General features: G+C 41.6%; 1 protein-coding gene across 2 annotated transcripts; it reads right to left on the reverse strand.

The window, feature by feature from the left end:
- Window positions 1-25,627: 25,627 nt before the first annotated feature.
- KSR1 (kinase suppressor of ras 1) lies at window positions 25,628-232,035 on the reverse strand. 2 transcript variants are annotated; one of them, XM_063457443.1, is made up of 20 exons: window positions 231,068-232,035; window positions 151,818-151,958; window positions 102,173-102,320; window positions 95,128-95,590; window positions 94,077-94,081; window positions 68,521-68,587; window positions 66,879-66,962; window positions 66,026-66,087; window positions 65,799-65,908; window positions 64,869-65,040; window positions 56,409-56,450; window positions 54,391-54,445; window positions 53,140-53,188; window positions 40,632-41,020; window positions 38,505-38,601; window positions 37,537-37,670; window positions 34,842-34,973; window positions 33,923-34,058; window positions 32,018-32,151; window positions 25,628-26,316 (listed from the first exon to the last, which is right to left on the reverse strand). In XM_063457443.1, the coding sequence occupies exons 1-20, from the start codon at window positions 231,266-231,268 to the stop codon at window positions 26,238-26,240; spliced, it is 2,700 nt and encodes an 899-aa protein (XP_063313513.1). In that variant the 5' UTR covers window positions 231,269-232,035; the 3' UTR covers window positions 25,628-26,237. The 2 variants fall into 2 exon arrangements, with proteins under 2 accessions (XP_063313513.1, XP_063313512.1); XM_063457442.1 differs by lacking the exon at window positions 56,409-56,450.
- Window positions 232,036-288,358: the final 56,323 nt, after the last annotated feature.

Consider the following 288,358-nt stretch of genomic DNA (forward strand, 5'->3'; position numbering starts at 1 on the left):
ATAGCACCGAACACATTTATTATTTATTTTATACTAGTCATGCTTGAGATGTTAAAAAGGATCCATATTCTTGACCATAAACTTAGATTGTATCAATCTATATTGTATATTATATATATTGTATCAATGTTATAATTAGCCAATCCTAGCAATATAAATATTAAATACATAGTTGGAACAGATCACACAGAAATGGTGTCATCTGCGTTCTTCTGGATTCTTAGACATTCAACACTTTTTTAAACTAGTGCCATTTTATAACGTATGGCAAACTTTTTTTTGTTGACCGGTCAGGATGAATGTCCAGGGGCCATACAAAGGGCAGATTTGACTGCTGTCCATGATTTTCTGATACAAACTATAGGCCCGAGACCAAAACCTCAGACCCAATGCACATTGAGTCGAGTTGTGGTCACAAAGAATAAAAATCTTAGAAACTTGGAGTGAGGATATTATGGCTCCAGTATCGTATAAGAATTCAAAAACTTTGTCCCTGTATTTTAAGGGAGAGCATGGGTAGCTGCGACCAATTAACAGTAGCCAGTAACAATGCCAGGCCTCCTCATGATATCTGGTATTTCCAAAGTACAGAGACCCTGTTAAAGCCAGTATCACGTGGGGTAGGCATAGGCTGTTTGGGGCCGAGCACTTGTGGATTACATGACCAGCCTTGCCACAGTTGTAGCAAATTGATGATTCTCTACTGTGTCCAGTAAGGAGGTGGATTTGTCCCCTTAATTGTGGACACTATTGTTTCCAATGCCCTATCTTATTACAGTTCCAACAAATACTAAGGGCTGCACTATTAGGCACAGTATGATTGAGCACTGAGGCAGCCTTAAATACCTCAGTGGAGGGATGGGGGTGGAGGAGGCAAAACATTCTTCTTTTTCTTAAATTCAATGATGCTGTCAACCAGCTCCTTAATAGTGAGTCCGTACGATTTGGGATGGGCCCGCTTAAAGTTCTGTGAGGCATCTGGGGTAAGATTATGAAAGTAGCAAATTGATGAACATTCCTCTCATGTCGTCAGACTGGGTGGCAACATTCCTCTTTAAAAAACACTTCCGAAACCTTCTGGAAAAAGTGCTGGGAGCCTCACCTGGCTTTTGTTTGCAAGTCAGAGCTGATGCCATGCTTTGCTTATCACACTTTTCTCCACTAAAAAGAAGAAAAATCTTGCAAATCCTTCCACATATTCTTAAGGTCCATACTACCTGATATACTTGTGTGAGACTTCCTGACTGGGATCTAATGTATTCTTGGTTACTGTCTTCCAATCTGTATCATCAGTATCCATCCTTTCCTAATGTGTTTTACACCCCACCTCCTATAGAATGTAAGCTCGATCAGGCAGGAGGCAGGAGTGATCCAGCCTCGCGCGGCTAAAGCTTAGGAGCCAGGTCGGTCCCAAGATAAGGTAAATACAGCCACAACCACTTATCCCAATCACACACCTTTCCTAACGTCCTATCCCATTAAAAGCATATTACCGCGTATTTAATAAAACAGACCCCCTACTTCATCCAGGTTACCGATCGATGGTTCGATATTCTGAGACCTCTCTGATTTACTGTACTATGGGGGATAATGTATAATAAACACAGGTTACTGGCTATGGGGGGGATAATGTATAATAAACACATGTTACTGGCTAAGGGAGGGATGATGTATACTAAACACAGGTTACTGGCTATGGGAGGATAATGTATAATAAACACAGGTTACTGGCTATGGGGGGATAATGTATAATAAACACAGGTTACTGGCTATGGGAGGATAATGTATAATAAACACAGGTTACTGGCTATGGGGGGGATAATGTATAATAAACACAGGTTACTGGCTATGGGGGGGATAATGTATAATAAACACATGTTACTGGCTAAGGGAGGGATGATGTATACTAAACACAGGTTACTGGCTATGGGAGGATAATGTATAATAAGCACAGGTTACTGGCTATGGGGGGATAATGTATAATAAACACAGGTTACTGGCTATGGGAGGATAATGTATAATAAACACAGGTTACTGGCTATGGGGAGGATAATGTATAATAAACACAGGTTACTGGCTATGGGGAGGATAATGTATAATAAACACAAACACAAAAATAAAATGCAGCTTCAGAATTAATCTAAATTGTATGCTGTCTAGGAGGTGGGAGGGTCTGGGAGGGAGGGTCTGCTGCTGATTGGCTGGAATGTGTCTGCTGACTGAGGTACAGGGTCAAAGTTTACTCAATGATGACGAATAGGGGGCGGACTGAACATCGCATATGTTCGCCATCCGTGGTGAACGTGAACAAGCTATGTTCGCCAGGAACTATTCGCCAGCGAAGTGTGTAATGCATTGTGTGTTTTTCTGTGTGTAAGGGGTACATTGTGTGTGTGTGTGTGTGATGGGTGTCAATCTCTCCCTCCTCCCTTGTCACTCTCTTCTCCCCCTCTCCCTCCCTTGTCACTCTCTTCTCCCCCCTCCTTTGTCACTCTCTTCTCCCCCCCTCCCTTGTCCCTCTCTTCTCCCCCTCCCTTGTCACTCTCTTCTCCCCCGTTGTCACTCTCTTCTCCCCTCCCCACTCTTATTCTCCCTTCCTCCCCATCAATTCCCCTCCCTGTCAGTTTCTTCCCCCCCTTTTAATTTCATCCCCCCTCCCTTTCAATTTACCCCCCCATCCCTTTCAATTGATCCCCCCACCCTCCCTGTCAATTTATTCCCCCTCCCTTTCAATTTATCCCCCCTTCCTTTCAATTTATCCCCCCACCATCCCTGTCAATTTATTCCCCCCTCCCTTTCAATTCCCCCCTCCCTTTCAATGTATCCCCCTCCCTTTCAATTTATCCCCCCCACCCTCCCTTTCAATTTATCCCCTCACTGTCAATTTATCCCCCCCTTTCAATGTATCCCCCCACCCTCCCTGTCACTTTATTTCCCCCCCTTTCAATTCCCCCTCCCTGTCAATTAAACCCCCCTCCTTCACAATTAATCCCCCCCTCCCTTACAATTTATCCCCCCACCCTCCCTGTCAATTTATTCCCCCCTCCCTTTCAATTCCTCCCTCCCTTTCAATTTATCCCCCTTCCTTTCAATTTATCCCCCACCATCCCTGTCAATTTATTCCCCCCTCCCTTTCAATTCCCCCCTCCCTTTCAATGTATCCCCCTCCCTTTCAATTTATCCCCCCACCCTCCCTTTCAATTTATCCCCTCACTGTCAATTTATCCCCCCTCCCTTTCAATTTATCCCCCCTCCCTTTCAATTTATCCCCCCCACCCTCCCTGTCACTTTATTTCCCCCCCTTTCAATTCCCCCTCCCTGTCAATTAAACCCCCCTCCTTCGCAATTAATCCCCCCTCCCTTACAATTTATCCCCCCCTCCTCCCTGTCACTTTATTCCCACCCCCTTTCAATCCCCCCTCCCTGTCAATTAAAGGACCACTCTAGGTACCCAGAGCACTTCAGCTTAATGAAGTGGTCTGGGTGCCAGGTCCAGCTAGGGTTAACTAATTGTTTTATAAACATAGCAGTTTCAGAGAAACTGCTATGTTTATCAATTAGTTAAGCCTTCCCCCTAATTCTCTAGTGGCTGTCTCACTGACAGCCGCTAGAGGCGCTTGCGTGATTCTCACTGTGAAAATCACAGTGAGAGCACGCAAGCGTCCATAGGAAAGCATTATAAATGCTTTCCTATGTGACTGGCTGAATGCGCGCGCAGCTCTTGCCGCGCGTGCGCATTCAGCCGACGGGGAGGAACGGAGGCGGAGAGGAGGAGGAGAGCTCCCCGCCCAGCGCTGGAAAAAGGTAAGTTTTTACCCCTTTCCCCTTTCCAGAGCCGGGCGGGAGTGGGTCCCTGAGGGTGGGGGCACCCTCAGGGCACTCTAGTGCCAGGAAAACGAGTATGCTTTCCTGGCACTAGAGTGGTCCTTTAATCCCCCCTCCTCCCTGTCACTTTATTTCCCCCCCTTTCAATTCCCCCCTCCCTGTCAATTAATCCCCCCTCCTCCCTGTCACTTTATTCCCCCCTTTCAATTCCCCCCTCCCTGTCAATTAATTCCCCCCTTACAATTTATCCCCCCCTCCTCCCTGTCACTTTATTCCCCCCCCTTTCAATACCCCCTCCCTGTCAATTAACCCCCCCCTTACAATTTATCCCCCTACCCTACCTCTATTGTAGCGTGGCCGAGCCCTGTATGGTCCGTGGGTACAGGGAGCTCAGTGTTCACTTCCTTTTAGTCCGGCCAGGTACAGGAGACAGATGCTCCCTGTACCCGCGGACCATACAGGGCTCGGCCACGCTACAGTGAGGGAGTGACAGGAGGAAGCGCTGAGCGCTTCCCTCCTGTCAGCCCCTCTCCTCATGCTGCGCCCGGGCGGTGCGCCCTCATGGACGCACCAGCCCGGGCAAGGCTGCACCCGCCTGAGGCTCTCATGTAAATGAAAATGCTATGATGCCAGGAAGCCCCTGAAGACCCCGCTCTCAAATGGTTTAACCCCAAAGGCTTCCTCCAGCTCCAGATTTCCAGGTCACTCAGTGGTATTCGGCTTCTAAAACAGAGTGTCAGGAAGTGCAGATTGAGGTCAGGCATGGGTGCTACAGATTGGCTAGAGTGGTCAGTTGATGCTCTAAGCCAATCGCTAGATCCCGGTTCATAAAAATGTTTTACTTTTTTATGAATGGGGAGCTACTGATTGGCTTAGAGTGCCAGCTGACCGCTCTAGCCAATCAGCGACACCCCTCCCCAGCGGCCCTCTGTGCTTCCTGACACTCAGTAAATAAAAGTGAACACATTAACACTGATATTTTTTTACCTTGGGAGATGAGAAGATCCAAAGTTTCCCTGCCAGGCCCAGGTACCAAAGCCTTATGATGTGGTGTCCAGAATAAAGTGGAGGGTTCACTTCACTTGTCCTTCCTGCTCCAATCTCCTTTTCTTCTCCTTCATTTGACAAAGTCTTCTTTTTCTTCTGACACTGTCTTCTCTCCTCCTTTGCTCCTTCTGCTCCTTTACCTTTCTGCTACTTTCTGCTTATTGTGCTCCCCCTTCTGCTCCTGTCTCTCTCTGATCTTTCTGCTCCTTGCAGACCCTTTCTGATCCTTCTCCTACTTTACCTTTGTGCTCCTTGCTGTCCCTTTCTGCTCCTTGCTACCCTTTTGTGCTCCTTCTCCTACTTTACCTTTGTGCTCCTTCTGATTCTTTCTGCTCCTTTACCTTTGTGCTCCTTCTGTCCCTTTCTGCTCTTTGCAGACCCTTCCTTTTCCTTGCAGACCCTTCCTACTCCTTGCTGCCCATTGCAGACCTTTCCTTCTCCTTGCAGAACCTTCCTGCTCATTTCTGTTCCTTCGCCTACTTCACCTTTGTGCTCCTTCTGTCCCTTCCTGCTCCTTGCTGCTATTTTCAGCTCCTTGCTGACCCTTCCTGCTCCTTGATGACCCTTCCTGCTCCTTGCAGACCCTTCCTTCTCCTTGCAGACCCTTCCTTCTCCTTGCTGCCCCTTCGTGCTCCTTGCAGACCCTTCGTGCTCCTCGCTGCCTCTTCCTACTCATTTGTGTACCTTTGTGCTCCTTCTCCTCCTTTACCTGCTGTGGTCCTTGCTGTCCCTTCCAGATGCTTGCTGCCCCTTTCTCCTCATTTCTATTCCTTCTCTTTTCTGCTCCTTCTCTAACTTTAACTCCCCCATCCCTTACTTACCTGTCCTATAGTCAGTCTCCCCCCCCATATGCCTCACTTCACTGATCTCTAGGCTATCTCTGCCCCCCCCCTATGCCTTACTTCACTGATCTCTAGGCTATCTCTGCCCCCCCCCATATGCCTCACTTCACTGATCTCTAGGCTATCTCTGCCCCTCCCCCATATGCCTCACTTCACTGATCTCTAGGCTATCTCTGCCCCCCCATATGCCTCACTTCACTGATCTCTAGGCTATCTCTGCCCCCCCCCATATGCCTCACTTCACTGATCTCTAGGCTATCTCTGCCCCCCCCCCCCCCCATATGCCTCACTTCACTGATCTCTAGGCTATCTCTGCCCCCCCCCCATATGCCTCACTTCACTGATCTCTAGGCTATCTCTGCCCCCCCATAAGCCTCACTTCACTGATCTCTAGGCTATCTCTGCCCCCCCATATGCCTCACTTCACTGATCTCTAGGCTATCTCTGCCCCCCCATATGCCTCACTTCACTGATCTCTAGGCTATCTCTGCCCCCCCCATATGCCTTACTTCACTGATCTCTAGGCTATCTCTGCCCCCACCCCCCATATGCCTTACTTCACTGATCTCTAGGCTATCTCTGCCCGCCCATATGCCTTACTTCACTGATCTCTAGGCTATCTCTGCCCCCCCATATGCCTCACTTCACTGATCTCTAGGCTATCTCTGCCCCCCCCCCATATGCCTCACTTCACTGATCTCTAGGCTATCTCTGCCCCCCCATATGCCTCACTTCACTGATCTCTAGGCTATCTCTGCCCCCCCCCCATATGCCTCACTTCACTGATCTCTAGGATATCTCTGCCCCCGCATATGCCTTACTTCACTGATCTCTAGGCTATCTCTGCCCCCCCCCCCCCCATATGCCTTACTTCACTGATCTCTAGGCTATCTCTGCCCCCCCCCCCCATATGCAGGGCCGTCATCAGGGGGTGACAACCATGATGGTTGTCACGGGCCCGGGCCCCACGTGGAGCGGCAAAACTGCCGCAGGTGCATCTGCACCAGGGTCCATCAGGTGACCCAAGCATTTAGGGCCACCCGATGGGCCCTATATCTTCAGGGGCCCGGTCAGCGCTGCGACTGGGTAATTGCGAGACCGGACCCTTTAAAAAAAAAAATTTTTTAAAAATTGCGGCAGCACCGCAAGGGCTGCTGGGAGGAAGTGATGTCCGGTCACTTCCTCCCAGCTTACTGCGCGCGGGAGGAGAGCGGAGGAGAGGAAAAAGGAGAGGAGTGAGGAGAGGCATCCGCTCACTCCCATCACCCCCAGCCATCCTCCTGCAACTTAAAGGTAAGAGGAGGGTGGCTGACAAATGAGGTGTGTGTATGTCAGTGTGTATGTCAGTGTGTATGTCTGTGTGTGTGTATGTCAGTGTGTATGTCAGTGTGTATGTCTGTATGTATGTCTGTGTGTGTGTATGTCTGTATGTATGTCTGTGTGTGTGTATGTCTGTATGTCAGTGTGTCTGTCAGTGTGTATGTCTGTCAGTGTGTATGTCAGTGTGTATGCCAGTGTGTATGTCAGTGTGTATGCCTGTGTGTATGCCTGTGTGTCTGTCTGTGTGTGTGTGTATGTATGTATGTATCTGTGTATGTATATATCTATATATGTGTATGTATGCCATTATGTATTTATGTGTATGTCTGTATGTCAGTTTGTATGTATGTCTGTTTGTCAGTATGTGAGTATGTATGTATGTCTGTTTGTCAGTATGTATGTATGTGTGTGTCAGTATGTGAGTATGTATGTATGTCTGTTTGTCAGTATGTATGTATGTGTGTGTGTCAGTATGGGAGTATGTATGTACGTCAGTGTGTGTCTGTATATCAGTGTGTGTGTGTGTATCTGTGTATGTGTCTATATGTGTGTGTGTCTGTTAGTATGTGTGTATCTTTCTGTGTCTGTGTCATTTTGTGTCTGTGTGTGTGTATTCCTGTGGGCGGGATTTGGAGGCGGGGCTTGGAGGCGGGCACACGGGGGCCCAGACCTTGAGCTGTGTTAGGGGCCCCACAATTTCTGATGGCAGCCCTGCCCATATGCCTTACTTCACTGATCTCTAGGCTATCTCTGCCCCCCCCATATGCCTTACTTCACTGATCTCTAGGCTATCTCTGCCCCCCCCGTATGCCTTACTTCACTGATCTGTAGGCTATCTCTGCCCCCCCCCCCCATATGCCTCACTTCACTGATCTCTAGGCTATCTCTGCCCCCCCACATATGCCTCACTTCACTGATCTCTAGGCTATCTCTGCCCCCCCCCATATGCCTCACTTCACTGATCTCTAGGCTATCTCTGCCCCCCCCATATGCCTTACTTCACTGATCTCTAGGCTATCTCTGCCCCCCCCATATGCCTTACTTCAATGATCTCTAGGCTATCTCTGCCCCCCCCCATATGCCTCACTTCACTGATCTCTAGGCTATCTCTGCCCCCCCATATGCCTCACTTCACTGATCTCTAGGCTATCTCTGCCCCCCCCCATATGCCTCACTTCACTGATCTCTAGGCTATCTCTGCGCCCCCCCCCCATATGCCTCACTTCACTGATCTCTAGGCTATCTCTGCCCCGCCCCCCATATGCCTCACTTCACTGATCTCTAGGCTATCTCTGCCCCCCCATATGCTTCACTCCCCTAATCTATAGGCTATCTCTGCCCCCCCCCCCCCCATATTCCTCACTTCACTGATCTCTAGGCTATCTCTGCCTCCCCCCATATCCCTCACTCCCCTAATCTGTAGGCTGTCTCTGCTGGCTGTATGTGTTGCTCCCCTGCGGATTCAGTCAGAGAGAAGCAGGGATAAGATGCAGCTTCCTGTCCCTGTCTCTCTCCATACACAGCGCCACCTACTGGCCGGCGCTGGTATTGCACTGTATTTTCAATTTCACACGAAAATCAGCAGAACAAGCTGAAAAATGCAGGGGGGGGACGCCCATGCGCTGATCCATTGGACTGAAAAGTTCCAGTTTTGTTTCATCGTACCACAGAATAGAATACCAAAACATCAGTTATTTTGGTTATGATTGAGCATAGTTGAACTGACTTTTCTTTGTGCTTTTGGGTTAGGAGTGGTGTATGTTTTGAAGTTCTGGCATGGAAACCTTCTTCATTTAGTACACACCTTACTGTTTTCACTGAAACCTCACTGTTGCCACCAAGTCCTACTAAAAGTCTTTTGCAGTCACTTGAGGGTTTTACACAACATGCCTTCTCAGAAATCTGATTGCAGCCATTGATAGCTTTCTTTTTCTGCTTCATCCAGGTAGTGCAAGCACTGCTCCTTCAACTTTAAACTTGCAAACGTTGCTTCCAACGGTGTGTGTAAGAACAGTCAGTGCCTTTTTGTATCCTGTTCCTTGGTTTTGTTTCCTCTCCCTCACATTCCATCTCTTGTCCCTCGATATTATTCCAAACCACGCCTTGTTTCCCGAATCAGGTTCTTCGATCTCTTCATCACCTATCAGTCTGCTGATCTTGGCAGGGAGAGTCACATTAGACTATATTGCAAATTTAGGTGAACAAATGCCAAAAGCTATTCTTATCGAATTGGGCTGCTTTAGTTTTGTTTCTTTCTAGTACCACAAATGATCACTCAACTCACTTGCAGAGAATTATGTTTCAGTCATAGTGCTAGTTAGAAGGCATACACATGTAAAAAATGTAATTTCATATTGCCATGTTCCTGTCAATATTTCTTCTCCTCCAACACAATGTGTGCCCTGGCTCTGTCAGGCCTTAAATGGTCTGTGCTGTCGACTGTGAAATCTTTAAAATACAATTAAGGGGGAAGTGTAACTTGTCTGGAATTTACACTATTGTGTAAAGTATTAAAAACCATCTGCAAGTTGTGTTGACTTTTTTTCATGATATGCCTCATTTTCTTTCAAAATAATATTAAAGCTTCAGCTTAATGAAGTGGTCTGGGTGCCTGGTCCATCTAGGATTAACCCTTTTTTCTATAAACATAGCAGTTTCAGAGAAACTGCTTTGTTTTTATTAGGGTTAATCCAGCCTCTAGTGGCTGTCTCATTGACAGCCGCTAGAGGCGCTTGTGTGCTTCTCACTGTGAAAATGCTTTCCTATGAGACTGGCTGAATGCAGCCGAAGGGGCGGAGAGGAGGCGGAGAGAAGGAGGTAAGTTTAACCCCTTCCTTCCCCCAGAGCCTGGCGGGAGGGGGACCCTGAGGGTGGGGGTACCCTCAGGGCACTATAGTGCCAGGAAAACGAGTATGTTTTCCTGGCACTATAGTGGTCCTTTAAACATTTGTCTGACAAGTGAAAGACAGGTACAAACATTGCAAATTTGGAGGAGAAATAGAAACATTGTTTTAGTCTCCACTTCTCTGTGTGCTTTCTCTATTCTGACTGCCAGGTGCAAATGACTTGGTTATAACAATGACTGGCAGGGATCTAAGATGGTGGCACCCATAAAAACATATTGTAAAATATAAACATAAGTAAACATTCTATTAAAAATCTTGTGCAGTGTCAGTCCCCCTTTAAAACAAAACTAAGTATCACATCTCAAGAGGTTAACTAAGGTTATAGGTGATTTTCAATGCATTTTCATGGTTAAATTAAAAGGGAAGTAATGGTTCCCCTTTTAACTATCTATCTGAACCCAGTATTACTTCTGCCTTGCATAGTGACTAAAATACTGTATTTTGTAAGCACTATCTCACATTCGCAACCTGCACAGTTCCCGAATTTATAATTCTGTTTTTGTTTGTGCTTCCTGCTGTATTCAGATTACAATAACATTTAAAAAGGGCTTTCCATTGTGCAGTGCTATAAAATATAGTTATACCTGAGGATGAAATGTCATCTTTCCTTTTAACAAAGCAGAGGTTCAGAAACCCTTTAAAAATATGAGACTATGACCTAGAAGAGTCTTATACAAAAAAAGATGGCAAGGACAGGCATAGCACCCTCAGATTCAGAGATTTGGGAATTAAGGGTCTATCTGATAGTTGCAGCAATACCTAGAATTCCACAACAATAGGGATCCTCCATGTACTATAACCTTACAATGGTCCATGCACTGTGACAAATATTGTATGCTACAGAGGTGTATATCTTCTAGGTATGTGATATTTGAGATGTTTTATACTAGACTTAAACTCAGCAAACAATATGAGGTTTGTTCCCAAAAAATATTATTAGTTTGGATTAACTGAATTTTATCCATGTGGCGTTTCCGTTTGGACTGATTTCATCTGTGCAGTTGTTGGTGGAGATCTGTCACTAGTCCCTGTATCCACAGCCATGGGCACAAGGCCAGATAGAAAACCATAATAACTGGACGCTTCTGTTACGGTTGCCTCCAGGCGGGCTGGAAGTTGGACCGTAGAAAAGGATGCTCCTAGGGCTCACCAAAGGACCATCAGCACCGTAGACACCATAACTACTGCGTAGCCACCATAAGTAGTGCAGACTCCACGAACCACCGCTGCTGGGCTGGTATCTTGCCGTCTGCTCTGCGCCCTGGACCTACGACCAGGCTCCAGGTTCCAGTAGGTGAACCTCTTCCTTCTGTAGAGCGAAGCAGGATAAGGAACAAGAGCTCTTACAAGAGCTCAATAGCTAAGGGAGTATGAAGAGCATAGCAATCCCTGTAGTGATTATAGCTGTCCCCTACAAACATGAGTCAAGGCTTCAAGTTAGAGGGTCAAGTCATTCTGTTTATTGGCACCAAAAGAACCTTCTTTTATGCAGGTTTCCCTTAGATAGGACCACCCACAGGGCGTTACAAAACAACCAATCACACACGTACATTACAGAAAAGACTCCCAGCAATTACACACAAAATACTCCCCTCTGCCTGTGATATAATTATGTTACACAAGGGATTAACATAATTATCACAGACAGTAAAAATACAGTTTTTACACATACACTGTAACTTTAAAACCATACATCAAATCTTCATTATCAGCACACTTTAAACATAAACACTCTCAAAAATCAGCCAAATCCATCCAGTAGATCAAAAGTTAGACGGAAGTCCTTTATGACCAATTTCATGCAGAAAAACGACTAAGTCCCATTCGAAACGGGCGTTCGAATCTGCAGCTGAAAGTTTAGTGTAGGAGAAGGTAAGGGTGTTCGCGGAAATGTGTAGCCGATTTTAGTTCCATGAATTTGGCTACACATACCACTGACCTCGTTCTCATGAGCAAAGATGGCCGCCGCCACGTGTTCGTTTGCACGAACTGCGTCCACCCAGCGGTCGGCAATTAACCTGCAGTAACCTCACAGCCTGGGAGGTAAATTGCCTGCACACTTCCACTTCTGGGTGGTCCGCCTGTGTGGTACTTGGTTCAGTAAGCCCCACTTACTGAACCAAGTGGGAGAAAGCCAGGAACACAGTGTATTAAAGGTTTGGGGACACCGTCTTAAAGGGGCATTGTTCACCAAAGTCACAATATGTCCCCAGACGGTTCTTAAAGGACCATACACACCCAATAAAAGTCCATAAGTTTTCAGGGGCACAATCTCCCAGGGGCCATAGTCATGAGGAAGGAGGCTGGCAAATAGGTTTCTCCACAATCCAGGGAAGCAGGGCAATTTATCATTTAAAGGGCCAGTTACAAATAGCAGTTTGTAACAGCTTCCAAAGCCAGGTCCCTAGGCTGGCGCTGTCTCTTTGGCCCTGGGTTCTGGTTTTGTGAGAGTTGTGTATGCGGTGGCTAAGTATTGTATGTGTGTGGGGGAGACTGAGTGCTGTATTTGTGAGAGTGTGGGTAGTGTGTAGAGTGATATGTGTGTGGAGGAAGGTGAGAGCTGTATGTAGGGAGGGAGATAAATGTTGTGCGTGGTGGTTGAATTTTCAGTGCGGAAGGTAGTATGAATGTGGCTGGGTTTTGTGTTTGTAGTGTCTGAGTGTGTTAGGGAAGTGTTTTTTCAAATGACCTCCCCTCCTCCTCTGATCCTGCTTTGCTTTTGGCACAATAAAGTTGTGTTTTTTGGGGAATCCACCCAAGGTGTTGTAGAGCTTTTAAAATTGTTTTAACAAACCATATACTGCACATTCTATTTGTCTTTACTATATTAGGAAATGTTAAATATGTCCTTCCTTGAAAATAGGGAGTACACAGTAAATTATATAGAACAGATGTTCTCTACTGAGGTGATAGAACACCACACACCGAACCGCAAATAAAAGAAAGACAAATTACTGAGAGACTAGACACCGACTGAGGAAGCCCTGTGAAGAGAGCGAAACGTGTTTCATGATTATTTGGCAATAGCCAGAACTTTTAGCATTGACTTTTTAACATTTCTTTGCAAGTATACTTTTGTTTTATTTTGTTCTTAATAAATGCATTTTGTGGATATCACATAATGCTACCGACCATTATTGGCACTATAAGGCACCAGGACCGAAGGATCTCTGGAAAAGTACTCTGAATATTCCCTACTCAAAAGTGTACTAAAGAGGAAGAAGGATGGGGACATCCTGGTAATGGTCCCGCTGCACTACACATGCGAGCCACATGACTTTGGCTCTACTTTTGTGACACCATATATATTTTTACTATGACTTGTACAGGCAATATTTCACTATTTCTATTTATCTTTATGATTTTTCTTATAGATGTAATATTTATCAATCTTACCAGCTCCACCTTATGTATGTATAAATAATATAATAAATGAAACAATAAACTAAAACAAACAAAATTCTACGAAACATGCTTTCCTCCAAACGATCTGAGTTAGTGCAGCACCGGGGATAACTAGCTTGAGGTGACTTATTTTTGGAAGTTGACATTATGGAGGGCTGGCCAGTCACAACCTTGGTTGTGAAGTACCAGTCTGCAAATTCAAAAGTGGATTTAATTTTTAATTGGATTTTGTTTTCATTTTTGATTGGATTTTGGATTTAATTTTTTTTCATTTGATTTTGACTTTTAATGTGTTGATATAAGAATGGCAGGTAAGAATGAATCTCCTTAAGGTACTTTTATTTAACAAGGTTTCTACCCAGTTCATATGGACTAGGGAAGACATTTTCGTGTGAAGTAGTGATAGTTAGGAGGGGAGGGATCTATCCAAAAATGCAGTATACTTTGGCATTTTGCTGATAAGATCATATGGGTTCATTTTGTAACCTGGTTTGATTGTTCTGTCTTTACCCCCCAATACTGTCAATAATGAGGACATATGACAGGCTTTTATTATTTTTTTAAGGGATTATAATTTGTATTTGCATAGTAAAGCCAGAGAGAGGTTGCTGTCTTTACTCCAGGCACCACAACTACTACAGCACGTTCTTTCTGTGCCGCACCCTGCCTCAATGATAGCTGGAAGCGCTCAGCCTTAATTAAGCCTGGAGGTAAAGGGTTTAGTTCATTGGCTGAAAGTGATCAGTTGACTCTCTCAGCCAATTAACTGACCCTTTACTGCAGGGCTTACCTAATGAGAGCTAATGGAAACTCCTAGCAGACACTTCCAGCTCTCACAACTGGATGGGAAGGGACAGGAAGCAGGGCCTGGTCAAACTGCTAGCAAACGGATTGACTATTTACATGGTTGTGCCAGGACTGATAGGATTCTGGTGTCAATTGTATTTTTTAAAAATATACATATACAAGAGAAAACAGACTAACAGAGCATCTCATGAAAAAAAGAATAAAACATGAGTTATAGATGGTTTTCAATGTTTTATTCAATGGTATAATTCCATAAAAGTGATAGTTCCTCTTTAAGGAGCAATAACCATGTATATACTGCAACCGAAATTCAGTATTTGACATTTAGTTGGTGAAATAGTTTACTTCATATAGTTGCAATTCTGTTTCTAGTATTTTGCATTATTTGCTTGTGCTTATTTCTTTTAATAGACATGGAGATCTTTAGACAGACATAAAATACATCTCAGATTTGTGAGTCATCGTAGAACATTTTTATTCTAAACAATTAAAGGCAAGAGTAATAGGAGACATAAGATGCTCACACTTGTTTGCCCAATGCCACATAGTCATCCCATATTCTTGCAATATGTTTCCAAACAAAATGAATAGAAAGGTCTGCTTTAGGTCCCCCTCCAATGTAAACTATTGTATTAATTCATAGTAAAGTCTGATTGGGAGATCATACAACTTTAAACTTGGCCTGGACTTAACATTCTGGAATGACGCGATTGGGTCTTTTTCGCGCATGCGCACAGGCTTTGAAATACCCAGTGCGCCCACCGTAGTTGAGATGTATTATGTGACGTGATCACGTACATTTACGTGGAATAGGCGGCCCGCGGTTTTCGATACCCTTAAAGATCTGATTGTTATTCCAGGTATTTTATATATTACTAATTGTATAATTTTGAGCTAAATGGTTCATTTATTTAAAAGACCTGTGCATGTATAATGGTTATTGTGTTTTTTTTTTTTACAAAACCTGGACTTCTTATATTTCTTTTGACTATGTTCTTCAGCCATCTACTTATTCATTCCCTACCATGTTTTTAATAAGGGTTTGGTATAACAATTTACTATATTGATTACATTACTTTTAACATATGTTTTGATGAATTGTTTAATTGTTACATTGATTTGATTTGATGGTTTGTAATTTGTGTGTATATAAATGCAATACATTTTCCACTGTGGTGCATGCTTGATAAAGACTTTCACAGGTCGAAACGTTGCAAATAAATCTGCATGGATACAATCACAGTGAGTGCCTGAGATTTTTTCGTAACATTCTGGAATGTCACATTGATACCAATCAAATGCCAGAACTACTGACCTAGGACGGTTATTCTTAAACACAAAAAAATTGGTTGAAGAGAAAGAAACAAGGCGTGCTATTTAGGTTTTTCTTCCTGGTGTCCACATTCCTATGCACAATTAGACTGCTCTAATTTATGTGCAGTACAGTAAGTAGCTTTCATTCAAAGAAAACGTATTTTTTTTAAGGAGGAGTTTTACTGTATAAAAGAAAGAAAGTAACACTCCTCAACAATCAATAGCAACAAATTACACCAGTCAACAATCCATAGCTACTCAATTCCATAGCTTACAATATAGATAATGAATGTATGTTTAGTGAACTGTTGCAAACAGAAAAAAAAGGACATTAAAAAAAAAAAAAATTTTATCTTCAAATTGTTGCACTGTTCATTGATAAATAGAAATCTCAATAAATATCTAAATGTGGAAGCAATGCTTATTGTGCACTGAATGGACTGAAATACTTAACAAAAAGAAAAGTAAAAACCCAATATAACAGGGAACCACCATTCTAATGTTAAATACTAATAGAGAACGTACCGTTCATTTCAATGATACAAAATAATAACTTACTTCTTTGGCACGTTCTTCCCTCCTAGAGGATTCAAAGCATTGCATTAGCAGAAGATAGATTTACATTGTGTCTCACTGACTCTGACCGGCCTATATACTTATTTCATACACTGTTTTTAGTTAGTCTATATTTACATAGCTATTGCCTAGGTGAATGGATATTAAGGTGCCATGTTAATGAGTAATTGGGTTGAGATGGCTTATATAAACTTAGATTTACAAGCCTCAAAAAGAATTATATTGAAAATGCCTGCTGTTTGCACCTACATCACCACTGTTTTTATTAAAATATTAAATGCTTAGAAACAAACGTATTTGACTACTGCTTACCCTGTTCAATTCGATAAGTTTTATTAATCCAGATTATTGTAAGCATAAAATTATTTAGCCGGAACATGCCTGCATGCGCTCGAAAAGAAGATGGCCTTAAAAGCCTGCTTTCAGATTAGACACGTATGGGCCAGTAATGTGAAAATCTTACTTTGTGTTTCCAGCTTCCCCATTGCAGTCTAGTTACAGTTAGATTCCTGCCCAACATGGCATTGAAACTTTAAAAACCTAGCTAAGGAAACTTTACTTTCTGGGAAATTTAAACATTTAGAAACTAGTTCAAAACCAGTAAACAAACAGACACTCAAAGAGTCAGAAGGTGTATAGGCGCTTCAAATAGTATATAGGGTGTATGTATATATAGGTGTTCCCAATCACCTTAACAATCCAAATAACAAATAAACGTGATAATACAATTACCACATTAATACTACACCCAATGTGACACTTATATGGGTATACTTCCCACTAGAAACGTCTAAATGACAATAGCGGAATTTCTTTCCTTAGAGATCTATAAAAAACAAATGTTGCCACACTTAGTGAAGTCGGTATATAACAATATTAAAGAAAGGAAATATGAGGTATAGTGATGTCCCGAACGGTTCGCTGGCGAATAGCGAATAGTTCCTGGCGAACATCGCATGTTTGCGTTCGCCGTGTTTATTATACATTATCCCCCCATAGCCAGTAACCTGTGTTTATTATACATTATCCTCCCCATAGCCAGTAACCTGTGTTTATTATACATTATCCTTTCATAGCCAGTAACCTGTGTTTATTATACATTATCCTCCCCATAGCCAATAACCTGTGTTTATTATACATTATCCTCCCATAGCCAGTAACCTGTGTTTATTATACATTATCCCTCCATAGCCAGTAACCTGTGTTTATTATACATTATCCCCCCATAGCCAGTAACCTGTGCTTATTATACATTATCCTCCCATAGCCAGTAACCTGTGCTTATTATACATTATCCTCCCATAGCCAGTAACCTGTGTTTATTATACATTATCCTCCCATAGCCAGTAACCTGTGTTTATTATACATTATCCCCCCATAGCCAGTAACCTGTGTTTATTATACATTATCCCCCCACAACCAGTAACCTTTGTTTATTATACATTATCCCCCCATAGCCAGTAACCTGTGTTTATTATACATTATCCTCCCATAGCCAGTAACCTGTGTTTATTATACATTATCCCTCCCATAGCCAGTAACCTGTGTTTATTATACATTATCCCCCCCATAGCCAGTAACCTGTGTTTATTATACATTATCCCCCATAGTCATTTATTGTTGGACCTAGGCAGCATGATGTCTTAGGCCGGCCCAGAGAGTGAGTGAGTGAGTGAATAATATAATATATATGTTCAGAAACATATTAGTAATATATGTAAATCGGGTTCATGCAAAGAGGGTGAAAAGGTATTAAAGAAAAACACACTTATTGCATCAAATTTACAAAGCCAAACTTTTAAAAGCTTTCCTCATTTCTTTCTCGGGATGAGGAATATATCGGTTGTAGACTGAGGATATCCATCTGCCCAATCTTTTAATAATATGCACTGAAGTGTCAGTGTTGAAGGAGACCGAAGCTGCCCCTATTCTAAATGAAAGACCCGAGACATGGATACAACCCAATCTTAGTAGTAGTGTTCTGATGTAGAAGATGAATTTAGCCGTAGTCAGAGGGATTCAGTGAGAGTAGTGGTGAAATGTGTGTGGCATGACTGAGTGTGGGTAAGTAAGAGTCAAGTATTTTAACTGGGCACTAGTTCTAGGTGGGATAAAGTGGTATAGCGGATGGATGAGTAGTTTGGTTCGTTTCAGAGGTTTGTAGAGAAAGTATATAGTGATCATGATTTTTAGCGATATCCAATATTTTTAAGGTGGTCTCAAACAAACATAAAATGCTATATAAAATTTGTGGGAATATCGAGTAGTCGTGTACAGTAAATCAGAGAGGGTTCAGAATATCGAACCATCGATCGGTATCCAACCTTGTGCAAATGGGGAGTTTGCGGTTGTGCAAGTGGACTGTTTGCGGTTGTTTGCGGTGCATTAAACGGGGAGTTTGGTCTGTCACTGTGAAGCGGGCGTAACCCTTACACTACCTGATCGATACAACATCATACCTGATGTTTTAAAGCACATTATTGCAAACAATTTAGGAATGTTAGGTGATTTATGCCCTTTATGGATTAAAACCAGACTCTGCATCAACTATGTAATTTTCCATAGGAGTTTTGCCATGGATCCCTCTCCGGCATGCCACAGTCCAGGTGTTAGTCCCCTTGAAACAACTTTTCCATCACTATTGTGTCCAGAAAGAGTCCCTGTGGGTTTTAAAATTCGCCTGCCTTTTGAAGTCTATGGCGGTTCGCCGGGTTCGCGAACATTTGCGGAAGTTCGCGTTCGCTGTTCGCGAACGGAATATTTTATGTTCGCGACATCACTAATGAGGTATCAACTCACAAACGTAGAGCCGTGTCAGGCTCTATATGATGAGCATCAGGGTGCCAATAACTGGCTTCGAAGGTACTCCAGAAGCAGGATCAATAGTAAAAACTTTTATTAAAACATCAATAAAAAGCAAAGTAAAAAAGGACATACATAAGCAGTGTGCAAATATAATACACTACCGCAGATAGTATAGTAAGTCCTTACAAATCCAAATAGCAAAGACATAAATTAAAATTGGATAAAACATCCTAATAAGGCATATATTACCCACATTATTACATATGTATTTACAAATATATGGAAAATTACATTACAAATAAATATAACTTCCTATGGAATAATGAGCAAATCTAACATTGATCTGATCTGTTTTGTGGTTCATTGATTTGCTCACTATGATTATATTATCCCCAAAATAGATTTGCTCATTTCTAATGAAGGTATTCCATAGGGAGTTATATTTATTTGTAATGTAATTTTCCATATATTTTTAAATACATATGTAATAATGTGGGTAATATATGCCTTATTAGGATGTTTTATCCAATTTTAATTTATGTCTTTCTGCTTAAGATAGAAATGCCGATATGTTTCCAATAAGAAGGGCAGTACTGCCTATACTTTAGATGGACGTTATTACACTTCCTGTACTAATAGGAGACGAACGCAACACGTGCGCAGTGACCCGGAAACGGACGGAATGATGCCGAAAACCCAGAAGTGAAAGAGGTTTAACCGCAAAAATTCAACTACAGAAGGGTATAAAAAGAAAATAAGATGACAGTTTGGACTTATCCTGCACTGAGGAAGACTAACTTTTAGTCGAAACGCGTTTGCTATTTGGATTTGTAAGGACTTACTATACTATCTGCAGTAGTGTATTATATTTGCACACTGCTTATGTATGTCCTTTTTTACTTTGCTTTTTATTGATGTTTTAACACAAATTTTTACTATTGATCCTGCTTCTGGAGTACCTTCGAAGCCAGTTATTGGCACCCTGATGCTCATCATATAGAGCCTGACACGGCTCTACGTTTGTGAGTTAATACCTCATATTTCCTTTCTTTAATATTATTATATACAGACTTCACTAAGTGTGGCAACATTAGTTTTTTTATAGATCTCCCAGGAAAGAAATTCCGCTATTGTCATTTAGACGTTTCTAGTGGGAAGTATACCCAAAACCAGTAAACGTCTTGCATCAAAGATGTCACTTTGAAAATCTCTTCAATAGTCACCAAGAAGTGAATGTTCAAATCCCTCAATAAGCAGCTGATTAATTCTGCATTATACTCTTTTATTTCCCTTGTAAAAACACCTGTGTTTTTTTCCCTTCTAACGTCAATGAATCCTGCCGCAAAGATTCAGAAATCAAAAACAATTAGGCATAGTGTATCTATCTAGGAAGCTATTTACAGAGTTATAACTCCAGCCAGCAAGCAGTCCTGATGATAGTCTTAAATTAGAGGGGCAAAGGTTTAAAAATAATATCAGGAAGTATTACTTTACTGAGAGGGTAGTGGATGCATGGAACAGCCTTCCAGCTGAAGTGGTAGAGGTTAACACAGTAAAGGAGTTTAAGCATGCGTGGGATAGGCATAAGGCTATCCTAACTATAAGATAAGGCCCGGGACTAATGAAAGTATTTTGAAAATTGGGCAGACTAGATGGGCCGAATGGTTCTTATCTGCCGTCACATTCTATGTTTCTATGATCAATAAAGATTAGGCAAAGTGCTGTGTGACTTCCTACATCATGACAAGATGACAAACACACACGTCTTGGTGAACCCTAATTTACAGTGACATCATTTTACTGTATGAAACACAAGACACATAGTACAATTGCTATTACTGAACCAAAGCCATGTTAGATCAAAAGGTTTATTGAAAAAAAAAAATCAAAAGACCCAAACATTTTTACTTTGGGAAGGAGTCTTCTTCCATATAAAGTTTAAAGGGACACTATAGTCACCAAAACAACTTTAGCTTAATGAAGTTGCTAATGAAAACTGTTTTTGAAAAAAAGTTGTTTTGGTGACTATAGTGTCCCTTTAAACTAACCTCCATCTGTTTAATTCAGCACAATTCTCTGGTTAGTCAATATATTTTAGTTTTACAAATTTTTAGAAATTACTCTTACAATGAATTCCTGAAGTTTTTATTCCCTAAACGAAACTAAACATGCATTGCATGCCATATTATCAGAGTTGTAAATGTCATATTTGTAATAAAGCAGTATAATATTCTGGAGTGCAATAATGAGTTAGATAATTCCAATAACCGAAAGACCCTGAATTATACAGCTGAGATATTAATTATTTCCAAAGCTTGCAAGACATTGGGTTCTCAAGGGTATGTATTAAAATGTTCTGCTTGCAGCCAATGCTTTGTACCAAAGATTGCCCACTATGTGTGTATTTTATAAGTGTGTGAATATATACAGTTGTGCTCAAAAGTTTACATACCCTTGGAGAATTGGTAATGTGTGTACCATTTTTAAAGAAAACATGAGTGAGCAGACAAAACACATTTATTTTATTTCTTATGGGATTCATATCCAACTGTAGGTTATAACAGAATGGCACAATCATAAAACCAAATATGGCAACAAAGAAAAAAAAAAGAAATGACCCCTGTTCAAAAGTATGCATACCCTTAGTTCTTCATACTGTGTATCGCCCACTTTAGCATTAATGACAGCGTGCAGTCTTTTGTAATAGTTGTCTATGAGGCCATAATTCTTGCATGTGGTATAGCTGCCCATTCGTCTTGGCAAAATGCCTCCAGGTCATGCAAAGTCTTTGGTCGTCTTGCATAAACTGCATGTTTGAGATCTCCCCAGTGTGACTCGATGATATTAAGATCCGGAGACGATGATGGCCACTCCAGAACCTTCACCTTTTTCTGCTGTAATCAATAGAGGGGCAGTTAACTTAAATGGGTACACATTATTTAGGAGGGATAGGAAAAACAAGAAGGGTGGTGGGGTATGTTTGTATGTCAGCCATGAGTTCAAGTCAAATCTTAGGCATGTGGAGTGTGACGAGGAAAATGTGGAAGCTTTATGGGTAGATATCTGCTTGAGGCAAACAAAGGGAAATACGTTATTGGTTGGGATATGTTATAAACCACCTAATGTAAATATTAATGAGGAAGAACTGCTGTTAGAGCAAATTGGTAAAGCTGCAAATCGGGGTAACACGTTAATTATTGGAGATTTTAATTACCCGGACATAAATTGGGATAGAGGGACTAGTACTTCAGCAAGGGAATCCGGTTTTTGAATGTGTTAAATGACACCTTTATGTCACAACTGGTGCAAGCACCAACTAGAAAGGATGCTTGTCTGCCAGTATTTTCTGATAACATGCTGCATTCATCTTGCCATCAATTCTATCAAGATTCCCCATACCTTTAGACTTTACACCCATACTTTAAAGTGGGGATGGTATTTTATTCACTATAGGCCTTACTGACCCCTCTCCAATCATAGCATTTCTGGTTGTAACCATAAAGCTGTATTTTGGTGTTGTCACTCCAAAGTACAGTGTGCCAGAAGCTGTGCAGCGTGTCAAGGTGTTGTTGGGCATTTTGTAAATGTTTTTTTTTTTTGTGGCATTGGAGCAGTAAAGGCTCTTTCTGGCAACGTGACCATGCAGTTCATTTTTGTTCAAGTATTGTCATATTGTGCTCCTTGAAACAACCACACCGTCGTTTTCCAGAGCAGCCCGTATTTCTCCCGAGGTTACCCGCTGGTTTTTCTTTGTATCTCGAACAATTCTTCTGGCAGTTGTGGCTGAAATCTTTCTTGGTCTACCTGACCTTGGCTTGGTGTCAAGAGATCCCCAAGTTTTTCACTTCTTAATAAGTCATTGAACAGTACTGATTGGTATTTTCAAGGCTTTGGATACCTTTTTATATCCTTTTCCATCATTATAAAGTACCATTACCTTGTTACGCAGGTTTTTTGACAGTTCTTTTCTGCTCCCCATGGCTCAGTATCTAGCCTGCTCAGTGCATTCACGTGAGAGCTAACAAACTCATTTTATGACTATTTATTTATACACAGACACTAACTGCAATTTAAAAAGCCACCACAGGTGTGGGAAAATAACCTTTTTTTTTTTTTTTAATTCTTTATTTTGTTCGTGCATGGATACGACATACAATTTGCACTGCCACAATAGCTGGTGCAGATCGATTGGCATTCACATTTGTTTACATGGCATCAGAAACATTGCACTTTTTTTTTTTTTTCAACGAAAAAACAAACGTGTTTACATTGTATTCTTCCTAACCACCTAGCAGGGACCGTCGCTTTGCCCACCGATTGGTAACGTGGTTTAGGGAAAGGTAGGATTAGAAGTCATGCTAAGACATCGCTTTATAGAATTGGGTCGAGGGGAAAATAACCTTTAATTGCCATGTTAACCTGTGTGTGTGTGTCACCTTGTGTGTCTGTAACAAGGCCAAACATTCAAGGGTATGTAAACTTTTTCTCAGGGCCATTTGGGTGATTTGTGTTATCATTATGATTTAAAAAGGAGCCAAACAACTATGTGATAATAAATGGCTTCATATGATCACTATCCTTCAATAAAATAACTTTTTTGCATGATCAGTCATTATTTCAAAATCAAGGGCAAAATGTCACAATTTCTGTCAAGGTATGCAAACATATCTCTCTCTCTCTCTCTCTCTCTCTCTATATATATATATATATACACACACAGACAGTTGAAATTGCTGTTTAGTCTATGAGTGAGTGCGCTGGATCTTGTGTAATATCTTGATCCTGAGGAAAGTCCACAAGCTGGACTGAAACGTCAATCTATTTTTTAATGAAAGAAATAAAGCATTGAAGATTTTAATCTCCAACAGTGAGTGCAGCTACATGTATTGTTTTTTCATATATATATGTACACACACACACACGCAGTTGAAATTGCTGTTTAGTCTATGAGTGAGTGCGCTGGATCTTGTGTAATTAATATATATATATATATATATATAGTGATCAGCACTCTCGGACTTTGAAGATTAAAACATAAAGTTTATTAATAATCAATTAAAAATAAGATCTTATGTTTTAATCTTCAAAGTCCCAAAGTGCTGATCACTATCTACATATATTTACATTTTCCTGGATTTCAAGCACCCAGCAAAGTCTACCAAGCGTGAGTGCAAGGACTTTCTACATTTTGCTATATATATATATATATATGTGACAGCGCACTCACTCATCGACTAAACAGCAACTTAAAAGCTCACAGATTTTATTAGTTTTTTTAAAAAACACATAAAAAACATAATCTAGGCAAAAATAATGGGGCTTTATTTGTTTGTATGTATAAATGTATTTATTTTAATGGTAATTAATTAAAATTGTTTAAATATTATCTCTTATTTGTGAACACCATTGGTTAAAGACTATTTCCTTCATATGAGATACAATCTCTAGTGTCCTGAGCTTGTGACTGTGACGACAAAGGTTTGTTTTACTAGCAACAGAGCAGACATAATTTAAATCCCATGATTCGTTGCAGCAAACGCTGGACAAGAAACAAGAAAGAATTTCCACCAGCATATAAAGACAGAATGCCTATCTGGGGAAAAATAACTAGTTCTATTCCAGACATGGCAAATCTTAGGAAAGACAATCAAATCTACATTAATGACGGCTAACCTAGAGCCTGCATAAAGTATCATGGGAATATGTTCCCAGACATTTAGGGTGCCAAGTGTTGTCATCACTATTCCATATACTGTCTACAGCTCAAAATAAATAAGTGTGTTATAGATGTGTTTTTAGTAAATAGGATCATGATTTAGCTAATGGATGAATCTCACAGCAGTAAATATTCTTCTTATAGATAGACTTTTGAGATTAATCACTTGCTATCACTCAGCAACTATTTAAAGGAACCCAAGACATGTTTTTGAACTCAGCATGAACATAAGTAAACAGTGCTCGCTTGGCAATAATGCTTTATTCTCATGATGGGACCTTGTAATGGAGCTGCTATGTCCTTCTTTCAGGATAATCTCGATAGTCCTGTTGTTGAAGAGTGTAAAGATCTCTCATGACAAGATATAGCAACCATTACCGTATTTATTCGAGTATAACGCGCACACGTGTATAACGCGCACCCCTAATTTTCGATTCAAAATCGGTATAACATTTTGTACCGATTTTTAATCTAAAATTAGGGTTGCTCGTTATACTAGAATAAATATTAGCCCAGCAGAAGAGGGAGGGGGTGCTCCGATAATACCTCCCAGGACCGCCGGGCAGCAAGCGTTTACTCACCTCCCTGCAGCTCCTCCTGCTCCCCAGTGTAAATCTCGCGAGACCCGCGGCCGTCAGAGCTGGCCGCGGGTCTCGCGAGATTTACACTGGGGAGCTGGAGGAGCTGCAGGGAGGTGAGTAAACGCTGCCCGCCACCCTAGGACCGCCGGGCTTGTAATGAGCCCGGCGGTCCTGGGAGGTATTATCGGAGCACCCACTCCCTCCCTCTTCTGCTGGGCTAATATTTATTCGAGTATAACGCGCACCCCTAATTTTAGATTAAAAAATCGGTACAAAATTTTGCGCATTATACTCAAATAAATACGGTAGTTCTTTCCGTAGCAACCATTAGTTATTTCCTTTGTGTTGACATAGCAACCATTAGTGTTTTCCTTTGTGTTGACATCAATATATGTACCTGAGTACAAGCAATAGATACAATTTTCCACAATAAGGCATTTTGCTCTACTGCATAAGAATGACTGGAATGAAAACCACTACAGATGAATGAAACTTGTTTATTTATATATACATTTCACCAAGAGGATTATTTCAGAGGTGTAGTTTTTAGAAACTCTAATACAATTATGTGGCTAAGAACTGTCCATCTTATGGCTTAGGGATGGAAGAAATGAATGTAGTTATACCATAAAATCAATAATTGCAAACCCCCAAAGACCATTCATGGTATAGCTTATACAAAAAGTATATAAGTACATTACAATATATATATATATATATATTTATATATATATATATATATATTTATTTATACACACTCGCACGCACACACACATACTTTTTTTTTTTTTTAAACAAAATAAAATTAAAAAAGTCAGTCACATTTATTATTTTCCATTGTCAAAATACAGCTCACATGCCTAAAATCATATGTAAACAACATAAACAGTAGGTAGAGTTAAGGCTTAAGCCATTCAGCGGTGGGAGGGATAGGCAAGGCACTGCATTGCTCCTGTTCAGTGCAGAATGGGTTGAAGTAAATTCAGTAACACAGATAAAGTAAATCAATTACAGGGAGTCATCAGTGTATCTGCAATTGGAACTTGGTGGTTTCTGGAGTGTTAGGAGAGACAATTAGACATTCCTCAGCAGACTAGATCTTTTGGTTACCCTGCTCCAAGATTCCCAGGCCAAGCCTTTCAAAACGGGGGACAATTTTGCTACTGTTAATGCTAGAAAAAGGGGGACAAAACAAACATATCTAAATTAGAATGGTTAAAATAGTTTAACTTACACTTCATCCTCTTTACAAAAAATGGTACTAATAATCACTCAAGCGTGCAGTAAAATTGTCCAACAAAACAAAAGGCTGCCTTGTTGATAACAAACTGTTTAGGTTACGTTAGACATTTTCAAAGGCAGAATAATGACTCTTAACCAATAAATGGATAACCGCAAAATCAAATTTTCGAGAAAAATAAAAAAACAAACACACCGCAACTTTGACCATTGTTCCAGGATTGATACCTGGTATCCCCAGATGTGGGAGAAATGTCACCAATCAGCACTGCACAAGGACATCACTAGACTCGCTTGCACTGTGCAGGTTAGTGTCAAGTCATTCAGCCCATGGGCAAAGTGCTTCAATGGTGCTCTGAGCAGATTGCAAGACTGAGTGAGGCCAGCGAGGCTGTCAGTCAGGTTGGTGTGCATAGGAGACCCTTCTCTTTTCTGGATGGGCCTGTCCCTTTACCCCACCCACAATCATTCCAGTCCCACACCTCCAACATTAGGAGGTACACACACACAAATATATAAATATGTATACAATTATAAAAAAATTCACTGTTTGTTAACTACTAGATAAACAAAATTCAACCAACAAAACATATGCAAGTGATAAAAAAACTTGGCTAGTAAATTACTAAAACTACTAAAATATTCTGCTTGATAAAACAAACAGAAAAGCTCAGAAAGTGCAACTATTTCTTCCCAATCTATGGGCCACACTGTATATCATAGATATGAAATAGGTTATTGTAACTCCACCGATATTACAATATTTCCTTCATAACAAATGAGCAATGAATGGCTGTTTATGTTACAAAACAAAACAGTGCCAAATTACTAAAAGAAAAAAAGCTGTTGTAGATAAGGCATGGAGATTTAGCTTTTGTTTGTGAACCTCCAATGCAAGCATTCTCAGCCCTGAAAGTTGCCTATGTATGCCTTTGAGTAATCCCAAACATTTAGAGATACAATAACAGTCTCACAAGGCAACATTCAAATACAAGTTCAAATTTTAGGCCAAAATAGTTGACCACAAATATTTCCAGTTCAGGTAGGCTGGCCTATATAAAAATGTACACTTTAGTGCTGGTCTCTGTCAGAACTGCTTGTTGGAGTGCTAATTCATAGAGTGGAAAAACATCTCTCAGACAAATAAAAGAATTAAAAAACAAAAACCCAAGTAAGAACACTGGGGAAGGAGGTATGAAATAAAGCAGTTTCCGTTAAAATATAATAGAACCTATATGGCAAAGCAAACTCAAATAGGGACATGTAAATGAAAATTGTAAGGAGCTGTTTTTTGATGGACAATCTTAAAGACACACACACGCAAATTAATGCTATAAAATAGCTTATTAGCAGGGTACATACAAAAAAAGCACTCAGTGCAATTTATTTCACTATAATGCTGGTAAACTCAATTTCGTAAAGAGTTACTGCTGCCCGAAAAGTGCTTGCAGAAGCAAATATTGCAGCTGGTCCTATTGTTAGTGCCAAGTCGACTTCTTGCAGTCAGAATTTGTTATTCAAGCAAACAGCCCACACCAAGAGAATAGCAGGCGGGAGGAGATCAAAGCAGAAGATACATATCCAAGGGTTAAAAAGATTTCCTAATATTGGTGAATATTTGTTTTGTGGATGGAAGGCAACTGTCCACGAAGCTGAAGATTAGCAGAAAACACATGGAAGCATGCAAGGCAGGTGCCGGTTAGTTTGTCATCAGCTATAACCTACAGGAGGAAGAGAGAAAGTGTTAATCAAAGATAATCATTAGTGGAAGAAAAAATAAAGGGCAAAGGAAAAGCTTGCGCCATTAGTAAAAAGACAAACCAGTTATTAAAATTAATTTTAAAATCATGAAACTAAATGGTCAGGGTGTTCTTCAGAGGTTCACAAGATTAATCGGTGTGTAATGTACTTGGAGAAAGAGCAATCATGGTCTATTATGAGTCCATCATGTCTCTATACAGTTCATATGATGAATTTATTTGTATTTCTTCAACTTACAAAGCCAAAGTTTTGCGTGGATGAAGGCCATTGTTCTCTATTGTGTCCAGACTTCCATGATTGTCTCCTGTTCATCTAAGCCTTTCAATTTTTTTTTAACATTGTCTCAGTGAGGTGAATACTATAATGTGTCCATCATATCAGTGAAAATGTACTCAAGTGCCATTTCCAATGAGAGAGAGTCCTGACCAGAATTACAAGACTGGTAGACTTGCAGTGTTATGTATTGCTATGCATTTGATATTTTTTATTTTTGCCAAAAAATCTACATCTCAAAAAAAGCTTGCATTTATTTAGCAGCATGGGATAACTTGTAATACGATGCGCTAAATTGGCATATCCCTTGAATGAAGGCTGCCAAGGCAGAAACCTTATTGGGTGCATGTAACATACTACACTCATAAACGTGACTTGCAAACTCAAACTTGCAACATGTTCAGAGCATGTTACTTAAGATGTAATGCTACCAGGGACTTTGAAAAGGTATCTAGTTAAAAAGTGCATGGAATAGTATGCTGGTGAGGAATGAAACCAAACAGTCTATTTGTTAGTGACTGGGCAATGAATATGAATGCCACGCTGGTAGTACTGGCCCTTTATGTAAAAGTTGTGCCAATGCCTTCAGAAACACACATGCATATTTGAAATAATCACATTTCAATATTCAGATGAAACAGCAAAAGGTACATTAGAGCCGAGAGAGAAACAGCAACGTAAAACAGTGCAGGCATATCCATGAAGATGTGCAAGGTCCCACAGTAGGATGATGGAGAGTGGAAAAAGGAATGGCAACGATGAGGGAACCAGAATACACCAAGGAGAAAGGAAAGTAAAAACAACCTTTTAGTCACAATAGCAAATAGCGAGTCACACATTAAGTTTTGATTGATTGTATTTTTGATTAAACACCCTCCACCTCATAACTTTTATTATAAGTTTGTCTGAGCAGAGTATATATCACTTATTGTACATTTACTGTTTCTGCTCCTAAATGTTTGCTTCAGTCATCCAAATGAATATAGTACATTGCATAAAGACATTATACAGTGAGCCAAATAATAAGTCAAAAATAAACCAGCAGCCATCCAAATTACTATATTAGATATAGGATGCTTAAAGGGACATGCTTTGTGTCAGCTAAAGCTTTTGAAAGAGACAGTTGCCTCACTCTGCAGGTTAAAAAAAGCAGGTAAGATGTCTTCTATTCATATTTACCTGCTTCTTCTTTTTATGCTTTCCACACCTACTCGAGGAGGACACTGATCTATCCAATCAGTGTCCTATCCCTAGGAATGCAGTGCACTGGGAATGTCTGAAAGATCCTGACAGAGGGAGAAGATAGGGAGTCTGAGCAGCGTGATTTATGCAGATCAGGCCATCTACCTGCTGTGTTAGTCAGTGCAGGTAGAATGAGGAATTTATTGCTGCTACACAATGATGTGCTGTTTGTCATTCATGAACTGGTCTGGATTAGTGGTTGAGTAAGAGGGGGGGAGGCATAAGAAATTCATCTAGCGAGTTTGTAGTTTGTTTATAAACATATGCTAATACCCTTCTCAGTGGTCTTACATGTTCCCAGATTGCACCGCTGCAATCTATAATGAATGCGGCGGCGTAGCTCATTTTCCTGTCCGCTCACATCTCCCATGCCTCCCCGCTCTGTCAGTCCCTGCATTGGCTTCCAGTTAGATTTAGGGCTCAATTTAAAATTCTGGTGCTTGCTTACAAGTCCCGACATAATGCTGCTCCAACCTACCTATCCTCCTTAATACACAAGTATGTCCCATCGCGGTCATACGCTCTGCCGAAGATCTACGTATATCCTCTGTCCATACGCCCACCTCTAATGCTCGCCTACAAGATTTCTCCAGGGCTGCACCTCTTCTGTGGAACTCCCTTCCCTTCTCCTTAAGACTTTCGCCCAGTCTCCACTCATTCAAAAAAATCATTGAAAACTCACTTCTTCAAGTAAGCATATTAATTAAACTGTTAGCAGTTTTTTATCCCCCATCCCCCAGAACTCCTCTCCTGCAACTGTCAAAAATTACCTGCAGTGTTTTCCAAAACAGTCCTCAAGACATGCCTACCAGTCCAGGGTTTAGGGAAAGAAAAAAAGGAAAGAAAGAAAGAAAGAAGGAAAGAAGAAAAGACCTTGACACAACTAGGTCATCCCTAAATCCTGGACCGGTAGGCGTGCCTTGAGGACTGCACCAATCAGCATCTCCTCAGAGATGCATTGAATCAGGCACCTCTTGTTCCCATCTGAGTCACTGCTACTAGAGATGTTCCTAGGCTGTAATGTAAACACTGCCTTTTCTCTGAAAAGACAGTGTTTTCATTAAAAAGCCTACAGGGACAGGCTATGGACATCATTACAACTAGATTAAGCTGTCGTTGTTCTGGTGACTATAGTGACCCTTTAACTCTGCAGCTGAAAACACTGTCATTCTTCAGAATAATTGCTGAATAATGGCCTCTAATGGCTTTCACATAGCCACTAGAGGTGATTCTGCCAAATAGTAGAGTAAAATTGTGCTGTTCCGGTCAGATGGTCTCAGAGAGATCATCTGACAGGCGTAGTGTGGCGTTTTGCTGCGCATGCGCAGCAGCCTCCCAAGGCTTTCATATGGGAAAACATTAGATTGGTCGAGATCATCAACCATCTATCTTGATGATCACAGCCAAGAAAGCAGAGACCGGTGCTGCGAGGGAGAAAAAGTAAGTATGGAGATGGAGCCAGTAACCAAAGTGGCCACCAGTGCACTATATTGTTTGGAATATTCATTTGCACTCCCAACAGGAGGTTATATACTGAAGTGAGAATTCAAAGTCAATTTTGAATTGAAAGCAAAAATAGTTAAACTGTCAGCTATCCTCCCAGTTCTATTTTAGCCTTAAAGGGACATGCATAACTTATAAACAAATGTCTCATTCAAATACTTTAGCATTGTCTCATTTTGTAGGCAGAAAAAAAGCGGGCAAATGTGGTTGCTTGTGCTTTCCATGCCCACACTAAGGAGTAACACTGATCTAACTAGTCAGTGTCCTATCCAAAGGAATCATGGAAACATTGAATTGCGTATGTGCGACTCAGTTACAACTGAAGTATTACTGATGCTGTGCACCACTGTGAATGCACATTTGCAGATAGGCCACCTTGCTGCAGCACTTCATGTAAAGGTGACACTCCCCATGCTACCCTGAGCAGACAAAGCAAGAACTTTCTAAAATAATTATATTAAAAAGGCAAAAAAACAAAAAAACAGTTATCCCCCCATATGTTTTAAGTGCTGACCACACCTGATATTAGGATAATGGAGATGAACGCACAGTTTTTCCTTTTACCAATAAACAGTGATAACAAATCAAGGGTTGTGTGAGTAATTCAACAAATAAATCACATGACTAGCATTTCTGGAAACATTTCAAGGGTAAGTGTATACTGCCATGGCTTAACCAAAGAGCATCAATGGTCAAAATTAAGGAAGGGAACCAGACCCACGAAGGTTGGTATTAGACTAAAATGTCCATGCTCCACAGAAAGACTGTTTGGTGATGGCAATCCACCAACAGCCGAAAGACAAAAAGCAGCTAATCTTTGTACTACGGGTAGTAATACTACTAAATCATACTCACTCGGCGGATTTCCAAAAGTGCCCTGGATGTGACAACCTCCGGTTCAGTTTTGGCAGCTTCTCCAGCATGTCCATGAGGAGTGTAAAGCTTGGTCGTTCATTGACATCGAAAGCCCAACAAGCAGCTAGAATTTCCTGTAAGAAGTTCTGGAGTATTATCTTCAAAATGTTTGATAAAACTATCAGTTTATTGTATGTGATTTGTATGTCTTTAACAATGCAGCTGTTCAAAATATACCAACCATATGAGTTAATTGCTTCTTCCTATTCTCATTTACTACACTTTTGCTTGTCCTGTTTATTTCAGAAATTCCTCATCTCTTTTGTTTGACTGTCGTAAAAGTCCTTTAAAATCTCCTACACAGACCTTTACTAGTAACCTCTATGAACCATCATCAACACTGATTCACAATTGCCTGTGTTCCACAGCCTCTGACAATTTTGGCTTGACTAAACAGGGTGATATTATCCTTTCCTTTATGTAATGTTAACTATGTTAATATGTTTACAACCAATCTGCATTGTATAGGTAGTGTTTTTGATAGTCAAGATTTTGAGGGGTACACATTATGAACAGCTTTGCTAAATACATTAAGATCTTATAAATCATAAATAACTTCCTACATGTTTGTAAGATCTCTCTCTCTCTAAAAAAGTTCAAAAGGTATATGTAAAATACCGATATTTAGATTGTCATTTTCATTGTTCCTAACACATACTTTTTCTGGATGAAACTTCTAGATGTAGAACGTTCTTAGATAAACAATAAGTGATTGCAATAATCTTGTATTCTTTGCATTAATTAGTCATCTATTGTAAAAAACAAATTTAAAACAAAATCTTTGTAACTGACAGTTCCTAGCGGAATTGCAAAGATCGTGATCAGTTGATCGTCCACCGATACCGCTGTTAGATCCTCTCCCCTGAACGCCAGGAATGTCAGCACCACGTGAATCATGATCAGTTGATCGTCCTACGATACCGCTGTTTGATCCGCTCCCCTGAACGCCAGGAATGTCAGCACCACGTGCATGTCACATGGTGCTGATATTCCTGGCGTTTAGGGGAGAGGATCGAACAGCGGTATCGGTGGACGATCAACTGATCATAATCTTTGCAATTCCCCTACGAACTTTAAGCCAGCTACAAAGATTTTGTTTTAAATTTGTTTTATGCAGACCAATAAAGTGTGGAAATCCTTTTTACCACTGAAGGCTCATTACTTGTATATATTGTGAGTACACTGTGGCACCAGTTAAAGTCCCTGGAGCAGGTGAGCACAACAAATAGGGGGAGTCGTGTTAACCCCATGTATATAAAGTGCTAGACCATTGGAAGTTCTGTATGTTTTATCCCTTAGATGTGGACCATAAAGATATCCACCAGGATTGAATATATTGGATATCTAACTAGGTGAGAGCTCCACTTAGGGTGTGTCATGTGGAGGTGTCTCACCTGACGTTATTATACCATTCCAGTTTCTATTTGTTCTAGGTTATCCCTACAGGGTGTAACCCTTTGGGTGTTGGAGTATCAAGAAGAAGCTTATTCCAATGCCATTTGCAAGAACTTTGAAAATATAAGAAAGTATATTTATACTGGGACATTGTTTTGATTTAATAAGTTCCAAATATATAGTTTTTATTTTATTTTATTTTTATTTCTATTTTCTACATCTGTGTTCTCTCTAATTGGAGAGCTATTACTATTATGTGTGCTAACTCATTGTTGTAAGATTTGACTTGGAGCTTTGTGTACTTTGGGAGGAAGTGGAGGATAGCAGCACAAGGTATATATTAATTAAAGAGATAGAATCTACCATATTTATTTCTTAAAGGGAAAGCGCCTCAGATGAATACTTTATATATTTAGGTCTATGTAAAGGTCAAGCAGGTCACACACTTACAGTGACTTCTTTCCCCACACTTATGGTAGACAAGACTTGCTTCACACCTTCACCACTTCCAATTTGCCAGATAAGAGCCTCAGCTGCCTGGATTCTGAAAGGCCAGTCTCTAGCCTGTAGTTCATACCACACAGTCCTAAGATAGAATATGTATTCAAAGTGAAAGAGTTTTAAACGCAAATATAGTATTCAAATATATTGACATTGCAAACCTGTAGATTTTTGTGATTTAAAAATAAATAGATACATTTCTAACAATAACGATTGGAACAGTGTGATGGATGGGATAATGAAAGAGCCTGAAGACCATATGACTTATAATCTATTTATGTTCATTCACATGAAGATAATACAAAATAAAAAGGTGAATACAGCTGTTGATCTAGAAAGAAAATGAGTATAGCGCATAATAACATTAAAATAAGGACATTTTGTTTTACTTGTATTAGCCGTACGTATGTACTAATTTTCTTTGTACATCAACATGTGTACTCTCTTTATATTTTGTATTGTGGATATTGTGCAAGGGGGTTATTGCTGGGATATCCCCCCGGGGAAGGCGGTCACATTACAAGATAAGTGTTTTCTGTCCACACCTAACACTGAGGGTGAGGTAGTGGGTTACTTGTATATATACATGAAGATAATAGTCACACTCAAACAACTTGCTAAAGATAATAAAGAAAACAATATTTAATTAAAAATAACTATTTAATTAATTAATTAAACAAATTTCAATGTGTCTGTCCCCACTGGTTCAACTGTGCCATAAAGTATTTTAAAAGTTAAGACGAGGTTTAGCATAGCTAACATGCCACCAAATATCTGATGATTAGGCTTCAAATCTCAAATGAATGTGAATGATCAGGTGCTACGCAACAAATTAGCGTGAAATGTGAACTGTCAGTTTTTCCCTCACCCAAAAGCATATATGTCTGCAGCTTTAGAGAAAGGTAACTTGTCCTCATTTTTGCCAGGAGCCATCTCACGTACAATTTCTGGTGCCAAATAACACAACCAATCATGATTCAACTTTAGTTCATTTTCACGTCTATAGTGGAAAAAAAAAAAAGAGAATGTGAATCGAACAAAAATGTGCTGTTCCACAGGTACTACCAGATATCTGTCAACCAACAGAGGAACAAACACTACCATCCATGTACCAGTAGCTTGGCACACATATCAATCTGACATCCACTGTTCGTATATCTACATTCATGTACAATGCCTAAACCCGGTTTCTGTTCAGTAGGCAATTAGCGTTCTCTCTTCGTATGGCACAAATCAACCATTCTGTTTGATGGGCAATGAAACAACCGTTAAAAGAACACTTTAATGAACATAACCATAATGTTCATTGCATAGTTTACAGAGCAAGGAGGTACCAACCATATGGAACACATTTTCAATATATCTTTTTTATATTCCATTGTTTTATCCCCACCCCCACAATGTGTTAAAAAGAGGAATCAAATTTACCATAGAGAGTCCCCATTTATGAGAAAAGGCAGGGTTTACATTGGCGCCTAGTAACACCTCTAGTGGCAGTCACTTAGACAGCCAATGTACCTAGGTCCAGCATCTCCACGCTCTACATGATTCAATGCATCTCTATGCAGATAGGCAAATTATTTTTTTTGGGGGGGGGGGGGGGGAGGAGGGAGGGGGTCTGAAGAACGAGGTTTTAAGAAGAAAAGTAAAAAATTTAGTTTAAAAGGCCCCCCCTAATATTATTTGGGTGAAGGGTGTAAGCAGATATTTTTTTTATTGGGGGTCTAATATGTCCACCCTCCTATTGTATATTATATTGTTAGCCCCCCGCATTCATTATTTATTTAAAGGGATACTATACTGTCAACTTCAGCTTAATGTAGTGATTCTGGTGTCTATAGCCGGTCCCTGCAGGCTTTTTCAATGTAAACACAGATTTTTCAGAGAAACAGTGGCAGTCCCTCAGATGACCACTAGAGGTGCTTCTTGTGTGCACAGTGTGCAGCACAAAGGTTCAGCATCTCCACATTGCTACAATGCATCTCTATGAGGTGATGTTGATTGGTGAAGGATGGTGTTTTGCTGCGCATGCCCAACAGCCTCTCAATGCTTTCCTACGGGAAAGCATTGGATTGGCTGAGATCATTAAGAGTGATAATCTCTGCCATGAGGGTGGGGCCAGCCATGCTGAGGAAAAAAAAAAGGGTAACTGCACATTTTCAGGGCGATCGGAGCAAGTCCACCACTTACACAGCCACACCAGCACTATAGTATCAGGCAAACAAGTTTGTATTCTTGACACTATAGTGTTCCTTTAAGGATAAGTCACCAAAGGCTAGTCCTTCTTCAAAATAAAACATTGTGTGCCACTGAAAACTGTGGGTCCTGCCTTGTTTGTTAGGGGATTCCATTGGCAGAGTTTTCAGACCTGCTTGCTAGCTGCCATGCTCTCTGGTCCTGGAGATGTGCTAAGAAAGAGTTAGGCCTGAGAGCTGCAAGTGCATTTGTAAAGTCAGCATTTAGAAACACTGCAGGCAGAGGGGTTCATACCTGCCCTAGAGAAGAGGACAGGCAGAGGGGTCGATATCTGCCTGTAAGAAGAAGACAGGCCAATACTTGCCTGGGGGAATAGAACAGGAGATGGTTCAATACCTGCCAGAGGGATCAATACCTGCCTGGGAGAAGAGTACAGGGAGAGGGATCGATACCTGCCTGGGAGAAGAGGATAGGCAGAGGGATCGATACCTGCCTGGGAGAAGAGGACAGGCAGAGGGATTGATTTGTGCCTGGGAGAAGAGGATAGGCAGAGGGATTGATTTCTGCCTGGGAGAAGAGGACATGCAGAGGGATCGATTTCTGCCTGGGAGAAGCTGGCAGAGTGGTTGCTATCGGCCTGGAAGATGGAGGCGTTGGCAGATGAGCTACACTCTCTCTGAGGTGGCAGATCCACATCTACGTTGTCATTTCATCACATGAAACTTTTATAAAATAGGCTTGCAAGAACAGGCAATTTAACCATGAAGCACAATTTAAACAGGCAATTTAGGTGATTTGAGTGTTCCTTTAAAGTGCTGTATGTGTGAAAAGTGTGTTTTCCTATTTTTTTTTTCCATTTTACAAGAAGCGTAGATTTCAATAGAAATTGACACGTTTATAAACTAACCTAGTTACACTCTGCAGGCTGTCACACAACCAGTCCTGTTACTTTCTGGTGGAGCTAAACTCAAGCTAAACTCAAAAAGCAGCAATTGCTCAGAGCACCTGCCTTGCAAAGACTTCTAACTGAACTACATTGGGAAGTCTGTGACTGGACAGCCACAGAAAGTTTGGGTTGGGGAAGAAGGAGAGGGCTTGCAAAGGCAGCAGACAAGACATCTGTAGCTTTTGCAAGCTGTTTTTTTTAGATATAAAAGAAAAAGGCTTCATTAAATGCATGGATGTTTTTATTTGGAATATATCTACTGAACAGTAATTTTTTTTTTTTTAGAATTTAAGAAGTGGAGTCTTCCTTTAACAACCATGGCTTATATTAACTGACCCACACTTGCTAACATCAGTTTAACTTAAGACAGACAAGGAAAAATAAATACTTACTAGCCCACCCAACAAGATTATATTCTTACCTTCCTTCTTGCACCACTCCTGAAATTCCAAACAGACCGAAGTCTGTGATGATGACTTTTCCATTTTCATAGAAAACATTCTTGGATTTTAGATCTTTATGTACAATACCTTTGGCATGCAAATACCCCATGCCCTGCAAAACAGACCGCAACAGCAGTTAGATTTTGCATTTGTGGGAAGACTACTAACTTGTTTTTATAAAATTGGACTTGTAAAATAGTAAATGTACTAAGGTACTAGGTACCAAGGTCTCAAGTGGGTCAGTAGAACACATATCAAAGGCTGCTTGAACTATGGGTTAGTGGATAGCAATAAAAATAAGTACAATAAAGTATAAAAAAAAAATTCGAATACATTTTAGTTGCTATGAAAAAACAGAAATAGCATTTAAATATTCACACCTATTTGCCTTTGTGTTCAACCCACTACAAAACTGCAATAAAAAGGGTTGAATCTGCTTTTTTTTGTCACGGATTTCAATCTAAATTAAACAGGCAAGGTTTATGGTACCATACGTTTATGTACTTCCACGCATTATGCAGGTGAGAGGTGCAAACTTGTATAGGAGTTATGGAAGTATCCGGCAACACAATCCTATTTACATAGCAACAGAAGAAGGGCAAGCAAAGTGATAAAGTGCTCCAATACAGCTAGTAATAAACATTTGACTATATAACACTTCAAATGAGAGACTTTAAAAGAGGATGCACTAGAAAGGGAAGATTTATAAAGAACTGCAAAAAAAAAACTAACGGGGCAGAGTTCTAAAAGTGGCACAATTGCTATGAAAACATACCGTACTTATTTTATATTATTAGGTATTGCTATATTGTCGTTGCTCAGTTTGGAAGAATCCACAACATGTTTTTGTGTAAAACCAACTCCTGCCATTAATAGGCATTCATTAATTTAATAATACATTATAATTCATTATATTTATTCATTACAAAACAAAAAGGATCTTTACCTTAATAATTTCTTGGGCAATCTGCCTTGTTTTGTTGATATCCAGGGATGTCTTGGGATCTCTTACAAAAGAGTGAAGTGTTCTCCCTTTGCAGAAACTAAGATAAAAAAAGGGGAGGATTATAAATTTGTAAGCAACAATAGTTGGGAATAATCATACTGTATTTTTGAAGTTTAGTAATTTCTTGCTGATGTTATTTTATCTTTTTTTCTTCTTCTATTTGGTGCAGCCCCTTGTGTAACCATTACTAGAGAATGAATGTCCACACCCACATGAGTTCTTACACGCATGCTAGTTTATCGTTCAAAGAATGCGCAAAGCTTGTTGCCCAAGCAATAATGTCATGAAGGGTGTTTAATGACATCATCTATGGCTTCCTGGAAGGGGTAGGAACAAACAAAGCTTGAAAAACAGATGTGCCAGCCTGCTATGGATGCATGGCTGGCTGACTGAAGGCCGCTGCAAAGCTGTATGTAGAGTAATACCATTTTCCAAAGAACAGAAAGAGATACCCTGAGTAGATCATATCTTACTGGAGGGAGGGGGTCTGACGGCCGCTCCAACCACCCAACCAGTGAGGTGCTCTCCTAACCTATCTTCTAAAAGGTCAACAAATTCATCCCAGATAGCCCATGGCTTCTAATAAGTTGTCAGAGTGCCAATTCACAAGTTTATTGTATTCTATCACGAGCCTGAGCTTTTCAATCAAGGGCATTTCCTGCTTAAGCCAGATGGTCGTCAGCAGCCACCTGGCTGCCAGTTAGTTAATCGAACAGTTTTTGTTCTTGTCTTGATAGTCCCTCTACTGGTCTAGACAGGAGTAAGAAACACCTTGTATGTTATTTCTTTGATTGGGTGCCATTAACTGTGAACTACTGAGCATTGCCACCACATATGAAAATAGGACCCTTTTTGTCCGCTTTGCCTACAGCAAATATTGCAAGAGGTTTTGCCCATTCAGAATATTTTGAGGTTGTATACCATCTGTGGAGGATATTTTGCATAGGTTCCTGCAAGGATATGGAAACAGATATAAAGGCTGCGATCTCCCACACCTTTCACTACAATACCTCCCCCAAGTCTACCTCCCACTGTCTGATGTATGTTAAGTCCCCCCACATTCGAAAGTTTGAGCATACGTGGATATATATGGAAGATATCAACCCTTTTTGGCTTGACCTCTTTTTCACATACGTTTTCAAACATAGCAAGATCTTGTTTAGCTGCTGTCTTAACCTCTTCTGTAGCTGCAAAGTCTCAGACTTACATAAATCGAAAATAATCTTTTGGGATCATATGGACCAGCTCAGAAAGTTCTGTGATGTCTAATGTCCTGCCCACAATTGATTATCTTTGAATCCCTGCGGACTCTAATTCCCTAGCACACATTCCGGTGGGCGGGTTAGGAGGGGGGATATTGGAAAGATATATATCGGAGATATGGATCCATAGGGGAGGGGATATCAGAAAGGGCGAATTTGATGCAAGTCCTGTCCTGTATATTAATCGATTTCAATATGGCCGGTCATTGCATCCTCGATATTGCTCTTTGAGACCTCCCCAACCATATACAGAACTGTTGAAGGTCAGACCGCATCAAAGAGGATTTGAGGTCCACACATCTCTGCAATCCTCCCTCCCCCTCCCCCCTTTACTGGCTATCCAATGTCTTCTATATTTCCAAACAAATTGATCTATATCCGTTTGCAGACTGTATAGGTCTCATTTAGAAAAAAGACTGGGAGGGCTTGAAATAAAAATAGACTGAGTGTATTCTACACATCAATGAAATATGTTTCTTTCCCCAAGTATCCATATTGTCTCTCAATGCACGGAGTAAGGGGACATAACTGGTCCGAACTATTAAAGAGGTATTTAAGCTCGCTCTTTGAATGGAAAGGCCATAGATTGTCTACAACATGTTTAATTTAAACTAGTTTATGGACATGTCATACTTTCCATCTCCATATAGTTTGTGTAGTTGGAACAAAATTCCATATACTAGAAAAATTCAGCTGGGATAGCTGGAATAATCATTTTAAATGCTCTGAACCTCGTGGGTACATTTTGGTAAGAGAAAAGTGAAAATAAAGTGATAACTCTAACCTACTTTTCAATAACACTGACCTGGTGATGATGGCCAAATGTGGAGGATGCATACAGGCCCCCATGAAGAGCACCACATTTTCATGCCTTGTCTGTCTGTAGTTCATGACTTCCTTTTTGAACAACTTCAGGTGGTCTTCATTATTTCCATCAATCTCCAATAATCTGATAGCTACCTCCCCATGCCACTTGCCTCTAAAAACTTTTCCCCACCTCCCCTGGCCAATAAGTTCTCCAAGTTCAATTTGTTCAAAGGGTATATCCCATTCCTGTAGATATACGCTGGTCTGGCTGGCCTTGCGAAAAATCATCCCTCTGAAGGTTCCACTTGTAGACCTTGTGGGTGGGAGCTCATCCAACTCATCATCATCATACTCTGGTTCAGACTTGTTGGCCTCTTGCTCCTCTGCCTGGTGTGAATAAAAAGATGATAATTACTTTATTTACTTGGACACATGGACATATTAAGAACTATTTTGAAGGATTTCTGGTTTTCCTTTAAGTAGTAAATACAAATCACTGGCTACTTTTCTGTACTGGTTATTCCTCAAAGTAATCAACCAATATAGTATATGCATAGAGCTAAATAAAATTGTGTACCTTTATTATTATTTTTTTCTTACTATTTTAAAGGGACCTCTTTAGACAATTTTGTGTTTATATGCATAGAGTATAACCTAGTTATAAAAGAGTAATTCCCATAGTAAAATATAGCAGCTTATGACAAGCAATATCTGATTTCATAAAGGGATGCTTGTGATGTGGAATTATTAAAAATCTTTATTGTACTTGTATTGAATTATTGTACTAACTCCATTTTAACTTTATACTGTGACTTCGTCCTCCATTTTGTCCTCCTAACCTGACTTCTTCAATCCTCCATTTTGTCCTCATGACTTAACTTGTTCATTTTAAAACTACATTACGTGACTGAACTTCTCAACCCAATTAATACAGTAGACAAAGACCGTGTTTCCTTCAAGGACAAGTACCAGGAGGTGCTGGCTACTCCTTAAGACTTGCTGGCTACTCCTTACAGCTTGTAAGATAGTACAGTTTGAAGGCCACAGAACACAGTAGTAATGAAATGTTCTATTCATAAGAGACCTTGCACCTGGACATAAAGCCTGATATCATTGACCGTGTAAAATGACGCTTAGGACCCCCTTGTCCCCCACCCGTGTCCAGAATAATCCCACCTCTGATGGGTGGGCACGGGACTAACCTCTTAATTTTACGAACCAATAGGTAAGACACTAACCCCGTCACTTAACAATTAATCCAATTGATGATGTTTATTTGCTGATATTCTAATAATCAATGATGACGCAAAATGCCTCTTAAAAGGGCCTGCGCGCCCGCTTTTTCTTCACTTGCCAATAAACTTTCTCGAAGTTATTTTAACCTGAACCTCGTGTGTCAGACTTAATTACTTCAGCGTATATACGCAATTTAATTTTATTGATTTGGACAGGAACAGATAGACATTTGAACATTTTGGTTTACTTTCAAAAAGTACCATAACAACTTGGCGCCCAACGTGGGGCATCGGGCTATGTCCGGCCGGTGAGCCGTCCTAAGGAAGACAAGGGTGGACGGAGGAATCCAGGGGGAAGGAAGGGAGATTGATCACCTCCAGATACACGGTAGAGACTTCTGCAGAGCCACCGGTACGTTCCGGCCCCTTTGATTGACCCGTCCACGTGTCTGTGACTGCTTCCCGGGAGGACATCAAAGACAGGTAATATCTTGCCCGGTGTCTCGTTACTCACTTGTTTACCTGCATTTTAGTCTATCTGTTGCCTGGGTGTGTTTGAATTGTGTTTGAATTGTTTGCCTGTTTCCCCATTTTGAGATAAAGGGGGGGTGGACCTGCAGGGGATTTGCCTGGGGTTCTGTCTTGCCTGTTTTCCCCTTTTTGGGATAAAGGGGGGTGGACCTGAGGGGACTTGCCTGGGTCTTCAGTGTGTCTGTCTATCTGTTTATATTTTACCCCTTTTGGGATAAAGGGGGGTTGACCCGTGGATGTGTTCCTGGGGGGTCTTCTGTTGCCTGTTTTACCTCTTTTAGGAACCACGGTGCTGTGGTTGTAAGGAAAAAGAGGGGTTGACCCGTGGATGTGTTCCTGGGGGGTCTTCTTTGCCTGTTTACTTCTTTTAGGAGCCTCGTGGCTATGGCTGTAAGGAAAAAGAAGTTTGTGGAACTGTGGGATCTGTGTAGAATCATAGTTTCCTGTGATCCAAGTTTGTGTCACTTTGATAGCCTAGCTAGCTTCACTGTGCGCGTTCGGACTATCCAGCTCTAGTTGAGTTGGGGACGTCCTGACCCGGACCATCCAGCTCTGGTTGAGTTGGGGACGTCCTGACCCGGACCCTTCGGCTCTAGTTGAGCTGAAGGTCCACTGATTATTTAATCGTGGTAGGAGACTTAGCCTTGTGGCAGGGGACTTTGTTTCCTGGGGGAATTCAGGCAGGTATTGCTTGTTTTTCGCATCACGTGGTAGTGAGACTTATAAGTGGGTTTTATAGGGGCACTACGGGAGTGAGGATAGACGTGGCCACATTCTTGTGGACTGCAGAGTAGAGGGAGGCTGGAAAGGATTTCGGACCGGTGTTAGCTGTTATCCTTGGCCGCTGGTAGTGAGACTTATGAAAGTCGTTCTCCGAGCGGGGACACTACGGGGTTGAGAAAGGTGACTTTGGAGTAAGCACATGTAGAAGGAAAGGGATTATTGTTGATTTTATTTGAACTGTAATGCATGCACTGTATTTCAATTGTATTGTTGTCTTGTCTGTTTTATTAGGAGTCTCATGAACTCCTGTGTCTGTCTCTAAGGATTTTTTTCCTTGCCTTTCACCTTTTTTAAACTTCCTATATTATTATACTATCCACTCCCATTTCTCTTGAAAGAGAAGTGATTGGTCACACACTTCTCACCTCGCTCCAATCCGTGTCTACCACCCCGGGTAGGCGGATTCAGTGACTAGTCTACGTTTTGGGAAGACGCACCTGAGAAAATCCCACGATTCTCGGGTGGCAGTCGAGCATTGTAGACGTTCTTGTTCAGTTTTCCTCCTCTCTCCCTATATCTAGGACGCTGGTATAGGGGTAAAGGGATTATGGGACAGGATTTAAACAAGCCCAGTAAGGGCTGGTTAGCATGTGATTTAGTCGAAGACAGAGAGGGTGAGGAAATGGTTAAAGGTGTTGAAAGGATTGCAAAAGTATGTAAAATTGCTGTACCGACATGTGGAAGATTGCAACCAGAAAGTTGGCGTAGGTTACTGACAGAAAAGAAAGGCAAGCTTACAGATAATGGTTTATTAAAGACTGCTGAAGCATGGTATAGAGTAGCGAAGGCTATTCAGCTAGAAGGTTGGGTTGAGGAAGAGATAAATCACAAAGGTGTGAAATTGTTTGTGTATCATAATAATTGTGTTGCTGGGGTCTACCCTCAGCCAGCGCCCAAAACCGGCGCCCAGGGAATGTCTATCCCCAAGGTTCAGTCAGCCATCAGTGATAGCCAGCCGACTATGTTCCCCACTCCCAATCCTCCTAACACCCATCCCATTACCTCCCCTGTCTGCCCGGTCCTGAATTCTGATGGATCTTTCTTTTCCCCTTCCCCATCTTTGACCTTCCCATCATCCTCATCCATCCCTACGCTACCTGCAATACCTTCCCCTACCATTTCATCTGCCATCCCTTCCCTACAATCCCTCTCCATTAATGATCCCCTCCCCTCTGCATCCGCCCAGCCAACCACCTCTTCCACACTCACCCCGGCTCCTCCCTCTACACCCACCCCTACCAATCCCTCTCCGTCCCCTTCCATCTCCGCCCCGGTCCAATACCCCACCTCCTTTCCCTCCCCAGCCTGGCCCTACCCCTTCCCATATCCCATGGCCCTGCCCTATCCCGGATATCCACTACCCCTTCCCCAAGCCACTCCCCAGGTTCCGGTTATGCCCAGTCCGGCACAGGTTGCTCCGGGTGTGCCCACATCTAACATGGCCGCCACTCCTTCCCTTAACCCTAATGTAACACCTTTTCCGGCCACCAATATGGCGGCCCCCAGTTCGGCCCTGATGCCGGTAATTCCCGGTGACTACCTATCCCCAGGTTATGACTCGCTAGCCACCCCTGCATCCGGGGCTCGTTCCCAACCACCGATCCTTTCACCTCATGCGGGCCCTGCACCGCGCAAAAGAGCCAATATCATAGAATTCGATGATGACGAGATGGACAGGGTGTCCCATGTCTCATCGGAACTTGCCGCGGGAGCCCCAACTCATCGTTCTATCGATGACCCCTTTGGCCACAAGGGTCGGGGAGAACAGGCCCCTCCTAAATATGTTGCTTTCAATCCCACTCAAGCTAGTGCTCTAATGAAATCACTCCCTGACCCAGAAAAACAGCCTATGCCCTTCTACCGAGGGATAGTTCAAATTCAAAAGACTTATTCCGCCGCATGGCGTGATTTACTGAGCATTTGTGCTATCAAAGCAGGGGATGCATATTGGCCAAGTATGGCCCGACACCTCAGTACAGATCTGCTCAGCAGTGATGTTGATTACCCCTCTGGAGTAACTTTTTGCACCCAATTAAGAGAATGGGCTAAGGACAAACTTGCGGATCAGGCTGCTGGCCTTACTGATGTTATTCAAGATAAAGGAGAATCAGTGGAAAGGTTTCATGCAAGACTGTATCAAATGTTCACAGATTTGGGGTTTGATCTTACAGATAAAATTCATTCACAAATGCTGTCAGGTGCGTTTGTCCAAGGTGTTAAAGACTCTATACGCAAGGGAATCATTGCTGCACGTCCTGAATACAAGGTTGTTCCCTTGGATACCCTGCTTTTAGTTGCTAGAGGTCTGGAATCTGTTCAGACCCCAAGAAGACCCAATCCAGCTCCACTCATGGTGGCCCGCGCTACCCCCATCACCTCTGGCACCAAGGGTGTCAAGTTAGAGGATGTAACTTGTTTTAATTGTGGGGCTCAGGGACACTACAGAAGTGATTGTCCGGAACCTAAAAAGGAACCTGGGGCACCCAGAAAGTTTTCTAAACCTGCCCCAGGCCCCAAGACCGAGAAAAAGATTCCAATTATTGAAGAACCAGATGATTAGGAAACTGGCAAGCCTGTGTCTGTAACCCCTGTAATGGCAGCGTCTACAGGGGATAAGGGAGGGCCACTTGCCACAGTGACTTTGCCCATTGAAGACCATCCTACTACATTTCTAGTTGACACAGGTGCAGCCCGTAGTGTTCTGCGAGAACAAGACCTGCCAGACCCATCTTTTCTGTCAAATATCGATGTCTCTTGTGTTGGAGTGGATGGCCAGCCAAGACGTAGCCCCTTAACAACTCCACTACGAGTTGGCTCTAGCTTGCTTGCTCGCTTTGTAGTATCCTCCACATGCCCCATTAACCTGTTAGGTGCTGATGTTCTCTCACGCCTGCAAGCATCCATCACCTTTACCCCGGATGGGCAGGTAGAAATGTTTACACCTCTGTCTGTATCAGACACTTCAGCCCTATGCTCTTTGCCTCTGATGCTGCATTTAGAAAAGCCCCGTGAGGAGGCAGCAGAATTAAGGTCCAATTTCCCAGAGGAATTAAAAACACAGGTGCCCGCTAAGTTATGGTCCTCAGGCCCAGAGTACATAGGTCACCTAAATGTTCCCCCTGTGGTGGTAAAGCTTATTTCAGGAGCTAAGTTACCAAGAAAACCACAATATCCATTAAAACCAGCACAGTCTGCTGCAATTTCTGTCCACATCAAGGCACTCTTGGAGAAGGGTGCCCTTGTCAAATGTAAATCTGAATGCAACACCCCGTTATTTCCTGTGAAAAAGAAAACTCCAAAGGGTGAGCCGGAAAAGTACAGGATGGTCCAGGATCTCCGTGCTGTTAATGAAGCTACCGTCCTGGACACCCCTCTTGTACCAAATCCTCACACTCTGCTCTCTGGAGTCCCACCATCTGCAAAATTCTTCACAGTTATTGACCTGGCCAATGCCTTTTTCAGTGTCCCACTGGACCCATCCTGTCAATACCTGTTTGCTTTCACTCATGAGATGCAGCAGTATACCTGGACTGTCATGCCCCAAGGGGCACAAAATTCTCCAAGTCAATTTGCAAAGGCCATGGGCACCATCCTTGACCCATGGCAAGCTGAGCACCCAGAAGTTGTCCTGCTTCAGTATGTGGATGATTTACTGCTGTGTGGAGATGATATTCCCACTACTGAAAGGTGTTCAATCAGTCTTCTTTCCTATTTGGCAGAACAGGGATGCAAAGCTTCACTCATCAAGCTACAATTCTGTCAATCTTCAGTGATCTTCCTTGGACATTGCCTATCTCAAGGTACCAGACATCTTACTCGGGACCGGGTAAGAGCTGTTCTGGACATTCCACCTCCAAGGACTTCAAAGTCTCTTCATGCCTTCCTAGGCCTCATTTCCTACTGCAGAGCATGGATCCCAGAAGCCTCTCTGCTTATGCAACCTCTCTATGACGCTCTTAAGTCTGACCCGTTTTGTCTGACCAATGACGCCCTGGACAATTTCGATGCTTTAAAACGTGCCATTGCTTCAGCTCCTGCCTTGGGCCTACCTGACTACTCCAAACCTTTCAAATTATTCGTCTCTGAAAGACAAGGCCATGCAACAGGAGTCCTCACCCAAACTAATGACCCAAGAGGCCGCCAGAGGCCTATTGGATATTTCTCATGTCAACTGGATATTGTGGCCAGAGGGACTCCTTCCTGCCTCAGGGCTGTTTTTGCTGCGAGAGAACTTATAGAAAGAACCTCAGACCTGGTCCTTGGCCACCCTCTGGTTGTTTTGGCCCCTCATGACATTTCTGCCATCATCAACCAAGTCCAGCTCAAGCACGTGTCTCCAGCCAGACATCTGCGCTTACAGTGTCATCTTCTTTTGCCTGACAACATTTCCATCCAAAGATGTCAAGTGCTTAATCCGTCCACTCTTCTTCCACTCCCTGAGGGGGGTATCTATTATGGATTTATCACGGATGAAACCTACATTCACCTGCTCTGTGGATGTATCAAGAAAGTCATGCATCCACATCTGACATTTTATGAAGGCGAAAACCCTCTCTGTGAAGGCCCAGATCACGCCTTCTGCACCATGTGGTACAAACCGAACATTACTCCTGAACCTTGCTATGAAGATGAGCTTTACCACCGGACCGATGTAAAGCTCACTGCACAAGACTTCTATTGTGACTCTGAAGGCAATAGCATGGTCTTGATCCAGCTACCTCAACAACTTAACTACCTTTACCGTCATTGGGATACTGCTATCCCACATATTCCTGTTACCAAGTTGAAGACAAGGTCATGGAATGATCTTGGGCCCATGGCAAAACTATGGGCCACCATGAATGAAGAACGGCTACAGGAAAATGGTATTGTCAAATACCCAACAACTGACCTTCTGGAAGCATGGCCACGCCACTTCCTAGAAAAGGAATTCCAAGATCTGGTCATAGTGAATGATTATGACCCAGAAACACCTCATGACTGTTTTGAACAGATGAAAATGGAAACAGTGCACTTACCAACTGTGCATGAGAACCCATTACCAGATCCGGATTTTACCCTGTTTGTGGACGGATCGAGATATGCCGATGAAGGAGGAACATATCACACAGGATATGCCGTAACCACAACAGATGAAGTTATTAAATCATCATCCTTACCGTCAGCAATGTCTGCACAAGAAGCTGAATTACAGGCTCTGACTTCAGCATGCAAAATTTCCGAAGGAAAACGTGCCAACATCTATACAGATTCAAGATATGCTCTGGGTGTGGCACATGACTTCGGCCTAATTTGGAAGACTAGAGGATTTCTTACCACCGCCGGTACACCAGTCAAACACAGCACTGCAATTAAGGAGCTGATGGATGCCCTCCTACTCCCCAAAGAAGTGGCCGTTTTGAAAATTAAGGCCCACGGGAAATTGGATACAGATGAAGCAAGGGGCAACCATTTGGCTGATCAAGCTGCTAAGTTAGCGGCCAGGGATCTGCAGGAAGTGGATGAAGAAGTGTCCGGACAAGAAGAAGAAGAAGAAGAAGTCCCTATTTTTGCTTTGCAAACTCTTCCTACTGATTTGCGAATTTTACAAGAACAGCAAGCTGCAGTCACTCCTGAGGAAATCCAGAAATGGAAAAAGAAAGGAGCTGTCCAAAAGGACGGAATATATTACAACAACTTCAAATTTTGTCTTCCCAGAAATTTATACCCAGCAGTGGTCCAATGGGCACATGGGCCTGCACACCTGTCAAAAGAACTGATGGCCGCCCTCATACAGAAGTATTATGAAGCACCCGGAATCACAACATTGATAAGCAACTTCTGCAAAGCCTGTGTCATTTGTGCAAAATGCAATCCAGGAAGGCCAATTAAGGTGCCTGCGAAACACCTGGCAAAGCCCATGTACCCCTTCCAACGAATTCAAATTGACCACATCCAAATGCCCAAGAGTGGGCCCCATGAATATGCACTAGTCATAGTGGACATGTTCTCAGGATGGCCAGAGGCATACCCAGTGGCCAACATCACTGCAAAAACAACCGCAAAGCGCCTACTTACAGATATTGTATGTAGATTCGGACTCCCAGAAGTTATTGAGAGTGATCAAGGCCCAGCCTTTACAGCAACTGTAACTAAAGAAATTTGGACTGCTCTAGGGGTGACTCTAGCCTTCCATACCCCTTACCACCCACAAAGTAGTGGTAAAGTGGAGCGCATGAATGGCACTCTAAAAACCAGAATGTTAAAAATGTCACAAGAAACAAAGATGCCCTGGCCAGAAAGCCTACCAATAGCTCTATTTAGTGTTAGACACACACCTAGAGGGAAGCATTCACTGTCCCCATATGAGGTTCTATTTGGGACAGCACCCAGACTAGGTTGTTATTATCCGCAGCAGTTGCAACTCCAATCAGATGTTTTAGTAGACTATGTAACCGAACTTGCAAATGTCCTAAACAAAATACATGCCCAAGTTTTCTCTTCAATTCCAGATCCCGAATTGGATACAGGTTCCCATAACCTACTCCCCGGAGATTGGGTCCTGGTTAAGAAGTTTGTGCGGAAAAATACCCTAGAACCGAGATTTGACGGTCCATTCCAAGTTCTCCTGATTACCGCAACCTCCGTCAAATTGGCCGGTAGGCCAAATTGGATCCACGCTTCCCACTGCAAGAAATCTCCTGCCCCAGAGGAAGCGAATATCGCACAAACATGTATCTCTGGTACATCTTCTCCTTAATTAGCCTTATGAAGGCCCAGCAAGTAGCCATTACCAAAGACATTAGTGGGTACACCTTCTGGTATAATTCATCATGCACCCAGGTGGCTACTTATACCTTTGACTACTGTGATATTGTAGAATGCCCATTTCCCACACCACAAATCCAGAGCATCTATAGAGATATCCCTCATTCGAAAGACCCATATGTTTGTGTAGTTGACAAGCAATGGGGACACAATTGTGACCATTGGGGGGCGGCGGGGTGGAACGCCGGGCCTGCCTGGGGTTACAAACCAAAAAGTGCCGTAGCTAAAGTAGATGATCATGGTAGATCGCTTCTCCAGAGAATGACTTTAAGAAAGCCTGGAGGGAGTACACCAATGAAATTAATTCTTAATATTGAGCATCCAAGCCCAACAGATGCAGACCAGTATGTGATGGGAATGTATTGGAAAAAGGGTTCCTATAAAAAGTTAGGGCATTTCTACCTAAAAGATATGTGCAACTCTTCTGAGTGGCAAGGGGCCACCCATATGGTCCCTAACCCATTAAAACCTCATATCCAGACCTTTCAGGACATGATGGCCATTGCTAACCCCACCTTTGAAGATACCATGGCCGCTGAAACAGGTTTTAATGATGTAAATTTATGGTTAGAATGGATGAAATATAATGCTAATAAGCATAATAGAACCGCATGTTATGTGTGTGGCGGTGCCCGGCCTCACCTGGGTACCGTACCTTTAATCCTACCCGTAGATATAGAAGAATGTGTTTTAAGCCTTTTTGCCTATCACTATAATTTTAACAGGTCCATATGTATTGCATGGACAAAGGAGTATCCTCTTCTAGCCAAAGATGTCAAACCCCCTGATGGTATTACCGTATATAAAGGTAATTACACTTGCTATGCCATGTACGATGGTATTGGTAAATTTGTAGGTAACTTTTCCAAAGGCTATTGTGCTACATACAGAACTGTCCCTGTACGCTTGCTGCAACATCACACTAGGTCACTAGGAGACATTTATTGGTTGTGTGGGGATTTACAACTAAGATCCAGAATGGACACAGAATGGTGGGGAGAGTGTACTTTGACTAAGGCCATTATGCCTATACATATTATTTCTGACACACACCTCAACACCCATGAGTTCAGCCACACTAAGGTTAAACGTGACGTCCCAGTGAAAGGAAGTTTTGATCCTCATGTATATATTGATGCCATTGGAGTGCCCAGGGGGGTGCCCAATGAGTTTAAAGCTAGGGATGAAGTTGCTGCAGGATTTGAATCAATTTTTACCATAGTTACCGCAAACAAGAATCTAAATTGGATAAATTACATTTATTATAATCAACAGCGTTTTGTCAATTACACCAGAGACGCCCTCCAGGGGTTGGCCGAACAGTTACAGGCCACATCCCAAATGACTTTTCAGAATAGAATGGCCCTAGATATGATCTTAGCCGAAAAAGGAGGGGTTTGTAAGATTTTGCCCGACACTATGACATGTTGTACCTACATCCCAGAAAACACAGGCCCTAATGGTAAAGTCACACTAGCTATAGAAAAATTAAATGACCTGTCCGAAGAGTTAAAAAGGAATTCTGGGATAAAAGATCCCTGGGAAAGATGGTTTGGTTGGATGACAGGATGGCAAAAGGCTTTAATGCAGATTGGTATGGCTATACTAATTTTTCTTTTTATCTTTGCTCTTCTCTTTTGTTGTGTCCTCCCATGTCTGAGAAAATCCCTCATGAAGACTGTTGACCAAGCAACACCCACTTTGACCCACCTCGAAGTTGATGACCAAGAATTCCAAGACATCAACTCACCCTGTCTGCCGCTGCAAATTATCCCCTTTGTTGATAAAGTGCAGGAATTCTAGGTAGGGACTAGATTAGGGACAGCATCTGTCAGTGAATGGTAAAGGCCCCATGTGGAGAAGTGGTGGGTTAGCTGCCATGGGATACCCTTGGGTGTGAAGCGTTCGAGAGCCATACTGACGGATGGTTAGCCTATTAGGGTCAGATCTAGGGACAGCCTTGCACCTTGCATTAACACCTAGCTAGCGGCCACGGGGTTTCTGTGCCTTTGGGTTAACACGTCTTCTGATACTAATATAATAAAGTTTTATCTCTTAGAATCTAACATTTCATAGGGGGGACTGATGTGGAATTATTAAAAATCTTTATTGTACTTGTATTGAATTATTGTACTAACTCCATTTTAACTTTATACTGTGACTTCGTCCTCCATTTTGTCCTCCTAACCTGACTTCTTCAATCCTCCATTTTGTCCTCATGACTTAACTTGTTCAATTTAAAACTACATTACGTGACTGAACTTCTCAACCCAATTAATACAGTAGACAAAGACCGTGTTTCCTTCAAGGACAAGTACCAGGAGGTGCTGGCTACTCCTTAAGACTTGCTGGCTACTCCTTAGAGCTTGTAAGATAGTACAGTTTGAAGGCCACAGAACACAGTAGTAATGAAATGTTCTATTCATAAGAGACCTTGCACCTGGACATAAAGCCTGATATCATTGACCGTGTAAAATGACGCTTAGGACCCCCTTGTCCCCCACCCGTGTCCAGAATAATCCCACCTCTGATGGGTGGGCACGGGACTAACCTCTTAATTTTACGAACCAATAGGTAAGACACTAACCCCGTCACTTAACAATTAATCCAATTGATGATGTTTATTTGCTGATATTCTAATAATCAATGATGACGCAAAATGCCTCTTAAAAGGGCCTGCGCGCCCGCTTTTTCTTCACTTGCCAATAAACTTTCTCGAAGTTATTTTAACCTGAACCTCGTGTGTCAGACTTAATTACTTCAGCGTATATACGCAATTTAATTTTATTGATTTGGACAGGAACAGATAGACATTTGAACATTTTGGTTTACTTTCAAAAAGTACCATAACACTTGTAAATACTGGTAAAACACCAAAAATAATTTAAAAAAAGGATAAAAATTCAAACTAAATAAAAATTTTTTTTAAACTTAAAATATTTTACAGAACAGTTTGATTGCTATTGTTTATTAATACTATGCTCTTCAATATTGCAAAAATGGTAATCATGACGTTTTGAAAAGGAAATGTGTTTCTAATTTACACATTTTAAATCAGAGGTTATGGGTATACCATTAGATATTTTTCAGAACAATATCTCCATCTAGTGGCGATACAATAAACAGCTCTTAATATTGTCTATTTATTACCTCTGCTTCCTGTTCTTCAGCCGCCTCATTTTCCATTTCAGCTTCAACGCTAGTAATAAGAAAATATGTAAATGAAATTAAAGGTTATTAAAGCCAGAAGATCTATACTTACAAGGGTTATGCTTCTGGGTTTAACCTTGGAAAAACTTAATGGCATCTAAAACTATAACTGCATGTTGATTGAAACAACTGGAAAATACCAAGTACACAAATCTCAAAACAAAAAAGTGACAATGTTTTCAGTTGATTATGTGGACCTAGGAAATCTAAATAATATTCAGCACTCTGCAACCTATGTGTGGTGATATTTATACAGCGATCCAACAAATAAAAAAACATTGACATCTACTGGTGTCTCCAATTAAACCAATTTGTGTCAAAGAAACATTCAAAGGAGCACGGCAAACATTGACATTACACAAAAGCAGTTACAGTTGTGGTAATCAATATCATACAAGCATATTAACCCATTTTACCTCCATTATGATAACTTTGCATATATATCTGATAAAACATTAGTAGTGGGTGCCTGCCACATATTGTTTTGAATTAATGTAGATAGGTTATTTTTAAAGTCTAGTGCATTCATGCAATTAAACATTTTTTTTTCAGATAAATTTATAGGCATTTTAACAGTAAAGCAGAAAATTTATAAATAAGACATCTAGTACATCAGAAAACATAAATCACTAAGAATGCTGCTATTTTTTTAGGAATGTAAGTTTCAGAAGTGACAGCGCAATAAAGAACAAACTCAATATGCATAGAGGCATCTCTGGGTAATCTCTTCAATGAAAACAATCGCTCATTTTAAATCCACCAAACTATGACCAGGCAAAATTTAAACTCCTTAATAAGCCTGAGGCTTGTAAAAGATGTTTTAGAAGTCAAAGCTTGGCCAGGCCACCTCTTGGTGGTCATAATGAAGGAGGATTTATAAGGAACAAGACTTTAAGAGTTATCCTGAGCAGATGCATAAAAGTCTTAAGATTTAAGGTCAGAGCTTGTATGGTCATTTGGGGTGGTGCTTAATTGACTAGACAATCAAATCCTTCTTCCACCAGAGAAACATAACAAATTAGTTTCCATGCAGAGCATGGAGATGCTGAACGGAGGCAACTGTCCAACATCTGAACCCACTATACAATGTTGTGGAAATTGCAGGTGATTTATACATAATAGCAATAACAACACAGAATATGTGTAAACAAGAGCTGCTAGCATTAGCACAGACAATAGTTGTGCACTTACCTTAAATTTTCAGAGGGTTCAGGTGGGTGCATTATTTGTGGTGGGATAGAAACTTCTAAAAAAAAAAAAAAATATAGAAGTTGCAACATTTGCATTTTCTTTTTTACTCAGCTGAGACAAATCACAAAAAAAAGTTTCTCAATGCAGACACTAACCACGATTTGAAATGTAAATATGCATATAATTTTGTCACATAATCTGTGAGATGCCAACACTCTGTAATCACAGCAAATTAAACATATATATTCATAATAAAATAAATTACATGTATTTTTTATCAAATGAGACAGCTGACAGGCTATCATTTAAGAGAAAGCCATTTGGCTAGATGAGCAATAAAGGAAGACAGTCCACAACGGCTACAGTACCAAAACTAAGCCATCACATAAATAAGCTATAAGAATAGTACAATGTTTGAAGACTTTAAAATAATAATGTAAGCATTTGATTGGAATTAGGTCTAATTTATTTGCCAAAAGTAGGAATGAACTGATGTTCTTAATGGAACCAAAAAAACTTTGCAAGTTTAACAGAACACTCCTATAAAATAAAATGCACATTTTGTTTGGAGGTATATGAAAGGAACAATCTCGAGACCCCTACAGCACAATGACACAATGTCGAAACATATGCTGCTAATAATTTCTTAACTGGCAGCCTTAGTAACTTAAGTCTTAATATTTCCTCCATTTTACAGAATTATTGCACTGCACACAACACATTATGCTAAGAATCCATTATAGACACTGTGCTGGACCCTGTAAATGCACAGTTGTTTACATTAACATTAGATTGTATAACTGTTGCACATTACTGATCTAGCTGGCAGGTTAGAAAAGCTACCCCGAAGAAAAGCTGTTCTTTGGGCTAGATCTAGCCAAATCATCATAGGAAAACATGGCATCAGAAGAACACGCTGCATGAGTTATATGTGATAGTGGTTATTAAATACTGCATCATTGCTGCTACCTGCAACTATTACTACAAAACAGCTGGTGTGCAAGGACTCCCTGCTCGCTCATCACATAGGATCGTCAGGGATAGAACCGCAGACAGGGCCGGATTAACATAGGGGCTGATGGAGCATAAGTATGGAAACTTAAGAGGGATAACAAAACTTGGCGATTCTACCTGCTGGTAAGAAGGTAAGGAGAGGAGTGTATAAGTGAGTGCTAGGGGCAGTCCTTAGAAAGCGTGGATCGAGTGCATCCTTAGACACATTTATGCCAAGCACAGGGTGCTGTCCGCATAGTATGCCCTTAGTAGGCCAGCCTGCGTGATTGGGCGGTTCTGGTTATGTGATTTGCATCAGTGGCAATGGCCTTTTGCCATGGCCACCGACATACTTCTTAACCGGACACTGCTGTTAGAGGGCATGGCTTTGCTTGAAAGATCAAAGCGAGAGATTAGCATCACCAGATATATGCCGCTTGGGAGGTATGACTTTTTTTAGTGTTTTCTGTCAATAAGATTCTGTAATTAGGCCCATCATAATTGTCAGCACCATAATCTGGGCTCTTAATCTGGCCCTGACCGCAGATCCCTAAGGCGTACTGTGGTTTGTCGTAGCCCTAATCTCTGTGAATTAATTATGATAAAAATGTGCAAATAATATTCTTTCTCTCCTGTTTTCTAAAAAAGTGTTAATCATATGTACATATCAAATCATATTGAAAGGGAATGTCTTTGTAGAAGACTAAGACGTCTGATGAGAGCATCATTACAAGTATAGAAAATAATAGGGAGTTCTGTTCCACTTAAGGATTACTTTGGAATGAAACTATTTGCCTACTTGCTGATTTAAAACAATTTTTATGCATTCCCTGTGAGCATGCATTACTTAATCCCTCAAATAGATCACGGACACCTTTGTTAAATAACAACACACATAGGAAAGCCATTCACAGCAGAATTGTTCCGGCCCAATTCATAGCAAGTTTCTAGTTAAACAATGTAACTGAACGAGCAAGAGGTTTAGCAGGGTAAAAAAAGACGGTTAGTAGGATTAAAGCACTCACCTGGGAAGATAAACTGTTGTCTATGCTGAATGTAGTAGGCAGCTTTTAATAAAAGATGACAGCAACCAGCCAGGCAGAATGAGAAAAACAACCAGTTAGACAGCATCAGGAGACTCACTAGAGACTGCCCCAAATGCATTCAGTAAGTATACGGGCCACATGCTGTTTGAATGAACACAGCTCATGTCAATAAAAGGTGTTCTCCCATTAAGCCTGTAGGGAATGACTCCCACGTGAGTTTTAATAGGATTAGTATCAGCAAGTGTGTATTTGTAATACAACCAACATGGGAACAGCACGCTTGCTATTTTTATTGGCAACTATATGGACTTCAGATGGCAAATAAGAATGCTTGTAAGAATGAGCAAAAGGGAGGTATTACTTCTTTCCGAAACACAACATATTCTTGTACACCTCGAGTATCCTTACATGTCTTCCTCTAAACGGACTGACATTTTAGTTCATCTGAATAGTTTCGTCAGAAGATAGGAACATATTTGAAAGAACCAAATTATGTTTGTAGGTTTAGTCAGTTCATCTGAATTTTGTTTGAAATAGCTTATTGTTTGCATATTTATCATAGCTGATAAGTGAGAGGTTAAAAAAAATAGGTTAATAGTCCCTGCCACTTCCTTCCCCCAATCCTGTGAAGGGGTTAAATTAATTCTGCAAGCTTAGGGACAGATAAAAACCTACAGGTGTTTAAAACATCCCTCATGCTGCCACCCACTATATGGCAGTTAGGGTCATGTGCATTAAGCAACCAGTGGTTGCTCGCTGTCATAAAACACTATGCCCAGGCGCTAGTACAATAAAGGGAGAACGGACACAATTCATTTTTATACAAATAAATACTAATGCAGGGAAGGCATTATGTACCCCCATCTGTGGCCAGCAGGTGGAAACTATTAAATAAAATGGGTGTGGGAGAGACTTAAGTGTTAACCTAGCCCCCACCAACGGGCGGCAAGTAGGGGCTATTAATTTATTAACAAATAAAAAGGGGGACCAAACATCCTCCCATTGGTGGCAGCAGGGGACTATTAAATGGGCAAGACAATGCAGAGTCTAGCTTCTGAAGTGGATAGCCAATTCTATCAACATTATACCTCTTTTAACTCAAATCTAGGGGAGTTAGTTGACCTCCCAAGGTCAGCTAATACAACATGGGTCGTAAAACTAAAAATACAAAAACCCAAGAAACCGAGAGTGGGTAGGAATATTGGCAATCTCCTGCGACAGGCACATAGTGCTCCTGATGGCCTCCTACTTAGAATATTGCTCTGACCTGTCTGACGATTTGTCCTTAGAAATGGAGGACAAACAAATACATGCTCTGCATATGCCAAAGCCAGCACCATGTAAGCAAAACTCTTCTCTGGTGAAGACGGCGAACTTTTGGTGGACCTCAAGCAAATTATTTAAGCCAACGTGGCCACAATCCACAAAAATCAGCAAGGTCTGGCGGGCATATCGGGTGCTGTGGGATATGACTGAAGCAATAACGAACAAATCACTTTGCTATAGCAAGCACTACAAGAGATTCAGCAACAGCACCCTACATTTGAGCAAAGATTTGATACACTTGAAGATATGCAACAAAGCAATAAGCTAAAGCTAAGAGACACCTCAAAAGATATTCCAGAAGTAGAGTTGCCGCAATTCCTGAGGCACCACATGGTTGGCTTTGCTGTCTCCTAGACAAGCTAAGGCCGTAGGATTTAAGTTTCTTTTGTCTAACCAGATTGGTTAAAGCTCCAACTACAGCAAGAGACTTGGTGGTTGGCTTGCAGAGCAGCAGAGATAAAGCTGCAGTCTTGGCTGGTATTAGTGTCACTCTCCCTATGACTTTGAGACTATGTCTCTCACCTTCTATGCGGATCTATCTCGTGGTACACTGGCATGGCAGAGGCCACTTCCATCTTTCACATCTCTCCTTCATATCGCTCGCAAATATCATGTATGCTACTTGTTCTCCATGGTGAATCTTTATACCCTGCATAAGCAGGGCCATGTACGTCCAACAAGTCACCTCACCGCTGGGACCCGGCAAATATAGACCCATTTTCTCCTGAAAGGTCCACATCGAACACTTATGCAACAATAACTACTCAAACCCCTCACTAGTGGCCTACTGATATAGAGTCCATTTTAACACCACAAGTTGTTTAATTTTCTTTTCGATTACCTTTTATTTTACTTTATTTTTATATAGTGATTACAATCATCATGCTCTCAGATCGATACATAATTTCTTTCCCCCTGTTTGGGGGTATTAAACATGAATATCTAATTTTTGCTTACTGTTGAAACGTATTATACTTTGTTGTACCCTAACATTAGTTATCCTTTTTTCTGTAAAACGTTACTCCGTTACCTTAGGGTTAAGGCTGATGACATTACAGTCAGCTAATAATTATTAGAAGTATATTAGAACACTATTTACTATCTCTTAGAATATAAAAATTCAGTCCATAGCCTGTCAAACATCATTCGATATTTATAAAGCTATGAGCTTACATATTATTTGCTGTCTTGTGTCCTGTCTGTGGATTAAACAAAAATAAAAAAAATTAGCAAGCACAGAAGTAATAAATTAATTACCTGTTGAAAAAAACAACGTTACTTGCTATACAGCTTTTTTATATAGTACAGGACATTTTAGATTTTATTATTTGAGACAGCGATGTTTTTAATTTAGTTTTTTGGGGGGCTGAAGAAAGAACCCTTAAGAAGAAAAGTAAAAAAATAACAACAGGAATTTAGATTATAGGGTCTCCCCTTAATATTATTTGGGTGAAGGATGTATGCAGGTATTTTTTTTATTGGGGTCTAATATGTCCACTCTCCTACTGTATATTATATTATTAGCCTTTTATTGTAATCCTTTTTAAGTCTTGTACTTTTTTTCTTATTTGCACAACACCTAACTATGTAACTTATAGACAAAAATTATCTCTTTTTTTTTTTTTTTTTTTAAATCCTCTCTGAATCCTGATCAACAAGATGTGTATGTTTTGGGGAATATCTTTTCCAGCCAAGCTGGTTATATAAGTATATAGTAGTATGGTAGACCTGGACATTTTCATCATCTTTGATAAAATAATTTTCCATCTTCTGTAATGAGACTGCAGTTTGCAATCATAAATACATAGCTTTCTGTAAAGAATTGTGTCTGGGACTTTGATATAAAGTAAAGCAGAATATCTGTAAGGAAATTACAGGTGAAAATAGATGGTGATTACACAAAACAAAGCAGGCTTTTACATGGAATACACCACCATTACGCCCCAACTAAAAGCATCTGTCAAGTCTAGGTACAGTATTATCTTTCATCTGATGTCATAATATTGCTTTGATTTTTTTCAGTATAATTTCAGCTTGGAGAAACACTGACAGTGGGTAGAATAAAAAATCCAGCAGAAAAAATAGCTTACTAAAAGAGAATGTGGAAAATAATACTTGAAATAGGTTAGCATCCTGTTACTTAAAGAAATAGACCAAGCACCATAACACCGTAATCGGAATGAAGGTGTTATGGTGCCAAGAGGTCCTTGGTGCTTGCTTACATTTAGGTGTTTAACCTCAAAGTCTTGAATCCAGTGCTAATTAGTTCTGCTTCTGCCCTTCTACTTCTTGAAACAAGAAGCCTCGGGACAGGGGCGCGGCTGATTGGCTGACATTTTAAGCCAATCAGTAGCTCCCCATTCATTAAAAACGGATTGAGCAATGAACTTAGTTTTTCAAGTTGTCTTGACACGCTCAGCCAATGAATGAGCGACAGGATTGGCATCCGGATTCTGCAGCTTTGCAGTAGCCAGATTTTGTAAATCCTGCTTCAGTGGAGACCCAGCACCTAGCTGGACATGGAAACAGGGCAACCCAATGTAAAATGGTTTGCTCAATTACTGGGGAATAGCGCCAATGTACACCTGACATCATAATAACTAAGATAGACTGTATTGGGTATGATGGTTGGAGTAACACTTTAATACAGATGTACAATTACTGGTGTACAAAGAGGATTATTAATTGCAATTGTAGGAAATGTAAATAGGACCCCTTTGAGCTCTATGTGAGTAACATGGTTTACTATCCATGTTATCTCCAGCTTAAATAATACATTTACAATTTATTACACTGTGGTACTTTATTGAAGTGTTAAGACTCAGCATACAAATATGATTAAATCTCACTTTTTCAGTCATGGCAGGTACTTTAAGATTTTTAATAAATCTATATAGCTTATGTTTATATTATGTTCATGTTCCACCCATTGTACAGTGCTACAGAATTTGCAGCGTTATATAAATAATAAAACAATAATAATAAGTTCTGAAACTTCCCTCTATGGTCTAGGGACAAAGCTTATTTACTACAACTTAAAGGACCACTATAGGCACCCAGACCACTTCAGCTTAATTAAGTGGTCTGGGTGCCTGGTCCATCTAGGATTAACCCTTTCTGCTGTAAAGAGAAACTGGTATGTTTACCTATGGGTTAATCCAGCCTCTAGTGGCTGTCTCATTGACTTTCACAGTTAGAAGACATCAGCGTCCATAGGAAAGCATTGAAAATGCTTTCCTATGGACTGGCTTAATGCACCCATGGCTCTTGCCGCGCGTGCGCATTCAGCCGATGACAGGGAAAGGAGGCGGAGAGTCCCCACCGCCGAGTGAGCCCGGCGGTGGAGAAAGGCAAGTGATTTAACCCCTTCCTACCCCTAGAGCCCGGCAGGAGGGGGACTCTAAGGGTGGGGGGGCGGGGGGGGCCTAGAGACCCTATAGTGCCAGGAAGACGATTATGTTTTCCTGGCACTATAGTGGTCCTTTAAACATTCTAATGCACACAATATTAAATGACAGAATATTATTTTACAGGCTGCAATTCAAAAGTAATTTTAGGGATTTACCCCAAGTTTAATTATGAAGAGGTAGATACAGTTTATTCAGTGGGAACAGTGGCTACATTGCTCCAGCACAGAAAGTCATAAGTAATTGGCCATAGATATTTCGCTGCGCATTACAGTCCACTACGTGGACTGAAAGAGTATAGGAGTAAACACCACATCTGAATAAAGCTGTGTTCAGTGGTTTCATATGTAAGTGATGCATGACAAATAAATAGCATGCAGCATGCATAGGATGAAGTGCATTACATAAAAAAATAGAAATGCAAGTTTTCTATCTGTAATTAAATGGATTCTTAGTTTGTTCATTGAATTTATCACAATTTGAATTCTCTTAGTACTATAAGTTTCATTTATGCAAACTCCATATTTTGTTCGATACATACAGTGATTCCACGAGTCTTGTTTAAAAGTGCAATCAGACACTTTTTATTGGTTAAATACAGGGTTATTCACTATTGCGAGAATCATTCTCTAAGTCAGACCAGTGGCGTCTCCAGGATTCATATTTAGGTGGGACACATAAGGGGCCAGGGACAAAAGTAGGGGGGCAGTTATAAAATGTGTATATATGTGTGTGTGTATATACATATACACACACACATACATATACAGGACTCAACAAAACTCAGACGCCAGGTCGCCATGGTGACTAGACATTTCAACCTGGCGCCTGGCATTTGTCAGCCCTTTGCTAAGCGGCGTATGAAACATTAAAGCCGGCCACCGCAGAGAGCATGGAGGGGGCGTGCGAGGGAGCAGTAACCTTGATGCAGTTCCTCTGTTTCTTTGCGTGCTGTTTAGTGACATGATGTCACTCCTGCATCACTAAAGAGAGCAAGCAGGGAAGCAGAGAGAAACTGCAGGAAGATTAGATAGTTGACACACTGGACGCCAGGCAAAGATCCACTCAGCTCTCCCAAAGGTAGGGAGGCTGGGTGGATTTAACTTAAAATAGCAATTTGTGAGTGTGTGAGAAAATGTCTGTCAATGTGTGTGTGAGTGTGTGTCTCAGAGTGTGTTTGTGTCTCAGTCAGTGTGTCTCAGTAAGAGAGTGTGTGCCTGTCACTGTATGTCTGTCAGAATATGTGTGTGTCTCAGTCAGAGATTGGGGGCGGAGTTTGCATATGGGGAGGCGATCTTCCATGCAGGAGCAGAGCTTGTGTGCCGGGGAAGCTGCTGCACAGTGGCAGAACTAACGTAGAGTGAGCCCTGGTGCAAAAATGTTTTTGAGCCCAAGAAGACACATGCCTATCAGGTGGCCCTAATCGCACGGGCCACTAGATGGGCTCCGGTGTAACTGCAACACCAGCACTGCCTATAGTTTCACCGCAGTGCCTTCTTTATTACAGGGCAAGACACCAACAGGCTAGACAACTTTTCACAGAAACTGGAAAACTTTTTCAGGAGATGCAAGATAATTTTCCATGGTGTTTAGAAGGGAATGTGGTGAAGTGTCTGTATATAGGAGTCTGTTTATGGTGTACTGTGTGTAATTAGGGGCTGTAGTGTTAGCATGTGCTCATGTATAGGAGCTTTTGAGATTGCATGTGTGCTGAAAGGGCCTGTAAAGTGTGTGCGTGTGCATCTAGGGTGCACACAGTGTGAGTGTATGTGTATTGGGGATGCATTGTGTGCTTATCAAGGAGCTCTAGAGTGTATGTATGCATTTGTGTAATGTGGTGAAGTATGCGGTATGTAATGGGGTGAAGCAGTATGTATTTACGTGTGGGGGGGGGTAAAGTTGTGTGGGGAAGAAGTGTGTATGTGGGTGAAGAGGTGATGTGTGGGATGAAGTGTGTGAGGGCGAGAGTGTGATAGGGAAGGGCTTTACAATTTTTTACTTTAATAATTGTTAAAAAAAAAATATATATATATATATATATATATTCCCCTTTACTGATCTTACCTTGCAGGGAGGGGGTGGCACAATCACATCCGTGATTGTTGAGAAGGTTGCGTATCCATCAGGTACAGGGGAGGTCATGAGATGAGAGGTATCTCTCTTTGAGCTCAGGCGATTACACAGACTGACCCATACAAACCCACAGACTGACACCCCCTCCCCCCTCCACACACAGACTGCCCCCCCACACACACAGAATGACCCATACACACACACAGTCCCCTCTCCCCCCACAAGCTGACCCATAAACACACACACAGACTGCCCCGCACACACAGACCGACCCATACACTCACAGACTGACCCATACACACACAGACTGACCCATACACACACATAGACTGCCCCCACTACACACAGTCTGCCCCATACACACACACATACTGCCCCCCATACACACAGGCTGAGATCCCCACACACACATAAACAGACTGAATCACACACAGTGACTCACACTTACCAGCAGTTGCATTTCCCCCACAATCTGTGCAGAGCTGTCTCTTCTCTGCACTGCTCTCTGTGACCCAGGAGGAAGTTCCTCCCAGTACAGCGCCACCTCTGGCCGAACACAGTCTGACAGCTGCTGCAGCTTGTGAAGGGAGACTTGTGCTCCTGGCTTCGATTTCAATAGGGAGGGAACAAGGGGGGGGGGCACTGCATGATGTAAGTGGGCCATGGTCCCCTCTGCCCCCCCCCCATTCAGTGACACCCTGAGTCAGATATGCTTTTAGTTCACCTACTCTGGCCTTAGTTCACTTAGAATTCTCACTTTAGTAAATAACCCATACAGTATTTAAAAAAATGGCAATAATTTCTGTTCTGCATTAATTATATCTGTTCAGCTGCTTATTTTTTCAAACAAAATTTTAATGAAAGAGAGGATTGTCTGTCAGCAGCAGCAGCAGTTATTCAAATTCTCGCCCATCTGGAAATGCTCGGAACCTATTCATCACAGATGGTGATTGGCTGGTGACATCAAAGGCTCTCTGCCCTCTCTCTGGTTTTATCAGTAAATTTCAGTACGATCTTTGAAACTAATTTACAATGCCAACAAGGCTATCTGCACAATGAGAATCTGTTGATTGTTCAAGTGGCAATTCTAGCTAAATACACTATAGTTTTGTGAGATGAAAATACTATCATAATATCTACTGGGAATATCTATTTAAAATATGTAAATAGTATATTAGGGACAGTTGCACTTTAAGTAAAAAGAAAGATCCATATTTGATTACAATGGCCAAATCATGACATCTATTTTGATAAAAGCAAAGGCAAAAATAGGTTGTGCCCAATTATTTTCAGTTAACAATTATCTACAATATTGTTTACACAGTTACAAAAACAATTGCCCAAACATATACATAATCATTCAATCTAAAATTTGTCCATACCTGTCAATATCATTTTGTATTTTATGTAAGGGACAAAATTTAGTACAAAACAGCACACAATACAAAATAAAGCTTAAAATGTGTTCTTGATAAAAAAATATATATCAGGTTTAGGTATTCTCTAGCTCAACTATATCAGTGTTGAAAATGAATGTTATTGCTAAACCTCCTTACCAGCCATGACAGTGTATATTTGTAAGCAGCAGAGATGGCTTATAGCATGCCTCATTCACCTACTGCTAGCTTGTTACCTGGGAAACTAAAACGACTGTCTCTCTGGCCCATTGGAGAAGGGTTTGGTGGAGTTGTCGCACTAGAAGGGTTTGAGGACGGAAAAGGAGCTGGGGAAGAAGGTGTGGAAGATGTGGTTGAAGATGGATTGCTGCTTGAGTCAAGGTGGTTTATTGCTGGAGCGTGTTCCTGCTAAAATATAGAGAAATTTAAAATAAATGTAAAATAAATGCAGAAATATTTAATAAGCTCGTATATACACATTCCTTGTTCGAATCGATATCAGTGGTAAACACATCACCAATCTGTAGAATGTTTTCAAGCGATATGTTCTAGTAAAATACAAAGTCCCATGTTAACTTGGAAGTAATTGGTGTTAGCACAGCTTTTGGGGTTTTCAGCTAGACATTTTTCCTGGTTTCCTTCAGACACTGTTCACAAGGACACAGTGATATATAAGGGACTTTTTAAGACTTTGCAAAGGAAACACTGTGAATGTGAAAAACAGCAACTCACTGACTTTTGGCAAGTGGCTTTGAGTGTCTCAATGTAAACAATGTTAAGCAAGTTCTGTTTTGTTCAAGTGCTAAGCATCCCAAATCCCACATGAGATGGTGTGTCTACTGAATTACCCATTTGTTGGGTATGTGAGTACTTCCTTGAGCTATTTTCAATGAAATGGCTATTAAAATGTTGATTGAAACAAGTAAGGTTCAAAATAAATACATAATTATAAATAATTGTAGCTTGCACACACGTTTCTTTCATCAATTCATTCAAATGATGTTTGGATTTAAGAGATATACTATACTCAACACTGAAACCAAGAAGAGAATAGGATTGACAGAGTGTAGTCGACACTTCCAAGTCCAGGCACACATTATATTTACGATCATAACATACATTTGTGCAAACAAAAAAAGATGTACATATTGCTGCCTATGTTATACCTTCTTGGTGAGTGCTTTGGGGAGGGTTCCAAAGTGAGGTTCTGCTGGTCTGTCCACCTGGTTGTTAATGTCAGAAGGAACAGATTCCGTTCTTCTTATTTTTGGTTGTACTGAAATTTAAATGGAGATTGATTTAATTTTTTTTCTTTTGCTCAAGCTAGACTTATGGTGTGGTGTCTTTTCTAAATGATATAACGTAAAACATAAAAATTGAAAATTGAACTTACTGGGGAGGAATGATATTCTACATGGAGGGGCCTCTTTTGTACATTTATTGTGACATTTTAACCTGAAATAAAAACAATGGCTTAATAAAAAATTATATGGACTTATACAAATATGCATTCCAGACCCTAGATCACTTCTTTTAATACTTGATATGTTATGCCTTAATACTTACAATGTCTGTTTGCTGTTATAACATTGTTACTAGTCAAATATTAGTCATAACATAGCTTAAAGTGTAATAATCGTTTAAGGCCTAGGAGGCCATCAAAAACGATGCAACTCAGAACTAAGACATAAAAAACTAAAACTATACTTAGAAAGTTTTCAATCTAATCAATTATGCTTGTACATCACCAGCTGGCCCTCATGTTTAACTCAAGGTTTTTCTTGGAGAATTGTGTTTACAATTCTCAGATGTTAATCAATAACAACATTCAGAGATTCTTACATCTAGGCCTGGATTTCTGAATGCTCCTGCTTCAACACAGGTGAGTCAATTTCAGTTGTTTAAACTGATCCAGCTGTGTTTAAACTGGAGCATCTAGAAAAACATGCCCATGTGTTGAGCATAAGTGTCCCATTCACACCAATACTAATTTTGTAGTGATAAACATTAAAAAAAACAAAAACTAACTAACAAAGCATACAATTTGATGCAGTGCTGACTGTCCTTTCCATATTCTGTAACACAGAATAAACTGTTCTGTAGTGCACTGATCAAGGTGGTGCCATGTTACACAATGTTGTTCAGATACTTTTGTGCTAGACATTAATATAGACCATACCATATCCCTTTAGAGTACACTGCCTATGATGCTGGCAAGATCAATGTAGTGAATTGTGAGCACTCACCTGCAATGTTTGCACTTAACTCCAAACATCATACTTTTCTGACAAACATGGCACACTTGAGAAAGCCAGGATTTTGTAGAAAACCTGCAAAGAATAAAAATACATTATTACCTTAAAGGAACACTATAGTCACCTTAACAACTTTAGCTTAATGAAGCAGTTTTGGTGTATAGAACATGCCCCTGCAGCCTCACTGCTCAATCCTCTGCCATTTAGGAGTTAAATCCCTTTGTTTATGAACCCTAGTCACACCTCCCTGCATGTGACTTGCACAGCCTTCCATAAACACTTCCTGTAAAGAGAGCCCAATTTAGGCCCAATCAGGAAAAAGGGTGCGAAACCCCGTTGGAACGGGTGCTCTTACTCTGATTGGGTGCTGGCTCCTTGCAGCGACCCATCTGCGCTCCCTTGTGCCGATCAACCAGGCGAATGGCGCAAACCCAGTTTGAATGGGCACTCCTTCTTCTATTGGTCGGCACAGACTTCCACACGGCCATGTGGCCGTGAGACCGTCTCACAGCCCCAGGGATTCCCTGTTGGCGCGCGTTCCTCTCCCCGGTGGATATCCCCATGCTTGTATCCACCTGAGAATGCACTTTCCTGGGCGGCCTGAGCCTATCCTTGTAGCTCCCAGGTTGGGGTATAAAGAGTGATTATAGCTCCGTTGGGAGTGGGTAGGACGATCCCAACACAGGGATCGAAAACAGTGCGCACAGGTCGGTTCAGGATGAGAATGCTCCCCCTGGTGGGCCTTCGTGGAAACGAACCGGCAGCCAACAATGCCGCTTGTTTCCCTTGCGGTCTGCTGTTTTCACACCTCGTTAGCGAGGTGTGAACGTTGTAACCACACGTTCTAAATGAATTATCGGGGTGGTCTGGCGCACAGGGCTTCGTGCACCGGAGTGCCTTGCGTGGTTGAAGCTTGCGGTCTGTGGTTTTCACACCTCGTTAGCGAGGTGTGAAAATTCCAACTAAACATTCTAAATTGGGTATCGGGTGGTCAATTAACCAGCATGCACATTAGTTCTAGGCTGGCTACTGACATACAAATGCAGATGCAGGAGGTAGAGATAAACCTCTGACAGAAATGTAAAATATCTTGGTATGTGCAGAGTTTCATATTGAAAAACTGCACATACAGACTGCAAGCATCATGACCACTTCAAATCCCCTAAGTGGTCAAAGGGCCTGGAGTAACACTTTAAGGTAAGCTATTGGTTGTGTATACATAGATTTGCAAAATAACAATGAGGTTGAGGTCTTTCTCTGAATTTTGTACATTTATTTTATAAAAAATTTCTTGTAAAAATGTGCATGTTGTCTCTCTACACACAAATTCAATTTACTTGGACTCATGTAATTAATTTACCAAAAAACTAAATTTTGCATGGTTATACTGCCTCATGCCGCATAACTAATCCCTGTTTCATGTTGAATAACCTTTGGGCTACAATGTATCTTTAGATTTTTCAACCAAAAAAATTATATTAAAAAAAATCTGTTTTACATAAAAATAATTCTGATAAAAAAACACATTTATTTATTTGATTGAATTCCTCAATTTTTATCCATCCTGTAATCAATCCTTACAGGGCTGTAAAGTTCCAGTCCATAACAAGACTATACTTGTATTGTATCTTACCTATGTGTTACCGAAATTCCTATGTCTCTCCGTAGTATCTGTGGAGAACCTTGTTTATGAGGAAGATCTAAAAGAAAAAAATAGTGAAGTAACAAATTTGATAACTAAGTGTTCCCACCCAAATGTCTGAAAGTGGAGTTTTTAGACATGAAATCACTGTCCTAAGCAGCATAAACAATGTTTTATATTTTTTTACTAATTGATCTGCCAAATGGCATTAAAACAATTAAAATAATTCACACCCACTTAGAAAGATATACAGAGTAAAAAGGATATACCACCTATTGCAGATATAGATATGGTGGTTACATCTGTAAAACAAATGAGACATACATAGTGTTTTCCATATAGGTAAAAACAAACAATTGTATCATATGAGGATTGAACTCACAAGGATGGAGCCTCTTAGGCTCTATGTACTTCGCTCTCGGGTGCCTATTCAGGCTTTCGATAATTTTCAGTTGAAGACCCAGACTCCACAAATTCAAGAGTAAATAAGGGTTTATTAATTGATGAAATATTATATAAAATATTAATAATATAGGACAAAAATAGGCAGATATATGTATAAAATACAGCGTGGTATGGTACTGCAATAATGGCCAAAATTAAAAGCAGCAAAGCACCACAGCATATACACAAAATAACAATACCGCCAAATGAAAGTCCCAGTAAAAAGTCCAGTTTACTGGACTTTTTACTGGGACTTTCATTTGGCGGTATTGTTATTTTGTGTATATGCTGTGGTGCTTTGCTGCTTTTAATTTTGGCCATTATTGCAGTTTACTGGACTTTTTACTGGGACTTTCATTTGGCGGTATTGTTATTTTGTGTATATGCTGTGGTGCTTTGCTGCTTTTAATTTTGGCCATTATTGCAGTTTACTGGACTTTTTATTGGGACTTTCATTTGGCGGTATTGTTATTTTGTGTATATGCTGTGGTGCTTTGCTGCTTTTAATTTTGGCCATTATTGCAGTACCATACCACGCTGTATTTTATACATATATCTGCCTATTTTTGTCCTATATTATTAATATTTTATATAATATTTCATCAATTAAAAAACCCTTATTTACTCTTGAATTTGTGGAGTCTGGGTCTTCAACTGAAAATTATCGAAAGCCTGAATAGGCACCCGAGAGCGAAGTACATAGAGCCTAAGAGGCTCCATCCTTGTGAGTTCAATCCTCATATGATACAATTGTTTGTTTTTACCTATATGGAAAACACTATGTATGTCTCATTTGTTTTACAGATGTAACCACCATATCTATATCTGCAATAGGTGGTATATCCTTTTTACTCTGTATATTTTTCTAAGTGGGTGTGAATTATTTTAATTGTTTCACTTTACCTTTAGGTGTTAAGGGATTACACCTTTCTGTCACACTTACTTTTATTGTCTATTTTAAGTTGGAAGCGCCTACACAACTATACACCTTGTATATTTTTTGTTTGAAATGGCATTAAAAGTTAATTTCTATTTGGTAATGTTCTCTTTAGGAACTTCATTATGTGACAATGAGATAAATTGGCATTAGTAAGTGAGGAGTTCTTTAAAATCAATGTGTAGGTGATTATTCCCCTTTTTTTGCTGGCATAATAATAATAATATGGTTATTAAATATAAAAAAAAATTATAATTTTTTTTTTTTTTAACAGTTTCGTTAGTTGTACTTATACTAACTGTAATTATACTAACAGTTGCAGCAATATAATGTTGCTGTAACTTAAAAGAAGGTCTCCTTGCTAGACGAAACGTGAGAACATAAGCGGAAAAGGAGTCGAATTAAGCAATGCTGAATATCGAATTGCTACAGACCGCTCATGCAGCATTTTGCTATATAGCAAATTTTAGGAGTATGCATAATGTTTAATGTTGGTAAAAGTTTAATTCTATGCCCACTGTCCGCCATCTTTAAAATGCAAGGCAAGTTTCAGATATTGGTCAATTTCCTGAATCACATTCTCAGTGCCTGTTTGGGAATTAACAATTTTGACTATATTTTATACTTTTAGGAATAAAGGTTTGGATTCCTAAAGCAATACTGTTCCTTTAACTAAAAGTTAGCTAGAAGTTGTGCTATTTATTTAAAAAAACAAAAAAACATTTCACCAGATTTGTATTTTACAACATCTAATTTAATTAAAGGAACACTATCACAATTGAAATACAAATGTGTACTCCTAATGCTAGAGTATTCGGTAGCCATTTAGCTACTGCCCCCACCGCAAGTACAGAAACAGGTTAGTTAACTTACCTTTTCCCCCACGTCTTTCTCCACAACAGCTCCTTGAAATGAAGAGTTCTGGATGTGCATGCACACTTCCAGCACTACTGAATGGCACTATGTCTGCATATTTCTAAAGATGCCTGAGCATGCGTGAGGCATCATGTGGTAGTGAAGTCTCCATGAACATGGAGGTTTAGCAAAGGTAAGTGTGTGTTTTGTTTTGACTTACCTCTACTACATGTTTCTGCAGTATTCACTGCAGAAAATACTTAAAATGTGTTAACCGTGGTGAAGGAACGAGGAGTAACGTGTTTGTGGAACTATGGCAACTACAAGGAATTTTGACAATCGCTATCTACCTACCCGAGCTTAGTGAAAGCATGCTTGATCCTACCTAGGTATTCAGTTCACCTAAACCAACCACAAGTTACACTTGGAATGTGTATCACAAAGAAATTTAAATATATCTTGATTTCCAAGGCATCCATACAAGAACAGTCAATCTGCTTACCAAACCTGAAAGACACAAAAAAAAAGCATAGAGCAATTAAATATTTTAATAAAGTAAGCATCAATGAAGAAATCATTTCAACCGAATGAAGAATTAGTTAGGAGATAAAAGCTGGAATGCTTGTGAACCCTGCAATTTTAAAGGAACACTATAGGGTCAGTAAAATGGACATGTAGACATGTATTCCTGACATTATAGTGTTAAAACCACCATCTACCCCCCTGACCCTTCCCCCCCTCCCCCTTGCTGTCTTTCCCACTTTAATACAAGTCTGCAGCTGCTGGCTCTGCCCCTGATCTGCCTGCCTGCTTGCCTGACATCATCAGAAGTGTTGTTCTGAGCCAATTACAATGCGTTCCCATAGGATTGGCTGAGACTGTTAAGGAGGAAGAGCTAAACACAGCCTTGGCCAGTCAGCATCTCCTCATAGTGATGTATTGAATCAATGAATCTATATCAGTAAAGTTCAGTGTCTGCATGCAGAGGTTAGAGACACTGAATGGCAGTGCTGCACACTGTGTAGTACTGCCTCAGGAAGCACCTCTAGTAACCAATAGTGGAGTTATCACTATGCTGTAATGTAAATACTGCATTTTCTCTGACAAGACAATCTTTACATCAAAAAGCCTGAAGGTAATGATTCTACTCAGCAGAACAAATTCAATAAGCTGTAGTTGTTCTGGTGACTATAGTGTCCCTTTAATGTATTTCTTTAAGGCAAATGACAATTTATTTATTGTTTATTTAACCTTCACGTTGCATCATGTTCTCCTGTAATAAGTAAGTAACATTTTAGCGGAACTGACATTTAGATATCCTCTTGCATATGAATGCATCACATATGAACTTTTGAGGTGATAGACTAAAGTCGTATTCCCAAGCACAGGTCCTTACAAGAAATCTGCAGACAAAGTTACCACTACAGTTTAAACTAGTAGTGTGTCACATACTAATAATAGTTATATTCATACCCCAAAAGTTATTAAGCTTAAAGAAACACTCTTATCACCAAAACAACGTTAGTTTGATAAAGTGTACAGATCATGATACTGCATTCTCACAGCGGAATCCTCTGCCATTAAAGGACCACTATAGTGCCAGGAAAACCTACTCGTTTTCCTGGCACTATAGTGCCCTGAGGGTACCCCCACCCTCAGGGTCCCCCTCCCGCCGGGCTGAATGGAGAGGAAGGGGGTTAAACACTTACCTTTCTCCAGCGCCGGGCTCTCTCGGTGCTGGAGAATCTCCTCCCTCTTCTTCTGTTATCGGATGAATGCGCATGCGCGGCAAGAGCCACGCGCGCATTCAGCCAGTCTCATAGGAAAGCATTCAGAATGCTTTCCTATGGACGCTGGCGTCTTCTCACTGTGAAAATCACAGTGAAAAGCACGGAAGCGCCTCTAGCGGCTGTCAGTGAGACAGCCACTAGAGGCTGGATTAACCCTAAAGTAAACATAGCAGTTTCTCTGAAACTGCTATGTTTACAGCAGAAAGGGTTAACCCTAGATGGACCTGGCTCCCAGACCACTTCATTAAGCTGAAGTGGTCTGGGTGCCTATAGTGGCCCTTTAAGGAGTTAAATAACTTTGAAATGTTGTGAGATATCAGCAGGTTAAGAAACAAAAACTAATATACATGGTGCAGTTACGAGCACTCGAAAGAGTGAAGGTTTTCAGGCAATAATCTACACCAAGCATGTCAAACTCGCGTCCCACAATGAACATCTTTGTGGCTCAGTGAGCCGCGAATGCTTGGTGTTAATGCAGAGTAGGCACCTGCTTTCTCCACATTGCAGGTGCCTAAAATTTACCCGGTCGGGGAGGAAGCAGGACGCTGGCGGCAGCGAGGGAGCTCAGTCTTCCTGCTCCCTCACCGCGCCATCTGTAGTGATGCTGGATGCCGGAGTAGGACTTCATATTCCGGCACCCAACATAACTAAACTGCGCGCGAGGGAGCAGAAAGGAGCTCTCCAGATAGAAGATCCCCACTGGACCCCAGGCAATGATGTGAGTGTGTGCAAGAATGTGTAAATGCGTGTCAGTGTGTGTGTCTGTCAGTGAGTGTGTGTGTGTGTGTCTGTGTGTGTTTTTTGTTTTTTAACCTTGTTTATTTGGCTCTTGCTAGACTTTGAGTTTGACATGCTTGCTCTACACTGTAAACCAGACATAAATGAAAGACAAATTTACATGGGGAACTTGTAGCTTGAATTAATTCCCATACTTAATGCAAATTCAGCAAGGATTAATGGGATATGTAGTTCAGTCATCAAAGTTCACTCATCAGAGCTGAAAAAGTGGATGGCAGCTGTAATGAAGCAAATGGTGCTGTGAGTAACCAATGCATCCATGGCTCCCTAAAATTGTCTCCCTGTTTTATATATTTTTTGCCAATCCCTGTTATCTTAAGCCACTATGAACAGCAAAATAGCGATTGTGGACCACCCTGTACAGTAACCTTAAAATGACACTACTGCACTATGTGACATCCTATTAATCCAAAAGATATTGTTAAATTCATTATAAAACAACCTTACTTTATAGAACTTTAAACATGGAATAACTTTGCAATGCGTTTTTTTAAGTTTAGAAATTACATTATGGGGATGGGGGTGCTAAAGTTTGGCCCTAAAGAATACATTCAAAGTCACCTCTCCAATAATTATAGTACATTATAAATAACAAATGGCTTTAACCCCTTCCCGACTGCAGACGTATCAGGTACGTCCGGCAAAAAACGGTCCATAATGACCTTGGACGTACCTGATACACCCTGATATATACCTGATATATAATAAAAAATAAATAATCAATATTAACCACCTCTCCCCTTTTCTAAAGGCAGTGAATCATGGGGCTTTTGGGGGTGTCCCTAGCCTGCCTCATCATAGGGGCAGGCTACGGTCATCCAATTACAGCTTGCCCCATTAGCAATTTTATTCCAAGTGTGTTCCCCATTTGTCTGATTAGTGTGGATCTCCCTCCCTCGCTTCACTTGTGTTTTAGTAAGAGAGATCTGTGTTTTAGCTAGAGAGATTTAGGTATTTTTAGGTAGGGATTTGTAAAATCTTGAGACCCAAAGGCTCTTTTCAGAGCCATTAACCCCTATCTTGCCAGTGATCACTATAATCACTGGCTCTTGCACAGCAGCACTTTTTTGCTGTCTGTGTATTTTTTTAGGGGTTCATTTTTTTGTGATTTAAAAATAAATAATTGTGAGAGCCAAAAGCTCTTTTCAGAACGATTAACCCCTGTCCTGCCAGTGATCACTATACAGATCACAGGCTCTTGCACAGCAGCACTTATTTTGCTGTCTGTTCATTTTTGTAGGGGTTAATTTTTTGTGTTAATTTGTTTTTGTGACAGGTCACTAAGTAAAGTGATTGTGACCAGGTCACATGGGTCACGGAAGTCAACCAGTGCTGAGCAGGCATATGCCACCCTTGCGCTAGAGTCTGACGCGCTAGAGTCTGATACAGTGTCTGCTGCTAGTGATGTATCTAGTTATGTTGTATCTGTGCCTGCTAGTCACCCTGCCAGAAGGAGGTGCTGCTCCAGCTGGCAGAACTGCTGAGGAGCGGGTAGTGCCTCTTGGCCAGAGGCCAAACATCCCACCCTTTACTGTAAATCCTAGCAATAATTGGATGTCGCAGGATTTATATGCCGATCAGTTCCGAGCTGCAAAGCCTGACTTTTTTTTGGCAAAGCAGCAATGGGCCCCCATCGATGTGCCAGAATTTAAAAGATTCTGGGCATTGACTATGCTGATGGGCATCATAAAGAAGCCCTCCATCCGCTCCTACTGGAGCAGCAGCCCCATCTTCTCTACCCCCATTTACTCCCATGTATGTCGAGGAAGAGGTATGAAATGATTCTGCATTTCATGCACTTCAGCGACAACAGCCTGTGACCCCCTAGGGTGCATCCCCAGTTTGACAGGCTGTATAAAATCCAGCTTCCTGATTACCCACTTTGCTGCCAGGTTTGCAGAGGCTTATACACCTGGATAGAATATATGCGTGGATGAATCCCTGATGAAGTATAAGGGAAGGCTGGGATTCAAGCAGTATATTCCTTCCAAGCGCTCTAGGTATGGTGTAAAGATGTATAAGCTCTGTAATAGCGAGATTGGGTATACTTAGGCCTTCCTGGTGTACAAGGTGTACCTGGTGTACCTTGACCCTCCAGGTTGGCCAGAACATATGGGAACCAGTGGCAAGATTGCCTGGCACCTGATATTCCCCCTGATGAACAAAGGGTACCACTTGTATACTGACAATTTTTATACAAGTGTCCCTTTGTTCAAGCTACTGTACTGTTTTTATACAGTAGCTTGGGGTAAAATCAGAAAGAACCACGCAGGCTTCCCAGGACAACTTGCACGCACCCGGCTACGAAGGGGGGAGACCTCAGCTCTGTGCCAAGAGGAGCTGTTGACAGTTAAGTATAGAGACAAGAAGGATGTGTACCTTCTTACCACCATCCACACTGAGGGGACTGTGGAGGTCTCTGTACATGGCAGAGCTCAGAGCACACGGAAGCCAGTGTGCATCAAGGCTTATAACCGGCATATGGGTGGGGTTGATCTGGCAGATCAGTTGCTGCAGCCCTACCTAATTATACGAAAGACAAGGGGCTGGTACAAAAAGGTTGCAATCTACCTAATGCAGATTGCAACACACAACGCTTTTTTGTTGTTCAAAAAAGCAAACCCCGGGACACAGCTGAGTTTTTTACAGTTTCAGCTCCAGATCATTTTGGGTATTTTGTAGCGTGATGCACCTGCCCCCCGGGCAGTGATGGGAGTGAGAGTTGGGGTTACACATTTTATTTTTAAAATTCCCCCTACTGCGGCAAAGCAGAATCCCCCAAAAAGATGCAGAGTCTGTTTTAAGAGGGGGCAGAGAAAAGATACTGTATATCACTGTCCTGATTGGCCTGGACAGCCTGGACTCTGCATTAGAGACTGCTTAAAACGATACCACACACCGGTTCATTTTTAATTTTTTTAACATTTGCTGTTCAGTTTTTTTTTGTTGTTGTTACTTTTACCCTATGCATGGGGGGCATGGGTGTACTAAGGAGGCCATACAGAAAACAACCAGGGGTGTTTTATTGCAATAACCAACAACAGGCTCTCCTAAATCACAGTCAAAAAGCAATGTGTGTGTAAAAATGAAAATTGAACAGTTACCACCAAACACTTTCTCCAATTTTTTGACTAAAATGATTGCATCTAAGGCATCAAAACACTCCATATACAATACCGCGGGGTGTCAACTTTTCAAATATATGCACGGTCATGGCAAGAAAATACATTGAGATATCTGATAAGGCCCCCACAAAAGAAGATAGGCAAACAAGATATGTAAAATTTGAAAAACGCATATCAGACGTTTTGCTTTGCACCCCCCAGAGAACCTGACACACCTATGCATGGGTGGTATCGCTGTACTCAGGAGATGTTGCCAAACACATATTGGGGTGTCCTTTAGCAGTAACACCTAACAGGAGCTGAGAATCTATGCCTAAAGTAGAATGTGTATGAAAAATAACACACAAAAAAAAAAATGACTACCCAAACGTTTGACAGAGACTGGTGGTAGAATTAGTGCATGTAAAGTGTTAAAATGCCACCATGTGAAATGCTCTAGGGCAGTGATGGCGAACCTATGGCACGCGTGCCACCGGAGGCACGCCGGGCCCTCTCTGTGGGAAATCGGCCACAGGTTTGCCATCACTGCAGAGTAGGCACCTGCCTGCCCGAAACGGCAGGCGCCTACTCTGCTTCCGTGTCGGGAGGATCGGAAGCAGGGGGGAGGGATCGAGGAAGCAGCTCTCCTGTCCTCCCGCGAGCTGTGTGGAGCGTTGCCGCGCGTTACCATGGCAACGCTCAACACAGCATCGCGCGGCACACACACAGCACCCCTACCCCCCACACACACACAGCACCCCTACCCCCCCACACACACAGCACCCCTACCCCCTACACACAGTACCCTACCCCCCCACACACAGTACCCCTACCCCCCACACCCACAGCACCCCTGCCCCCCCCACCCACAGCACCCCTGCCCCCCCACACCCACAGCACCCCTACCCCCCACACCCACAGCACCCCTACCCCCCACACCCACAGCACCCCTACCTCCCACACCCACAGCACCCTTTCCCCCAAACACACACAGCACCCTACCCCCCCAACACACAGCACCCTACTCCTCCCCACACAGCACCCTACCCCCCACACACAGACACATACACTGCACCCCTCAATGCAGTATATGTGTGTGTGTGTGTGTTCAGCAGTCTTTATGTATTCAGCAGTGTGTGTGTGTGTGTGTGTGTGTGTGTATTCAGCAGACTGCGTGCGTATTCAGCAGACTGCGTGCTCAGCAGTGTGCTTGTATTTAGCGGACTGTGTGTGTATTTAGCAGTCTGTCTGTGTCTCGGTGTGTGTATGTATTAAGCAGTTGGTAAGTGAATGTGTTCAGCAGTCTGTGTGTATGTATTGCATTTGTTGGAGATACTAATAAATATAAGCTTGATTTATATCATTATTTAAAATTTGTATAATTTAACTCTCTGTTGTGTTCTTCTTTTAAAACAAAAGTTGTTAACTGTACGAGTAGTTTTTTCTAAACGTAAACCTCAGTATTCAGGTTTAATTATCATGTTGGCACTTTGAGGGAAAAAAAGTTGGCATGTATTGCGGTTTGGGCACTCGGGCTCAAAAACTGACGATAAGTTACTGTGTTACTTTCTGGTCTATACATACCATACTGTGCACATAGCAACCTTGCTTAGGGACATATTTCCTTGATACCTTAAATAGTATCAACACCCTGCAGATTTTTGCGATCAGAGCAACTATATATTGCAGATCATTGTCCCGACGCTCGGGTATGCCACAGATAAAACTAGACGGCACAGATACATTGTATATATATTAGCTACTCCAGCTAGTATTGGAGCTTTCGGTATTCTAAGGTGTACTGCACATATCAGACCAAGATGTTCAGATCATAATTAACACGAGTAACTGACTATAAGTTACTCTGTTACTCTCAGGTCTATACTTACCAGTCAGTACACATAGTAACCTTGTTTAGGGACCTATCTACTTCACCGTTTTCGGTGACTTGTGCCCCCGTTTTTTGTCTTATGTATATATCTTTTGTCTTCTTCACTTCCCGTTTGTACATATTCCTCACTTAGTACCATTAAGTTTGAGTCATTTGTTTCTACCTCAGTTATCCATCACTGGGGCAGCGATGACCACTGATTTTGCTATTACCAGTGCGTGTGTTGAGAATTAAACTAATAAAGGATCAATTTGATTGACTAATTTCTGAGATTTTCTCCGATACCATATAGGGACAGAACTGCTCTCCTATTTCTTTGTACTCGGGCTCAAAAAGGTTCGCCATCACTGCTCTAGGGCAGTGGTGTATCCTGGTTTTGTGCTGCCCTAGGCAGGACAAAACTCAGGCGCCCCCCCCGCGCGACACCCCCCACCCAACCCTTCCCCCCCGTCCCGCCTTCTAAATACACACACAAATTCACTGACAGATACGCATACACTAGCTAACAGACACACACACACACTCACTAGCAGACACACACACACTCTCTGATATATAATATAATATATATATATATATATAATATAATATATATATATATATATATATATATAATATATATAATATAATATATATAATATATATAATATAAATAATATATATATAATATATATATATATAATATAATATATATAATATATAATATATATATATATATAATATATATATATAAAATATATATATATAAATAATATAATATATATATAAATAATATAATATATATATAATATAATATATAATATAATATATATAATATAATATATAAATAATAATATTATATAATATAATAATATATAATAATAATATATATATATAATAATATATAATTATATATATATATATATAAAATAATATATAATAATATATATATAATAATATATATATATATATAATATATAATAATAATATATATATAATATATATAATATATATATAATAATATATATATAATAATATATATATATCATATATAATTAATTTAACCTACCCCCCCAGCCTCCTTACCTTTGGGAATGCTGGGGGGGGTTTCTTTACCTCCATGGGGTCTAGTGGGGCTGCCGGTCGGGCTGCTGGGCTGGTTGCTGGGCGGGCGGCTGGCGAGGGAGCTCTTCCTCTGAGCTCTCTGCTCAGCTCCCTCGCGCGCCGCAGAGTGAGGCTGGGAGCCGGAATATGACATCATCTTCCGGCTCCCAGCCTCACTCTGCGGCGCGCGAGGGAGCTGAGCAGAGAGCTCAGAGGTAGAGCTCCCTCGCCAGCCGCCCGCCCAGCAACCAGCCCAGCAGCCCGACCGGCAGCCCAGTTAGCCGCAAGGCTAACAAGGCATTTGCCCTGGGCATTTGGGGGCGGCGTTTTTTGCCGCCCCCTGGAAAATGCCGCCCAAGGCAAATGCCTTGTTTGCCTCGCGGCTAATACGCCCCTGCTCTAGGGTGTCAAAACATACGGTTTGATGGGGGTAAATTACATTGGCCAGCTTCAAAAAATTTCAAAATGGGACATGGGTGCATGATGGCCAGCTGTGTTTCCCCCCCCCCCCCCTTTTTATCATATTTTACTTTTTTGTTCTAGTAAATTATATGATATGATGAAAATAATGGTATCTTTAGAATGACCATTTAATAGCGAGGAAAATTGTATTTAATATGTGTGGGTACAGTAAATAAGTAAGAGGCAAATTACAGCTAAACATAACCACTGCAGAAATGTAAAAAGAGCCCTGGTCCTTAACGATAATAAAATTGAAAAATGGCCTTGTCACTAAGGGGTTACTATACAGCAGAACACACCAATCTCTGGTACTCTAGTCAGCTTGCTGAAAACCACTGCATAGTGGGGTTTATTCACTAAAACACTGAACTGTAATTTAAGGGTTGCTATGCTGTGAAATTATGGCTGTGGGATTCAGGCATTGTCTCGTTCATGGTGAGACCATAAAATCCTATGTAGACCTCAGGGGTGTAGCCCATTCTCACACAAGTGCGAGAGTACAGCACTGACATGGCTTTTGGCTGATGAGGCGCCAGGAGCCCCAGAAAGGCTGCAGTTAGAAGATATTATCAGGCGCAAGGGACAGCTACAGGTAAGTATACTTACCTTTCACTGCACCCCACGGCAACCAGACCCTAGTTGGAGATGTCACATTGTAAAGACTCCCAAAATTGACAGCTTTACTTCAAGAACAACAGGATTGTGATAGGCTCAGCATTTTGTGTTTCAGTTCATTTTTTTCTCTTTTTGTTCTTAAGACATTTTTGTGATTATTTCTAATTTATAATATATCTCATACATGTGTATTTTGCCCTTATATTTGGATATTAAATAAACTATTGATACATTCCAGTCTCTGCTTGTTCAGTATTTATTGGATTAGTGCCAAATCTTCTAGAATGCTGCATAAGAAATTCCTCATTTTTTCTTGTTCGTATAAAATTATTTTAATTAGGTTAAGACTTGCCAAAACCTTGACAAAGCAGCTGGCTAAACATGTCTTAATCATAAATTGCAGCTTTCATGTTTTTATGTCGTTTTGACAATCCTATATATATATATAGGGTTATTCACTAAAGTGAGAATTTAAAGTAATATCATATTGAAGGTCAAAATAAGCTAACTGTTAATCACCAATGCTTTTCACTTAGCTACTCTGGCCTTACATTTGAAACTCACTTTGGTGAATAACCCTGATATTTGTTTGTATGTATTGATCCCACTAGTAGAAAAAGTTTCTCACACCATATTATTTACTCAGAACTGATATAAATCTATTAGTATACAGCTTATTGTATTTGTTCTGGTGAGTAGAATCATTCCCTTAAAGCAGTGGTTCTCAAACCAGTCCTCAAGACCCACCAACAGTACAGGTTTTGTTAGTATCTCCATTGGAATAAAACAGGGAAATACATAAATCCTGGACTGTTGGTGGGCCATGAGGACTGGATTGAGAACCACTGCCTTAAAGAATCACTATAGTGTCAGGAAAACAAACTTGTTTTCCTGACACTATGTAACCCTTAGGTCCCCCCCCCCCCCCCCCCCACCCTCAGGGCCCCCCTCCTGCTGGGCTGAAGAGGTTAAAACCCCTTCAGCTACTTACTTTAATCCAGTGCCGCCTCCCTTGGAGCTGGTGACCTCTCCTCCCACTCTGACGTCAGCTCCCGAGTGGAGCGGAATGAGCATGCGCGGCCAGAGCCCCGCACGCATTCAAAACGTCCATAGGAAAGCATTTCTCAATGCTTTCCTATAGATGCTGTGCACACAGAATGCGATTTTCGCATTCAGCGTTGCAGAAGTGCCTCAGCGTTGCAGAAGACAGCCACTATAGGCTGGATTAACCCTGCAATGTAAACATAGCAGTTTCTCTTAAAATCTGGGGGACCTGGCACCCAGACCACTTCATTGAGGTGAAGTGGTCTGGGTGACTATAGTGGTCCTTTAAGGCTTTTTGCAGTTAACACTGTGTTTTCAGAGACAATGCAGTGTTTAAATTACAGCCTAGTGACAACTCCACTGGCCACTCCTTAGATGGTTACTAGAGGTGCATCACAGAAAGCATCACTGCCATTCAGTGTCTCCACCCTCTACATGGAGACACTGAACATTCCTCATAGATTGATTCATTGTAACTCTATGAGGAGATGCTGATTGGCCAGGGCTGTATTTGACTTGTGCTGGCTCTGCCCCTGAATTGCCTCCTTGACAGTCTCAGCCAATACAATGCTTTCCTTTGGGAAAGCATTGTGATTGCCCCAGTGAATCACTTCTGATGATGTCAGCCAAGCAGGCAGATCAGGGGCACAGCCTGCAGCAGTGGACTGGAGAGAAGGTAAGATTTTGCTATATTTAGCGGGGCAAAGGCGAGGGCAAGGATGGCTAGCTGGTAGTTTTAACACAATAGGGTTAGAAATACATGTTTGTGTTCCTGACCATGCAGTGTTCTATTAAAGGAACACTCCAAGTTCTAAAACCCCTGCTTCCTGCTGTAGTAGTTATACTGTCAGGAGTATCCTGGTGCCCTTGAGAAATATTTATCATACCACTTGAGAGCACAGATAACAACTTGTCTGGCTCTCACTTGTTGGAGCTCTGTTTCAGGATGCTACTTGCAGAAGAATCCAATTAGCTCTGCTGAGCTAAGCAATGCCAATGCAAGGCTGCTTTCATTGGCTGAGAGCACAATGTTTGAATGCAGTTGTATGTTTGCGACATTTGTTGTTTGCAACAAATGGCAACAAAATTAATATTGTGACACTGAATCAGGAATCCGTTACTGCCATGGAGGAGATTTTTGGAGCAGTATGTAGTAATGTCACTTGGAAACAATGACCAGTTTTTATTTTCACTACTAGAACCTTGTATTTCAACTAGGTTAATGAAACCAAAAGTTTGGCCAGATTATGGTTTTGTATCTTCTAAACAGGCATTTGAAAGCCATTTGTTGCAAATGGGTCTTTGTTATTTTACTTAGTCATGGAAACATGACCATACAATGGTTACGTCAGTAATGTACGGAAATGAAAAATTGCTATTAAACACGTATAATTACTCACTACTCACACAGTTCTCAAATATTAGATGAACTCAGCAATTTGAAACCTACTTCTTTAGCCAAACCCTTCACTGCTGAAGCTCTTTACAGCTGTCTCCATTCAGTGCTGAATAGATACACAACTTTGATTCTGGAGCTACTACAAATCATATTTGTTTTTTAGCTAAATTGGCTGTTCCGATCAAAAGGGCCATGGGCACCCGACTGCAAAATAAGTGTCAAACCAGTCATAAAATAGCGGGCAGGACCAGGTGACTTTTGACACCATAACCACAAAAGCACACTGTAACTGTTATGGTGCCTAGAGTATCCAATTGATTATCACAAAGAGTGTTGTTGTTTTTTTAACGTGCTACAGTACCCTTAGATCTACAAAATTGCCCTCTCTCATAAAAAGAGTTGCTTGATGCCTCATTTTCCTCACACAGATATAGGCTGTTATGTTTTGCCCATTTCACTCCTGGAAAGTGATTTCTAATTTGAATAGCTCCTTGCATTTCCTGAATTTGTACACATCATAATGAAATCTCTCTCACAATTAGTGCATAAGTGGCAGATCAAACAAGCCATTTGCACTGTAGAAGGAAAAAGACAGGGCTTACAGGGTCTCCTTCTGTACAAAATGGTTAATGGGACACTATAGTCACCTGAACAACTTTAGCTTAATTAAGCAGTTTTGGTGTACAGAACATGCCCCTGCAGCCTCATTGCTCAATCCTCTGCCATTTAGGAGTTAAATCCCTTTTGTTTATGAACCCTAGTCACACCTCCCTGCATGTGACTTGCACAGCCTTCCATAAACACTTCCTGTAAAGAGAGCCCTATTTAGGCTTTCTTTATTGCAAGTTCTGTTTAATTAAGAGTTTCTTATCCCATACAATGTTAATAGCTTGCTAGACCCTGCAAGAGCCTCCTGTATGTGATTAAAGTTCAATTTAGAGATTGAGATACAATTATTTAAGGTAATTTACATCTGTTTGAAAGTGAAACCAGTTGTTTTTTTCATGCAGGCTCTGTCAATCATAGCCAGGGGAGGTGTGGCTAGGGCTGCATAAACAGAAACAAAGTGATTTAACTCCTAAATGACAGTGAATTGAGCAAGGAAATTGCAGGGGAATGATCTATACACTAAAACTGCTTTATTTAGCTAAAGTAATTTAGGTGACTATAGTGTTCCTTTAAATACATATCCGTGGATATTTTTCTATGCACTGATACGGAGTACTTTGTTCATAATGTATTAAATGTGTGTTAAATTGTTAAATGATGGTTATTAGCATTATGCAGGGTAAGCTAAAAAAAATTAAATAAATATATATATATATTATATATATATATATATATACACACATATATATATAGAGTGAGAGAGAGAGTGAGACAAAATAAAAGTAAGTACAGCATAAAAAAGGTAACTCTATATGTTTCTCTTTATCGGTCACTTTCCACTAAAATGGTAAACATTAAACTGTTCTCTATAAGACTATAATGTAAAGTAAAAATAAAACAGAAATGTAGAACTTCCACACTGCGGTTGGACAGTTTCATCTATGATTGTAAGTTCCAATAGCTATGTGGCACCGTAACACTATAGTCCAAACTCTTTAGCCATTTGGACTTAAATAGTAGGATTCAAAACCCTGGTAATGTAAAAGGCATTATCCAAGCACCATAACCACTACAGTCCATTTGGACACCCTCCTAAGTAAGTAGTATTTTAGGCCAAGTTTGAGAAATTACCTAGGTCCCATGGAGTGCCCGTGCTGCATCCTCTGCTGCTGGAAGCACCTGCCACTGAGCTAACCCTGGATGTGCAGAGCTACCTTAATTGGCAGATAGTGCTCTCAGTCACTGAGCGTGACCATGCACAACTAGGTTTAGCGTACTGGAGGCAATCAGAAGCTTCATGCTCCTTATATCCAGCAGCAGGGGAGGTAGAGGTGGGCACTTAGTAGGACCCTGGTAAGTTGTCAAACCATTCTTAAACAATTTAAATACTTACTCTGGCACCATAACAACTATAAGAGATTGCAGTTGTTATGGTGCTTGCAGTGTTCGTTTAAACGTACTTCATTATCCCCCCCATTGGCCACCAAGGATGTCTGTATAGCCTGTTTAGCTCAGGGTGCAAAAGACTTGCAATGCCCAAGAAAAAAGGCAGCTCACTGATATGTTTGCTCATAGGCGATAAAAGAGTTAACCTGAAGGAGACTGATAATTGCAGGATATGGATAATGCTTGCTAAGCAAAAGAGAAAATTGACTTGTCTCAGAGTCCCTCTATGCAGTGGTTATTATTTACGGACATATCAAACATGGTGGATTATAGTTAGTTGGCTTTGGTGCTATATAGTAACTGTGCTTTGAATATGTATTGTGTATGTAATTACTGTTTTATAGAACATTATGCTGACAATACAGTCCTCATGGACCTACAAATAATTACTATTTTATAGAACGGTATATATGCATTGAGTATCTCTGTGCACTCAAAACACCAGATTTTGTAACAGATTTTTGGAAATGTTACGAACTGTTATTTTTCTTTAACCCCTTAAGGACCAAACTTCTGTAATAAGAGGGAATCATGACATGTCACACATGTCATGTGTCCTTAAGGGGTTAAAGGGGACACTATAGTCACCAGAACAACTACAGCTTATTGAATTTGTTTTAATGAGTAGAATCATTACCTTCAGGCTTTCTGCTGTAAACACTGCCTTTTCAGAGAAAATGCAGTGTTTACATTACAGTCTAGTGATAACTTCACTGGCCACTCCTCAGATGGCTGTTACAGATCCTTCCTGGGTCATGGCTGCCTAAAATGCATCCAAACATTCAGTATCTCCTCCCTCTGCATGCAGACACTAAACTTTCCTCATAGAGATTCATTGATTCAATGAATCTCTATGAGGAGATGCTAATTGGCCAGGGCCGTGTTTGAATCATGCTGGCTCTGCCCCTGATCTGCCTCCTTGTCAGTCTCAGCCAATCCTATGGGGAAGCATTGTGACTGGATCAGCCTACCACTTCTGCTGATGTCAGCAGGCAGTGGGCAGGTAGTGACACAGTAAGCATCTGCAGACTTGAATACAAGTACATTTTTACTATATTTAGGGAGGCATGAGAGGGCCAGGGGGCTAGATGGCGGTTTAACCCTGTAGGGTCAGGAATACATGTTTGTGTTCCTGACCCTATATGTACCAACATGTGTGAACAGGGATGGATAGAGAGAATCAGTTTAAATTGATATCCCTATAATAAGTCAGTGTAACGTTGTAATTTTGTCAGTGTAACTAACCTACGGCCTATGTACGACTGTATCTACTATGTTGATATCATCTTGTGATATCAGCATTCTAATCAATATATTAATAGTGTGCCCAATTATCATGATTTATAGAACACCAACATAATTTAAAAAAATTGCTTATTAGACCTATATAATCTAATGTCCAGAACTGTTTCAGGACCTTTTAGTAGAAGAAAATGTGCCTGTTCTTTATACCAAAAGTGCATTACTCAAGGCAGAGCAGCATATTAAGACAAAGTGGCCAATGACTGTTTAGCAGAGTTGTTTCATTTGGGGTAATAGAGTTGTTCCTGCTCAGTCATGGCACCAGTCATGATGGTTTCTTTTAATGTTAATGTTCTGATGCAGTGTTAAGCTATCCCATCCGATAGCTTTGAACTGCCCAGTAGTTAGTCACTTCCACCCAATGCCTAGCAATTAACTTAAAATGTAATTCCAAATTGCCGTGCTGATGCTCACTGGTCATCATGTTGTATCCAGCATCAATCTGCCAGTAAGACTAAAAGTCAAGCAACTCTGTCAGATTCCAAACCAGTTGAACCTCTCATACATAAAGAGGTGAACACAAGAATGACTGCAGTTTATGCTGGAAATCTCGAATCATTTGTGAATGTGCATGCACTCAGACTCAACTTTCATGATTGATAATGTTTATTAAGCCATTCCGTGAGATCAGTGGGAGCTGGTTAGTAATTTGTCAGTGCTTTCATGAGAAGCACTGCACAGCATTCATTTTGATTAAGTAACAAAACAATTTATGATTTGCTTTCAACAAAAAAGTAATAATAATAAAAATACAAAAATTATGTTATTTCAGGGGTATTTATGCTTTATATACTCAATGGTACACATTTACAGAATTTTAAAGAATCACAGGCTGTGGCAAATCTGCAAGCCTGAGGGTTGAAGATATACAGGAAACCCTGCAGCTTGACCACCAAGCTATTTCACTAAAACAAAATAATAGTAAAAAAAACTTTTAAATGTTTCTTATTTTTTGCTACCGGACATCACTCAGAATAATCAATTCAGTAAATTGTTATTAAATTTATCTACTAAAGTCATGTTTTCACTTAAAGTGTCACTGTCATGCCGAACTTACCTTTCTTTAATCAATTCCTCTTCTCTCCCTCTGTCAGGATCTGTTCTTCTTTTCTTCCTGTCTGTTCTAGTTATCTTTAAAACATAAGACAAAGTAGGGACTATTTGTCTTATGGAGGTTTCCTACGCCTGACCAGCTTTGACCAGCAGAGGAACTTCATGTGTGCTTCATTTCCAGTGGTCAAAGCAATTTTCCCACAATTCTCACCTTTCCTCCGTGTTCCCCCAAAGCCTCCTGTCATTTAGGCAGAACGCTACAAAATGTCGTCCTAACAGAATGAGAACAGTTTCTCCATTCGTGTTAAGAAGCAATTCGGTACTTTGTTCGGATCGGAATTTCATTTGAATGAATGAAACTCCGATCCTATTCTTGCCGCGGCTGCATCTTGCAGCCGCTTAGTAGATAGCTCCCTAATTCCCACAGTATTAGGGAGCTATCTACTAAAAGGCTGATAGACCTAAATGGAGGCTTTGCGGGAACACAGAGGAAAGGTGAGAATTGTGGGGAAATTGCTTTGACCACCAGAAATGAAGCACACTTTGTTCCTCCGCTGGTCAAGCGTAGGAAACCTCCATAAGACAAAGTAGTTCCTACTTTGTCTTATGTTTTAAAGATAACTGGAGCAGACAGGAAGAAATGAAGCACAGATCCGGACAGAGGGAGAAGAAGAGGAATCGATTAAAGAAAGGTAAGTTGTGCATGACAGTGCCGCTTTAAGCAGTTTCAGGTTGTCTGTTAATGTGAAAATCCATTCAAGATACCATAACAACTGCATCTTACTGTAGTGGTTATGGTGCTAGGAGTCACACACAAACACACTTTTTAAACACTTTGACACTTCCCTAAGTCTCCTAGATGCTAATGGTCTGGTCCCACTTCTCTGAAATAGCTAAAGTGGAAGTTTCCTTTCCCTATAAACATATTACATTCATCAGCTGACACTCTCCACCAATGAATTCTGCCCAAATACAGATGGGATTGCCATCACTAATGTGGATGTCTGCTTAAAGGGACACTATAGTCACCTGAACAACTTCAGCTTAATGAGGTTGTTCAGGTGAGTGCTACAGCTACCCGGAGCCTTTTTCTTGTAAGCACTGTATTTTCTGAGAAAATGCAGTGTTTACATTGGAAGCTTGGAACACCTCTTGTTGCAGTCAATCAGACGGCCACCAGAGGGACTTCCGAGTTCAGAGGCCCTAAAAAGGCCTCTCGTCCGATGCATTCTGGGTGAATGCATCAGACGGGCTATCAGCACACAAAGCACTGTGAACGCGCTTTGTGTGCTGATAGCCTGTCAGCACTGCTGTGGGCGTGGCTTCAGCTGTCAGCTTCAGCTGACAGCTGAAGCCCGAACCCACAGGGACGCTTACTGTCCACAATAGTGGTTGAAGGGGGGGGGGGGAAGAGAGACCTACTCTCCTCCCCCCCCCCCCGGCCCCCACCGCTGTGCGGCGGGTGGGGGCCCTAAAATTATCAATAAGGGGGGGGACCTACTGTCCCCCCCCCGGCCCCCACCCCTGTGCGGCGGGTGGGGGCCCTAAAATTATCAATAAGGGGGGGACCTATTGTCCCCCCCCAGCCCCCACCCCTGAGCGGTGGGTGGGGGCCCTAAAATTATCGATAAGGGGGGGGACCTACTGTCCACCCCGGCCCCCACCCCTGAGCGGCGGGTGGGGCCCCTACAATTATCAATAAGGGGGGGACCTATTGTCCCCCCCCGGCCCCCACCCCTGTGCGGCGGGTGGGGACCCTAAAATTATCAATAAGGGGGGGACCTATTGTCCCCCCCCGGCCCCCACCCCTGAGCGGTGGGTGGGGGCCCTAAAATGATCAATAAGGGGGGGACCTACTGTCCCCCCCGGCCCCCACCCCTGAGCGGTGGGTGGGGGCCCTAAATACAAAGGGGGGGGGGGACCCTAGTTAACCCTCCCCCCCCAAAAAAAAAAAATGATCTCCCTACCTACCCCCCTCACCCTAAAAATAATGAGGGGGGGAACATTAACTAAAAACCTGTAAAAAAAAAAAATAATAAAAAGAGATAAAAAAAACTTACCATTCGATGTTTTCTTTCTTCTAAAATCTTCTTTCTTCAGCCCCAAAAAGGCCAAATAAAAATCCATAATAACCGACGCAATTAAAAAAAAAAAAAAAAAAAAAAAAAAAACGAGCGCAAAAAAAATAATCCATCTTCACCCATGGAGGGCTCCGCGCAGACTGAGCTCCGCAGGGTGGGGAAGGCTTATAAAGCCTTGCCCCGTCCTGCAATTAGGCTAAGAACACTCTGATTGGTGGGTTTAAACCAATCAGAGTGCTCTTTGTCATTTTACAAGCGTGGGAAAGTTCTTTGGAATTTTCCCACGCTTGTAAAATGACACAGAGCACTGTGATTGGATGGCTTGAAACCCATCCAATCACAGTGCTCTGTGTCATTTTACAAGCGTGGGAAAATTCCAAAGAACTTTCCCACGCTTGTAAAATGACAAAGAGCACTGTGATTGGATGGCTTGAAATCCATCCAATCACAGTGCTCTGTGTCATTTTACAAGCGTGGGAAAATTCCAAAGAACTTTCCCACGCTTGTAAAATGACACAGAGCACTGTGATTGGATGGCTTGAAATCCATCCAATCACAGTGCTCTGTGTCATTTTACAAGCGTGGGAAAATTCCAAAGAACTTTCCCACGCTTGTAAAATGACAAAGAGCACTGTGATTGGATGGCTTGAAATCCATCCAATCACAGTGCTCTGTGTCATTTTACAAGCGTGGGAAAATTCCAAAGAACTTTCCCACGCTTGTAAAATGACACAGGGCACTGTGATTGGATGGCTTGAAATCCATCCAATCACAGTGCTCTGTGTCATTTTACAAGCGTGGGAAAATTCCAAAGAACTTTCCCACGCTTGTAAAATGACAAAGAGCACTCTGATTGGCTCAAACCCACCAATCAGAGTGTTCTTAGCCTAATTGCAGGGCGGGGCAAGGCTTTATAAGCCTTCCCCACCCTGCGGAGCTCAGTCTGCGCGGAGCCCTCCATGGGTGAAGATGGATTATTTTTTTTTGCGCTCGTTTTTTTTTTTTTAATTGCGTCGGTTATTATGGATTTTTATTTGGCCTTTTTTGGGGCTGAAGAAAGAAGATTTTAGAAGAAAGAAAACATCGAATGGTAAGTTGATTTTATCTCATTTTTTCTTTTTTACAGGTTTTTAGTTAATGGTCCCACCTCATTATTTTTAGGGTGAGGGGGGTAGGTAGGGAGATATTTTTTTTTGGGGGGGGGGGGGAGGGTTAACTAGGGTCCCCCCCCCTTTGTATTTAGGGCCCCCACCCACCGCTCAGGGGTGGGGGCCGGGGGGGGATAATAGGTCCCCCCCCCTTATTGATCATTTCAGGGCCCCCACCCGCCGCTCAGGGGTGGGGGCCGGGGGGGGCAGTAGGTCCCTCCCCCATTGATAATTTTAAGGCCCCCACCCGCCGCTCAGGGGTGGGGGCCGGGGGGGACAGTAGGTCCCCCCCTTATTGATAATTGTAGGGCCCCCACCCGCCGCACAGGGGTGGGGGCTGGGACAGTAGGTCCCCCCCCTCATTGATAATTTTAGGGCCCCCACCCGCCGCACAGGGGTGCAGTAGGTCCCCCCCTCATTGATAATTTTAGGGCCCCCACCCGCCGCACAGGGGTGGGGGCCGGGGGGGGGACAGTAGGTCCCCCCCCTTATTGATAATTGTAGGGCCCCCACCCGCCGCTCAGGGGTGGGGGCCGGGGGGGGGCAGTAGGTCCCCCCCCTCATTGATAATTTTAGGGCCCCCACCCGCCGCACAGGGGTGGGGGCCGGGGGGGGGACAGTAGGTCCCCCCCCTTATTGATAATTTTAGGGCCCCCACCCGCCGCTCAGGGGTGGGGGCCGGGGGGGGCAGTAGGTCCCCCCCCTCATTGATAATTTTAGGGCCCCCACCCGCCGCACAGGGGTGGGGGCCGGGGGGGGACAGTAGGTCCCCCCCCTTATTGATAATTTTAGAAAGCGAGCTGAGCTGTCAGTCAGACAGCTCAGCTCGCGAACGCGCATTCCGCGCACATGCGCGGTAAAGCGCTCAGGTTCTTCATAGGGCGGCATTCAATGCCGCTCTATGAAGAACGCGATTGGTCCAGCGCGAAGCCGTCCCATTGGGCCCCGCGATTTCGTCATTTTGACGAAAAAGGGGGCGCGGCCTAGCGGGGAGCTCGGCGCTGGAACGGAGGTAAGTTTTTAATATAAAAACACCGATTTTTTTTTTTTTAATTAATGAAAGTTCATATAAAAGCAAGAAGGAAGGCTGGGGGACCAGTCTTTCTTGCTTTTATATGGTGACTATAGAGTCCCTTTAAGCAACATCAATGAAGAGGGGTCAGAGAAATGCTTCACAATAGTTTGACTCCTTACAGTGGGACAGCGCCAGGGTATTGCTGGCACCATAACTATTACAGCATGCTATTTTTTTCAAGGAAATTGAACAGACACTATATAATTTTAAATGAAGTTACAGCACTTTACAAAAAACACACAATAACAATCAATTATTTATTCTGCCATGTGCCATTGGGAGAACCCAAAAATTACACCAAAATGGCTGATAGTGATGAAGGATAAGCCTGATGAAAGGCAAGCCAGATTCCTATCAGTTGCTATGTTTTACAAACCGTGCAGGGAAAACCAAGTGTGTTGACTAGTAAAAAATGTTACTTAAAGAGTTACTCCAACAATCATGATCACTTCACATTCAGAGATATTTGCACTGTTGTTCCAGGAGCTAGTTGCACCCCCAACAAATGTGACTAATATCAATTCTATGCAAAAAATGTCTGTCCTCAGAGTGCACAGTACGCTTGCAACAGATATCAGCTTCTACCCTTGCAAGCAGTACCTACAAAGGGAAGCTTGAATGTGCCCTCACTTCCTTATTTAACCCTCCCTACACTTTTTTTTTTTTTTTACATAAATCCACTCCTTTGTTAATCTCCCCACTCCCTTGCTCCCAAGCTCTCCCTGCAAGACTTTCTATTTTTTATTCATTATATATATATATATTCATCCCTCCCCACGCACTCCAGAAAAGGTCCAATGAAAGGCATTTCCCAGCCCTGGATTCCAGGTAAGTTAAAGGGACACTATAGTCACCTGAACAACTTTAGCTGTTTCCTCTAGGTATTGATGATTTTGTATCATCTCTTTTTTGTTTTTTCCCCTTCTATGTAACCACGGTCGTTTATTTCATACTAGACCGTCAGTAACAGTTAGGGTTATTGTGATTACGTTTGTGTTTGTCCCTCCTATGTGACTACGGTCATATACTCTATACTAGACCGTTAGCAATAGTTTGGACTATTTTTGATTACCTTTATGTTTGCACCTATTTTCTACGTTTGTCTGTATCATTAAAGTATTATTTTTAACTGCTTCACTCACTTCACCACGTATAGTTATTTTACTATTTGGAGTGACAGACTCTCCTTTCTCTCTTGTTTGTATCTACTCCATTAGGGATACCCCCTTGTCTGTCCTCCTGGACATATCACCTTCTGGCCTACTTTGTTCTGTCTATAACTTTAGCTTAATGAAGCAGTTTTGGTGAATAGAACATGCCCCTGCAGCCTCACTGCTCAATCCTCTGCCATTTAGGAGTTAAATCCCTTTGTTTATGAACCCTAGACATACCTCCCTGCATGTGACTTGCACAGCCTTCCATAAACACTTCCTGTAAAGAGAGCCCTATTTAGGCTTTCTTTATTGCAAGTTCTGTTTAATTAAGATTTTCTTGACCCCTACTATGTTCATAGCTTTCTAGACCCTGCAAGAGGCTCCTGTATGTGATTAAAGTTCAATTTAGAGATTGAGATACAATTATTTAAGGTAAATTACATCTGTTTGAAAGTGAAACCAGTTTTTTTTTCATGCAGGATCTGTCAATCATAGCCAGGGGAGGTGTGGCTAGGGCTGCATAAACAGAAACAAAGTGATTTAACTCCTAAATGACAGTGAATTGAGCAGTGAAATTGCAGGGGAAAGATCTATACACTAAAACTGCTTTATTTAGCTTAAGTAATTTAGGTAACTATAGTGTTCCTTTAATGCATTTCCGATAAAGCAAGGGGATATACAGCAAAGCGAAATTAGTCCTATTTGGATTCAAATAGATAAATATTCCTCCAATATGTTACAGAAAGGTATATACTGTATGCATCGAGTGTATCAAAATAAATTATTCTTGTTTTTGTTTTTTTAATAAGGGTGTGGGGAGCAGTCTAAACAAGAAAATGATTTAAAAAAATAATTTTAATGAGAAAGGTTTTGCGTAATCCTTTAAGAGAAACATTTATGTTTCTGTTTAGCTATTTAGTTATGTAGCCATCCAATCTATTTGGGAAAACAGTATATATGTGGTATATTTAGTCTCAGAGTCAATTCCTTCTTTTTCAATTACCCACATTATATCCCATTAACTACTTTTTCTAACTACACATTTTCTTCATAAGTATTGGACTCTTACAACAAAACAGTTGCAAAGTTTACTTATATGTGGCAATTGATGTCATAAATCACATCCATGACAATCAGCATGCTTTTTAATAACTTAGCACAAGTACAGGGTGGGCCAAAATTCAGAGTAGGATTTTACAGGTAAATAGCTTATTTGTTATTTAGTTAAAACAAATTTGTTGCGGTATGCATTATGACCGAATCTTGGGAGAGTCATCATGGATAATTTCACAAAGAAACAATAAGTGAAAATAGTAGAATTTTATTTTCAAAATGGCAGGTCCATTATTTTGACGTAAAGAGCTTACCACCACCCCTTCAATGTAAGAAATGGACCCTCAGTGACTATGATTCAGAAACTAATGCAACAAAGCTAATTTTCATTTAAATAAGCATAACTGCCATTTCTGTGGTTCAGAAAATACCCGGATAATTAATCAGCACCAATTGCACCCTACTAATTGGACCATCTGGTGCGGGGTGACCTCACAGGAAGTTATCGGGCTCTACTTCTTCGAAACTGACGGTGGTGGTGCTTTGACAGTTACTGATGTTGAGATATCGGGAATATGATTGAACATTTTTTAGCACTCTGTAGTGGAAAATCATCCTAAAATGTGGTTTCAACTTGATGCCCATATAGACCGGGCCACAATGGACCTCCTGAGACAACTATTCGGCGAGCGGATTATTTCAAGAAATTCTCTGATTAATTGGCCGCCACGTTCACCCAACCTCTCAGCTGCTGATTACTTCTTTGGGATTATCTGAAGTAGCGGATGTACGTGAACAAAGCACGTAACTTGAGTAGCCCAAGGAGAATATCCATGCAGAAATTCCGGCACTAAAGCCTCAAACATTAAGTTTTTTTTTAAATACAATCAAAAGAGCCTGACTTTGCAAGGTGGCAAATAGAGTCTATATTAAAGATCTTTCGTACCTAGTCAAACAAATCTCCATATATGCATTGTATGTAATATCATTGCAATTGGTTCCTTAATAAAAAAAAGTTATTTACTCCTCAAACCCTACTCTGAATTTAGGATCACCTGGTACTTTTGACACTAAATAAACAAAGGATTCCAATGTGCAGATTGTTTTAGCCTTTTGAGTTCTAGTAGCACACATGTAAAATGCAAAGCAATCCGTTAGTCAGCTTCTATAAATGGAGTGATATAGAGGAATAGATAGGGATTGAGGAATCATAATTAACCCAAAAGGAGGCCGTAATAGGGCAGTAGGTACTTACTTTATAGGAGGAACTTCATCTATCCTGTTGCCGAGCTGTGATTCGTGAGATTTGCTTCTTTTTAGAGTTGAGAAGTTGGGCAATAATTGTTGAAAGACCTTTCGACTGGGTGGAGGGGGTGTCCGGGGAGGCTTCAGCTTCATGGGTCTCTTTAACTGTGGAGTGGTAGGTGGGGTGATTGTAATCCCATGGGGAGTCCTCAGCATTAACCTACTGTTGGGTGAAGGTGAAGGGAAGGGGTCCTGCAAGTTTTCTGCATAAAAAAAAGATCCTTGGCTTGAGGAATCAGAAACAGGGATGGCAGACACAGATATGGAGCGAGGTTGGTGGCTGTTGGCCTTTGGAAGCTGAGAGTTCAGAGTCCATACAGTACCCACAGGTGAAGAGAGCTCAGTTGGAAGTTGGGAAGTGCTTTCCTTTCTCATTTCAGTAGGATTCCACAAAGTCTCCTTCATTTCCCCACCTAAACATAAAACGATATAACCATTCTGTGAAATGCTAAAATCAATAAATAATCAAAAGATAACAAAACCAAGTGAATGCTTTCGTTAAAAGTATACCTGGACTGACGTTACAAGTAACTCTATTACATTGTTTAGCGTATGCCATTAAAATGTTTTTTGTTTTTTTTATCCAATTGAAGCTACAAGCTGTTGAACTCTTAATGGGGAACCATCACTTCAGGAGAGTTTTAATATTATGTTTATTAACCCAATATATTTTACAAACATGCATTTGTTAGGTGTAATACAATAACAGTAGATGTAGAAACCCACACCTCTTTATCATGCAACTGGATGCCTCCATTTAGCTCCTGTCAATAATAGTTATAGGCTCTGTCCTTTCCATCTGGAAGCCAGCATAGAGAAAACATACGGAGGAGAAGTGAAATGAAACAGTTTCCTAATTCGCAATGTGTACCCTGGCTGTACCTAGATTCAACTGGATTTCAATGTCTTTTTCCAAATCTTTAATATGATTGTACAAGAAAATAGAGTATCACAAAAAGGGTTAGTATAAATTATAGGTGATTTCAGTGTTTTATTCATTGGTGTACTTTCCAGAAGTGGTGCTTCCCCTTTAAGAAAGTTTGCATCAATTTTTGCTTAAGAACGTCTCCTAGAAAGTATTTACTTCCAGAAAAAAACATGATGTACCTTGTCTTTAACTTCCAAACAACCAAGACTACCAAGGTTTTTGAAAATAATTCAAATTTAACTTGTAAATCCTGCTTTTGGTAAGTCATCTTCCCTGCTACATTTAAAATAAATACATATATTCTCCATAAATGATCTTTTGAACCAGTTTAGGTACATGCAAGAGAATATCTGTAACCAAACTCAGACCTTTAGTGAGGAAACCCAACAATTGGTTGATTTTGCGTAGTTATTACAACTAGAATCCTACTGGGATAAATGGAAAAAAGAAAGAAACAAAAAAAAAAAGGCAAAACAAGTTTTAATATATTGCTTATTTGGGAGATCCCATCTGGGATCCCTGCAAAAAGCGTGGCGACCAGATGTACAGAGCCTGAGATATCAGCGTCAAGTCTGGGGCTCGAGGCTCTGTCCCTTCTCGAAATTAGTTCCATGCGTTGCTTGGTTTAGTCCGGCAAATTCAAACTTCGCCCCCAAACCAAGCAACAACCAATCAGCTAAAAGGGCACAAACCAAATTGTCAATCAGTGTTCAGGGAAAGAAGGAGTTTCGCCACCCAATCCGAAGAAAGGGTGCGAAACTTGGCTGCACCAATCGGTGCTCAGGGAGGAGAGGGGTTTCGCCACCCAATCAGGAGATAGGGTGCGAAACCCGATTGAACCTATCCGCTGAAAGGCGCAAAACCAATTTGTGCCAATCAGCGCACAGGTACGAGAGGAGCTTCGCCGCCCAATCAGAGGAAAGGGCACGAAACCACATTAGAACGAGCGCTCCATCTCCAATTGGTCGCCTGCACCACGCAGCAGCCAATCAGTGCTCACTCGTGTCGACCAACCAGGAGAATGGCGCAAACCCAGTTTGAATAGGTGCTCCCTCTCCTATTGGTCGAGCGCTTCGTCTCCAATTGGTCGCCTGCACCCGCAGCGACCAATCAGTGCTCACTCGTGCCGACCAACCAGGAGAATGGCGCAAACCCAGTTTGAATGGGCGCTCCCTCTCCTATTGGTTGACATGGACTTCCATGCTGCCAGCGGGAACTCTGTGGCCGTGAGACCAACTCACAGCTCCAGATACTCTCGCTGGCGTGTGTGCCTCTCTCCGGTGGATACCCTCACGCAGGTATCCACCGGAGAGCGCATTCACCTGGGCAGCTACAATCCTAGCCTTGCAGCTGCCACGTAGGGGGGATGGGAAACAGTGATTATAGCTCCGTTGGAGAGCGGGTAGGACAGTGTGCGCAGGCCGGTTCAAGATACGAATGCTGCCCTCTGGTGGCGTTTAGCTATACAAACCGGCGGCCACCCAGGGGAAGCACGCGCCACTTGTTCCATTGCGTTCTACGTTTTTCACACCTCGTTACCCAGATGTGAACATTCCAAACCACACATTCTAAATGGAGTATCGGGGTGGTCCGGCGCACGGGGGCCCCAGCGTAGCTGAAAAGTAAAATGCATTGTACATTGTCAAAATACACATATTCAACAAGGGAAAATAATAACAATACACATAACAATACACACTGAGGACACAAAATACCAAACATCTGAATACTCAGTGGGCATGGCACTTAGTGGCGCCAAACAGTGGTGTGAATTTTATTCACCCGTCTTATCAACAGGCCCTTTCATCCAGGAACAGGAGACCTTGGAGAATGGGATGAAGTATGTTGTGGTAATTGTCCCTACCCATTTGGATATTTCTTATGCTTAGAAATCTGCAATTTAAACAGGGTTATGCAACCTTTGGCACCCCAAATGTTGTGGACTACATCCCCCATAATGCTATTACACCCGTAATGCTGGTAAAGCATCTTGAGAGGTGTAGTCCAAAACATCAGGAGTGCCAAAGGTTGCCTATGTCTGAACTAGAACATACTCCATCATTACATCCATCATTAAATCTACTCTTTTTTCTTTTTCAATATGAAATTTATTGGATTTGTTCACCAAATATCATCTTTATCAGAATATGAGTGAAGTGTAACAACAAAAGCGCACCATAAAAGAGCACATGTACATCAAACATTGCGTCATAAAGGAAATCCTCGTAGCTGCCAGGTAGGGGGGATGGGAAACAGTGATTATAGCTCCGTTGGAGAGCGGGTAGGACAGTGTGCGCAGGCCGGTTCAAGATACGAATGCTGCCCTCTGGTGGCGTTTAGCTATACAAACCGGCGGCCACCCAGGGGAAGCACGCGCCACTTGTTCCATTGCGTTCTACGTGCATCTTGAGAGGTGTAGTCCAAAACATCAGGAGTGCCAAAGGTTGCCTATGTCTGAACTAGAACATACTCCATCATTACATCCATCATTAAATCTACTCTTTTTTCTTTTTCAATATGAAATTTATTGGATTTGTTCACCAAATATCATCTTTATCAGAATATGAGTGAAGTGTAACAACAAAAGCGCACCATAAAAGAGCACATGTACATCAAACATTGCGTCATAAAGGAAATAATAAATTTACACACATATGGAGCAACCAATACGAACTAAACTAGGCTTAGGCTGGTAAAAATTATTAAGCCCGTCTGGGATGTTTGGAGACTACTCATAGCATTAGAAACCATGTGAGGAAGTGTGTTCTGTTACATTCTGAACAATATTACCACAGCTATACGGAGCTATATTAGTCACCCTAGATTTATTGAGTTTACTGGGTATTGTCATGGTTGTGGTTTAGTTCTTGAACTGCAACCGACAGACATAAGTCTAACTCTGTTTAGTCTTGGTCTGTAAAGTTCCCTCTATGGGGTTGCTCTGCGACTGTATTTCCTCCACCTGCGGCACCTCCTGTACCAACGGCATCGCCGGTGAGTAAAGTTTTCGTAGAAAAGTCTCTGGGTTATCATCAGGTTAGCATTAGGTGACATTCCTCTCTTGGAACAAAAAGGGAGCCTTCCATCCTCCAGTGGTATCTGATGGCATACTCTCTCAGTCATTTGGCAACTGGGGCTAGTTGCCTCTTCTCCAGTAGCACCGCAAATGGGAGATTTGTATAAGGTTACCCCGCAACCCTCAAAATGCACAGTTCCCAAGGCTCTGGATCGAGCCAGAATCGCAGAGTTTGCTGCAATATCCCTAGTGATTATAATGGCATCTCGGGGGGGCTTCCTCCGGGGCTGCAGCGGCCTTGCGAACCCAGTACGCTGACATCACCAATGCAGGGTCACTCTACCCCTATTCCCATTGAGGCAATTAGTCTTCGTGTGAAGGGCAGCAGCTCCTCACCTCCAACATTTTTGGGGATACCCCTCAGGCGGATGTTTCTTTTACTGTGCCTGGATTCCAACACCGTAACTGCTCTATTGAGTTTCACAACTTGGTGACTAAGCTCTTCTACTTGACACTTGTTCTCCTGTGACTGTTTGTCTCTGGCTTACTCTCTGGTTTCCACCTCAGCCAGCTTTTTTGTGGATTATTCCTATTTCAGTCTGTGTCTCCAGCAAGTCAGCTTTCCACACCTTCCTCAGGTCCTGCAGTAATCTCTTGATGTCCCCTTTTGTGGAAGGGGAGGAATCTTCATCAGACTCTGACTCTCTGTTGTCACCTCCTGAGCCCGTCGAGGCAGTGAAGACTCGTCTGAGGCAGAGTCACGAATAGGAGCCTCGGGCGCCATCTTAGGTGGTATTCGTTCCGCGGGTCTCTCAAAAGGGAGTCTAATATATGGCATACCGGATCTTGCTGGGCGGCAAAGTTTCTTGTGCCTGCGCCCCATAATGTCATCTAGGGCGGTATTCACTGTAAAATCTGATATACAGCGGGCCTATGTAGGAGCTCCCCTGTAGCACGTCTGTTTCGGCTCGCTGTTGGCCACGCCCCCATTACATCTACTCCTTAACAGCTATTTGCAAAACTAACTCTTGGGGAAAAACAATAATATTAATACTTGTCATCAGCAGGAAATAAAATTAAATCAAACCCTGTTTGGCTTAAAGGGACACTCCAGGCACCCAGACCACTTCTGCCCATTGGAGTGGTCTGGGTGCCAACTCCCACTACCCTTAACCCTGCAAGTGTAATTATTGCAGTTTTCATAAACTGCAATAATGACATTGCAAGGTTAACTCCTCCTCTAGTGGCTGTCTACTAGAGGTCTACAGGTTTTCTCTGCTGAGGACATCCAGCCTCGCTAAAATCCCCATAGGAAAGCATGCTCATTAGGTCTCCCCCGCCGGCGGGCGTGATCGGTCTCCCCCACCGGATGACGTGGTGACGGGGAGGAGCGTGGGCGGACCCAGAAGCAGCGCCGAGGGACATCAGCGCTGCCTCAGGTAAGTCACTGAATAGGTTTTGACCCCTTCAGCAACTCGGGATTGGAGGTGGGAGGTAGAGTGGACCTGCAGTGCCAGGAAAACGATTTGTCTTCCTGGCACTGGAGAGTCACTTTAAGAAACCCTTATACTCTAAACACAAGTTGTGGGTGTGGGGGAGAAACCACCGGTTCCTTTTTGGTTTAACTGTGGTCTCTGGGAACCTATCAGTTTAACAGTAAAACATAGTCTAAAAGTGAGTCTTCTAGTTAAGAATCTGCTTTTGCTCATTTGTATAAGATGCTCTCAGACATCTTTCCACTTAATGCAGAAGCAGAGAAAGATAACAAGCATTAATAAGACTAAATGAATTATGCCTAGTGTCAGAAATGACATCTTTCCATTTCTCATGCTATGGAAAATGTAGAATATGTGTACAGATCTATTACAAATATACATACTTGTACAGCATTTTCCATCATTGGGATATAGGGAGTCTCGCTTCATATAAACATACAAATGCTTTCAGTGTGAATGAAACACTGTAACACGGTGTACAGAGACCAGATACAAAGCTGCTCTGTGTCCAAGCCAGATGATATTGCATGATAATATGATATAACCAATCACATAGCTAATGGCAGTAAACCAACCCTGTGGCAAGGCAGGGAAAAATACAAGGATGAAGATACCTCCATGGACCATGTATAGTAATTTCACTACACTGATAAAACACTTGTTAGTTATGATATTCCATCCTTGTTCAATTGGAGAACACAATGTACCACAATGCTTAACTTTATAATACATGATTTAAGTACAAAACTCTCTAATCTACTATAGAGTAACTAGAATATGTGTCAGCATTAGTTTCCACAAGTGTTACCCTGTTTTGTGGTGGCAATAAGTCACTGGTTGAGAAGTTAGGCCAGGTGGAAGCAAACTGTAGTGGAAACATAGCAATTTGTTGATCAGATATTACTGGATGGAGTTAGATGGCAAGCACGAAGGGCTGCTGGGAGATCTACTCAGGAAGGTCCATTGGTCTATTGTAAAGGAAGTTGAGTGCAGTGATACATGTTTTCTATTAGAATTGGGAGAAATGCTGAAGTTGTTGCATACAGACATGATCAGACTTCTAAGATGTGCTTGCTCAGCAGCTCCAGCAGGAAGTGGAAACATTTCACTTTCAGTTTGTGAACACTTTTCCTTTTTATCTACAAAATAATGACTCAAATTTTCTACAAAATGATCAGTGTTAATACAATTCATACAGAGCGCTAAGAAATAGGTTATATGATCATGTGTTTGTGGGTTGTGTTTTTATTAATGGGATTTTTGGTCAGAGTTTACAGTTCATTCCCCTGTTTCCAATGGTAATAGGCAACGAAGGTAAAACCTTATTACGGATGTTAGAAACAATTATGAAAACAAAGTGTTTTTGATGATTCTCTTCGATATGTTGCAGTGAATATTTTTGTAAAGCAGAGTAATTTCTACTTGATCTTATTTAATTACCATGGTGTTGCTAATAGCAACTAAGATTTTTTTTTAATTAGGATATAGATAGATCCCTCTTCGTGTTGCTGCCAAGATGCATTGTACCAAAGGAGGAGGCGGATAAGGGACTTACCTGATCGTGCTAATTTCTTTAAGCATGTGAGGGCTCCGTTAAGTCTGGAACATTCTTCTGCGCTGGCTCCATATCGCTTCATTGTTTCTTTAACTTTTAACTCATTCATCTCCAATAAGGCATCTAGTGTTACAGCTTCTGCTATTTTCTAAAACAAGAAGCAAAACAAATAAATAAAAATAAATTGTATAATTATATTTTACAAGTAACACTAGAAAACTCAAGAGGTATGTTTTAAATATGGTTATCAAGAGTTGCTATCGAAAGACTGATTGTCAAGAGCACAAATGGTAGCAGTTAACCTTTTAAGGAAGACATTTTACAATTTGTCATAATAATCATAATATTGTCCCTAAAGACATTGTGCTAGCCTAGAATGTCCTGCTTATTTAGTTCTGGAAGCCAATCATATCATGCATTTATTAAAGGTTCCTTCAAAGCACCATAAGCACTATGGGCTCTGGCACCCCCTTTCCAAATGTAAGTAGTGACATTTTTGGATAACTTTTGAATCCTTAACTTTACCCCCTTAAGCACCACTCCATGCCTCTTCCCCGATGGTTTTGAGAGCCTCAAGCTTCTGCCAGCTCACTGGCTGAGAGTGTCAACTAATCACTTTCAGCTGATAAGCTACATCCTGCAATGTAGAGTGCATGCCCAGAGCTAAGAGCTTCCGATTCTCACTGAGGAAGGGAGCAGCGCCATTAGCAAATGGTTTGATTACTTACATTGGAGTTGTAAGTAACATAACCACAACAGCGCGCTGTAATGGTTATAATGCTTAGAATATTCCTTTAAATAATGGGTCATTCCATTTCAGAGATTGATCTTTAAAGAACAGTTTGTTGTGATGGTCAAAGACTGTCATTGGTCCTTAAAGGGTTAAATCTGTAACCAGAATACATTTTTTTTCACACTAAATAAATACAGAAAAAAAATACTAAATAAAGTCTTGCTAACACTTTAATAGTAGAAGTGTTATAAATACATATAAAACACATTTCCAAAATTAACTGCCTGGAAATTACATATATTGTTTGATATTGATATAGTATTGATTGGGAGTCAAAATGAATTACAAATGGGATGATCTAATAGGAGAAAATAACTGGATCAGGAGCAAGCATTCTATTAAAAATCCCTTTTGTTTAATTTGTAACTGGCTTTTCATGTGCCCGTTCTTATAAGATGGTCAGGAAAGAACATGCATCTCCCGTTTTCTACAAGTTTTTTTAGAGAATGTTAAAGCTCAGAAATATTTACTTTTATTCCAAGAACATGCAGAAGGTAATTATTTTCTCAACATAATGTTAATATATTTATTGTATTATAAGCTTGAGAGCAAATTCCTCAAACGGTATACTGGCGCCATCATCATCACTACAGTAATTTGTAGTGGTCATAATACTATCTATAATTATAGACACTACTGTCCCCTGCCCCCACCTGTCACTGCTCCCCTAGGTTGTTTGGATTCCCACGTGATAATTGCCATATTACCAGTGCAAGTGATTACAGTAAGACGAATCACAAACCTCAGGTTTTCCAGTGTTAAACAGGCAACACAATGCAATAATACACATTTGCGCTACTAAATTCACGACAAAATGGAGCAATACAAAAAAAATCTAAAATAAAAAACATTATAGCAGAAAAAAACCAAAAAAACAACCCAAAACAGGTCATTTTGGTGGGCACAATATTGCAGCTAAAAATGAAATGAGCAGGAACTGAATATTTCCTATGCTTACTGAATTATTTTCCAATAGTGGGAAAATTGTTCAGTAAGCAGAATAAGCCCACACTGTGCTAAAATAATCCTGCCCATTATTGGGAGTTGATCAGCCCTCACTCAAGGCAAGGCATGAATACTATCGTAGGAGTGTGACATTTTAAAGGAACCATTTCCCATGAGAATAAGAGGGCACAAGGTAGAAAGACTACGAGGTGTGGGTGGAAGGCTATAGTCTTCTGTCTTTCAGGCTTGTTTATGTCAAACCGGGCTATTTTCGTAGGTCTGGATTACCAGACAACAGCTGAGCAACTACACCCTCTTCACTGCTAGGCTAACATCTCCATTGCCCTTTTAACCCTTCATTTGCCAGGAATGTTCCACTGAGACAAAATTACATACAGATCAACTTAAAATAATTCCACAGGATTGACAGTGCACCCTCAAATAGGATTTATTTTTTATTTTAAATCAGCAGTTACCAGTATAACTAGAAGTACAGTGTGTAAAAAAAAGTATTTACAAAGTAAAGTAAACCAATATATTTTAAAAGAGTTATAGTCTAACTGTGTAGATCCGAAAAGGTAAGCCCACATTTTAGGCCAATATAGCTAGATTAAGAATGTTCAACTCAGTTATTCTGACATATTATAAATGTCCTAGTTAATGCTACATAACGTCTGATTTTATGAATAAACCCCTCGCAAAGCTATGGTATCATCATAATGTCAGAGTAGCCATCTTCACAACTGATCTCAGAATGCACTAGCAGGCCAGGGTCTGATCAAATGTATCTAACACTTCTTCAGTACACCTCTTATCCAGAGTGCTTCTACAAAATGATGCAATTATTGATAGGAGTTACAGACAGAGAGATATGTAATTAGACATTTCCTAACAAAAAGCAGCTGATAACCAGTCTATGGGCTTTAATCATAAGTAAAAACTTAATTTGATATGCTCCTTTGTTTTTAGGGGGACATATAGAATAATGCAAATAGAACATTATTCTATTTTACATTAAAGGAACACTATAGTCACCTATACAACTTTAGCCTAATAAAGCAGTTTTAGTGTATAGATCATGCCTCTCAGGTTTCACTGCTCAATTCTCTGCCATTTAGGAGTTAAATCACTTTCTTTCTCTTTATGCAGCCCTTGCCACATCTCCCCTGGCTGTGACTGACACAGCCTGCATGAAAAAAAAACTGGTTTCACTTTCAATCAGATGTAATTTACCTTAAACAATTTTATATCTTGCGCTGTAAATTGAACTTTAATCACATACAGGAGACTCTTGCAGGGTCTAGCAAGCTATTAATATAGTGGGGGATAAGAAAATCTAAATTAAATATAACTTGCAATAAAGGAAGGATAAACATTAGATGACTCTTTACAGGAAGTGTTTAGGAAGACTGTGCAAGTCACATGCAGGGAGGTGTGACTAGGGTTAATAAACAAAGTGATTTAACTCCTAAATGGCAGATAATTGAGCAATGAGACTGCAGAGGCATGATCTATAAACCAAAACTGTTTAATTAAGCTAAAGTTGTTTTGGTGGCTGTAGTGTCCCTTTAAAAAGGGTTTAAAAAAAACCCAAAAAAAACCAAAACCTTTATTTTAATGCCCAACCATGAATATAAAACATAAATATATATAGCCAGTGACTGATTTTACATCTGGTAAACTGTGTTCAATACAATGAAAGCAAGCTTGGCAAGATTACAGTTGTAATTAGATGCTTTGTGTAGGTACAACACCAATGCTGAAAAAAAGTTTAAAAAAAGTTTAACTCCTGAAATCCAGCGCTGGCAACGCTCCGGGCAAAGCTCCCAGTGAAGCTTTAAAAAATACTGTTATCATTAGGAGGTTTGTTCAATAAAATTTGAATTGTACTCTTAATAGTTGATAACATGAGAATTATGCTGACTGTTATTTACATCAATTATTTAGGTAAATGAGAAAAATATCATTTGCATAATAATTTGGAACAGGGTGTATAACCCTGTCTGTCTCACCAGTTGCTCACCTAGCATCTCAGTAACTGCAACTTTTTGGGTTTGTAAATGACAATGATACAGAAGTATCAAGTAGAGTATAAAGTCAATAAAACATTTTGAGAGAGAAAAAAATAGAACAAGAATAGCAGTTACATCCAAAGAGAGAGAACAGAAAAAAAGAACAAACAAAACATTTTAAGACAGAGGTGCTGGGCGTTTTTAGTTCTGTAATTTGATTTTGTGCACAATATTTAGCACTCAGTTCAGAAACATATGATCTAGCTCTCTGTGTAAAAGGATGGTTACAAGGCAAAATTCCAAAAGTGTTGCAATCACTGTGAAAACCAGTAGACTGTTTCCACTGAACCTTTGTCTTTTTAACCCACTATGAAGACTAAAGAGAAATTATTTGAAATCAATCAAAATAGGACTAGACAAGAAACAAACACTGTATGTTCCATGTGATAAATTATTACAATGAAAAGATCTAACTAGGAAAGCTACATTTAGTTTTAAACAGATGCTATTTTCCCTCATTAAAGAGGATCAGTCACTTTTTTATGGCATGTTAGAAACCACCCCCTTATCTGCCCTTGTTGTTGGGCATTTTTTTTTTCTTCAAAATTCGGCTTTTTCGAAAAATTATATCCATTGAGGACCAGGATAAACTTTTGTCCTCATGTATAACCTATACAAGGTTGACAAACGTTGACAATGGGTGGAGCTTTAGACAAGCTTTTGTCAACTTTGTCATTGTCTGTACTCACTTTCTGACATAGCAATCTCACCAGCGAAGTGCCACTGAAGGTGTCACTCTAAGCACCATAACAACTCATTAAAAAGGTTATGGATTAGAGAGTACCTGCATTCATTGTCCACGAGGAAAGTGATTATTTGCTCTCATAAACCTTGTCAATTTAGTTGAATTTGTGAATGCAGCTTGCTCTTGCTGCACACACAAGCACAAATGATGTTTCTTTTCCAAAGAAAGACTAAGCTGCAGAGGAGAACAGGTTTGATTGTGGCTCCAGCCATTTCTGCACAAAGCTGGTTCACAAAACCAGGATGTACATAAATGGACACTTTTTTTTTTTTTTTTTTTTTTTAATTTCTTTATTTTCAGTTTGACATATGCAACAGCGTATCAGTTTACATTGGCATGTACGTTGGTCAAGTTGAGACGTGGCTATATTGTACACATTTCCATAGATAAACAAAATTGTTGTTTACATTTTTACATTTGTCTGGCTGAACAATGTCAATTTTCCATTACATCATACAATCATAAAATCAACATTAACATAGGATTAACATAGATAAATGGACACTTTCTTGAGCAGTTGCATTCATGATAAAGGATAAGATAAGATAGGGATAAGATCAAACATCACATATCAGATTAAGATGCTAACAATTGGTGAAGCCTCTTCCTGGTCAATATTTGATTATTATTTCCCTTTGAACCTGTCCTCATAAAGCAACCAAAAACTGGCAAACCTGATGCTTTGTCAAGCCCCAAAATTTCTGATGGCAGCCCTGCAGACAACTAGTTGCACACCATTTGCAAAATAGCAAATTCACTGTGCACCTCTCCTGAAAAAGCACATTAAACAATATCCAGAGCTTATGCAAGTGTCTGACTAGGTTGAACAACTAACTAGACATATAATAACTCTACAGTCAGTATTAACATAGATAACTGTGTAATTTACCCAACCAAGAACAGTTTCTTTGTTTTGATACTTTGTATAACATGGATTTCATTTTTACTATGTATGGGACATAAACCTCTTAAAGAGCAGAGAATAATGAGTCTCAAAAACATCTCAAACATTCAACTTGTTATATACAGCCAAATGCTTGTGCAATCTATTAAATGGGCAAACTGTACGCTAAGTCTGTCGTTACAGTTCAGTACTAGTGAGCACCATTTACAGGCAAGTCCAAGAAATGTCACTTTAATTCGACTTTTCAGTGTTGTATAAGCCCACTGCCTGACAAACTCAACACCCACAACCATTGGCGGAGCTTAGGCTCTAAATACTTAATTCTTCCATTCATTCTGTCCCCTTTCTTTCAGGCAATTAGTATAACAGAATAGGGCGTTGTTGAGAAGGTATAAATAACGGAAAGCGGATTAGATCGTAAAAACCCTAATGACCCTGAAATAAGGGAGCTCAGCCTGGCTCTCTGAAGCTGCTGCCGGTCCCCATGACACGCGACTGCAACAGCTAAGCTTGGAGAAAAACAAGAGGCTTTACATAAACCTCCACCATTAGAACATATAAAACAGAAGGGTCCACAGTGGAGAATTTCATCTGTAAAAAGATGTGATGGTCCCCTGATCTACTAGGGCACTGTTTTAGTATTTTCCAGGCCTCTACAGAAAATCAGTTATCCTGTCTCAGATAACCGGTTATCTTTCAGAATATGCTCTGAATATTCTCTTACACTTTCTATAAATACAGATATGCAAATAAAAATAATGGAACACATTAACCGTCAGGTTTCCTCCCATAACATTCTATTCCTTGCTTCATTACCAAGATAACAAATGTGTCATGGCGTTAAATAAAGAGTGTTCTATCACATAATCCTCTTGTTATGGTTCTAATCTATGGATTATCTATAAAAGGCTGGAAACGATAGAAATCATGAAAATAGCAATTCTTGGGCAATTACAACATTGAACTTCTTATGTTGGTCTAAATTTAGAAATTTTGTTTAAAATTCAATACAATTTGGTGTTAAGTTTATATTGTTACTATGCATATTGTTTCAATGACAAATGGTAGACCAATTTACAAAAAAACAAAAACATAACAAAGACAAACTAAAATAGCCAATAAAAGGTAACATTGATACAAGTAATAAAAAAAATAAGAAAAAAAAATACATGCTTCACATATCTGGAAAAACAGAACTTAACCCCTTAATGCCGTTACGGTGTATTTTGCCTTCCTGAAAAAAGTTGGCTTTTTACACCGTTAGGGCATCTTTATACACTCACGTCACTGCTGACATCACTAGTCCAACTAGGCTTTACTTCATCACCCTCTGATTAAACACTTATTTAAACACGTTTTTGGTTTTACACTTTGTCTTGAAAAAGGTCTGGTTAGGACTGAAACGTTCAATTGTATCCATGTGAAAAACTGCACAAATAAAGCAACAAATCTTGTACCAAGACATGTTCTCTCTCTCTCTCTCTCTCTCTCTCTATATATATATATATATATATATATATTAACAGGTTTTCTTGGAAGTACAATAAGGATATGCGATAATATCTCAGATAATACACAGTGTTTCTGTATAGATATATTGTTCCGCAGTGATCTCGTTTTGTAGTGATGTTCTTCTATTAGGATACATAGGATTACAACCTGTTCTCTAAACAGTGAATCTTTACTGTCTGTGAGACATGAATGTCTATTTTGAGCATATTTAGCCTATTATATATATTTTCATATATATATATATATATATATATATATATATATATATATATATATATATATATATAGGGACATGGAGGGATAGATGTGCCACTTCTATGGCACTTTATTCTCCCTTATGGCTTTTCACACTTTTTATACACTGTATTGCACTTCATTTCATTCATCACTTCTTAGCATTCACACTTCACGGTTCTTCGCGGTTTATCACATTTTTTTTGTTGCTGAGTAAATTTGCTTCACCACACGCACACACACACACACATATTATCACTTGTCATGCCATACATATTTACACAAGCATCACATTGTCACATATATTTCTATGCCGAGGCCTCATCTCACACTCATACTCACTTATAGGAACAGCGATTGTGATTCTCTGCATTTAACATCCTGCAGTAACTCCCACAACTCCAAGGCCTCATCTCGCACTCATACTCACTCATAGGAATAGCGATTGTGATTCTCTGCATTTAACATCCTGCAGTAACTCCCACAACTCCAAGGCCTCATCTCACACTCATACTCACTCATAGGAATAGCGATTGTGATGCTCTGCATTTAACATCCTGCAGTAACTCCCACAACGCCAAGGTACTGACTGAAGCTTGGAAGATACTTCACATCATTTATTCTTACATTGCTATTATATTTTCATGTGTTACTAGAGAATTGTTTCCAATTATACCTGTAGTTTGCCACTGTAATTGTCTGTGCATGCAGTTTGTATTATTGGCATTTAATATTTTTGACCAATATTTCATGTGCACAGTTATTAATATTTTGGGTGATAGAATTTGGTTGCTAAACTTCTCAACACATAGCTACTCTACACCTCCCCTCCCCCATGCTCTTCCTGGCTGTAAATACATTCATATAACTGTTCTATCTACATCTCTGTTCTTAAGGCCTCATCTCACACTCATATTCATAGTCATAAGAACATCGATTGTGATGCCCTGAATTTTTTTTCTCCTACCACTTCCCACCCAGGCTCCCCCTAAATATATAGCATGCTCCTCCAGCTGTTTGAGAGTCTCACTCAATTACCTCTTCATTCATTTTACATTTTACCAGTATCTGCTTCTCTCTGTTAACTCTTTTCGCCATCACCTCCAAATTTTCCCTGCTACCCTTTGTCTCAAAGCCCCACGGTATTCTTTAGATTGTAAGCTCACAAGCTATCTAGCTAAGCACTTTGTATAAAAGAGCTTCAATGGCTAGTTATCAGCTTACGGGAATTGCTCTCTCTCTACCTCTTGTATTTGTCTGTGTATTTTGTACGTTCTCCACTAATTGTACAGGGCTGCGGAATCTGTTGGTGCTTTATAAATACCAGTAATAAATACTTAATTTATTAACTTTATTTTTTTATACTTTGTGATTTTGTTTATTTATTGAATTTTTTTCCTTTTATTTATTTTTGTATTTTTTTTAAAATGTTTAGTTTATTTTTTACTTATATTTTCATATTTGCTTATTTTTGTAAATATATATATATATTTTTTTTAATAATTTTCTATGGTTTATTTTTATTATATTATTTGGTCTATCTTCTTCCGGTCTTTACACACATTTATATTTTGTTATATTCCCTTTTCTGTATAGCAGTCTATATTTGGGCACATTTACTTTATGCCATCATATTTTCTTATTTTTCCATTGTATGTCCTTATACCTATTTTCCAGTAGGCTCTCTCTTATATACTGTGTGTGATTCTCCATTGTTTATTGATTAACTCACAAACTCACTCACATTCACAATTCAATAGGATACTGCAATTTCTGTTACCACGGTTACAGCTTGAGATCTACGTCATTGCGCCTATGAATGCATGACGCCGTTACGCACATGCACGTGAGTATGTGCTCGCGCATGCGCACATTACAACTTCTATATTTAAAAGAAGAAAAACTACCACAACAAGAGGACATAGTCTTAAATTAGAGGGAGAGAAGTGCTCGGTGTATAAAAATAGGCGCTTAAAAGATAAATGTCCGAAATGCCAATCTAAAAGCCGCTACAACACTGACGTGGAAATCTCTCCTGTCCACCAAATCTTAAATATTGTTGAAATAAGGGGGTTGAAAGGTGACATCCACCATCAATCCCTTAAGTGGAGCTCTGTAAAAATACACTCACTCTTAATACAGTGGTTTAAGTTCATCCGATCTAATGGTGAAGTACAGGGGCGGACTGAGAACCCTCAGGGCCCCCGGGCAAAATAAATCAAGGGCCCCCTTACAGGCCCCACCCATACTCCGCAGCAAGCGCCACCCATGTCCCGCCTCCATGCACCGCCTCCAGCCACACCCTACACAATCTTTAGACACAAGGAACAAAAGTGCAATAATCCCTTCAAGGCCCCAGTAGAGACTACAGTTGAGGGCTAATGGGCCATGGAGGGGGGTCTTTCTAGCAGAGGCTATCTCAGTGTCCTTTAGAGAGTGTGTTAGAAAGAATACCCTCCAGGCCCTATTAGAGACTACAATGGAGTCTAATAGGCTTGGAAGGGGGTCTTTCTAACAGAGGCCATCTCAGTGTCCCTGCTGGAAACAGTCGCCTCCCGGCCCCAGTAGAGACTTCAATTGAGGGCTAATGGGCCATGGAGGGGGGGGGGGGGGGAATTCTAGCAGAGGCTATCTCAGTGTCCTTTAGAGAGTGTGTTAGAAAGAATTTCCTCCAGGTCCCATTAGAGACTACAATGGAGTCTAATGGGGCCTGGAGGGGGGTCTCTCCAACACTCTGGTTCCTATTCACAATATAGCAACACAACATAGCTCGCTGATACCTAGGCCAAGTTGGCTCCTCTTACCTTAATTACTGTTGCTGGCTGGCAGTCTGTGGGCTTGCTGGAAGGCTGTGGGCTTACTGGCTGCGGCTGGCAGGCTGTGGGCTTGCTGGCAGGCTGTGGGCTTGCTGGCTACTGCCGGCAGGCTGTGGGCTTGCTCGCTGCGGCTGGCAGGCTGTGGCTTGCTGGCTGGCAGGCTGTGGCTTGCTGGCTTTAAGCCTAACTGGTGGCCTGTGGGCTGGCTGGCTGGCTACTGGCCAGCCTGTGGGCTGCCTGGCCAGCCTGTGGGCTGGCTGGCTGGCTGGCCGGCCTGTGGGCTGGCTACTGGGGTACTCGTAGATTATTTAAAGAAATAATCCATGCACAATAACCACTACTGCTCTGTGTAGTCGTTATGGTGCCAGGAGGGCCGGGCCCCCCTCCTAGAGTAAGTAGTCAAACCGTTTAAGAACAGTTTGACAACTTACCTGGGGTCTGCTGGGATATGAGGCTGTAGTAGGGTATAGGAGCAGTGGTGCAATGTGTAAGGGGTGCAGTGTGTGTGTGAAAGGTTCAGTGTGTGTGAAAGGTTCAGTGTGTGTGAGGGGGTGTAGTGTGTGAATGTGTAGGGTGTGTGGGGCAATGTGTGTACGAGGGGGCTGTGTATGTGTGTGGCAATGTTAGTATGGGGGGCTGTGTGTGTATGGGTGGGCAGTGTATGACAGGGAAGGGGGCAATTGCCCTCCTCTTACTCCCCCCTCCCCCTCTTCTTACCCCCCCTCCCCCTCTTCTTACCCACTTCTTACTCCCCCCTCCCTTCTTACTCCCCCCTCTCTTCTTAACCCCCTCTCTCTCTTCTTAACCCCCTCACCCTCTTTTTACCCTCCCTCCCTCTCTTCTTACCCCCCTCCCTCTCTTCTTACCCCCCTCCCTCTCTTCTTACCCCCCTCCCTCCTCTTACCCCCTCCCTCTCTTCTTACCCCCCTCCCTCCTCTTACCCCCTCCCTCTCTCTTCTTACCCCCCCCGCTCTCTTCTTACCCCCCTCCCCCTCTTTTTACCCTCCCTCCCTCTCTTCATACCCCCCTCCCTCTCTTCTTTCCCCCTCCCTCCTCTTACCCCCTCCCTCTCTCTTCTTACCCCCTATCCCTCTCTCTTCTTACCCCCTATCCCTCTCTCTTTTTACCCCCCTCCCTCTCTCTTTTTACCCCCCCTCCCTCTCTCTTTTTACCCCCCTCTCTTTTACCCCCCTCTCTTTTAACCCCCTCTCTCTTTTAACCCCCCCTCTCTTTTAACCCTCCCTCTCTCTTTTAACCCCCCTCTCTCTTTTAACCCCCTCTCTCTTTTAACCCCCCCTCCCTCTCTCTTTTAACCCCCCCTCTCTCTTTTAACCCCCCCTCTCTCTTTTAACCCACCCTCCCTCTCTCTTTTAACCCCCCCTCCCTCTCTCTTTTAACCCCCCCTCTCTCTTTTAACCCCCCCTCTCTCTTTTAACCCCCCCTCTCTCTCTTTTAACGCCCCCTCTCTCTCTTTTACCCCCTCTCTCTCTTTTAACCCCCCTCCCTCTCTCTTTTAACCCCCCCTCCCTCTCTCTTTGAACCCACCCTCCCTCTCTCTTTGAACCCACCCTCCCTCTCTCTTTTAACCCCCCCTTCCTCTCTCTTTTAACCCCCCCTTCCTCTCTCTTTTAACCCCCCCTTCCTCTCTCTTTTAACCCCCCCTTCCTCTCTCTTTTAACCCCCCCCTCTCTCTTTTAACCCCCCCTCCCTCTCTCTTTTAACCCCCCCCCCTCCCTCTCTCTTTTAACCCCCCTCTCTCTCTTTTAACCCCCCCTCTCTCTCTTTTAACCCCCCCTCTCTCTCTTTTAACCCCCCCCCTCTCTCTCTTTTAACCCCCCCCTCTCCCCTGTAGCGTAGCCGAGCGGCTTTCCGGTCCGCGGTGCCCGGCCGGAGTGATAGGAAGTTGCACACTGTGCACCTTCCTGTCAGTCCGGCGGGGTACAGGAAACAGAAACTTCTGTTCCGCGCGGAACAGGAGTTTCTGTTTCCTGTACCCGGCCGGACTGACAGGAAGGTGCACACTCAGTGTGCACCTTCCTATCACTCCGGCCGGGCACCGCGGACCGGAAAGCCGCTCGGCTACGCTACAGGGGAGGTGAGGTGAGGTGAGAAGCTGCAGCCGCCTGAGCGCCCTTAGGAGAGCGCTCAGGCGGCTGCAGCATTTAAAGGGGCGGCCGGGCCCCCTGATGGCGGGCCCCCCTCCCGGCCGGGCCCTCGGACCATGTCCGAAGTGCCCGACCGGTCAGTCCGCCCCTGGTGAAGTATGTATAGTACTTGAAATAGTATGCTAAAATATATAAAAAACAAACTCACAAGTATAGAGCCAAGTACAGGACTGGCTCAAATCACGACCACTTTGGAGTATTTAGGTGAAACCTTTCCCTCTTCTTGTTTCTTCTCATATACTCAAAAGAAAGCACAGAAAAAATGCTTCTAGTGTAAAATATCAAGCACCATGTGAGAGGAAATTAACCAAATGAATATTGCTCACCTTTGTCAGAGCCAATTAAGCTATCCTGGCTCTGGGTATAAAAGCTTGTTACCCAGTATTGTCTGTCCTTACTTAGGTTAGTCCGATTTGCACTTTACGTATTGGATCCCTGTGTCGTTCCTGACAGTGGGATAAGCATATGGCTATCCTAGCTATAAGATAAGGCCGGGACTAATGAGAGTATTTAAAAAATTGTGCAGACTAGATGGGCCGAATGGTTCTTATCTGCCATCACATTTTATGTTATGTGGATGGGGAAACACGAGCACTTACCTTTGGTAAGTCACTCATTTACATTTTCTCATATATTTGTACATATCACTGTATTGTATGAATCTTGATAAAGACCCAGGAGGGTCAAAATGTTGATTTCAATTAAACACTTTTGAAAATCACTTAATTATGTAAAAATAACACATAAATATACACATAGCATATATATATATATATATATATATATATATATATATATATTATCTGTTATTTTTACATAATTAAGTGATTTCATGAATTGCAATTTGAGAGACCTCTCTGACAACCCAGGCAGACATTCCAGAGAATTTAATTTGCAAGTACTATATTTGACCCTGTAACTTTCCAAAACACCATGAAACCTGTACCAGTGGGGTGTTGTACTCATGAGATATTGTTAAACACAAATAATAAATGTGGCTACTAAAAAAGACTGGACATAACTCATTTTGAATACCCTGTGTTGTTTACTTATGCAAATGGTATGCCATGATGGGGGTAATTTTATTTCCTGGGCTGCCATTCCAATCTGGCAAATTTCAATGTGTAAAAAATAATATGGGCAAGCCCTTAGTTTGACCCTGTAACTTTATAGCTCAAATGTTTAGTTTTATTTTGGTCGAAACTTGTACAATTGCCTCCATCCTGAAGGGGTTAACAAGGCACTAACTGGAATTTAAAAAGTTGATTGTGTTGATGTGTTTCTGTGTTTTGTTCAGATAAGGAAACAAAAATCTGAATAGCATGCACTGAGCACATTCATTTTTAGAAGTAATATACTGTGTTTGATCAAACAAGATAATGAAATAGAGCAGTAGAGAACCTAAAAAAAATAAAGAATAGTGTCTAGCAGATGGTTTGGAAAACAAGATTTCCTGTACTTTAGAGATGGGAGCTTCCAGCTGCTGCCTTCATCTGCCCCAGTATTTACCACATTGCAATTTTATTTTTGAAAGTCTGTCCTAATTGTAATGAAAAAAAAAAAAACACATGTCCAACAGTTATACTATAAGTAATTTATTTTTTCACAGCAATTAGATCTACAAAAGAAATATTACCTTCCAAAAAGTGTGTTATTTATGATGAGAGCAATGACCAAGTTCCAAAAGATACCATTGCATACGGATATTCTGCAAATGAATGAAGTCTACATATTATATTAAGATATTCCAGGTTGGAGTTGATCCAGACTTTTTTTTTTTTTGACAGTTTTTATTATTTTTCTTTAAAAGTCAAAAGGGAATAGGGTACAGAAGGAAAGTGTGTGTGTGTGGGGTGGGGTGGGGGGGGGGGGGGCACGGGGGGTAATAATATCGAAAAAATGATCCATTATTTTTGAACGCATTATATAGGTAACATATCACACAATGATATGTAGAACTAACTACGGTAATTAAAAATAGAAATGGAAAATACTTAGATTTTCTTGTTTTCTTGCACTTGCTGCAAATTTATGTTGTAGGTTCTGCAGGAATCTCTCAGCAAACAGCCAACCAATGATAATGCACACTTAACTTTCTACAGAGCTTCTGTGTTTATTCCATGTACACTGCTCTGTGCATGCAGGATTTAAAGGAGCTGTAATTTAATTTTCATGACATCCCTGGTAGAAGTGGTTTTGAAAAAAAGGAAAGCCCTGCAGTTTGTTTAGGGAGAGGAAGAAAAACTGAGCTTGTGGAAAAAACAAACATTTAAATAAATAAATAATAATAAATAATAATACCCATGTTTATTGTACACACATTACGCAAACAAGCATAAACTCACAAACGTTCATTCTGAATACAGTTTCTGCAAGCTATCCCTAGCAGCTACCCAAATAACCATAGTGTCCTCAATGACGCTTCACAAATTAAAATGAGGGAAAACTGCAGTTTACATTAAGCAGGGCAGACGCACAGCTTAATAAATGTCTGGCTGTTTGGCAAGCACTCATATTCATAATGAACACAGATTCTTGGCAATCTTGACATGGTTGTTTGAATTGCGGATAACATCGTGCATGTGTGAAGAGCAATGAACTGGGCATTTAGACTGTTACATAAATATGTTGATTGCTACCTAACTTGTGGAGCACTCAGTGAATTGTGACTGATGGCCATTATTGGATTTTTTTTATTTAGTTTTTTTGTTGAAATTAAAGGTTTTCTCCACCCTCTTTTGTACTGACTAGAATAATGCCTTATTGGTATTATTCTATCAGTCTACACTACAAACACGCTCAAAGAGCATTTTAAACTAAGCTTTTAGTTACCTTAATCCAATGCCTGCCAAAACTTTCAGAGCTGCTCGGCGCGCACCTGTGTGACGTCAAGGGAACGTCGCTGAGGTCCCACCAAAGGCTTCTCATTGAGGAATTAAGGAAGGCGGGATTTAAAAAAAATAGCAGCAGAGTGGGTAGGGCTAAATTCAGTATGGGAGGGAGGGGCAGACACAATATGCCCTTTGAGGGCTCTGCCTGCAATGGAGAAGCAGTTAAGTCTGCCAGCAACGTGCCCTGTGTGCTGACGACAGATGTAAATTACGTACAGAATTGACTTTAAGCAACCTGGAACAGAGTTCTGGGCTGCCTAAGTCACGTGTGCTAGGGGTGCAACAAGCCCCCAGCACACACTTGCCAATATCTCAGGATGTGCAGTGTTTCAAGCTGAAAGACTGCACATCCAGGCTCCTACCATCATGACCACTTCAAATCACTGAAGTGGTCATAGAAGTTCGATTTACCCTTTAAGGGGTTAAAAATGAAATTTGGCTTGTTGCTACAGCTTACAGTTCTATTCTGTACCATTAGATTAATACATTACATTTTAGAAATGTCATCCCTTAAATCTCACTGGACTTCAAAATACAGTGGGACCTCGGTTTACGAATTTAATGCGTTCTCCGGGACGTTTCTTATTGCACAAAAATTTGTAAACCGAAACGCGGTTTCCCATAGGAATGCACTGAAAGCCAATTAATCCGTTATGGAGGTCAGAAAAAAGTCAAAATGAGCTGGCATGGAAACCAACCCACAATGCAGAACACACAATAAAAGGCATGCAAACGACGAACCTTTCCACAGCTTGAGAAATGCACCAAAAAGTCCCAAAACAACTGAAATCAATTTCCAGAATGGCTCCAAAACCCGATGCAAAAGCCGCTCCAACACCATCCACAGGCTCCAGCATGCAGGGGGCGGTGCTATAAATCTCCCAGGTGCAATGCATCCTGGGGAAACTTGCTTTCTATTGCGAAAAAAAATTGTAAACCGAGGCATTATTTTCAATGGATTTTTATTTGTAAACCGAAAATGATGTTAACTGAGGCGTTTGTAAACCGAGGTCCCACTGTACATGATTTATTAGGTATGTCTCTGGATTCAAAAGTTTCCCTAAAATCTAGGAGCCAAATGTTAGGAGTAAATCTTGCAGCCAAAAGTAGCTGTAAAAAACTCTCTATCTCTCCTCTCCACCAAGCATCATGGCAGCATCCAATAACTCCAAGTGGGCATCCATTAGGAATTGTGTGATTTCGACTGCATAATTTTGGGGAGGGATAGTTGCTCAAACAGCTGCCATGTACACTTTTGAACTTCAGGTAAATATACTTTAACCCCTTAAGGACACATGACGTGTGTGACATGTCATGATTCCCTTTTATTCCAGAAGTTTGGTCCTTAAGGGGTTAAAACTTATATTTTTTATGTTTAGCACTGTTCATACAAATACACAAAAAATAAGTAATGTGCTCAAACTCCCACTGTTCCTGGGCAGCAGCAAGACCATAAAAGTACCCCTCTCTTTCTCATTAGAGATTTATTTGCCTGAGGCTCAAGGAAGCAAGATAAATTGTTAGTGTAGGACCCACCTAAGAGGTTTGCCTTGACGTGGCAGGTGGGTTTACATCTAATGGCCATTGTAGTTACTAAATAACCTCCATATATTTAAAGGGACACTATAGTCACCAGAACAACTACAGCTTAACGTAGTTGTTCTGGTGAGTATAATCATTGCCTTCAGGCATTTTCATGCAAACACTGTCTTTTCAGAGAAAAGGCAGTGTTTACATTGCCCCAGGGGACACCTCCAAGTGGCCACTCCTCAGATGGCCACTGGAGATGCTTCCTAGCTCAGTGCTGCCATTCAGTGTCTCCACGCTCTGCATGGGGATGCTGAATTTTCCTCATAGAGGTGCTGATTAGCCAAAAATTATAATATAATATATCTACAAAAAGATGTTGGTGTACCTATAAAGATGTTGGTTTTAGGCTTGCTACAATTGTCTATACTGTAAATATTCAAACTTTACATATGAGATAGAAGTTATTTACAGCAAACACTGCAGGCAGGTGGCCTTATGGAAAACACTGATTTGGTGATCATACATTCCATTTGACTCTTTAAACGCTACTTGTTCTTCACCTTTTGTATCTGTATGCCAAACATATTTTGTAACAATGTTTATAAATAATAATAATGATAGCTGCTCTGGCCAACCATCTGTCATAAAAAGGGTTAATAAAGACGAAAGTTGTTTTTCCCAATGCTGAGTTTGGATAACTGACACAATTCTTTCTTGGCAAAAATCACAGACTTTTTTTCTCTCAACTCTGCTGTTTTAGACATGTCCACAATCCATTTATAATAACTCACTGCTTAGCATATAATAATTACAGAACATCTCCGCAAGTGTGTCATTGTGCTGTTATTGTCAGCAATAACAAGACAATCAATTATTGGTTGCACGCACATGGAATGTTTAAATTTCTTTTCACATTAAGGATTGCTTGTTGAAACACATTCCTCTGGCCTGTCCTATCCAAACTGCTGGTAGTCTATACCAAGCATAGGCAGCCTTCGATACTCCAGATGTTTTGGACTACACCTCCCATGATGCTTTGCCAGCATTATGGGTGTAAAAGCCTTAAGGGGGATGTAGTCCACAACATCTGGAGTGCCGAAGGTTGCTTATCCCTGGACAAATAGTGAGGACTAAGAGGTTGCCAGAGTGCACACTGTAAGCGAAACAGGTTTAACAAGTGATGAGTTTTTAAAGTGAGAGATAGAAAAATAAGCCCGAAGCAACTACAAACACCTGGATGCTTACAAGCAGAAAATGAGCCAAGAGACAATGTAGTGACTTCTAACACATAACAATTTACAGTACAAACAACCTGTCCCATTACATGGTCAATCTCTTTGGGGGAGAACTTAAGAAGCTGAGCATCTCTAAACAGGGAGCGAACCAAAACTACCATTTGTGTCCAGAATCAGGGACGTTTTAGCCGCAAAGCAAACAAGGCATTTGCCTTGGGCCGCATTTTCCAGAGGGCGGCACAATACCAGGATACACCACTGTCTAGAATGAAAAACACTTTAAATGCTGTATTGCAAATGGCAAGACTATAACTTCAGCAGCATTTCTTTCTACCATATTTAAATATTTTTGAGGCATTTGCACACATAGACACATAGTCCATTATCTAAAAAAAACATTTATGAGAAAAGTGTCAAAATGTGGCGCTATTTAGAAGGGAGAGTTATAAATAATGTGATAAGGAAAGTGGTACAAGCGTAAAAATAACCAGGAAACCAAACTTAATCAGTCGGTTAATTTTCTTTTACAACACCTTTCTGATCATGATAATATTATGCACCCCCGCTCCTCCATGTGTAGAAGAATCTTTACAAAAAGGATTAATACTAGAAATAAGTAATAGTAACAAAATTTTGTCATAAGCGATACATAAAGACATGATTAAAACTGCACTCCTTTTGGTATCAGTGTTGCTATGCAATTCCCTGTCATTATCTGCACCATATAATAAGAATAAAATATTGCATTTGTTTTCCTTTTATGTTATGTATCGCCCTAAGACATTGCCCTACAGATCATACTGGTGCAAAGGCAAGAAAATAACCAAGAAGTGCATTTGTATTGGTCACATATTTTTCATAATACCCATTTATAGCTCAGTAATGAATACACTACCCCTAATTAATGTCCTGTAATATTTTTAGCTTAAAGGAGCACTGGCACACCCCTGCAAAATGAGCATTTCATAAAAATAGAATCTTTAAGAAACACTCATACTGACTGCGTTGGAATATCATTGAATATCAAGCACAGGTAAGAGACATACTGAGACAAAGTAAGGACTACTTTTTCTCTGTATATTTCTTCCGCCTGGCACTTGTAGACATTGAGCGGGAGCTAGTCTAGAAGTGTTCGTTTCCCCAGCTGTGACCAGTGACAGCTGCAGGGAATTGGCTTTACCTGTGGAGGATCCCATGGTCTTGTGAGATCCTCCATGGATCTCAATGTTGTACTCTTGCACATGTGCCAGTGTACAGCAGGGACGACGGCTCCGCTGAAAAGGATCGACCGGGAGAAAATGGCAGAACCCATGAGAGACAGATTCAGATAAGAAAAAGATTCACCTTTGCCTGCAACCCCCCCAGCAGCGATGTCACTGTGGGGGGTCTCTGAAAATTCTGCAAAGTCCACAGACGGTGATAGTGCATCTTTAAACGATATTACAGGATTTTTGCATGCATATAAACACTCAGTTTCTCAGGAATTCAGATTGCATCTGTTAGCAGGGTAAACGGCATCTTGTGTAAACTAATCTCTATTTTTTTGCCACCATTAAATGAATACACACCCACTCTTTTGTGTATGGAACTGCCTATACAGGCAAAACAGGAATTTTCCTTTTCCTATGGTGAAGGAACTTCAGCAATAGGATCGTGACATTTCTCATATATGCTCATTGAGAAAAAATGCAGTTCCTGCACTGATCAGATTAATGTAGTAAAACAGGGATAAATCATATTACATAATTGCTCCCGTTCAAACAACCTGCTACTCAACTATCATCAATGTAATGCCTGCCATCCTACATTTCAGCAGCCTGTGACTAAGTAGGAGCAGTAGTTAGGTAGACATAGACAACATAATTATTTATTTATTTTTCTCTATCCAAAGGGGATCTTTGCAGTTTATGGGCCTGGGTTAATATCACCTACGTCTTAAATCCAACTGATACTTTATTATCTTGTCAGTAATTAAAAGCTGTGCATGCACCAATGACTTATGTCATCTAGTAGTAATCTAGTGCCAAAGTGAGCCACTGCATGTATGCACCATTATAATACAGTTCTATGACACAATATAGGACATTGAGGAGCATACTTCACTATAATTCTTAGATAAATATCACACTGCTTTTGAAGATGTACATGCAATCAATAATAACTTGGGAAATAATTAAAAAGAGAAATTGCTATCCTGGTAACATATTTTCCAGACATATAAGAACCAACTGCCCCATCAAAGCCTGCTGTTGTGACACTGCCAACAGATTTTTACCTCTACAGAAGAGTCATACACACATCTTAATCATCTCTGAATTACCATGACAATTAGTCCACAGAGTTCTATTCGTTTACATGTAGCTTGTATTCTTCATCCATTCAATCTTTTAATTATCTTTCAGCCAAATAAATAAAAAGCATACTAAAAAATAAATACAAGCCCAGTCAATAGTCAGAAACCATCCAAACATATATAAGAGCCATAAAAACATTAATAAGTGGTTCAGCATTTCTGACACCACTGTGGGAAAAGCAAAGCAACAAATAATAATAATAATAATAATAATAAAAAAATACATTTATTTGTCTAAACATTTTCACATAAACACAGTCAGTGCATTAACAATATAAGAATGGAATGCTATTGCATTCCAATACAGAACCCTTTCTCTGCCAGCAAGCTCATTAACAGCAAGTAAATCATCGAGCTTCCTGAATAAAAACAAGCAGAACAACAATCGTGTGCTGGCTAACCACATCAAAACAGTTTCAACAATAATAAAAAGAATTAAAAAAAAAAAAAAAAAACATAGCATAGCATAAATATGATTTCATAACTGCTGTAACGGGAATTCACTTTCTGTTGGGTATCTCAATTGGATTTATACCAAAACAAAACACAAATCCATAAAAACCATGAAAAAAAACAAGTATATGTTTCCAAGTCTGTTGCTACGAATTAAAAAAAAAATGTATGTTACCTTTCTGGAAGCATAAAACTGTATTTGTTTCCAACATTCCGTGCGTTAGACCTGCAGACAGCAAAGACTGTGCAACACTCAAACCGTCCTTCCAAGCAGAATCATCTGAAAACAGATTTTTGTTTTCCTTTTTACAGGCTTTGCAAGTTAGCGCAAGCTCAGGCGTCTAAAAAAAAAAAAATACTCCTGTTTCGCCGTCAGCATTTCATCCAAATGAGTGCTGCTTGTATGCAAGTACACTCTGCTCTATCTCAAAGCCAACACTGCCACAGGCACCAGTTTGGCACCGGAGATCTTATCTCCTGCCTACTGAACAGATGCAGCTACTTCCAAGGCTATAGATCCTAGATACCAAGATTGATTGGTACATAGGGTTTGTAACCAACCATCACTGTGTATTATGAATGTCACCCTACACTTATGTAAGAGCTGCTGCCTAAACTTAGAAGTAAATCACAATTACTCCCTCTGCAATTCAGAAGTACTGAAGCTGTCATGCAGCCTCCAGCTGTGATACAATATCCAACTAAAAATAAACCAACAGATTTAGTAAACAGCTAGTGGGGTGTGGAGGGGTTTCTCCTTCTTGTGGGAAGCCATTTTCCTATTAACCCCCCTATTATAAAGTATACTATAGATCTAAACCCAACACACAGCCAAAACCAATTCTGAAATTTCCTGAGGCAATACATAGAATACGAAAATAAAAACTTAGATTAGATGTGGCATATATTTCACAGTTATCAACCCATTTTTAAGAAAACACGTAAAAAGTGACAGTTGTTTTAAGAGGAACATTCACTGACCAGGTATTGTAGTTTGACGTTTCCTTATCAACTATATTTAACAATTATGTATTTCTTGTGGTGTGAAAAATAGAATGAAATGTAGAAATCCACACCTCTTTATGCTGCAACTGTATCAATGACTGTACCTGACAATCACTGCAATAAGCTGTCAGCATACAGACAAGATGAGAACTAAAACAATGTTTCGTTAGTACTCTTTCTTACAGTGGCACTGTCACCACCCTCCCCTCCCCTCCCCCATAATAAAAATGAGTATTTCCTAAAGCTGGAAAATACTTATTATGACTGTGCTAGAATTTCACTGAAATTCCATCCCAGTAGAAAGAAATGCAGAGACAAAGTAGGGACTACTTTATCTCTGTATTCCTCCACTGCCTGACATATCCTGACACAAGGCTGAGCCTATGTGTCTAGACCTGCAGAGGGCTGCAGGTTACTAGATACATTCCGCAGTCTCTCCCATAGGTCTCAATGCTGCACTCTCGCACAAGAGCATTATTGATCCCTAAATGCCCTTCTTTGGAACCCGTCCCAGGCTATCTACTCAATATGCATAATCTATGACTTCATTTGGATGCTTTTTGACCACGCCCTCCCGGTCAGCCGCATTCATAAATGTACAGTTTCTCTTTCAACCCTTTCCACCGATTACATTCTCAGAGCCACAAACAAACTACCAAAACTCATTCCAGTCCCATCATACCAGGAGATTATTTCATGGATAGCATTATACGCTTATTTAGCATCTGACGCACAACACAAAATGGGAATGTTCACGTCGTCAAATTGCTTGAAATGTGGGACTGGGGGAGCCGCCCTACGATACTCTTCCTGGGGTTGCACACAAATAAAGGAATCTAGGAGTAGGCTAAATAGGAACCATCCTGCATTTCTCTGTACCACTGTCACCAGAATTGTCTACATTTATTATCTTTCCTATTAACACTTCACATCAATGAAGGTTTGTTCTAATGGTACTTGCAGCAGCTAGGAAAACCATTCTGAATGCATGAATCTCAGATATTAAGTCAACCCTGGTTCTATGCTAGAGTAACCTTTCCCATGTTGTTTAGAATGGACTTGATAGAAACATGTCAACACAGGGAAACAAAGGTTAGAATTAGAAAGTTCCTTCAGAACTGGGTGCCCTACATAAAAACCTTAGACACCGACAGTAGAACGCTCATTGGAAAAACATTTCAATGCACTAAGTGGTTCTGAGAGTTTTCCAACAGCCCCCTTGTTTGATTTGGAGTTTGAGGGGAATGAGGGGTTTGAGTGAAACCTTTGGTGGGATAAGGCCGATAATCCTTTGATTTAATTTCTGGAGCGTTGGGCCAGCACCTTTGGAATGAAGCCAAACTAGCCTCAAGTTATCGCTTTCAAATTGGCACACTGTTGTTAATTGTTTGTTAAAACACTTGTTTTGTGTTTCCCTATTAAAAACCACATTCATAGATAAATGCAGTGAATGATGCTTTACTGTTATTTAAAATGGAATTTGTCATTTGGGGTGTTCGGATAAGTAACCCGACACTCTTGCTATCATTGCTAGTTTTCCAATAAAATGTTGAAAAACAAATACAGGGATTTGCAAAATTACAAATAAAAAATCCTTGGAAATTATATTTCTCCTTTAAAGCATGCATTGAATGCAACAGATGAATTATATGTATTTTTTGTGGCTTCTAACCACTATATTCTTTGTCATGAAAATGGAAAAAAAACATTATTCATCTTTGTGCCAACACTCCAATATAAGATATTCCTCTTTTATAGCACTTGAGTAGAAGACCTGACCCAACGTCACAGAACATTGAAAACATCACACTCCTCTCATGTGGTTTTCAAGACTAATCCATAGAAAACCATGTAATTTTATACTCAACCGCTTGATTATGGCTTGCAAAATAACTAGATTGCAAAGGCTGTATTGCATTACAATAGTCACTGAATAATTGTGCACCACACTTAAAGCGGCACGGTCATAGCCGCATCATTTTTTTTTTTTTTTTTTTAACCTCGCTCCCGACTCTAATAAATCTAATAGCCCGTGAAATTCCTGCGCATGCCAAGTTTGGCATTCGGACGGGAATTTCGACTATTCATTCATTTGTCAGAAAGACGAACGAATGAATAGAAATTTTAAACGAACAAACCGAGACCGAATGTCGGTGTTCGTTCATCACAAGGAGGGAGCAGCCACTGGCTGCTCACTGTTAAGTAGACATGCCCCTACTCGCGGTATAGCGAGTAGGGGCAGATTAATTACTAATACTAAGTAATTTTTACTTAGTATTAGTACATTTGGCTGAAAGACCAATTTAGGTCATTAAGCTTTTTGGTAGATAGCTTTCTAATACCGTGGGAATTAGGGAGCTATTTACTAAGCGGCTGCAAGATGCAGACGCGGCACAAATAGGGTCGGAGCTTCATTAATTTGAATGAAATTCTGATACGTAGAAAATACCGAATGCAATTGTAATACGAATGAACAAACTGTTCATTCTGTTAGGACGGAATTCGGTAGTTTCGCCGGCGTCCTCTCAATATGACAGGACGCTGGGGAATAGTGAAAGGAAGCATTGCAAGATCAGATGAGAATTGTGGGCAAATTCCTTTGACTGCGAGAAGTGGTTCAAAGCTGGTCAAGCGTAAGAAAACCTCCATAAGACAAAGAAGACCCTACTTTGTCTTATGTTTAAAAAAAAAAAAGCAGACGGGAAGAAAAGAAGAACAGATCCTTAAAGAGGGAGAGAAGAGGAATCGATTAAAGAAAGGTAAGTTCGGCATGACAGTGCCGCTTTAAGCAATTTCAGGTTGTCTGTTAATGTGAAAATCCATTCAAGATACCATAACAACTGCATCTTACTGTAGTGGTTATGGTGCTAGGAGTCACACACAAACACACTTTTTAAACACTTTGACACTACCCTAAGTCTCCTAGATGCTAATGGTCTGGTCCCACTTCTCTGAAATAGCTAAAGTGGAAGTTTCCTTTCCTTATAAACATATTACATTTATCAGCTGACACTCTCCACCAATGAATTCTGCCCATATACAGATGGAATTGCCATCACTAATGTGGATGTCTGCTTAAGCAACATCAATGAAGAGGGGTCAGAGAAATGTTTCACAATAGTTTGACTCCTTACAGTGGGTCAGCGCCAGGGTATTGCTGGCACCATAACTATTACAGCACGCTCAGAGTGCCCATTTTAATGATTTGGGTCATGTGCTATTTTTTTTCAAGGAAATTGAACAGACACTATATCATTTGAAATGAAGTTACAGCACTTTACAAAAAACACACAATAACAATCAATTATTTATTCTGCCATGTGCCATTGGGAGAACCCAAAAATTACACCAAAATGGCTGATAGTGATGAAGGATAAGCCTGATGAAGGGCAAGCCAGATTCCTATCAGTTGCTATGTTTTACAAACCGTGCAGGGAAAACCAAGTGTGTTGACTAGTAAAAAATGTTACTTAAAGAGTTACTCCAACAATCATGACCACTTCACATTCAGAGATATTTGCACTGTTGTGCCAGGAGCTAGTTGCACCCCCAACAAATGTGACTAATATCAATTCTATGCAAAAAATGTCTGTCCTCAGAGTGCACAGTACGCTTGCAACAGATATCAGCTTCTACCCTTGCAAGCAGTACCTACAAAGGGAAGCTTGAATGTGCCCTCACTTCCTTATTTAACCCTCCCTACACTTTTTTTTTTTTACATAAATCCACTCCTTTGTCAATCTCCCCACTCCCTTGCTCCCAAGCTCTCCCTGCAAGATTTTCTATTTTTTATTCATTATATATATATTCTTCCCTCCCCACGCACTCCAGAAAAGGTCCAATGAAAGGCCTTTCCCAGCCCTGGATTCCAGGTAAGTTAAGGGACACTATAGTCACCTGAACAACTTTAGCTTAATGAAGCAGTTTTGGTGTATAGAACATGCCCCTGCAGCCTCATTGCTCAATCCTCTGCCATATAGGAGTTAAATCCCTTTGTTTATGAACCCTAGACATACCTCCCTGCATGTGACTTGCACAGCCTTCCATAAACACTTCCTGTAAAGAGAGCCCTATTTAGGCTTTCTTTATTGCAAGTTCTGTTTAATTGAGATTTTCTTGACCCCTACTATGTTCATAGCTTGCTAGACCCTGCAAGAGGCTCCTGTACGTGATTAAAGTTCAATTTAGAGATTGAGATACAATTATTTAAGGTAAATTACATCTGTTTGAAAGTGAAACCATTTTTTTTTTCATGCAGGCTCTGTCAATCATAGCCAGGGGAGGTGTGGCTAGGGCTGCATAAACAGAAACAAAGTGATTTAACTCCTAAATGACAGTGAATTGAGCAATGACATTGCAGGGGAAAGATCTATACACTGAAAAAAAAAGATCTATACACTAAAAAAAAAAGCAGACTGATGTTCTAGCCCTAAAAAGGGCTTTTTGGGGTGCTGTCCTTACAGCAGAGATCAGATGAGTCCTTCAGGACTGTAGTGGACATTGAATACACTAGCCTAGCTATCAATTTCCCTATTAAATAAAAAGCAGCTACGCTGTCCCTCCTCTCACTAAGAATGCAGCTTCAGAATGAATCTAAAATGGATGCTGTCCAGGAGGTGGGAGGGTCTGGGAGGGAGGGTCTGCACTGATTGGCTGGAATGTGTCTGCTGACTGTGAGGTACAGGGTCAAAGTTTCCTCAATGATGACGAATAGGGGGCGGACCGAACATCGCATATGTTCGCCCGCCGTGGCGAACAAACTATGTTCGCCAGGAACTATTCGCTAACGAACCGTTCGGGACATCACTATTGATCAAATCAATATACAGGCCTACCAGGACACACTGGTACCATCCTGTGCTGGGGTTATCCTAACAACTGTGCTTTCTTTTTTTTTGTTGTTATAATGAGTTATTTACTTTGCACAGTCACTTTGGACAGAAAGTTGCACTTGTCGTACCTAGCTAAATAAAAGTGTACTGACAATCAGCAAGCAGTTGTGCTAGATCATTTGTCCTCCATTTCATAGAAGATGTATGGCAAAATCTTCCCATTCACTGAACAATCAGATGTTTGAGTGGAGTGAGCTTGAAGAAGTCTGAGGCAGTATCCCAAGTGGGACCCTGGCTGGCCTAGCATTCTTATAATGTAGCATCTGCTCTGTATCTACAGACACAGGCCACAATGACTGTTCCTGCACTCTCTTGGAGATAGAACCATGTGATATCCTACCCAACACTGATTCGTAGACAGTGATATTTAATGGAGAAGCATTACACACTTTGCAAATATAACTTTTAATCAAGCTGTGCCATAAACTGTCATAAACACAAAAGCAAGTAAAGTGGCTTTTGTTCCCCACTATATATATATATATATATATATGTGTGTGTGTATTTATTTTATACTAACAATCTGAGAGGCTTTCAAGGATGTATATTATTTTAACAGAGGTTTTTTTTTATCAAGTGATCTGCAGTGGTGGTATGGTAGTTGTCTGAAAGTGGTGAAAAGGGTTTTCGCATCAGCTGAGGTCAGTAGCTTAAGAAGCAAATTAAATCAATAACGCCCTCCACAACTGGACCACCAGTGATGATTCCCTTTTCTAACTTTAAAAAGGTAGAAATAATAATAATAATAATATAATCAATACATATGATTATTTATGTGACTTGGCGATTAGGGAGGAAATAAGGCTTGTGGTAAGGAAAAATTGTGTCTTGGTCCAAAATCCAAGTAATCGAAGGACAAATATTTAAACAACCCTTGAGAAAAATCTTCTTTGTATGCCACATTCCTTAAAACAAATTTACAAAAGTAGTATTCACTTGCATATCCCAAGTGATATTCACCAGTTTGCAAACATTCAAGGGAGAGCACTGTATTAGAAATAAAGCCCCTGTCTGAGCAGGCCCGGACTGGCCATCGGGCACACCAGGCAAATGCCCGGTGGGCTGCGGTAGCCATGGGCCGAGGCCAGCAGGGGAGGTCCCAGGATCTCCCCTGCCGGTCTATGCAGGGCCTGCACTATCCGAGCGCCGGCCCTGCTGTATTCCATGGCGGGCCGCTGAGGAGATCAAAGATCTCCCTCACCGGCCCCCTTGGACAGATCTGCGGCTGGGGAGGGAGGGAGAGGACCCGGCGGAGCTCTAACTTGCAGCTCCGCCGGGTTCCTTTTGCGAGATCCGGAGCGTTGCCATGGCAATGACTGGATCTCGCGAGCGTGAACTCTAGCCCGCAGGCTAGAGTTCACTCACCACTGGACCACCAGGGATGGTGTCAGAGTGCCGGTCCCCCCCTCCCACTCACCAGCGTGCCGGTCCCCCAGGCTAAAAGGTAAGAAGGGAGGGGGGACATAATGCCTACTTATTTTTTTTGTTTTTATTTACCCCCCCAAACACACACAATCCCTTCTAACATGTATACACAGCACTCTCACACACATCATCCACAGCACTTTCACACTCAGCACTCTCACACACATCACACTCAGCACTCTCACACACATCATCCACAGCACTCTCACACTCAGCACTCTCACAGACATCACACTCAGCACTCTCACACACATCACACACAGCGCCATCACACTCAGCACTCACACACATCATCCACAGCACTATCACACACATCATCCACAACACTCTCACACTCAGCACTCACACACATCATCCACAGCACTCTCACACTCAGCACTCTCACACACATCACACTCAGCACTCACTCACACATCACTCTCTCACACACACAGCACTCTCACACACAACATACACATCACTCACAACATACACATCACTCTCACACACATCATACACAGCACCCAAACACACAAATCACCCACAGCACCCTCACACACACCACACAGCACCCTCACACAAATCAATCACACACAGCACTCTAACACACAGCACCCACATCACACCTCACACACACATACTGCACCCCTCACATACCCACAGAACCCCCCCGACACACTGCACCACACACATACACAATACTTCCAAACATATTTATATTATATATATATATATATATATATATATATGTATGTATATATATATATATATATATATATATACACACACACACTACACTCCTAACATACACACTCTGGATCCCCTATACACACACTAGATTCCTTGTAAGCAAACACATACTACACTCCTAAACACACACTCTCTACAAACACTACATCACTTATACACACACACACACACACACACACACACTATAGCCTGCATGCACACTCTTGCTACATCCCCTATACACACATTCTCTACAGCCCCTAGCCACATATGCATTACATTACACCACAAACACAACACGCCTAAAACCGACCTTATAACACAATACCACACCACAATCAGCTCACTCTGCACACACACAATACCACAAACAGGCTCCAAACACATGCACAATACTCTTTCCTGGCATTTTTGTCTCCTGGTATCCATTTATAGAGACACCAGAGACAAGTTGCAAGGAAACACAGTGCAAGCATGTTATTAAATTGGTTTGCGCTGTGCAGAACAAATACAGGGCTTTTTTTTCATGCTAGAGCTCTTCAGCAGAGCTCTGCGCATGGTCTGCCCTGGAATAGCATTGAACCAACATGCTCACTTTGAGAGGGGGCGTGTTTGTCATTAGTGATGACAAAACACACCCTCTCTGCCCCGCCCCCTTCTTAGTGAGCTGCTGTGATAAAAAAATTCCCGGGCCGAATTTTTTTCCCAGTCCGGCCCTGTGTCTGAGTATTATTTAGTAAATGTATTGGGGCTTATAAAGAAGTAGACATAACTGGCCACCGCAGACAGAAGAGAGTTATGTTTTCAAAGATAAACAATTGTGAATTACAGGGCTTGACAAATCCCAGGCGCCAGGTCACCATGGCCCCTGGGATTTAAAGCCTTTAGCTAAAGTGCCAAGATTGGGGAACAATGGAGCCAGCCAGCTCTGGGATTGTGCAGGCGGCAACCCTGGGTTTTGTGGAGGCGGCCGCCCTGGATATCATGCAGGCGGCCGGATCAGGGAGCGTGGAGGTGGCCGCGCTGGGTTTTGTGAAGGAGGCTGCCCTGGTTATAGTCTTTCTGCAGCTCCTCTCTGCTCCCTCGCGCTGTATAGTGATGCAGGGAGCAGAACTATTATGTCATTGCGGCCCCGGCATCACTACAGGGAGCAGAGAGGAGCTGCGGGTAACTTACTGCTACCTTGCACGCGAGAAGAAAGCAGCCACATTGGAACCCAGGAAAAGATCCACTCAGCTCTCCCAAAGGTGGATTAAAATAAAAAATGGCATTTTTTTGAGTGTGTGTATGTCTGTGTGTCTGTCAGTGTGTGTGTGTGTGTGTGTGTGTGTCTCTCTCTCTGTCAGGGTGTGTCTCTGTCTATCAATGTGTCTGTGTGTATGTCTGTCAGTGTGTTTGTGTGTGTGTGTGTTTCAGAGAGTGTGTCTTTCTGTGTCTGTTTAGGTACCAGTACCCTTCAGATCATGAAAGAGGTGTTTTTACTGACCTTCTTTCCCACAACATGCTGGTTTCACCGCAGCTTGTCCTGTCTTCATGGCTGAGATAACCAATCTCTGGAAAGCATTGGGAGGATATTCTCTATGGGTAACATTCAGCACTTCCATGCAGAGAGGGGAGACGCTGAACAAAGGTGCTGCACACTGTGCAGCACTGACACAGTACTCTCTAGTGGCCGTCTGAGTGACTGTCACTAGAGTTGTTACTGGGCAGCAATGTAAACACTGCCTTTTCTCAAAAAGGCAGCATTTACATTGAAAAGCCTACAGGGACAGGCTACAGGCACCAGAACAACTACATTAAGCTGTAGTGGTTCTGGTGACTATAGTGTCCCTTTAAGAATGATATATTTCACGAAAATTAAACTTTGCTAGTTTAAAAAAAAGAAAAACTGTCTCATAATTTTTTTGGCTGGCTCCTAGATTCCAAACACATTTGTCAAGCTCTGTTCATTTATAGGTCACAAACTCTATACACAATGCTGTGATGTCAGTACAAAGAATTGTATTAATAACTGTGTTCTTTTAAGATAACTTGAAATTTTATATCATTAAATTTACATTCATAAATATATAATAAATTGTTTCTTTAGTTGTTTGTTGATATGTTAGCATCTGAAATCTAAAAAAAAAAATCTAAAAACAAGAATGTCTTTCTTGTCACTCATCCTCAAAACCATATTAATGTAAAAAATATTGTAAATAATACAGGGACAGATGCTCTTAGTATGGCAAATATCAACAGAAAGATATTGTGCTCTTTCAAAGTTTTAATATTCTAATATGAGTCATCTATTGCACTAAAAACAAAAATCAGAGTCACACTGTATTCTACAAAAAAAAGACATATTATTTTGTAACCAAGTCAAAGTAACGAAGAGTTAAAGAACACCAACATTCGAAGATGTCTGCCTATTTGCAATGCACAAAAAACTCTAAATCAGGATTTAAGCATTTTTACATAAGGAATGTGATTTTTGTTCATTATGTTACTGTGCAAAACGATTAGATGCTTGCCAAAAAGAAATGCCTAGCAAAGGCAGCAGCAGATGGTGCTTATTCCAAGAGCTGTCTGATGGTTGAACGTTTACAAAACTTGTACATTTCTTATTTCTACTAAAAAAAACTTTTCTTATTTACTTACACAGTTTGCAGAGATATACATGTTTACAAATAATTGAGTAGCTATGGTTTGATGACATTTTTGCTACATCCAATCTTGTATTTGGCAAATTCTGAACATGGGTAGACGGTCAACGATACAGGAATTGAATTACTTCGTACAAAGACTTTGCAACCAAATTTAGATTAGTCAGGGCTCTCTCTCAGCCGTTTCGTCATTAAAAGAAAAACACTGTGGGTCAGTCTGTAGTTTGTTAATTACCGGTAGTTTTTAGTACAATATTAAAATGGAATATCAGCCACGTTTATGTGTCAAAATATGATAACTATGCTTAATGAAACTGAGGAGGACATTAAAGAAATCTGGGTGTGTCAAGTGATGTAATGGAGAGTCATTAAAACACCCAAACATTACAAAAAAAAATACACCTGGTACCTACACTGTACATCACAAAAGTCAATACATTCTCATCTTCACCAGTTGACCCACAGCATAACATACAATGTGAAAAGAAGATCCTGTGTACCTCAACAAGTAATATTTCCAGAATTAATCAAATATTTATTATATTTATTTAGTAACGGTCATTCCAGAAGGGCTAGCATTAGTCAAAAGTAATCATAGACCAAGTCCAAAATGTTTAACTGGTCCATTTATTTAGCTGAAGGAATTAAAAACTATACAGAAAATGTATGGAATGATCGCATAACTTGAAGCAAAACTTTTCAGACACTTTGAAGATCTAAGGAACAGCAAAAGTACACACAGACAGCAGCATGACAGCAGGTTCTCCAATCTGCACAGCGTACGATACAGCATCAACAACAGAACACATTGCGCTAATTTTAGGTTGAATGTAAGAGTCACCTCACAAGAGGTGTGTTGGCAAAAACCTGGTGTACCAGTTGTCCGACATACCTTGGTGGCTGCAGTCTCTATGCACAACAGCCCTCTGAAGTACTTCAGTGTGACTGGCTGCTTGTGATCCATGTTCATAGGACTTTCTGCTGCTGTCTGGTGCAACAAACAGTGCATTATTAGCAAGATAATCTCCCTACAGAATGTAAGCCCAGCTCATTCCTGTGTGCGTGCTGGAGACAGGAGGTTTGCAGACAGCAACTGAATGCAGTGGGCTTAAAGCCTGACAATGACTGCAGTTAAAGTCATTGGACAAATATAGGATCTTCTCATGATCAGGCGAATCAGCACATACTTTAAATTTAGGAGTGGAGCTCTATTTGTGGCATGATCTAGACAGTCAGCTTTGGGGCTTTCCAGTGCGGTGACCTATATTTAAATCAGGCAGAAAATCTCTGTAAAATAAGCTTCTTTTTCTTTCCATAAACAGGTATATAAAACAATATGCTGTTACTAACAATTTGAAAGCTGGAAATATGGTGTGTTACAAAAATAGCTCTGAGGCTTGTCTCAGCTACTGCCTATTTTCATGCTGTCCGACCATATTACCGTGTAATGGAATATGCTGGTGCCATCAAATAAATTAAGAATAACATTTTTTTTCCCCGTTATGTACAGAGCGGAACATACAAATTTTCATCCTTCTTGTTGTGTTATTCTAGGAGCCATGAATCTTGACACTAGACATATACCCACAGTTACAGCAATGTGCTGGGAGCACACCTGGGTGCACCTGCCGGAGGGCTTCAATATAGGTGCAGGTAATACAGTAGGCTGGTAAAATCATAAAAATGGCCCATCCTGTTCCAGAAGTGCAATGAAGTACCATTGTTTTTTTTTTTTTAAAGCATTATTCACTATGCTGGGTTCCTTCTAAATACAGTAATCCACTATTCTGGCAAATGTTTCCTTGATTGGTAACAGTAAAATGACACAGAAAACAGTGAAAAAGCTTCCACCCCGTAACAAATAAAAATATTATTTTATTAACAGCCTTTAAAAATCCACAAAAAAAGATACACATCTTCAAAACTACCAGAGTGTACAGCACAACTAGCAATACAATGGTACTTCTAGATCAGGCTTCCCCAAACTCCGGCCCTCCAGATGTTGCTGAACTACAACTCCCATGATTCTCAGCCTATCTATTTCAGTCATAGAATGATGGGAGTTGTAGTTCAGCAACATCTGGAGGGCCGGAGTTTGGGGAAGCTTGTTCTAGATCTTGTATTGCTGTTTGTGGTACACTGGGAGACTGGGTCATTTCCGTGGTGTCCCCAGCACAGCACAACAGAAGGCCCAGTTGAGGAATGTCATGCAGGTCGTGGGACCATTGTCAATGTATGGTAGAGGGAGCTCTTTAGTTGCCATATGGATAATATTATGCTATACACTCACCAACATTTACCAACTGTAAATTTTGGTAATTTTGCAGCATTACCTCTTGCTGTATTTTTCATTTTCCAAATGAATACAACTTTTAAAGCAATACAGATTCATCCCAATAATTAATTAACACGTGTAGAGTACGATGAGTGCTGTATTGCTGCACAGTAAATTAAATACTGATGGCAAAGGTCTGAGGCCTAACCCATTTGCATATAGATTTACAGAGGCATTAATCACACCTTTGTATCATGATAGTGAGTATGTCAAAGAGCAATGCGTAAGAGTACACGTCAGTGTACATTCCCTGATCCTGCTTCTGTATTACACCTGCTATACAGTATAATATTATACACTCAATCATGATCTGACCATATTTTCAAACCCTGTACTGCATGGTAGAAAACATTAAACTGTGCGTTAAAAAATATAATGCACAGCGTGGCTGACACTGTCAAACACAGGACTCCTAATCTAAAAGTACACTCATAGGCAGCAAATTGCTATTTGGCGAAGCTGCTTCCTGATTTGTGTTAGCCTATGACTTGAAACTGCTCAGCCAGTTAGACTGTAGATTAGGCCTTGTGTACCCACTTGTAGTGGCTGTTTGTGATAATAATCCAGGAATGTTTTAAAGTCTCTTAAAACATGGTCCTTATGAGCCTTAAATTCGGTTTCACTCCAATGCATGAATTTTAAAGATATTGTGTTGGCTCTAGATGTTGGTGATGTCCCAACCTGCGATTTATGCACATAGGTCATGGAATGTGGTGCTAAGAGTGTTAAGCTCAAGTATATCAAACTGTAACTGCAGAAAGACAATGGAGTAAGTAGTTAAACTATTTCCAGTGGACATTGTACCCGGGAGTCTAGCGGTGGCCAGCGCCTGGCAGACATAGTTCAGTCATTACGTTTTTGTTATACATTGATTCATATAACACTATAATAATAATGATAAAACTTCACTGAAGTTAAGGCGTGTTATTTCATACTTTACCCACATTGCATTAAAGGAGCACTTTAGGGTCAGGAACACAAACATGTATTCCTAACCCTATAGTGTTAAAACTATTATCTAGCCCCCTTTGCCTCCCTAAAGATAGTAACATCTTACTTGTATTCAAGTCTGAAGCTGCTGCCTCTGCCTGTGAACTTCCCATGACCTCTGACATCATCAGAAGTAGTGGCCTGATCCAATCACAATGCTTCCCCATAGGATTGGTTGAGACTGACAAGGATGCAGATCATGGGCAGAGCCAGCACAATTCAAACACAGCCCTGACCAATCAGCATCTCCTCATAGAGATTAATTGAATCAATGAATCTCTATGAGAAAAGTTCAGTGTCTGCATGCAGAGGGAGGAGATACTGAATGTTTGGATGCATTTTAGGCAGCCATGACCCAGGAAGGATCTCTAACAGACATCTAAGGAGTGGCCAGTGAAGTTATCACTAGGCTGTAATGTAAACACTGCATTTTCTCTGAAAAGACAGTGTTTACATCAAAAAGCCTGAAGGTAATGATTCTGCTCACCAGAACAAACTCAATAAGCTGTAGTTGTTCTGGTGACTATAGTGTACCTTTAATTGTCAGGTGCCTCCAAATAATAATATGATATAATTAAATATTTTTTAGACAAGTTGGGCAGTTTGTCATATATTTTTGTTTTTAACGCAACAACTCTGAAGCTCTTGTCACATTAGGCATTTTGGGGCACTAACCAAACAAACCCTCCTATTTTCTGATCAGATGCAAAATGCATGCAAGAATATGTAAACAATGGAAGCACATTAACCCCTTAAGGACGCGGGACGGTTCAGGACCGTCATCGGAATTTTCCCATTGCCGACCGACGACGGTCCTGATCCGTCCTTAATTTAAAATGTACTTACCCGATCGGCGTCGTTCCCCCGGCGGCGATCGGCGGTGCTCCCGTTGTGGGGAGACTGCCTGCAGCCCAGACAGTCTCCCCATGGCGAATTAGGACCCCTGGGGCCATGTGATCACCCAACAGGGCGACCACATGGTCACAATAGGTGTCCTAGTCTCTGCCTGCAGGGGGACTGTCTGTGCTGACAGGCAGTCTCCCTGCTGCTGTAAAATCATTAAAAAAAATTAAAGTTAAAGTTAATAAAAAAAAATATTATTATATATGTGTATATATATATGATATATAGACATATATTATACCTATGTAATATATGTCTATATATCATATATACAATGTCATGCTAAGTGTATTTTTATATTAATATGTACATATATTAATATAAAAATACACTTATAATTAAATTACACACGTATATATATATAATATATATAATAACTATATATATTGTATATATATATTATTATAAAATACAAATAATACGTAAATTAAATTAAATAAAAAAAAATAAAAATAATAATAAAAAATTAAAAAAAAATTATATATCTATACGAAATTTTATTCTAACTGTATTTTGATATTAATATATATATATTTATATCAAAATACACTTAGAATGAAATTGTATATATATATATATATATGTATATATAAATAAATAAAAAGAATACGAACTATTCATATGTCCATATAAAAAATTACATAAATAATTATATAAATATACACGTAGACTTCAAATATATAAATATGCATATATATTTAAATTCTACGTGCGTATTTATGTAATATTTTTACATAATGAAGTTATTTTATTGATTGCAATTTAAGGGACCTGCCTGCCAACCCAGGCCGAAAGTCCAGAGAATTTAATTTGCTATCACTGTATTTTACCCTGTAACGTTCTACGACACCCTAAAACCTGTACATGGGGGGTACTGTTTTACTCGGGAGACTTCGCTGAACACAAATATTAGTGATTCAAAACAGTAAAACATATCACAGCGATGATATTGTCAGTGAAAGTGACTTTTTTTGCATTTTTCACACACAAACAGCACTTTTACTGATGATATAATTGTTGTGATACATTTTCCAGTTTTGAAACACTAATATTTGTGTTCAGCAAAGTCTCCTGAGTATAACAGTACCCCCCATGTACAGGTTTTATAGCGTTTTTGAAAGTTACAGGGTCAAATATATGGGTCAAATATTTTTACATTGAAAATGGCCAGGTTGGTTACGTGCCTTTGAGAGCGTATGGTAGCCCAGGAATGAGAATTACCCCCATGATGGCATACCATTTGCAAAAGAAGACAACCCAAGGTATTGCAAATGGGGTATGTCCAGTCTTTTTTAGTAACCACTTAGTCACAAACACTGGCCAAAATTAGCGTTCAATTTAGTTTTTTACTTTTTTCACACACAAACAAATATGAACGCTAACTTTGGCCAGTGTTTGCGACTAACTGGCTACTAAAAAAGTCTGGACATACCCCATATTGAATACCCTGGGTTGTCTACTTTAAAAAAAATATGTACATGTGGGATGTTATTCAGAGATTTATGACAGATAATAGTGTTACAATGTCACTATTGATACATTTTAAAAATGTATGTTTTGAAACCGCAATATCCTACTTGTACTTATAGCCCTATAACATGCAAAAAAATAGCAAAAAGCATGTAAACACTGGGTATTTTTAAACTCAGGACAAAATTTTGAATCTATTTAGCAGTTTTTTTCATTCGCTTTTGTAGATGAGTAAAAGATTTTTCACATAAAAGTCAAAAAACATGTATTTTTTTCAATTTTTCATCATATTTTTTCATTTTTAAAAAATTAAATTACATGAGATTATATAAATAATGGTATGTAAAGAAAGCCCCTTTTGTCCTGAAAAAAACAATATATAATTTGTATGGGAACAGTAAATGAGAGAGCGGAAAATTACAGCTAAACACAAACACCACAAAAGTGTAAAAAGATGCCTGGTCGCAAATGTACAACATCGCAAAAAAAGTCCGGTCCTTAAGGGGTTAAAAAGCAAGCAGGTGCATGATGGGAAAACAATATTTTCTCAGATCAAGAGGCCAGAAATATAATATATAATTATATATCACATATTCATGCTACTAGTCATCTTCAGCTTCAGTGTGTTGAATATTAAATATAACACCCTACAAGAACAGATTCATCAATTTCTTAAACAGGTTGCAGAATTACCCATAACTATTTTTACATTAAAATGCTTACAAAGAGAAAAAAAAATAAGTGTAGACCTTTTGTTTGTCTGCACGCTAAGGAAACAGCACACAATGAATTCGATGTACTAGCCTTATAGGATGTGAACATACTTGAGATAAGTAATCTATCTTATAAACCAGTGCTGTCAAAGCAAAGTAAGTCCACATGCGGTCATCTAAGGATTTTTATGCCTCCAGTCTGCTGAATAAAACAATAGATTTTATTGTATTACACCATGTGTTACTACAACATATTGGAATCAAATGAAATGCTGATCTAAAGATTAATTTTGTCCATAACCTCTAGATCATGTGTAGCTTTAATACTGTTCATATTTGCAACGGTACACAACATACACATAGTGCCGATATTAATGCAAACCTGTCATCACATGTTATGACCTGCCAAATTTAAAATCTTTTGTTCAATTAAAAAAAAAACAACAACTGCTGTTTACATTGAAAAATGATTAACACCCGTCATAGACAGTTTTAAATGCAGTATAATAGTACATACACAATTTCTAAAGGCGCCCCTTCAAGAATTTTAATCTCCAATTGAGGATGATGCATAAACATACAAAAAGGCTGTTGGCACTTAAATTACAAGTATTTCCAGTAAGAGCAATTATAACAAAAACATTCTGCAAACCTGGTAAACAATGCATTTTAACTGAGGATATATGTGGTTCTAGAGAGAAGGGTGTTAGGCATTTGGTGTCAACAATATTTTGTTACGGAGCAAAGTTGAAAGGGTGGAATTAAACCGAGCCTGTCACTAACTATGTGCTTATTACAGGTGTCTAGACTTTAACCCCTTAAGGACCAAATTTCTGGAATAAAAGGGAATAATGACATGTCACACATGTCATGTGTCCTTAAGGGGTTAAAACAAAAAATGCAGCAAACTTTTATATATGGTATATCAGTAGCCTTAAATGCAAATGCACAGCAAATTTAAAAAAATGTTTGATATCCTCATCTCTAAGAATGACTATCAGTCACTGCCCAGCAATAGTAGACCATTTGTATTTGCATATTAAATTGAATGTTAATTTAAATATTAAAATAAACATCAAAATTTCATGATTACATAACCCAATGTAGATGTGAGTCAATGCCTCAGACGATTTTGCAGCGGGACTGCATGATTAGGCTGCTACTGTACGGAAGCAGGTCCCTAAGTCCTGTTTGCAGGTATACGTGAGCACAGTTGTGTGCTCGAGTATCAGTGCTTTGTATATGCTCAAAAAAAGCAATTACTTCAAAGCACAACTGTACATGCAGTATTGAACGATAACAAAAAGAGCACGTATTGTAATCTTGACACTCACAGCAATGCACACAGTCATCAAGAAAAAAAAAAACCATAACACAGGCACGTGCACTCAAAGCAATGCCAAGTGGAATTAACGGACACCTCCCCAAACACACAACAATCCATTCAATTCCTCCTCTGCTATCCAGGATTCATCTTATTACCCAACTTGTAGGCGCACTCCGTACAAATCGCTCTCATTTCGCCCTGAAGCTCTATTGCACATCCAAGCTGTGAACATGCATTTGAGGCTGGCGACTTGAGATATCGCTGCACACAGCAAAACTGTGAACAAGACTGAATAAACTAACAGCCACTGTATGAAAAGTGATTATTCACTACAAATGTGATTACTGGAACTATAGCTGGGGGCTAAACTACATGTACAGTTGTTTAGTTGTTTAGGAAGAAAACACTATAGATCAAAATGCATGGCTCTTCCTGGTTTGGGGTATGGACTGTATTAGCACGATCAGCAGGAAAGTTGTCTAAGTCAAATTTTTGTTGCATACATTACTTTGATCAAAGCTCAAATTTTCCACTTGCCCCCTAGCCATTGGTAAGTAAACCTTTAACCCTAGCATGTAGACATTCAGTCCTGGTGAGTATGCCACATTGATCCTCCAGGCTTAGGACTTTGAATTGTGAGCCCTGATCTAGGCAATACATTAAAATGGGAAGAATCTATGTTTAAAAATTTGTAAAAAAAAATCACTCATCATCTCTGATCTGGTCACAAGTAGTTTCATTAATGAAGCGACTATCGCAGCATGCTAAAAGAAGCTGCCAGTGAACATAGCTGTAGAGAGGCCAAAACAATGTGGCACATAATGTAGGCACACTTATGGAAAACGTAAAGTAGAGTAATCCAGTTAACATAACACACAAATGTCAGACAGTGGAGACATGGTAGAGGATATTTTGAAAGTTCAAATCATGCCTTTCTACAAGGTAGAATTTGCTGATAACAAGGAATATTACCATTACCTGACCAACAGGGACTGTTATGACATTGCATTCTAAATATACAGACATTAAAGGGACACTCCAGGCACCCAGACCACTTCTGCCCATTGGAGTGGTCTGGGTGCCAACTCCCACTACTCTTGCATGCGCATTAGGTCTCCCCGGCCGGTGGGCGGGATCAGTCTCGCCCACCGGCCGACGGAGTCAGTAGGAGGAGCAGCACAGAGGAGGAGGCATCGTCGCTGCCTTAGGTAAGTTACTGAAGGGGTTTTCACCCCTTCAGCAACTGGGAATTGGGAGGGAGAGGAAACCTGCAGTGCCAGGAAAACGGATTGTTTTCCTGGCACTGGAGTTTTCCTTTAATATGTAATTGCCCCCCCCATTGCAGCCATAATAGCGTCAACTTTTCAAATCTTTCCTCAAGATTTTGGAGCTTTTCTTTTTCTTTCTCATAATATTTAGAGCTAAATTGTGTTTCAAGACTTAGGATTGATAACTCTTGTGACTCCCTGATCCACAAAACCAATTGAAAGATTTACCTGGGTATCTTCGCTCACACTCCCAAAGTGTATGATGGGAAAGATTGTGAAATGTTGTGGCTAAACATGGTTAAACATTTCGTTACTATACCGCCTAATTTAATGTGTTAATTTTGCCTGATTATTAATTATTTGTTAAGATTTAAGGCAGTGTGAGCATTGTTAGACTCCATATTCAGCATATGTTTTGAAGCTTTTTTGTTACAGTTGTTTAATATAGGCATTTCACTTAGTACAATTAATTTATGTCTATTCACGTAGTGTGAGTTGGTCTCGTATGTCAGTCTGCGTGTAGTTCTCCCTTATTTTCCTTCATTTTTACATATTGTTGTCTCGGTAATTTTTAGCCTCTTTCCTCCCCACAATCCAGACCTTGTTCTGGTATATGATATATATATGTTTTAAAGTTTTTTTCCTTCTCTTCTAGCCTTAGAGGGACACTGTAGGCACCCAGACAACTTCAGCTAATTGAAGTAGTCTGGGTGTTGTCTCCCTATTGCACTTACTGCTGCAATGTAAAACATTGCAGTTCCAGAGAACTGCAATGTTTACATAGCAGCTCTAAGTCTGTCCACTGTGGCTGTCTAACAGACAGCCACTAGAGGGTTTCCAGAATACAAACAGATTTTTGGTGTGTTATCTGACGCTGGACGTCCAGCGTCAGATTTTCAGCATAGGAAAGCATTGACGCCGAGAGGGGAGGAGCGTGGGCGGAGCCTGACCCAGCACCGTGGGACATCAGCGCTGGATTCAGGTAAGTGGCTGAAGGGGTTTTAACCCCTTCAGCCCTGCGGGAGGAGGGCCCCGAGGGAGGGGGAGACCTATTAACCCTATAGTGCCAGGAAAACGGCTGTTTTCCTGGCACTATAAGATCCCTTTAAACTATCATTGCCAGTCTAAGAAACTGGTAGAATGCAGACTAGCTAACGAGTGCTCTGTGTCCAATATGTTTGCAATAATGCAAAGTTGTGATGGTACCTAGAGAAAACTTTTAAATACGTATTTGCTATTTCTTCACGTCTCCCTTACTGTCACCATTAATCTTGAGTTGTGTATCAAGTGTGAGGAGTGAACTGAACCTATAGTTAGAGAACATACGAAAATGAGCCTGCAGCCATGATGCTCTGTACATGTTAAAACATGTTTATTACCTAAAGGTAATACAGCAGCAAAATGTAAAAAAATAACAAAAACAATTTTATAAAGAATATGATTTCAAACATAACCCTTTCCTGAACCTGTGATGGAAAATCGTATCTTATCGTGAATTGCCTCATATAAATTGAATACAAAATATACTACAAAGATACATTGTGACAGTAGTCACCATCACCAGGAACTATAATCAGGGCCGCCATCAGGGCATGACAACCATGACAGTTGTCATGGGCCGGGCGGTCCTGGGGGGCCCAGACTCCACATACCCTACGTGCACATATATATGGCGATAATCGCTATATATGTGCACCTGTGGCCCCCTGGCTACCTTTTCACTGCAGGGGGCCCAGCACACTCGGTCTTCACTTTCCAGATGCACTGCTCTGTCTAACTCTCGCCTAGCTGTCAGAGCGACAGAGCAGAGCATCTGGAAAGTGAATACCGAGTGTGCTGGGCCCCCTGCAGTCAACAGGTAGCCTGGAGCCACCATGCCACCGGACCACCATGGAATGTGATCTCCCCCCTCCCTGGACAAAGGTAAGACGCAGGGCGGGAGGGGGGAATCAAATACAATTTACAACAATTAATGAACAAATAATAAACCAAATGCTTTTTCCCCACAGAGTATGCAGCCCCATAACATTTACACACACTATATGCTAACATTTAAACACACTATAAGTTAACATTTACACACACACACTCTGCATTCACTCGCGGCCCACAATAAATATTTTTTGCGGCCGGTGATTCACGAGTTTGCCATGCTTACTAAATCAGAGTAGGCACCTGTTCTCCCCACATTGCAGGTGCCTACTCTGCTAACATTTACCCAGCAGGAGATGAGAGGTCACAGGCAGAAGTGAGGGAGGTCAGTCTTCCTGCTCCTCACTGCTCCTTTGTGAGCGCCCTCTGTAGTGATGCCGGGTGCCGGAATATGACATAATTCTGCACCACTAAACTGCGCACGTGAGGGAGCAGGAAGACTGAGCTCCCGAGTGAAGATCAGGGAGAGGCTCCACACCAGCTCCCAAAGGTAGGGAGTAATAAATAAAATGATGTGAGTGTGTGCAAGAATGTGTAAATGTGTGTGTGTCTGTCAGTGTGTGTGTGTGTCTGTCAGAGAGTGTGTGTGTATGTCAGAGATTGTGTGTGTCTGTGAGTGTCTGTCCGTGTGTGTTGGTCAGTGTTGCGATGGCCGTGGCTGGACAGTGGAGGACCTGGAGGTGCACAGAGGCACGCAACGCCACACAGGTTTTGAAGGAGTAGCAGGAGGATTGGCACAGGATGCGAACAGCGCTACTGGGGGTATACCAGAGGCAATGTGAGTAGAGTCTGCTTGTTGGCTAATATTGTTTTTTTGTTTGTTTTTTTTAAACAGGGGCTGGGGTTTAGTAGATGGGGTTGCTGGGATTTAGTATAGAGAGGGGGACTGAAATTTAGTATATAAGGGGGAACTGTGAATTAGTACAGAGGGGGGACTAGGATTTAGTACAGATGGGGGACAGGGATATAGTCAGTGGTGTATTTTGGATTTGTGCTGCCCTAGGCAGGACAGTGCTCGGGCACTCCCCCTAATTTAAATTTCCCCACCCCTTCCTGTCAAGGCCGAATTTTGACTGACAGACGCTCACTCACTGACAGACGCACACACTCACTGATAGATGCATACACTCATTGACAGACACGCACTCTCATATACACTGACAAACAACATACACACACACACTTACTGATTTGACACACTGATAGAAAGACACACACACTCATTCACTCACAGACACATTTCCCCCCACACTCACAAATTTATATTTTTTATTTTGTTTTAATTTAAATCCACCCAGCCTCCCTGGGAGAGCTGGAGTGGATTACTTACCTGCGGCCCAGTGGGGCTGCTGCGCAGGCAGGTAGGGGGCGGACAGGCAGAGTAGGCGGCGAGGGAGCTCTGATTTTCCTGCTCAGCTCCCTCACACGTTGCTTAGTGATGCCAGGAGTCGGAGTGACATCATACTCCGGCTCCCAGCTTCATTAAGCGGCGCGCGAGGAAGCTGAGCAGAAAGAACTCCCTCGCTACCCTCCGCCCGCCTCGGGTGGGCTCAAAAGTGGCCATCTCTTTAGCCCCCCAGGACACGAGGCAAAAACGGGATCTGCCTGGGTGTTTGGGGGCGGCTTTTTTTGCAAAGTGCCGCCCAAGGCAAATGCCTTGTTTGCCTTGTGATAGATACATCACTGTATATAGTAAAGAAGGGGGACAGGGATTTAGTACAGAGGGGGGATTGGGATTTAGCACAGAGGGGGAGACTGGGGTTTAGTAGACGGGGATGCTGTTTGTTTTTTTATACTGTACTTTTCAAAACAAACCTACATTTCTATGAAAATGTAAGGTTTTTTTGCGGCCACATAAAGTTTGCGTTAGCCTTTGAGTTTGACATACCGGTACTTGCTCTACATTCACAATACAAATACACACTCTGCATCTAATACACACAAACACTACATACATTACACAAACGTACAATCTGCATCCACTATACTATACACACTGCATTCATGACACACAGACCTCATCCACTTAACACATTCTACATCCACTTCATCCTTGCGGGTTGACTCGTGGGTGGACTCAAGTGTGGCCCTGTGGGAGGACTTGAATGTGGCACTGTGACTGATTCGAGGGCGGGCCCCAGAACTTGAGATGTGTCAGGGGCCCAAAAATTTCTGATGGCAGCCCTGACTTTAATCACAATAGTGATTTTGGAGATTGGAATTTCTTTTTGTTTTTTTGTTAAGATAATGCTTCATGTCAAACCTTACACAAGTCAATGTTGCTGTTAATTTTTCCATAGTATGCTAATCTATAAATGTCTACTCTAATGCTACTCACCAGAGAAAGAATGAAGTAAGAAACAACTTGCATGCACCCACCTCCCAAAATTATGCACTGTGGGATGTGTTTTGTGCTATTTTGAAGGAGAAGGATATACATGCAAAGTCAATATTTCTGCTTCCAGCAGCCATTCTATAGGAGGCATATATGATCTTTAGAAAATTGCCTTGCTGAAACTGAAAATGTTTGTAATCTAAAGATGTCCTGGAGATGTTTCCAGCAAAATGTACACATTATGCTTGTTGCTATCTGTAGCTGAATTTATTGCTGGCATGTTACGTTATGTGAAACTGAGTCATCTGATACATGCCATGTGATTCAACCAAAAGAACAGGTGTTGTGATTTTATGGCATCATATTGCTTTACCCTTCTTTTACTGTCCACCAACACCAGTAAACAATATACAAAATAAAATAAAATAGAACATACAGTGACCTGGCGGAGGACGTTAGGGCTGAGAACCAGATGGTGAATCGGGGTCAATTTAAACGCCCTACATTCGTTGGAAAGGCGCAAGGTGATTTTGTTTAATATTGAACCAACCTTGGCCAACCTTGGCCAACCTTGATCCCACAGAATCTGGGAAAGAGACCTAAGTTCTGTTTTCTGGAGACTCTTTTATGAAGGACAAAGTCCAATCCTCTATACCAGGCATAGGCAACCTTCGGCACTCCAGATGTTTTGGACTACACCTCCCATGATGCTTTGCCAGCATTAAAGGTGTAAGAGCATTATGGGGAATGTAGTCCATAACATCTGGAGTGCCAAAGGTTGCCTATCCCTGCTCTATACGTAGGGACTTCCAGTGGAGGGTCTCTATCAAGGCCTGCAAAACCATGGACCATCTGGCCGGCCTTAGGAGGCAAAAGTCAAGTTCCCCCTTCGAGGGTTAGGCCTTGGAGATCCAGCGGTATCAGAGGCAATACAGGCACAAGACATCCTGCCGTTAAGGTCTCCAGTTACCTCTGATTTCTCCCTGTTTATGTGTAGGGGGCAGACTTTTTCCAGGCCTAGTTGGCCATAACATTAGATGTTTCTGAGTTTAACACGGTTCAAGGGTTCCAGAAAGAACGGGTTTGTGTGCATTGCAATATCGCTAACCCTCCTCCCATTTCGTTCTCTTGTCAAGATCGCGAATTGATCGACAAGGAGTTATCTGTGTTTTTTCGGAAAGGAGGCAATAGAGTTAAATCGCGCTTCGGCTGGCGGAGTCATCAGCAACAAGACAATAATTTGATTGGTGTTCTACTTGCCGTTCCTCTCTATTCCCACTTTGTGTCCGGTTGCCTATGTACACGAGTGTGAGGGTTGTATAAGTGCGCATCATACAGAGTTGGTGCCACATCTTTTCCTCTTCGTCCTTTGTTTTCTCTGGTTTCGAGAATGACCCTGGCGTGTTGGGTCAAATGGGTTATGTACCACGGGGTGTGGACATGTCTGATTGTGGTGCTCATTCTTCCAGAGGTGAAGATTTGATGAGGATTGGCGACTGGTTGTGAGAATCTACATTTGCAAATTTTCCTTCAGACAAGTTTTTGCATGTTTTTTTTTCTGCAATTGTTGAGCAGCTTTAAACTTGAAATATGAGCCACTGTGTCTTGCCATAAAATTACATGATTTTGCTATTTCATGACAAAAAGTCATGATTTTATAAAAGACATGAAAACGAGTATTGTCCCGCCCTTGTGTTATTTGTTTGGGTTCTTTTTTTTCTCCTAATTGTTTTGTTTGTGTAAAGGGTTACTCCAGCCTGTTTACTCACACATTGTAGCACTGTAGGTGATCTACGGTATTTTTGGTGGTGTTTTTCATTGTGTTTGCATCTTTGGTGTTTTTCCTTTTATACCATGTCTTGGTCATTGTTTTATATGTCTTTGGTGTTGTATTTCTGGCCTGGGACTGTTTGCCTATATTCCTATGTTTGTATTGCTGTTTAACAGTTGAGCTGCTATTCTTTTGTATTTTCGCAGTGTGACTCTGGTGTGATGCCTGATTTGCCCCTGTATTCAACTTCGCTTGGTGTATCCGTGTAACTGGAATTTGGTGTTTCTCAAGTATCCTGGAAGTTTTAAATCCTGCTTATCTGTCATTTGCTGGACTTGGTTGCTGTTTGATTTACCTTTGCCGAATTATGGTTCACGAACATGGTTCTACGTTTTATAGCTTATACATGGGAAAAAAAAGTAAAATAAGAAGTAAATACATATACAGTATAAATAAATAAAAGATACTAACCATTAGAGGTTTTTTTCTGCATGCTTTGCAGCTTTGTACACTTGGATCTGTCCAGCCCAGGAAGTAGCTGAATACTGATGCTCCCAATATTTTTTGAGCGTGGAGTATAACCCACAAACCCATGCCCAGCTCATGAAATGAACAGCTACTTAAAAGCTGCACAGTAGCTACTATCAACTTGCTGACAACTCCAAACATGATTTTGACAAAAGCTGTTACATGCTACTATGTAATTGCATGACTGATGCTGTCAGGGGAAGGGAACTGACTCTGCTGGGTTTCAAACCCTGGTTTACATGGTGCTAAACCTCTTCCTTACCAGTACACTAGCCTGCCTTTTGCAAACTTACCTGAGATCTGATACCATTGCTTGTAGAGTCAAGGTTATCAGTGACAACTCTCTTCAGCTGTGTCTGGTCAGGTGTCTGGTTCTTGGCCTATATAAGCCACTTCCTGTCTCTGTACCTTTGCCAGATTATTGTGGTTCCTGTACTCTCTAATCAAGCTTGTTCCTGTTTCTCCTACCTGTTGCTGAATTTGGACTGTTTTGACTTTGCTGCTTCTCCTTCCCACTGACCTCGGCTTGCCTCACTACGATTATCATCTCTCTGTTCCAGTCTCCCATCTCTGCTTAAGACCAGACGGCCACTCAAGGCTCAGGGGCTCAACCACCTGGGTAACGAGTGGCTACCTCTGGCAGAAAACATTGCTGATCTGGCTACTGGACTCCAAACCTTTGTAACATTAATATCATTACAGGAAGTGGGGATTGCTACAATGTGTAAGTATACAACATACAAATAATGGACAGTAGGAAGGAGGGGTATAGATGCAGCAAATTTTGCATGTAAACTATTTTGTGCAAGGACACGGGCAGGGTCCTAGCTGCACCATTACTTAGATATAATGCCTAGGTTTCTATTGAGCTTGGTGTATTCCTTTCACAGACTGCAATACTTAATAAAAAAAAATGCACCTCACATCCACGTGATGACACACTTTTTCTATTAAAACCTATTTATGCTGTGCCAGATTCAATAGCAATGTTTACATTAAATAAAGGGTATAACAAATTATTACGATTATTAGCGGACAATAGGCATATTAAATAATTTGGAGTCAACATGATGTGTGAGTGATTTCTGATTCAGGAGTTCTGGGAAAGGTAAATAAAATAAAGAGTATAATATGTTAAGTTCACTGCTCACTATTCAAGCACTGAAAAATTGAATTTTATAAATATCTAGTCATCGATATCAAAAAATTATGAAATTGAGAATAAATGCAAACATCCTGCTGGAATTTTTCTTGTAAAGATTAACCCCTTAAGGACCAAACTTCTGGAATAAAAAGGAATTATGACATGTCATGTGTCCTTAAGGGGTTAAAGGGACACTATAGTCACCAGAACAACTACAGCTTAATGTAGTTGTTCTGGTGAGTATAATCATTGCCTTCAGGCATTTTCATGCAAACACTGTCTTTTCAGAGAAAAGGCAGTGTTTACCTAGCCCCTAGGGACACCTCCAAGTGACCACTCCTCAGATGGCCACTGGAGGTGCATACTGGGGCAGTGCTCACAGTAGGCAGCTCTGCCGTTCAGCATCTCAACGCCCTGAATGTGGATGCTGAATTTTCCTCATATAGATGCATTGATTCAATGCATCTCTATGAGGAGGTGCTGATTGGCCAAAATGGCATTTGTCCCCACCCCCTTGCTGATTTAAGCCAATCCAATACATTCCCCATGATCACCAATGGGGTGGGGCCAGTGCCGGCAGACCCGTACGGTGCTGGGGAAAAAATTGATTTTTTTCCATGCTTTTAAGGGGTTAAAGGACCACTATAGGCACCCAGACCACTTCAGTTTAATGAAGTGGTCTGGGTGTCAGGTCCAGCTGGGATTTACCCTTTTTCTATAAACATAGCAGTTTCAGAGAATCCTCCTGCAAGAGAGAGGATCATTATGTCTGTAGCCAGCAATAATGGTCATGGTGGCTGGAGTAACCCTTTAAAGCTTTTCACCCTAAATTACTATGTAATGTTGTTGTTATTAAAGGAACAGTGCAACACTAACAATACATGTATTATCTATAATGTTAGTGTGTTTCGTGTGCTATTTGGTGTCATAGGTTCACTGCACAACATACTTGCTGAATTCCTTACAATCTACTATGGAATGCCCTAGTTAGTATGTATATGCCCTCAATCCATCTAGCAAATTTTGTGGTTATTACTTTGAGACTCTTATCTTTTACGCTTGTGGGCCTGACTTTTAGCAGACATCACATGTAATAAAAAAAAAACAGTGCGCAGAAATACAAACGCATATATCTCATAAATACGGAGATCACCATCTAGAATGGTGAGAAAGATACCGCTGCCAAGGGTTATGTAACTATATTTATAGTGAATGTGACAAAATAAACAACAGATAACAAGTATAAGTAAAAGGGGAAATATTTAAGCTGGAAGACCTATGCAAAAAACGTACTGATAATCAGACGAAACAGGGATAGGAGTAAAAAAATTATCACACACAGTTTTTACATGTGCAAACATAGGTTGCTTTTTATGTGGTTATTATAAATATTTTAATGCACATCAGCTATACAAGTCTCAAACATTTATACATTTTTGGAAGATATTCAGGAAAGTGCAAGAAGAATATAGAGATACTATTTGAACTACCAGCTATATTTGAACTGGATTCAAACAAGTTCCATCTGAATTCTTCCTGAAGGGTATATGATAAACTACATGTGTCAAATGGAATAAAAACACAAGCAATGGAAAAGTACACTTACCTGTATAACCTCATTCCTCACACTGACAGTGTGCAGCCAGTCGCTGATTCTTGGATAGCTGTTTATCACTGCGGACCGCTCAACTTGAGGCACGTGAAGCTTGCATTGAAGCTGTTTGCTTATGTAGTTCATCAACTTTGCCTGCAATAGTTACACAGTAATAGTTTACAATCTAGTACTATGAATTAACATTAATTATTATAAGTGAACTCCCTATTCACACAGAAGCAGTTTAAGAGGTAACAGCCAAAAAAGGCCTTTAAAACTAAGGCTGCCTTACAAATTATTCATATGCACATACACACATACTTTGAACAAAATAAGTTGTCCCAGATAAAGTAGCTCTGAAATTTTTGTTTCCTCTGTACTAGCAAAATGCCGTGCTGAATACGCAAATAAATATAGACAGGAAAAACTTCACTTTCAAACCAAATTCCTGCAGGTCCCTTAGCAATATATTGACGTTTTGAAATTTAGAAAGAGAGTTTCAGGGTACCAATTTTGTAAGCCTCCATAGAGAGCTATTTGCAGTAGTTATAGTACTATGAGAGCCCCATCCTCTACAATAAAGAAACACTTGATATCATGTGTACTATCCAATCTTCAATTAGCTAAACTGTCTTTTGAATATAACTACAGGATGGCTTTAATTAGAAGAATTGTATGAGTGTATATATTTACATCATGTTAAAATGATTCTATATTGGGATGACTCTTTCCAAAACCTATGTTGCATCTCATACATCTCAAAAGGCTGTGATAAAATTTGGAAAACTTGGATTCATGACAAACAAAATAAAATAAGAAGAGTAAGGGAAAAGCATCAATGAGCCATGTGTTACACATATCCCTTACACTACATCCATGCCCAGGGTTGCAAAATTACCATAGTTGCGGAATCGATCAGTTTTACAGGTTATGGGTTATGACAGTGGTTCCCAAACTCTTTAGGTTCAAGGCGCCCTTAATATTTCAATATTTTTCCAAGGCGCCCCCAAGTAAAAAAGTCTAGATTGTATACATGTACAGCGCTGCGGCATATACTGGGCCTCTGTTCTGCAGAAATGTTTCCTTGTCAAGGGCAGATACAGGATCTAATCTTGGGAGGGGCACTGTTAGATTATTTAACGAAACAATCCAGGCACAATAACCACTACAGCACTCTGAAATGGTTATGGTGCAAGGAGTGCCATGGTGCCCTCCCAGGGTCTACCGGGATAGAGGCTATAATAGGGGATAGTTGTAGCAATGTGAGTGTGTGAGGGTGCAATGTGTGTGGGGTTAAGTCTGTGTGTACGGGGGTGAATTGTGTTTGTAAAGGATGTAGTGTATGTGTGTGTGAGGGGTGCAATGTGTGTGTGTGTGTGTGTTTGAAGGGTGCAGTGTGTGTGTGTGATGGATACAGTGTGCGTGAGGGATACAGTGTGTGTGTGAAGGGTGCAGTGTGTTGGTATTGAGGGGTACAGTGTATGTGTGTGGGGGCATTGTGTATAAGGTGTTTCGGGGACAGTGTGTATCAGGAACAGTGTGTGTATGGCGGGCAGTGTGTGTGAGGGGTACAGTGTGTGTGTGTGTATGGGGGCAATATGTCTGTGTATGGGGGGAATTATTGTAGGTCTGTGGGGATAGGAGGGTAGATTAACAAATATAAGCTTTTTTTTAAATTAAATAATTTAAAAAATATATATTTTAATATCCCTCCTCCCTTCTTACCTTTGCCTGGGAGGGGAGACCATACAAGGCAATCCCTGGTGGTCCGGTGGTGAAGCCCTGGTGGTCCATGTGGTGAGAGTGAACTCTAGCAGCTCCTGAGGCTAGAGTTCACTCTCGCGAGATTTGGAGGGTTGCCATGGTAAGCGACAGAGCTGCAGGTTAGAGCTCCCCTGGGTCCTCTCTCCCTCCCCTGCCAAATGCCAGCATTACAGTGCTAGCGGGCCGGTGAGGGAGATCTCTGATCTCCCCTCAGGTCCTGCAGAGCCGGCAGGGTTGAGCAAGGCACCGGGGAAACACTTGGCCTTGCCACTGTGCACACAGTTTGGGAATCACTGGGTTATGACATGAAAGTGCTTCCTGGCAGTAAGAAATCAGTTAATCTAAGCTTGGATACCAAAGGAACCACCATGACTAATTGTTTTCACACAGGAGCAGACAAATATATCATGCTAATCAAGCCCTGCCCAAAAGAATACATAATTAGTAAGTGTTCTCTAGAAAGAGTGCAATCTAGGAAACCGGCTTATGACAAACCGTTTCCATATGATTTCCACAACACATAATGCATCCACAAGAAATCTAACAAACAATAAAGCACACTTTTCTTTAAAATGATTTCCTCTAAAGAAAACCTGATGACAGAGTAATCTTCATGTACAATCATGAAAGGACCAGAATGTACACGTGTCTTCTTGACATTGTTATGTGTGAATCCTATCCTAGACAGTGAGGTCAGAAGCTGCGCCATCTGTAGGTGTTTTGACACTTCCCATTTGGGGAGATCAGAGGATCTCCTTGACCAGATTTGTATTTGCTTAAAGGGATTCTGTAGCGCCAGGAAACAAAGCCGTTTTCCTGGCACTATAGAATCCTACAGAACCCCCCTCCCTCAGCGCTGAAGGGGTTAAAACCCCTTCATTAACTTACTTGAATCCAGCGCCGATGTCCCTCGGCACTGGGTCAGGCTCCGCCCCCGCTCCTCCCCCGCTGTGGTCGCACTCACATTAGGATTTCACCATAGGAAAGTATTATGCAATGCTTTCATATGGGGAAAAAATCTGACGCTGGAGGTCCTCATGCAGAGCGTGAGGATGTCCAGCGTCACATCAGGAAGCCCTCTAGTGGCTGTCTGGTAGACAGCCACTAGAGGTGGAGTTACCCCAGGATAGTAATGATTGCAGTTTCTCAATAACACATGGTACATGGGACATTGAACATTGCACCCAGAACACTTGAATGAGTTGAAGTGGTCTGGGTGCCTGCAGTGTCCCTTTAAAAACATGTAATACAACTGTAATGAAATGACATACAGTTGGTTGAGAAGGATACATATTACTACATAGTATTGCCCACACAGAGTGCTGCTGTCTTCTTGTTTATTCCTGTATTTCTGCTCAAGTAAGAGAGAGCTAGGCTAGGAACCATCCAGCTCTGTAGGACAAAAGGCAGCCTGTGTAAATAAGGATGAAGGCCTGTTTCTAGTGCATGTGCAACTTGAGAGCACTCTTTTTAATAAGTGGGATGTCAACCGGCAAATTAGTTGGTACATACTATAAATGCATTTCATTGGTAAGAATTATAAAGTGCAGCATTTCTCTTGAGTAAAGGAATACAATATGGAGTTTAAGTATAAAGATTACAGAATTGATTTGTTTAATGTTACCAAAGGTTTTTTTGTGTGCATGTTTTTAATGTATAAAATGGAACCTCAAAGATTTACACATTTAAGCTTATTTAAGAAAAGCCTACCAATGTGATTTTAAATTTCATCAGAAATTTAAAAAAAGCAATTATACAACTATTTATTTTTATTATATTTTAAATTCAGAGCACCAAAGATCTACTCAGGGAAACAACACAGTCATTACAGATGCAGAAGGGAATTACCGTATTTTTCGCTCCATAAGACGCACCACACCATAAGACCGCTGCAGGTCCACTCCAAATTATACCCATACGTCCGCCCACGTAAGTAACGACGTCGGCGTGCACATGACATCACGCGGGAGACGCGCGCACACGTTTTGGGGTCAAAGGCCGTTTTCGGCAAATCAAAAATATAAAGCACTTATTTAAGCTCAAATTTACTTTTCCTCATTGCCCTGTCGTGGTTTTCCTAGTGGTTGTCCAAGAGTGTGTTCCTGAGCGTTTATTTCTGGTATTTGACTTTGGCTTCGTTTGACTTCCCTGTATTCTAGTATCCTTGACTTCTGGCGTTCCCTTATCGTTGTGTCTCATTCTGTAACCCCGACCTCAGCAAGTATTCTGACTATTCTTTGGTGCGTTAAGTCAGGCCATTCTAAAGCCCGTTATTACGTTACCTTTTAGTCCTAGGTGTGACACAATTCTACGTGCTGAATCAATTAGTAAGCCTGACAGCTCCGTAACATGTCAGTCACTGCATGGCGTATATGCTCCTACTACTCCTGTGTTATTAGATATTGGTGCGGTGTAAGTGACAAGGATCTACACCTATAAGTGGAGCGCTCAAACACAGATAAATCTTTGTTGAAAACAAGCACTTCCGCCAACCAACGCTGCCCACCAATGAAAAAATAGACAAATAAAGGCGTTAACATCATTAACCTATTAAAGGTACACACACACACACACATTATGTGAAATTGAATCTGATTGGACAGAATGAACTTAACTCATTAAAGGGGAAGACCCAGATGACATTTAAAATGGAGGATTCAGAGGACTAACATTACAGCTGACTGAAGAAGCTCTATTTGAGAGTGAAACGCGTATTGGCCATTTTTAAAGGACTTTTATTTGAGGACTTTTATCATCTTTGTTTTTATGTTTATTTTAAACCAATAAATTCACCATTTTCATTCAAAACCTCATCCAAGTCCTTTTTGGAGCCTCCAAGGAATCCTCACAGGGGAAGTGCCATCCCCATTCACATTGGCACAAAACCTACACACCTAGAGCCGGGATTCGTAGGCTCAGGACCAGGTGAGCACCCCATTTATTGAACACATACCTGTGTCATTTATCACCATAAGTCTACACATTGGTCTGCTTTCTTCCCTTTTTTTCGTGTTCCTGAGAAATTCTTCAAGCCGAAGTAGGGGGGTGGTGCTACCATAACAGCACACAAGCCTTGATACGGAGCCAGTGTTTTCTATATACAGGCTCCTTGAAATGTGAGTGTAATATTCAGCACGATATCATTATAATCACTGTGAAGCCATTTTTCAGTACCATCTACACTATATTGTATTTTCTGTATTTTACTTTGACATGTACCCCATATTTTACCATTGAATGAGACTACGTTTTGGTAAGATTTATCTGTGTTTGAGCGCTCCACTTATAGGTGTAGGTCCTTGTCACTTACACCGCACCAATATCTACTACATTTATTCAGTGGAATAGAGGATATTTCCACACCAGTGTATTGAGCTGTCTGTAAATCACTTTCTGACTTTTTTGAGCACTTTTGTTATACACACTCCTCTGTAAAAAGAGGCAACCTTTGATTGGTACTCCTGTGTTATGTCCAAACCATGCAGTGTGGGATTTGAACTACAGGATAGCGGCAATGTTTTATAGCATCATATAAACATTATCCTCTGTAACACTCTTTGGTAATTCAGAACTGCACGTCCTACTATATAGACTACTCTGGTGTTTTGGCTGAAATACAATTTTCAAAATGCTGCTCCCTCCCTTTTGCATCGCTACAAATACCGTAAGCAATATTGATATAGTGCTGATTCTGGCATCACTGCTGAAGGAATGCCCAAATATAAGATCAATAAGGCTTGAAAGAAGATAGCACAATGGGAAAGAGAGGCAACAGAAGTCAACAATATGAACTTTTGTATATTTATATAAAAAAAAAAACCTCAAAAGGTTGTTAGAGATACATTTGATTTTTAAATGAATATTTGCTTAAATATCTTGGCTCACAATTCTGTTGCAAGTGACACTCTAAAAAAAAACAAAAAAAAAAAACAATAAAATAATTCCTTATATGGTTATTTACTCAGGTACCAGATCACATAGTAATGGCATGGACAATAAAAGCAAGAAGTGGTTAAGAAAACTCCTAAAGGAACAAATCGTTGATTATCATTGGCTTCCAGGCAATACTTCAATGCCACTTTGAGTTAAGAGAGGGACATGCACTCGCCATTGGGGTTGGATACGAGCAGTACCACATTAATGGGCCCATTTTGTCCCTTGATTACAAATGCAATTTTAGAAAATATATCTATTTTTATTATAATTTGCCAGTGGCAGTAGTTGTGGAAAGCCCAATGGCATGCTGTCACCCTGGTTATCTCATGTTGAATGGACATACAGTACTTATGAAACTGAAAATGACTACACAGACAAAGTAACAATTAAAGCTTTACAGGGAACTAATTCCTTCTCATTTACCGTATATGAAAGGAAAAACGAATTCTGATGAAAATCAGCAATTAGTTACTGCCTTTCCCTTTTAAAATATTTACCTAATGTATGAACACCATTAATTGTTAAACTAATATTATCTTCCCAGAGCTGCAGGTGATTCTCACAGGGTTTAAACCTGGTTACGTCACTACAACAGACCTGCTAAATTAAGAGATCAGGAGATTATGGCTACTAAGAGATGGTGAATATGTAACAAGGTATGCTTAGAATTATCAGGAGACAATTTAAAAACCTGTTGACTAGCCTAACATTTCTAAAACTAGAATGGCCAGTTGTAATTCTGTTTTACATAGGCAAAGGAAATGGTTAAGTCTGTCTATTATGATACACATTCAATCCTGCAAAGATAATTATATCTGTTTTTCCATAACTCAGAACTCCACCTCTGTGGCATTTACAAAAAAGTCTCCATGGAAACTAAGCTTTTATTTGGTCTAAATCATTAATATCCTACACACTGAAAATACAATTTGCAGTTTCTTTAAACAACTACAAGTTAACCCTCAAAGGTAAAGGAGGAGAGTACTGCTGACCAATCATGTCATAATACATACTACTACTTAAAGACTTTGAGTTTGACATGCTTTACACCTTTCCAGAGTAAAATGCCTTATTTAGCACTATGGATAAGTCTCCCCTCCATGTGCAGTACAACCCGCATATAAAAGCCTATTATTTACCTGGAATCCAGCGTGTGGAGCAAAGCTCCAAGCGCTGATCTTCCACGCCCACTGCAACATCAATGGGGCCTCACAAGGTCCAATCACAGTTTGGACGGCTCAGAGCGCATGCACATGCTTACAGGGTGGCGAGGGAAGGAAGTAGAGGAAAGGAGGGTTTAAAAAAATGCAAAACATTATTTTTTTTTAAATGTAAAAACTGAAAATTAGGTTAAGTGGAAATCTGAATATATTTACCAATCAAGCTCTCTCTTCTGACAAAAATATACAATAGTTGGAATATTCAAAAAAATATGTACAAGGTCACCCCTGTGAGATTCCCACTTCCAGCACTTCTTTCTATCCTCTAGAATGTAAGCTTATTGAGAAGGGCCCTCCACCTCTCTGTTCCAGTACATCCAGTTGTCTGATTAAAATTATATGTCTGTTAGTCCACCCACTGTACAGGGCTATGGAATCTGACGGCGCTATATAAATAATAAAAAAATAATAAATTGAGGAGCAAATCTATTAATTCCCAGAGGCGTCATGTACCATCTTGTCAGTATTTTAAACACTTGCTCTTGGAATTTAACTGCCTTTTATAAATTTAAAGCATTTATTCCATTCCTGAGGATCTAAGGCAAGCATGTCAAACTCGCGGCCCACAAGGAACATCTTTGCGAGCCGCGAGTACATGCTCGGTGTTATAGCAGAGTAGGCACCTGCATTCTCCACATCGCAGGTACTTACTCTGCTAAAACTTACCCAGCCGGGGAGGAGGGTGAGCAAGGGAGCTCAGTGTTCCTGCTCCTCACTGCACACTCGCGTGCGTGCCATTTGTAGTGAAGCCGGGCGCTGGAATATTACTTCATATTCCAGCACCCGGCATCACTAAACCGCATGAGGGAGCAGTGAGGAGCAGATAGGTAGGGAGCAATAAAGTAAAGTGTGTGTGTGTGTGTGTGTGTATGTCAGTGTGTGTATGTGGGTCAGTGTTGCATTGGCTGCGACTGAACAGTGGAGTACCTGGAGGTGCATGGAGGCACGCAACACCACGTCACATTCTGACGTGACATCAACGTGCTCCAGCTTTACAGGGTTTCAAGAAGTAGCGGGAGGATCAGATTTGGCACAGGGTGCGGACAATAGTGTGCACACTTCCTTTCAGTCCCGCCGGAAACCGGAACATGAAATTAAAGTTCCTGTACCGCGGTGCAAGCTGTGAAGCCGGCCCACGCTTCAGGACAGGTAAGTAATTATGGGAGGGGAAGTACACTATGGGAGGGGAGGGGGAAGTACACTATGGGAGGGGAGGGGAGGGGAGAGAGGGGGGAAGTACACTATGGGAGGGGAGGGGAGGGGGGAAGTACACTATGGGAGGGGAGGGGTGGAGAATACTATGGGAGGGGGTGGAGAATACTATGGGAGGGTGGGGAGAATACTATGGGAGGGGAGGGGGAAAATACTATGGGAGGGGAGGGGGAGAATACTATGGGAGGGGGGGAGAATACTATGGGAGGGGAGGGGGGAGAATACTATGGGAGGGGAGGGGGGAGAATACTATGGGAGGGGAGGGGGAGAATACTATGGGAGGGGAGGGGGAGAATACTATGGGAGGGGAGGGGGAGAATACTATGGGAGAGGAGGGGGGAGAATACTATGGGAGAGGAGGGGGGAGAATACTATGGGAGAGGAGGGGGGAGAATACTATGGGAGGGGGGGGGAGAATACTATGGGGGGGGAGAATACTATGGGAGGGGAGGGGAGAATACTATGGGAGGGGGGAGAATACTATGGGAGGGGAGGGGGGGGAGAATACTATGGGAGGGGAGGGGGGGAGAATACTATGGGAGGGGAGGGGGGGAGAATACTATGGGAGGGGGGGAACACTATGGGATGAGGGGGGAATACTATGGGATGAGGGGGGGGAATACTATGGGAGGGGGGGAAATTTCCTGGAATTTCTTTCTAAAAATGAGGTGCGTGTTATACGCCGGTGCGTGTTATACACCGATAAATACGGTAATTGTTTGTCATCTTTTTTTTTTTTTTGTATATATATGCACGGTGACTTTTGCTTGTTTAGAATAACTATTCCTTTATTAAGTTCTTCCTTTGTCTGGTAAAGATTCACGTTAATTAGACCAATTTATTATATAAATGAGACCAATTTATTAGTATTTTGAAATTGCATAGATATTGTGCTAAATTGTATTTGGTGGGTTTTTATTCTAATTTACTTGGAGAACCTAGGCACCCCATTTACAAATTGTTTTGGTGGTGGCAGCGTACTAAAATAAGAATATTTACATTATCATAATTAAGGGTGGGTGGTGTTAAAAGGGATTCTTATAATTATTTAACTAGTGCAGACAAATAGTAAATGTTAAGCCTTTCATCACAGAAAACTGTCATCATAAATAACCAGTTGACCTGGTCAAGTGCTTTCTCAGCATCAGTAAAAAAAAAAAAAAAAAGAATCGCTGAGTGGAGGGTACTATGGTGGCTAAATAAATAGCATTTAAGGTTTTAATCACATTTTCTCTTGTTTCCCTATTTTTGATAAAACCCGACTGGCCAGTATGGATCAAATTGCGGAAAAATATGTTTTAAACTAATTGCCAACATTTTTGTCAAGATTTTCAAGTCTAAGTTGGGGAGGGAAATTGGTAGCTACTTCAATCGGCTTTGTTTTTCCCCTTTTTAAGTATTAATGTTATTTTTGCTTCTTGCGAGCTTCTTCCAAGAGTTTCTCCTTTAAGTATCAAGTTTATCATTTCTGCTAATGGAAGGACTAGTTATGATATGAAGGTTCTATAGTAATTTGTTGTAGAACCATCTGGCCTGGGGCTTTTGCCCAATGGAATTGATAGAACTATTTGCTTCCCTTCCTCCTCAGATACTGGTCTATCCAACATCTCCCTCTGTTCTTCTGAGAAAGAGACTAAAGGTTTTTCTTTTATATATTAGGCCATTTTATACACTATTATCTTCCTCGGTGCAGTTAGGATGGCGATCACATAACTCACTATAATAAACCCGGAAGACCTCAGCAATATCTTTAGTAGTAGGGTAAAATTTGCCAATATTATCCTTGATTTTAGGAATGCATATTTTTCTGTATTGTTTTTGTAGTTCCTCAGCTAAATGTCTACCTTATTTATTTGCATATGAAAAGGTTTTAGTCTAAGTCTGGGATATAAACATCTTGTAGGTCATCAAACCATTTAATCAGGATTTTAAAATTTCAATCTCACAAAAAAACTTCAATTGAGATTGTCTCTAGGTTTTCTTCTAGTCCGCAGATTTCGGTTACAGTATCTACCAGCTCTTTCTTTATTTTCTAAATGTTCCTTATTTATTAAGGTATACACTTATTACCACTTTATGAGCCTACCAAAAAATTACTTTATTGGTATCTAGATTATCGTTTCCTGAGGAACAAAACTTTATGCCATTCCCAATATCTTCCACATCGTGGAAATTATCTAGAAGATTATTATTTAGTTTCCAATGAAATAGTTTATACAAGTCAGTCACTAGTTCCAGGCTACCCAAAACTGAATATATAACCAATTCCAAATTGTGGCGAGATATCAGGATCAAGTCTATTCTAGTATATTTTTGATGCATGTGAAAAACGTAAAGTCCTTGATCTAAATATTGTTGAACTCCAATATAAGATAATGCATCAATGGCATCTGGTTCCAAATATTTTAAATAAAATTAATCCTAATAATTCAAAGTTATGTTGGAGATGTTATCGTGCAGAGGGTAGTTCTAAGCATATTTGGTGGGACTGTGCATTGATCAGACCTGTATAGTGTATGGTAATCAAATACATTTCTTACTCTCGTATTCTTCCTGGCTCCATAATGACTTCAGACGTTTTGGGTGCATCACTCCAGTCTGGAACTACTCTATCAGATAGGTTCAATTTGACCAAAAAAGGTTGCAGGTCATTAAATAAGGGTATACCACAGGCCATCTTTAAAAACTATAAAACAAAAGAGGAATCTCCACGGTAGGTCAATTTCTTGTTTTGGAGCACTTTAGTTATGAGCCGTATATTCCTTCTGGCTTGGAGAGTTGCTGGTGCTATATCTTTGAACAAGGAAATAGAGGAGCCTGCTAGCTTTATTCGGTTCATATTTCTGTATTTTCTGAGTATTTACATTTTTTTTCCCAGAAAATTATGAATATGACAGATCACATCCCTTGAAGAAGTAATGACGGTAGTAGTTGGTTTTAATATTATATGTGTCCAATCCAGTTTAATGTCATGACTTGACCTGTAGGCTTAGCATTAGAAGAGCTTTATTTTGTTCAATTAATTTTAAATTAAGAGCATCAATTGCAGTTGCTGCTTTAACAGCGTCCTCTACCAATGTAGTCACTCTATCTATTGTCTACTTCTTTCAAATCCTCTTTGTATATCAAAAGTTCATCCAGAATACTCTGGAGTGTTGTAACAATTATTGATGTAATATCCTCTTTTGAGAGAAGGTTCTTAATGAGTTCTTGCAGATCAATTGGTTGAGTAACATTTTGCATATCCTTGGATGTTGTTTCTGGAGAGATATCACTGCCTGGGATTGTAGGAGAGAGGCGTTGAACTTTAAAAAATTGTACTTGTATCTGCTTAATTTTCTTCAAAATGTATATGTTCTTTTAGGGCCTCGCCCTCTTGGTAAAGTTGTACTTACCCTGTATATGGTCTTCTAGGGCCTCTTGGTAAAGTTGTACTTACCATGTATATGGTCTTCTAGGGCCTCTTGTGAGTCACTGATATCCATATACATACCAAAGAAGTCATTTTTTCTTCTTCTTTAGTTTGAGGGTTTTTGTGTATTTGTCTTACAGCTGAGGCCAGCTCGTGAATGTTTCTCAGGTGTTTAATGAAGAAGCTAATGGTAAAAAAGCAGGGTTTGTACATCAACTAGCAACACAAAATGCCTCCGATAGCAATCAAGAGTTAAGCCTTGGCGGTAAAAAGAAAAAAAAGCTTGTTTCACCAATTGATAAAATATGGGATTTAAAAAATTAGCAACTAGAGCAATTGCCTTTGACAATAGACAATAAATCACCCTTAGTAAAAAGGAATTGTCTTCTTTATTTAATTTTGCCAAACAGTAATCCCAGCAAAATGTAAATAAACAAAAAAAAGGCTAAACATACACCTCATATTTCACAGCTTAGCAGATATTAATGAAATCACGTCTACTAAATTCCCAAGACAAACAGTTTATATACAGCAAAACGGGATCCTTGTCCCAAATAGATTGTTCTAAGATAGCTCCCAATAAACAACTTCAAGAAAGACAAGAGAAAAGCAATAGATAATATCTAACTGGTATCGGGAGTAGTTATGGTGCATACGATGGTTCTTTAAGAGATACAAAAAATCAATTAATTGTATTTTTGCTAAATTATATTAGTCCCAATAGTAGAAACAAAGTTTGTATTTCAATCTCAGTCCTTTGAATACTGTTTCCACATAGATATAAAACTATGTAGCAATATATACACAGATAAATGTTTAGATAAAAAAATGTAACACAAGGGGGAATAATCTCTCTCTGTTATATAGGGGAAGGAAAAGACAAAATGGTAAAGTCTCAATCTCAATCGCTGGGCAAAGATGGTTGTATTTTTTTAGGATCAGGATTTTTTTTTTTTTTTTTTTTGGCGCTCTGTTTTTTTTTTTTTTTTTTTCTTCGATGGGTATTATGGATTTTTATTTGGCCTTTTTTGGGGCTGAAAAAAGAAGACATCGAATGGTAAGTATTTTTTATTTCTTTACAGGTATTTAGTTTTATTGTCTCCCCCCTCACTATTTTTAGGGTAAAGGGGGTAGGTATTTTATTTGGGTGGGGAGTGACTAGGGGTTTGAGGACCCGTAGCCACCTGAAGGGAGGGGGGGAAATTTTACATTTAGCCCCACCCGTCGCCCATGGGTGGGGACCGGGGGGAGGATAATAAGCCCCCCATTGTCATTTAGGTCCCCCTACCCATCGCCCATGGGTGGGGACCGGGGCGCACACACACACACAATCTTTAGTAATCTTCGGTCATTTTTCCGGCGTTCTGTCTAAATGACAGAACTTTGGGAATAGTGAACGCAGGCATCGCAAGATCACAGAGGAAAGGGTGAGAATTGTGGGAAAATGTATCTGACCAACTTGAGCTGGTCAGGCGTAGGAAATATACACAAGTAGTCCCTTTGTCTTATGTTTTAAAGAAAACTAAAGCAGACAGGAAGAAATGAAGAACATGTCCTGAGAGAGGAAGAGAAGAGGAAGCGATTAGGGAAAGGTAAGTTCAGCATGACAGTGCCCCTTTAAAGACATATAACTGAGTTTCATTGCTGTGGATCTTGGTTACACACCTAGATGCACCAACAATATTATGTTGCCTTGAAGAGAAGACATTAGAATATGAGAGAAAACTGAGGGATTTAGGGACTATCCCTCCCAAATAGGGAGTAAGTCATTTTTTTTTTTTTCAGAATAACAAAAGCCAGGTATGACTTTTATGACTTAAGGGTTACTCCAACCTAAATAAACCACTTCTGATTTAAGAAGATGTCATAGAGGAATGACTCTGTACGCGCAATGTTTTTTTTTGCTGATAGTACAGTTGCAAGGGGGAGCTTGATCATCAGCTCCCTGCGGGCCTCTCTAACGGTTTTAAATGAAAACATTAAAGCAGGGGTGCCCAATATGTCGATCACGATCTACCAGTCAATTGCAAAGGCGATGCAGGTAAATTGCGGCCGGCAGCACTACTTTACCCTGGAGGACCGAGAATGAGCGCAGAGGTGCACAACTTACACCATCGCCGACGTTCTGGTTTCCTCCTGGCAGTGGAAGGATTCCAGTGTGCGAGCGGCGCAGTGGCAAAAGACCACTGAGGCCAGATCCAGCAACAGGGAGCAGAAAGCAGACCTTCATCAATTTTGAGTGGAGTGTCTGCTTCATGATATTTTTAGGGATACTACTGTAAGGGGGTGGGGGTTTTGTAGAGAAGAGGTGGATAGGGGTTTTGTAGAGGGGGAGGTGTGGGCAGGGGTTTTGTAGAAGGGGTGACGGGTTTTGTAAAGGGAGGACAGGTTTTGTAGAGGGAGATGACAGGGGTTTTGTAAAAAGGGGTGACAAGGGTTTTGTAGAGGGGAAAGGGTTTTTTATTAATTTTTTTAGATTAATTCAATGCGATGATATATGCCGTAGTCACAATGAGGATTTAAATGTATTTTATTTTGTAAGAAAACATGTAGTTTTTTTAGTAGGTAGATCCCGTTTAGCTGGTCATTTAAAAAATAGATCAAGAACCCAAAGTGTGGGCACCCCTGCCTTAAAGAATGGTTTGGATAAGTTTGCGAAGTTGGCACATAATCAGTGGAACAAAAAGTTTGAGGAATCTCTCTGCTGGAAAGCCAAACATGTTTGTCTACAAAGTTTGTGCAACAAATGAGGCATTATCACAAGGTCATATGAAACCATACGGAAATGAGGATTGTTAATCTTTCTTAGTAAGGCTATAATTTCATGATTGTTTTACTTTGCTTATATAGTAGGGAAAAAATGGGAAAGTGGCAATCATTGCGCAGATATATTAGAGCTCTTTCTAGAGAGCAACACACACACACACGTCTTTATGAAGCTGGATCACACAGCAAGCTTTCAGAATCGTTGTACAACTTAGAGAGCTACTCCCAGCTCCATTACCACTGCAATGATTTAAAGTGGACATGGTACTTAGAGTGTGTATGTGTAAATCTACCTCCTGCAGTATCATGATCAGCTAACATGCAATATGTGCATATTATACATCCATCGTCTTTGGGGAGTCCCTCTGGAGTGATTAGAGGAATTTTATCGCTAGAGGATGGGGCTGCAGAGAGAACCTGACCTCGGAGATGAACCACTTGTACATTTTTCTTTTATTTTCTAACACATTTTTTATTTTTATTTTTTTTTAATGGGGAATCATGCCAGTGAGGATTGATACAACTAATCAAGATGGCAATTTTCGGTTCAAGTAACCCTCTAAAGAAATGTAAAAAATAAATAGAAAAAAAAAAAGAAAAGATAATGGTTATCTAGAAATTCAGTTCATGTGACACTGGTAAACCAACATATTAGTCTACAGGATGATTCCAAAGAAGCTATTTGCTGGCAAATGTAAAAATGTAAAGTTATTTAACATTTTTATATTTTTACCTTGCTAGCCTTTATTACTATGCCGGCATAACAACAGAAAATACATTTATGGTAGAGGAGGAGAGAAGTTGCTATACATAAATCCACCCACAAGTGATGCAGCAGCAGCATACCGTAATTCCCAGAATTAATTCACTAAGAATTGTGCGGGATGACAATCACTTAACCTGGAGGCAAGGCATTTGCATGCACAGCTTTTATGCCCACTGCAGAGGAAACAGAATGTGTATGGAGGAAGTAAAATCTAATGTTAATGCTAACATTAATGCTAAATACACTGAAAGCATCAATGTCAACTGTGGAGTCTTTGCATTTTCTCCAGAGATATTACATGGAGACATGCCTGCATCTGTGGAGGTGACCAGGGAAGGAGCACTTAGGGAGATATATGGGGGTCTAAGGATTATCCTGCGAGACCACAGGATTCTCCATAGATAGTCTTGCCCAAAATGGCATCTATTATGCATAGTCCAACTGCAAATGATCAGTAATTACAAAAAGGAGTATCTACATCGTCTCAAGTATATCTTTTGGCTGTATGGACATTCTTAAAGATTATATCTTTATGAAAAGCTCGAAAAAGTAACAGCGGTTTATGTTTGCAGTAAGTGTTATTCATTTGTATAATCAGTAGATTAAGTCAATTAAGTATAAAAGAAAAAAGGAAACTGAAGAAACCATAAGGGCCTCTGAGGCCTCTGAACTGCCATATGGTTTTAAAAAAAAAAGGGGGTCTTATAGAAAAGGTTGGAGATCAATGTGCTTTCAGAGAAAAGGCAGTGTTTACACTGCTGCCCAAGTCTACCTCTAGTGGCTATCCTTTAGACAGCCACTAGAGGGACTTCCTGGAGAAGGTCCTGCATTCTTTGCAAGCCTTACGTTCAGCATCTCCACACTCTACCCAGAGACACTGAATAAATGCATCTCCATGAGAAGATGCTGATTGGCGCAGCCCAATGATTTGCTGCAAAAGCACAATAGCCTCTCAACGTTTCCCTATGGGGAAGCAATGGATTGGATTAGGTAAATTCAATTGATTAACTCCGTCAAGAAGGTGGGAACAACAGCACGAAGATATTTTTTATTATTATACACAGGTGAGCATTTCTATGCATGTTTGTATTTCTAGTGCTATAGTGTTCCTGTAAATGAAAAGAAACCCTAAACGTGTATGCAAATCTTGTTTACCATTCTTCTTTTTCATTATTATTATTATTATTATTATTATTATTTTATTATTTATATAGCGTCAACAAATTCCGTAGCGCTGTACAAGGAGTGTCATGTTTTGACACAACCTCTTTCCCCATAATTCCACTCCCTTATTTCTTAATTCCAATTGAAAGTGGTGAGAGAGTTATCATAACCCAATGCATAGATTTTTCCCAATTACATGAGAAAGCCAGCAGCTTTCACTTTAATGAGCAGTTGTCATTACTTATATGCAATTGAGTGAGAAAATACTGTGCCTGCTAAGGGCTTTCCTGCAAAATGGGGAATTTTAGATGGTGAGGGTTTTTCTCTTAATTTGCAATTTTATTATTATTATTATTGGCATTTATATAGCGCCAACAGATTCTGTAGCACTTTACAATATTATCAAAGGGGGAGATTCGCAATAGAGAATTACAAAAGAACTTACAGGAACGATAGGTTGAAGAGGACCCTGCTCAAACGAGCTTACAGTCTATAGGAGGTGGGGTGTGGGCCACAATAGGACAGAAAATAGCAATCAAACAAGGTGGGAGTGAAGCAGAGCTGGATGAGAGAGTAGAGTGCGGCCCTTTAGGAGAGAGCAAGAGACAGGTATGTAAGGTAGAGGTTTCTCTGGGAGGCCATGAACTTTCCTAAAGAGATGGGTTTTAAAGCACTTCTTAAAGGATTGAAGACTAGGGGAGAGTCTGATCGCGGTAGGCGGGTTATTCCATAGGAAGGGAGCTGCCCGCGAGAAGTCCTGCAAGTGTGAGTTGGCTGTACATGTGCGGCCAGCAGACAGGAGAGGGTCATGGGCAGAGCGGAGAGATCGAGAAGGGGCATACCTGCGGATCTGTGAAGAAATATAGGAGTGGCTAGAATTGTTCAATGCTTTATAGGTTTTTTATCCCTCAATCTTTAACTTGAATTTAAAAAAGGATGTGCATGTTTACTTATACTATAAAAAGGGAACTTACACCAAAAATACATAATTATCAGATATGTGGTGTGCTTGCACGCACATTTTGGACACCCTTTGCATTTTGAAAAATGCCTTTAATTCTGAAAGTCACAATTTGAGGCATTCAGAGAATATGCACATGCCTTTCCATTAATCAGTTTAAAGCAATACTACAAAAGATGCATGTAATATTTAACACACCAGTGTATATTAAGTGGAGCCAAAATTACTACTTTAAGATCTGCCTTAGTTTCAGGATGGAGCTGGACATGTTGGAATTGTATAATAATTGTCAAATCCTGGACGTGAATTCCAAGTTTCAAACCCTCAGTGATAGCTCATGTTAAAAAAGACAATGCTACAGAGAGCATGTGATGCCAGTAACCAATTGAATTCAGCAATGTTCAGTGTAGCTCCAGGCTTTCCATATCACAAGAAACAGGAAACCGTTCTTTTAACTCTGAGAGTTCTCTGTGCAGTACATGCCCAAAGTGTGAAATCTTGAAATGATTAGATCTTTATAAAAACTGCTGAACAGATTGAAAAATGATCAACACAAGGTTACAGACCATTTTTAAAAATGCTATATGATGGTGAAAAGACCTTTTTTGATGACAGAGCTATTTCAATGTTAAAGGACCACTCTAGGCACCCAGACCACTTCAGCTTAATGAAGTGGTCTGGGTGCCAGGTCCAGCTAGGGTTAACCCATTTTTTTAATAAACATAGCAGTTTCAGAGAAACTGCTATGTTTATAAATGGGTTAATCCAGCCCTCAAAGCCTCTAGTAGCTGTCTCACTGACAGCCGCTAGAGGCGCTTGCGTGATTCTCACTATGAAAATCACAGTGAGAGCACGCAAGCGTCCATAGGAAAGCATTGATAATGCTTTCCTATGAGACCGGCTGAATGCGCGCGCAGCTCTTGCCATGCGTGCGCATTCAGCCGAATGGGAGGAGAGGAGGAGGATCGGAGGAGAAGAGCTCCCCACCCGGCGCTGGAGAAAGGTTTTAACCCCTTTCCTCTCCCCAGAGCCCGGCGGGAGGGGGTCCCTGAGGATGGGGGCACCCTCAGGGCACTATAGTGCCAGGAAAACGAGTATGTTTTCCTGGCACTATAGTGGTCCTTTAATGACTAAGTGCAAAGTAAGTAGGTGGGGAGCAGAATCTATTGACATTTATTACCAGTATATTTAACTGTATAAGCAAATTAATCACTGCAATACAGTGATTGCTGTTATTTTATACACACACCACTTCACTATTTTATGAACAGGACTGTGTGCAGTGACTTACAGAGCCTCCGACCAAGCCTCAGGGAGGACAACTTTTTAACCCCTTAAGTCCGGAGGGCGTACTATTACGTCCTTTTAAAAGCGTCTCTAAACGCCGCCGGACGTAATAGTACGCCCTCCGTTTTTTAGTAACTTACCCGGTCGCTGGCGGTCCCACGCCGGCGATCGCGGTTCGGGGGACTCCCAGGGAGCCCCCCGTGGCACGTCCGCCCTCCAGGAGCCCTCCCGGCCATGTGAGAGTGAGGTCCTTGCGAGGACCTCACAATCACATGGCCGGTATAGCTGCCTGCTGCATTGCCAGCAGGGGGACCAACTGTAATGACAGTTGGTCCCCCTGCTGGCTGAAAATCAAATAAAAAATGTTTAAAACAGTGTAAAAAAAAAATTATATACTTAGATCATATATATATATTATATATATATGATCTAAGTATATATATATACACATATACATACACACACATACACCGTCTAGGTGTATTTTAATATTAATATATATATAATTATATATATATATTAATATCAAATTACACGTAGACTGATACTGATTAAATATATATATAATTATTGTTATATATATATTTATAAATAATATAAAAAAAATTAATATGTAAATACGTAAAAAAATTAAATAAAAAAATAATTAAAAATAAAATATTAAAAAATATATAGATGTGTTTTATTTCGTTCTAACTGTATTCTGATATTAATATATATATATTTATATCAAAATACACTTATAACGAAATAATATATATATCTATATACATAAATATACGTATATATCACTATATATATACCTATATATAAATAAAAATATAAAAAAAAATATATATATATATATACGTATATATACACATATGTGTATATATATACATATATTAATTCTACACATATATTTATGTAATAATTTTACATAATTAGGTATCCTAATTAATTACAATTAGCGGGACCTGCCTGACCACCCATGCCGAAAGTATAGGGAATTTAATTTGCTAGCACTATATTTAACCCTATAACTTTCCAAGACACCATAAAACCTGTACATGGGGGGTACTGTTTTACTCGGGAGACTTCGCTGAACACAAATATTAGTGTTTCAAAACAGTAAAATGTATTACAACCATGATATCGCCAGTAAAAGTGACTTTTTTTTGCATTTTTCACGCACAAACAGCACTTACAGGGACGATATTATTGCTGCAATACTTTTTACTGTTTTGAAACACAAATATTTGTGTTCAGCGAAGTCTCCTGAGTACAACAGTACCCCTCATGTACAGGTTTTATGGTGTTTTCAAAAATTACAGCGTCAAATATAAGGCTTGTGTTTAATTTTTTTCACATTAAAATTCGCCAGATTGCTTACGTTGCCTTTATGACCCTATGGTAGCCCAAGAATGAAAATTACCCCTATGATGGCATACCATTTGCAATAGTAGACAACCAAAGGTATTGCAAATGGGGTATGTCCAGTCTTTTTTAGTAGCCACTTAGTCACAAACACTGGCCAAAATTGGCGTTTTTTGCATTTTTCACACACAAACAAATACAAACGCTAACTTTGGCCAGTGTTTGTAACCAAATGGCTACTAAAAAAGACTGGACATCGCTTATTTGCAATACCTTGGGTCGTCTACTATTGCAAATGGTATGCCATTATGGGTGTAAATTTATTTCCTGGGCTACTATACAGTCTCAAAGGCAACGTAACCAATCTGGCGAATTTCAATTTCAAATGTAACACGCTATATTTGACCCTGTAACTTCCCAAAACACCATAAAACCTGTACATAGGGGGTACTGTTTTACACGTGAGACTTTGCTGAATACAAATATGTGTATTTTATTGCAGTAAAAGCAAACAGTATTATGACATTGACAGTTAAAATGTCATGAAGAACGAAAAAAATCAAAAAAAATCGTATTTTCTCCCATTTTTTTCATATTAAATTATGTTTCATAGCCAAATATTTGATATTAAATGAAAGCCCTGTTTCCCCTGAATAAAATGATATATAATAAGGGGGGGTGCATTTAATATGAAAGAGGTGAATTACGGCTGGACAGACATATAGCGCAAATGCCAGGTTTTGTTTACGTTTTGTTTCGTTCACAACTTGTACATTTGGCTGCGGTGTTAAGGGGTTAACTTATGAATGTGTCATGTGCATGCGAAAGTTGGACAAAATAGACATAACCGCAGAGGAATGAATCTCTCTTCCTTTGCTGTGTCTGAGTCTGGGAGGCTGCCTTATATGCTAAATTTCAGCCCTGAGAATGAGTGTAGTGTACTCTCTGCACCATTAACCCTGAAATAGTAAACATTTTGTATAGTGTTTAGAGTGACCTTTTAAAGTAGAAGAGCATTGTCAAAGGTGGATTGTTAAATAAAGAAACTATATACCAACTATATAATATTTTAGCTAAGATATCTGTATGGTTAGCCCTGCTAAATTCTATGTTTTAAGATGTTATAGTGGTAAATAGGGGTACTAGCGGTTACAGACTAACGGTATAACCAATTTGAGATGGACTATCATTTGCATGCCACATATTATGTTTATAAAGTGATTCAGTTTAGTATATAGATGCACAGAACTTGTTTGATACAAAAGATATTCATAAAACATTAATAGGGACAACATCAACATCTCCACTGGTAGACTTGTACAATATCCATGAGAAGCGTAGCTCGGCAATCTTATCCAAATTCCCCAATAACCGGACGATTTAAAAACAGGATGACTTTTGGAGTCAACCTGTTTTTATTGAGCCACAGCTGGCTTTTACACAAGATAATTGCATAAGGACAATTATTTAATTAGATTATCTCCCAAGTACAGAAATTTTTACAATATTTCAAACAATCATAACTCCTATAATATTAGTCAGAACGCCACAAAAGATACTTCACTGAATAGCAAGGATCTGAGCGTAGAATAGGAACGCATGATTTGCAGAGAAATATGTAGATTGGATAGTTCCCCTTTAAACAAAGATAAGGGGAAACTCCCAAGACTGGTATTTGAAAAAGAACACTAGTTGTACAAAAAATACATATACCTTGGGTAAGTGCCAAAAAGGAGTAAGAAAGGTATTTTATAGGGAAAGCATAGTAACACTAGATAAATATGTATCCTAGCCTAAACAGTGATACACTGTAACTTTATTGAAAAAAACTGTAGAGAGGATACAATATAACCGTGTCCAAGATATGCTTAGAGCCCTTAGAAAACCTCCCCTTGAGTGAGGTGGAAAAAATCTCAGTATCCGAATGACAATGAAGGCATTTAAATGCTAGGATATAGAGATAAATTACTATTGGGTAATCCACAAAAAGGAGAGAAAAACAATTTGATACCTTAAATACATATAGAAGTTAGATAGATGGGGTAGTGGGGACAGTATAGCATAGTCTAAAAAGAGGTGCCCAAACTGACCCTTAATAGAGAGTCTGGGGTTACTTATAGTAAAAACGAGGGATGGTAGGATGGGATATAGACAGTAGTATCCACATTTGTATAGAGGAAAAAAACCCTGATAATCGCCACTGTTCTAAACTCCTATCCACTCCCCCCAACACCTTCATGGGTGTTCTATTCCTTATAGATAGTAAAGGTTGCCTAACACAGCTGAGGATGGATAGGATAGAGCAGAAGTAGTGGTATAGACAGTTCGATAAGGGATTAAAAATCCCAATAATCACCACTATACTGAACTCCTATAAACTCCCCCCAACACCTTCGTGGGTGTTCTATCCTTGTTAGGTCGCTATGCTCTGTCCCCTTAAAATACCATTATCCAACTAATCCAGCTTCTAACGAACAGCCAGCAAACATTAATTTAACGAAAAAAATATAAGTGAATAAGTGTCAGAAAAGAGGATTCCCTCGTGCATCTTAATGTGCTCCGTGAGTGAGTGGAATCCACAACATAGACCCGATAGAATAGGAACGCCATTCGAGTGAAGTTTAGACCGGTCAACCACAAGGAGAAGCCCCAAAACAGTTCCATGTGGTTGTATGCCGCTCTGTATAGGTGAAAGGGAGCGAACATACGAAAGGATGGAAGTTCATCGGTGTTCGTGCCGTTGAGTGTCCGATTACAGTTCCATGCGCTCGATGACCAAACACCGCTGTATGTGCGTGAGCAAAGATAGACGCCACCACGTGTTCGGTCATCCGAACGGCGACCACTCATCCGACCATTTAGAAGCTTGCAGTTTCTTGGTGTGAACATAGTCAATTGGAGGCACATGACTCCCCTGGGTGGTCTCATGGTTCAGTGGTTGGTTCGACTGATGAACAATATGTCTTTATTCTGTTCGGGAACCTCAAATGGTCAAACCAACTCAGTCTTGCCTACAAAGAAGTGGCTAGTTGAAGGCATTGAAGTGGCCTGGGTGCAGGGTCCTGCAATTTCAAACATTTACATTGCAGTACTAAGACTGCCACTGAAGGCAATTCCTGGAGTTTACCAGAGTCTAACTCCCTTAAACGACGCTGGACGTCCTCACGTTCTGCTTGAGGATATACAGCATTAGAGAAATTGCCATGGGAAAGCATTGATTCAAGGGGGGATCATTAAAATACAGCTTTGCATTCCTCACACTATAGATTCCTTTAAAGAAGACAGAACACAGCAACATGAAAAAGTTCAAACATTAGTTCTTTAAAATCTCAGTATTTTGTCTTATAAGAAGTTAAAAAGCCAAGAGCATTGCTAAAATCCCAAACCATTTAAAACAGATGGTTTGGTTTTATGTGAAACCACACATTTTCATATTTTTAACCTTCACTGTAAAGTTTCCTTAAAATGTGGCAATGCTAAGTGATATCCCCCGTGAAAAATGCAGATGTCCGCCATAATTAACCCCTTAAAGACACAGTTTCAGAAGTAAAAGACCAGAATGACGGAATACTTGAGTCCTTAAGTGGTTAAAGGAAAAGAACTAGAGAGAGAATATTTACTGGGGGAAAAAAATAATGGTAATTTTGCAGAAATGTAATTACAAATTAAAAGACTGTTATGTTTACTTAACAACAGACCTTGAGTGCATAATGGTAAGTTCCTAAGAAACCTTGGCAGACATGTTGCGAAACCAATTTCTGAGAAGAAGCAGGTTTTACTTCAATCTATGACGCAGATTAAAACGACAAACCACAATTTGATAGATTGTTCAATTTAAAAGAAATGTCAAAGAAGTTGAAAACATACTTTTCATATGATCACAGATCATCCGAGGAAAAAAAAAGAACTGCGTTGTTTTAAGGAAAGGCATGCAATATTGTTTTCATTTATATAGAAAAAAAATACTCAAAAAGCTGGAGTGATCCAGACTGGCTGAGTATGGTACTGGAGAAGATAATAACTGAGTAGATAGATAGATATATAACCATACAATATGGGTACTGAGTAATCCAAATTAGGTAAATAAATAGATATTACATAAACCTAGTGTAATCCTGCCTTAATGGCTCACCTCCAAATAGATCCAGTGATACCTTTGTACCTACTCGCTCCAGATATTCCCACTGGGTACTGACTTTATTAGACAATTCGGTACGGTCAAGTCCAGTGGCTAGAGCGTGTGGAGTAGGTGTCTGTCAGGCAGCTGACATAGGTATCTGGAAAAGGTCACTGAAAAAGTCTGGGAAATAGTTGGTGCCGAGTGGTAACTGAATAACTCTACTATATATCACACCTATTGTAGTATGGTGGTAAGTGGTAAGTCAGTAATATGCTGAGGTGGTTAATATGCCGCAAGGACTATACAGTTAAGTGCCGCTCTGGCTGCAGGGCACACATTGAGACAAAGAGATTCTCTAAAAAGCCCGGTTTCTCCCTGCTCGACCGGCACACTTAGTGACTAATCAGGCATTTCTCTATCCATATGTTGTGATCTGTAACAATTTGAAGCACAGTTCAATGGCGAAAGCGGTATTGCTCCCTTTATACGCAGAGATACCAGTGGACCTTAACGGCACTGTAATGGTTCTCAGATGCCGGTGGAATTCACCGGCACTGAGGTAGTTAATATGCCGCAAGGACTATACTGTGAAGTGCCGCTCTGGCTGCAGGGCACATATTGAGACAAAGAGATTCTCTTAAAAGTCCGGTTTCTCCCTGCCCGATCGGCACACCTAGTGACTAATCAGGTATTTCTCTATCCATATGTTGTGATCTGTAATAAATTGAAGCACAGTTCAATGGCTAAAGCGGTATTGCTCCCTTTATACGCTGAGATACCAGTGGACTTTAATGGCACTTGAACGGTTAATACGTTTAGAATCAAACAGAGTAGAACACGTATGATTGGTTGGCCGAACCGGCTCATTTGCATACCATCACGTGGGGGCTTTTGGCGCCGGAATACTCAGAATACCGGCTTATGATTTGACAATTCCTAGAGACACAGCTTTTTGACTACATATAAAAGGAGACTAGGGACCAGTCTCCAGTCAGCCCCTGACGAAGGTGCATCTAAGCAAGCACCGAAACGCGCGTCGGGCTCTATGGGCTCATTTTTACTCACTATTTCTTCTCACTAGGGCTATCTATCGATATGTGCAGGCAACCAACATCCTAAGTATGGTTCTGCACATATAGTCACTCTAACTATCTCTTTCACCTCTTTTTGTTGGTCACTTTTTTATTATAGTCTGGTGAGGATTTTTCCTCAAGCACTATGGGGTTATCTCGACAAGCAGGCAGTATACATCTCAGTAGATCTTGTGACTACTATTAGAGTAGTGTCACAGTTATGTAGCAGTTATCTCTAGCGTTATATGTATACCTAGATGCTAATGTTTGATCTACAGTGGTGAAGCTGCTTGCCACCCCTGACGCCGACATAGGCATCTGATTTAACCACTTACCACCATACTACAATAGGTGTGATATATAGTAGAGTTATTCAGTTACCACTCGGCACCAACTATTTCCCAGACTTTTTCAGTGACCTTTTCCAGATACCTATGTCAGCTGCCTGACAGACACCTACTCCACACGCTCTAGCCACTGGACTTGACCGTACCGAATTGTCTAATAAAGTCAGTACCCAGTGGGAATATCTGGAGCGAGTAGGTACAAAGGTATCACTGGATCTATTTGGAGGTGAGCCATTAAGGCAGGATTACACTAGGTTTATGTAATATCTATTTATTTACCTAATTTGGATTACTCAGTACCCATATTGTATGGTTATATATCTATCTATCTACTCAGTTATTATCTTCTCCAGTACCATACTCAGCCAGTCTGGATCACTCCAGCTTTTTGAGTATTTTTTTTCTATTTTGTACTATTAGGGGTTAAGCCCCAGGACACCCCTGGAGTGTCCACTAAGGTGTTGTTCCACCAGTGTAGTGGTTCCAATTTTTTGGACCCATCCTCACAAGTGGAACCTTCCTATTTATTGTTGTTTTCATTTATATATCCTTTTGAGTATTAACCAGAGAAATAGGAGTACAAAAAAAAAAAAGATTGTTACTTTAGGATGAGAATATAGCTCAACTATTAGGAAATACAGCAGAATATTGACACTGCTTGCCACCTTCAAGAATGCCCATGAAAAAAGTTTAAAATGTGCATTAAAATTAGCTTTTTATATTTATTGTAAACATATGGGGAGATGTGTTTGTCTGTGAATAAGTTGAAAAAAAAAAAAACACTGACACATTTACATCTGGACTTACAAAGTATAAAAAGATAACATAACTTGTCAATAACCATGGATAAATGGCTTTATGCCATTTTCATTGCAATGTGCAAGACAATGCAGTTCCTAATTTGGTATTTAATAAAGAATTTAACATTATTAAAGAGAAGGCTACGCCTGCCGCAGAGTAATAGTTTAATGTAATATTCTCAGCTGATTTCAATGTAGGTTATTTACTATAAAACTCATTTGGGAGATTTATAAAAAGTGTGTTCGGACAAAGTGTGAGAGTGGGGCAATCACCACGGGAAACAAGAGGCATAGTCCATTGGTGACTCCTCCCCTTTTATATATTTGCATTACTTTTCCGCACCTGATACTTTGATAAATCTTTCCCATTATGCTGTGAAAAATGTGAACACTTTGTTAAAGCGTCTCCACATTTCAGGTATCAACAAGCCCTGAGGTCCAAGTTGCCAGGATGGCTAGAATATGACACCTGGATAATGTGTGATCTAGCAAGTACACCATGCTGCATTGCCACTTATAGAAATCTATTTTTTTTCCGGGGGATAATTTACCTTTAAAATGTTTATTTATTTATTTATTTATTTTTTGCAAAGATTATCTTGCATTTCAAACAAAAGAACCAAAATACATACACACATTAGTATAAGCCATGCTTTATTAAATAGAAGAAATTAATTTTCAATTTGAACTTCTAAGTACTGTTTTGTGCTTTTACTGCGACATAACAGTGGAAATTCACGTGCACTCTAACTATTTGGCTTCAAAATCATCCTAAGCACGGCATGGTTCTCTTGTTGCTTTTCATTTGAATCCCCTAAGGGGCCCTTATCCACCACATACTTCCAATTAAAAACTATATTCCTACATTCCCAGAGGAGACAAAAGGTGGAATTAAACTGATTATTTCTCAAGCCTCTGAAGAAAAAGATTCAGCTGCCAGAATCACAGCAAAACAAACTGTACAGCAAGCTAGCATTTTGTTGGTTCTCAAACTCAAAACATTTAGAATTCTTCCCAAAATTATATTTGTAGGTAATGTAATTATATATGTTATAAAAATAAAAGTCATTAAATGTGTTTGTTTCGTTCATAAAAAAAATGATTTTGAATGATGTCCAGTATTTCCAGAGGAATCTTCAATCGCTTTTCAGACGTCAGTTGGAGCCAGAATATATAGAGTGCAACAGAGTTCCTGAAAAAAATGCTTCACAAAAAATGTTTACTGCCCCTTTAAATGTCATGCCAGTATACCCAGCAAGGATCTCCTAAGCAGCACTCAGAAAATGAATAGTGTCCAGTCAACCAAATGATTCTGCCTTTTTAGCCGCCGCAGCACCTGGTCAAGGCATAATTTGTCAAGAAGCTTAGTCGCCGTACTTAAAATTAAAGCTTTTCTTTGTGTTCTATGAAAAGTATAGCACATCAGAAAGACAGCATAACATCATAAAAGATACAGTGACAAAATTATTCTTTGTTTTAAATCCACTATTTGCAGCTGTTCTTGGGAAGCACTTTACAGGTCAATACACCAACAAATTAAAGCAATCAGAATAGAAAAAAGTAGTGAAACATGTCATGTATTTCAACAGAGGAAAAATGATCTCTTCCATGCCAGACGGTAAGAATCTCGGTCCAAATTGGCTAACAAATATATAAGACCTTTGCAAGGAGTCTAATCCTCCACTTACTTTTCTTTTTTTAAAATCAAAAGAGGGATTTATGCCAAAAGAAGCTTTACAAAAGCAAAAAAAAATTTTTACGCCAAATGTTAATTTAGATTCCAAACTGATCATTACACTGATCATTACAGATACAAAAATATTCTATTAGCAAGGATTTTGTGTATAACTATCTACCCTGTTGCCTCTCCTGGTTAATAAAGATCAGGAGGGATTCACAGGCCTCTAGTGTTACCAGAAGATTTATTAATATGTCTCACATTATTTTTTAAATGAACACTACAGGCACCCAGACCACTTCATCTCAGTTAAGTGGTCTGGGTACCATGTTTTCCAACTTTTAATCCTGAAGTTGAAAACATTGCTATTCTACAGGGACAGTTTTCTTTGCATGGTTAGCCTGGCTTTAGTGTCTGTCAATATGACAACATTGATTACCTCAGCCTAAGAGTCAAAGCCTGGAAGGGGAGACCGGTGCTGCAAGGGGAAAAATATACGTAAAATACATCTTTTAACACTGACTGCGCTGCCCCGTTTACCTAAACAGTGGCTAGCTTTAGAAATACACATTTCCTTTAACCCCTTAAGGACACATGACGTGTGTGACACGTCATGATTCCCTTTTATTCCAGAAGTTTGGTCCTTAAGGGGTTAAACCTTTAAAGGTTGGTGGTCCTACAAGAATGGCCAATATAGATAAAATGAGCCTCATTTCAGATTCCTCTGCAATATTCAACAGAACTAGACATGGGTGCTCTTTGTCACCTCTGCTGTTTGCAATCTCATTGGAGGCACTGGCTGTTAAAATCTGCTACACTCTAGACATAAGTTTTCCAACTTTTAATCCTGAAGTTGAAAACATTGCTATTCTACAGGGACAGTTTTCTTTGCATGGTTAGCCTGGCTTTAGTGTCTGTCAATATGACAACATTGATTACCTCAGCCTAAGAGTCAAAGCCTGGAAGGGGAGACCGGTGCTGCAAGGGGAAAAATATACGTAAAATACATCTTTTAACACTGACTGCGCTGCCCCGTTTACCTAAACAGTGGCTAGCTTTAGAAATACACATTTCCTTTAACCCCTTAAGGACACATGACGTGTGTGACACGTCATGATTCCCTTTTATTCCAGAAGTTTGGTCCTTAAGGGGTTAAACCTTTAAAGGTTGGTGGTCCTACAAGAATGGCCAATATAGATAAAATGAGCCTCATTTCAGATTCCTCTGCAATATTCAACAGAACTAGACATGGGTGCTCTTTGTCACCTCTGCTGTTTGCAATCTCATTGGAGGCACTGGCTGTTAAAATCTGCTACACTCTAGACATAAAGTACAATTACATATAACTTTATATATAGAACACAAACTTTGCAATTGATACAATTTTAATTTAGATCCAGTAAATATATTAACCACATTTGCAGAATCCTAATGCTATAATTTAAAGAAACACTATATGGTCAGGCAGGGCCGCCATCAGAAATTTTGGGGCCCCTAACACAGCTCAAGGTCTGGGCCCCCCTTCAAGCCCGCCCACAGGGCCCGCCTCCAAATCCCGCACACAGGAATACACACACACACTAACAGATACAAATACTGAAACAGACATACACACATGCATAGGGAGATACTGACACACACACACATATACATGCAGACATACAGACTGACAAACATACATATACATATACATACACATACTGCATACTGATACATACATACATCATACACACACACACTGGCATACATACATACACTGGCATTCATACATACACTGGCATACACACATACACTGGCATACACACATACACTGGCATACACACATACACTGGCATACACACATACACTGGCATACATACATACACTGGCATGCACACACACTGGCATACATACATAGGCATACACATACACTGGCATACATACATACACTGACATACACTGGCATACATACACACTGGCATACATACATAGGCATACACATACACATACACTGGCATACACATACACTGGCATACATACACCTCATTTTCAGCCACCCTCCTCTCTTCCTTACCATTTCCTTACCATTTCGTCGCAGGAGGGTGGCTGGGGATGATGTGAGTCGGCTGCCTCTCCGCGCGGAGTAAACTGGGAGGAAGTGACCGGACGTCACGGCTTCCGGCTGCATTTTTTTTTTTTTTTTTTTTTAAAGGGGCCCGGTTGTGCTATTACAGTGCTGACCGGGCCCCTGAAGATAATAGGGACCATTGGGTGGCCCTAAATGCTTGGGCCACCTGATGGGCCCCATCAGCATATGGGCCCCGGTACAGATGCACCGGTGGCAGTTCCGATGATACACGTGGGGCCGCCGAGCCCATGACAATTGTCACGGTCTTCATGCCCTGATGGCGGCCCTGTGGTCAGGAACACAAATATGTATTCCTGACCCTATAGTGTTAGAAACACCATCTAGCACCCCTGGCCACTCATTGCCCCTCTAAATATAGCAACATCTTACTTTTATTCCAGTCTGCCGCTGCTGGCTCTGCCCCTGATCTGCCTGCTTGGCTGACATCAGCAGTGTTGATCAAAACCAAACACAATGCTTTGCTATAGGAAAGCATTGGATTGGCTGAGACTGTCAAGGAGGCAGGTCAGGGAAGAGGCAGCACAAGCCAAACACAGCTCTGGACAATCAGCATCTCCTCATAGAGATGCATTGAATCAATGCATCACTATGTGGAAAATTCAGTGCCTCCATACAGAGGGTGGAGAAGCTGAATGTCAGTGCCGCACACTGTGCAGCACTGAGCCAGGAAGCACCACTAGTAGCCATCTGAGGAGCGGCCAGTGGGGGTATCCCTAGGCTGTAATATAAACACTGTCTTTTCTCTGACAAAACATTGTTTACAGCAAAAAGCCTGAAGGGAATGATTATACTCACCAGAACAAATACAATAAGCTGTAGTTGTTCTGGTGACTATAGTGTCCCTTTAATCATTAAGGAAACAATATGTTCCTAACAAATATGTATTCCTCACACTAAAATTTCCCTCTGCCCCTGCGGCTCCCTTTCCTGCAATGTAAAAGGTTGAAAAAAACACTTACCTGATCCAGCGTCCCTTGCAATTAGGCCTTCACCATATGAAAGCATTGACCCAATGTTTTCTTATTGGGTTTTAAACACACTGGACATGTTCATGCAAAGCGTGAGGACATCCAGCATAATTTCCAGAGTCAAATTCCGTGAAACTACAGGAAGCAACTCTAGTGGCTGTCTGGTAGAGAGCTACTAGAGGCAGTCTTAACACTGCAATGTAAACATGCAGTTTTTCTGTTTTACATTGCAGGGTTAAAGGAAAACTGCACCCAGAGCACTTCAGTGATAGAATGTGTGAAGTGGTCTGGGTTCCATGTGTTTTATGAGAAATAAAGGAGATCTACTATATAAGTGAAACTATGAACATCTCTTATAGGCATCTCTATATCAAGATTTGATTAAATGGAAATTCTATGGTTGGGAACATTGGCCATGCTAACATTGACTCTCTTCCCCAATCTTTTATACATCTTTCGCATGGTATTTGTATATGTTTCACTGTCATTTTCGGATGTCCAAAACAATATTAATCAATTTGGGCAGACAAAGTGAGGTTTCATGCAAACTAATCAAAACAGTTGGTAGCTTAGAGGGATTCTATAGTGCAAGGAAAACAAACTCGTTTTCCTGGCACTATAGATTTCCTTTTTGTCAAGGTCCCACCCGCCTTCAGCCACTGAACTTGGTCCAGTGCCGATGTCCTTCAGTGCTGGCTCAGCTCCGCCCACGCCAATGTCTGCCAGTGGAGGACAGCCACTAGAGGAGGAGCTAACCTTCAGAGGTAATTATTGCAGTTTATAAAAACTGCAATAATTACCACTATAGGGTTAAGGGTGATGGGAGTTTGCACCCAGACCACTTCAATGAGCTGAAGTGGTCTGGGTGCCTACAGTGTCCCTTTAAATGTCCCTCTATTAGAATGCAGCACACAGCTCACTCAAATCAGAAAATATAATTAAGCCCTTAAAGGGACACTATAGTCGCCAGAACAACTACAGCTTATTGAATTTGTTCTGGTGCGTAGAATCATTACCATCAGGCTTTTTGCTGTAAAGGCTGTCTTTTCAGAGAAAATGCAGTATTTACATTACAGCCTAGTGATAACGTCACTGGCCACGCCTTAGATGGCTGTTACAGATCCTTCCTGGGTCATGGCTGCCTAAAATGCATCCAAACATTCAGTGTCTCCTCCCTCTGCATGCAGACACTGAACTTTCATTTAATCATATTTTATTTTATTTCAGTTGTGTTTAATAAATCAATATTATTGAAGTCTTTCTGTATATCCCTGCTCATCAACATCTGGGCTTCAAAGACACAGAAGAGGATTGTGGATCTCCCTTAAGGATCCAAGGGCGTTATACACCAGAGCCAGGTTACTTACTGGCTCTTTCCTTGTGAGTTGATAATCTTCTCATCCAAATTTATTTATTATTATTGTTCATACCATCTGCACTATTATTGTGTTATATATTATTCACAGATTTTTGTAAAGTGCTACACCAAGTGCATCTATCCTCAATGCCATTATTCAGGTATATTAGAGCTCCACTTATATTGTATTTGCATGTCAGTTTAATCCAGCACCAGCCAAAGGTCCCAGTGCTGCTAAGTATGCCCCTTGTGACGTCATGGGAGCCGCACAGAGGTTCAAAGAGAAGCCTTTGACTGAACCATTCAACTGGCTCAGAGCGCATGCACGTGGACTGAGCCAGCGAAGGGAGGGGGAGAAAAAGAGTGGAGAGGTAGAGAAGGAGGAGTAGGGGGGAAAATTTAGGGAGGAGGGAGGACTGTAGTGAAGGAGGGAAGAAAGGGAGACACAAGCAGTAAATGTCTGTCACCAGCATGCAGTTCCCACCGAAGATAGTCATAAAATATGCACTGAATTGACATTAAGCAGTCCAGAACAGAGTTCTATCTCACGCGTCCCAGAGGAGTAACTTAGTCCCTGTCACACAACTGCACATAACTCTATAGCCCAAAAGTCTAAACACCTACATCAAAATATGAAAAAAAAAAAAAAAAATGCCACTTCCATGATAGTAACTTGATTTGTGCCCTCTGATCACAGGGCTCTTTAAACACCATCCTCTCATGTATTTATCTACTTGTTCTGTGCTTTTGTGGAAAGAATGCATTACAGATGGGCTGAGCTAGAGTTTGAATGGAGCCCTCTCATGGAACAAAGATTGTATCAGTTAGTAAATTACATATCCTGTCATCAGGCATTCAGCATGCCAATTCTGTCCACACGTACTTGCTACTGTTCTATTAGAATCACAATGGTAGAAGAGCACAACAGGAGAAATGCAACACAACAGTAAACCACCCAACATTTTGGTTTTAAATTTTGAAAGAAAAATAAAGATCAGAGTATTTCCAACTATAACCTTATAATATGATACATTAAAAAGAAAACCTGATATGGTATATTTTGTGTTATTTTACCATTTAATTAGAACCCTGAAAAAAAATGAGCATCCAGTTCCGTTTACAACAGTTTTATAGTAACGATTTTTCCTTTGTTTCTATGTCAAGGATCTTAAAAGGTCACCTAATCTAGATGGAAGTAAGCTGCTTAATCAGCAGTATTTCACATGTGCTTTCACCTACCTGTAACCTGGCTGGCCTTGGAGCTCCACCACTCCAGTGAATAAACATAGAAAAAATGGTTACAGAATAAAAAATTAAAGGGGGGACAGTAAGAAAAAAAAAATAAAAAATTGCTAACAGAATAGTGACCATGCAGTCATACAATCAGGCCCACTTATCGGTGGGCCTCAGCGACACTGATCAATCACCCACAAAGATGAGGTCAGTGGAAAACTGCATGATTCTGCATCTAAACGTGTTCAAGTTTACATTGCAGGGACACAGTCATTCTAACTTTTGCAGAAGTTAAATTTAAATATTATCGCCAATCTCAGCAATACATATGATGCAACAAGCACAACAAACAGGAAGAAGCCTCTCCTGCCAATATCAAAGGTGGTGTACATTTGTATTAAAATAGTACAGTGCTGCCAGTCACATCCTATAAAGTATAATCTAAATTAGTTTCAGGCAACAGTAAAGCATATCAGAAGTTAATAAAATAAAAACAAAAACGTTAATCTAATATTCAGCGTGCTGCCCTGCATGGACATGGCCCAAGTGTCTTCTAACTAATGTTTATGTGGGAAGTGTCTTCCTCAAGGTTTTAACGGAGTATAAATCAAAGTATAAACTGTTACATTTCTCCCCGTCTATCCTTGCGAGTCACAAACCTATACAGATTTTAAGGTTTTTCATATTAACTAATTATTAATTAACTGATAATGAACAGTATGGGGTTTGTTTACACATTAAATTCAGAAATTAAGCAAATTGGAATTCAATGGCAAACAAGAAGCAAAAATACATGATTTTGAAAAATTCTGGAACCTAGTTAGTCACAGCCTGGCTATTAGCCTAATTTCCACCTTTAAACCTGTGTATCACGTGTATTTAATTTTCAAGACAAAGATCCTTAATGAGACAAAGATCCAGATTTGAACTGGAACATTTTGGCTCAATATCAAAACCTAAATTGGATCAACAGTAGGTTGCCAAACTGCATTCCCCACAATGCTTTCACAGTTTAAAGATGGTTCAAGTATTCTAGGAATTGTGGCTCTGGAACAGCTGGGGATCTCATTTTTGGTAATTCCTGATCTAAAGTAGTAAATCCTAACTGGAATTGTATGGTAATCAAATCCTTCAAAGATACACACTTATTCTATTATAATTAACCCCTCAATTGTTAAGTAATTGAGCGGTGTCTTGTTCAATTCAACTGGATGATTTTTAATGGCTGAAAGGGCTGGGCTCAAGCATGCCCATTACTCTCAGCCCATCAATGTTGCCCAGGTTAAACGGCAATGCAACTGGTAATCTAAAGATTTTAATTCTGTATTATCGGTATGGCCAAGATGGGGTCGTCCCTTGGCAATGGTACAACCTTCTATTTATATTAAACTTTTCACAGTTTGATATTAAACAATGGGACAGTGCCAGGGGACTCAGACAACATTACTACACTGAGCTTAAAGAGCCCCTTTAGTTAACTTACAGAAAAACATTTTTAAGGAAAGATAGCACGTGGGGTCGTCTAAACATTTAGAGAAATACATAGTGTTACTGTTACATTGCCACTCCAGTTGCTATTAAGTCCCCTTGATTCTCCTAAATAGAGGGTGGGTCATTAAAGGGCATTTAGTACACAGAAGCTGGAGAGACAGAGGTTAGCCATCACAACAGTAGGGTGTCTGCAATGTTTTGCCAACAGTTTCTACTGTTCACTAACACAGTGTTAAAGTAACTAATAAAGAACACTGGGCTTCGAGCCAGCGTTAATGAGATCATAAAGCAGAAAGAAGCGGCTTACATCATGCTGACACTTAACCTAGCCACTGACCTATGACTTGACAATGTACTCAGCACCACACTCATTTATTCGTTCAGTACATGGCTGCTGACAAGGCAGGGTAGAGCACATTTTAATAAGGAAAAAATTCATACATGAACATTTCATCTCAACTAAAATTCCACATTTACCCTTCTATTTGTCTGTCCTACAACACACTGTAGGGGCATCTATACTAAAGGAACACTATAGTGTCAGGAATATAAACATGTGCTTTCTTAACAGTTAAAAAAAAAAGTTAAACTTGATGGTGTCAGCCATTGCGAGGCTATTGCACATGTACAATAATGCATCTCTATAGAGAATGCTCTGTGCCTCCATGCAGAGCGTGGAGATGCTAAATGCCACTGCTGTACACTGTGCAGCACTGACACAGGAAGCACCTCTAATGGCCATCTGAGGAAGTGGCACTAGAGGTGTTCCTAGGCTGTAATGTAACACTGCCTTTTCTCTTAAAAGACATTGTTTACTGCAAAATGGACGTCTTAGGGCACACAGGCTGAGGGCTGTAAAGTCCAGGTGACCGGCAGGAAGGAGGTATACAGTGATACAGAGAAATTTCCCGGTAGGTCGCTGTTACCTGGGGTTGGTCGACGCTTGCTGTTGCCTTTAAAAGCTGTTGTTACGAGATGTAGCTCCTCGTAATTCACAGAGCTAGGCCTGGGATACATGATGTCAAATTTGGCTGCCTTAGCTCTGTGAATGGCTGTAATGAAGGATTAGGCTACATTTCCCATGTACCCATCAGGTTACATTATTAGTAAGTCAGCCAGAGTGAGCGTGTGTGACAGTAAATGTGTTCATGCCTGTGTTTATCAGTAGATAGGGGTGGTGGGAGGTACAGAGAGACACACTTTTGAGGGGCGAAAAAATGCTTTTTTGTCTGTGTATTCAAAAATCCTTGCACCGGTCCTGATCAGATGATCAATCTGTTTACTGACCTGCAATGCTGGGTGCTGAGTTCCTGCTTGGGACTGGTCAGTAGTTCCACCAAAATAAGAGGATAATACCTCATGTGGGAGGATTTCTAACTTACTTAAATTTTAGTCTACAGGATTTCATTCCCCAGCCTCTAGTTTGGAGGGAGTTATCCCATTTACCACTGTGGAGATTGCAGTCCTTCCTGGGACACTGAACATTAAAGGGACACTATAGTCACCAGAACAACTACAGCTTAATGTAGTTCTTCTGGTGAGTATAATCATTCTCGGCATTTTGGCCCTGTCCCCGGCCCACCTCCTTGCCGATTTTAGCCAATCCAATGCTTTCTTTTTGAAAAAATCATACATTCTGATCATGTCAGCATGGAGGTGGATTGGGGGCGGGACCATCACTGGCAGATGAGCGCGGTGCTGGAAATAAGGTAAGCTTTGTTATATTTTATGGGGCTCAAGGGAGGGGTGGGGCAAACTGTTGAACCAGCTTCAGGATCATGGGCACCCAAGGCTCATTAATGCACGTGGGGAGCGAAGGCTAACCCATCTGGCCCAATCACACAAGGAGCTACTGTAGGTCAAATTGCTTAAAAATGTAATGCTGGCCATAATAGAAAGATGTCAGAACACAGTTTGCTGTGTATGGGGCTGCATCATGGGTTACTCAGACTTGTCAGAGTACCAATGAGGACCCCTGTCCACTGCCAAAAGGACCCTCAATGGGGACATAAGCGTCAGAACTGGGCAATGGGGCTAGATGGTGTTTTTAACACTATAGGGCTAGGAAAACATGTTTGTGTATCTGATCTGTTAGTGTTTCTTTAACAGTCTTCTTTAATAAAGTGAATCGCGAAAACTGTTCTATTCACCAGGAATCACTCACTGATACATGTGTTTGAGACTGATTTTTATCATCTAAAAAATAAAAGGGAACTTACTACTCACTGCTCCTTTGATAAACACTGCTTAACCGGGATACTCATGCTGTCACATGGTCCAGGCATCAACATGACATTAACTTTTGCTTTATTTGTCAAATTATTGATCAGTAAATTAAACATTCATACCAGGAAAAATACCAGGAAAAATATTTAAGGACTGCCAACAGATGCTTTCCAGAAAATAGTCTTACTCAACAATAGCATTAGGAGTCACTATAATTTTCCGAGTAATGAATAATGTAGAAAATCGAAACCTGATATTTATAAAACCATAAATAAAAAATTGGAATTGTCAAGTATAGCACATGTGAGTGACTAATGTTTTAATGGGTTTTTAAATAGTACCATAAAATAGATGGCTGCATAAAAAAAAAAAAAAAAAAAATACATCAGCTACCTTGCAGCAATCTACCGTAGCTTGAGCTACGAATACAAAGGGTTATCATCAAAATCAAATTTTCTCCTCTAATAAAAAGTTTTATGGATTACCTCAAGTATCTTATAATTCTTTCCATTTACAAAATTATATTAAGAAGAAGGCACTGAACGCAATATTTACATTTTCCAGATGACAAATAATTATAGAAATATAGAATGTGATAAAATCAGGGTAATAACTATTCCCCCCTTTAAAACCCTGATAGAGAACTTTGCTGTAGTTAAAGAAAAATATATTGTATGGTAAACAAACAATGCAACTTTCATTCAAGATCTGCTTGGTTAGAGCAAATCACAGAAAAAAAAGTTTGTTTTTGGTTGTGGCACAAACTCAAATATGTTATTTTCCCTCTGTGCTCTGTAAACACTTAAAATCACAACTGTGGGTGACCAATAGGTAGCCCACAACTTTTACTAAGTTATACAGAGTTTAAAAAAACAGCCCTTAAAATACTTCTTCTAGTTTAACAGTTTTCCTTAAAGATAATAAGCATTTTTATTAAGACTCCAATTTGCACCCTCCCCAGTGTCTGACAGCATGGGAGAGAATCTCTTCCTCAATGCTTTGTGTCCCAGCACAAAAATTAGGAGTATGCTTCTCATAGAGAAGTACTGGTTTTAGTACAGCACCGTGTAGAAACAAAACGTTGCAACATGTAAAAAAAAAAATGTCCCTATCATGTCCCTTAGCAGCTCTTTTTTTCTTAGTAGAATGTATGACATCTTGATACATTCCATTGAGGTATTTCATGTCGCAAAAATATGACCACATAAGTCATGGTTAGTGGCTAGCACGTCACCCAGACAGTGGTGCAACTTCTATCACCCTTCTTTCGAAACTTAAAGGGACACTATTATCACCCAGAACACTTCAGCTCAATGAAGTGGCCTGGGTGCAATGTCCCTCAGGTTTTAACCCTTCAGATGCAAGCATAGCAGTTTCAGAGAAACTGCTGTGTTTCCATTTGGGGTTAAGCCAGCCTCTAGTGGCTGTCTTCCGGACAGCCACTAGAGGCGCATCTGCCACGCTGCAGGCATATTATGGCTCCATCGTGCAGAGCGTCCATAGGAAAGCATTGAGAAATGCTTTTCTATGGACATTTTGAATGCGCGCGCGGCACTTGCCGCGCATGCGCATTCGGCTCCGCTGACGTCGGCAGAGAGGTCACCAGCGTCGAGGGAGCCCAGCGCTGGATTAAGGTAAGTGGCTGAAGGGGTTTCAACCCCTTCAGCCAGCAGGAGGGGGACCCTGAGGGTGTGGGCACCCTCAGGGCACTAGTGTCAGGAAAACGAGTTTGTATTCCTGACACTATAGTGATCCTTTAAGCTTCTATCAGTGTGTCATTTTTTATGCTCAAGAAGACAGCCACTAGAGGTAAACACTGCTGTATCTACTAAACAGCAAGGTTTTACATGGCAGGGGGCGAATCACAGGGGCACTGCATCAAGACCAATTCATTGATATGAAGTGCCTATAGCATTGATTTTATATATATATATATTATATTAAAAATGTCTTTATTTAAGTAGGCACATTGAGAAGCATGATAAAAACAATATGACTCATAGACACCATGCTAAACCACGTGGTGGATAGGACACAATTGCAAGTGGATTGGGTATAACCATTATAAACTCGATGAAAAATCAGTTAATTTCCTAAATACCTTGTGGGAGTGTACATACATTCTATTTGTTACCCCATCCCACCTCTCATTTAAAAAAAAAAAAAAAACAATAAAACCATTCAGCATAAAAGGCTGATTAGGAGTACACTGGGGAATCTCTGATGATCTGGCCCTGTTTACACTCTTTAGTAAATTATTACACTTGCGTCAAGGGGTGCTGACCTTACAGCGTTGCCCATCAAAGCTTTTAAGCAAGAGATAATTAAAATAGTTTACACTTTAATCTGCTGAAGAAAATCTGACACTTGAAGCTGGCTTTTACCCAACCGTAAATATACTCAACCAATACACTATGACAGATAGAGAGAGAGTGAGAAATAAGGATAGCGAGAGATGAATCAGCGCACAGGACTACTAGGAAACCAGGGTGCTGGACTATTGCAACACAAAGTGAGAACCTAGACTTACTTGACTGCTACGACAGTAGCAGACCCAATGAGAGGGTCTACAGTTAATGTAAGTTGGAACTGTGGATGAATAAGAAACCATGAAAGCACCATTACACCACATTTAAACATAGTGTCACAACTAGAATTAGATAGACTACACAAAACAGTAAACATGAATTATGAGGAGGAAGAATACTTACACAAGTGACACTCTGCATGAAATGGCATAACGGCAGAGATAAGAAAGATGATCATAGAAAGCAGTCTTGATCAGCAGTCAAAGATCACTGGAAAACTGACACCAGACAGTATTCTAGCTGTGGTTAATGAAGCACCGTCCACAATCCCAACCATCACAGAGACCAACAAGCTCAGTATTTCCAGTCACCATCACAGAGGGTGATATCCAACAATGAGTAGCCCATATGAAGAATAGGTCAGCCCCAGGACCTGACCTGATCCACGCCTACTGGATAAAGATACTATCAATGCTGCATGAACACCTAGCAACACAAATGAAAAATTCCAACTTCCGATCAATTACCTTCCTCCCTACAACAAAGCCTCCAAGACTGATGTGCATAGTCACTACATAAGAAACACTCAAAAGGGCATTGGACACAACATCAGAGGATCAAAACACTAACTGCTGGTAGACTAAGTACCGTATATACTCGAGTATAAGACGAGTTTTTCAGCACATTTTTTGTGCTGAAAAACCCCCACTCGTCTTATACTCGAGTCAGTTGTCTGTATTATGGCAATTTACATTGCCATAATACAGACATGGACCGGGGGCTGTCAGGAAGCTGTAACTTACCTTCACAGCAGCTCCTGTCAGCTCCCTTCTCTCTTCTCCGGTGCGTCCAGCTCCCAGGTCAGCTTCCTCTGCAACTCTCGCGAGAGCCGCGTGGTCACAGCGTTGCCACGGGTTACCATGGCAACGCTCCGCGCGGCCGCGAGAGTTGCAGAGGAAGCTGACCTGGGAGCTGCACGCACCGGAGAAGAGAGAAGGGAGCTGACAGGAGCTGCTGTGAAGGTAAGTTACAGCTTCCTGACAGCCCCCTCCTACAGCCCATCCACTGGACCACCAGGGAGTGAGAGGCCCCCTCCCTGGCCAGCTAACAAGCAGGGAGGGGGGACGAAAAAATAAAAATATTAATAAGAAAACAAATAATAATAAGAAAAAAAAATTAAAATAATAACATAAAAATAATAATAGAAATAATAATAAAATAAAAAAAAAATAGTTACCTAAAAAAAAATAACATTAAAAAAAATTAAAATAATAATTAAATAATAATTAATAAAATGCCCACCCCCACCAATGCTCTGCACTCACACACACACACTGCACATACACACACTGCATTCATACACACACTGCACTGCATTCATTATAAACACACTGCATTCATACACACTGCACTCACACACACTGCACTCATATACACACACTGCACTGCACTCATACACACTGCACTGCACTCATACACACACTGCATACACACTGCACTCATACACACACTGCACTGCATTCATACACACACTGCATTCATACACACACACTGCACTCATATACACACACTGCACTGCATTCATTATACACACACTGCATACACACTGCACTCATACACACACACTGCACTCATACACACACACACTGCTCTCATACACACACTGCACTGCATTCATTATATACACACTGCATTCACACACACACTGCATTCATACACTCACACACTGCACTCACACACACTGCACTCATACACACACACTGCACTCATACACACACACTGCACTCATACACACACACTGCACTCATACATACGCACTGCATTCATTATACACACACTGCACTCATACACACACACTGCACTCCATTCATTATATACACACTGCACTCATACACACTGCACTCATACACACACTGCATACACACACACTGCATTCATATACACACTGCATTAATTATATACACACACTGTAAATAAATATTCAGTTAATATAATTTTTTTAGGATCTAATTTTATTTAGAAATGTACCAGTAGCTGCTGCATTTCCCACCCTAGTCTTATACTCGAGTCAATACGTTTTCCCAGTTTTTTGGGGTAAAATTAGGGGCCTCGGCTTATATTCGGGTCGGCTTATACTCGAGTATATACGGTAATCATAAGGGATTCTAAGATCAGACAGATCAATATGTGGATAGCCCAGGGCTTGACAAATCCCAGGCGCCAGGTGGCTATGGAGAGCATATGAACGTCAGGGGAGCATATGAACCAGCTGCCCATGGAGAGCATGAAGGCAGCCGGCTTTCTGACGTTCCGCTCTGCTCTCTCACGCTATTTGCCGGGATCCGGAATATGACGTCACTCTGGCCCAGCATCACTACAGAGTGTGTGCAGGAGAGCTAAGAGGAGCTGCAGGAAGATTAGAGAGCAGCCCCACTGGACCCCAAGGGAAGAACCACTCAGTATTCCCAAAGATAGGGCGGCTGGGTAGACATAAATGAAAATAAACATGTTAATTGTGAGTGTGTGTGTGTGTGTGTGTCAGAGAGTGTGTCTGTTTAGGTATCTTCCCCTCTCAAATCTCAAGAGAAAGGTGATTTAACTCACCTTTTCTCCCCATATCGTGCCAATTTTACTGCGGCAGGTTCCACCTCCATGGCGGACATCATCAATTTTTATGATCTTAGCTTAGCTAATGCTTTCCAGTAGGAAAGCATTGGGAGGATATTGTGCATGATCTCTATGGGTAACAGTCAGCGCCTTCATGCAGAGCGTCTCTCTAGTGGACGTCTGAGTGAGTGTCACTAGAGGTGTTACTAGGCAGAAATGTAAATACTGCCTTTTCTCTGAAAAGGTAGTGTTTACATTGAAAAGGCTACAGGGACAGGTTATAGACACCAGAACAACTGCATTAACCTGTAGGATATACAGGATATAGGAATGTCGTTTGAACTAGATAGGTGTGGGCAGATGAAAGCACAAAGTGGGAAATTGATCAGGAAAGAAGAGTTCAAGTACCAATAAGGTCAAACAGGAAATGTAGAGAACAGCACCAAGTACCTGGGGGAACCACAAACACATGGCAACCATGAGGAATAAGTAAGAAGAATAGCAACATTCAAGTACCTCCAGAGACACAGACAGGTCATGATGTCCCAGCTAAATGGCAAGAACAAGCCATCAATACATATGCCCTACCAGTTATCAGGTGCCAAGCCAGAATAAAACCTGGCCAAAAGAATTGATCACAGAGGATGTCAACATCCAGAAACTACTCACTATGAATGAGTATTCCATCCGAAATCCAGCACCCAGAGACTATACACCGGCTGGAAGAAAGTAGGCTGGTGCCTAATGAGTGTCAAAGCCACAGTCCTGAATGAAATACCTCCTTCCTTCCAGTTGGTGTATAGTCTCTCAGTATTGGATTTCAGATGGAATCCTCCATTCATAGTCCATCCACAAATACATTAGGAAGATGGCTCCCAAAGATAAACTGCTAAGGGAAAACCTGAGACAAGAACAGATAGGGGATACAGAAAAGGAGGTTCCATGGCAAGACAAACTTCTCCATGAGATGTACCACCGGCAGATAGGCAGGACTGAAATACAGCATTGAAGCACTATACCTAGCAACATAGGAACAGGCAGAAGCACCAAATCAATAGAAGTGATGGTCTACCACACCAGAGAAGACCCAAGTTGCAGACTGTGCAAAGAGGCCACTGATACAAACCAGCACATAGTAGCCGGATGCAAGATGTTAAGAAGGACAGCATACAGCAAAAGGCACAACCAAGTTGCTGGGATTGTGTAAGAACTAATATCTGCACAAAATACAGGCTGAGTCCACATAGGAGATACCACAAAGGATAGTTGAGAATGACAGGGCTAAGGTGGGACTTTCAGAAAGACAAGCAAGTAGTGGCTAACTAACCTGACATCATGGTTGTAAAGACAAGAAACTACTGCAGTGTAATGGTGATGGACTTGGCAATGCCAAGTGACCAAAACATCAGGAAGAAGGAACATGAAATGATGGACAAATACCAAGGACTGAAAGAGGAGCTAGAAAGGATGTGGAAAGTGAAGGCAATAGTAGTCCCAGTTGTGATAGGGACTCAGGGCTGTGACCCCAAGTAGAGAGGAGTGGCTTCATCAGATTCCAGGTGGGACATCTGAGATCGCTGTCCAGAAGAGTGCAGTTCTAGAAACAGCTGAGATACTAAGCAGAACCCTCAGATTCTCAGGCCTCTTGTATAAATTTACCTCTGGTCATGTTTGATAATTCCTTAATTTTAATTGTTTTTAAAAAATGAAATAAAGGTAAGCCTTTTGTGCAGTAAATTAGATAGTTAAAGGGACACTATAGTCACCAGAACACCTACAGCTTATTGAATTTGTTCTGGTGAGTAGAATCATTCCCTTCAGGCTTTTTGCTGTAAACACTGTCTTTTCAGAGAAAATGCAGTATTTACATTACAGCCTAGTGATAACTTCACTGGCCACTCCTTAGATAGCTGTTAGAAATCATTCCTGGGTCATGGCTGCCTAAAATGCATCCAAACATTCAGTGTCTTCTCCCTCTGCATGCAGACAATGAACTTTCCTCACAGAGATGCACTGATTCAATTCATCTCTATGAGGAGATGCTGATTGGCCAAGGCTGTGTTTGAATCATGCTGGCTCTGCCCCTGAACTGCCTCTTTGTCAGTCTCAGCAAATCCTATGGGGAAGCATTGTGATTGGATCAGGCTACCACTTCTGATGATGTCAGCAGGCAGTGGGCAGGTCAAAAGGAAGCGGTGACAAAGCCAGCAGTTTCAGGCTTGAATACAACTAAAATTTACTATATTTAGGGAGGCATGAGGGGACCAGGGTGGCTGGATGGTGGTTGTAACTCTATAGGGTCAGGAATACATGTTTGTGTTCCTGACCATATAGTGCTCCTTTAACGGAAACATTAAAGGAACACTCCAAGTGTTATGAGGAGCCTTTGAATGAACCTTGGCACGGCTCCCATGATGTCACATGGGGTACAGCGAGCAGCTCCACAGAGTTTCGCCCGGCTCTGGATTGAGGTAAGTAAGTCTTTTAAAATGCTCTTTAAACGTTTATTATGGGAGGCGGTGACCACATATAGTAGAATGCCAATATGGCATTATTCTTTTTCATTAAAAAAAAAAAAAAAAGGTTGGAGAAAACATTTGAGTAATACTGGATCTGTAAGCCTTCATGTTGTTCACTGGAGATGAAAGCTAGCATAACAAGCAATACAACAGCATGCACAGTACTTTTCACCTGAACATGGGTCACCTATTTGGTGTGAGCAAAGTGTTCACACGGCCATACAGAAATGAATCTGTCTGTACGCATTCATCCATAAAGGCACAGGAGCTGAAATCTTGTCAGTTCAGATCATATGCATTGCAGTTCTGCCATCTCAGGCCTTCATCTATCAAGCAGAAAAAACAAAACGATCCACTTCTCACGGTCATGGATACAGTGGATATTTAGACATTTGAACATGTCGTACCTTTCATCAAGATGAATTCTATTTTATGGATGCATTTTGGCATATTTATTTTTAAAAATATAGGTAAATCTAGATTAATAATGAACCAAAAAAAAGAAGAAGAAAAATAAAAAACATTAATTGTTTACATACAAATATATGTAAAAAATGTTTTGAGCAACTTTAAATGTAAAATTAGTAAAAAATAAATAAATAAATAAATAAAAAAGTATTTATAAAAAATCCCATATAAAATACACATTTGGAGACATTTTTCAATTTGTTTTCTGCTCCTTATAAAATTGACTAGTCTAAATTGCACTGCATCTAATTTACAGATCTATTTCGTATATAGAGTGAGGGGGAAAAAAAAGGAATCAGGAAATATATTTATGTTTGTAATGTGCATGCCGACTTCTCAAAATCATGATATATAGTACCGAGGAAATAACAAAAATTTAAGTTTAACAACTTTTTTTAATTCGAAAACCAGATCATAAATGTTTATTTGATTTATTTATTTATGTTTTCAGGAGCAATATGAATACATATGAGGGTGCTGTTGAATGACATACCTCAACACGGCTCCAAACCTCTCTATAGAGAGATTTCAAGTAGTGTCACTAATAAAGTCGGTCAGTGAGAAATCCTCAGTCTTTACTCAGTCTTTCAGATTACTAAATTTAAATTAACTTTATTCAACCTCCAAATTAAAATATGACAACTTTTCAAAACCACGACTTGCCCCAAGTTTGAAAAGTGAGGGGTTCCTATTGACTCTGCTGTTTTCCCATAACTACACCACATTTCCAGCTCTGAACCATCTTTGTATTACCAACACCTAGAAGTTTAAAGGGAAAATCCACTGTCAAAATAAAAATAAAAAAATTGAAAAATACCTGTTTATTAGATATACCCCAAAATGAGAAGCTGTAAGCAAATATGCATTTTCTCATTGGGGTTATATTTAAAACAGATGGCAAAAGCCTTTGCAAGCCCTCCCCTTCAAACCCCGACCAAAATTTCTGTTGCTGTCCAATCACAGACTTCGTAATGCAGCTGAATGAGAAGTCTTGGCAAGGCAGGTGCCCTGGGTAATTGCTGACTTTTGAATTTATCTCCACAGAGCTAAATAACTAGGAAATAACAGGACTAGTTGTCTGCTTGACAACAGTCATGTAATATGGTTAATTTACTAAAGTGACAAATCTGAATTGTTTGTGAAATTATGTAACATGCTTCACACAGAAAGCACTTAAGCAAGCTGAAGTGCTTCAGATGTCTGGAATGTCCCTTTAGCTAGTTCCCATAGAAATTATTTTTTTAAATGCTTTTTGGTGGATTAAATATTATTATTTTATGATTTATAAGGCGCCATCAGATTCCAGAGCGCTGTACAATGTCAATGTCATGTGATTAACAGCAAGACTACATTTTATCGCTAAAGGGACACCAAAACAACTTAATGAAGCAGTTTTTGCGTATAGATCATGCACCTGCAGTCTCATTGCTAAATTCACTACCATTTAGAAGTTAAATCACTGTGGATTCTGTTTATGCAGTAGTAGCCATGCCTTCCCTTGCTGTGACTGACATAGCATGCATTGAAAAATGGTTACATTTTCAATTACAATGTTTTTACTTCCTGCTCTGTAAATTCAACTTTAATACAACCAGGATGCTCCTGTAGGGTCTAGCAAGCTGGTAACAGACCAGGAGATAAGAAATTTTAAATTAAAGGGACACTTTAGGCACCCAGACCACTTCAGCTCATTGAAGTGTGCTGGGTGCTGTGTCCCTTTTACACTGAGTGCTGCAATGTTGAACATTGCAGTTCCAGAGAACTGCAATGTTTACATTGCAGCTCTAAGTCTGTCCTATGTGGCTGTCTAACAGACAGCCACTAGAGGGCTTCCAGAATCCAAACGGACTTTTGGTCTGTTATCTGACGCTGGACGTCCTCACGGACATCCTGCGTCAGATTTTCCCCATAGGAAAGCAGAGGTCTAATGCGCTGCAGCTAAACTGGAAAACAAATTATCATACACCATGGCATGCTCTGTTCCTGTAACTTATCTGCTGAGTGCTGGTGGAGAGTTCTAAAAAATAGCACTCCTACCCCCACCTCACAAAATTATAAAGTATCCCATTCACTATGTGCCCAAACAAAAATTATGTCCAAATTCCTATTCCTTATGTTACTCGCACTTGCAAATGATGTGGAGTCTAACCCTGGTCCCCCAGCTAATTCTAGTCCTAATCTCCCCACTAAAAAAGGCCTCTCTTTTGTGCACTGCAACATCCGTAGTTTACTCCCTAAACTGGATGCACTGCAAGCCTGGTGTTCCCATTACAAACCAAAAATCATTGTGCTCTCAGAATCTTGGCTAACAACTAAAATACCAGACACCGCCATTGCAATACAGGGGTATTCATGTTTTAGAAATGACAGAGCAAAGAGAGGAGGAGGCATTGTTATTTATGTTGACAATTCCATAAAGTTTACCCCTTTACAAAAGCTTAATCCTCCTGCAACCTTTGATTTCCTCTCTGGCACAATTGAGATCCCATGCAGTAAATCAATCATTGTTGCAGGAATCTACCGCCCACCTAGCTCCCCTGTGCATACTCTTTCTGACATAGCCCATCTCCTTAGTGAAACCATTGCTCAAAACCCTAAAAGTGAACTGTTGGTCTTTGGAGATTTTAATATTGATTGGCTGAATCCTAAAAATAATAGTTCGTGCACGCTTTTTAAGACTTTGCAGCTAACACAATTAATCTCCTCCCCAACTCGCATAAACATTAAAAGCCTTAACCATACCCTGCTAGATTGGATTCTCTCTACTTCTCCTGATAGAATCCAGGAGGCCGGTGTTCTCCCAAACACTTTCAGTGATCACTGTTTAGTGTACTGTGTGCGCAAAATTAAGGCTATTAAATCCGCTCCCAAGGTTAAAATAACAAGGTCCTTCAAAAAATTTAATCTTGAATCCTTTTTAAAAGACATCAAGAACCTCCCATGGCACAGATTAAACATTATCCCAGATCTAGACTGTGCTGTTGAATTCTTTCAGTCTGAACTCCTACAAATTTGGAATCTGCATGCCCCGCTGCGTAAGGTGAGAGTAAAAGGAGCACATATGAACTGGATCACAGCTGACCTCATCCAAATGTACCAGTTTCGGGATTCTTTGTGGTCAAAGTTTAAGCGTACTGGCTCTATGAATGATCACTGTGCATATAGACAATGGCGAAATATATGCACAAAACAAACAAAATTGGCCAAAGCCCAATATTTCTATGACAATCTGAACAATAACATCTCAAACCCTAGAAACTTTTGGAAAGTCATAAATAAACTACAAACTCCCCCAATCCACTCCCAACCCTCCACTGTCAAAGTGGATAACCAACCCCTGCAACTTCCCTTAGATGTAGCAAATGCCTTTAACAATTATTTTGTTGGATGCTCTACTGCCCTGATTGCCAAGCTAATGAATGGCACACATCCTGAAACTACAAATGTGGATCAGGTCTCACTAAATTTGCAAACGCCCAATATAGACAAGTTCACTTTTAGACCTGTACCTGTTAGTGTCGTTGAAAAACATCTTAATAATCTAAAAATGAAAAACCAGTCCGGACCTGACCAAATCCCAGCAATGCTGTTGAAGCTCAGTGCACCGGCAATTGCTAAACCCGTCGCAACTCTAATTAACGAATCCTTGGTGTCTGGATACTTACCCAAACTTTGGAAGACTGCAAGAGTAGTGCCTATCCATAAAAGTGGTGACACTACCTTGGTTTCTAACTATCGCCCTATATCATTGCTCCCGGTATTGTCAAAAATCTTAGAAAAATGTGTCCATACGCAACTATGTGAGTATTACCAACAATCAAACTATCTGACCCCTGATCAATCGGGCTTTCGCCAGAATCACTCCACTACAACTGCCCTCTTAAAAGTTTGCAATGACATCCAAACTGGCATGGAACAAGGAGACCTAACTGGAGCTATTTTCCTTGATTTTGCTAAGGCCTTTGACACAGTAGACCACGACATTCTACTGCACAAACTCAAAAACTCAGGTATTGGTGATCATTCGCTAAACTGGTTTCGATCGTATGTATCGGAACGCTCGCAATATGTGTCCATTTCTGACAGCGACTCCCTCCCTCTCCCAGTCACGTGTGGTGTTCCCCAAGGTTCCATTCTCGGCCCCCTACTATTTTCATTATTTATAAATGATCTGCCTAATGTCTGCAAATCCTCAAATGTACACATGTACGCAGATGACACGGTAATCTATGCGAGCAATTCCGATCTACCGCAGCTTGAGGCTGTGCTCCAAGACCAGTTTACAGAGGTAGAAAAGTGGATCGCAAAAAACAAACTGTTCCTGAACACTGACAAAACTGTCACAATGATCTTTGGAACAGTACCTAAATTACACAAATTACACAATTCTCACCTATCCATCAAAACAATTTCAAATGGCACACTGACCGCAGTCCACTCTTTCAAATACTTGGGTATGATGTTAGACCCCAATCTATCTTTTGGCCTGCACATAGAAAAGCTTGCATCTAAACTTTATCCAAAACTAGGTGCCCTGTACAGAAACAAATCCTGCCTAAGCCCTTCAGTAAAGGAAAAGATTGTACAGCAAATGCTGATGCCAGTCATTGATTATGGGGATGTAGTATATGCATCTGCATCGCAATCCCACATTAATAAACTCAACACATTGTATAACTCGTTCTGCCGATTTGTGCTACAATGTAATTACAGGACCCACCATTGTGACATGCTAAAAGAACTAAACTGGCTGTCGCTGGAATCCAGACGCACCCTTCATCTTTCTAGCCTTGTGTTTAAGAGCTTTTCTGGGAAACTCCCACCCTACCTGAACGCAATGCTTTCCCCGGCTGTTCCCACTTCCTACAACCTCCGATCCAGTACCAACACTTTACTTAGTCTACCTCAATATAAAAAGAAAGCAGCCCGATCCTCCTTCTCCTACAGAGCACCGCATTTGTGGAACGACCTCCCGCACAAATTAAAATCTTCCCTAAGTTTAAAGTCCTTTAAGAGATCCTTCTCTACATACCTCAAAACAGAATGTACCTGTCATGGTTGATTATATTTTTCCTACCTGTTCTATGTTAAATGTTGTATATATTGTATATTAATTTTGTATTTTATTGTACACTAACTGTAACAATGCAATGATTTGTGGACCCAGGACATACTTGAAAACGAGAGAAATCTCAATGTATCTTTCCTGGTAAAATATTTTATAAATAAATATTGCCGCGCATGAGCATTAGGTCTCCCCCGCCGACGTTGGAGAAGCGTGGGCAGAGCTTTAGGAAGGCTGTGTAAGCATGCAGGGACGTGTACCTGTATAAACAAAATGATTTAAAGGACCACTTTAGGCACCCAGACCACTTCAGCTTAATGAAGTGGTCTGGGTGCCAGGTCCATCTAGGATTAACCATGCCTGCTGTTAACATAGCAGTTTCCAAGAAACTGCTATGTTTACATATGGGTTAATCCAGCCTCTAGTGGCTGTCTCATTGACAGCCGCTAGAGGCGCTTCCGCACTTCTCACTGTGATTTACAATGGACTGACTGAATGCGCCCGTGGCTCTTGCCACGCATGCGCATTCAGTCGGTGACGTCCAAAGGAGGAGGAGAGTCCCCAGCGCCGAGGAAGCCCGGCGCTGGAGAAAGGTAAGTTTTTAATCTCGTCCTCAAACTTCAGCCCGGTGGGAGGGGGGTCATGAGAGTGGGGGCACCCTCAGGGCACTATAGTGCCAGGAAAACAAGTTTTTTTTTTCTGGCCCTATAGAGGTCCTTTAACGCCTAAACGGCAGAGAATTGAGCAATAAAATTGCAGGGGCATGATCCAATCATGGCTGGCCCCGCCCAAGCTCCACACTCTTGGCAGAAATCAAACTTGACCATCTCAGCCATTTTAATGCTTTCCCAAAAGGCTGCGCGGCCAATCACAATCATCCTTGTTGTGCAGCACTGACCCAGGAAGCACTTCTAGTGGCTCTCTGATCAATTGCCACTGGGGGTGCCAATGTAAACACTGCCTTTAAATATTACAAAATGTAAATATTTTTCACAATATTAAATAATTTGAAAAGTTTATCCAAATATATCAAGTCATTTGAAAAGCTTATCCAACATTATTAAATTATTTCAGAAACAGCAGATGAGTCACACTTGCCATGATGACCACGAAGCCATTAGGATTGTGGAATGTGAAGTCTCGAAATAAACAAACAGTAATACCAAATGTATTCTTTATTCAAAGTTAGCAGCCACTTTGCCAAAACCTAATCTATATAATATGTGAAAACTTACACTCCAATCTTCAATGCAGTATAGGGACCCAAAAGAGGAAATGTCAACCCGAAAGGCAAGGGTTTCTAGGCACATTTAGCATGGGATCGACGTCTGGACAACCTTAAACTTAGAGTGACAACAAGCAAAAGCATTGAAGCATAAGAATGTTTTCAGTGGGCTTTTTTGGCCTTAACTTTTATAGTCACTTGGAATTTTCACTTTAACCCTGAGGGTGTCCAAAGTTAAATTTGGATATTTTAAAACAATATATCTAATGTTATGCATGCTCTTGGTACGAATTGTATATGTCCACTTACACTGTTTGCTTTGAAGCACTGCTGCAAGTGTGTTTACATGTTCTTAAAAAGTGTATACAATTAAAAACACACACGTTTTGGTGTATAATAATTCTTTATGAGCCAGAAATACATTTAAATTTCATAAATTCACAGATGAATTGCTAGGTTTCAGCTGACATAACCAGGCCTAAGAGTGTGACTATAAACCGCTTCTTGCCAGAGGCTAAAGAATGGATTCTCTGGTATGCAGGCAGAACACATTGCATCTTGTTTGTTTGGGTGTTTCCATTCCATGGCAGTTCTAGATTTATACATGAAACACCTATGATAAACAGAAACTGCATTTGTATCTGCAAAACCCAAATATCTATAAAAACAAAACAAACAAAAAAGCAAACAAAAAAAAAACCTAAGGATCAACATTATATTTATTCACAGTAAAACAGCGAGCCATAAAACGCACACGCATTACCATGTTTCCTGAGCCATACATACAATGCAGATCCCCTTAAAACTTCATTAAACACCTGAAAAATTTTAAAATTTAGGAAAAAATTGCCAAGATGAAACAATTCTCCAATTCAGGTCCTTTATCAAACTGTGCCTAGTTTTTACAATCGATTTCCAGATCTGCACAATTCACTGTTTACTGTGGGTGTCAACTTAGACGTTCTGCTGTCAGTGTTCTTCCATTTGTATCTTTCAAATAGAATGTCCTTCTCTAGCTGACCAGATGTCAGTCTGTAAACTAGATAATTCCTAGATTAGATAGACTAAACAAGGTCATTTTAACAGCTATTGTGCCAATTAATATCCAGTTTTATTACCTGGCAGCCATATAACAACTGTTATGGATCCAAGGGTCCCTAGCCACTCATCCAAAAAAAAAAAAAAAAAAACCTCACAAAATAAAACGTTTTCAGGCGTTAAAATGCCTGAAGCTTAAAAAAGCAGCATAATCTCTCAGCTATTACATGCCTTTGTTTATTATGAGGCAATACGGTAAACTATGACATTACCCTGCCAAAACGATTGTCACTGATCCTTTTGGATCATAGTCCATGCATTGTATTTATTTATTTATTTTTAATTTAAAAAAAACTGTGTTTTTAAACAGTGTCCAAGATCTGCAGAAATGTATTATGAAGTCTGAAACTCTGTGTTCATTTGCATATCAACCTGGGAACTCTTGGATAGTTGTGGAAATATGATTCCTCAAGTATCTATGTTCCAGAAGAATCCCCCAAAGCCCAACTTGAAGGTGAGACATAAAAGTATTATTTTTACATTTGCACTATGGGGCAATGTATTGTGCTTTGCCTCACTACAGTCTTGTTGGGAGGAGGGTGGGAGGGAGGGGGGGTAGAGAGAGAGTGTCTGCGTTCGTGCGTGTATCAGTTCATTTTTATTTTTTTTGGCTTCGGCACTAGTTAGCAAGCTAGTTGTACAAACATGTGGGAGATATGTTAATCAGTTAATTTGACTTGTATCTTTTTTGCAGTAAGTCCCAGCATGCTAGGCCTAGCAACCCTGTTAGGCATGATAGCCGCACACAGTGTTACAAGAACCTTGCACACCAGGGTAACTAAGGTCTTGGACTATCCCCAGGATCTCAGCTGAGTTGTGCCATAGGGGTAACCACTTCCTGCCACAGCAAGTAAGGCTGAACTTTTCAGGCTGCACTCAGCACATCCCAAATATCCTAGGCAGGGTACCAGCTTACGGGGATACAGCTTGGACAGTTCTGTGAACATTCAAGGAACTTTGGATACTATTTTAACCTCTCTACAGTCAATCAATGAGAGACTTACAAAATTGGAAAATGCCAGCACGGTTCCAAATAACTCACCTCCAGTAACTACAACCCAGGCACCAGCACCTCCCAGCACGCAGGGTGGAAAACAGAACATACAAATATGGTCACTTAGCGCTGATAATGAAGGCTACAGAAGAAGAGAGTCCCCAGCGCCGAGGGAGCCCAGCGCTGGAGAAAGGTGAGTGTTTAACCCCCTTCCTCCAACTTCAGCCCGGCGGGAGGGGGGCGCTGGACTCCGTGAGGACATGCAGCGTCAAATAAGTGCGATTTACTGAGATTTGTAAATCGCGGAAGCGTCTCTCGTGGCTGTCAGGGAGAAAGCCACTAGAGGCTGGATTAACACTTAATGTAAACATAGCAGTTTCTCTGAAACTGCTATGTTTTCAGCTGCAGGGTTAAAACTAGAGGGACCTGGCACCCAGGCCACTTCATTAAGCCTAAGTGGTCTGGGTGCCTATAGTGGTCCTTTAACTAGAGTTGCGACTATTCAGGCAGTCATCACTCTTTAAAGGGTTATTGTTGTTTAAACTAGGGTTGCTGTGAATCTTGCAGTTTTTCCACAAACAACTAGTGTACTTGCAGTATTGTACTTATATTGAGGCATGTGAAAATTCAGGTCAGGGCACATACCTTCTTAGAATAGCTTTCAAGTTATGTATCCTTGAGTACATGCTGCAACAATACAGTCACCATGTGATGCTCCTACTGTCACTTCAGTTTTCATAGATTAGAGTAGTCTGTTATGTCAGAATCAAGGTCAGTTTTTCTTTGGAAAGCAATACATCACATGCCTTTTCCTGTTTGCAATAATAGCAGGTAAACTTGATGAAACACTGAGCTGAGAACAGATTAAACGCTGTTCATTTTGTTTGGTTATCTATAGGCACAATGCTTACATTTATACTTACCTAGTATAGAAAAGAAGTGTTTATGCTAAAAGGGACACTATAGTCACCAGAACAACTACAGCTTAATGTAGTTTTTCTGGTGAGTATAATAGCTCCCTTCAGGTATTTTCATGCAAACACTGCCTTTTCAGAGAAAATGCAGGTTTAAATTGCCCCTAGGGAGACCTCCAAGTGGCCACTCCTCAGATGGCCACTGGAGGTGATCCTGGCTCAGTGCTGATTCAATGCGTCTCTATGAGGAAGTGCTGATTGGCCAAAACAGCATTTGGCCCAGCCCCCATCCTGCCTCCTTGCCAATTTTAGCCAATCCAATGCTTGTCCTATGGATTGGCAAAAAATCAGCAATTCTGATGATGTAATCAAGGAGGCGGATTAGGGACGGGGCCAGCGCTGACAGACCCGCGCAGCAGTGGAAATAAGGTGAGTTTGAATTCCTTTTCAGGGGGCTGTGGGAGGGCAAGCCACCTAAATGGTGGGTTTAACACTATAGGGTCAGGATTACAGGTTTGTGTTCCTGACCCTATAGTGTTCCTTTAAGTCAAGCATGTCAAACTCAAAGTCTAGCACAGGCCAAATAAACAAGGTTTAAGTTTATGTGGGCCGCAAAAAAAAAAGAAAAACCCCAAAACTTATATTTCCATAGAAACAAAAGGTTTATTTTGAAAATGACAGTATAAAAAAAAAAGAAAAACAGAAGCCTTCCCCCCCTCCCCATATACTAAATCCCAGCACCCCCCTCTTGCCGACAAGCAGATTCCACTCACATTGCAGCTGCCAGTATGCGACTCCAGCCTCTGGTATATCCCAAAAGGCGCTGTCCACAGCCGGTGCCAAAGCAGATCCTACCGCTACTTCTTAAAACCCTGTGAAGGTGGAGCACGTCGACGTTGCGTGCCTCCGTGCATCTCCAGGTCCTACACTGTCCAGCCGCAGCCATCACAACACTGACCAACACACACACCCATTGACAGACACACAAAGACACACTCACTGACAGATATACACACTCATTGACAGACAGACACACACTCACGCACATTCACATCATTGTATCTCCTTCCTGCTGCTCATTGCTCCCTCGCGCGCAGTTTAGTGATGCCGGGTGCCAGAATATGATGTCATATCCCAGCACCTGGCATCACTACAGACGGCGTGCGCAAGGGAGCAGGGAAGAGCAGGAAGACTAAGCTTCTACAGCAACCTCTCCTCCCAGACCGGGTAAATTTTAGCAGAGTCGGCACCTGCAATGTGGAGAAAGCAGGTGCCTACTTTGCTTTAACACCAAACATGTACTCGCGGCTCGTCGGGCCACAAAGATGTCCATTGTGGGCCGCGAGTTTGACATGCTTGCTTTAAGTAATAGTTTAAGAAAAAGAAATATGACTCTGTTCCATCAATTGCAAACACATTTTTCATGTCATAAGCTACTCAATTTGATAAGAGGAACTGCAATAGGATAAACTATATATCCCATAAACCCCTGATAAACAGTGGTTAACTAAATAATAAACTGTAGACAGGAGGTTTGTGATTGACGGTATAACAGCTGCAGCACTTGTTACATTTTTAAGATCTTTGAAGGTAAGTAAAAAAAAAAAGTTTTTTAAAAATTATATATACCGGTATATATATATATATATATATATATATATATTTCAAATCCATATTAATGTAAAGCATTGAAACATTAAAAATCAGGGTCAAATGCTACTATTATATCCCTTTAGCAACCCTCCCCCCCCCCCAAAAAAAATGACCGTTATTATGGTCTTATCTTCTCCCACCTATGTACTAAAAACTTTATGACAACTGAATTCAGGAGTGTTAAATATATTACATTTTTGGTTGCGACTTGTTTAGCTGACAGGATTTAACAAAGACAATTTGATTCACCAGACTCAGGGTACAAATAACTATGAATATAGAGCAAGTCGTTTTAGGCCCTACGTGACACTTCAGGACAGAACCACAACTCTACGCAGATGTTAAACTTATCACTTGGCACCGTCTCGCTAACATTTGGAGCCCACCTTACAGGAAGTAGGAGGGGCAGCAAGAAAGAAAAAATACTGAATGTAGCTCTATGTTCAGAGCATAAGAAAACCTCAACACTGATATTCAGTTGCTTTAGCAACCAGCTTAACCCCTTAAAGCGGCACGGTCATGCTGAATTTATCTTTCCCTAATTGCTTCCTCTTCTCTCCCTCTGTCAGGATCTGTTCTTCATTTCTTCCTGTCTGCTCTAGTTTTCTTAAAAACATAAGACAAACTAGGGACTATTTGTCTTAAGTAGGTTTCCTACGCCCGACCAGCTATGAACAGGAGCAAGCAAAGTGTGCTCCATTTACTGTGGTCAGGAAATATTCCCACAATTCTCACCTTTGCTCCATGTTCTCGTATTCCCGAACGCCAGCAAAACTACCGAAATTCGCCATAACAGAATGAGAGCAGTTCGTCCATTCGTGTTAGGATGAAATTCTGGACTTTTAGGTCAGTTCGAAATTTCATTCGAATTAATGAAATTCTGATCCGTGCTGCAGCTGCATCTCGCAGCCGGTTAGTAAATAGCTCCCTAATTCCCGCGGTATTAGGGAGTTATCTACCAAAAGGCTGAAAGACCAAGATTGTACCAAGTATAAGTAATTAATCTGCCCCTACTCGCTATATGGTGGGACATCTCTTAACTATCCTTGGGGGGACATCGACTATGTCCCACCCGAGGCCCCACCCGTGCCCCACAGGTGTGGGCTATTCAACTAAACCCTTGGCTCTCACCCATGAGCGGCGGGTGGGGGCCCTAAATGAAAATGGGAAGCCGTTTGTTTTGTCTGAAATTTCTATTCATTCATTGGTCTTTCTGACAAATGAATGAATGGATGAAATTCCCGTAGCGAATGCCCAAGTGTTTAACTGGACATGCGCAGGAATTTCACAGCGCTATCTAGTGTGGGCAGATGACGTGTCCCACAGGGACTTCATCTACCCACACAAAGATGGTGGCACCCAGGACCTTGGTCCGGGCAGAAAATAAAGATTTTAAAATAGGTAATATGGGGGGCCTAGGGGTATTTCGGGGTGACTAAAGGGACAATTAGATTTAGTGGAGTTAGGAGGGGGGTTACATAAAAACTGGATTCGGCCAAGACAGTGCTGCTTTAAGGATCAAGCTTTATTTGACTGTTTATCACTTAAAGGCGTACTTTGTATAGCTCCTTCTACCCCCAAGCATAGTCATCAGTCAGGCTTAAAATAAGGGTACAGTCACACATGAGGGGAATACATATAGGGCTCAGAGCTCCCAAGAACTAGAACCGCACTTCCGCACCATGGGACTGGCAGACCCTCCGCCGACGGAGGTCTCGGGACTGGCTCAACTAAATCTTGCCATCATTACGGAATTCAGTCCACAGGTGCCTCAACGAATTACATCTGCCAGGGCACCTACCTGAGAGAATGCCACTAGAGGAGGAGAACAGCATTGAGTACCGTGAGACCCCAACCATCCACCGCTACACCTTGCTAAAGCCTAGCCTAGACTATCTTTTACTTTGACTGTTATCATTAGTTATTTTTATTAGTTAAATGCAAGTTAACTTACCTGCCGAAATACAATTAATCTTTATGTTGGAATTGTAATGTCCTCTGTAAATGTAACCCTGCCTCTGCACGCATAGATCCGCGCTGAAAATCTAGGTGCACTTTGGTCAAATATGTGGTACTCCAGCACTAGGACACTAATTCCCCTCTAGTACACTGGAGAGATACGATCTCCCTTTGTGCATTGGCGTTTGCCACATTATATTAACAGCACCCGACCCAAAAGAGGGATGCTCAGCTACTGGTACCGTGACCACACTGCCCTTGATATAACACAACAACCTTAGGCTAACGCATCAGTAAAGCGATTGACCAAGGGTTAAAGAGGCTAATGCCAGACATCACTCCGTTTTAACACCCCCCCCACAACCTTCAATAGAGACGAGACAACGTATTGATATAAACCCCAGAGGGGGTCACCCCCTCACCCCAGCTTATGTGAAACACTGTTGAAATATGTACCTACTAATGTGCCCAGTGGGGCTGACTTTATAGTATTCTATATGTTGACTACCTTTCTCCAGAAAAAAATAAAAAATAAAAATCACTCTGCATGCTGATGTAAACAAACTTAACTATGTATGTACTACTGATCGTGAACTCAGAGGGCAGCAGCCCACTCCATGTATTTCTTTATAACATGCCGAGTGATCAAAAATAAAGAATAAAAAAAATAAAAATAAGGGTACAGTAAGGGTTAGAATACCCTTACTGTACTGACCCAATCCCAGCGCCAATATCCCTGGGCGGCAACCTGTGCTCCACCCCAACGTCATCCAATGGAGTGTGGGTGGGGGGCGCTAATGCACAGCGAATGCTGCGATCGCATTAGGCCCTCCCCATAGGAAGGCCTATGGGGAATTAACTTACGCTGGATGTCTTAATGCAGAGCGTGAGGACGTCCAGCGCCAGGCGACTACGAGCTGCTTCCTTCAGACATAATTTAAAAGTTAAGAAAAAAAGAGATAAAAAAACAAAAACAAACGTAGAGATTAAGAAATTAGGCAGTGTTTAAGAATTAACATTTATACTAGTCTCTATGGAAATTAAGCCTGGGAGAATAATAGTTCCCGAAAACATGATAAATGCATTTCAAGTGATAAGCCATTTTAAATAAAATTGCTAAACATGTCAGGATTTGTCAATGCAATTTCACCCACACACTGATATATAATACAGCATTTTGATTGTTTGAACATGTAATTTAAAGAAAAGGGATAAAAAAAAAATAAAAAAACAGACTAAAGAAGATCAGAGCACATGCTTCAGCGGAATAAATTGGTAATTTATTACAAGAAAATAGATCCCCTTATACAAGTCATCATGTTCATTTAGTGACAAGAGTAAATTAGTGAAATGGATCTCAAAAACATGCAATCCATCTGAAATGACAAGTCACATCTTAGTATTTCACACTACTGCCAGTATACTCATGGCGCTTTCATTAACTAGCCACAAACTGTAGTCTTCTGTAGCCTGGCATCACCACGTTCAAATCATTACCATTTGTAATTAAGTGATGGAAATAGTTATGAAGAACGTACAGCGCTATGGAATTTGTTGGTGCTTTATAAATAATAATAATAAGCAAATCATACTTTTCACTACATTAGACCTATTTTACTATATTACTGATGCAAACAAACATTAGCTAAATCAACATAGTGTACAATATGCTATTTATCTACACACAGCAGATGCGTACCATGTTACCACGTGCTACTATGTTGAAGGTGAATTAAAAGAGAATTTCAAATTTAAGGTCAAAATAAGTAAAATGAGAACATTCTCTAAGTCAGTGGTACCCATACTTTTTAGGTTTTAGGCGCCCTTAAAGGACCACTATAGGCACCCAGACCACTTCAGCTCAATGAAGTGGTCTGGGTGCCAGGTCCATCTACGGTTAACCCTGCAGGTGTATACATAGCAGTTTCAGAGAAGTTTGTCTCACTGACAGCCACTAAAGGCACTTCCGCGCTTCTCACTGTGAAAATCACAGTGAGAAGACGCTGACGTTCATGGGAAAGCATTGAAAAATGCTTTCCTATGGACTGATTGAATGTGTGCGTTGCTCTTGACGTTGGAAGAGGGAGGAGAGTTCCCAAGCGCCCCCTTCAGCCCAGCGGGAGTGACCTAAAGACCCTATGGTGCCAGGAAAACAAGTTAGTTTAGGAACCGCTGCTCTAAGTCATCTATGCTGTCAATTCAGTTACTCTGGCCTTAAAGTTGAAAGTCACTTTTGTAAATACTGTTTAAATACACAGCTACAATACTCACTTATTGTTATTCATTAAAGTGTGAATTGTTAGAAATCCAAAGTAATATTATTGTGAATTTCAAAACATAAAATTTCAAAACCTAAGATACAGTAGCTGAACTGAAAAACAGGTTTGCTATCTTACACATGCGAATGGGATGTGCCAAGTGTTCCCAGGCATACCCTAACACGGCTGGAGAGTAGGCTATAAGAAGGCGACCCAGAGAAGACAGCAAGGAGATCAGAAGATCTACCTAACCAGTCCTGTGCTCCTACAAGGAAGCTTGTACAGGCACTTTGTGGGGTTAGGAAAACCCTATAGTGTCCCTTTGCCCCTGCACCGCCCTCCATCCTGTCCATGAAAGGGTTTTAAAAAAATTTTTTTCTTTAAAACTCTTTACCTTACTTGATTTCAGCGGCAATATCCCTCTGCAATTGGTTGTGCTCCTCCCCCGATGATGGGGGCGAGCCTAATGCACATGCTCGACGAGCGCCACAAATGCTCATTAGGCCTTCCACATAGAAAAGCACTGACTCAATACTTTCCTAGACGTTTTGCTTGACACTGGAGGTCCTTGTGCAAGGACGTCCAGCATCATGAAACTGCATGAAGTGCCTCTAGTGGTTGTCTTGTATATAGCTACTAGAGGCAGGCTTTACCCTGCATTGTAATCATTGCAGTTTCTCTAAAACAGCTACTTTTTACTTTGCAGGGTTAAGGGAACAGGGACACTGCACCAAGACCTAGGTCCTAGAGTGTCCCTTTAAGGGCTTGGCTGTTGTAGCTTCTGGTTCCAGTTGCTGTTTCTCTGCCCACTTCCATGTATGATGTGCTGGCATGATGGGATAAAAGCCTAGCCCAGCATCCATCCACATGTCTGTACTTCATAAGAGAGTCCAAAGCAAAAAGCAGCCGGGATCAGCATTAACCAAGTAGGAGGACAGGGGTAGACAGGGGGAGGGCATGAGACTGGGGATTGAGACCTATGGAGAAGAGTAATAACAGCTGGGAAGGGAGTAAGAGCTTGATGGTGGGAGGTGGGAGTCATTCCTATATGAGGTTGTATGAGAGAGACACATATATAATGGGGGAGGGTAGTAAACAACAAATAAATAGGGATGGTGATGGGAGAAAGATATGCATATACATTATGTGCATTTTTTATTTTTCTAAAATGTATTATATATTGTTGGAAGGCTAAAGCAAACACAGTTTCCCACATCAATCACACTCATCTACCCACACACATTCTCCCTGCTACCCATATACAGCAACACACTTTAACCCCTTAAGGACCAAACTTCTGGAATAAAAGGGAATCATGACATGTCACACATGACATGTGTCCTTAAGGTGTTAAAGGGACTCTCCAGTGTCAGAAAAACAAACACGTTTTCCTGGCACAAGAGAATCCTACAGAGACCCTCTCCCTCCTGCCCCCATCCCATGTTGCTGAAGGGATTAAAACCCCTTCAGACATGTACCTGAATCGGCGCTGGGTCAGGCTCCGCCCATGCTCCTCCCCTGCTCCTCCCCTGCTGACGTCCGCGGGGGGAGACCTAATGCGCATGTGTGGCCTTGGCCAGGCGCGTTATGCCTCCACATAGGAAAGCATTATTCAATGCTTTACTACTGGGGTTTCCGGCGTCGCTGGAGGTACTCATGCAGAGCGTGAGGACGTCCAGTGTAGTTTAAGCGACCTAAAAGTTGTTTAAGAATCCGGAAGTCATTCTAGTGGCCACTAGAGGAGGACTTAACACTGCAAGGTAATTATTGCAGTTTATAAAAACTTCAATAATTAAACTTGCAGGTTTAAGGGTGATGGGAGTTGGCACTCAGACCACTCCAATGGGCAAGAGTGATACGGGTGCCTGGAGTGTCCCTTTAATCACAGCTACACACAAACAGCAACATATGTAAGTCACAGCTTCCCACGAACAGCAACCTTACACCTAAACACACAGAGCTCACCCTCCACCCCCACACACGTGCCTTTTAAAGGAACACTCCAAGCACCATAACCACTACAGCAAACCATACTTGTTATAGTGGCGGAAGTGTTCTGAGTAAAAAATAAAAACGGTAAAGAAGTTTGACTATTTACTTGGGTACTGCTGGGAGTCTGCCACCACAAGCTACTGCACTGAAGTCTTTCTGGCTGACAGTGTACACCTGGCACTCTCAGCTAATGTGATTTCCTAACCATTAGGGCTTATCTCACTGGAGCTAACCGTTCTTAAACAGTTTGACTACTTACTCTGGGAGGATGCCAGCGTATTCCTCGCACCATAACCACTACAATTGGCCAATTATGGTGCTTTATTAAATATTCACCTTTTATAAAAATTAAAAATATCAAAGAAAGAATTCCCAGGTGCACACAATGGTAAAAAGTGCTACATCGTTGTTAGCTAGATCTTACTAGTTACTAGTAACAACTATAATATTACAATTTTATTGTATATTATAGTTGAATTTCAGACAAATCCCACTTCAGTGAATGATCCAGTTTTCGACTTGAGCATTCTTGTTTCGTAAATTTATACCAGCAAGTTGTTTTTTTGTTTTATTTTTTTTGTTGTTTTTGATTTTTTAAGTGAACCTGTGTATCAGGACCACAGATTCTAAAAAATATATCTGTACAGTACACAGTTCTTGCAAATCTACAGAGGCAAGTTATTTGTTTAGTTTTTATATTTTTTTTATTGTTTTTCACAATCTTTAGCATGCATAATATTGCACTGAGTACTTGAGTTGGGTGGCTGTGTATATCCTTTGTGCTGCCAATTTTGGATGAGACAAAACCAAACTATAGTCCAATAAAAAATCTTTAATATACTGTATTTATACATTTGCTGGTGTCACTAAAAAATATATAACTAAAAACTGGAATACACGCCTACAACTTTGATCCCAATTTCTGACTACTGCACATTTTGCACCAGAAGTGAAGTGTTCTTACATGGTTAACAAGAGGTACTTAACAACCGTTAAAATATTCCCTTCAAGGGGGCGTGGCCGACCAAACGGACCAGACGTGTGAATGTGGAGCTCCGTACAGAAACTAGAAAAAGTAACACCAAATAGGGTGACCAGACTCCAAACCAGAAGCCAAAAGCACACTCCCACCCCAGAAACTGCAATGGGGCGAAAACACAAAAAATTCCACCCACCAGAGGCACACAAACAAGCCGACATCAGGCTCTCGTTCAAGAGGCTTACACCGCCGGCTCCAACCAAAATGACATCAAAGAAACTCGGAAGGAGATGGAGGCCCTCCAGACACGATTCACGAGGTGGAAGGCAGAGAAGATGCCAGGGACCACACTCTGCAAGTAACCCAAGACCAAATACAAGACCTCACACAACAGGTCCAAAAGTCTAACCTGAACCGTCACGGCAATGAAAGCGAGACACAGGACAGAGACTGATGGCCAAAATAGGCGTTAAAGGCAGCAAGGACCCAGGCATACTGCTTACCGCATTCCAAATTCAGAAAGAAGCGGCCGCCCCAGATGACGCACCCAGGGACACCATAGTCGTGACTAGGGATGTGGCAGTGCGAACGGCGATACTGTCACGCTCCAGGGAACTCAATAATATACAATTTGAGGGGCATACAGTGGCAATCTACGCGGACATCCTTTCTGCACACTGATGAGGCGGACACAACTTGCGCAGATAGCGAAACAGCTCTGAGAGGCAACGATCCGCTACAGATGGGGAACTGACGGCTCATTGCAGGTCCTGAAGGGAGACCAGTCACTCACCCTAGCCTCGGCGGATGATCGAACTCTGTTCCTCCAGCAACTAAACCTGCCTACCAGAGACACTACTCAGACCAGCTGCAGGGAAGCTAGGGCTAAGCAGACACTCAGAAGCAGCCTTACAGTGGCAAATCCAATAAAGAATCCTACGTGATAACCCCCATGATCACATAAACACCTACAAAGTCCACAATCTACACCAGTACTCATACGCTACTAGCTCCTTTTCTCCCTCCCCTCCCCCAGAGCCGCCACCTGGAAAAGTGGCCAGACATCTAACACCCCACACTACGCAACCCCATAAGCCTACAACACGCGGATACATCAATAGACACATTATACGGCTTGCCCAATCTGTAGTTAGCATGTTTGCCGTGGTTTAGTAAAAACAAAAAAAACTTAAACCACCAGTTGATGGCACAGTGACTAACATGTTGATATGTTCTTTTCTATATACTACAATTCCGATGTAATTTTGGTGAGATGTCAAACTCCAATAAAATACAAATTACAAAAAAAAATGAAATATTCCCTTCAACATGCATTATTACGATTCACTTAAAGTAGCATATTAATGCCAGGCACGATCACACAATGAACACCTGGTTTATGCACACACAGACACAATAAGTAATCCCTGGTCACAGTAAGCAAAAATAATCCAGGTCAGTCTTTCTAAAGATTTTACATCATCACGTTGCAGGTTGCTTAGAGATCTGCAAATGGGAATACGAAGAAAGGAATCGTTAACATGTGGAGTTTTGTGTAAAATTTATATCGATTATGCTCCAATCCCATCTTTTTGTAGTTGTGCAATGAGCCCTAGTCTCTCTAGTGTCCCACACACCAATGACACATTCTTCTTACACCAGTGCAGAGATGAGCAGTCCTGTATTGAGCAGACACTATCACACTGCTTTATTTCCCAAAGGCAAAAAGAAAATTATACTTAAACATTTATTATACGGTCAGATATTATGCCAGAAAATTAGGAATATTATTCTACTACACACACTGCAAGTCACAATTAAGAAAATTGACATAGGGGGCGGGGCCGGGCGGCCATGCTAGCAGGCTGCAAGTCACTACAGCTCCTGGGGAATTCAGCTAATATTGGGCAAATACCCACTAAACTCAGCCTGAAACACCCTGGAAAATCGTGGCACAAGTTCCTGGAGTGTCCCGGTGCAGCTAGAGCACCTGAAATCGGGTGGATCTGGGTCCTGGTGAGATGCTCTGGGGACTGGGGACTGAGGCCTACCCGGGAAGGGAGTGGAGCAGACGTCCGCTGCCTCGCTTTCCATCCCAGCTACAGTGAACCACAACACGACCTTAACCCTCCCGGCCCCGTTACACCCCCCCCTTTGGACCGGTGGGGGTTATCCCGGTCCCCACCGGGCAGGCGATCCTGGGCGACGACCGCCAATGACTACCACGCGGCCTCAACAAAATGCCCGAACGTGATGCGACTACCCCACAGGCCGCGCTGATGCAGTCCCCACACACCACGTGGCAAAACCCATAAACAACCCTGGACTGCAAATGTGGTGGAGAGGAGAAGAAGACAGCCAATTATGCTACTGCCTATTCACACTGCAAGCTCAGTGCAAGCCCCAAGCGAGAGCACCTCACTTCAACCTCCTAACAACAAGATCGTGGGCCGCCACTGGAGGAAGGCCTGGAACAGACATCCCCTCGCAACAGCTCTGCTACACAGCTACCCACACCGGGACACTCTGGTCTGCACAACGCGACTATACTCACCCCACGACTCGGTAACACGACCATAGCGACCCTCGGATACTATGCCCGGTGGCGGGCCGTCGGAACTTAGTGGACTTTTGGTGCCAGCGGGATATATCCCCATGCCTGTGAAATGGATACATAACAACGTGCACGACGCAAGTAACGATAGCTGTCCTACCTCCCCACGAAGAAAGACATAGAAGGCACAAACCGCCTCACCAAAGGACACTCTGGCGGCACTCACCGCTACACGGACATAACCATTAGTAATGTCTCAGACAAACCTGCAACACCCTTACTACCACAGATGATGACCCAATGTGCCGCGCTCTGCCCGGTGGTACCTTATCGTATGTTACTTTATTTTGTAATACTCTACCTTACCTTCTTTGAATAATCATCCTAGTTAACTATTTGCTAAATATAAACGTCTGTTTTTAACTAAGCCTGTGACCCTACAACCTTACAGTAAAGTTGGAAATGTATATCTGAATTAGCATTTAGTAACTGAAGCGTTGATTTAACTTTTTGCATTACTTACTTTAAAAATGTGCAATGCCTCTAATGCCATCATGATGTTTTCTTATGTATACAGTTCAGTTTGCTCCAGCTATTGTGGCACAGCAAACATGCTTGTTAACCATATGCACAAATAAAATAAAGAATTAAAAAAAATAAAAAATAAATTGACATAAGACATGTTTGGAAACTTTTTTTCTGACATTGAGAAAAATGCCACAATTATCCCTACAATATACTACAAAGCAAATTAATGAGTTGGCACCAGCACCACATAAGAGCACACCTTTAACAGATCTGTGTTAATAATATTGCCTGCCTATTGTGGTTTATTCACTAAACAACTAATTCATGAATTGTAAACTAATTTACCATAAGCACTGCATATATAGATAGGGTGTTGTTGGTGCTAGTAAGTTGCAGGTTCAGTCCCCTTGGTTGTAGATCAAATAGATTGAACAGAAGTGGAGTTTCCCAAGGCATTTCAATCTAAGAATGGACTGCAGCCTGGTTAACACACAGTCTGGTTCAGCGGCTTGAGAGAGAGTTCAGCCCAAGCTGAACACACACAATCAGCTTAGAAAAAATATTTTGGTCTTTACAACAGCACCACCTCTGATAAATGCAAGTTCAATTACCATTTTTTCTGTGTATATTTGAAATCCAGAACAGATTCCTTTTTGGTTGAACACCCAATACAAACCTGACACTTGAGAGGTATAACTATTTTAGTGTTTTCTGCCGATAGGATCGGTCTACAAGATATTGCTGTCTCCTCATGCTCCTCCTACCTCTCCCAGCGCTCCTTCAGTTTTTTTTTTCCTCTGGCTCTACTACTTCTCCCCAACTCATCTCTGTTGGTGTCCATCAAGGTTCAGTCCTTGGTCCCCTACTGTTCTCCATTTATACTGCCTTCTTTGGTAAACTCTTTAGCTCCTTTGGCTTCCAATATCAAATCTATCTGTCCTCTCCTGATTTCTCCCCTTCCCTCTTGACTAGTGTCTCTGAATGCCTCTCTGCTATTTCTAACTGGATGGCTGCCCACTTTCTTAAACTCAACTTAACCAAAACTGAAATTCCTTTTTTTCCTCCTTCAATTGTTGATACTTCTGTGTCTGTCTCCCTCCAAGTCAACTGTGCTACAATCAACTCCACCACGCAGGCTCGCTGCCTAGGTGTTCTCTTTGACTCCGACCTCTCCTTCACGCCTCATGTTCAGTCTATCGCCAAATCCTGCCGTTTCCATCTCAAAAACATTGTGCGCATCCGACCCTACTTACGCCAGATGCGACTAAGTAGTCCAGTAGTCCATTCCACTGTCCTTTCTCGCCTTGACTACTGTAATCCACTTCTCAGTGGTCTTACGTGCTCCCAACCTGCACCGTTCTGCTGAAGACTTGCGTCTATCTTCTGTCTGTACTCCCACCTCTGATGTTCGCCTTCAAGACTTCTCGAGGGCTGGACCATTCCTGTGGAACTCACTTCCCTCCTCCGTTAGATGCTCACCCAGTCTCCTTCAAAAAATCATTAAAAACCCACTTCTTCATAAAAGCGTAACAATTAGGATCAACAGCAAAAGCATATGTGAGGAAGGCTGAACTTGATGGACGCAAGTCTCTTTTCAGCTATGTAACTATGTAATATACACTGTTAATAGCACCCGACTGATTCCTCTCTTGCAACTGTCACTAGTCTAATACTATCCTTACCTTTTGTGTCACTATACCAATTCCCTCTAGCATGTAAGCTCATTGAGCAGGGCCCTCAACCCCTCTGTTCCTGTGTGTCCAACTTGTCTGGTTACAACTACATGTTTGTTCGTCCACCCACTGTAAAGCACTGCGGAATTTGTTGGCACTATATAAATAATAACATAATAATAATAATAATAATAATAATGTGGGCTACAAGGATTGACATATGTATATATTTTGAAACACGTTTAAAATAATATTTTATTTAAAAATAATTTTGAACAAAAAAAAAAGTTTAACACTAGAAATGCAGAGTTAAATACTGAAGAGTTTCAAAGGCCAAACTATATGAGTTAGCAAAGCAGCTCTTAAGTCCTAGTGATCAATTCCAGATAATAGTCCCAGACCGTACAGATCAGTCTCCATTAACAAGCAGGAGATGGGACAATAGAATGAGGCACCAATTTCCTGTACCTTGGTAGAAAGGAAATGCCTGTTCACAAGGAGGAGAAAACAGCATGTACTGTATAATCACTGAAGGATACGCAGTACATTATCTAAACAAAATACTTTAGGTGGACATGGGACTATTCAAAGTTATTACAAGGAAAGGCAATTTTTTTAAGACAGATTTTTCAAAATCAGTTATATCTGGTCTGAGAGGTGTTTTTTTTTTCATGAATAGTGAGCTATAGTGGTTATGTAGCTTTGAGTGACCTAAAGGAAAAACTGCCACTTCCAAATTTATTTTTTTTACTGACAAAGATTAATTATCAACAGCAAAAATACAATTCTTAAAGGGACACTATAGTCACCAGAACCTAATACAGCTAAATGTGTTTGCTCTGTTGTCTATAGCCTGTCCCTGCAGGTTTTCAATGTAACACAACACCTTTTCAGATAAATAAAAGCAAAAGGCAGTGTTTACATTACTGCCTAGTAACACCTGTAGTGGTAGTCACTCCAACAGTTAAAATGATTCCTAGCACCTACGTTCAGCGTCTCTACGCTCCACATGGGGGTGCAGAATGTTCCCCATAGAGATCTATTGCTTCAATCCATCTCTATGAGGAGATCTGATTGCCACAACATTTTGCTGTGCATGCGCAATAGTCTCCCAATGAAAGCCTTGGCTTGGCTGAGATCATCAAGATTGATTATCTCAGTCCTGGAGGGGGGCAACCATGGCAAGACCAGTACAGCGTGGGAAAAAGGGGGGTAAAAACACCTTTCCCATGCTATCAGAGGGGGGCCGGTCACCTAAACAAACACACTCACAGACAGACATTAAAGTGGATCCTTTACCTGGAGTGCAGTGTGACTGCTGTAATCTGCTCTTCTCCCTCATGTCCTGTTTAGTGATGCCAGGGCCGGAATTAAGTTACGGTATATTCGGGCTCCCGGCATCACAGCAGGGCACGGTCTGGCGTTCAGCGGAGACAGTGAATGGAGGCGGCCAACGGGCTCACAAACATTCACCAGGACAAAATTCCTAGTCGCCATAGCGACCAGGCACCTGGGATTTGTCAAGCCCTAGGTTTACAGAACAGCAATTGGATTTAGGTCTTTTTCTGAAATTTGTATGTTTATTTTAAAATATTCTTGCTTTCACATAGTGAAAAAGTGCATTTTATCTCAGTTAAATTGGATTTCTGAAAACTCATTTACCAAAAATGTAAATATTCCATGAATATACAGCCAGATGCTACAAAACTAAACCCTGTTTCATACTGAACAACTTTTGGACTATAATGTATCATAAATAGAAAGCGATCTTTAGACAGATCGTTCACCCAAAAGCATTTTATTTAAAGAAATCTGATTTAAAGTAAAAAAAAAAAAAATCAGTCTTTTTTAAAATATTTTTTTAGCAACCTGCGATGGTAACACTAAGGTCAAGTTCGTCCTGCAAGCTGATCCTCCTACGATGACATAACTCCCCTTCAATGCAAGACAAGCTAACAGGACTTGGGCATTAAATATGCAAAACTTTAGCATAAGCTAAAGCACAACTCTTATTCCCAGCTAGCTAATGACACTGCTGGAGGTGGAGTTACACCTCTGACAGCGTATGGCTTAAACTCTGCAAGTGCACCACACATACACACTCCAAGTACCATGACCACTTCAAATCACTGAAGTGGTCATGGCGCTTGAAGAAATACTTTTAAAGTTCCCTATTATAATGGTGAATGTTAAAAACTGAACAAACTGAAATCATAAATTGGATCAGATATTCCTTAACATCTAGTCAGACAAAAGGAATGTCAATGCGTGCAAAAGGAATATCCTGTAAGTCACATTTCCCATTGAAAACAGAAGGTATAAGGATAGCTAATCACCAAATTAAATCAAACAGATGAGCACAACACATTTAACAACAATGGTCTAATTACAGGGTAATACATATTGTAGTCCTAGAACAATAACATTGTTTTTGTTAAGGCTATATTCATTTATTCAGTCAGAGATGACAATTAGACTGGTATGACCCAAAGTACTATATAAACATCAATGGCAACTGTAGATTAAAGAGTAATTTGTGAAATAAATGGAGGATGGAACACATATTTCCTAGTGAAATTCATCATCACTAGCATTGGTTTGTTCCCATAGTCCTTTGCAAAGACCACATAGCATGCATCTTGAAATTCTGCACAGTGGATTGTGAGGAAAACAAACAAATATACGTAAATTGTGGCAGCCATAATTTTTAATTGCACTAATCCATTACAAAAGCACAGGGGTGTAAATTAAAATACAATCTATACTTTGTTAGTAATTCACTTAACGTAAAGATATTTTATTACCTTAGAAGTTCTACATTGTATTTGCATGATAGGTGCACTACAACGCAGGGTTTACCAAGGCAGTGAAGTCCATTTTTGTTCTTCTTTTTCTTAAATAAATATAGTTTGTCAGATAAAAACCTGGCCTGTGCGCAACTGTCTGCATCATGGAAAGTGTGATACTGTTATCTTCTGTTATGGACATGAATACAGAGATGTATTCCCAGCCTTAAACAAGCATCATGGAACTCTACGATACCTCTCTTTGGTATTTCCTGTCAGTTACAGCCAGGCCTATAGCTTACCGTGATGCAGGAAGTGAAAGCTCAGAAAAGGCTACTAAGCCACAGGAATACAAATACCACTATATACTGTAGGTGCCATATTTGAGAACATAGGCCTCATCTTGGCACTTAATGGAAATAACAACTGAACCAGGATTATGTACCACTGCTAAAATTACATAAACATTATTTACATTATACACCGAATCATTAGAAATACACAGATACAGCGTGGTTTGTGCATGTGCATATAACTTACAGAGCTAAACATCAAGATCAGTGCATCCTAATAAACGACAAAGATAGCTTCAAACAGAATAATAAGAACCATTTAACAAAATATCCAACATCAACTATTGTCCGATGAGCAAGTTACTTCACACTTGGTTGTGCTATGACAAACATAGCACAGGATAATTAAAAACACAAGATAAAATATGAATATATAAATATACTTGTAAATACTTACGCACAAACTACAAATTTATTATACCATGATTTGATGATATATAGATAAAGAATATGTGGGTTCTTTATAACATAATAATTGTGAATCTGCATGTTCCTTTTACTGGAATGTGCACTAAAGCAGAGCAACTGATGAAGAGCGTGTTAGAAGTCTCAATTACTGTACAAGGTAACTTTTGTTCAAGATCTGCATTCTACCCACTCCTGATCATATTCCAAACATTTTAGGAGTAGCATAAATCCTGCAGGGCATGCAGCAACCCACTCGTTACCCGTGCACAATTGTAGTCTGCCCTATTTTCTGTACTCTAAACAAACTGCAAGAAGGGGAAATCCTTTTTCTCAAGAACTGAGATATTAACGATATGCTTCTACAGCCGGTATGGGACTTTCTGAAACATCATGACAGAATGTGGTGCTTAAAATTCAACAAAAAGGGAAACTCCAAAACCTTTTCAGCAACCGAATGTTTGACAGGCTAAAATAAGTTAGAAGCAGTTTATTTATTTTTAAACATTAACAGGGAAATAAATTTGAGAGAAATTGCCTTTTTTTTTTCTATGATGCTCTAATGATCAAACAAAACAGTCCAGATGTACCATGCACTTCAGAGACTTTGCACACACAGGGTGCATGTGTGGTTAATTTTACTACAGTTTCAATTATATAAACAGCAACTACAACACACGTACTGTAAATCCTGTGAAAGTCCCTCTCTTGTGCTTTGAACGATGACTATAGGAGTGATGAATGATGGTGATAAATATTAAGGAGATAGATACTTGCTTAATAGGCTCCTAAAGCAATAAAAAACAGAATCTGCATTTATGATACATGATAAAAGGGGCACTTTTGCAACATAATCACTACAGCTCACTGCATTAGAAAAACCCTTCCCAGCAATCTCAGCCAATCAGCAGCATAAAGGATTGATTGTGTAAAAGTGTTCATTCCACATTATTGATGTTGCCAAGGAGGGTGTAGTCTTTACAGTCACATGTCATTACATTAAACCATGGGTCAGTAGGTATTACTCTTACTCTTACGTGACTTACAATGTCCCTTTAAGGATATATTACCATGTCAGGTTTTTCTTTAAGAGCCAAGATGATAGTAAAAGCAAATTCTCCTCACTGTTAAGTTTAAAGGAATTGTCTACTTACTAATATAATGCAATGTATTCTGCTTAGACAGAAGTTCAGTAATTTAACAGATGCTCATAAAAGCAGCGCAGGCATGTTACTAAGTCTGTCTGCATTTTTCAGAGTTCGCTCTCTGTATAAGAACTTTGGCCCCAATGTGTTATCAGTGGCCTATAGTTACCAGCATTCTGCTTCCTTGTATGTATGGCCTACAAAGCACAAGATGCATAGTAACAGCCTATCATAGAGACACAAACAACTATTTCACTTGGCTTTTGGCTCGCTTCCTTTCACATATCTGAAGGGTGTTGTCATTACATAAGTGTGCTATCACTGCTACAAGACTTTGCAAAGCAATTATTACTTGTAACACTTCACACACATAATGGAGTGGAAAAGAAATTGTGACACCTGACTAGCTTGTGGTACCTTAGTTAAAATGATATAATACGCTGGCATTTATAATAAGTGTGCATAATAAAAAATAAAAATAATGATAAAACTCTGCCTGTTTGCGCAGGTACTGTATAAATATAGAATCTAGAAAATCTAGAAACTGAAAAAAGCAGAAAAGATTATGTTGTAGTGATAAAGTTTGCAGTGTCCCAGGGCATTTTAGCAGCTTCCAATGACGCAGAGAGTGAGCTGGAAGAGAGACACACATTTAACATCTTTTATAAGGTTAAACGCGTGGCTTGGCTGGGCTAGTCTCAATTCCACCCAAACCACAAACTAAACATTACCTTTAATAAGCCATTTCCTTTTCTTAACTGAAAATCACTGCAGGATTAGTAAGCATATTAAAAAAAACCATGGGAAACCTGTCCAACTACCTTGCACCTATGCTGTAAACGGAACAAATGATCCCTAGCATCTTACCATGCAATAAAAACAAATTGCCTAACATGGTAGTGTATTATTTTAGATTTCATTTTTAACTTTGCCAAGTAACATTTCTACTAGAATTAAGTCATGACAATTGTAATTCAAAAAATGTTTCTATAAATCTTTGTACTTAAAATGCTACTCTAGATATGACTTCATATTAAAGAGTATCACACTCTGTGTTGTAAGATTTATGGTTCCAGAGACTATCCATGTACCCTTCTACACATATGAGTAGCATCACTGAATAGCAATGTCACAAGAACACATATAGTGGTGTACTGTATATATTATATTTATAACTTTATTTTAAAAGCCATTTGATTTAAGTTACAGCAATTATATTCTACAATTACAGTCCTATTCACAAATCTTCAAATAGCATGTTAATGGTATTCAGCTGCCTAAATTAGTCTGTTTGCTAAGTGAGACCTAGTGAGCTATTCACAAAATTCACAGCTGCCCTTGCACTTTCGTTCGGCGGCTGTTTGATTAGCTGTTCAAATGGCAGAATGGCTATATAACGTTGTTAATATATATATATGTTCCTTATAGAGATGCATTGATTCGATGCATCTCTATGAGGAGATGCTGATTGATGTTTTGGCTTGCATGGACTATTTAGGCTAAGCCCATATAAACATTGCGGCATATGTGAATTTAACAAAGATCAGAATACTTGAAAGGAACACTCCAAACACTATAAGTACTACAGCTAGCTGTAGTGGTTATGGAGCCATGACTGCCTTGGCACCAACACATTGTAAGTAATCATTTTAGAATGATTTGTCTCTTTACCTGGAGTAGGCGCTGGTGCTGCTTCCCTCCTCTTCTCAGTGCAGGACTTTGACTAGTTCACTGACTGAGATCATCAGCTGCTAGTCCGGCTTAGCTTTGACAGCTTGTGGCACGCTGATGGCTGTATTGTTCAGTTGGTAAGCGAAGCCCACCTACCATAGGCACAAAGCTAAACCATTCTAAAATGGTTTGACTACTTACATCATGTGGTGCCAGGAAAACCCTGGCAACATAACCACCAAAAGTGCACTGTAGTGGTTATGGTATTTGGTGTATTCCTTTAACAATACTGCACGAAACAACTTAGAGAGAAAAGGATTAAAAATACAGTTACAAATTACAGAGTTGAGTTTAAAGGACCACTATAGAGTTGAGTTTAAAGGACCACTATAGTGCCAGGAAACTCGTTTTGCTGGCACTATAGTGCCCTGAGGGTGCCCCCACCCTCAGGGACCCCCTCCCGCCCGGCTCTGGAAAGGGGAAAAGGGGTAAAACTTACCTTTTTCCAGCGCTGGGCGGGGAGCTCTCTGCCTCCGATCCTCCTCCGTTCCGCCCCGTCGGCTGAATGCGCACGCGCGGCAAGAGCTGCGCGCGCATTCAGCCGGTCGCATAGGAAAGCATTTATAATGCTTTCCTATGGACGCTTGCGTGCTCGCACTGTGATTTTCACAGTGAGAATAACGCAAGCGCCTCTAGCGGCTGTCAATGAGACAGCCACTAGAGGATTTGGGGGAAGGCTTAACCCATTTATAAACATAGCAGTTTCTCTGAAACTGCTATGTTTATAAAAAAATGGGTTAACCCTAGCTGGACCTGGCACCCAGACCACTTCATTAAGCTGAAGTGGTCTGGGTGCCTAGAGTGGTCCTTTAATAGTGTCCTGTATAACATACAAGGAAGGACACACACTATGCAACATATACTAAGTAGTTCCTCTTTAAAAACAAGGAACTATAAGAATACCAGAGTAGACTCCATTACATACCATAGTCTCTCTGTTATCAGGAATTACACAGGTTTTTTGCAGCATTCTTACAGGAAAAATAATTGTGTGGGAGGAGTATTTTAAAGACTTGAGGTAATATTTAAGACTAATAGTCATGCTTGCATTACCAAGCAATGACTGGGAATATTCTGCATTCATGTTCATACCCACAGCTAACCAGCAGGAATATTTCATGGTGCACTTAATGCTCCCAAGAAAAGATTTTAGATTTCTCATTTTTAGTTAAAAAGAAAATACAGCTTTTATTCCCGAAGTATTTATTTAGGAATAATAACCCAACTCGTTTCTACCACAATTTAACTAATGTGGTTTTGAATTCATAGTAATTCAACATTTACTAAATAAACAAACATAGAAAATCTTAATTGTTGTGTAACTCAACCAGAGGAGGCTCTAGAGTTGGCAAAACCCAAGGCTAGACTACGAGGACCTGGTTAATGTGCCACAGTGACAGCAAAATTCTAGGAAGAGCATTATTCAAGGCCACAGCAAGTGTGAGGCCTTGGGCAGTTGCATAATTGGCCTAATTATAGAGCCATTTCTGGTCCCACAGATGATGTTAAGTAGACTTATGGCTCAGCCATAGACAGTTGGTCACTGACCATACAGTGTTCACAGTACAGAAGACAAACAACTACATTAACAACCACTTGTCACATTCACTTGCATACAATAACTGTTGCCGGAGAAACCTTCTCAAGATATCTGCATGTGTAGTATCAAAAGTAAATAAATCTTGGAAAAAAGGTGGAAAAAAGTAGATGCCCAGTTGTAGTTGAACTAGAGCTCCCGATTACCATCCTTTAAATTAGCAAATTGTCATGGGAGTTGTAATTCAGTAACAACTGATAATCTAACTTTTCGTCAACCCTGACCTAGAGTAGAGAGAGTATGCAACGGAACCTTTCCAAATACGAACATCAATATAATCTCTGATAGTCTGTTTATATTATTTCAATATTTATTATTTTAATGTACAAATTAGACCCCCAAATTAGAATAAATGTGGGCATTTCTCCTCAATAATAGAGACTAATCTCTCTACCCCAGAATAGCCTTGGGAAAGATGAATAAAGGCTCTCTGGCAGACACTGACGCACACAAACATCACCCCCAGCTACATTTAGATCCAGCACCTTAATAGCTGGTCAGACACCCTTGCATTACTTGCATTTAAGGTACACTAGTATTTGTTTTTACTTTTGCTTGCCCTGCAAAAATCTGACACTATGGGATGCTTTCACTAAAAATTTAGACCACAGTACTTAAGCTGCATATTTTCAGTTTGGATGGACAGTTTGACCATATATTGCATATAGTGTATTGCAGTTGGGTTCTCAATTCACCAAATACCCTATCATGATTATTCACTAAAGACAGAATTGTAGAGAACTGACAAGACCTAAACAGCTGTTTTGTCCTAAAATGTGCAATTCCCTTATCAAATCCTCAGCTTAGTTACAAACCCCCTTCAAATTGCTAGTAGGGATGTGCAGAAACTACCACTGCGTGAATTTACACCCAAGCATTGACTGGCATTGGTACAGAAAATTGTTTGTTTGTTTATTGATATAGACCAGATCCAGCATTTGAGAAGCACATTTCTTCCATCTCCACTTATTGCTAGCATGTAATTTGTATTCTGTCACTAGAGAAGAATGCAGCTATAGCGTGACGACAATCACAAAGTTCAATGCATAACACCCAAGCTGCCTCATAAATTGGTGACCAGAAGGAATTTGCAGTTGTCACAACTATTGTGATAAATACTCAAAATTGTGCTAATTTCACGATATAGGAAGCAAACATCAGCTCCTAACATAAAGGAGAATAACACGGTGTCGACCAAGATAAGCATTAGGAACTTCTGATTTAGTTTACATGGAACATTAACATCTAATGCTCTAAGAATGAGCAGACAAAGTAAAACAAAATGATAGTTTCCATTTTCTGATAAAAGCGCTTGAAATGGCATCAGGCTGAAACAACTTTTGCAGGGGATGAACCTTGCTGAACGTCTTATAGTACCAACTCTGAAGTTGCGTAAGAGTTTTTGAAGATACAACACCAGACACTAAAGGAAATCAGATAAATCGACACAGTAGTATTTTTTTTCGCAATGTCTAGAAATCCAACAGACCAGAAAACCCTGCCAATATTAACTGAGTAAATTGTACCTGTATCATGCCACCCATACCATGCTAAACATGTATCAGTCCATGAAAGCCTGACAGAGACAGGATGTCTTAACCTTAACATGTATGAGTCTATGAAGGCCTGACAGACAGGATGTCTTAACCTAAATTAAGCATGAGAATCTGTCATTATGATAGTTTCATATAAGACATCTTACGGCCTCCTATAAAAAAGGCAAATAGTCACTGAAAACCTTATAGAATCTATGAATTTGGCTCAAGGTGCCCTTTCCAAACACATATGATATCTTTAGTACATTTTGATAAGTACATACACATAATGACTTCTGTCACCCAAAATGACAACACAACATTTTAATAGCTAGGACAATGGGTCACTAAGTCAATGATAATGTTCATGACATCTCTATAAAAACAAGATTATTTTAAGGAACTATAACAGTATATATGTATGTGCAAAATACTCAATCACACGGCATTATTGGATATGGTGGTTGTGTAACTTTAAGTTTTTAAGACAAAATAATAAATGACAGACACCATTTCCTGTAATGTGGAAACTACAAAACCACTGTTAGCCAACTTACCACTGCAAGTTCTACATACAGGCCAAAATTACAAGAGCCAAATTAGCCTCCCATCTTATAAGCATTGCAGCATTTAATTTCAGAATTGAAAGAGTTTACATCATATAAGAAAGGGTCATGTAACATACAACACAACACAAACACCATAAAGTAGTGGTCCAAATGTGGATGAATTCAAGTAACCTTTCAAAGTAATGACATGTATTAGAAATCAATGCAATGTCCACTGAGAACAATTAAAAAAACAGTTTTACATCCAGCAAACTGCATTAACTCTTTAGGTGCCAGGCAGGGTTTTGCAGTAATCTAATGGGTGCCATCCCCTCTGGTGATAAGTGCCTTCAAGGAAAATCTCCTATTACTCTCTGTGCCACACTGCTGAAACAAGAAGAGGGCTCCTCCGAGCACTAACATGGGTGACACCCCCACCTTCCTATTACACAATACATCATTAGTAGGGGTGCGTTAACCCCATGTTGTCTTTAACTAACTGAACTAAATAAACATGGTGTTATACCCTACAAGCTATATAAATATATGGCATTTTACCCACAACACACAGGCCTAACCAACTAGCATCCCTAAATTGGAGGTTTAACCCTTTAATTGCCAGTAGGCCGGGTTTATGAACTGCTCACAATCAAGTTTTTATTATGGGGATTTTTTTTTAACACACCTTAAATTAAACCTTGATTGATGGGGGTGTTTAAGGCAGTTGCTCACAGATATAGACCCCCTCCTAAGTGACACAGAACCACAACTCCCATGATGCTTTGCCAGCCTGTGTTGTAAAGCCAGTCCCTATTATAATAGGATGCAAGGCCCTCTGGCACGGCAGGAGTTAAGTGCGGTCTATAAAGGGTTAATAACCCACCTCCAGGGTCCGGATCTCCTGCTGAGCCAGGTCGTTGGAGGCGGCACACTGAGTGCGGAGCCCCCGCAGGTTGGACAGCGAGATGTCGATCATGTTCTGGATGAGCTCGCACTGCTGCCGGGCGGACAGGGCCAGCCTGCTCTCCGCCATCCCTGCATCGCTCCCCGGCCTCCTCTCTAGCAGCTGCCCGGCTCTCTGCATCTCTTCCTCGGCATCGGGACCCGAGCAAGCCGGGGGGCACGATAACACCCGCTATATGTACCTAACTGCGATAACACCCGCGATATGTACACACAGGGGAGGGGGACCTCACTGACAACAACAGGGTCAGCAACTATACCGTGCAAGTTAGAAATACAAATGTATAATAATAATAATAATATGTGCAACGATTATACGGCTAAAGTGAGGCTGTGCATGGAGATAAAGCAGGGCTTAGATTGCAATGCATCAATGCAGGGTGGGGATCACTACAATATCTGTATGTCCAGCGGTCCTCCTCCAGTGATAATCATAATAATGGTGGTGGTGGTAGTGGTGGTGGCCCGGGGCAGACAGGATGGGTGTCTGCTGTCTATGGCGAGGGCCGCCTGCTAGATCCCAGGCTGACAGCAGCGACACTGAGCTCTGTCTCCTAGCTGCCCTTCTCTCTGGGCTTTCTACTGTCACATAGGGATCGGGTCAGGCGCAAGGGATGCTGGGGCTTGTAGTCCAGCGTCTGCTTCTGCGGCTGAAGATGATGCTTTCCTGGGAAGGCTAGAAGGCAAATTAACCTTGGTGGCTGTGCTATAATACAGCCACCAGTAGCCTTTAGACTCCCACTGTACTGAGAGGCGTGACTAGAAAGAGGAGAAAAAAAAAAAAAAAACAGAAGAAGTCCACTCAACCTGGAAAGCTAAAATAATCATATAAAATATGAAGTGCAGATACTGCATGCAGTGTTCGATGACATGGCATGATTCCACCGTCTGTTCTACACGTTCTATTTTAAATATCCACCAAAATAGATCAGGGCTGCTTTATACCCACACCCACCTTAGGTTGGGATGCGGATTAACCTGCTATTTGTAGATTTAAAAGTCACAGAAGGCCGGGCTAATAGTAAGCATGATATTGTATTTTCATTTACATTGTGAAGTCTTGTCAACACTGCTCACTATATGCATAAATATCTATGTACAATTTATTCATAAAGTGTTCAGACTCTTTTATCTTTTTCACATTGTTTTTACATTGCAGTCTTATTCTACAATTGTTTTAATTCAGTTTTTTTTTATTCACGTCAATCTGCACTCAATGCCCAGTAATGATAAAGCAAAAATATGATTTTTGACACCTTTGCAAATATATTAAATTTTAAAAAAAAGTATCACATTGACCTACGTTTTCAGACCATTAAGTCAGCACGTAGATAAAGACCTTGAGCAGCAATTGCAGCCTCAAGTCTTTTTTGGGTATGATAGACAAGCTTTGCACACCTGAATTTGGATAGGTTATTTCTGCCATTCTTCTCTGTACATCCTCTGAAGCTCTGTCAGGGTGTATGGTAGTCCTGTCCAAAGTCTGGTCCGCGGGCCAATTGTGGCCCGCGTTCTGTTTTAATCCTGCTCCAGAGGTGGTTTGGCTAATCTGTCTGTTGTGGCCCCCAGTGAATCTCTGGGCGCCGCTCAGGACCCCTGGGATCTCTGGATTTTTAAACGCCACAGTCCTGAGCGGCGCTCGGGATTCACTGGGTCTCAGTATGAGTTCTTGCGATCTTTTGGACGTTGCGGGATCTTGTGAACGTCATGGGATTCGCAGGATTTGGTTCCTTCTCACTGCTGGGACAGAAAAAACAGAATGGACAGAATAAAAAGGGACAGAATAAAGAGTGAGAGAATAAAGAGAGAAGGGACAGAATAAAGAGAGAAGGGACAGAAATTTGAGATGGAATAAAGAGACAAAATAAAGAGATCTCAGACAGAATAAAGAGATTAAAGGAAAAGTATGGCGTTGGCAATAAACTTTGCATAAAACAGTTCTTTTGCATTCAATTTTAATGGTTCAAAGAATGTCAGGCAAAATGGTTGGCCCTCACACATGTTCACTTCATCAAATCTGGCCCTCTTTGAAAAATGTTTAGACACCCCTGGTGTATGGGAACCATCTGTGAACAGCCATTCTTGGGTCTCTTTAGATATATTCATTTGGGTTCAAGTCCAATTCTACCGCCGTGAGGTGAATGTTTATTTTCCTCTGCTGTTTATTAATTTTGTATTAAATATTTTTATCAGGAGTTGAGAAATGTTATTAGTGACACAAAGTGTAAACTAACAGAATAATGTGTTGCTGAAACAGGGCCACCCTTCAGGGAGGTTGTCATGGGCACTGCAGACCTGGGGACCCAGACAGCTTATGGAGACAAAGTCTCTCTCTGATCTTGTAATCCGCTGCCATCAGCGGTGAAAACTAGGTCTCTGACATAGCACTACACATACTCAGGGTCCGCCCAGAGACACTTGGGGCTCCTGGAATCCCTGAGTACACTTGGAATATATATATAGCGAATATAAATACTCGCTATATATATATATAACATATAAATTGTGGTCATTGCTGTGTAGTATAATGAAGAGGGGGCCCAGGAGACTCTAGAATCCACCTCCATTAGTGTTCACTCGCAAGCCCTGGCTTTTTGAGCGTCGCCGCGAGTTGCAATGGCAACACTCTGCGCAGCATGCATGCCAGGCTCACTTGATAGATATTTGCTGCCGGAGCTGTAACATGAAATATGGACCCCCCTCTTCAGTATAGAACCAAACAGAAGCCTGTACAGTGCCACCTGACCTCAAGGGAGTGTAATGTGCCCCCTCCCTTGTTTTATTTATTTAAAATTTTACTGACCCCAGTTGCCCCTATACTACCCCAAATATGTATACATACACACACTGCATCCACTGCACACACACTGCACCCATACATGTATACTCCTTCCACTACACACAGCCACTGCACTCACTACATACTTACTAAGTAAGGGATAGATTAAATCAATGGATCTGTTGCTGCTCCCAATGTTACCCTTGAGTCCATCAATTGCCCATCCCAAAAAGCAACTAAGAATGGATTAACAGAGTCTAGTTTATTAGTGTTATCAAAGATAACCTTTACTGGAGCAGTAGAGTAGAGTACCGAAGTAGTGTCTTCAACTTCTGGTCTTGGTGGTGGTGGTTATGATGATGATGATCATATTGCACTTTCCCCCATCACTGCAGACATACTTTGTTTAACTCTGGCCCAGAAGGAACTCAACTATGAACCCAGCCATTACAAGAGGAGAGTTCAGAGGACATGCAGCAGTCCAAGACTGGTCTCTTTTCCAACACATCCAAGTCCATCTATATCTGCTTTTGTATCGCCTTATCCAGTGTAAACCGTTGTAACATTATCTGCTAACCAGTGGCACAAGTAGTTTACCCATTGTCATCACCACCACCCTTTCAATTAGCAACCAAGTGCTAGTTTAGAGGCTAATGTTGCAACAGCATCCAAAACCACCAATGATAATCCACCAGCATTTTCAAAGGCCGCAAGGCAGAGGGTTGAGAGTAATGTATTTCACAGAGGCAAAGTTTGGTATCACTTTGAATGCCTCCAAAAAGGGCAATTTGCAAAGTGCAAATTGTGCAGCAAAGAAATGAGGAAGTGGAGAGCGATTGGGCATCTCACTAGAACCAGTATGAACCTACATCTGAGAATACACAACAAATCTGTATTACTGACAGAATTTGAAAAAGAAAGTATTAGGGCAGGCAACAAGTCCACTGGTCCTTATCTGATTGTGTGCAGGCTCTGGTGGCTGGGCCACTTAATGATATTCACAAAGCTTTCCCTAAACTTTCATTTTCTTGGCTGTTCTTAGGTTCATTGTTCTGTTGAAAAGTGAACCTCCAGCCCAGTTTTAGGTCCTGAGCAGTCTGGACCAGATTTGTATTAAGGATTGCTCTGTATTTTGCTGCATTCAAGTGTCCTTGAATCCTGACTCCCAGTCCCTGCCACTTAACCCCTTAAGGACACACGACATGTGTGACATGTCATGATTCCCTTTTATTCCAGAAGTTTGGTCCTTAAGGAGTTAAAAACGCCCATAAAGCTTGATGCTACCACCACTGTGCTTCCTGCTGGGATGGTATTGCCAAACAGTTCAGTCTGCATTTCATCAAACCAGAGAATCTTGTTTCTCACAGTATGAGAGTCATTTGGGTGCTTTCTGCAAATTCTAAGTGGGCTTTCATGGGTGGAAAAGTAAAAGAGATTGGCAGGGAAAGGAAAAAGACTCTGGAGAGCATGGCCTCTTCAGCACAGGCAAGGTCAAATTACATTTTAGAGTGGTGCTAAATCAGTCCTAATTCATGGATCCCAGATTTTAGAAAACTGCTCCATAATGTCAAGGAATCATGGAGAATTTCTTCTTAGAGGCCCAAGCATCCTGATGCATCATATGACCACTTTGTTACCTTCAAATCAGATGTGCAGTAAAGTAAGCATGTTTTTTGCCTGTAAGAGAAGATATGAGAAAATTAAGAACAGGCACAATGTTGCCCTTCTGTTAGTCCCTGCTGAGGTCTCAAACAAGTTGTTGCTCACATGTGACTTTAAAGAGAGAACCTATACCATATTTATATATTAGAACGATCCCACCCATAAGGGCAGTCCAGACTCGATATGTCAGACGATCCCTCTGCATGAGAGATACAGCAACTCCAAATGAGTATTTCAGCCTTCATTGGATCTTATCAATGAGTTGCAACTGACACTAGGTACAAAAAGTTTAGGGTCCACATCTGGTTTACCTTTTTAATTTAAGGATACTCTAAGCAAATTTACTGGAGCAAAAGCCGAAGGAATAACTCCTACTACTTATCCCCTTTGCTTTAGTCACCCCAAGAACATCAGCAATAGATTTAGTGGGGTTAGGGAATAATGACCTTTTACTTCTCTGGAACTGAAAGTTCTACTTGCAACAAGATTTAAAGTGAGAACACAAAATGTGTCCCAAAATCAGTGAACTAACCCCAATAAAGAGGATATTCAAAATATTTATAACATTTGAAAAAAATTACAAACCATTCGTTTTCAGCAAAATATCCCAAAATGGTGTATTGGTTCATTGTAAAGCACAAATAAGTATAACCAAATCAAAAAATGGCATGATACACGTACCCAGGGCCGGCGCGTCCATAAGGCGGCCCAGGCGGCCGCCTTAGGGTGCCCGAGCAGGGGGGGCGCAAAAATCCGAATCCCCAGCCATCAGCTAGGGATTCGGATTTTTATAATACCGCAGCCTACCTTGCCCTGCTGAGGCTGCCTGCTTCCCTTACTTCCGGACCGGAGGTGAAGTTCCTGCTGCGCCGCCCACTCCTGATGATGTCAGGAGGAGGGCGCGACTTACACCTCCCCCAGAGTCCCCTGCGGTCCACCGTCGGATGAATCAGGGCCGGGCTCCCTCTGCTGGCTCCAATATGGCGGCGCCCATGACAGAGTGGAGCCCGCCCGCGTTTGGAGCCAGGCCAGCCAGAGAAAATTGTAAGAGGAAGGTAAGGGAAGGGAAGGGGAGGGGAGATAGGCAGATAAGCCCAGGCGGACTTTAGTTTAATATGGTGAGCCGAGTAGGTGGCCTGACTTCCGCCCCCTCCCCCTTCCCCCTTCTCCTGACTCCATATTGTCAAAGTCCTGCAGGCAGGCGGCAGCAGACTTACTTTGGAAGAGCTGCCTCTTCTGCAAGACTGCTCCCCATAGTGTTGGAGTGCCTGCAGTCTCCTCAGATCCCCATCACTTTAGAACTGTCTACCAGCACTTGAAGGGGGTAAGATTGAATTTTTTTTATATTTAATTTTTTTTATTTTTTTTTTATATTTAATTTTTTTTTAAATTCTTTATTATTATTATTTTTTTTAAATTCTTTATTTTTATTTTGGTTGTGCATAAAATAACATTGGGCTTGCACAGCTCCAACAGCTGTTGCAAGCATTTCTTTGACAGGTAACATGGTATAGTGAGTACTTTCACAGCATTTATATCTATATTTGCTTTGTTATAGTGATAATGCTCTCTGGTAACTCATGTGACGTTAACGGTAAAGCACAGCGATAATGCTCTCTGGTAACTCATGTGACGTTAACGGTAAAGCACAGCGATAATGCTCTCTGGTAACTCATGTGACGTTAACGGTAAAGCACAGCGATAATGCTCTCTGGTAACTCATGTGACGTTAACGGTAAAGCACAGCGATAATGCTCTCTGGTAACTCATGTGACGTTAACGGTAAAGCACAGCGATAATGCTCTCTGGTAACTCATGTGACGTTAACGGTAAAGCACAGCGATAATGCTCTCTGGTAACTCATGTGACGTTAACGGTAAAGCACAGCGATAATGCTCTCTGGTAACTCATGTGACGTTAACGGTAAAGCACAGCACAGCGATAATGCTCTCTGGTAGCTCCTGTGTTGAATTCTTTATTTTTGATGTGCAGGTGGTTACAGGGTATCGACATCCGCCACAACAGCGTGTTTCCAGATTTGCAATAGTTAGGCAGTGGCATGAAAAGTCGCACATTTTTATATTTGTGTATCAGGCTTGGTTGAACGCTATACTATGCATATTTTTATGTCATGGGTGTTAGTCGATTAAACATCTTTGTATAAACTTATTGCTTTCAGGTAGAGTGGGTCAGTGGCTTAAGTCGTGCCCTCTGGACTGTGTGTGTTTGCGCGGACATGTTTGTTGCGTGAGGGTATGATAGTGGTTGTCGGTGGTATGAGGAGCGCTAAAGAAGGTGATAGAGAAAGTAACAACAATAATAATAATAACCATGAAAATGAAAGTAATAACAGCCCCCAAACGTTCAGTATCATCAGCATAATTAGGTACACCCGAACACTGTAGTTAATAAAGGATAGCAAGCGTCTTTGAGTGTCTCTGATCTAGCCCAAGACAGTTGGTGTCAGTATATATGGCCTCTCGGCCGCGGCTGGGCCTGGGATAGTCCTGATTAATGGGCCAGTGTGTTGCCTCATCATGAGTGTGTTCCGTGAGTTTGGGTCGTAGATGATATGCAATTCTCTTAGGTCTACTTGGTGTTGTTGTTCGCCAGTGCAGGTTCTGTGTGTCTGCTCGTCTTCCCCTTGTGCAGTGGCTCGCTCCGTGCCTCCCGCGGGCACTTCACTGACCTGTTGCACGTCCATAGTCTCAGGGTGTTGTTTCTGAGGTACCGTTGGGTGGGTGATGCTGTTTGGTGTGTTGGAGTGGGACGCAGCGTTGTGCCTCTGGCTCCGTCCTCTTGACTCTTTCATTAGGTAAGTAGTTTGGTGCATGGCGCCGGAAGCGACGTTTGTGGTGCCGCCATTTGTTTTGCGTCTCCTCTTCTCTTTTCCCTTCGACCTTTGATGGTAGTTGTTTATTTGGGGCCCTGCAGTGCTTACTGGCAGTCTGTTCTCTCGCGTGTCAGGGCAGTACGGGTCAGTGGTCTGTTCTGGGCTCTGTGGGTCAGCTCTTCCATGTGTGGCTTCCGCTATCTTGGATTCTGGCTTCAGGCCTACGCCACGGCCTGGTATGATATGGCCTCCAGGTATGACTGTGGGGTGAGGACCGGGATCACCCCCCCGGCCCAGAGGGGGGGGGGGACCGGGTCCGCACAGATGCAGTGTGGTTGTCGGGCTATGTTTGGCAGGATAGCGGAGCGGCGACCATCCACTCCACTCACCGCCAGGATCCCTAATTGTTTAGTCTTGATTTCCTGTATCTCCTTAAAGGGATACTGTAGTACCAGGAATACAAAGCTGTGTTCCTTGCACTACTGACCATCTGCCTACCCCTTCCTTCCCTCCCTCCCCCCCACCTTTAAATAAAGGGTTAAAAACCCTTTATTTACTTGCCTTGTCTCAGCGCAGCGCCTAGCGGGGTCTAATGCACATGCGCACAGCAAATGCCGAGTGCACATTAGACCTCCCCACAGGAAATTATTGACTCAATGCTTTCCTATGGGGAAAAATCTGACGCGGGAGGTCCTCATGCAGAGCTTGAGGACGTCCAGCATCAGATAACGGACCAAAAGTCTGTTTCAATTCCAGAAGCGTCCCTTTTGGTAGACAGCCACTGAGGGCAGACTTAGTGATGCAATGTAAACATTGCAGTTTTCCTACGTGCAAAAGGGACACAGCACCCAGACCAGTTCAATGAGCTGAAGTGGTCTGGGTGCCTACAGTGTCCCTTTAACCCCTTAAGGACACATGACATGCATTGGAGCATTGGTAAGTCCATTGTAAATGTGCTGCAAAACGTTGCACTGCAACAATCTACTCGGAAAGATGCACACTGTGCAGCACTGAACTAGGAATCGCCTCTACTGGCCATCTGAGTGACTGTCACTAGAGGTGTTAATAGGCAGCAATGTAAACACTGCCTTTTCTCTGAAAATGCAGTGTTTACATTTAAAGGCCTGCATGGGCAGGCTTTAGACACCAGAATATTAAGCTATAGTGGTTCTGGTGACTATAGTTAGCTGGCTCCTAGATCGCAAACAAATTTGTCAAGCCCTGCAACAAGCAGGTTTGAACTTTGAGGGATTATTGAGTTGGTGGAGAAGCAAAGCAGATACTCTGAGAGGAACACAATGAAAGGAAGGAATGGTTTGGACAAGGCTGGCCTGTTCTGGCTGCTGCAGAGAAGGAAAGAACCTGCATCAAGGAACATGACCAGAGCGAGGAAGGCAGGTTGACCTATGGATGAAATTTCACTTTTCCTTATAATGTTAAAATTCCTAATTGTGTGTGTGTGAAATTAAACTTCATTCTTATTCTTTACATAGCTGGAAAAGTATAATCAAAATGCCGAAACTATTTAAGGAAAAGAAATCATCAGGGGCAGTGTTCAGACAAAGACGAGCAGAAAAAGAGAAAGCTGGGAAGCGGATGTCTGAAGCTTTAAAGGAGTACTTGACTTCTCACAAAAGGAGAAAGCAAGATACTGCTGCATCAGAACCCGTTTCCAATGTTGCAAGCGAACCCGTGCTAATCGATATCGATGAATCTTCATCATCATCATCATTCAAACAGCCCATCACAGTCCAAGAGGCTGTTAAGGTAGATGATGCAAATACTGGAAAAATACCAGAACAACAAGATGATGAGCAACCTTCCACATCATCACACTCTGTCTACCTTGAGAAGACTATTGACCCAGAAGAATCAAATGACGAAGAAGAAAGAGAGGAACTGCAGCAGGAGGAACAATCTACTTCTTTGGCAATACTGGATTTGTCTGATCCAGCTAATTGGCCAGCTGTTCTCACCACCTCACTAAGGGATGCTCTTGTCAGGAAAGGTCCTGCAAAGCAAAAAACTAATTTCATTTTCCCCAAAGATGCAGTGAATAGACGTTTCACTAAAGCCAATTACAAGCGACGGCTGCCAAACGGAGAAGAAACCTTTAGAAACTGGCTGGTTTATTCTGTCAAATTGAACAAAGTATTTTGCTTTTGTTGTAAGCTATTTGCAACTAAAATCACTACAAGTTTGACACGTGGAGGTTATGATGACTGGAAAAACTTATCTCAAAATCTTTCCATTCATGAAAAGTCTAACTCTCATCTTGTCGCTGTAAGAGACTGGAATGAACTCTCGAGAAGATTTGGTTGTGGAAAAACAATAGATGCAGCTTCCCAGAGATTGTTGGCAACTGAAACACAACATTGGCAAGATGTTGTTAAGCGCCTTATAGGCATAGTAAAATATCTTGGTCGCCAGTGTTTGGCTTTCCGAGGTAGCAGAGATACATTATACAGTGACAATAATGGGAATTATCTGCAACTTGTGGAAATGCTAGCCACATTCGACACCGTTATGCAGGAACATTTGAAAAGAATAAAAAATAAGGAAATTTTCCAACATTATTTGGGGAAAGACATTCAAAACGAACTCATCAGCCTTATAGCGAAAGAAATCATAAAACACATTCTGCAGTTGTTGAAAAATGCAAAGTATTATTCTATAATACTTGATTGCACACCAGACATTACATTAATTGAACAAATGACTATAATTGTTCGATTTGTGTCTATCAAGGAAGGCAAGTTTCCAACTGCTGAACCAGAGATCTGTATTGAGGAAAAATTTCTAGGTTTTATCCAAATCCAAAGTTCAACTGGGGAAGGTTTAACTGAGGCAATTTTGTCTGAACTTGAAAAATTTAAGATCCCAGTTGGTGATATGAGAGGACAAGGATACGATAATGGATCCAATATGAAGGGCAAACACCAAGGTGTTCAGAAAAGAATCCTGGATTTAAACTCGCGTGCCTTTTATATTCCCTGCAGCGCTCATACATTAAATCTAGTTGTGAATGATGCAGCCATGTCATGCAGGGATGCTGCAACCTTCTTTTCTATTGTACAGAAAATCTATGTGTTTTTGTCAGGATCCACAGTTCGATGGAATGTCTTGAAGAAGCACATTGGCAGACTTACACTTAAACCTTTGTCTGACACCAGATGGTCTTCAAGAATAGATGCTATTCGCCCATTTAGGTTCCAGGTTGGAGAAATTTTTGATGCGCTCTCTGAAATTTCAAGAGCGAACTCTCACACGGCAATGGCACGGTCTGATGCTGAATCGCTTTCAAAAGAACTGAATAACTTTAAATTTTTGTGTCTTATTGTGTTGTGGTACAACATCTTAAATAGAATAAACTTTGTTAGCAAACTTCTCCAAAGTAGAAGTATGTATCTTCCAGATGTTATAGATATTCTGGAATCCACAACCACTTTTTTGAAGAATTATCGTTCTGATAAAGGGTTTGAAGATTTACTGGTAGAGGCAAAAGACCTATCATTGGAAATGGAAATAGATCCTGTGTTTCCTCCTATTGTGCGACAAATTAAGAAAAAGAGGATGTTTTGTTATGAAGCACCAGATGATCCGATTTGTGATCCTGCAAAAAAATTTAAAATTGAGTGCTTTTACAGCATTTTGGATGTATGTAGTAATTCTCTTGATGAGAGATTTGAGCAAATTAAGCACCACAGTAAGCACTTCCAGTTTCTTTATACTATACAAAAACTTAAGGATGTACCAAGGGAAGCAGTTATGGAGTACTGTACAGACTTGCAGAATATTTTGACTGATGATAAATCAGGAGATGCTGACCTGGATGGAGCACAACTTTGTGAGGAACTTACAATATTGGCTCCTATCTTGAGGCCTACAATGACACCCAGTCAGATTCTAGCCTATGCACTTAAAAATGGCTTTGCTCCCAATGTGTCTATTGCACTTCGCATATTGTTGACATTGCCAATATCTGTTGCCTCTGGGGAGCGAAGCTTTTCAAAGCTGAAGTTAATAAAAAATTATCTTCGGTCCTCTATGTCTCAAGAGAGATTGGTGGGACTTGCAATGATTTCCATTGAAAATCAGATTGCAAAAGAGATTGATTTTAAAACTCTGCTTCATGATTTTGTAAATGCGAAAGCAAGAAGGGTTAAGTTTTTGTAGGCTACCATTCTCACTTTGTTTGTGTGCAATATCTGTTAAAGCACTTTGCACTTTAGGTGAATTTGCACTTGCAGAAGCCTAAAGCGTACAGTTTTATTCATTGTATAAAAGTTATTTATAGTAATTATGTTGATATTAAAGCACCTTGATACTAGTTGCACTACGTCATGCAGTTTGAGTAATAGTTATTGCAGTTTACATGCACTTGAATTTATTATTTATTATTGTTCTGTTTTATAATTTTTGTTTTGTTGAATAAATGTTAATAAAATATACTTTACAAAACCACAAATTTGTACTTATTTTTCTCAAAAAGCAAACAAAAAAACACATGTTAAATATATAACATAACTATAACGTAATGGAGTGGTTTTGGTTAAAAGAGCTTGTCCCTGCAGCCTGACAGATGTAAATATTGCATTTCACAAGAAAAGGCAGAGTTTACATTTGCTTCTAAGGACATCTCTAGTGGCTGTCAAATGGCTTTATCTCTTTAAAAAAAAGTGTTTATCTATCTAAATATCTTTACAATCTAGTGTTTTGTCACACCTCTAAAACATTTTAGAAACTGCAAGAAAAATGTATGGGGGGGGGGGGCGGCAAAATACTCCTTCGCCTGTGTAGACAAAATTCCTTGCACCGGCCCTGCACGTACCAACATTGACATGTCCTGAGAACATCAATACCAAAATATGTGTAGATCGTTTTGATCTCCACAGTTAAAACATGTAGGCTCTCCTGCATGGTTGGAGCAAAATGGGAAAAAAGAAAATGGTGAAATTGAGTAGTGAAGTTTAAGGATGCTCAGATTGTTCCACGATGGCTTGTAAATACTTCTAATATATTTTACTGAATCATCCAGTTCTCATTTTCTCTTATTGCTGTTGCTGCTATTTTGCTCGTGATTTAGGGTTATGCTTTACCTGCTTAGTGGGTAATTCTTCACTGGAGGCTGTGCCAAAGTAGAGGCTGGGGCAGGGCAGTCCTCTAATGGAACAATTCAGCACAGAGGTAGTATTTTGCCAATATTAGTGAAGCTTTTTTACATTTATTATTATTGATATTTATTAAATCATGTGTCTACTTCCCAATGCAACACCCTGTTATCTACTGTCAGGGAAGTTTGTACTCGAACATCAGAGCAGGAATGCACAATTAAACAAACAAACCCCATGTAACTGGGTGTAAATAACAACAAGCTTGGATAATGAATGGAGGTACATGGGTTATCTAAGGCAAGGTACCAAAGGGGGAAATAAAGTTGTAGTCAACAGTTACATAGGTTGTGGAAGACCATGAAGGTTCAACAAGCAATAAGTAGTTCCAAAGGTCAGGGCAGGTAGCAAGCAGCAGAGTCAAATAGAGTCAAAGGTCAAAAAGCTAATAAGATACGTAGGATCAGGAAACACAAGCCACTGTATCTTGAAATTCACAAGTTTTTTTATATGGTGTGTTGCAGAAATAACACCAGAGGTCACCAACTTGCATATCAATGCTGGTAATTATGCAATGAATGTGCAAATTATATCTCTATGACTGATATTAAAGGTGCCTCATGAAGAAAACACAGATCAGTTTTGTCACAGAATGAGAGCAGATTTAAAGGTTGGTGCTTCAGTGAGGATCTGACAGTCACCTGCCTAAGATGGCCTCTCACGGGTTCTGTTAGAACAAGTCATTAGGAAGAGCTCTATGGATGTATCTGACTGTGGACAACAAAATCAACCCCCAAGTTCCATCATCATGACCACAGCATTTCCAATAAATGAGATATTCAAACACACCTCTTTGTAAACAAGCACAGACAGAAGCATTAGATTGCATCAAGATGTGGCTGCTTCAACTTCTGTTGCTTGACAATTTGGACGGAACGTTATCTGCACCATTTCACACTTGTGTCATTCTATAACTAAGCGAACTTATACGACGTTTCATTTATTATTTTATTTGGTTGGAATCCCCTCGGGCGCTCTGCACATGCATCAGTGACACTAAATTGACACAAGGGCATGGGCCTGTGTATATACTTTTTATGGTCCAGTGACCTTTGTGGTCTGAGAGATCATAAGCATGTTATTATTACTCCTGTTCCTTGTTATTGACCCAGCTTAGTAAGTGACCCTGCAACCTCTAGTATTATCTTTGTATACCAGACCCAGCTATGATTTTTTATCACAACATATCCTGCTATGCTATATAGAGTACCAGACCCTACTTTTGAAGCACTTCCTGAATGGTACAAGTGTTTAAGGATGCCCTTGTTCTGTGCTGCCTGTGTGCAGTTCTCTGGTGTCCCCATATGCGTAACACCACGGAGTAAAAGCGAGAGATAACGGAACAAGACTCCGTAATCGGGACTGATCTGCAGAAAGTGGATCTGCGTTGTTTGGCCACAACTTTCTATACTTATACTACAGTTACCCTGGCCCTGTAGGCTTTAGTTCTGTCCTGTTTCTGTTCCCGTCTACCTTCCTTTTCATGCATATACTGTGTTTTGCCTATACAAGTACTTTGTTTTTAAGTTTTTTTACATTGGATTTAGTACTCTGGCAGATTTATTTTTATTTCTTACACACCAACATGAGTTTAGGCTTCATATATGCATTATTTGTAATGGCCACAGCTGCTTTCTCTTCCATTTAACTTGTTATGATGCTATGTTTCACTTTTTGTTGCTTCTATGGCTCTTTAATTTTTATGCATTGTATTTGCGCTGAACCACTTTCAAAAATAAAGAATAAAATAGAAACAAAAACGAATGTATAACAACAAAATATACTAAGCCTAAAACACTGGCTTGGGTATTCCAGGCATTCTGTGTACTTCTAACCAGGTGGCACTGCAATCTTATAACAAGTACAGGGTGTCTTTAGGTAAGATTAACATATGTGGAGGGAAGAAGATACATAATGCTGTTGTATGTTTAAATGTACACTATGATAATATATTATCAACACTGGTTCACTTACATGTAAGAGAGTCTAAAAGACTTGGCTCTAAGTAAAACATGCATTTGCATTTAAGGCAGAGCACATTAACCCTTCAGCAATCGAGCGTGAAGAAGAAAACAAACAAACATATTGCACTAAAATAAAAAAGCAGTTATAAAATAAACAAATAAAAGCATTTAGAATAAACCAGTCTGTATATAGTCCTTGTTGGTGCCTCACCTATAGCCCTATTTATGTGAGACAGTCTCTATTTTGGGCAAAAAATCCCTCTGTCCCTCTTTTCTGGGAGCTCCATATTATTGGTGTGTCTGATTGCCTTTAATCTACAATAAATGTGTTTAGGTAGGTATGAAAACAAGCTCCCACATTTGTACCTTACACCAATTTGGCCAATCTCCCTCTTCAATTATTGGGAAATATCCTTATGTATTGAGTATTCTGTTTGTAACAGGGTGTATCCTTGATGGTCCATTACATCCAAATCATCAAACGTATAAACCAGCTAACACATGCAGCTCAGAACACTCCTGATAAATTTGCTGTGTGTTGCAAAAAAGAACAGAAAAGATATATATCAACACATGCTGCTATATATAATGTAGGTGAATAACATCTTTGTAATGTGCTCCAACATGAATAAAGCTGGTGTTCACATAGCAAATTATGCAGTGAACATGCAAGCTTTTTCTTAAAGGAACACTATAACACCAAGACATGGTTTGCTACACCGAGGGAGACTTGGCCCTGCAGGAAAGGTAGGGAAAACCCTTTTTTAAGGGGGAAGGATACCTAAAACAAATCTGATTTTAGGACACTATAGTATTAGTCCACAACGTTACCCAGCTCGCTCTGCGATGGCCTAACCAAGGCTCGTTATAGAGTGTTCCACACATGCATCCACATGCGTCTCATAAATAAGTATTGAATGTAATGCTTTCCTATGAGGTGCCTTGGTCACATAACTGAGTTTTACTCGGGTGTTCCTGCGCAAGTGCCACTAGACATGTGTTAAACCCTGCAATGCAATTATTGCTGTTTCTGCAGAGTTAAAACTGCAGGCCCACTGCACCCAGACCACTTCATTGAGATGTTCATTCATTGTGGCCATGGTACCTTTAGTGGACCTTTAATGGTTGGCATTGACAGTGCATCATAAAAGGGCCCGCTGTGATGCTGAACAAGCACAGACTTGAAGATGAGCACTTGTATGAAGATCTAATACCTAGCCATGCTGCCTCCATTTCAGTAATCTTTCTGCTGGTCTCATTCTGTCTCGTAGAAAAAAAAGTGAACACACACTATTGAATGGGTAGATGGACTCCATTCTCTACTAAATTGGCTAATAAATAAAGTTCTATTGAATCAACACTGTATATTTAGCGACACAATAGCTTTTGTGTGCCTTCTGGACTTTCCCTTTTGACTATGATTTTCCTGTAAAAAGCACTCATTATTTTCTGATACCCTAGGCCATGCCAGGCAACTTCTTTTTTGAGTGGCAGAAGCCTTCTGGATAATTGCATCACTTTTCTGGTAGGCATTTGTAGGGGAAACTGTAGCTCAAGATGTAATTGTAGGTGGTAATAAGTATTCTAATTAATCTCCTTCGATGTCTACACCAGTAGCATTCTATGTGCCAACTGTGACTCAGCTGTCTGCGCTTTTGTATGCTGGATTGCTGAATAGCTGTGATGATGGTAACATGTCTTCTTCTGTTGTGGTGCTATGGGAAGGTAGATATAATTATTTGCATCACTATATTCCTTGTTAGCTCTGTCTTTTGCTCTCATTGGCTTGTGTGGTCTACACTGGAGAATGCCACATAATTCAAAATTGGGGTTTATGGAAAATTCGGCAAGACCTGAGATTAATATATTATCACACGTGTTTACATCAGAACTTAAATGACCATGTAGAGTCCTATTTCATTTTTCTTTATTAAAAAATCTAAAATTTTACGTGGCTGCTTTAACAGTAGATTTTACTCTGACACACTGTTGCTCACCAAAAAGGACTAAAAGTTCACACTTTCCCAATTAATTACAGAATGATCTGTTTACTGTAAATACTGTATACACATTACAAAACAAGTCTGCAGTGTTTACATCTTTTACTTTAAGCATTTCCGTTTGACCAGGTATGAATCTAGTCTGAAACAGGGTTAAATACTTGTGAAATGCTGTTACCTGTAGAAAAGCCTTCCAAAGCTAACCCTAATATATCAGCCAAACTAGGGTTGTAATTTATATGTTTTACTGTTAATTTACATCCTTGTAGCATGTGCCTACAGTTGCTAACACTATACGTTGTTTCTGAATCTCCATTCTTGGAATAACCTGTTTTTCTTGTGTTTTACAAATTCTTCTCTCTCTCTGTGCCTCTCCAATCCCTCTGCCCTCCTCTCAAAAGCTTGTAGCCGGTTGAGCCAGCGAAATGGTCCAATGACAGGCTTCTTTATGAGAAGCCTGTAATTGGACTGCACAAGGCCACCTGCCATGCTGGATACAGGAAGGTCATTGCCGGAGCATTGCAGGAAGCTTCACATGGTGCTGGGTTGCAGGTAAAACTTTTTTAGTCATGTAAGGGGAAGGGCAATCTACATATGCCCAATAGGGCATTATGAGATAATAACATTAGTTGTTAAGCTTGGAGGAACCCTTTAAGTTACAAGAAGGGAATTATTTAATTTTAAAAAGAAAGGAAAAAAAAAATAAGAGGGCAATTGACCATCCACTCACCACTTTCACTCTGAGAAGAACAAAGCTCCCACACATCCAGTCTGTAGTATCAGTAACTAGCCTTTGGTTTTTTACAAAACAAACCGTACCCTATTAGCAGCAGGAGTAATTTAATGTGAAAAAAGGGAACTTTAAAAAAAATAAAAGGGTGAAACAAGTGATGGTCATCTATTGTCAACTCAAAAAAATATATATATATTTTTTCAAATTAAATTACTCCTACTGCTGCTCCCCCTTTTCTAAAATGCTTTTCATCGCAGTGGTTTCACCCTCCCTAACTGAATCTTTCAGTGTGATCATGCCTGTTACCTCCAGGACACACTCAGAACATGCATTTCTGTGTGGTGGTGCTGCCGTAGACACCAATATTCGTAAAAAAATACAGATTAAGGAACAGCGTGTCACGATTCGGGGAACCTAACACGCTAACAGGTCATGGAGAGGAAAAGGTGCAGTACCAGTCCTTAAAATGGCCGGGTTAAGCACACCAAGAATAGTCAGGAGACAAGCCGAGTAAGGGGAGCCAGAAAACAGGAGATTGTGAAACAAGCCAAGGTCAAAGGGATGGAGAATACATGCTAAAGAGAGTGAGACTCAGCTGATTATTATTATTATTTATTTATTTTTGTACTTTTTTGTTGAGGTGTATAAATAGCATTCAAAATGTAAGAAGCAATTTTCAACACTTTTCAATACAATATATCAATGGATAAAATAATGCCTCGTTTTAGAATTATAGAAGACATAGTAAACCGTGCACATGTGCGACTAGTATAAAACTAAACCGCAAATCAAGAGCAGAAATACTGAATACGTATGCCGCAGCCTAGTTGGCAAATACTTCAAGTAGAAAATAAGGATAGGTGGACACAATATGCAAAATAAATAAGTAACAAACCGGCGTAAATCTGGTAATACGATGAGTTTAGACTCAAATGTGTAGGGAGTTTTCACTTTCATCGCTGCCTCCTCTGCCTTGCTTAAGTTAGACAGAGGGCTTTGGGATGTGAAATCATATCAGGGCACCCTCTATCTGTAATACAAACCTTTAGGCCTATTCTGTAAAGGCATGTATCTGTAGAAAGTGTTTATTACCTTTACTGGGAGGAGGGGGGACATATTTCGATCCCTGGTGGTCCCAGTGGGAATCCCTGGTGGTCCAATGGTCAGAGTGAACTCTAGCCTGTAGCTGCAGTGGCACGTACATGTTTTTTTTTTTGTAAATATCTTTTTATTGGTGTATTCAAAGGACCAAAGTAAAACAATGTGACAATCAGTGAGACTCGCAGGTCTCATATGGCAGTCGAACATGAATCACAGTGTATAATTGAGTAGACTCGCAAGGCTCTAGAATTAAGACAACATAGACTCCAGGCCTCGAATTGCAGGTATTATGTCATCAATAACACGTAGATCAGATGAATTGTAAACTTCTATTTTTTATGGAACGAAATAACAGAATAACAACAGAAACTCACCCTAATGTTATCGTATCAGGTAGCTCAATTCAATTTCGAGGGTATCAAACATCAGTAAACTGCTGAGCCCGGATAACCGCGAGGTGTGCATTTTGGCGCCCAGTACATGAGTATCTTGGCCCAATCCCATCAGCAATGAGGGGGAGAGAAAGACATAAGCGGGAGGGAAGGGTGTGGGGTAAGAATAGGAGAAAAAAAGTGTGGAAGGGAGGATATTACCACCCTGTCCCCACCACCCCTGTCAAAGCTGCTTGCTACTTTACCCCAAGCCTATGCATTTCCCTAAGTGTATAATCACTGTCCTGTTTCATGGTCTGGGGCACATGTTCTATCAACTGGTTGGAAATCAGCAGATTACATTGTAAGTAGCCAATGGGACCAGATATCGAAGTTTATCTGGCTTCTACCACTGGATTGCAAGATGAGTTCCTCCATGAGGCAAAGCTCTTCCATGCATTGGAACCAGAGGGTGAGGGGTGGGGTGTCCATTTTCTTCCAAAAGAGTGGTATCAAGCTCTTAGCCACATTAAAGAACCTTATCATTGAGGACTTTTTGTATACTGAGTTCTGGGGTTTGATATGGTGGAGCAGAAGAAGGGTGTATCATCAGAAAATGTATGGATTATCTAATAAAGCCTTCTGCAGAATGGATAGATCAGGTCACAGCTCCTTCACAGATGAAGCCCACCTCTCGTCCGCATTTCCAGCATCTCTCATCATTGGATGGCGTTATTTTATGTAGCACCTGGGGGGGTCCTGTACCAAAAAGTCAACAACCTGAATCCTGCTAGATAATGCAGAATGCTGTGTCAGGTCACATATTTTACGGATAGCGAACATATGCGATGTTCGGTCCGCCCCCTATTCGTCATCATTGAGTAAACTTTGACCCTGTACCTCACAGTCAGCAGACACATTCCAGCCAATCAGCAGCAGACCCTCCCTCCCAGACCCTCCCACCTCCTGGACAGCATCCATTTTAGATTCATTCGGAAGCTGCATTTTTTAAAAAAAAATTTAAATTTTTTATTTTTTTAGACAGAAGTGTGTTATATTTGAGCATGCTAGGCTGAACGTGCGTATATCATGGCTAGTTGCACTGAGGGTATGAGTATACAGCAGTACATTGTTGTGAAAGATGGCTGTCATGTTTAGGGTGTAGCTTGCACATTACCAACTGTGTATTTATATCAGCAGCTCCACCACTCTTTAGGAGGTGAAATAATGACATGTTTAAACGCTTGCTACTTTACGATTAGTTAATGTGCAGAGAGCAGTTCATGTGATAAAAGGCATGGTGTGGAGGATCGGCTATAGTGGGACATGCTTGGCAGGCTGCTGTTTACTGCTTGTGCTCATCCGATCCCTTCTGGGCACCAGGTGCAGACCCTGGGAGTCCCTGATACCTGGAACAGCAAAGGCAAGTCTCTGGCTGAGTGCCGGGTTCGCGGCTTGAGGTGGTGAAAGCTTGTTTTGTTGGGTAGTCGGATCTGTCCCGGTGGTGCTTCACGTCCGGTGCGGGATTGTGGTGGCTTAAGGTGGAGGCAAGTGCTTGACGTGGGGCAGGCTCTGCATTTCTGTTTGTGCCTCCGGTCCCGCCTTCGACGCCTTTTGCGTTGGTGGATTTTATTGGGGACTGCTTCGCTTAGCTGTGGTGGAGCTTGTTGGGGCTGTGGTGGAGCTTGTTGGGGCTTTCTGCTTGTTATTTGCTTCCAAAATTGATTAAAGAGTCTGTCCAGCTTAGACTCAATATCCTGCCATGCTTTGCTGGTACCAGGAGGACACGCGGCCGCCGCCATATTGGGAGAGTCGCAGATGAGTATGTCAGCCTGGGCGGCTGTGCTCTGTGCGTCCATTAGCTCCAGACAGCCTCTGAGGGATGGACTGGGATAACCCCCACCGGTCCGAGGGGGGGGGGGGGTAACGGAGCTCCTGCTGGGAAGTAGCTGCTCCTGGGAAGTAGCTGCTGCCGGGAAGGAGTTGCTGACCGCTATTAAGCATGTCGGGTCGGTCAGGTAGGAGCAACATTGCTGGGTCATCCCCTTCTGGGGTGAAATTCGCTTGTTGATAGCTGCTTAAAGTGAGATATTGAGAGGGCTCACACGAAGTGCGTCTTTCCTCCATGACAGCTAGGCCCCGCCCCCCGGAAGCTGCATTCTTAGTGAGAGGAGGGACAGTGTAGCTGCTGCTGATTTAATAGGGAAATCGATAGCTAGGCTAGTGTACTCAGTGTCCACTACAGTCCTGAAGGACTCATCTGATCTCTGCTTTTTAGGGCTAGAACATCAGTCTGCTTTTTTTTTGTAATCTAATTGCAGTTGCCTGCCTGCCAGCGTGTGTGTCAGGCTCACAGCGTATACTGTGACCACTTGCCCAGTGCCACCACTCATATCTGGTGTCACAATAGCTTGCATTTAAAAAAAGATATATAATAGCAGTCAGTTTCCTTCACACATGTGCGTTTCAGGGCCTGCCAGGGCACAGTTTCACACCAGTGCAACTCATATCTGGTGTAACAGTAGTGTACATTAAAAAAAAAAAACTAGAAATTTGACTGTGAAATAATAGCAGTCAGTTTCCTTCACACGTGTGCGTTTCAGGGCCTGCCACGGCACAGTGTCACACCAGTGCAACTCATATCTGGTGTAACAGTACTGTACATTTAAAAAAAAAAAAAAATACAGGGGGCTTGTTGTCACCTTTCGGGGACCCTTGGTGTTGTACGTGGCTAGGTGGAGGAAGAGACCTTCAATGACATCAGTGAGGACAAGGAACGGGACATGGCTAGCTTGGTATCCAACCTTGTGCAAATGGGGAGTTTGCGGTTGTGCATATGGACTGTTTGCGGTTGTTTGCGGTGCGTTAAACGGGGAGTTTGGTCTGTCCCTGTGAAGCGGGCGTAACCCTTACACTACCTGATCGATACATCATCATACCTGATGGTTTTTTTTTTTTGGTTTTTTTACATTCTTTATTTTTGGAGTGCAGGTTTATACAACATAGCAGGCAGTGCCACAACAGCAGCTGCGTGGCACAACATTTCGTACGATAACAGTAAAGCGGCATATTGTAGCAGACATTAGCACAACATTTTAGTTTTATATGACATCATCATCAGTAGGTTGCCCCACTGTGTTAATCAAGGACATGAGTGCTCAGGTTGGAGTGTTTGAAGCGTAACAAAATCCCTTATGTGGATGGTTGTGTGCGTCTGTGGATGAAGGTGTAACAGAAGTAAAAATTAATTAATAGTATGGTGTGAAAGAGTAGTGGAGACTAGACCCGCGGTCCCTAAGGAACCTATGGTGACGTGCATCCGATAAATGGGGGTATCACGGGTCACGATCCTCTTGCGTTGCATGAGGGTATACTTGTGTGCCTATGGTGTGGCAAGAGGTTGGCACTCACTTCGGTTAAATATTAGTGCTGCAAGTGGGCGTCAAGTGAGTGGAGGGGTTATGGAGGGAGTGTACTCCCTGTGCCAGCGCGTATATGTCTATGGGGACTAGGACGTGTCCCTGGGGGTATGGTATAAGCTTATGTAAAACTAAACATCAAAAAATTAGAAAATTAAAAAACAACAAGAAGAATAGCGTGGTGAACTACATTATAACAGTGGCCCATAAAAGGCATAGGCTTCCGTTGCAGTTCGCAGCCGTTCAGGGCACTGCAGTTGTGGCAGGATCACCTCGCAGGGCGGCAGGAACAAACGGGCGGATCCTCTCAGGGTCCCAAGTTCTCTGCTGCGTGTCCGGAGCGGAGATCAGTGCTACCTCTTGGGTGGTTGGTAGCCCGAGTTTCCGTAGAGCGTTGGGTATTTCCTCAGCCTCCATTACTTTCAATGTCCCGGATTCTTGGGTGATCGTGAGGCTCCTCGGTGTGCCCCATTTGTAAGGCACCTGGAACTTTGCGAGTGTTGCCGTCAGGGGTTTCAAGGATCTCCTCCAGTCTAAGGTTGCTCTCGAGAGGTCCGGAAAGAAAGTTAATTGGTGCTCCTCGAAGGAGTAGGGCGATTTATTTCTGGTGGCTGCCATAAACGCCTGCTTGTCAGGGCCATTTCTGAAGCGAATTATAACATCCCTTTGCCCACCTGAGGTACCTGCGGGCGGTGCTGGGAGTCTGTAGTTGCCATCTAGCTGCATTATTGTGGCTTGTTTGGCTGAAAATAGGTGGGTCAGAAGCCTCCGGATTAAGTGAGGTAGTTCCGCTGCAGTGACTGTGTCTGATAGGCCGCGGATCTTCACATTTTTCCACCGCCTCCTGTCTTCTGCTGCGGCCATGCGGTGCTGTATTTTAACTTGTTCTTCCTTCAGGGCAGTGAGTTCTCGCTCTAGTGCTTGAGTCTCGTTTTGTGGCCCGTTGTAATGACCTCCGTTCATGGAGGCGGGCAGAGACCCCTCTGATTCCGTCCCGGAATGTGGAGATATCTGTGGCAATGTTACGCCGCAGTTCGTCCAGGAGGGCCTTTAGGGCGTTTTCCGTCACTGGTGCCCCATGTTGTCGATCGGCCCTTTTGTCGGTTCTGCGATTGTGCGCCGGTGCTTCCAGGTCTCTCAAGTCAGTGAGGGAAGTTTCGCTGGATGAGCACGACGGCCCATCCGTGAGAGGCGCCATGTCAGGCCTCATGGATCCCTGGGGCCTCCAAAGGAGATCGCCAATATCTGCGGTTGGCAGGGGCTTGTCCGCCCGGTATTTTTTGGACTTGCGTCCCATCGTGGGTGCAAGCTGTAGCCCGGTTTTGGTCAGGTTTTTCGGGTTAAAAGAACGGTTTTGGTCTATTTTGTCTGCTTGTGGAGTCGGAGCTCCCGCAGGACACGTCCGTTCGCTTAGGCAGCTGGCTCCGCCCCCCCATACCTTTATTCCAAACAATTTAGGAATGTTAGATGATTTATGCCCTTTATGGATTAAAACCAGACTCTGCATCAACTATGTAATTTTCCATGGGAGTTTTGCCATGGATCCCCCTCCAGCATGCCACAGTACAGGTGTTAGTCCCCTTGAAACAACTTTTCCATCACTATTGTGGCCAGAAAGAGTCCCTGTGGGTTTTAAAATTCGCCTGCCCATTGAAGTCTTTGGCGGTTCGCCCGTTCGCGAACATTTGTGGAAGTTCGCGTTCGCTGTTCGCGAACGGAAAATTTTATGTTCGCGACATCTCTAGTGAGGTCTCCCATTTTCCCATAAAGTTAGGAGGTGGTAGCCTCCTTTGTGTTAGGAGCAGGTTGTATAGGAAAGAGATCCCATGTTCCAGGGGTTCCTCTTCAATACAGATAGTATAAATAGCGAGAGCTTGTTTCATAAGTGGCCTCTAAGATATGGAATAGCTGTTTGTAGCTGAATTGTTGCATACAATTTGGGCCACCTGTTCCCCTTAATGTTGCTATGGATTTGACCCTAACATCATGTAGTAGGTGTCTCATCTGGGGAAAAGCCTCAGCTGTTAATCTCTGAAAAGCTGTCGTTTCCAAGCTGGTTTGTGGATTACAGGGTAAAGGGGAGATACTCTAACTTAGGTGCTTGTGTGTGCCATATGTGAAGTGTCGATTTGATGAAGTTGTCCTGGGTCGACAGTCTGGATCCAGTAAGCGGGTCCAGCCATCACATACCGTTTTTTTGCTGCCTCCTCTGCTTTGCTTTACTTAGACCAAGTGCTTTGGTATATGAAATCATATCAGAGCACCCTCAATCTGTAATACAATACTTTAGGCCTCTGCTGTAAAGGCATTTATCTATGGAGAATGTTTATTAGCTGTAGAGTGCAATGTTTCAGAATGTATTAATGCTTGCCCTCCCACCAATTAGTGGTAATTTGGTTCCAGAGTTTGAAGAGTTATATTTCATCTCGGTAGGAATATTGTCCACGATTAATGATAGGTTACTAAATAATGATCAACAAAATTGTGTATAAACTCACACTTTATGGAATATCCTTAATATGATGATTGAAGTTCCAAAGGAACTAACTCATGGATGAGTATAGTCTTCACAATCTTTTATTCCCCCTCTACCCCTGTGCCCTGCAAGTGGGGGCTATTAAACTGAACACGGTGAGGACCTAGTGCTCCCCTCCTAGCTTCCACCTTTGACAATAAAAAAATTAACAGAAAGACATAGTGAGAGTGGGGGCTATGAACTAAATGAGGGGAACCTAGTGTCCCCTTCCAGACTCACGAAACTGGCACTGTCCCACCGACAGTTCGGAGACATGCCCCACTCACTTTTTTATCTCAATAAACCAAATGTCCAGTTAATGTCACTTCAATATTTGCTAATGATACTTAGACAAAAAGAACAAAACTGCTGTTCAAACAACCACTTCAATAAAGCAGAACTGAGCAAAATATGCTGTCAAATATTGCCTCTACCCTTCCTCTGGCCTACATTTAAACTGATTTCTACTGATAGAACTGATTTTAGCAGCAGCCCACCTCTTTACTCCAATTTTGTATTTGACATGGAGCAGCAAATTCTTTTATCAATAGTCAATAGCTAAAGAAGAAAAAAGCGAGATAGCAATGTCATATTTATTTGTATTCTACATACTGTAAGCCTCTATAAAATCTGCTCCTGACATCTGTTTATTCACTTCTTTCCATCTCTTAGAAAACATCTCCTCATTTAATTCTGAAAACCTGATCAATCTGGCCATTTTAAAATAAACTGCAATATCATTAAAGACTTGGCACAGATATGCACGTCTAGATGTCAGATGAGATGTACCATTCACTGCTCAATGATAATTTCCGAATTCCACAGATAAGTGCTCCTTGCACTACAAGCTACAGTCACTATTCCAGGATTAATTGAGTACTTTGGTTTAACCTTTCTACTGTCTTGAAATGATGAGAACACAAATTTGTAGATTTTTATGTAGGCAGAGCCTGACTCCATCTCTGAAAAAACAAAGACGCCTTTGTTGTTATAGACCGATATACACATTGCACACATACCATATGCCCTTAGTTATACATTTTCTAGTACACCATCCAGATCAATTTAAATTGAATTTAAATATATATATATATATATATATATATGTATATATATATATATATATATATAGAAGGCGTATGCCTGAAGTTGTGGGAGGGATTTATGGCCTATATAAACCCAGCAAACCCCCTGCTTACCTGTCTTCGTCGATTCCGGAAATTCCCGCCTTCATTTCCGTTTCACAGACCTCTGACGTCAATCTGCCGCGACGCTCGTGCACAGCCCGCCAGTTTTTCGTGAGTATTTTCCATACGCGTGGAAGCCATTCGTCGGTTCATCCAAACCGTAAGTCCGTTCAAGTAATCTTCGTTCTAAATTACGTTCCGTACGCATATATCTTTCGACGGTATGCAATTCTCTGTACAGCCAGTTCGTCCCAATTCACTGTTCGGCAATGTTAATAATCAGTTCACATAGGGGAAATTCTTCTCGCACGCGTGTAACCTCGTAACTGGCAAGTAATATGTGAATGTAAGTGCAATTTGGTAGTGTATTATGGTGCCATCACATGACTGTCCTTTTATTGTCAGAAAAATATGAAATTGGCCGGTCATTTCAGGAGCTCGACTCCTTGTTCTTTTAACCATTGTGGTTCTCCCGGTATCCCTGATCCTTCAAACCCCGGGCTTGAAATGGTATCTGGATTCTCCTATCGGGTCGGGTCTGATTCTGGGCCCGTTTTCATTCTGGTATTTTGGGGTTAAGCTTACTGACTACACATGGGGCGGGTATGAAGGGTTACTTCTTCAATCTCGGTGTTACCTTTATCTGTCCATGTTTTCTGAGTACCTGCATATCTCGTTATTTAAATATACCCCACTCTTTAGGGTTGCAATTTGAGGCTGCGTTTTTTCAATTCATGTCCTGTCAGTAAAGTACATTTTAAACTTCCTCTACATTTACGTCAGCCGAATACGATCATTATTTACAAAATCCTTCTGTACTTTCCGCAACCCTATACATGTCGCATTGTACATTGCTTGATATTATGTAGGTACTGTAAAAGTTCATCCCAATTCGATTCGATGCCATGTCATGGCACGCTGACACATTACTAGACGTGTTGTTTTGTTATATCTATACATTCATTTACATATATGCACTTCATACGAATATACAACAACGCACCCGTGTGTATATCACATGGGGTTGAGAAGGTTCGGAAGCCAGTAGGGGAAGCAAAGCAATGTTTATTTACTGTATTTTCCCTACATGCACCATGTGTTCAGGAGAGGTTGGCGGTGGGGTTTGTGATGAGACATATAGTTGCAGCGGTTACTTACAACCTTGTCAATACTTTTACAGGCTATCCTGTGCAACCGGGTGGATAACGGGTTCTGCAAATTAATGTGGCTTTCACATGAACGTGTCAATCTCATGTTCTATACTACAGAGCAGAGAGTTGCGTTCATGCCCAAGGCATGAAGGGGTTGCTGTGCCCCCCTTTGCTCGCTGTATTCCACTATTAGCGGTCATGTCTGCGCAATTGACATGGATCTGCACACCTGTTTGCATACTCTCCAGCCTTAGCATACTATTAGACTCATTCTGTGCTACCTGCACAGTGCAGACCGAGCCGCTAACACGCTGCATACGGCTAGTCTTTGTATACAGTGTCTCATGTACATTACACTGTCTGTATACTGGGTAGGAAGGTTTCCCCCTCTTCTCCCCACCCGCCCCCCCCCCCTCTCCGATCGTCTGTATACGGTTGCAGATTCATGGTAATCAAATATTAATAGAGGATTTCAGTACACGGAGTAACTGCTTCCCTCGGCAGAGTTAGATCCTTCATACAATAAACGTAAACCCCACAGAGGGCTTGATTCACGAGCTGGTGGCATTACGGGAAGCCATACCGGCATCTGATTAGGAGTGCAGATCCTATGTAGACATGAGGGAACGCCGCACTGACTTTCTTTAACCTGCTCATCATTGTGAGGGTCATTGAAACAATGTATTTACACTTCAAACAGGCATTGTCTGAACCAGTCCTTATTCATCTTCAGTCAGTGCAGCAATATGCGTTAGATATAAGTACTCCTACGCAGTCAAGCACATATGTGACTGGACAAGTGCATTTAAGTTCACGCTGCAGTTCTGGTGGGCGAGCCTCGGCAACGGCAAGTACGTGTCTTAACTATACTATGAACAAGATCATAATATGTATATAATAAGAAAAAAAAAAAAAAAAAAAAAGGTTTTCGTATTACATTTCAAATCAGGGCCACGGTCTGGCACCACGAGCCCCGAGGGCCATACATACGATCGTACACGCATTCTAGTTTATACGTCCCGACCATCCGGACCCCACATGCTCACCGGGCACTCCAGTTTCGGTCAAACCATACGATCCTAACTCACTGCTACCCACGTTTCGTTTCTGTAGTATGTCCTCTCTCACTAACTACCCTTCCATCTTAGTTAGCAACTGCTGGCTGTTAGGTTCCTAGGTGTCCACTAGTTGTTATTCTCCCCGGCTTCTTCGCCGTAGGTTAGTGGTCCCGCGAGGCCAACACCCATCCTCATACTTGGAGGTACTACGCCCCTCGGGCCAAATCATAGCTAGTCGCCTCGCATTGTGGCATAGAGAGGGCCTCACCTGTCACTCCCATTCTATCTTATGTTTATCTTTCACCGAGAGGCCGACACCCCGCCACATTATTCAGTGGCCACGCTACCCCCTCGCGCCAACGCATAGGTAGAGCCTCTCAAGCTGCTTGGCAATTAGCAGGGCCTCACCTGTCACCAACCTAGAGTAATCGTTTCGCCGCATTGCGGCACTAGCTAGTCAGCCAGCACGCGCGCACACGCTCTCACACTCGCACTCCTAGTAAGCCGGGGGGGGGGGGGGGGGACGGCACACTACAGACCCATCACGCATAATCACTGTGTTTTGGATCCTATGACCACTTCGGGTATCCTAGCGCTTTTTTCCCGCTGTTACTTCGATTGTGAGTTGCATACTCTTACAGCGATGCAAACAGTACGCCAGTACTGTCATACTAGCCTAATCCTGGGCTTTCAATATGTTATCTCTTACGGGCTAGGGGTCCACTAGATACTTAGTTATAGCAGTACGAAGACACCAATATATATATTACCCCAACCTGTCACTCGCTGGTGATCCTTAGGTACCACAGACACTATGTGCCCAGGCCAAGCTGGTAGACACCATGACCAGCGGTTACTCCTACAACTTGTTTCAGGCATTTCTTACATATTTTCAGTTAAATACGCATGTTGGGTCTCACGTTGCCTTTCACGTTACACGTTGTACAGGTTTGGCCTTGCTGGGACCATCGTCAGGTCCTCCAGACGCTGACGTACATATGGTGACTGCTTCCAGACTCATGTGTTACGGATACTATTTATTTCTTCGCAACATTTTGGGGGCATCTAGTACAGTGAGTTCTAGATTACCTTTTATCGACTCATACTATCACTTAACTTTTCACGTCAACGTCACTCATACAAGCAATACAGGATAAGCTCTAGCAATCTGGTTTGTCCGGGTGAACAGGACTCCCACTTGTTTCATATCGAACGTCGAGGCATCACTCTGCCTCCATTTCGACCAAACGTATACCATTCAAATCCTTAATCTGCTAATTAGGGACTTGTCTGCACGCCTGACATTCACAGGGTCCTCCATGCGCATTCAATTCATTCCTCACGCATTTGACGTCATTCACATTTCACGTTATTTAAGTTTATGAAGTCCATCAGGAGTTACTTTCGGTCATGCTAGATGTTTCGATTTGGGTCGTAACACCTTAAGCACCCTATAATACTAGCATTTACGATCCCAAGCCTACCATGTAACTGCTACAGGGTACTTGCTATACAACCACATATCGTCTCTGAATTTAAACTACAATCTAAGCTCCTTTTCAGGTTCCTCTCTTGTGCAAGCATTTCCCTACGGTGAGTCACGGATTTGCATTCTATTCCTCGGTTCGCATCACACAAGTTAGTTTCAGCAGGTGCCTGTTACAGTCCTTTGTCGCTGTGGTTCGATGTAGGTAATCACACCGTGTACGGTCAGGTTAACGCTTGTCCACAAGAGGTTAACACCCTGCTGCGCGTAGTTAGTACAAGTCCACTTGGCCCATATCATAGGTAGGGCCTCTCTCAAACACAGGGCTGACGGCACGGCCTCGACTCTTATGGGATAGTCCTTATCTTCGCCTATTGGTACCCATTAGTTAGCAGCTCTACTACACGCGAGTTTCCATGGGCATCTGAGTTTTGCATATTTTAAACATGTTACGTTTCCTTCCTCCTCACAGCATGCTACTAGAACTAGCTCCAGGTAACGAATTATCTTTAATAAACACAAACCCTGTCATCTCAAGTTCCCTGCTGTATCCTCCGCCTTAGCCACTTCTGAAGTCCTGACGTCTGACCTTGCTTAAACGTAACAGTTAAGATATAAGAACACGCAGTCCAGAATTCCTCGGCTGGTCAAAAAGGTATCGATCGTGCCCGGAGTTAGAGTCTACGCAGGTAAGATTTATCTACTAATACTAAGCAAACGTACTCTACGGCTTACGATACGTGTAAGTATTGCATGTGGTTCAGGATAATATGTGCGTTCCGATTATAATGGTTGCTTGTACAATTTTTGGCACATCTCTCAAACAGTTCATGCTATACATTCGCTCCTCGTTTATTAGTCTTGGCCTCAATCCAAATTCCTTCTCGGGACATTCATTCCGTATTAGGGCCGCCACAGCAGCCTCTAGTTGTCAAGTGCCGACTCATCTTGTAGTAAAGATGGGACGCTGGAAGTCCTCGGCATACAACCGGTACATTCCAAGTCCAGAGAAGAAATCAGGCTCGCTTTCTATAATATGTCTAAATTATGTTGTTATGTTTAATAAATATTACATACTTTTTGGCCCTCTTTTTGCAGGCCTAACCTCACGTCGGTTTCGGCACACCTCAACCGACTCTTACATATTAAAAACTACACACACTTTAATGTGCGCCCCTTCCTTAATCCCGTACACAAATAGAAGGCGTATGCCTGAAGTTGTGGGAGGGATTTATGGCCTATATAAACCCAGCAAACCCCCTGCTTACCTGTCTTCGTCGATTCCGGAAATTCCCCTCCCACCACACCCTTTTTTCATATCATTATATCCAGGTGGGCCCTCTTTTTGCAGGCCTAACCTCACGTCGGTTTCGGCACACCTCAACCGACTCTTACATATTAAAAACTACACACACTTTAATGTGCGCCCCTTCCTTAATCCCGTACACAAATATATATTTGTTTCAAAATGCTTGATACAATTTCAAAGATTGATAAACATTACTGAAGATATCAAAAGAAAAGAAAATGTTACTTGCGCTTTTTCCTTAATCCCTATGTATATTTAGACAAATGGAGGTCATTTAGTTGCTCCAATGGCCATTGGAGGGATGCCCGCCTGCCAACGTCAAGGCAGACCCCCCCTAAGCGGGTCCTAACACTGACCCTTCAGCCTGCTTTTTTTAGCTTCTGGCAAAGATATCTCTAATGAGACAGAAAGGGGTATTTTTTATATACACCCCTTTACTTATTAACCCTTAATAGGGAACACATGGGATGGGTAGCAGCATTGTAACCAGGCTGTGTGATACAAAGTAAATACAAATACAAAAAGAGAAGTCCTGCGCTAAAGCAGCAAGGACTACAACACACATCAGCCCCAATATATAGTAAAAACCAAAGAAAAGAAAATGTTACTTGCGCTTTTTCCTTAATCCCTATGTATATTTAGACAAATGGAGGTCATTTAGTTGCTCCAATGGCCATTGGAGGGATGCCCGCCTGCCAACGTCAAGGCAGACCCCCCTAAGCGGGTCCTAACACTGACCCTTCAGCCTGCTTCCTTTAGCTTCTGGCAAAGATATCTCTAATGAGACAGAAAGGGGTATTTTTTATATACACCCCTTTACTTATTAACCCTTAATAGGGAACACATGGGATGGGTAGCAGCATTGTAACCAGGCTGTGTGATACAAAGTAAATACAAATACAAAAAGAGAAGTCCTGCGCTAAAGCAGCAAGGACTACAACACACATCAGCCCCAATATATAGTAAAAACCAAAGAAAAGAAAATGTTACTTGCGCTTTTTCCTTAATCCCTATGTATATTTAGACAAATGGAGGTCATTTAGTTGCTCCAATGGCCATTGGAGGGATGCCCGCCTGCCAACGTCAAGGCAGACCCCCCTAAGCGGGTCCTAACACTGACCCTTCAGCCTGCTTCCTTTAGCTTCTGGCAAAGATATCTCTAATGAGACAGAAAGGGGTATTTTTTATATACACCCCTTTACTTATTAACCCTTAATAGGGAACACATGGGATGGGTAGCAGCATTGTAACCAGGCTGTGTGATACAAAGTAAATACAAATACAAAAAGAGAAGTCCTGCGCTAAAGCAGCAAGGACTACAACACACATCAGCCCCAATATATAGTAAAAACCAAAGAAAAGAAAATGTTACTTGCACTTTTTCCTTAATCCCTATGTATATTTAGACAAATGGAGGTCATTTAGTTGCTCCAATGGCCATTGGAGGGATGCCCGCCTGCCAACGTCAAGGCAGACCCCCCCTAAGCGGGTCCTAACACTGACCCTTCAGCCTGCTTCCTTTAGCTTCTGGCAAAGATATCTCTAATGAGACAGAAAGGGGTATTTTTTATATACACCCCTTTACTTATTAACCCTTAATAGGGAACACATGGGATGGGTAGCAGCATTTGTCTAAATATACATAGGGATTAAAGGACCACTCTAGGCACCCAGACCACTTCAGCTTAATGAGGTGGTCTGGGTGCCAGGTCCCTCTAGGATTAACCCTTTTTTTTATAAGCATAGCAGTTTCAGAGAAACTGCTATGTTTATACTGAGGGTTAATCCAGCCTCCAAAACCTCTAGTGGCTGTCTCATTGACAGCCGCTAGAGGCGCTTGCGTGATTCTCACTGTGAAAATCACAGTGAGAAGACGCCAGCGTCCATAGGAAAGCATTGTAAATGCTTTCCTATGCGACTGGCTGAATGCGAGCGCGGCTCCTGCCGCGCATGCGCATTCAGCCGATGACGTCGCAAGGAAGAAGGAGAGGAGGAGTAGAGCTCCCCGCCCGGCGCTGGAGAAAGAGGTAAGTTTAACCCCTTCCTCCCCCCAGAGCCTGGCGGGAGTGGGTCCCTGAGGGTGGGGGCACCCTCAGGGCACTCTAGTGCCAGGAAAACGAGTATGTTTTCCTGGCACTAGAGTGGTTCTTTAAGGAAAAAGCGCAAGTAACATTTTCTTTTCTTTGGTTTTTACTATATATTGGGGCTGATGTGTGTTGTAGTCCTTGCTGCTTTAGCGCAGGACTTCTCTTTTTGTATTTGTATTTACTTTGTATCACACAGCCTGGTTACAATGCTGCTACCCATCCCATGTGTTCCCTATTAAGGGTTAATAAGTAAAGGGGTGTATATAAAAAATACCCCTTTCTGTCTCATTAGAGATATCTTTGCCAGAAGCTAAAGGAAGCAGGCTGAAGGGTCAGTGTTAGGACCCGCTTAGGGGGGGGGTCTGCCTTGACGTTGGCAGGCGGGCATTCCCTCCAATGGCCATTGGAGCAACTAAATGACCTCCATTTGTCTAAATATACATAGGGATTAAGGAAAAAGCGCAAGTAACATTACTGAAGATATATTTAACATCAGAAGTTGGCTTATGCATTTTGAATTAAGTAGTTCTTACATTGATACCTCTTCTACCATTGAAGGCAAGTCATCAAAGATGTAATCAGCATAGACAAACATTAAAGCAGAATAACTGTACTGCTCATTATTCATGGTATAAACTTAGTATAGGTGCCCAAGTGAAACAAAAGTGCTTTTATTTTAAAATATGGAAACAGGAGCAACTGCAAACTAATTGCCATTGTGAGGCAGAAGAGTTTAAAAGCAGCACTGTCACTTTTAGAGAAGTAATTGTTACTTGTTGTTTCACCCCAGTAAAAGCGATTTCAGCAATTACCTTCTTACTACCTCTGGACTTCCTTTTTTGACTTTCACATACCCATGATGCTTCAGGTGCGTGCGTGCATAAAATAGAAAAATCCATACACATTAATGCACACAGACCATTTTCTCCAGCAGTGTCAAATGCATGCACTGTGAGTGCAGCAAACTCATTTACCTGGCAAAGCATGTAAATTAAATAAAAATAATCTATGATTATTTTGAAGGAAACATATATTTTAGAAATACAAACATGTATTCCTAACATTAAATAGATGTAGGAATATTTAGATGCAGCCCTTCCTCCGATGAAGTAAAAAATAAAAATTAAATTAGTTTTACTTACCTTATATCCCCAGCTGGTATAATCAATACTATTGATCCCAGCTGATCCAAAGTGTAACAGTTGCTGCTCTATGCCAATAAATTTCTCCTCATAGAGATGCATTGGCCCACTCTATATCTATGAGGAACATTTAGCATCACAATGGAGTGTGTAAACACTTAGCATCACAGGGACAGCCATTGGAGGTGGCATACTCAGAAAAGACAGCGGGCACCATTACTTCTTCACTAACACATTTTATTTTGGTCCTTAGTGTGTCCGTGTGTCCCTTTAAAAGTAAACTCCAGACCCTTAAGCAATTGACACTTTTATAAATTAACTCTTGGCAACACTTTCCTCGATTTCAAGCAGACAGCAGGTCCTGTTACGTCCTGGTTTGGTTAGCTCAGTAGAGCTAAACTCAAGAGGCAGGAAAAGCTCAGAGCACCTATCTTGTAAAGACTCCTTATTGAGCTGCATTGGGAAGTATGTGATAGGACCACTACAGAAAGTCTGGCAGATAAGGGGGGAAGGCTTGCTTTTTTAAACTGAAAAAGAGAGTACACACTCTTCAGAAAGCTAAAGTGCTTTAAATAGTTAAGAAGTAAAAAAATAAGTAAAATAAAAGCACAACCAATAGCTATTTCTAAAACAAGTGGCAAGTCCTCTTTAAGATATAATCTGTCTCTTTTGCACAATTGTTTAATTTCTGCACCTTAACTATTCTTCCTAGCTGAATTTATATACACTTCCTTCACTACACACTTCCTTCTATGCCACAAAGTAGTGCTGCAATAATGGTTTGTTTAGGTAATATGTCCTGTATATGAGCTCAGGGGCGGGCTGGGCCGGGGGGCAGGGAGGCAATTGCCCCCCAGGCCGCCCTAAATCCTTTTAAGACCGGCCGCGGCGGGCCGGCCCTTTAAATGCTGCAGCCGCCTGAGCGCTCTGTAAAGAGCGCTCAGGCGGCTGCCGCACTGACTCACCTTCCCTCCCCTGTAGCGTGGCCGAGCTGCTCTCTGGTCCGCGGTGCCCGGCCGGAGTGATGGGAAGGTGCACGCTCAGTGTGCACTTCCTTTCAGTCCGTCCGGTTACAGGAAACAGAAACTCCTGTTCCGTGCGGAGTTTCTGTTTCCTGTAACCGGCCGGACTGACAGGAAGTGCACACTGAGCGTGCACCTTCCCATCACTCCGGCCGGGCACCGCGGACCGGAGAGCAGCTCGGCCACGCTACAGGGGAGGGGGTAAGAAGAAGTGGGGAGGGGGGGGGAGTAAGAGGAGGGGAGGGGGGGAGAATAAGAGGAGGAGAGGGGGGGAGAGTAAGGGGAGGGGGGGAGAGTAAGAAGAGGGGAGGGGGGTAAGAAGTGGGGGGAGTAAGAAGAGGGGGGGAGAGTAAGAGGAGGGGGGAGAGTAAGAGGAGGGGAGGGGGGGAGAGTAAGAGGAGGGGAGGGGGGAGAGTAAGAGGAGGGGAGGGGGGAGAGTAAGAGGAGGGGAGGGGGGAGAGTAAGAAGAGGGGAGGGGGGAGTAAGAAGAGAGGAGGGGGGAGTAAGAAGAGGGGAGGGGGGAGAGTAAGAGGAGGGGTTGGGGGGAGAGTAATAGGAGGGGAGGGGGAGAGTAAGAGGAGAGGAGGGGTAGAGTAAGAGGAGGGGAGGGGGAGAGTAAGGGGAGGGGAGGGGGGAGAGTAAGGGGAGGGGGGAGAGTAAGAAGAGGGGAGGGGGGTAAGAAGAGGAGGGAGTAAGAAGAGGGGAGGGGGAGAGTAAGAAGAGAGGAGGGGGGAGAGTAAGAGGAGGGGAGGGGGAGTAAGAGGAGGGGAGGGGGGAGAGTAAGAAGAGGGGAGGGGGGGAGAGTAAGAAGAGGGGAGGGGGGAGTAAGAAGAGGGGAGGGGGAGAGTAAGAGGAGGGGAGGGGGGAAGAGTAAGAGGAGGGGTGGGGGGAGAGTAAGAGGAGGGGGAGAGTAAGAGGAGGGGGAGAGTAAGAGGAGGGGAGGGGGAGAGTAAGCAGAGGGGAGGGGTGGTAAGAAGAGGGGGGAGTAAGAAGAGGGGGGTAGAGTAAGAGGAGGGGAGGGGGGAGTAAGAAGAGGGGAGGGGGGAGAGTAAGAGGAGGGGAGGGGGGAGAGTAAAAAGAGGGGAGGGGGGGAGTAAGAAGAGGGGAGGGGGGAGAGTAAGAGGGGGAGGGGGGAGAGTAAGAAGAGGGGAGGGGGGAGAGTAAGAAGAGGGGAGGGGGGAGTAAGAAGAGGGGAGGGGGAAGAGTAAGAGGAGGGGAGGGAGGAGAGTAAGAGGAGGGTGGGGGGGAGAGTAAGAGGAAGGGGGGGTGAGTAAGAGGGGGGAGGGGGGAGAGTAAGAAGAGGGGAGGGGGGAGTAAGAAGAGGGGAGGGGGGAGTAAGAAGAGGGGAGGGGGGAGAGTAAGAGGAGGGGTTGGGGGAGAGTAATAGGAGGGGAGGGGGAGAGTAAGAGGAGAGGAGGGGTAGAGTAAGAGGAGGGGAGGGGGAGAGTAAGGGGAGGGGAGGGGGGAGAGTAAGGGGAGGGGGGAGAGTAAGAAGAGGGGAGGGGGGTAAGAAGAGAGGGGAGTAAGAAGAGGGGAGGGGGAGAGTAAGAAGAGAGGAGGGGGGAGAGTAAGAGGAGGGGAGGGGGAGTAAGAGGAGGGGAGGGGGGAGAGTAAGAAGAGGGGAGGGGGGGGAGAGTAAGAAGAGGGGAGGGGGGAGTAAGAAGAGGGGAGGGGGAGAGTAAGAGGAGGGGAGGGGAGGGGGGGAGAGTAAGAGGAGGGGTGGGGGAGAGTAAGAGGAGGGGGAGAGTAAGAGGAGGGGAGGGGGAGAGTAAGCAGAGGGGAGGGGTGGTAAGAAGAGGGGGGAGTAAGAAGAGGGGGGTAGAGTAAGAGGAGGGGAGGGGGGAGTAAGAAGAGGGGAGGGGGGAGAGTAAGAGGAGGGGAGGGGGGAGAGTAAAAAGAGGGGAGGGGGGAGTAAGAAGAGGGGAGGGGGAGAGTAAGAGGGGGAGGGGGGAGAGTAAGAAGAGGGGAGGGGGGAGAGTAAGAAGAGGGGAGGGGGGAGTAAGAAGAGGGGAGGGGGAAGAGTAAGAGGAGGGGAGGGGGGAGAGTAAGAGGAGGGGGGGGAGAGTAAGGGGGGGAGTAAATAGAGGGGAGGGGGGAGAGTAAGAGGACGGGAGGGGGGAGAGTAAAAAGAGGGGGGGAGTAAGAAGAGGGGAGGGGGGAGAGTAAGAGGAGGGGAAGGGGGGAGAGTAAGAAAAGGGGGGTAAGAAGAGGGGAGAGAGGGTAAGAAGAGGGGAGGGGGGAGTAAGAGGGGAGAGGGGAGTAAGAAGGAGGGGGGGTAAGAAGAGGGGAGGGGGGAGAGTAAGAAGAGGGGAGGGGGAGTAAGAAGAGGGGAGGGGGGAGTAAGAGGGGAGGGGGAGTAAGAAGAGGGAAGGGGGGAGTATGAGGGGAGAGGGGAGTAAGAAGAGGGGGGAGTAAGCGGAGGGGGAAGTAAGAAGAGGGGAGGGGGAGAGTAAGAAGAAGGGGGAGTAAGAAGAGGGCAGGGGGGATAATAAGAGGGGGGAGTAAGAGGGGAGGGGGGAGTAAGAAGAGGGGGAGTAAGAAGAGGGGAGTGGGGAGTGTAAGAAGGAGGAGAGAAAAGAAAAAGAGGGGGGAAGAAGAGGGGGAGGGGAGTAAGAAGAGGGGGAGGGGGAGTAAGAAGGAGGGGAGATAAGAAAAAGAGGGGGTAAGAAGAAGAAGGGGGGAGAAAGAAAAAGAGGGGGAAGTAAGAAGAAGAAGAAGAGGGAGTAAGAAGAAGAAGAGGGAGTAAGAAAAAGAGGGGGGAGTAAGAATAAGAAGGGGTAAGAAGAAGAAGGGGGGAGTAAGAAGAGGGGGGTAAGAAGAAGGGGGAAGTAAGAAGGAGGGGAGATAAGAAAAAGAGGGGGGTAAGAAGAAGAAGTGGGGAGTAAGAAAAAGAGTGGGGAGTAAGAAGAACAAGAGTGGGGAGTAATAAGAAGGGGGGTAAGAAGAAGGGGGGTAAGAAGAAGAAGGGGGAGTAAGAAGAAGAGGGGGAAGTAAGAAGAAGGGGGATTAAGAAGAAGAGGGGGGAGTAAGATGAAGAAGGGGGGTAAGAAGAAGAAGGGGGTGTAAGAAGAAGAAGGGGGTAAGAAGAAGAATGGGGTCAGAAGAAGAATGGGGTAAGAAGAAGAAGGGGTTAAGAAGAAGAAGTGGGGGTAAGAAGAAGAAGGGGGAGTAAGAAGAAGTAGGAGGGTTAAGAAGAAGAAGGGGGGAGTAAGAAGAAGAACAAGGGGGTAAGAAGAAGGGGGAGTAATAAGAAGAAGGGGGTAAGAAGAACAAGGGGGAGTAAGAAGAACAAGGGGGGGAAGTAATAAGAACACAGGGAGGAGGGGGTAAGAAGAACACAGGGGGGGTGAGGAGAACACACAGAGGGAGGAGTGAGAAGAACACAGGGAGGGTGGAAGGGGGGATGAGAAGAGCACAGGGAGGGTGGGTGAGTATGAGAAGAGACCGCTAGGGGAGGGTGGGGGAGAGGAGAGACCACTAAGGGGCAGGGGAGAGCTCTAAGGGACAGAAGGGACAGCTCTATAGGACAGGGGGCAAGACAGGGAGCTCTTTCACACTACGCGCGCACACACACACACACAATGCATCCCTATACATACACAGAAACACACAATGCATCCCTATACATACACAGAAACACAACATGCTTTCCTTACACACAGAGAAACACACAATGCATCCATTACACACACACACAATGCAACCCTTACACAAAGACAATGCATCATTTGCACACATACACAGAAATGCAAACCCTTACACACACATGCAAACACACACACTGTTGTTCTTACATACACACAGAAACACAATGCATCTCTTACACTCAATGCACACACATACAGACACACACCTTGCATCCCTTATGCATACAAACACAGATTCACACAATGCATCCCTTACACACAACCAGAAACAATTAATACATCCCTTATACACAAATACACACTGCTTCCACTACACACAAACACACTGCATCACCTGCACAAACGGGTATCCCTATACACTACATACCATAAGCACACATATTAGATCCTCTACAATAACACATAACACATCCCTACACACTCCACTCCCCGTGAGCGAACTCATTGGTGGGTGGAACATATAAGTGGACTTATGAGTGGGCCTTATGGACATACCCACCGTCAGGCCCTGGGGCCCAGACCTTGAGCTCTGTAAGAGGCCCCCCAAAAATGGAGCTGCTTCCAATTCTCCCAGAACATTGAATTTTGTGACCACAGTTGCAAACAGCCTCCAGAGATCCTGTTCTACACCAGACCAGTGGAGCCAAACTGCAGCCCATCATCATCCTCATCTAATTGTAAGTAGGCAATCTAGTATATTATTAGTGACACTAATCTATAATTTACCTCACATTAAAGGGACACTATAGCTTAATGAAGTGGTTCTGGTGTCTATAGCTGGTCCCTGCAGGCTTTTTAAAGTAAACACACACTGTGTGCAGCACTGGCGTTAGTTCATATGGCAGATCATATGGGTGGGCATTGTGATGTCACATGGGGGGGCGGCAAATTTATATTTTGTCTAGGGCGGCAAAAATCCTTGCACCGGCTCTGATCCTGGGCAGGTGCACCAGTCACTGATTGCACTGCACTCTCCTCCTGCCCAGACCCGTCTTGACCGCAGTGCAAGTGCCCTCTGCCCCTAATTTACAGTGGCTCACACTCACAACAAGCAGTGCCTGGAACCCTTTGCAGAGACGGAAACAAAGAGGTTCTGCGGCAGCTGGCCGTCCTGCAAGCATTACATTAAACAGCTGATCCCCATGCAGCCACAGGTGGCGCTGTGCTGGGAGAATGTGATTACTCTTCACTTCCTCCCAGCCTACAGAGCAGCGCATGGGGGAGAGAGAGGAGGAGGCATGATTTAATCTTACAATAAATCCTCTAAGCAAACCTTTATAAATTTGGGGGGATCAGCTCTGTTTCCACAGTTTATTGGTGTTTACTCTGATGTCCGTATTAATATTGAGGGATGTCTAAGTAGTAACGTCAGTGTGTGTCAGCAGGGCCAGCCGTTGGGGTGGGCAAGCTGTGTGGTCACGCAGGGTGCCATGACAACAGAGGCACCCGGCGGCCAACACAGATCACAAGTTGGGTACACCAGCATATTTAATTTAAATGATTCGCTGGTGGTCCACTGGTGCGCACCAGCAGTAGGTGCAGTCAGATCATATCCTCTCCCTCGTGGTTCCAGCGCTCAGTTAGTGAGTCAGAGCACAGGCTCAGAGATTCTCAGCCTGTGCTCTGACAACTTTGAAAGTCAGAGCCGTGAATGAGCGGGTATGGCAAAGAGCTACTGATTAGCATAACATCAATATCCGTTATAAAACCAGGAAAGGTGGGCATGGATGGTGAACTGATATGGTGGCGCAATGGGCCACTTGACTGGTTTTGCCCCCCCAGGCCTAAGGCTGCCAGCCCTCCCCTGTATGAGCTCATAAGGTGAAGATCCTTTTGATGATGGTTTTGTTTGAGAATGGTGACTTGTGACTTGTGACTGATGTTGGCTATGTGTGAGCTGCAGGTAAATAGATATATAGAAGATTGCAGCCCAAACAGCTTTGGCTCACAGTTATTTTCACAGCAGTGCATTTCCACAGGAAATATTGCTGTATCTGTGTCAAGATCTTATCAGAATTATAGCCACTGCCCATGACACTGGGAACTAGGGCTGAATTCACAACTCTTGCTGTGGACCTAAAATGTGGTCTACATCAGAATGATAACCACAACACACAATAGGGGAACATCTCAATCCTGGAGTTCTATTGAAAGCAGCATTAAAGGGCTATGGATATAAATATGTATAGTGCCTATGTCACTATTTAGATTACAGGGCCACTGCTGACAGGATAAAAAAGATTTTACTTACCTTTTCTCCCTCGCAGCATCAGTCTCCTTGGAGAAGTTCCGCCTCTTTGGATGAGATAATCGAGATCTATGATCTCAGCCAATCCAATGATTTCCAGTAGGAAAACATTGGAAGGGTAGTGAGCATGAGCTGCAAAGTGGTCTTGGTGCCTATAGAGTCCCTTGGAATCTGCTCTAAATGAATGTCTCCTGGGATATGATTGACCAAAAAGAGCTTTAGTGGACTAGCAAGAGGGTCTGACCTAGATTATTTAAGAACTTTTACCTCCATCCCATGGTTTAGTGCAGTGATGGTGAACCTATGGCACGCATGCCACAGGTGGCACGCCGGGCCCTCTCTGTGGGCACGCGGCCATAGGTTCACCATCAATGCAGAGTAGGCACCAACCTGCCTGTTTTGGGCAGGCGCATACTCTGCTTCAGGGTTGGGAGGCAGGGGGAGAGATCTGTGAAGCAGCTTCCCTGTCCTCCCGCGCGATGCTGTGTGGAACGTTGCCGAGCGTTACCATGGCAACGCTCCACACAGCATCGCGCGGGAGGACAGGGAAACTGCTTCACAGATCCCTCCCCCTGCAGTACTTACCAACACCGGACCACCAGGGATGGCTGTGTACCACCACCGGACCACCAGGGATGGCTGTGTCCCCCCCCCATCTTCATTAAAGGTAAGAAGGAGGGGGATATTGACACACAGCACCCCTACCCCCCAGAAGTACCCCTACCCCCCCAGCAGTACCCTTACTCCCCCTCAGCAGTACCCCTACCCCCCCAGCACCCCTACCCCCATACGCAGTACCCCTACGCCCCCACACGCAGTACCCCTACCTCCCCACACGCAGTACCCCTACCCCCCCACACGCAGTACCCCTACCCCCCCAGCACCCCTACCCCCCACACGCAGTACCCCTAACCCCCTACACGCATTACCCCTACCCCACCACACGCAGTACCCCTACCCCCCCCACACGCAGTACCCCTACCTCCCCACACGCAGTACCCCTACCCCCCACATGCAGTACCCCTACCCCCCCAGCACCCCTACTCCCCCACACGCAGTACCCTACCCCCCTACACGCAGTACCCCTACCCCCCACACGCAGTACCCCTACCCCCCCACAGCACCCCTACCCCCCACACAGCACAGCACCCCTACCCCCCACACACATACAGAACCCCCCCCACACACACAGCACCCCCCCACACACACAGCACCCCCCCACACACACAGCACCCACACACACACACAGCACCCCAACACACTTACACAGCACCACCTCATACACAAACACAGCACCCCTCACATACAACACCCACACCCCCCCACACACACACCCACACCCCCGCACCCCCACACACGCACCCCCCACACGCACGCACCCCCCCACACACGCACCCCCCACACACGCACCCCCCACACACACGCACCCCCCACACGCACGCTCCCCCCACACACACGCACCCCCCACACACACGCACCCCCCACACACACGCACCCCCCACACACACGCACCCCCCACACACACACACATGCACCCCCCCACACACACGCAATTGCCGTGTTGGCACTTTAAGGAAAAAAAAGTTGGCATGTATTGCGGTTTGGGCACTCGGGCTCAAAAAGGTTCGCCATCACTGGTTTAGTGTGTTAATATTGATCCTTGTTCCTCAATACAATATAACACTCAGCCTCCTTCACCAAAAGCTTATACTTAATGGCTAGGTATAATGTTGCCAATTATTTACTATTTCATTTGTTTCTTTCTATATTCGCTATCTCACTCCCGGCCTTAAGACAATAAATTCACAATGTAACAAATGACGTGAGTCAGTCTCCAATTCTTCTGTTTCAAATTAAAAGCATTCTTTTATTGTGGCTTTTCTGAAATACACATGAAGCAACTTTGGCAAATGTCACTTACAATATCAGCAAATGGCAGATGAATAAACAAAAGATCAATATGTTTCTAGCATGATACATACACTGATCAGCCACAACATTAAAAACACTGAGAGGTGAAATGAATAACATTGATACAATGGCACCTGTCAAGGGGTGGGATATAATATGCAACAAGAGAACAGTCAGTTCTGACTTTGACAAGAGCCAAATAGTGATGGCTAGGTGACTGGGTCAGAGCATCTCTAAAACGGCAAGTCATGTGTGGTGTTTCCGGTGTGTAGTGGTTAGTACCTACCAAATGTGGTGCAAGGAAGGACAACTGGTGAACTGGCGTCAGGGTCATCATGAGTGCCCAAGGCTGATTGATGCATGTGGGAAGCGCTAGCCCATCTCGTCAGTTCACACAGAAGAGCTACTCTAGCTTAAATTGCTGAAAAGCATAACGTTAGCCATGATAGAAAGGTAATTAGAACACACAGTGAATTGCAGTTTACTGCAGACCGGTCAGAGTGCCCGTGATGACACCTGTCCACTGCCGGAAGCACCTTCAAAGGGAATGTGAGCGTCAGCACTGGACCATGGAACAATGGAAGAAGGCTGTCTGGTCTGATGAATCACATTTTCTTTTAGATCAAGTGGATGGCAAGGTGCGTGTGCATCATTTACCTGGGGAAGAGATGGCAGCAGGATGCACTATGGGAAGAAGGCAGGTCGGCAGAGATAGTGTTATGCTCTGAGCAATGTTCTGCTGGGGAACCTTGGATCCTGGCATTCAACATGTTACTTTGACAAATATCACCTACCTAGGAATTGTTGCAGACCATGTACACCCTTTCTAGGCAATGGTGCTCCCAGATGGCAGTGGCCGCTTTCATCAGGATAATGCACCCAGCACCCTGAAATGTGATTTCCCATGATGTTCCATGAAATTTGCGCCAACAAAAAATTCAGACAAGTTCCAGCGTTATTGAGAGCATTGCCATGGTAACTCATGGCAAATTTCTCAGTGACTGAAGCCCATGGGAATATACCCCTATCCGGACGTGAGACCAGATGCTACTCTGCATGTCTGAGTAATGGGCCAATGAGAGAGTTCTCTGATCTTCCCACCGGCCCACGTAGGGACTTAGTTGCTTGTTTGGGCTGTGCTCACTGAGCATCGGCCCTGCATGTGTTGGCCGCGGAGATCCTTTGATCTCCTTTGTCTGCCTCGGATTTGCCCGATGGCCAGTCTGGGCCTGATGACAGTAGAGCATTACAACTAATATAAAAGGAGATCTTGTAGATTTTTCCAGTTGCAAATGAATGACATTTATCGCTAATCTGGACTTAGTTGCAGTTTTTACATGGTTTACTACTATATTGATGGCCCCCTCTCAGGCTCATTAAAGGAGTCTTCACACTGTTCATGTCTGTTACAACAAATGTCTGATTTCCTTACATTTTATCGTTAACCCTATATTTACCATCCACAAGGGATATCAACTTTTACTCATTAAAGAACCCAGGAGGTATCTGAAAACTCCCCTGATTTTCCGTCTCAATTGTCTAGATTTCTGTCATTATAATTATTATTATTAGCATTTATATAGCATCGCTTTACAATCATAGTAAAAGGAGATTTGAATGATCTGCTCAAACAAGCTTACAATCTATGATCAATAATCGTAGGCAGGTATATAGCATTAGGTGTCTTGTCCAAGGATACTTTCTGGTAAGGTGGTCTGACCTGGATTCAAATCTGTGTTTCCCAGTCATAACGTAGTGGCATTACTTCTGCTGTAACCATTCATGATGTAGAGTAGCAAGCATCCACTTGGTGAGAGGTCCCCCTTATTTCCATCTCTAGACTGTATTTTATTAATTTGTGCATTAATAACTCTGCTTTTCTTCTAGTTATTGCGATCTACATCTCCATTGGGTTTCAGGAAGATCTGAGGTCAAATCTGTTTAATTTAAACAGTATAATCTAGAATTACTTTAAATTAATTTACTCACTCATTACATAGACAGCACTAAGTGGAACACAAAGCTACTATTTTAAATATCAGACATATAGATAGCTTCACTATTATCTGAAATTGTCATTCCATTATAGTTAAAGAAAAACAAGAAAGAAAAAGAAAGGGAAGAAACTGAACCATTCAAGTGACACAACTTGTTTATTGCTAAATCAGTTAACATACTGTATTACATTCATTGCTTTGGAATGTTGTGACAGAGAAAGTGTATGCTTGGTGAACATTATTATATCACTGGTTCTTATGTTAAGAAGAACTGATATGCGATATGACTCATTGAGCATTACCTCTTAAATTAGCTAATGGAAACTAAATGCATTACTTTATTGGTACCAGTGTAATTCACTCCATTATATGGGGCCCAGCCCTTGATTTAATATTTTTGGATAAGCTTTTCAAATGATTCAATATTTTGGGATATTTTCAATATTATGAATAATGGTTTAATTTTATAATATATTAATATTTTTTACATTTGATATTTTTTATATTTTAATATTTTTTAAAAATAATTTAAAATCTTTCCCCAAAAATATAAAATATTTTGGATAGGGGGGTCGTGACCTGGACACCGAAGGGAGCAGAAGCATGGCTCCTGAGCTCCTGCTGTATATTCCGCTGTCATAAACCGCGAGGCGTTTGCTAGCCTGATCTCGGTAGATAACAAGCCTAACATCGGTGCCCAACATGGGGAAGAAAACGAAAAAGCTAAAACCCTGACCGGGGAAGGCTCCCGCAACATTGGTGACCTCTTGCAACAGAGGCCTAAACCTAAAATGGTGGCACCTCCTGACTCTCCCTACACCTCCTCCTCCGAGGAAATCATGGATGCCCCTGACGACATCCCCCACACAGTGGGTCACATACCCGCACCTCTGATGGAGGACTGAACAGCCCCAGCCACTAAAAGGGACATAAAGGCCCTCATGAATAACATTTGTGCATTCTTTATTGCTGACCTTGATATTATCCGGGAAGACATCGCTGTGGCCACGACCCGAGTAAGGTTGACTGAAGAACACCTCTCCACACTGGTCCATCACCAGGAAAACAGTAAGGAGCAAATTCAAAGCCTCTAGGCAGCCCGCAGAGCATTGCAAATCAAAATGGATACCCGAAGACCCAACAACTTCAAAATAAGAGGCATTGCCAAAACGGTTAACGACGGGGTCCCCTCATGTTGGGTCCCCTCATGTTCTCTCCAAGCCACCAAAGAGGGCCGCACCTATCCACTCACCTCTGCAGACGACCCTGAGGCATTCCTTCAGAAATTGAGCACTACCCCATCTATGGGCACAGGAAGCGGACCACGCAGCTCATGGGACGTTGCCAAGGTGGTGCCATTCACCCCCAGAGCCACTGCCGATACCGGCCGAGGCAGACGGACACCCAGATGTGGGCTCTACTCGGGATTCACTTTCCAATACGCTTACCAGTTATATTTATATATATATATATGGAAGGCAGGGCCTGACGTTGTGGGAGGGGCTTGGTTCCCCTTCTTTTTTTTTTTTTTTAATTCTTTATTTATTACAAGGTTTCAACACCATACATAACAGTGGTAATAGTGTACATACAAAGAACTGAACAGTTTCAGGCATCAGCGAAGATAGGAATATGGCAAAAAAACAACAAAAAATAAGCAGTCAGTAATGATGAGTATGATGAGCGAACATCGGCCATGAAAGTTCATATTTAGAGATGGTGTTCCACCTAATTTTAAAATATATTTGTGTACGGGATTATGGAAGGGGCGCACAATGAACTGTGTGTAATTTAATATATGGAAGTCGGTTGAGGTGTGCCGAAACCGACGTGAGGTTAGGCCTGCAAAAGAGGGCCCACCCAGGTATAATGATATATGAAGAGGGTGTGGTGGGAGGGAATTTCCGAAATCGTCGCAGACAGGTGAGTAAGGGGATTTGCTGGGTTTAAATAGCCATCAAAATCCCTCCCACAATTTCAGGCATACGCCTTCTATTTGTGTACGGGATTATGGAAGGGGCGCACAATGAACTGTGTGTAATTTAATATATGGAAGTCGGTTGAGGTGTGCCGAAACCGACGTGAGGTTAGGCCTGCAAAAGAGGGCCAAAAAGTGTGTGGCATTAATTAAATATAACAAAACATTTAGACATATTATAGAAAGCGAGCCTGATTTCTTTCTGGATTTGGAATGAACCGGTTGTAAGCCGAGGACTTCCAGCGACCCATCTTCTCTACAAGATGAGTTGGAACTGGATGACTTGAGGCTGCTGTGGCGGCCCTAACCCAGAATGAATGTACCGAGAAGGAACTACGGATGGAGGCCAAGACTAACAAACAAGGAGCGAATGTATGGCATGAACTGTTTGAGAGATGTGGCAAAAATTGTACGAGCAACCATTATAATCGGAACGCATTTAGCATCTAGAACCACATACAATACATACACATATCGTAAGCCGTAGAGTACGTTTGCTTAGTATTAGTGGACAAATCTTACCTGCATAGGCTCTAGCTACAGGCATGATTGATACCTTTTTTGACCTGCAGAGGAAAACTGGACTGTGTGTTCTTTATCTCAACCGTTACGTTTAAGCAATGTCCGACTTCAGGACTTCGGAAGTGGCTAAAGCGGAGGAAACTGCAGGGGGACTTGAGACGTCAGGGTTAGCGTTTATTAAAGATAATACGATACCTGGAGCTAGTTCTTGTAGCATGCTGTGAGGAGGAAGGAAACGTAATAGGTTTAAATTATGCGAAACTCAGAAGCTCATTGAGCTTTCTCGTGTAGTAGAGCTGCTAGCTAATGGGAACCAATAGGTGAAGATAAGGACTATCCCGTAAGAGTTGAGGCCGTGCCAGTAGCCCTGTGTTTGAGAGAAGCCCTACCTACGATTTAGGCCATGTGGACTTGTACCATCTAAGCGCGGCAGGGTATTAACCTCTTGTGGAAAAGCGTTAACCTGACCGAACGCGTGCGATTACCTGCATAAACCATAGCGAAAAAGGACTGTAACAGGCGCCTGAAGAAACTGCCGTGACGTGAATCGAAGAATAGAATGCAAAACCGTGACCCACCGTAGGGAAATGTTTGCACGAGAGGGGAACCTGAAGAGGAGCTTTGACAAAATTTGAAGACGATATGTGTTCGTATAGCAAGTACCCTATAGCAGCTACTTGGTAGGCATGAGATCGTGAAAGATCGTACAACAGGACGCGTAAGGTGTCACGCCTTAAATTAAACATCCAGCATGACCGAAAGTAACTCCCTATGGACTACTTAAGCTTACATAAAGAGAAGCGTGAACGACGACAAATGCGTGATAAATGAAATGACTGCGCATGGAGGACCCTGTGAACGTCAGGCGTGCAGACAAGTCCCTAATTAGTAGATAAGGATCCGAATGGTATTTGTTTGGCCAAAAAGAAGGCGGAGTGATGCCTCGGTGTTCGATATGCAACCGGTGGGAATTCCGTTCACCCGGACCGATCAGATCGCTAAAGCTTGTCCTGCATAGGTCGTATAAGCTACGCCGACGTGAAAACTGAGTGATAGTATGAGTCGATAAACGGTAATTGAGAACTCAGCGAACCGAAGTGCCCCCAAAACGTTGTGAAGAAATAAACGGTATATCCGTGATACATGAGTCCGGAAGCAGTCACTGTACGTCATGTCCGCGCCTGGAGGACCCGACGATGGTCCGATACGAGGCCAAATCTGTACGACGTGCAATGCTGAGGGCAACGTGAGACCCAACATACCAATTTGACTGAATATAAGCAAGAAATGCCCGAAGCATATTGTTGGAGGAACCGCTGGTCTTGGAGTTTCCAAGCTTGGACTGGGCACGTAGTGTACGTGGTACCTAAGGATCGCCAGTGAGCGACAGGTTGGGGTAACATGTATATGTATGAATAAATACATACAACCATCCATACACAGGTGACCTCGAACAGCTAGCACTAAGCGTCTAGCAGACCCATTGCCCGTAAGAGATAACGTATCGAAAGCACCGGAGTAGCCGAGTATGATAGTCCTGAAAAATCGTTTTGCACCAATGTAGGAGTATGTAACGCACGAACGAAACAAAGGCGGGAAATAAAGCGCTAGGATACTTGAAGCGGTTATGGAGCGATTCTGCTTGACGGGTCTGGGGTGTGCCTCCCCCCCCCCCCCAGCTTGCTAGGAGCGCGAGCGCGAGTGCGTGTGTGCTGGCCGACTAGCTAGTGCCGCGATGCGGCGAAACGATTACACTAGGTTGGTGACAGGTGAGGCCCTGCTAGTTGCCAAGCGGCTTGAGAGGCTCTATCTATGCGTTGGCGCGAGGGGGCAGCGTGGCCACTGAATGAGGTGGCGGGGTGTCGGCCTCTCGGTGACAGTTAACATAAGAAAGACTGGGAGTGACAGATGAGGCCCTCTCTATGCCACAATGCGAGGCGACTAACTATGATTTGGCCCGAGGGGCATAGTACCTCCGAGTATGAGGATGGGTGTTGGCCTCGCGGGACCACTAACCTATGGCGAAGAAGCCAGGGGAAATAACAACTAGTGGACACCTAGGAACCTAACAGCCAGCAGTAGCTAACTAAGATGGAAGGTCGGGTAGTGAGAAAGGACATGCTACAGAGCGAAACGTGGGTAGGATGAGGAAGGATCGTACGTTCTGAGCGAAACTGGAGTGCCCAGCGAGCATGTGGGGACCGGATGGTCGGGACGTATGAACTAGAATGCGTGTATGATCGTATGTATGGCCCTCGGGGCTCATGGTGCCAGACCGTGGCCTTGAGTCGACATGCAATGCGAATAAACGTGTATATCAGTTGTCGTAATACATATATGTTCGTAGTATTGTTAAATGCGTACGTGCCTTAGCCGAGGCTCGCTCCCCAGAACTGCAATATGAAAGTAGACGCATTTGTCCAATAACGCAAGTGCTGGTCTGCGTAGGAGTACGCCGGGTTTTACACTTAACGCAAATTGCCGCGCTGACTGAGGATGAATTAGGGCTGGTAGAGACAACGCACCGCGTGCTGTGTACCCACATCGCTTAGAAGACCCTCACAAACGATGAGCAGGTGAAAGAAAGTCAGAATAGCCAATTAACCAAAAATTCAGCCATAAGCAAATGAGCAGGCAAATGTCCGAAACCGCCAATGCGTGTCCCTGTATATCTGTATGTCAGTGTGCATATCTGCGTATGAATGCGTACGTGAACGTCAGGGATAATGTATTAATATAAACACGGAATCATTTCATTATAAATTTTTTTTTTTTTTTTTTTCTTTTTTTTTTTTTTTTTGTGTAGAGAGCTTTAATTATGCAATTTGTGTAATGCGGCCCTGGACAGAGGGAAATAAAATCAAAACTGCGGACGAAATGGTAAACTTGGGTAGAGGCAGAAGTGAGCTGTAGTGCAACGATAATGGCTTCAGCGTCTACCTGGAATCATGTCAGTAATGGAGAGATTAATAAGACATGGGGGTGTCAAGCTGCACGCACCAGATGCTATTGAATTTAACCAGAATTCCCTGCCAGCGGTGGGCGTGCTGAGGATTATAGGAGTTGAAGGAGCCCAGCATCCGGTGTAAAATCTCAGGAATAAGGAATTAGTTAGTATAAAAGGAGAATATCTATGCAGCGCACAAACAATGCGCAGAACACATTCATAAAACGTGCCCATATGCAATTGAAGACACAGCTAGAGGGCTGTACATATTATAATGAGCACCCCAGGTCCTTTAAAAGCTTGTCTGTGTGTGCAGGGATGAGTTAAATAATGGGGGCTGGGTGGAGGAGGGTTAAATGAATTAATACAATTAGAACTAATCCTTGTGGTGCAGCCAATGAAGTACTGAAATAACCCTATGCATCGCTAACCCATTGCTAGGGGTACTTTATAGAACAGGTACAGCGTATTAGACGAAATTTAACTGCCCTTTAACTGTAACCAATTGGTGTTAAAGTAATAACTCACAAGTATCCCAGGTATTGGGTCTCGAGGCCACCTCCTGTCCTCCTGAAGGCACTGCTTATTGTTCGTGGTTCAGCCTGTGTAAATTGTTTGTGTGTTTGTTTGATACAAAAATAGTTATCCATAAATAAATTAAACAAAAAGTTTCAGAAAAAAAAAAAAAAAGTCCGAAAATAGATTGTTTCAGATTTGAAATCGAAGATAAAGTCGTGTTCTTTAAACAGGACATTCTGACACTGATTGGCAATAGCTCTGCGAGGTAGGTAACCCAGACACCCAGAGAGTCGCCCTGTTTCCTAACGCCAGTAGCAGCGGCACCTGTCATGTAAAAATGATATGGTGGTGCGGGAAGCTAAACGGAGCAATTCACGTCGGGGAATGAAACTGCGAACGGAACATATGTGGAAAGGAAGATTAATACGGATGGACTCACGGTTAGAGGCGAACCGCCGAAAGGACTCCATGCGGAAGAAAGACGCTCACGAAAACCGGCGGGCTGCGTACGAGCGTCGCGGCAGATTGACGTCAGAGGTCTGTGAAAACGGAAATGAAAGCGAATTTCCGAAATCGTCGCAGACAGGTGAGTAAGGGGATTTGCTGGGTTTAAATAGCCATCAAAATCCCTCCCACAATTTCAGGCATACGCCTTCTATATATATATAAAACAAAAAGTAAAGAGAGAAAAGAACTTTCGACTGGCAATATCACGTGGGTCATGTTAAGCAGAGGAGTACTGACACAGTTTCATTGGATTCAAGGCATATGTATGCATATTCCCCTCTTCCAGCCTTGAGTGTGTGCTTGCCTTTTTAAATGTTACATCAAATCCACGGCAAACCTTAGGTGTGCACAGTTCCCTGGAGGCATGGCCGAAAAGGTATCTGCACGTGAAAAGGAATAGGCGGGCCAGTCAGATTGAAAGGAGGGAAAGAAAGAAAGAAAAGGGGTTAAAGGTAGATAAAACTAGAGATAGGAGCAAGAGAAGATAGGAAAGAGAAATCAAGTGGGTAGGGAAGGGATGGTAAGGGGGGAGACGTTGGGACCTATTTATGTAGTTTATAATTTATAACCGGCATGCATAAGTGAAATGGTATATAAGGTAGTGTCGGCCTTGGTTCCCCTTCTTAAGGAGCACCAGCCCTTCCCTCAGTACCGTCTTAGGTCTGGTGATTGTGTGTGGTCAATGCTTCAGGGCTCACTCCAAGGTCATGTGTCCGAATAAATTATATCCTAAGCAGTACCTTTCGTCTCTTAATGTCTCCCTGCTGAAAGAGTTATTGTGTGATCACCCATCTCAACATCTCGTAGATTTTCTGGTGGAGGTTTCACTTTGGGGTTTCATACTGGTATTGTGCACATGCCTACTGGGATTTTAGAATGTAAAAACTTGCAGACAGCCCAGGCAGCTCCTGACACAATTGACCTACTTCTCCAGAAAGAAATTGACCAAGGATTCTTAATTGGCCCTTTCGACTCCCCACCTTTCGCGGTTTGGAGAACTAACCCCATAGGACTGGTCACAAGTAAATCCTCCAATAAGCAAAGGTTGATTCTGGACCTCTCTGCTCCCCACACTTCATCTACCCCAAGTCTTAACTCGCTTATTCCATCTGAGGAATTTTCTGTCCAATATGCAACCATTGATCATGCCATCACGGCCATCCTTTCGGCGGTTGTGGGGGCATGGCTTAGTAAAACGGACATAGTGAACGCATTTAAGTTACTTCCTATCCATCCCTCCCTGTGGCATTTACATGGTGTTAAGTGGCATGATTTATATTATTTTTTCACGCGTCTCACGTTTGGTTCTAAGAGCAGCCCAAGGATTTTTGACATATTTGCTGAGACGTTGTGCTGGATGCTGCTTAACATATGTAAATGCCCTACCATTATCCATTACCTAGATGATTTTTTGTCCGTAGAAAGTAACCTCTTACCTCCCAGTAGCCTCCTTTCTACAAAACGACTGTTCTCACAACTTGGGGTACCTATTTCACCCGCAAAGACTGAAGGTCCGGATACGATAATTAACTTCTTAGGGGTAGTGCTGGACTCTGTGCATATGCAGGATAGCCTCCCCGGGTAGAAAATTGAACGCATCCTTTTAGCCATTGACCATTACCTAGCAGGTGGTTCTTGTAATAGAAAGGAGTTGCAATCCCTGTTGGGTTCACTTAATTTTGCGATGAAAATTATACCACAAGGGAGAGCGTTTATATCATGATTACTGAGCTTGTTTCCCCTATTACAATCTGATTCCTCACGCATTACATTGGACATTCACGCTACCGCTGATCTACGCATGTGGAGGGAATTCTTGTTGCACTGGAATGGAAAAAGCATTTTCATTCCAGTATGGACGGATAAGTCAGTGTCTGTATGGACAGATGCAGCAGCCACTTCGGGATTTGCCAAAGCAGTACGTAGGCCACACCAGCTGCGATGGCAATACCTCAGTGTCTACTCCCCCCCCCCCATACCGCTCGGGGGTAACTGAGCGGCAGCCCCTTCGAAGTACACTAGAGAATCCACCTACTAGTACACTCTCGTTTCAGGGAACATGGGGTCCCCACCATACACCCCACACGGCAGATAAGGGGTGATACACTGACATGCCCCACAAGCACTGCCTACCCTCCATACGGAATGCATAGCATCGGTATCAGTTAACCTGACCTACCGACAAGCCCAGACGGCTATAGATGTAACACTCAGCTATCTGTGTCGCAAGCTACAAGCAGACACTTAACACTAGAGCCCCCCCTCTCCCCATGAGAATGGCGAGCTTCCCAAGAAGGGGCACTCCCTGCTCCCAATTATCCCCCACTGCCGAAATCCGCCCAGATCTTAGGCGATCTTCTTGGCGGACGCTATTTCAGGAGCACTTTGCTCCCCCCCCGGGAGGTGTAGGTGCCCTAACCGATATATCCCAATCCCTGCCTCCTGTTCCCCAGGGACACACCAGATCACAATAGTGAACTTTCGCCTCTCTAAATAATCAGTCTAAAAGTTTAGCTCATTGCACCAAGAAGACATGTCGCCTCGCTAGACAAGTCTCTCTATCCTGTTATATGCAAAGTTTATTATGCAGGTATCCACCATTTTAGACAAGATTTCATGTGTCTGGTGTGCTTTACATTATTAAAAGTTTTTATCTAAGAGTAATGTTACTTACTAATGCATAAAGAATGAACTTCTCTGCTTCTCCCCCACGCTCCTCTCCAAAGAAAATCCAACCAGAGTGGCAAACGGCAGGTTCATCAACGCAACACGGCCAGTGAGGCAGGAAATGCAGAAACCCAGTCATTGCTATGTGATCCACACAATACCACATAAGTATATGTTATTTCCTATCGTATATACAGTACTTTTATCTTCTGGTATCCATATTGCTAGCTGAAGCCTATTCTATAACTAATGTTCTTGTTAGTTTTGTGTTAATGCTTTACTTTTAAGTTTAGGTTGTTATTCAACTGTTTTAAGTCTACTGCATCTACGTGCAATGTACAGTTAATGAAAATCCCCTACTCTGTGCTTTTTTCACGCCGACAATAAGTTAAAGCCATATGTGCCAGCACCTTAACTACAGGCTACCGTGGCAAAGACAATATAGTAAATTAGAACCAAATGCAGTCCCACATCCCTGAAACGCTTTTAGTCTGTCCGTATCCAACGTTCTTTATGGATGTGCTTATGACCACATGTCACTGCTCTGGGGCTGGGCTACCGATTATAGTATGCTAGTTTAACAATCTGGGATATGCATGTATAGCGCATCTCTAGACAACGTTCGCCATACAGAGTATCATTTTTGTACTCGGGTAGAACAGCTGAAAGGGAAAGTGGGATAGTAAAGGGAATTGCATGTTACCCACACTATTCACATACAAATATTTACCTGCCTTCTTATCGAGTCGCGGTGAGTAGGCTCACAGATGGTAACTATAAAAGGTGACATGTAGATCTTGCATGCAGCAAAAACAATTCAGGTTCACGACGCTAGTTAAATGCATAGATATTATGGTTATGTACTATGATAAACTCACAATGTTAGCACAAAACCAAAGAAAAAAAAAGAAAAAAACAAAAGTTACTGTTAAATGTGAACTGTGAAATGTTACCGCGGGAATGAGTCATACGTTACCGGCCATTTAATATGACTTTGTAGGTTACTGGGCACAAAAAATTGGTGGTTATTCCCCATGACCCCTATGACCGATCCCTGGGGCGGTAAAATTCCCCGTCCACATCTCAGTCACCTTCCTTGCTTTAAGGGTAAGGAGTCTGTAAACAGGTTTTACTCTTCTTGTGTTCACAAAACAACTATAATGATTGTTGTTTTAGTTATTTTCTGTTTGTCCATTTCCCACCCCTCTCCTTCATTATTGTGTCCACACTACTATATCGAAGCAAAATTTATTTATAACCATGCCACAATCACCTGGCAGACATCCTATACAATCCCGCCATACAGCGGTTATTGCAAACCCACACTCCCACAGAGGCATATAGCCATGAACTCTCACTATTTAGCCACCTACCTGAGGGTTAAGGTCATGACCTGGCCTCTTTTTGCTCTTAGGCTGCTCAGCAATCTCACACATGGCAGTTGATTCATTTAAATGCCTATTGTGGTGTATCACCAATTTAATATACAAGGTTCGTCTACATTAAAAGGTATTTATTTAGAAGACAACAACACAATACTATAAATGTATCACAAACACACAGCCCAGACCCACGGAGCAACAACCCTTTTAAATCTATCTATCTATATAGTAATCCCCTTCCCCACACATTTGATCTCACCCACGGTTAGGCCTTCACATCTAGTAATGGCTCACTGCTGCAAGTCCAACATCACATCCACAAAGGAAGAAAAGGAAGCAACAGAGTATAACATGGTTCACCAAGATAGCACATGGCGTCTGCACATCTGCTCAGTAGCACAGCCAAGAAGGAACAGAGAGAAATGAGGATAGTGGGGGGAGTGGCTATCTCTCTCCTGACTTGTAAAGGTATTGAATTACCTACTTAAGTAAAGCTTATCCCCCTGTAAGAAAGATCTACATGAACTTGATCACATGACCCCTGGTCACCATGTTAGTTTGATGACAGAATGTCACCACACCTATCTCTTAATGTGAAAGGCCTCGATTGCCCTCACAAACGCAGACTAGCCATCCAAGAAATGAATAAATCCAAAGCAGCAATAATCTGCTTTCAGGAAACACATTTCTGTGCGAGTAAGACAAACCATTTTAAACCTAAACGCTATCCCCAGGCTTTTCATGTGCTCTCTCCACATAAATCAAAAGGTGTTTCTATATTTTTCCACTCTGACTGGGTATTCCAGCTGCACGGACATTACAAAGATGGGTTAGGAAGACTTATGATTCTGGCAGGGACCTTGAACGGCTATAAAGTCACAATTGCCTCACTTTATGCTCCAAATGAGGCACAGGTGCCCTTCTTACGCAAAGCTTTGAAAAAAATTTATGCAATAAAATATGGCCACACCATAATCTGTGGTGACTTCAATTGCACCCTCGATCCCACATTAGACATGATAAAACGCTCAACCAAAATATCCATATCTCACAGCCAGGTCTTGGCTAACCTATGTCTATGATCTGTATGATTCTTGGCATAGCCTATATCCAGGGCCGGATTAAGAGCCCATTGGGCCTGGTGCTGACAATTATGATGGTCCTAATTATGGAATCTTATCGACCAAAAACAGTCATACCTCCCAAGCGTCATGTATCTGATGGAGATGGTGCTGGAGGGAAACTCCTAGGATGCAGCTATAAGAAAACTTGCTCTATGCTAATCTCTCTCTAATTTATGCTTTCATCTTTCAAGTAAATCCATAACCCCTAACAGCCATGTCTAGTAAAGCAGGAAATCAATGGGCGGGGTAAAAGGGTGGGCCACTGGTGCGACCAGACCTGCCAAAAGGGGAGAACATGACCAGGCCTGCCAAAAGGGGAGAACACGTGACCAGGCCTGCCAAAAGGGGAGAACATGCCCAAAAAGGGGGCATGTCTGTCCAAAGAATTTGAAGGACAGCCTGGCATGAATGCATGTCAGGCTGCCCGCCAATCCTGCAGGCTGTCCAACTAAGTGCATACTATGCAGGCAGCACCCTGAGCTTGACATAAATGCGTCTAATGATGTGCTCACTCCATGCTTTCTAAGGACTGTCCCCTAGCACTCACTGGTCCACTAGTCTCCTTACCTTCTTACTAGCAGGCAGAAGTTCCTGGTATATAGTCTGAGAAAAAGAAAAGGTGTATGTAGTAAGTGTAAAAGAAAGGGGACATACCACAGTGTTAGAGAGACCAACGTCTGCATTACCTAAACTAATTTTATTGTCAGCCAGTCCACACAAGTTTTGTTCCCATACATCCCTCTTAAGCTTCCAAACTTAAATGGACACTATA

This window comes from Pelobates fuscus, chromosome 1, assembly GCF_036172605.1.
Source record: "Pelobates fuscus isolate aPelFus1 chromosome 1, aPelFus1.pri, whole genome shotgun sequence".
In the NCBI taxonomy this organism is placed as follows: domain Eukaryota; kingdom Metazoa; phylum Chordata; class Amphibia; order Anura; family Pelobatidae; genus Pelobates; species Pelobates fuscus.

What these genes read in the sequence shown, in the direction of transcription:
- KSR1 (XM_063457443.1), bottom strand. Translation starts at nt 231,268, where the DNA reads ATGCAGAGAGCCGGGCAGCTGCTAGAGAGGAGGCCGGGGAGCGATGCA. An exon ending in CATTTGGCCATCATCACCAG is followed by an intron (nt 38,602 to 40,631) that starts GTCAGTGTTATT and finishes TTTTTATCTTAG; the next exon opens with TTTCTGCAAAGGGAGAACAC. An exon ending in GCAGACATATATGCTTTTGG is followed by an intron (nt 34,059 to 34,841) that starts GTGAGGGAAAAA and finishes ATTCTATCTTAG; the next exon opens with GACTGTGTGGTATGAACTAC.